General features: G+C 36.7%; 4 protein-coding genes, 1 long non-coding RNA gene and 1 other non-coding gene across 13 annotated transcripts; 2 read left to right on the top strand and 4 right to left on the bottom strand.

The window, feature by feature from the left end:
* The first annotated feature begins 26,609 nt into the window (after positions 1 to 26,609).
* SGK3 (serum/glucocorticoid regulated kinase family member 3) lies at positions 26,610 to 143,930 on the top strand. 7 transcript variants are annotated; one of them, XM_090283609.1, is made up of 19 exons: positions 26,610 to 26,708; positions 95,021 to 95,238; positions 99,049 to 99,132; positions 102,345 to 102,417; positions 106,452 to 106,527; positions 113,333 to 113,420; positions 113,872 to 114,030; positions 119,140 to 119,189; positions 119,952 to 119,990; positions 121,647 to 121,704; positions 124,711 to 124,794; positions 124,896 to 125,027; positions 128,695 to 128,807; positions 128,901 to 128,937; positions 129,528 to 129,614; positions 131,467 to 131,562; positions 133,637 to 133,792; positions 139,475 to 139,564; positions 143,062 to 143,930. In XM_090283609.1, exons 2-19 carry the CDS (start codon positions 95,161 to 95,163, stop codon positions 143,230 to 143,232), a joined length of 1,671 nt encoding a protein of 556 aa, XP_090139735.1. In that variant the 5' UTR covers positions 26,610 to 26,708; positions 95,021 to 95,160; the 3' UTR covers positions 143,233 to 143,930. The 7 variants fall into 7 exon arrangements, with proteins under 7 accessions (XP_090139735.1, XP_090139734.1, XP_090139738.1 ...); XM_090283608.1 differs by lacking the exon at positions 26,610 to 26,708 and adding an exon at positions 84,454 to 84,542; XM_090283612.1 differs by lacking the exons at positions 26,610 to 26,708; positions 143,062 to 143,930 and adding exons at positions 84,454 to 84,542; positions 140,772 to 140,847.
* Positions 143,931 to 149,761: 5,831 nt separating this feature from the next.
* MCMDC2 (minichromosome maintenance domain containing 2) lies at positions 149,762 to 184,669 on the top strand. Its single transcript, XM_090283607.1, has 14 exons — positions 149,762 to 149,855; positions 149,939 to 150,069; positions 150,139 to 150,198; positions 151,994 to 152,189; positions 152,821 to 152,943; positions 153,059 to 153,163; positions 155,878 to 156,003; positions 157,839 to 158,076; positions 162,753 to 162,958; positions 169,454 to 169,620; positions 170,392 to 170,571; positions 174,010 to 174,152; positions 178,407 to 178,516; positions 184,459 to 184,669. The coding sequence occupies exons 1-14, from the start codon at positions 149,762 to 149,764 to the stop codon at positions 184,623 to 184,625; spliced, it is 2,046 nt and encodes a 681-aa protein (XP_090139733.1). The 3' UTR covers positions 184,626 to 184,669.
* Positions 184,670 to 186,312: 1,643 nt separating this feature from the next.
* Positions 186,313 to 189,464, bottom strand: LOC150004300 (uncharacterized). 2 transcript variants are annotated; one of them, XR_016512375.1, is made up of 4 exons: positions 189,387 to 189,464; positions 186,912 to 187,017; positions 186,581 to 186,646; positions 186,313 to 186,435 (listed from the first exon to the last, which is right to left on the bottom strand). It is a non-coding gene; the product is annotated as an uncharacterized LOC150004300 (long non-coding RNA). The 2 variants fall into 2 exon arrangements; XR_016512376.1 differs by having other exon boundaries at positions 189,101 to 189,438.
* LOC150004301 (small nucleolar RNA SNORD87) lies at positions 186,733 to 186,821 on the bottom strand. Its single transcript, XR_016512548.1, has one exon. It is a non-coding gene; the product is annotated as a small nucleolar RNA SNORD87 (small nucleolar RNA).
* Positions 189,465 to 210,046: 20,582 nt separating the features above from the next.
* Positions 210,047 to 214,886, bottom strand: TCF24 (transcription factor 24). The gene is made up of 2 exons (XM_090282821.1): positions 214,477 to 214,886; positions 210,047 to 211,399 (listed from the first exon to the last, which is right to left on the bottom strand). Exons 1-2 carry the CDS (start codon positions 214,864 to 214,866, stop codon positions 211,286 to 211,288), a joined length of 504 nt encoding a protein of 167 aa, XP_090138947.1. The 5' UTR covers positions 214,867 to 214,886; the 3' UTR covers positions 210,047 to 211,285.
* An 8,436-nt stretch (positions 214,887 to 223,322) lies between these two features.
* On the bottom strand, positions 223,323 to 259,425 carry PPP1R42 (protein phosphatase 1 regulatory subunit 42). Its single transcript, XM_090284896.1, has 8 exons — positions 259,422 to 259,425; positions 258,470 to 258,570; positions 252,017 to 252,183; positions 250,963 to 251,101; positions 247,287 to 247,403; positions 231,613 to 231,730; positions 227,683 to 227,814; positions 223,323 to 223,486 (listed from the first exon to the last, which is right to left on the bottom strand). The coding sequence occupies exons 1-8, from the start codon at positions 259,423 to 259,425 to the stop codon at positions 223,323 to 223,325; spliced, it is 942 nt and encodes a 313-aa protein (XP_090141022.1).
* Between the last annotated feature and the right edge of the window lie 3,181 nt (positions 259,426 to 262,606).

The raw sequence follows: 262,606 nt of genomic DNA, 5'->3' as shown, positions 1-262,606 counted from the left end.
CGCTGGCTTTATCCTCATCACTTAGTTCTCCCTCTGGAATCTTGATCTGTTCCTCTTTTGGGCCATACTTCTCTGTCTCCTAATCTTGACAGATTCCCTTGTTTGCCTCTGTGTCTGAGGTAGAGCTGTTGCACCTGTTACATTGTAAGGGGTAGAACCTTAGCTATTTGTCAGTACAGGGTGACACGTTTCACTGCGTTGTGGTGCTGTATGTGGAGAAGGGGTCTGAGAGAGAACAATGCCACTTGCTTAGCACTTGCCTCTTTTCCAGGCACTTCACCCACTTTCGTATGAGAGTGGTGCCTCTAGCTGTTGCCCTGGTCATCGTTCCCAGAGTGGGTGGGTCTGCGGATGTTCTAGGACCCTGGGGGCTCTTTAAACAAGTGGATTCTGCTGAGAGACCAGCAGTTTCTTCCTCTGCCCCAGCCCCCACTGGTTTTTACAGTCAGAAGCAATGAGGCTTTATTTTCCCCAGCAATGGGACCATAAGTTGTGTGGTCTGATGTGGGGCTGGGAGTGCTTCCCAGGTGTCCCTCCCTACTTTTTAAAACCAGTGACTGCAGTTTCTGCTGGTCTGCCACTGCCACCACACTGCTTCCTCTCTGTCCCGGCTCTGCCCCTCTTACCCATCTAGTTGAGTATTTCTTCTTTATATCTGTGTTGGACTTCCATGCAGCTCGATTTTATGGAACTTCTGCTTGTCTCTAAAGTTTTTAGATAGTTGTATTCCTTCTTAGTTGTGGAGGGAGACACAGCGTATCTATGTAGGCCTCCATCCAATCTCATATTTTAAGTTATGGAGCCAAAGAACTTTATCATATAACAAAAGAAGAAATTGAAACACCTAATTAGTAAAATAACAACAACATGGGGTCTTTTGGGGCCTGTAAAATTAGCATATTTCTTTAGAATAATATCTATTATTGTCAAGAGTTAACTAAGTACCTTCAATATAGGGAAGATTAACTTGGTAAAACTATGTATTGGTCAATAATTTGATAATATGTATCACCAGTTTACAATATTGATATTCTTCAGTCCATTTCTTTAACCCTAAAGAACTAACCAAAAGTGTATGGAAATATTTTTGTATTTATAGTATTGAAAATAAACCAAATGTGCGACTGGTTAAATGAATCCTACACAACCATAAGACAGAATACTCTTCAGCCATTACAGTGATGATGTAAAAAGAAAATATATACCATACTAAACACCTTAATTGTATGGTCTGTCTTTAAGCCTTACAATATCTCTAGATAATAGGTTTTATTCCCATTTATAGATTAGAAAACATAGATGTTAAGTTCCAACCTCTAGTAAAGTAGTGTTGCTGGAATTCAGCCCATGTCTGCTCCTAATCCTTGCTCTTAATCACTGTCCAAATAATACAGGAAAATATTTATTTTTTACTAAGTTATTGTTTAACACAGTTTGACATTAAATAAACAAAAACCCTTCCTTCTTTATGCAATCGTGTCTTCCTTTCCAAAGTTACTGATGCTTGGTAATTCCCCCCCCAAATGAATCTACCTTTATACATTTAAAAAATTGGTTTTGGAAGTATTAAATGCCTGCTCTAAGAACTCAATACTGAAAGTTATAAATTAGCTGCACCCTTAATCATAAAATATATCTCTGTATATGATTGGATGTAGTTGTGGTCTCTGTTTTATGATCTGTCAGTTCTATCTCTTTTTGCTCTAATGTCAACTTTATAGGCCCTGGTTGGGGATAGAGACAAACCAGAAGGGCAAACTGAGTGGAAATGTGTATATCTGGATGGCTAACTTTCAACACAAGAATCCATTTTGTAGGTGTTGTGCATGGTGGTTAGAAGCGCTGGTTCTGGAGCCCGACTAGCTAGATTAAGTCCCAGCTTTTGAACTTGGGTAACTTTTTTGTCCTGTTAGTGCCTCAGTGTCTTCATAAAATTAAGGCGGTCGTTGTACCTACCTCATAAGATTGTGGTGAGGAATAAATTAGTTAATGCATGTAAAGTGCTTAAAACAGTGCTTGGGACACAGTAAGGGTTTAGTCATTATCTAAAATTGTCAAGATGATGATGGTGGGGGTGGTGATAATGGACGGGTACAGAGATGGGGAAAGAGAAGAAAAACAACTCATGAGGACTTACTGCGTGCCATATACTCATATGATCTCCCCATTTGATCTCTCTGAGTTAAATAGTTTTGTCATTCCCTTTTTATGCAGATCAGGAGCCTAAAATTCAGGGAGGTTACCTATGGAAGCAGTAGAATGAATCATTAGACCCATTTCAGAGACTAAGAACAAGGTAAATACTGAAAGCCACCTGGCCAGGAGATAGCAGAATACTGTGGAATGAAATGAAAAACAGGCCTGCAGAGCTGTACCACCTTTTAGGACCAAGTGGGCAGTGTTTTCACATTCAGGACTGGCTGTGTGCCCATCCAGTATCAGAAAACTGCTTTGGAAATCCAGCTGTTTTTGTGCTCGTATATTTTCTGTCAGTGTTTTCTGTTTTGTTTCCCCTAGTCTGTACTAAAATTATTTCTGAATTATCAGTCTTTTTGATTTGTACTTTGAAGGAGTAAAAAGGGAAAAGGAATCCATAGAGCTTTCAGGAAGAACATGTCAGTTAGACGCCAGGTGTACTGGGCTTCAAATGCGAAAAGCCCACAAGGGAGAAGAAACTCAAGGAGGAAAAGCCTTTTCCCTGGAGGCTTTTGGAGTAGTCTGTCCTCTAACCTTGGAGGGTTTTGAACAATGTTTCCTAGAGAAATGGCCTCTCATTTACTTATCTGTCCAGCATGACTCATCCACAAGATAGTCAACTAAGTGGAATTTTATGGTATTTATGTTTTTGTGACTTTATAATCATGGTGATGTGGAAAGAGTATGGACTTTGGAGTCAGACCTCAGGTAAATTCCTGGCTTTGTCACTTAGTAGTTGTGTAATTTTGTCCTAGTTAATCACTTCTCTGGGCTTCTTCATCTACAAAATAGAAATAATGAAGTCTGTGTCATAGAATTGATATGAAAACGAGATGAGGCAGCAAAAATAAAAGTGAACAGTATAAACTCTGGCATGTTTTCTCTGCCTTTCCTTTCTCTGTCAGGTTGTGGGTTTGGATGAGCATTCGGCCATGTCTTATATTTATTTTTATACTTTTCTACTGCATCCAGTACAGTGGTTTGTTTCCAGTGAGTATCCTATCAACACCTACTGAATGACAGTAGCATACATGCACAGAAACTGAATAATGGGTAAACACTTTAATGTGTTTTTTAATTAAAAAATTTTTTTCAGTTACAGTTAGCATTCATTATTACATTAGTGTCAGGTATAGACATAGTGGTTAGACACTTATATACCTTACAAAGTGATCAACCCAATAAGTCTAGTATCCATCTGACACCAAATATATAGTTATTAGAATATTATTGACTGCATTCCCTGTGCTGTACTTCACATCCCTGTGACTATTTTGTAACTGCCAATCTGTACTTCTTAATCCCTTCGCCTTTTTCATGCAGTTCCCCTCCCTTTTATGTGTATTTTAATGTTTGTAAATCTGTTTATTCTGTCACAGAAAAACTGCCAAATGTAGATAAATAAGATGTGGAGTCAGGGCTGAGGAGCTGGGCCAGTTGTTTCCTGAACCGGGCCACCAGCTGCTGGAGTGAGTGGATGCTAAGCCCTCGGCCCCTTCTGCTTACAGAGCCCCTGAGAGCAGCTTGTTTCAGTTTATTCAAAAACAGCCTGTGTGGTAGGGTAAATGCCAGACACATTCCTTCTGACCCTAGGGGTTCCTCTCATAAATGATTTGCTGTTCTTGATTTAAGTGTTTTCTTTTTATCTTTTAATTATGAAATACTTAAAATGTAAAGGAAATAATGTGATGCTCATTTTCCCATAAATTGAGATTGCTGTAATTGCTGTCTTTTAAAATTTTTTAACTTATTTTCAGACTTTCAGAAAAGTCATATATATATTAAAAAGAGTTCTCACTTACCCTTCAGTTTTCCAAGGGTTAATATTTTACCGCATTTGCTTGTCCTTGTCTCTCTATATTACATATGCAGATTATTTTTTTCTGGACCATGTAAAAGAACATTTTTCTTCCTTCCTTCCTTCCTTCCAAATAAAATATTTTAGGTAGAACTAAAAGTTCTTCGCTTCACCTATCTCCTTCTCTCCCTCCCGGCTTCTTCTGGCCTTTGTTAGACAATCTGTTGTCTTACTTCTTTTGGTCCTTTTACTACATACGGTTAAACCCATAGCTATTGAATTTTTATCATTTGATGAGACTTGCTTTATGACCTAGTACATGATCACTTTTACAAACATTCCATATGACCTGAGAAAGAATGTGCGCTCTTAATTCTTTAATAAGCAGCTATAAACCACTTACAACAGTGCTTGGCACATTGTATGCCCCATATAGTGTTAAATTTTAAAAATAATCATATGGTGTACAGTTATATATAAGTCCACTAGCTCAAATGTTAACTGTCTTGTTCAAATTTTGTATGTCTGAGCTCTCAATTTTTTGACAAGTGTGCTAAAAAACTCCCTGTGATTGCAGATGTATACATATTTGCATGTATTCTGCCAATATTTGCTCCCTGGCATGGGAGTAAGAGATCCCGGTCAGTTGTCCGGATCCCATTCCCTGCTCCCTCCCATTGGTGAAGACCACGCGTCATTGCCCAGCAGAGGGCTAAGACGGAAGTCAGGGCACTGACTGAGTGGAAAAAGCATCATAGAGATAAGAAAGTTCATGAATTCAAACACAAAGAATCAGTGGGTTGACATCTGCTTTTTGTAAAGTTTTGCTCTGCAACTTAATCATCACTTACTACACTATGATATTTCTCCTCTCAAATGCCCTCTGGTATAAGCCAGCTTTTGGGATAATAGTCACCAAATTCATTTTTTCCGGTATTTCAAAACTAAACTTCAATATTCATATGATACCTGTGGGACTGGAAGGTTGGGAAGAAATATTTCTTAATTGATTCGATAAAAATCGAATATTGTTGGGTGTATAGTGGTGAACAAAATACACCTGAAGAAGTGGGAAAAATAGGCAAGAAACAAGTAAACCCAAATAAATTGTGAAAATTGCTGTAAGAGAAAAGAATTATTTCTGTAAGGGTGAAACAATAGGTGGGGGAGTGTACTGTGAAGAGGATCGACCAGCTTAGGGAAGGTCATGGGCCGGGAGGGACCTTGGCAACTGAAAGGCTGAAGGAAGCCAGAAAGGTGGGAACAGTCAGTGGCCCAGAGGAGATTGAACAGTCTCAGGGGCTACCTCACATAGGGCTGTGTGAGCCATGTTAGACCTTCTGATTTTATTCCAGAAATTGGAGTCCATTGAAGGGTTTTAAGCAGAGAATGAGATGCCTGGAATTATGATTTTAAATATAACTTCAGCTAGTAGGTGGAGAATGACTAGGGAAGATCAAGAGTGGAAGCACGGATGCCATTCAGAGGAACTTTGGCAAATGGAGATTTGTGATGACTTCGGGATATGGTTCGCTCTTGGCAAAGAGTTTACAAAACCACAATGCACATAAAAGAGACTTAAACTAACTTCATCTGTAAAAAATTATTTGTACAGTTCATGATGATCCATAGCAAACACTTCACAGCTCTAAAGGGTCTAGAGTTACAGTATAACCATACTCCCACTCCTAAATTAAATTTGTGAATATTTTCTAAATTTTTTAAAACATTTAAACTTCTGTAAAAAGAATACAATAAACTCCCATTACTTTGGTAATTAGTTACTCAGTGATTAAGTTAGCTGACATTTATTTTATCTGTCACTTTTTTCTTTGCTGAAATATTTAAAAGCAAATCCCAAATATGTAATTTTGTCCCTTTATATTTTAAGGATCCATCTCTAAAATATGAACATCTTATATACCACAAAACCATATTCACAAAACTGACCATTTATTGCTAACATCTAATGCATATTCTATAACCAAATTTCCTTGATATCTCAAAAATCTCTCTCTATAGTTGGTTTATTCAAAACAGATCCACACAATGCTTTTAGTTGTTACATCTTTTAGATCTCTTTTAATCCAGGGAACTACTGTCTTTTTTCTCTTGTTTTCTTTTCTTTTTCCTTTTTTAAATATTCATGTCATTGACCTGTTGTAGATTCCTTTTCCTGAAAAATGTCTAAATATTTCATAACAGAACTCATTTTTTAAAGATTTTACTTAGAGAGATGGGAAGGGAGAGAACCATTGATCTGCTGCCACTCACATATGCCCTGACTAAGGACCGAACCCACAACCCAGGCATGTGCACTTACTGGGAATCGAATCAGCAGTCTTTTGCCTTGCAGAATGATGCCCAACCAACTTGAGCAACAATGGTCAGGGTAAAACTATTTTTTTAAAAAAAGGACAAAATATGGCATTTGAACCTTTAAACTTCCAGTAAGTCAGATCATCTCTCTGGAATGTTCTTTGAAGTGTCTGGCATACAATACAGTCCAGTGAACCATGAACATTCATCACTCTTGGCACGTAGATTCACTCTGTTAAATAAGAGTGCTTGTGCTTAATGTTTTAATTTTATTATCAGTCTTCTCAGGTTCTTGACCTGCTTACTCACTGTGAATTTTCTACTGTTATTAAACTAACAGAATCTGAAAATAGCACAGTTTCTCAAATGTTTTTAAGAACAATTAAGATAATGCTTCAGTTTGCTAACCTCAGCCTTCTTCACCTCAGAAATTAGAAAATTAAAAACAGTTGAACTGGAGGTAGCATCAGTTAAAGTCAAATTTGGTTCCACTTTAAGGAAACAATGCATGTTTTCTTCACCTCAATGTCTGTCTCTGAGAAGGAACAATTTCGCTTTCTTTGCTATCATTAGCTTCTGTTGCCCATGGAGCAGAGAATCTAGTCACCTACAGTAACTAGAACTAGATCACTAGTTCTTTTTGCTTTGTTGTTTCAGCATGGTATAATGCATGAATATTGTAAAATTAAAGTAAAAGTTTTAAAATATCCATCTAATATTAATCATTTTGAAACATTCATTTGATTATTCAAATGCCAGGTATAATTCTAAATCAAGCATAAACCATATTTACAAAAAAAAAAAGATATTTAATGTTATTTCACTTCTACCAAAAAAAAAAAAAAAAAGAAGCAGCATCTTTATTGAACATGTGCTCCCATGTTCTGGACTTAATCCCAGCTCTACCATTTACAAGCTAGAGAAATCATTTAACTTTTCTGAGCCATAGTTTTTTGTGTGTGTAAAATGAACATACGCTACTTAATTTATAGGGACTTAGGGATAGTGGGACTGATTTTAAAGTGTTGCTTGAGTAATTCTAGGTTACTCTATTAGTTCAGGCCCTAAAGTAGGAGGCACTTGACAGATACATATTAGTTATTTTGAGATGAAAGTGACAAGGTTGGGAGCCAGGACCCTTGAATCCTCAAGCTATTGTGGCTTCAGCTGCCCTATTTTGGCCCATATAACAAATAAGTGTGTAGCAGACCAGACCAGAAAGACACTGACCATAGATAAGGGCAATGTCTGGTATGAATTGGCCTAAAATTGGAACATTCATGAGAGATTTTGAGGAGTTACCTAATTTGACCTCCTAGTCATTCAAAGGAATTCTGCTATACACCAGGATTTAGTGGTTGACAGGTTGTGCTCCAATTGTCCCCATTACAAATTTTATATGAGTTTTTTGTACATATATCTTTGGATCATTTAGGAATACGAGGTCTTTCCAGAAAAAGTCCAACCATTGTTAATATAATGAGAATGGTTTGCACAACATCAATGTAACCTGGCAGCCAAGGAGAGTGGACTGGAATGCACATGTGTGAACGATGACGACTTCACTGTACTACTTAGTGAGGGTGGTAGACATCATGATGTGAGCCTGTGTACTGTGTGGCTGTTGCATTCAAAATGACTGAGCAAGTAGAGCAGTGAATCTGCATCAAATTTTGTGTTAAGCTTAAACATTCCTCCAAGAAACTGGGTGATTCAGAATATCACAGCTATGGGCAACCGGTGACTGGCAGCTTCTTCATGACAACGCACCTGCTTATGCATTACATTTCATGCAGAGTTTTTTGGCGAAACATCAAATCACCTGAGTGACTCAATCCCCCTACAGCCCAGAGTTGGTGCCTTGTGACTTCTGGCTTTTCCCAAAACTAAAATCCCTTTTAAAAGGGAAGAGATTTCAGACCCTCAGTGAGATTCAGAAAAATATGATGGGGCAGCTGATAGCAACTGGGAGAACTGTGTGAAGTTCCAAGGTGCCTATTTTGAAGGGAACTGAGGCATCATTGTCTTAGCTACGATGTTTCTTTTATCTTGTATTTTCTTCAATAAATGTCTCTAATATCTTTCTTTTGAGAAATCAGCTGACAATCATGTGAACTCTTTTGTAGGTAACTTTCTTTTGCTGCTTTTAAGATTCTTGTCTTTAACCTTTGGCATTTTAATTATTATGTGTTTTGGTGTGGTCCTCTTTGGGTCTAGCTTGTTTGGGATTTTCTGTGCTTCTTAGACTTGTCTATTTCCTTCGCCAAATTTGGGAAGTTTTTCTTCATTATTTTTTCAAGTAAGTTTTCAATTTCTTGCTCTTCCTCTTCTCTTTCTGGCACCCCTGTGATTTGGATGTTGGCACTTTTGGAGATTCCCAGAGTGTTATTCTCTCCTTGTATTTTTAAGTTCTTATTTTTTCATTCTGTACTGGTTAACTGCTTATTTCTTCCTTGTGTTCCAAATCATTGATTTGAACCCTGGCTGCCTTTCCTTCACTATTGGATTCATGTGGATTTTTCTTCATTTCATTTAGTATAGCCTCATTTCTTCCCTTAAACGTTTGCCGTACTCAATCATTTCTGTGAGCATCGTTATCACAGTGTTTTGAACTCCATGTCTGTTAGGTTGACTATCTCCTCCCTGCTTAGTTCTGTCTCTGGAGCCTGGATCTGCTCCCTCTTTTGGGCCATACTTCTCTATTTTCTCATCTTGACAGCCTCCTGTGTTTCCCTCTGTGTCTTAGGTAGAGCTGTTGCACATGTTACATTGTAAGGGACAGAGCCTCAGGTATTCATCAGTGCATCAGTGCTGGGCAACTGGTTTCATAGCCTTGTGGTGCTATATGTGGGGGAGGGGTTGAAGAGGGAACAATGTCACTTGCTCAGCCCGCACCCCCTTTCCAGTCACTTCACCTGCTTCCCTTATGCGACTGGTGCCCCCCTAGCTGTTGTCCAGGTAATGATTCCCAGAGTGGGTGGTTTTGCATACATTCTAGGAATATGGAGACCCTCTAAATGGACTCTCCTGAGAGGCTGGCAGTTTATTCCACCACCCCAACCCACACGGTTTTCACAGCCAGAAGCAATGAGGCTTTATTTTCCCAGCGCTGGAACCATGAGCTGTGCTGTCTGGCCTGTGATTGGGATCACTCTCCAGGTGTTGCTCCCAGCTTTTATAATGTGTGACTGCTCTTTCTGCTGGCCAGCTGCAGCCTCTGCCTTGCTACCGCTGCCCTTGCCACAGCCAGCACACCTCATCCTCTCTGCCGTGGCTCCTACCTGTCTGGATGAGTATTGCTTCTTTATATCTTTGTTTTTTGGACTTCCATGCAATTCAGTTTTCTGGTAGTTCTGGTTGTTTTTTTGTTTCGAGGTAGCTGTAGTCCTTATGGTTGTGCAAGGAGGTGAAGCGTGTCTACCTATGCCTCCCTCTTGGCCAGAAGTCCTGTTTTCCACATTACATGACTATATACCTTCTAAACAAACCTCGTATTTCAGTACTCTATATTACAACAAGTGGGATTACTGGTTCAAAGGAAACACATTTAAAATGTTAAGTTCTCCCAATATGCCATCCCCTAAACCTGTATGCTTCCACCGATATTGTATGGGCATACATTAACATGGGATGCTATCAGTCTTTTATTTTGATAGGCAGAGGCCTGCTGAGGTGAGGGCAGTGGGAGCGGCCGCTCCTGGGAAGAATATTTTACCAGTGGCATATTTTGGAATAGCTAGAACATGATGATAAATTTTATTATTTTTTTAAAAATTCTCTAAAGGCAATACACCTCCATATTACCTGTTATCCTTCTTGCTGACAACTCACATTGCCCAGATCCCCTTGACATACCACTGCTGAGAGGTAAAAGGAACCATTTTGCTTTAATTTGCATTTCTCTGATTACTAGTGAAGTTGAACATATGCTTATTTGTTTATTGGCATTTTGTATTTTGTATCTTGTAATTTATCACTGAATTATCTAATTATATCCTTGGCCTGTTTTTCTCTTTTGGTTATTTTTTCTTTTTCTTACTGTTTTAAAATAACTCTTAATATATTAGGAATATAACCATTTGTTGCACCGTGTAGTGCAGCAGTTCTCAACCTGTGGGTCGCGACCCCTTTGGGGGTCGAATGACCCTTTCACAGGGGTCGCCTAAGACCATTGGAAAAACACATATAATTATATATTGTTTTTGTGATTAATCACTATGCTTTAATTATGTTCAATTTGTCACAATGAAAATACATCCTGCATATCAGATATTTAGATTAAGATTCATAACAGTAGCAAAATTACAGTTATGAAGTAGCAACGAAAATAATTTTATGGTTGGGGGTCACCACAACATGAGGAACTGTATTAAAGGGTCACGGCATTAGGAAGGTTGAGAACCACTGGTGTAGCAAGTATTTTCTCTGTGCATTATCATTTAACTCAATGGTCTCTTTTGCTATTTAGAAGTTATGTTGGTGTTTGGCAAAGGGTACAATTGAGTTTCTATTTTATTTAAATTATTTAAAAATAGAAATATTAGGAAATGAGAATACATTTTAAAAACCCATCAAAAGGCCAAGTGGGAAAACCACTGTGCGCATCTTAGCAGGGAGCAATGCCCAGGATCAAAGCAAAGTGTGGCAACAGACTTGGGGTGCCCATCCTTGATGCCCTCTTCTTGTCTACCACTTTCTCTCTCTCACCCTATGCTATTGTTCCCTCAATTCTTAGGGAAGAAGGATGAACAAAAGGAAGGCAGGTCTCTGTACAAAAGTGTTTAATCTTTATGTAATTTTATTAATCCTTAATGGCTTCTATGTTTTTGTGTCAGGCTAAGAAAGTTCTTTCCCACTAACTCTGTAAAGATAATTTTCTATATTGTTTTATGAATAGTTTTATTGTTTTTTTACATTTATATCTATAAAGCGCTCATAATTTATGTGTAATTGAGCCAGTTATCTTAGTGCTGTTTATATTGAATAGATCTAGTCTTCCCCCACTGATTTGAAATGCCACCATGGACATGTATGAGATCCTGTAAGAATGAACCTGGGTTATTTTCTGGATTGTGTTTCACTCCTGATCTCCTTGTCTTTTCCTGATCACTATCATACTATCCTCTTTACTACATAAGGAAAACTCTGATTCCAAAAAACCTCCGCTGCCTTGCGGCATACCTCTTCAGGGGAAAGGCTAAGGGAGTAATCCCCGACAGAAAATCCGGAGCCGGAGTCCCTAAGGCGGTTTGACATTGTAGTCAACACCGGCAACTCCTGCGGCGCACCTGAAGCCAAGCTGTATTGACTCCGTCTTTCCCTTGGACCCTTCAGCTGCGAAGAGAGGGGTGGGTCTGCTGCATGGGCAACAGCAGACCCTCCATATCACCCTGCCCAGGCTCTGTAGCTTCAGCGTCATCGCAAGATGTCGATTCAACACGGGAGGAGACAGATACCGTGTCACTCCCGAGTCGGACTGCACAGCCATTCTCGGCGGTGCAGATAGACTCTTAAGAAGCTACACCATCGTCTCTCGAGACGGACGGCTGCTGACGAGACTACATAACTTTATAGTTCTTTTTAGTGTCTCTTAGGCTAAGTCTTATTTTGTTAACAGTTGTTTTTTTCTTAACTTTCTTGGATATTTTCAAACATTTACTCTTAGATAAACTAGAGAATTAACCTTTAGCTTAAAAAAATTACATTGGAATTTTTATAAAATTGCATTTAATTTACAGATCAGTATGGGAGAGAATTGGCTTTTAAAAAATATTAGTCTTCTTTGCCCTGGCTGGTGTGGTTCAGTTGGTTGGAGCCTTGTGCCATAACCAAGGGGTTACAGGTTCAGTTCTCGATCAGGGCACATACCTAGGTTACAGGTTCAATCCCCAGTCAGGGTGTGTGAAACAACTGATAGATATTTCTCTTTCACATTGATCTTCCCTTCCCTTTTCCTTTCTCTCTAAAAGTAATGAAAAAAATGCCCTCGGGTGAGGATAATGAAACAATAATAATAAATAAATAATATCCACATCTCTTCATTACAAAAATTTTTGTATGTACATAAGTAAAACTTTATAGTGTGTTTTGACAGATTTTGAACATTTCTTTTTGATTTTATTTCTAGGTATTTTATAGTTGTGGTATAAATGAGATATTTTTCCATTATATTTTTGATCTGTTTTTTGCTGATAACATAGTAAAACTTTGATTTTTGTATATTCCTCTTGCATTTATTATCCTGTATTACTGTACTTTGTTTACTTAATGTCTTTCATTTCTCTGTATTAGATTGTTCCCAAATTTTGAAAGTCATAATTAGCATTGCCATAAACTCTTTTATATTTTTTCCTTTAAATTTCTTCCCACAAAAGGGAAAAACAGATTAAAGTCTGTTATTTTGAGGAATCTCCTGACGTACTAGCCCCCTTTCTAATTCTTCCTGTAATAAGATCAGTATATCAGTAACAATGATGAAGATGAAGATGAAGTGATGAGAACTTTTGTTAAGAGATGAGTATTGTGCTCTGAGAAAACGTCTTTTCTCATTTAATCTTCACAGTGAGTCTAGAATGCTCTTAACCGTCTTGTATGTACAGATAGGAAACTGAGGGACATGGAGGGTAGCCTGTCTGCACTCACAGCTGGTGAAAGGAGAAGTCAGGTGTGTTGTGTTCCATGCACAATGCCTTCTTCTTATGTCTTCTCCTATACTCTTCTTTTTTCATTTTCAATCGAAGTTTTAAAAGGTATATGAAAACTGAAATTTATTTTATTTTGTATTTCTTAATCCATAAGTAGGCCATTTGATAACATACTTGTTATGCTGCTTTTTCATCTCCTTTCAGTACATATCCAATAGACTGGTGATAATAATTATATTTTTGTAACATCTCTCTATATATTGGATTGGAAGTTTTCAAAGATTATGTTTTTCACATACCTTTAAAAATATTCTTGGGTTTTCTGCCTATTGAGTCTTACTTTCCTCTATTTATACTAATTTATGTCTCCTATAAATACTTCCTATCTGAAAATTCTGTTACCAGTGTGTAGAATTGAATAGTAAGTAGTTGTGGTTACCTGAAACACACTTATCTCATTAACATAGTAGTAGAAGTATTAATAGTTAATAATAATAGCAGCTTTCAAATACTGAGTGCTTACCAAGTGCTAAGGACATTATATACATAAGCTCATTTAATCCTCACAATAATCCAGTAAGATATCCTTGTTTTACAAATGCAGAAATAGGCTCAGACTGATTGATCAACTTTCCCAAGGATACACAGTTAACAAAAGGAAACCCTGTTATACTCCAAAGCCCATGTTCTGAACAATACTGTCTATCCTGTCCTTCATTATGTATGAAGTTGATTTTCTCTGAAAAACAAAAAAAACTTTATTGCATTGAGGAAAAATATCCTTCCATACCAATTTCTTTATTTTCTATTTATTCTTTAGTTATTTAGAATGAATGGTTTTTTAAAAACTGAAATATAATTGACATGTAACATTAAGTCTCAGGTATACAACATAATGACTCAATGTTTGTATATATTGAGCATGATCACAACAATAAGTCTGCTTAACATCCGTCACCACACATAGTTACAAATATTTCATGCCAATTTCTTTAAGGCTTTAAATCAAAAGGATTTTTAATTTTATCTTTTAAAAAAAATTTTAATTTAGCAATTTATAAAGAACTTTGGCATCTCCCTTGTCTATTCTAGCTTCTACCTTCGGTGATGTCTCTGAGCATTGTCACTACGGCCTCCAGTGGGCACTGTTTCTCTTTTAATGTTGCGAACAAGCACTTGACTCATAATTCCCTGGAGTACAGATAAGACTGGGGAAAAGATTTAAACAAGTTTACAAAGGGCTCCAGATGAACAGAAGGTAAATAAGTACAAGGAGTAATAGACAACTATATAATGTGGTTCACCAAATGCAGTATAGGCATTTCAGCATTTGACACTATAAAAAGATTCCTCCCTACCTTGCTTCCCACTGGAAGCACAAAACACAAGCCACTTCTTTTTCTACCTGCGCTATGTCCTCAAGCAAGCAAAATTCTTAAAAAACTAGCCCCAGGATTGCTAAAGCTAGTTCCAGCTAAGGGCTTCCTTCCAAATTCTGGTTTCCAATCTCATTGCCTGCCTTTTTTTCTAGATACTAGGCACTGAGCATGTCAGCCCTCTTCTAGGAAGATAGCATTGCCTGCCTACAGAGGATCTATGAGTCTCTAATGTCCATACATGTTATGCTCAGTATGCCAAGAATGCAAGGCCCTGACCACTTGTGTCATCTATTATTGCATAACAGATTACTCCAAAACAGAGGCTTAAAACAACAAACACTTATTTGCTGATAGTTACCGAGGGTTAGGAATCTGGGTACAGCTTAGCTGAGTGCCCCGACTTACGGTCTGTGACAAGGCTATAGTCACCTCCAAGCTTGAATGGAGGAGATTCTCCTTCTGAGCTCACATGGCTATGGGCAGGCTTCAGGTCCTGTTGACTGTTGGCCAAAGACTTCCTTTCCTTGCCTAGCAAGTCTCTCATAAGAAAGTTTACAATGTGACAGCTGTCTTCCCTCAGAGTAAGCGAGAGGAGGGTGCCCAAGAAAGAAGCCACAATCTCTTTATAAGCTCATGTTGGAAGCAAAATCTCATCACTGTGCTTTATCCAATTAGTTAGAAGTGAGTAAGCCCAGCCCACAGTCAATTGGAGGCAATTACACAAAGGAGTGAAGGCAAGAACCATTACGGGCCACATTAGGGGCTTTCTACCGCATCACTCTTTACCTAAGCTGTTTTTCACGGTTGTGTTTGTAGCAAGCAATCTTGAGGGATGAAGTAGCATCTCCCTCTGGGACAGAGCAGGCTTTAAGCTTGCCATCTGCTAGAAAAGCAGTGGATTCCTCCGAGCTCATTGTTTTCCCACTGCATGTGTGGCATGTATTTGGCCCCCTTCACATCACCCCCATGGAACTTGGGGGCAAGAGGGATTGATGAGAACATTCTGATGCCCATGCTTTTTATATTACGCCGAGTAAAAAAGTTCTTTCTTCTCTGACTCTGCTGTCTCTTGTCTTCCAGCATCTATGGAGAAGTAACAGGCTAACTTGTTGGCTTGTACGTAGGGAAAAAAACAAATGGTAGACCTGAATGTTTGACTCAACAGAGACCTAGTCAGAATTATGGACAGGTCTGTGAGACTAGCATTCACATAAGAGACCCATGTACACATTATTCATTTTATTTGACAAACACTTATATGCCAGGTTTTTTTTTTTGTTGTTGTTTTTTTCACTGTGTGGTTGCCTCTCACTCACACCCCCAACTGGGGACCTGACATGCAACCTAGTAATGTACCCTGACTGGGAATCGAACCAGCGACACTTGGCTCACAGGCCGATGCTCAATCCACTGAGCCACAGCAGCCAGGGCCCTATATGCCAGGTATTATTCTAAGAGTTTAGGGATATAAACTCATTTAATCCATGAGATAAGCACTATTTAAAAACCCTATTTTACAGATAAGAAAGAAAAGACACAAAGATGTTAAGTAACTTGCTTTAAGTCATGCAGCTCATAAGTGTCAGAACCCCATGTTCAAAGGGAAACAAATATAAACAACCTGGTTACAGCATCCATTGATTCACTGCATCATGCTGTGTTAAGGACTGAGAAGGGGTGGGTTAATATGTTTAGAATTTCTTTAATTATTGGTTAGACGCGTCTCTTAAAGAAGATTCTGTGAAAAAGTTGAGTCATATTTCCTTCTTTGATGTGCTTCAGTGCCCTAGAATAAGCATCCCTTGTTCAAAATTAGGGCATCTCTTCACTCAAGAAGCTCAGTCAAAATCCAGTCCAGTCCATCCACAACTTCTTTTTTAGCATGACTATGGGCCTCTCCCTGGGTCAGTATTGATCTCTAGGGTCTCAAACTGGCAGCCCATGGGGCAGATTTACTTGATAGATGTGGCTTATTTGGCCTGCACAGTGTTTTAAAAGTCTGAATTTATTCCTAGCATTTTGAAATTATGTCATTTCACATTAAAGTGTATACTGCTAGCTTTTGTTGAAAAATTAATAGATCTGGCAGTATCAGGCCTATGATCTTACATAGCTACAATCAGCTGATAGCAGCTGTCAGCCATTCCCTTTAGAGAGGGCACGCACCTCTTGCCACTCATGAAGACTGTCAGTTGCCATTTACCATCTCGCTTTTCACCTCTTCTGACACTCAGGATCTTCAGTGCCTCCTAGGTATTTGAGGTATGTGAGTTTGTAAACTTCTTTTTCTACTTGTTGTTTTTCTATTACAGTTGTCTCACTTTTTCCCCTATTGCTCCCCCCATGCCCCCCACCCCTTCTCCCACAATCTCCACCCCATTGTCCATGTCCATGGGTTATTTATACTAGTTCCTTTACTAAACCCTCCCCCCAACCCCCCCATCCCCGTCACTGTCAGTCTGCTCTTGGTTTACATGCCTCTGGTTCAATTTTGCGCGTTTGTTTTTGTTGTTCACTAGTTTCCTGTATTAGGTGATATATGGTATTTTTCTTTCATTGCCTGGCTTATTTCACTAAGCATAATTCTCTAGTTCAATCCATGTTGTTGCAAATGGTAGGAGTTCCTTCTTTCTTTCTGCTACATACTTTTCCATTGTGTAAATGTACCACAGTTTTTTTATCCCCTCACCTACAGATGGGCACCTAGGCTGTTTCCAGCACTTAGCTATTGTAAATAGTACTACTATGAACATAGGGGTGCATAGGTTCTTTTGAATTGGTGTTTCAGGATTCTTCAGGTATAATCCTAGCAATGGAATTGCTGGATCAAAAGGCAGTTCCATTTTTAATATTTTGAGGAAATTCCATACTATTTTCCATAGTGACTGCACCAGTCTGCATTCCCACCAACAGTGCAGTAGGGTTCCCGTTTCTCCACATCCTGGTCAGCACTTCTTGTTTGTTGATTTGTTGATGATGGCCATTCTGACTGGTGTGAAGTGGTATCTCATTGTGTTTTTTATTTGCATCTCTCTGATGGCTAGTGATGTTGAGCATTCTTTCATATGCCTATGTACCCTCTGTATGTCCTCTCTAGAGAAGAGTTTGTTTGGGTCCTTTGCCCATTTTTTAACTGAGTTGTCTGTCTTCTTGCTGTTGAGTTATATTAAGTTCTTTGTATATTTTGGAGATCAATCCCTTGTCACAGGTATCATTGGCAAATATGTTTTCCCGTATCGTTGGTTCCCTTTTCATCTTGCTGATGTCTTTAACACCTGATCTTTGATGCCTTTCACCCAGCATCATCCATTGACACTGGATACTCTGTGGTGCTCTAGAAAGATCACAGGCTTCAAACCAAGTAGACTTAGCTTGTCAGTTTCCTGCTGTGTGACCTGGGTAGGGTTATTTTATCTCTTCGAACTTCTATTTTTTGTTTGTAAAATAGGAATAATGATGTAAATTATATGCTTCTGAGAGAGCTGAGAAGAGGTAGGAAACACTCAGTGAGTGTGGCCTGCCTCCACTGTTAACCTCTGTCCTTACCTCTCAGGGAGATGACAGGCCACTCCTGTTAGACTCAGGCATTGTCAACTAATAACTAATTTGTATGATACTCTCAGGTGTCTAGACACAACTAAGAAATCATAAGAAACTAAAAAGTACTTAAGTAAAATTTATTTCCTATAATTGTCAGCTGCCATCACCAAGGAACCATAATGGGATAAACTGTTAGCCAGTAGCACTCCTATTGCTTGAAGGATAATCATATGGTATGGTAAGTCAAGTTCTTGCAGTTATTTATGTAAAGAAACAAAAATATAAAAGTTTGTGAGTTAGCATGGCTTCCAAAACCAGGAGGGGAAGAGGAGAAAATTCTCCACATGCCCACCTTTGCTCATACACTGCAACCTTTGTAGAGCTCCTGAAATATCTATATATCTAATTTGTTTTCTATCTGCTACTCTAAAAATTACCCACAAACTTAGAGACTTAACACAACACATACAGATTATCTCATAGCTCCATTAAGTTAGAAGTATGACACGGTGTCCCTGAGCTAAACTCAATGTGTCAGTCGGGCTGCGCTCTTTTTTGGAAGCTCTAGAGTGAATTCATTCTCTTGCCTTGGTCTCTTTCTCCTCCTAGGGAGCCAGCAATGTTGCATCTTTCTGACCATTCTTCCATAACCACATCTTTCTCTGACTCTGTTCTATCGCCTTCCTCTTCCACGTTTAAGTTACCTTAGAAAATCCAGGATATTCTTCCTGTCAAAGTCAGCCAATAAGCAACCTCAATTCCATCTGCAATATTAATTCTTCCTTAAAAATAATTGTAAAAAATTGAGGTATAGTTGACAGAATATATTTGTTTCAAGTATACAACATAATGATTCAATATTTGCACGTGTTGTTAAATGATCACCATAACAAGTAGTTAACAGCCATCACCATGCATACTTATAAATGTTTTTTCTTCTGATGAGAAATTTTAAGATCTACTCTATAAGCAAGTTTCGAATATATAATACAGTATTATTAACTATAGTCACCATAGTGAACTCTACATTTTATAACTGGAAGTTTGTACCTTTTGACCCCCTCCAACCATTTCATGCCTCCCCACCCCTATGACAATTTCTAATCTGTTCTTTGTATCTGTGAGATCATTTTTAAAATTTTCTTTTTTAGATTCCACATATGTTATGTCTTTGACTTACATTTGACTTAGCATAACGCCCTCAAGGTTCACTCATGTTATACATGCAACCTTAATTCTTTGCTATGTAATGTAACATATTCAATGATTCCAAGGACTATGATGCGGACTTCTTTGGGGGGCCATCATTCTGCCTATTACAATGAGTATATACCTTATATATATATATAACTTCTATATATTATGTATGTATAATTTAAAGTTTACTATGTATTATGTTCTTACTGTGTGATTATCTTACTGAATATGGACAACAGCTCTGTGACGTAGGAACTATTTTTACAAATGAGAACCCTGAGGCTGGGGAGCTAGGAAATATGCTGGGGTCCAGAGCTTGTCAGCGGCAGAGTAAGATTCAAATCCAGTGCTGTTTTCCTCTAGCATGCTCTTAATCACTACACTATACTGAAATTTGTTAAAATTGTATTTTTCCTTTGATTTTCTAAGGATATCATTATTATAGTAAAATTGGATTTTTCTGTGGGAAGGGAAATCCAAGAAGAAGTATGTACTAGTTAAAATTCAAGTGAAGATAATTGTTGGGTTTTTTTTTTATTATTATCACAGACTTTTGTAACTAATTTTGACTTTTCACACCATGCCCCAAATTTCTGAACTATTAGGACCTCTTTTAAAAAGTCAAATGGATATAGATTCCTCCAAATACTATAAGCTTTAACTTTGCTTATTTGCAGAGTTTAAAAGTAAATGAGACCCCAGGAAATCATGTGATCCTGTTTCTTGCCATGAATACCTCAAATCACCATGTTTTCTTGCTATTTAGGGAAATGGTATAGGATTCTATTTCAGGCATGCAGGGAATTTTAATTTCTATGATCCTAGTTTCCAGCAATACTTTCCTCTACCTGTTTTTCATGTGCTTTTCCTCCATTGCAAATAAATAGCAATTAAAAATAATTTGTCCCAGTCATGGGTTGAAATTACAAGTAATGAGATAGAATTTGAAACAAGTGGTTGAAGCCAAATAATATGCCTGTAAAACTTTCAAATAGCATGGTAAGAAGCTTAAAGAAATATGGTACAGGGGTAAGATAGTTAAAAAAGCAATGTGCTGAGGAATACATTCAGTAGTGAAAGCAATTCACAGAGCATAAGGACAAAATTAAGGTGTTTTTCTCATTGCTCATTTTCTCATGTTCTAACATGGATATAAAATCTCCTTGAAAGCACAGTACATCTTTGTACCTGGAACCTTTCCTCCATCTTAATTCAGTGCTTTGCAGGGGAAATGTCTGTTGAATCAGAAATATTTATGTCCACATGATTGCATAAAGAGCACCTTACAGATATCTAGAAGAGAAAACAAGTAATAAATGGTTTATTTAAACTACATGAAAACTAAGTGGGTGTTCAAATGACCAGTTTTAAATTCAAATCCCAATCTGCAGCAGATCATTATCTGTGTAAAGGCCTGGGAGTGGAGGTAGGAGAAGGAGCTGAGAAGCAGGTGATTCTGGGGACTCTAGTTGTGGGAATAGTTCCTTATTATATGTTTCATAAATGATGTAAACCACTGTTTGTGGGTGGGGAGTATATCTTTAATTTTTATCTCTCTGAGCCTAGCCCAATATCTGGGACACACTTGGGTACTCAAAAAATATTTATTGAATGAAGAAGGATGAGAACAAAAGGTATTGAATTCTGAGATTATACCAAATCAAGGAATAGAGATGGTAAAAGTTTACTAACATCTTGCTTTTGAATATAAACCTCATCCTTAAAAATGTTTCAGCATGCACACCCATGTATAAATTACATATTTGTGACTGCCTATACTAATATATTGTACACAATGTAAAATAGAAACCCCAAATTCAAAATATGAAATAGCCCATTTAATGATGTTTTATTAATAGTATAAGAGCCTTTTTGCTTTCACTCAATGCTTTATTACTTGGTACTTTCTATATTTTTTAAGATTTTATTTATTTTTTAGAGAGAGAGGAAGGGAAGGAAGAAGACAGAGAGAAACATGAATGTGCAAGAGAAACATCAATTGGTAGAGAAACATTGATTGGTTGCCTATCACAAGCCCCCAGCCAGGGACCTGACCAGCAACCAAGGCAGGTACCCTGACCGGGAATCAAGCTGGTGACCTTTGGGTTCACAGGCAGGTGCTCAACCCACTGAATCACACCAGCCATACACTATGTAAAACTGCAATACACTGATGTGGGATGAAGGGGATCAAGTAAAAAGCCCAACCTTCTCAGGATAACTCACAGAGGAGTTGGATGGCTGACTGTATGATGACGAAGAACTGTAGGAGGGTGCCAGTGTCAATGTATGTTCAATAATAAAGCTTAATTTCTTTCTTTTTAGTTAAAACAAATAGACATTGGAATCTTTTCTTTCTGAAGTGTAGTAGATTGTCTTGAGCACTCCTAGGATGTGCACACCTCCACTTTGAATGATGTTTGTCTTAACAACATGATGAAATTCAAAGTCACCCAGGAAAAATAAAGGTTCTATAAAATAGGTGCAGAGGCAATAGGATAATCAAAGCAACCTCTTAAATTTAATTCAAGAAACATAAGTAGGCTAAACAAGCATTTGGAGTTGTTTTTAAACTTGAATAATGATAAATTACAATTTTAAATGTAAGAATAATTCTAAATTGCAATATAAGAGTTGCAATAGAAGAGCTGCGAGAGAATGCTCTTACTATACTGAAGACTTATCTGATCTTATATAAAGTTCCATATCTCATTGTGGACATCTCATTTAAAGAAAAATGTGGAGAATTTGGAAAGAACTATATGAAAGTCATAAAACATTTAAAAAGATGTGAGAAAAATGTAAAGAACTGAGGTTGTTTATTCTAGAAAACCTAGGGAATGTAAGGGTCTTCCGGTATGTGAAGAGTTATAATCCCTTAAAGTCTATTTAAGTCTTTGACACATTTGGTTGAGCCAGACACAGATTCCTTAGAGGTTTAGCTGAGGAAATAACAGCAACAAACCTCTTTCAGCCAGAGCTTTTGCATTTGAAATGGTTTAATCATTAATTGCGCATAATTGACCATAAATACCTGAGTCACCAAATGACTAGTATTTAAGTAAAACTATTATTCCCTACTGATAAGCAACGAAAATAATTATTATCTTCAAAGTCCACTTTGTAGGTTTGAGCTCCGAGGCCTAATACGATTCTCTGAGGAATATAGTCACTGCTGACAAATGACTTATGTAAATAAGTTATTGTCACCTGTTAGCAGACATAGTTTATGTACACAATAGACTATCCAAACAAGAGACAGAAAAGAAAGAGAGAAAAAGGCAAAAGTGGGGGCGCTTATTTTGTTCTCGATACTCATAATAACTTGATTGGATTTATTTAATAGGAAAGGATAATAGTTTTACTTCAGATAATTATCTGAATGGTCTTAGCAAAACTTAAAGTAATTTAAAGTAATTTCTACCATTTTTTTAAAATCAAAAAGCTGATGCTAGCAATCTAAGGGTTCTGATCTCCTAACACTTCCCCTTGGTTTTTCTCATGAGTCTAATATAGAAGGTGAGGAAGGTCTGTCATATGAAAAGCCTTATATTTGACCCTAGCATTGCTTTAAAATGGAATTTTCCCATTATTACAAAACACATGTGAACTTAAGGCATTTCAATTTTGATTTTGAACATGGCTAATTTGGCCCAAGAAAGATGTTGAACTTTGGGCCACGCCCACACCAAGCACACAGAATGAGCACTCTCTGAACCATTTTCTAGATCAAGGAAACAAGTTAATTTTGCTCTGTGCTAAGGCGGTATAAATTGATCTCAATTTCTGTTCCCGTGAATATCTAAGTTTTTCTAACCTTGGGTTGCTTTGTGTTTTATTAAATTGTTTTTGTTCAGAAAATTCAATAAATTGGTCACTTTAATTATCCTATTCCTATCTATTTTTACAGCAGACTTTTCTTGTTAATTATTTTCTAAACCAATTCATGGCTAGGACTGTGCCTTAAAGTATCTTCCCAATAAAAATGCTTTTCTTATTTTTGAAGTTGTGGGATGCTGCGATTGTTATATCAATGGATAAACATAACTGGAAACTATAGCAACAACTCTTCATGTCTGACCCACTTTAGTAGTAGAATGGTGGAAAATGTGCTGTAAAAGCAGTGCAAATAATATGAATCAAAAACATCTTTACTTTAGTAATCGGGTAGTTGGTAGCATTACTCTCAACTCTCTAGTCTTGGCGATTTATCTGCTATAAAACAAATATTCTAATGAACATCAACCCTCACTTCCACTACCAGCTGACTTATAAGTAGATCATTCTGGTCCTGTGTTTGCAATTTTATCAATTTTTCTCCCTTAAGGAAGTGATATTTCTTGTAATGTCCTTCAACTCTTCCAAAGGTATAATAAAGAAACTACTAATAACAGAGGACTTTATTATGATATAAAAAGTCTTGATTGTTCCATATTGGGCACCATTTTAGAGAAAAGATTTTCATTTTGAAAAGAGGATGAAAAAACCAAGCACTCATCTTATTATAATATGTTATCTTTGGAAAAAACACTGCATTATCTGGTTAGGTAGGGGTTTTTTGTTTGTTTGTTTGTTTTAATGTTTGGGTCAACAATTTACAGTATTCAGTCCAATATTTTAAAATTCTGAACATAACTTTATCTTAGTATTTTACTATTTTTTCTGTTACTTTTAGGACTTCTGCAAAAAAAAAAAAATAGAACTCTAAAACTTGATCATTCTTTATATTAGTACAAATGAAATATAAAATATTGGCATTTGTATATCTGTTTTAGAAATAATAATGACAAAGCAGTCAATTGATGTTTTGTCCCCTGTATTCTACTAAGTTCATTTGATCCTCATAGCAATTTCATGAGGTAAGCACTATTATTACCTTTGTTTTACTGAGGAGATAAAAGTACTCTTCTCCTAAGCGCTGGCTGCTGTGGCTCAGTGGATTGAGCGTCAGCCTCTGAGCCAAATGTTGCTGGTTCGATTCCCAGTCAGGGCACATGACTAGGTTGCAGGTCAGGTCCCCAGTTGGGGGTGCAAGTGAGAGGCAACCACACAGTGATGTTTCTTTTCTCTCCCTCTCTTCCTCCTTTCCCCTCTCTCTAAAAATAAAATAAAAACAAATAAATAAATATTTTTTTTAAAAAAGTACTCTTCTCATATTAGTGATAAAATGAATGAATGCTCAAAGAGGTGAAATGATTTTCCCAATGTAGAAAGTGGTAGAGCTAGAATTTAAAACTGAGCCTGTCCAATTCCAAAACTTTCATCTCTGTTATAGAAAAAACAGATGAACAAAATATTTGCCATTTCTGCATGAACAGAATCATATTTCCTAACAAAATATTGGATCCCATTGTCTAACAAAAAACTTTAAAAATTTTATTTACACAAAATGTTATGAAGGCATAATCATCAGCTAGATATTTAGCTGGACATTCAATTTTTCTTTTACAGTATAAACTTGAAATTGGAAACATAATGAAAAATAGAGATATGACCTATATCTATAGATATGATTAATCAAAGTGAACAGCCTTACAATGTGCCCTTAAAATGAATTTTAAGTGAAAAAACCCTTTAACAGTTTGTGAATATATTTATATCCTCCAGTATTCTGAGAAATCAAGCTATTAAATTGCAGCTCTCAGATTATAAAGGTAAAGCACCCAACCTTATATCAGTTAAATGTGGCTCATCCACCTTCTTTTCTTAAAATATTTGTGGGGGGTGGTAGTGGCAGTGTGTGTATGTGTTCTTCACAGCAGGAGGACACATTTATTCTGGAAATACAATAGTACCCAGATGTGTTTTTCAAAAAGAAATAAAGAGAAAAAAAATAGTTTAAATGTGGTAATAGCCAGGTATTTGTTTCTAAAGCAAGACTGATGTCATTTCTTTTGGGAGTTTATTGACACAAAACTTCCTTTTGACTGAGAAATTTTTCAGCACCATGAATATGTCTTTAATTAAGACAGACACTGTGGGCATGGACTTGGCCGGGGGATTGTTGGGGGAGGGGTGGTGCTTGGCAGAGGGGAGCAAAGGGGAAAAATGGAACTATTGTAACAATATAATCAATAAAATATACTTTAAAAAAGATGTAGCTACAATAAAATGTCAAAAACAAAACAAAACAAAAAACAGACACTGATCACTTGATTTTGTTTCAAGGGAGGAACTTCTCCAGCTTCTCTGTGCCTTATTGTGTGGATTGCTTTGCTACTGTATAGATTACAATGAAAATGTAGAAATGACCTTTGTATCTACTGTACTTTATATTTATATCTATTTCTGTATGGCACTGAACATCATTGTTTATAAAATTCTATAGGATTATATATTTTGAAGTATATAAGGATTGGATTCACATTCTTTAAAAAAAAAAAAAAAAAGACCATGAAGTGGTAACTGACATTTAAAATGAATATTCTAACCTCTACCTGTGGGGCAAAATTTTTAAATGTCATTTTAAAATATAAGGAAATGTCCCCTGAACATAAGGAAGCCACACATAAATCGCAGTTCCTCTAATTATCTTTGGAAGTTTGTTCATAGATCTGTGGCAAATTCTCTAGAATTATATAATCCGAAGTATAGATCGTGGCTTCAAAATCTGAAGCATGATATGCACACAGGAACGTCTATCTTCAAGTGGTAGCTGATAAAATTTGAATTACGGTAGTGTTGTGAGGCAGCCCTCCCCCCGCAATCCACTCTAATTCAAAATCCTAATCACTTTACTCCACATCCATTGAAGTATGTAATTCTTAGTTCTCCATTCACCTTCTGTATCTCTATCTTACCTGGAAAAAAAAAGAGAAGAGACAAATAAGTGTGTCTAAAATGCATCTTTTGTATTTAAAGAACAAGAGTTGAATAAGGAGTTGTAATATGTGCCCTCACCTAACTTGGGGATTAATGGGTATTAGAAGAAGAAAAAAAAGTCGAGTTAGTAGGTAGAAAAAGGAAATTACTTTGTGCACTGGATTGGCCAATTTGTGACCACTCAGTATAAACACAAAGGACAAAACTTTGTTGATGATGAAGGAAACTTCAAATAATGCTAAATGAAGCATAGTCGTTGCTAAATTGTTTGGATACTTATTTGAATTCTAGGAGTTCCCACTGCACACCAAGCCACAGGCCCACCAGGCCATTGGTGGGGGTCCAGCGGTTGTACTCCCCACACGCACTGGGGTCATCTTCACGGGCCCCGTCACGCAGCGGTCTCGATCAGCTGAGCAGCGGGAAACCTCCAGGAGTCTGAGTCTCTAGACGGGATCCACCAGTGTCCCCTGAACTTGGCGTACACGCGGGGCGGGGGCCCAAGGTTTCGCGGGTGTCCTTGGGGAAGAGGAGCAGAGCTGAAATCCGTGGAGGGGGGCGCGACGGGCCTGAGCAGGGGCCACCCACCCTGAGCTCCAGCCGGCACCCTCAGCTTGGAGCGGGCGCCTTCCAGGCGCGTCGCTGGCCGCCCACTCGGCTCTGCCCCGCAGCCCCGCGTGCTCTGCGGGAGGAGCCGCCGGCCGCCGTGACGCGTCAGGGAGGAAACGCTGGCGCCCGGCGGCCCTGCCGGGAAGGAGGAAGCGCGAGCGCGCTCCGCGCCTGCCGCGTTGGGAGGTGGCACCGCGGAGCCGGGTAGGTGCAGCGCAGCCGGGACCCAAGGCGGGTGAGCCGGTCGCAGGGTCCGCGCGTGCGCCCGGCCGCAAGTGGAGGCTCCCGGGTGGGAGAGACGGGGCGGGGCGAGGAGTCCCCGGGCCTCGACTGCAGCCTCTCTTCGGAGCAGACTCGCCTTTCCTGGGTGCCCTGGCAACTCCCCCCACCCTGAGCCCGGAAACCTCCGAGTTGATCCGGAGGGAAAAGTACTACTCCCCCAACTCCCTCCCGCAGCCCCCAACTCCTAGAGTTTGTGCGCTTTGTTTCCTCGGGGTGAATTCAGATTCTGCTTTTTGATTCCTACACTCCCAAGTGGTGTCAGTGGACGGACATTGCTAATTAATCCGTGCACAGCTTCAAAGTACGGAGTGGCCGGGAACCCGCAGAGTGGGGAGACCCCACTTGAAGTGGGAAGTGGGTGAGGGTCACCTGCAAGGATGGGATGGAGGAGGCCTCGGGAGTGGAGGGCGCGGGAATCTAACCTGTTGTCCACTGGCCTGTGGTCTCACACTTCAGTGCGTTGCTACCCTTTTAAGTTCTCTGATTTGAACCCTGTCTTTTCAAGTGAATTTGACTATTGATTCCAACAGTTTTCTCATTGGTATGCACCATCCAGAAGTGATTTGAGATTTTTTAATTTGGTCATTTTTCGTGCTGGTTACTTGGAAAGAGAAAAGAGAAAGAATTCGTCTCTTGAGACTTAAACTCTTTCATTATTGAATTTGCAATGATCTCTGAACCAAGAATAGAGATTCTGTCCTGCACATGAGACAGTATAGGGTACACTTGAGATGCAGGAATAAATGCAGAGAACTACAGTTTCTAAATCTTTATCAAGGTAAAAAAAAAAATGTTAGACTGTTGTGTATTTTAACTCTCTACTTTTGCCACTGGGTTGAGGACTCACCCAGCCAATCTGAAAGTGCCATATTTATTTAACAAACACTTTGGTAGCCCTTACTATGTGCTGGACTCTAAGTGTTTTACAAATATTAACTCAGTAAATTATAGCGGTTCTAGCAATGAAGTACTGCTGTGCTTACTTCAGTTCCCCAATGTCACCGCAAGAGCTAAAAACATGAGAGGAAGTTTCAGGCTTTTTTTTTTAAACTGCGGGTGCCTTCTGGCCCCTGGGCTGCCACTGCTGTAAAACAAGCCACCACCCCTCTGCTCCCTGGGCAAGGGAGTCTGGAGCTACCCCCTCTTCTGGATCACTTCCTTCCAGATTTCTGCCAGCTGGATCTAGGATCTTTTACAAGATGGGCTTTCTTATCTGCCATCGTGCCCATGTTAGCTAACTGGAGAGACCAGAACTTCCCCCTTTCTTCAACTGCCACTACATAGAGCCTAATTTTGTTTTTAAAAGGAGCTTTGTTCCTAATCTATATGACAGTTGATATGACACAGGTCATATTTAAAGGGAAATGCACTATAAAATAGAATCTTTTTAACCTTATAGGTGTTCATTTTGTGATTTACAGATATATAGAGAAAATATTTTTCCAGAATAAAGTGCCCTTCTTAAAGGAGTGCTTGGCCTGATGGTCAGATTAATGAATAAAATAGACATGGTTTTTGACATTATGGTGATTATAAGTCTAATGTTAAGCTATGCATGTCATACTAGCTTTCTGTCTTTCTTTCATATATTTACATCTCCAGGGAGATGATTAAATGAGACTCTAAGCCTTATTTAAATAGGATTATGAAGTGTCTCTTGGAAGCAGGAAAGCTCATTTTCCTCTGATATAATTTATGGCACAACAGACATTAGTGGATTTTCATGAATTCAATTCAGCCAAATGACAACTAACATTTTCATGGTTACAAAGTGCTTCCAGACATACTTATTTGCTCTTCAGAGAGACATTTGTGGTTGGTAGCCATTTTTTATTCCTGTTTTTACAGAGAGGAAACCGAGGCATAGAAATGTTGAAAAGCTTTAGCCAGGATTGCACAGCTGGTAAGAGGTGGAGCCTGAATAGAGTGCAGGTATATATATGCACAGTGGCTGGCACATGCCAGCCTGTAATAAACATTTGTGGAATGAATGACTCCAAATGACTTCATATTTCTTGCTCTTTCAAAAGATACGCATCTCAAATACCCTAATTAATTTGTGCCTAAAAGGTTTCCAGGCCTAATCCAGTGTCTCTCTGTTATTTCAAACAATATCTATCTGATGATACACATGTTTTCTGCAAAAGGGTTGAGAATGCCCTTTGGACTCATTTCTTAGGATTTATCATCTCTGGTTTTTGAAAAAGCAAATAGTTGGTTATACTTTCTTTCTCTCAAACGTTCTACTTTTTCCCTCTGATTTGGAGAGAATTTAGATTGGACACATAGTTTTAGGGTTTGTGTTGACACCTTTTTTACGTATCCCTGCTCAGTTAAGGTTATTTTTAAGGACTACAAATCACTATAGGTTTTTCACGTCAGTGAACTCAGTTAATCTACTTAGTATTACGACCAAGTTCAAGCACAATGATCCTATGTATTGTAATTTTTTTGAAGCATCTGACATTAGTACTGTGTTTTTCAAAATGTTTCAATTACTTTAGCATAAATTGTCTTAAAAAAACATAAACAAAAACCCTCAACTATTTATATCCTTTAAGTATATCTCTCTGTATTCTAAAGTATGTGACCTCCAGATGGAAAACCTTCAATTAGAGAGGAAAATATAGCCAATACCTGGCGGGAGAAATTGAGAAGTGAAAAATGGGAGATGGGACGCCCTTCCCATGAGGGGTATTATTAGGTGGTAAGAAACCCTTAATGAAGCCCTACTGAGTCATCTGCCTGTCAGTGTTCTTCTGTGTGGGGGTGGAATAAAATACTTTTGAAACCTGCCTTGTTTCAGAAACCACTTCACCTTTTTCAATCCTTATGTTTTCTAGGTCTCTCTTTTTTTAAATTCATGTAAATTACTGACTAAACTGCTGATTCATGAAACTCAAATTATGTAACATGTTACTCTTTCATTTCTATTTTTTTTTTGTATTCCTGACAGAAACAGCCTGTGCATTATTTAAGGGGCTGAATGTCTGTTTTCCTTTATCTATTCCATTCCTTACAATGTCATCTTTGTTTTCATTTCACCTTTTCCCCGCTTCTATTTAATGGAGAACAGTGCTGATTCCACATTTTGTCATTTTAACTCAGCACTAACTTTGAGTTGTCATTGTGGAGGAAGGCAACATAGAAATCAGATGTTGAAGGCTGATTCAGAACATCAATGAGTAAAATTTCATTACCTGTCTGAAGCTGAGTCAGGGAGTTTTCAAAGGGAAGTGTACCATCTCCTTGCCCCTGTCCAACTTCTCAGGGCCTTTCCTATTTCCCACAGGTCCTGAAAAGATGCCTTAGTTTACCTTCTTGTAGCCACTATTTCTTCTATTATTGAAAATTCAAATCTGTTTGCCTTGGGTGGGGGTGGCAGGTGGATGAAAGAAAGAAGATTATATTAGGGGAAATGTTGTGGGGTGAAATTGATAAGATGTAAGATGGAAGGTGAAGTAAGAGTTATTAGTGAGGTCTCACCATGGAGAATTCACGCAGAGTGCTGCTTTGCCCCTCCCAAAGGGACCAGAAATATAGGGAAGACCCATATGGGATTAAAGAAAGTCTGGGAAGGATTAGAAACATCTATTGGCGTACAATATTGGCAGGCAGAGTTCCCCTGTACCACCAAGTGCAAAGGTGTCATAGGTATCTGTTTCTTCAGGCCACAAAATGTGTTTGTTTGCAGATAATTAAAATGTGGCTTTAAACTGAAACGAAGGAGATTTAACAGGCTTTTTGTTGAGTAAAGTCCTGGATTTTGTAACTTTTTAGATAATGTCATTCTTTTCACTGTTTTGTGATTTTAAATAACCAATATTATATTACATAGCATATAGTATGAATGTAATTCAGGTTAATTGCTATCATTCAGGTTCCTGATATATTTGCTGTGCAGTCAGTAGCAAACACTTTTTTCCTATAGGTAAAATGGACTCCATATATATATATTCACATACAAGATTGGACTCAATAATGGACTAGCCAATCTATAGACTGCTGGATGAAACGTCCTCAGGTACAGAGGGGCTTCACTAGGACTTGACTAATTGCTTCCTTGAGTTAAAAAATGAGAAGAAACTTATCTCCCTGTTTTTTAAATAAAAATAGATTAAAGTTAACTTATAATGATCTGGTTTCCAACTTAGCATCCACACATGCAAATATATATATATATATGACCTTTAGATAGACTATATAATCTAATGCACATGTATATTATATATATGACCAGCTAAAGGGTACTATAGGAATCGTATCCCCAGTTTCCCAAGAAAACACTGTGTGTATGCTACCTTTCATTCCCATTTTTATTTTTGTTTTTTTCTTATATTTTCTAAATGTTTTATTTAATTACAAAGGTATATATGCTTTTAAATTCAAGCAGTTGAAAGCACATGAAGTGAAAATTCCTCTCCATTCTCATCCTACCAATGAAGATACCACTGCTAAGTTTTTATATCCTTTTAGACTTTCCCTATGCTTATCTAAACCTGTATATCTAAATATACAGTTTGGTTTTTTGTTTTGTTTTGTTTCTGAGAGAGAGAAAGAGAGAGGGAGAAAGCAGGAGGAAAGAGAGGGGGAGGGAGAAAGAGGGAGAGAGAGAAACATTGATTTGTTGTTCCACTTATTCATATGCCTTGGCATGTGGTGACAATGCTCCAACCTACTTAACTACCTGGCCAGGGCCACAGAGTTGTTTTTTAAATGGAAATCATTCTACACAATACTTTCTCTTTTTAATCATTATTTACTGTTATTCTATTACATTTGTTCCAGTTTTTCCCCCTTTGCACCCCTTCGCCCAGTACCTCTCTTCCTGCCAGCAATCCACCCCCTTAGTTATATCCATAGGTCCTGCATATATGTTCTTTGACTTCTCCATTTCCTATATTATTCTTCACATGCCCCTGTCTATTTCATTCCAACCACTTATGCTTAATCTCTGCACCATTTCCACATACTCCCCCTTCCCCCTCCCAGCTGATAATCCTCCAAATGATCTCCATATCTATGATTCTGCACCTGTTCTGGTTATTTGCTTAGTTTTGTTTTTTTTGTTTTTGGTTTTTGATTCAGTTCTTGATAGTTATGAATTTGTTGCCTTTTTAATGCTCATTGTTTTCATCATCTTCTTTTTTAAATAAGTCCCTTTAACATTTCATGTAATAATAGCTTGGTGGTGATGAACTCCTTTAGCTTTACCTTGTCTGGGAAGCACTTTATCTGCCCTCCATCCTAAATAACAGCTTTGCTGGATAGAGTAATTTAGTTTGTAGGTCCTCACTTTTCATCATTTCGCATACTTTTTGCCAGTCCCTTCTAGCCTGAAATATTTCTTATGAGAAATCAGCTGATAGTTTTATAGGAACTCCTTTGTAGGTAACTCTGCTTTTGCTGCTTTTGAGATTCTCTCTTTATCTTTAACCTTTGGCATTTTGATTATGATGTGTCTTGGTATGTTCCTCTTTGAGTCCAACTTGTTTGGGACTCTCTGTTCTTCCTGGACTTGTATGCCTATTTCCTTTGCGAAATAAGGGAAGTTTTCTTTCATTATTTTTTCAAGTAAATTTTCAATTTCCTTTTCTCCTTCTGGCATCCCTATGATTCAAATGTGGGCACGTTTGGGGATATCTCAGAGGTTCCTAAGCCTATCTTCATTTTTTTGAATTCTTGTTTCTTCTTTTTGTTATGGTTAAATGTTTACCTCTTCCTTATGTACCAGATCATTGGCTTGAATCCCAGCTTCCTTCCATTCTCTGTTGGTTTCCTATGGATTATTTATTTCACTTAGTGTAACCTTCATTTCTTCCTTTATTATTATTTTTTTTGCCATACCCAACGAGTTCTCTGAGCATCCTGATAACCAGCATTTTGAACTCTGTATCTGATAGGTTGGCGATCTCCATTTTGCTTAGTTCTTTTTCTGGGGTTTTGTTCTCTTCTTTAATTTGGACCATATTTCTTTGTCTCCTCAGTTTATCAACCTCCCTGTGTTTGTTTCTGTGTGTTAGGTAGAACTGCTTTTACTCCCTGTCTTAGTAGCACAGCTTATGTAGAAAAGGCACCTGTAAATTGTGTGAGGCAGAGCCTTAGGTAATTGTCAGGGTGGAGCAACCTGCTTCACTGCTTTGTGGCTGTGTGGCAAGGGCTCAGAGAGGGGACAATGCTGCCGCCTGGCTTCAGGTGGTTGGCCCAGCACTTGCTCAGTTTCCAGTCACTTTACCCCTTTCCCGTGTGCAACTGGTGCCCTTTCAGCTGCTGCCCTGGTGGTGAATTCCAGAGTGGGTGGGTATGTGAATGTGCTAAGACTGTGTGGTCCTTTAAGGGTGAAAATCCAGCAGTTTCTTCCACTATCCCTACCCTCACTGTTTTTTACAGTGGTGGTGGTGGGGAACTGTCTCCCCAGTGCTGGAACGCTGGGCTGTGCGGTCTGGCCTGGGGCTGGGATCTCTTGCTCTCAAGGTATCCCTCCAATCAGTTCCACCACTGATGCTGTTGCTGTTACCACCACCTTTCCGTGCCACGCTGCCCCTCTGCCATCTCCGATACGCCACTCCTCCTACTTGTCTGGATGAATGGGTCTTCTTTAAATCCTTGGTTGTTGGACTTCCATACAGCTTGATTTTCTTTTCTTTTTTTTTATTTTTTTATTTTGGTTTTTCAATTACAGTTGTCCCCTTTTCCCCTAATTTCTCTCCCCCACCCAACCCACCCCCTCTCCCGCAATCATATCCCTCCCCGTTGTCCATGCAGCTTGATTTTCTAATGGCTCTGAGTGTTATTATTTCTGAGACCTGGTTGTAATTCTTTCTATGGTTGCATGAGGAGACAAAGCATGTCTACCTACACCTCCCTCTTGACCAGAAGTCCTCATCTTAAATAATTTCTTATGAAGGCTTGCTTTTGTTGGAGAATCATGTTTATGTAGCCAGCAGATGTCACTGATTCCATGCACCTTTAAACCAGTTATTTTGCTTTGTTTCCTGGCTGTCTGCCATACCCAAAGCCTGGATAACACTTGGAAATTTATACTACTGCTCATAAAGGAGATGAGGTAAGGGTCTGTGGGTAGATGGACAGATCCAACCAAATCAGCATAAAGCATATCTCCTAACAGAGGTCAGTCAATATTTGTATTTTAAATACATCCAAAAATATATAATAAGATATTTAAGAAGAGAAGTAACAATATGCATACATAATTAATTATGATCACCAAAGGAAGAGCAGAAATATCAATAATAGACATTAACAAAGAAAAAGTGTTGAATTTAGTTAAAATCAGAACAGTTGGTCTTGACATATTTTGAAATAGTCTCCTAATAAGCATGTTTTTTAAAACTAATTGGTTAACAATGGTAGTAATAGGTGACTTTGAAGTTTCATGTGATCCTATTATATTATAGGATGTCTCAGAGTTAGTAACAGTTGGTTCAGATAATTTCATGTATACAACTCCCTAGTTGTAACATCAACAGTTTTTTCAGACTGCATATGTCTGAGCTAACATCTCCCCATTCGCTTTTTCTTCTCCCACTGTACATATGCACAAGCCATCACCTGCCCACACTTTCTCCTATATCCCTTTGTGGCCTTCCCTCCTTTTCTGAGCGTCTAGTCCCCCTTTTAACCATGTTCATTTTCCCTCTTCTTCCAGCTTTTGCTTTAAGAAAATTTATCTGTCCTTTGTCTATCCAACTCTTTCATTTTTATCTTAAGCAAAAAAGATAATAATCATGGTGGTACAGTTAAGAACAAACCTTTAATAAGAGAAAGGAAAGCTTTCCGTTTGGGAAGAAGGGTAGACATTACAAAGAACTAGTGGTTTCAACCTTCAGAGCCCTTGAGAATACCCAGTAATTCATTTCAAATTTTCCACAGAAGTTTCCACCCACCTCCTCTTTTCTAAAATAAGCTGTTTTTTTTTTTTAAAGCCCTGGCATGTACCATACAATTTAAAACTATAGTTTTTTGTTCATGTTATTGCAATAGTATTGTTTTGAGCTTTTTTTTTTTCCCTATTGGAGATGTTAGCCATATTATAGATTGACTAGAGAATATTTTGGTCTTAAAGCCAACTCCTAGTTAAGACCCACTGTTCCCTTCAGAGAGTACATCCAAAGTTCTAGATATCTGGGTTAAAAAAAAAAAAACACCTTTGTTTTGAAGTTGAAGAAGAAGAAAGCTGTCTTAAACCAAAGTTTAGCAATCTTTGAGAAGTGGTATGTCAAGATTCCAAATCTTTTCTTCCCAAATTTCCATCAGCAGAGATATGCACTGTTGGAATGCATAGATCAACCATCCATTCTTGGGAGTTAGAGAAGAAGCAAAACTGTTTCATGAGAGGTAGAGGTGGGGAATGAGGCCCAGGTAGCTGACTTCAGACCAACTTCAGCTCACGTGTAAAGGTGCTTTGGCCAGACATGAGCTCCACACCAAGACAATAGTTACTTAAACTGCACTGAGACCAAAGGCCTATTTTTTAATAAGCATGAATGAAAAAGATTTTGAAAAGACAGTTTTGTTCAGCTTCCAAACAACATGATGCTAAAATTCATGATGGTTTAAACATGACAGTTCTATATTATTTGTGTATTTGAACTGAGACCATTGTGAATAAATATTCAGAAGTTAAGACCTTGCTATCATTTAAAAAATGTTTCTTAGTTTTCTAGTTCCAAGTGTACATAGCTGTGTATTGTTGACTTTTTTAGTTCAATCTGACACAACTATCTTTCTCCTTTTTCTAATTGTTCTCCTTTTACTCTCTTTTTCTTGTGAATATTTGGTTTAATTTTTTTGCCTGTAGGGAATGATTTTTTTTTTAATTAATGAAAGATAAGACATACCAATGTTTCAGCAGACAGGAATTTTTAAGAGATTTATAAGACTCTGTCCCTCTTCCCCCATCAATTTTATAGCCCCATTAGATTTCCTTTATTTCTGATTTTTATTAACATCATTTATTTCTGTTTCTCCTTTTAAGAATGTGAACAAAAGTCCCCATCTCACTGAACTTAGAATTATTTTAGAATTATAAATTTGCTTTGGAGATGCAGAATATGTATAAATTGTTACCTCTGTGTAGAAAAACAAGGAAAAATAAAGGTATATTTTTGCTTTGTTTGTCTAAGCATAAAGAGACTCTGAAAGGACACGTGAGAAATTAAGTTTATCTCTTTGGAATTGGGTGGTGATTACCGGGTGGTTAGCGACAAGGGTGGGAAGAAGCCTTTCCACTCTGTGTCTTACATTTTCTTGGTTTTTGAACCATGCGAATATGTAACCCATTGCAAAAGTAGTTTTAAAAATCATGTCTGTGGGTTCCTTGATTTTAAAAAATAGTTCTATTTCTGTTGTCCCTTTTCTGTATTCTTTAGTAAAGTTGTTGTTTCAAATCTTTTTAAAAGAATGCATGTTTGGGGTGGGGGTTTGGGGGACTGGGTGTAAAAAGTGAAGGGATTAAGAAGTACAGATTGGTAGTTACAAAATAGTCATGGGATGTAAAGTACAGCACAGGGAATAAGTCAATAACTATGTATGGTGTTAGGTGGTACTGGAAATATTGAGGGAACACTTTGTAATGTGTATGGTAGTCTAACCACTATGCTGTACACCTGAAACTAATACAAAATGATATTCAATGTGAACTGTAGTTGAAAAAAAAAAATTTAAAGGATCTTAAAAATAAAAAGGAATGCATGTATAGTCTTGCCTCAAAGGACTAGTAGTATTTTGCAGGTATCTTGACCTGGCTCCTTAAGTGCTGTGACTAAGATTCATTTTGAATCCTTCCCTTAGGAAATTTTGATACTGCTAATGAAGCCAAGCCTTAAGTTATTGTTGGCTTATTTTAAGAACCACTTAGCTGAAATTATCTGCAGTATTCTGCCAAATGGATACGGAATTGTTTCCTAATAAAACTGTGAGACAATACCAACATAATCAGTGCAAAGTTAGTTGATTGTTCCTCATGTTATCTTGTATCTTAACACCATGGTTATAATTTACCTACTTAATATTGTATTAGTTTGGTGCTTTCAGAAAATAAAGATTGTTTTACTTTTAGTAGTTGGATAGTTCTGCTCCTTTTGGTACAGGCTAAGCCAAATAGTCTCTTCCATTGGGGTTTTTTTTTTGTGTGTGTGTGTGTGTCATTTTTGACCCAGAGGAAAGCAAAGAGAAAGAACTATTGATTGCCTCCCATGTGCTGGGTGCTTTAACAAAATAATTAACACTCATAATACCTCTGTGGGGTAAGTGGGTAGTTTTATTTTACAGATGAGCAAATTGGGGATTAGTTAGGTTTTGAAGGTAGCCATGCTTGGCCAACACAGGGGAGAGCTGATCTGAACAAGTCTACCTGGCTTTACCAGGAAGGTCCTGAGCCTTTGAGAGAGGGGTAAAGGCTGACTCCTATCCAAGCCCCTTATCAGACAAACAGGCAGAATTGATTTACAGATTACTCAGATTACCATCTGCTGATGAGGCACTAATTAAATAAGTTTGAAATCTAGCTTTTCATTTTTACTTCATTATTCTGAGATTATATTAATGTTGTAACCTAGAAACTATTGCCAGACTTCAAGAAGAAAGATCACTGAAAATGTTTTGAATACTATCTATTCCTACCTAATAGAAAAAGGCGTGGAATTCTAAATTTAATTGCTGAATATGTTCAATCTTTTTTTTGAAGCATACCTTTTTTTAAAATGTATTTTTATTTTTAAGTATATTTTATTGATTAATGTTGTTGCAGTAGTCCCTATTTTTTTTTTCCCTTTGCTCACCTCCGCCCAGTAACTACCTTCCCTCCAGCAATCCTGCCCCACTTTGTTTATGTCCATGGGTCATGCATATAAGTTCTTTGGCTTCACCCTTTCCTATATTATTCTTAACTTCCCCTGTCTATTTTGTACCAACCAATTATGCTCCTTGATCCCTGCACCATTTTCCAATGTCTTCCCCTTCTCTGCTGAAAACCTTCCAAATGATCTCGATACCTGTAATTCTGTTTCTATTCTGGTTTGCTTACTTGGATTTTGTTTTTATTTTTTAGATTTACTTGTTGATAGTTGTGAGTCTGTTGTCATTTTAATGTTCATAGTTTTGATCTTCTTTTTCTTAAATAAGTTCCTTTAACATTTTATATAATAATGGCTTGGTGATGATGAACTTCTTTAGCTTTACCTTGTCTGGGAAGCACTTTATCTGCCCTTCCATTCTAAATGATAGCTTTGCTGGATAGAGTAATCTTGGTTATAGGTCCTTGCTTTTCATCGCATTGAATACTTCTTGCCAGTCCCTTCTTTCCTGCAAAGTTTCTTTTGAGAAATCAGCTGAGAGTCTTATAGGCACCCCTTTGTAGGTAACTCTCTGGTTTTATCTTGCTGCTTTTAAGATTCTCTCTTTCTCTTGAACCTTTGGCATTTTAATTATGATGTGTCTTGGCATGGTCCTCTTTGGGTCTAGCTTGTTTGGGACTCTCTGTGCTTCCTGGACTTGTATGTCTATTTCCTTCGCCAAATTTGGAAAGTTTTCCTTCATTGTTTTTCACATAAGCTTTCAATTTCTTGCTCTTCCTCTTCTCCTTCTGGCACCCCTTTGATTCAGATTTTGGCACATTTAAAGTTATCCCAGAGATTCCTAAGCCTCTCCTCATTTTTTTTTCAATTTTTGTTTGCTCATTTTGTACTGGTTGACTGTTTCTTCCTTCCTTCCTTATGTTCTAAATCATTGATTTGAACCCCGGTCTCCTTCCCTTCCCCATTGGTTTTGTGTGGATTTTCCTTCATTTCATTTAGCATAGCCTTCACTTCCTCTCTTATGTGTTTGCAGTACTTCAGCGTATCTGTCAAGCCTGTGAGCATCTTTATCATCAATGTTTTGAACTCTACGTCTGTTAGGCTGGCTATCTCCTTATCGCTTAGTTCTCCCACTAGAACCTTGATTCTTTCCCTCTTTTGGGCCATACTTCTCTGTTTCCTTATCTTGACAGGCTCCTGTGTTTATTTGCCCCTGTGTCTTAGGTAGAGCTGTCGAACCTGTTACATTGTAAGGGGTGGAGCCTTAGGTATTCATCAGTGCGGGCGACCTGTTTCACCATGTTGTGGTGCTGTATGTGGGGGAGGGGTCTGAGAGGGAACAATGCCACTTGCTTAGTATTCACCCCCTATCCAGGCACTTCTCTCACTTCCATATGGGGGTGGTGCAGAAGCAATGAGGCTTTATTTTCCCTGGTGCTGGAACTGTGAGCTGTACGGTCTGGTCTGGTGCTGGGAACACTCCCCATGTGTTCCTTCCTACTTTTTAAAATGTGTGACTGCACTTTCTGCTGGCCTGCTGCTGCCACTGCTGTTGCCGCCACCATACTGTATCCTCTCAGCTCCAGCTCCGCCACTCATATCTGTCTGGATGAATATTTCTTCTTTATATTTTTGTTTGTTGGACTTCCATGCAGCTTGATTTCCTGGAACTTCTGGTTCTCTCTAGTTTTGAGGTAGTTGTATTTCTTCTTAGTTGTAGAGAGAGACATAGTGTGTTTGGTTAGGCCTCCATCTTGGCCAGAAGTTTAAAATTTTTTAATACAAATCTATGTTTTTATTTTTATTTTTTAAATGTTTTTTATTGCAGTTGTCCCACTTTTTCCCCCATTGCTCCCCCCTATTTTTAAAATTTTTAATTGTATTTTTTCATTACCATTTAGTTCCTTTATATTCCACCCCCCCCCACATCACCATAGTGTTGTCCATGTCCATGAGTCCTTACTCATTTTTGTTCAATCCCTCCACCCTATAACCATGCCCCCCACCCCCCCAGACAACTGGCTGTTATCTATATTCCTTCTATGAGTCTGTCTCTGTTTTGCTTGTTAGATCAGTTTGTTCATTAGATTCCACATATGAGTGAAATCATATGGTATTTATTTTTCTCTGACTGGCTTATTTCACATAGCATAATATTCTCCAGGTCCATCCATACTGTCACAAATAGTAAAATTTTCTTCTTTTTTATAGCCAAGTAGTATTCTACAGTGTAAATTCCCATACTTGTTTTATCCACTCATCTGCTGATAGACGCTTGGGCTGCTTCCATATCTTGGTGATTGTAAATAACTGCAGCGAACATAGGGGTGCTTATGTTCTTTTGAATTAGTGTTTTGCATTCTTCAGATAGATTCCCAGAAGTGGGATTGCTGGGTCAAAGGATTGCTGGATCCATTTTTAATTTTTTGAGGTATCTCCATACTGTCTTCTTCAATGGCTGCACCAGTCTGCATTCCCACCAAAAGTGCATGAGTGTTCCCCTTTCCCTGCATCCTCACCAGCACTTGTTGTTTGTTTATTTACTGTTGATAACTGTTCTGACAGGTATGAGATGATATCTCATTTAGTTTTAATTTGCATTTCTCTGATGATTGGTGATGTTCAGCATCTTTTCTTATGTCTTTTGGACATCTGTATGACCTCTTTAGAGGAGTGTCTATTCAGTTCCTTTGCCCATTTCTTAATTGTGTGTGTGTTGATTTATTTTCTTTTCTTTTATTTTTTTTTGGTGTTGAGTTTTGTAAATTTTGAATATTGACCCCTTATCAGATGTATCAGTGAATATGTTCTCCCATTCCATGTGTTATCTTTTCATTTTGTTGATGTTTTCCTTTGCTGTGCAAAAGGTTTTCAGTTTGATGTAGTCTTATTTGTTTAGTTTTTCTTTTGTTTCCCTTGCCTGGGGAGATATATCTGATAAAATATTGGTATGAGCAATGTCTGAGATTTTGATGCCCATGTTTTCTTCTAGGATTTTTATGGTTTCAGGTCTAACATATAAGTCTTTAATCCATTTTGAATTTATTCTTGTGTGTGGTATAAGGTGGTCTAGGTTCATTTCTCTGCATGTATCTGTCCAGTTTTTTCCTACCCTATTTATTTAATAAACTATCTTTAACCCATTGTATGTGCTTGCTTCCTCTCTTGAGTATTAACTGACTGTAAAGGTGTAGGTTTATAAATAAAATAGTGAAAGGGAACATCATTACCAATCACACAGGCATGAACAGAAGTTTAAAAGAATTCTATGAACAATCTGTACACGAAAAATTAGATAACCTAGACTAAATGGACAAATTTTTAGGAAGGAAAAAAAAAACTACCAAAACTAACTCAAGAAGAAATAGAAACTATATGAATAGATATATTTACTTTAATAAGTAGAGATTGAATTAGTAAAACACACACACACACACACACACACACAACTTATTTTCCACCAAGAAAAATTCAAGTTTGATTTTATTTTTAAGATCGCTTTCCTCTCTGCTCTAATCATTATTATTTTCCTCTGGTTGCTTTTGGTTTAGCTTGCTCTTCTTTTTCTAGTTTCTTAAAGTGGAAGGTTATGCTGTTGATTTGATATCTGTTTTTTAATATAGGCATTTAGAGCTACAAAATTCCCTCCAAACATTACATTCTAGAAGTTTCGATAACTTGTGTTTTCATTTTCATTTAATGAAAGTATTTCCTAATTTCTCTTATGGTTTCTTCTTTGACTCATTGGTTACTTAAGAGTGTGTTGTTTAATTTCCACACTTGTGAATTTACCAAATTTCCTTATGTTATTGCTTTCTAAATTAAACCCATTGTTGTCTGAGAGTATACTTTTTATGATTTCTGTCCTTTTAAATATAATGAGGCCTCCTTATGGCCTATTAGATGGGCTATCCTAGAGAATATTTCATGTGTATATGAAGAGAAATGGATTTTGCTTTTGTTAAAAGGGTTTTTCTATATATGTCTGTTAAGTCTAGTGGTTTATAATGTTGTTCATATCTTTGCCTTCCTTGTTGATATTCTGCCTAGTTGTTCCCCTTAATACTTTTAAAGCCTTATATGAATGTTCCATATTAGTATAAATGTGAAAATTTACTATCAAGATAAAAATTCAATGCAAACATCATGTTTTAGTAGGCTATTTAAAATTAAAATAGAAAATTATTTACTTTTATTACTTTTGAATATTAAAATTTAAATGCAACTTAAGTTCAGTGCTATTTTTATCAAGTCCATGATTTTTTGTTTCTATGTGATACGTTTTGCTGGTAAATTGCACTGAAATATTTTTTTAAAAGTATTGACATTCATCGCAAATCAATTAACATTCCTATTTGATCAACTTATTTGTTAGGAATTAGAAGTTTATTTGCTAATATGTTGTTCAGATAACAGCTCCAAAAACCATAACTTATAGCACTACATCTATATGCTAACCAGAAATGGTAAATAATTATATTTTCTTTCTTGTTTTTCATGGTAGCATTATTTGTCTGCACCTACAAGAATTCTATGAAGCATTCATTTCAAAATTTGCAGTACTATAAAGGTCATATGATATTCAGTTAGTAGAGGCATTTAAAATGTATCAGTGCATGGTAGAGAAATGCAGTTTGCCACCCAGAAGTGTGTCTCTCCGGTATGAGGATTGTTTTATTTTTAAGCAATAAAAGACTCAGGAAGAAATTTTGACCTTTTCCCAACTGCCTAAAAGAATTTAGATAGGGGCCTATTCTAGGAAATAGAACTAGCACCACCTGAGATATATATACCAAGAATTTGGGCTAGTGCTATGGGGAAAATGGGCAGGGCCTAGAGATATTTTTCCTCCTTTGTCTCTGCATTGCCCAGCGAACATTTGTTTACCAAACATTTGCTTTTCCATCTCCATGTGAATTGCATTCCTCCCCTTGAAGTCCCAAACCACTACTCCTTTCTTTGCTCAAGGTGGCATATAAGTCTCACCTACCCACCTTTACCTTGGGTCCCATGTTCTTATGGAACCCCCATATGTACATACATAATTAAATTTAGCTATTTTTCCTGTTAATGTGTCTCAAATCAATTTAATTCTTAGACCAGCCAGAAGAACCTAGAAGGATAGAAACAATTTTTTCCTCCCTAGCAGTATGAATACCAGTAAATTCTTTTTCTCAACTAAAAAAAAAAAAAAAAAAAATAGTATGACAATTTAGTGCCATGTGTTTGTGAAGACAATATAATTTGATTTTGCCTTGCAGTATGTATAGAAGTTATTCAGTATTTTAAAATTATTGTTTTGAAATTTTTTTAATTTAATCTTTATTGTATTTTTTTCCATTATGGTTTAGTCCCCTTATATACCCTCCTTCCCCCAGCAATCACCCCATTGTTGTTCATGTCCATTAGTCCTTTTTCCTTTTTGCTCAATCTCTCTACCCCCTAACCCCCTTCACTAGCTGTCATCTGCTCTCCATCTATGAGTCTGTCTCTGTTTTGCTTGTTAGTTCAGTTTGATTTGAAATTATAAAAAAGCAAATGCCTACAACTTAGTATTAAACACACACACACACACACACACACACACACACACATATTGTAGTTAGAGTTATCTCTCATTTAATGAATCCTGTTATCTAACAATGACCATTTTGGAAGACCCTTTGGCTTGGGTAGATGAAGGGTATAAGTCAGAATGTAGAGGAGAAATTCTACGTCATTTCTAGATTATCTAGATTTCTAGATTACCAAAGTGGATGGCAATTCAGAAGAAAGCATAGATTGGAGAACAAACAGCAGCTACAGAAGAATCAAAAAGAATGTGGTACTGGAAAAAGTATAGAAGTAAATGAAGGGGGAGGAGGTAGTTGCAGAAATCTTTTGGGTCTGGGCAACGAGGCCAGTACCCAGACGTGCATTCCTAGGATTTCTAAATTCGTGTCTACTCTGGGAGGAAAATTTCTGAGAGTGAGTGTATTGTTGGAACACGTCCTCTTCAGTAGTGTAGTTAGTGCAATAATTGAATTACCTTTTTCAGTTTGGATCATGTGGCAATATTCTCCATTGGCAATACTGGGTGTCCAAAGGAGTGAATGTGATTGTTTTATTAAGAGTTTTTAAATCTTATAAGCTGACTTAGGGAAAAGATGATAGATGTGAAAATGCTTGGTGTAGTAAAAAGCACAATGTAGGCACTTGATAAATTGCCTGTTTAAAAATTGGCTGATATTAACCTGTCCATAATATTCTATAACATTTAATAGTCTTAGGAAATTTAGAAGGCCTAGGTTATAGTGTTATATCTGCCACTATACTTGTTAAGTGATCCATAGCAAGTGACTTGATTTTTTTTTTTTTACCTCTGAAATGTAATGTTTCTATTAAATTCTTGTAGAAAAAAAAAAGCTTTAAATAAAGATTCTCTCAATAGAGGTGGAAGTTTTTGTTTTTCTTCTCAACTTCTACAATTTTAACTAGGGTACACTACATGAATAAGATTCTTTATTGCGTTATCTAAAGCTAACCACTGATTTATTTGAAAACAAAGAGTTTCTTTGCAGTGTCATTTAGCCTGGTATTATCATGAATCCAAGAATTATTCTACACTAATCAGAGAACAGTAATGCAGTTGTACTTAAATTTAGAGTTCCACACAGCCATTCACTAGAGATGAATTGAGGTGAACAAGTACTTCTAACTTAATTTGCAAAAGTCTAAAACATACTGATGGAATTCACTGCAGGAATTACAGTGAAAAGCAGGCTGAAAGTGCGGCTCAGAGCATACAAACTGTCAGAGAAACCATTGCTGCTTTTTGTTGTAATTGTTTTTTGGACTGGTGTGAGTTCTGGTAAAATTCAAAGATAATACAAACTTTAGGAGCATTGCTACCGTTTTGAAATGTTGGTGTATAGTGTGACTATCAGAATGAATCAGTACAGTTGGTTATCTTGGTTTTTAAAGGAACCCAATGCCTGTCTTCAAATGAATGCTGTATGGAATCATATTCATGTAGTTGTAAAGGGAGAAAATTCTCTCTTTTTTTCCTTTACACTACACGCAACCCTCTGAACATTTTTCTGTACTCTTGTCACCAATTGTGTGATAGTGTTCTCCACACCAGCCTATCCTGAGACCCCAGAATGGGTGTCCTACAACTTAATTCTGACACTGTCTACCTGGAGACTCCACAGGTTAAGGCCTCAGTTATGTATAACTACCTCTCCCCCATCTTCAGCCCCCAGTCAAAAGACCAGATTGTTACCTGCTCTGACCAATAGGCTATAAATTAGTTTCCCACCACTCCCTCCTCTGATCCACAATATTTGCTAGAGCAGCTCACTGAACTTGGGAAAATAGTTTACTTATTAGATAACCAGTTTATTATAAAAGGATATAACTCAGGAACAGCCAGTGGAAGATGCGTAAGGCGAATTATGTGGGCAGAAACAAGGGATTTTTCATGCTGTCTGTTATAGAGCACCACTCCCCCCACACCTCCAGGTGCACCAGCACAGAAGCTCCCTGAACCCCATCTTTTTGGAGGCTTTGTTATATAGGGAGGGTTGATTAAATCATTGACCATTGGTGGTTGATTCAACTTCCAGCCCCTCTCCTCTCTCTCTAGAAGAGAAAAAATTCCAACTCTCTAACCTAATCAGGTAGGTTTCCCTGGCAACCAGTACACATCCTTAAATTACCTAAGGGCTTTTGAAAAAAATTATGAATACAAATTCAGGTGTGATTGAAAGAGACTTGTTATATGAGTAACAAAAGAAACCTATTTCACTTTTATCGATTTTATCACTTAGGAAGTTCCAAGAGTTTTAGGAGTTCTGTGCTGTCAATGGACAAAGACTAAATATATATATTGCTTAATATAAATCACAATATCACAATAGTGTACCTTGTTTAAGTAGACGTTGCTAAAATTATGAGAACCAAAAGTATTTTTCCTCCTCCATTCAAAGAATACACTTTAAGTGTCTGTTTGAGGTTTCATGGAAAAACTAGGAGGCAAGCCATCCAAATGTATTGTACGTTTTTCTTTTTTAAAATTTTACACTTCTACTATTAAAGTTCACTTATTTATAATTCTGTGTACATTTCCTTAAGTTAAGTTTTAAAAGGTGGAAAACAAGTTGCAAGGTACTAACTTAGGTAATGGATGATGGTTATGAGTCATCATGGTTTATTATGTAAGTATGTACAGAGTTCCGAGGATCCCTCTTAAAATGACAGATTTCCCCAAATCTTTAATGAAAAGGATGGTGTGTATATTTAATGAAGTCTCTTCTCATGCACTTCCTAATCATTAAAATATAAAGCTTGGGTCATGTGGAAGTTCCTGGGTAAGTAAGTGTATTGGAGACTAGATGTTTGTTTGGGTAGTTTTCTGATCAGCATTTGCTCGTAAGCATTTGTAGGACCCACAAGATGTAGCCCTGTCTTGACTTTCAGACTTATTTTTATAGGTGAAAAAGCAGGGATCACTTTTTCATGTCATCTGAAGTAGTTAGGTAGAAACTTAACATTCTGAGTTTAAAAAGCAATTTTGTTTTATTTTAATGTCATTAAAGTTTATCATTCAGGTTTTAATTTTAATGTATCTTCCTTATAATTAAAACAAAATGAACCCTGGCCAGTGTGGCTCAGTTGATTGGGCATCGTCCACAAACCAGTCACTGCTTCAATTCCTGGTCAGGGCACAAGCTTGGGTTGAGGGTTGGGTCCCTGAAACCTGGTCAGGCATGTGCAGGAGGCAACCAATAGATGTTTGTCTCTTGCATCAATGTTTCACTCCCTCTTTTCCTCCCTTCCCCTGTCTCTGGAATCAATAAAGAAATTAAATAAAGACATAGCAGCAACAACTATAAGTGCTTCATACATTTAAAAAAAATGAGTCTTTGGACTATGGCATTTCGTCGTCGGCAGCCGTCCGTCTCGAGAGACGATGGTGTAGCTTCTTAAGAGTCTATCTGCACCGCCGAGAATGGTTGTGCAGTCCGACTCGGGAGTGACACGGTATCTGTCTCCTCCCGTGTTGAATCGACATCTTGCGATGACGCTGGAGTGTCCTCTCCAGTGGAGCTGAAGCTACAGAGCCTGGGCAGGGTGATATGGAGGGTCTGCTGTTGCCCATGCAGCAGACCCCCCCTCTCTTCGCAGCTGAAGGATCCAAGGGAAAGACGGAGCCAATACAGCTTGGCTTCAGGTGCGCCGCAGGAGTTGCCGGTGTTGACTACAACGTCAAACCGCCTTAGGGACTCCGGCTCCGGATTTTCTGTCGGGGTTTACTCTCTTAGCCTTTCCCCTGAAGAGGTATGCCGCAAGGCAGCGGAGGTTTTTTGGAGTCAGAGTTTTCCTTCTCTGATGTGCCCTGACTGGAAGATCGAACCAGCGACACTTAACTCGCAGGCCGACGCTCAATCCACTGAGCCAAACCAGCCAGGGTATGGCATTTAATACAACCTTTATTTATACTTTAGTGTAATCAAATGTAAAAACAGAATACTTCTTTAAAATGTATTCATTATAAAATGGTCAAAATAGAATAAATGTCATTGATAGGCATTGTTACCTATAGAAGGAGCAGGTTTTCTCTGTGACTCATTTGTTTTTAGCTCCTATGAGAGATTATACATACAGTGGTTAAGACTAAAGGTCTGAACTTCCCCCCAGACCATAGTCCAAATAATGTTCAAATAGTTTTTTTTTTCACCTATAGAATAGACATAGTAATAGGACATAACTCAGAGTACTGTTTTTAAGTTTAAAATAAATAATACTTGTGAATCACTTAACATAATGCTTGGGGTATAGTAGGTGCTGAATAAATGTCAGTAATTAATAGTATTCTTATTTATTTATTTTACTGTATTTTTTCATTACCATTTATCCCCATTATACCCTCTCCAACCCCTCTCACCCCCTACCCTCTGGAATCACCACACTGTGTCCATGTCAATGAGTTCTTTCTCTTTTTTGCTCCATCTCTCGACGCCCAATCCCCCATGCCTGAGCTAACAGTCTGCTCTCTATCTTTGAGTCTGTCTCTTATTTTGCTTGTTAGTTCAATTTGTTCATTAGAGTCCACATATGAGTGAAATCATATGGTATTTATCCTTCTATGATTGGCTTATTTCATTTAGCACAGTGTTCTCCAGTGCATCCATGCTGTCACGAAGGGCAAAATTTTTCTTCTTTTTCACAGCTGAATACTATTCTATTGTGTAAATGTCCCATAGCTGTTTTATCCACTCACCTACTGATGGACACTTGGACTGCTTCCAAATCTTGGCTACTGTAAATAATGCTGCAGTGAACATAGGGGTGCATATATTCTTTCTTTAGTGTTTCAGGTTTCTCCAGCTAAATTACCAGAAGTGGAATCACTAAGTCATAAGGCAGTTCCATTTTTAAGTTTTTTAAATTTGTTTTAAGATTTTATTTATTTTTTAGAGAGAGGGGAAGGGAAGAAGAAAGAGAGGGAGAGAAACACAAATGTGTGAGAGGAACATCAATTAGTTGCTTCTTGCATGCCCTCAATCAGGGACCTGGCCTGCAATGCAGGCATGTGCCCTGACTGGGAATCAAACCTATGACCTTTGGATTCACAGGCTGATGCTCAATCCACTGAACCACACCAGCCAGGGCCCATTTTTAATTTTTTGAGTTAACTCCATAGTGCTTTCCACAGTGGCTGCACCAGTCTTCATATCCACCAACAATACAGAAGGATTTCCCTTTCTCCACATCTTTGCCAGCACTTGTTTGTTAATTTCTTGATCATAGCCATTCTAACAGGCATGAGATGACATCTCATTTAGTTTTAATTTGCATTTCTCTGATGATTAGTGGCATTGAGCATCTTTTCATAAGTCTTTGGCCATCTGTGTGTCCACTTTGGAGAAGGGTTTATTCAGATCCTTTGCTCATTTTTTTAATGGGATTGTTTGTTTTTTTGATGTTGAGTTTTATAAGTTCTTTATAAATTTTATCAGATGTATCATTGATGAAAATGTTCTCACATTCAGTGGGTTGTCCTTTTATTTTGTTGATTGTTTCCTTTGCTGTGTGCAAAATGTTTTTATTTGATGTAGCCCCACTTGTTTATTTTTTCTTTTGTTTCCCTTGCCTGAGGAGATGTGTCAGAAAAAAATACTGCTACAAGCAATGTCTGAGATTTTGATGCATATGTTTTCTTCTAGGCCTTTTATGGCTGTGAGTCTAAAATGTAAGTCTTTAACCCATTTAGAATTTATTCTTACATGTGGCATAAAAGGTGGTCTAGTTTTATTTTTCTGTATTTATCTGTCCAATTCTCCCAACACCATTTATTGAAGAGACTGTCTTTACCCCATTGTATGCATTTGCCTCCTCTGTCAAATATTAATTGACTATAAAGATGTGGACTTATTTCTGGGCTGTCTATTCTTTTTCGTTAAACTATGTGTCTGTTTTTTATGCCAGTACCACGCTGTTTTGATTACTATGACCTTATAGTATAATTTGATATTAGGTAGTGTGATTCCTCAAACTTTGTTTTCCTTTCTCCAGGTCACTGTTGCTATTTGGGGTCTTTTTTGATTCTGTATAAATTTTCGGAACATTTGTTCTAGTTCTGTAGGAATTGCATTGAATCTATAGTTTGCTTTGATAGTATGGACATATTAATGATGTTAATTCTTCCTATCCATGAACACAGTATATGCTTCCACTTAATTATACTTTCATTTCTTTCTTCAATGTCTTACAGTTTTCTGAGTACAGGTCTTTTACATTCTTATTTAATTTATTCCTAGGTATTTTATTCTTTTTGAAGCAATTGTAAGTGGGATTTTATTTCGTAATTTCCCTTTCTGAGAGTTCATTATTAGCATATAAAGATGCAACTGATTTCAGGATATTAATTTTGTATTCTTCTATGTTGCTGAATTTATGTATCAGTTCTAGTAGTTTCTAGGTGGAATACTTAGGGTTCTCTATGTACAGTATCATGTTATCTGCAAATAATGACAGTTTTACTTCCTCCTTTCCAATTTTGTTGCCTTTTATTTTTGTTTTTATTTTTTATTTTTTGTATTTTTGTTGATCTTTCTCTTTATGTCCATCAAGATTTGCTTTACATATTTAGGTGCTTGTATGTTGGGTGCATAAATGTTTACTAGGCTTATATCCTTTTGTTGGATTGTTTCCTTTATCATTATGTAATGTCCTTATTTGTCTCTTAATATAGCTTTGATTTTAAATTCTATTTTATGGGATATAAGTATTGCTACCCCAGCTTTTTTCCCTCTCCATTTGCATGAAGTATCTTTTTCCATTCCTTTAGTCTGTGTGTATCTTTCACTCTTAGGTGGGTCTCTTGAAGACAGCATATATATGGGTCTTGTTTTCTTATCCATTTAGCTACCCTCTGTATTTTGGTTGGAGTATTTAAACTATTTACATTTGAAGTGATTATTAATAGATATGTATTTATTATCATTTTTTTTTAATTACTTTCCTCTGTTCTATTTTCTTTTTCTTCTTAAAGCAAGCCCTTTAACATTTGTTGCAATACTGGTTTGGTGGTACAAACGTTTTTAGTTTTTTCTCGTCTGGGAAGCTCTTTATTTTTTCTCCAATTTTAAATGATAGTCTTGCTGGGTAAGGTAGTCTTGGATGGAGGTCCTTGCTTTTCATCACTTTGAATATTTCATGCCAATCCCTTCTGTCCTGAAATGTTTTGGTTGAGAAATCAGATGACGGTCTTTGGGAGCTCCCTTATAGGTAACTAACTGCTTTTCTCTTGCTGCTTTTAAGATTAACTCCTTGTCTTTAAGCTTTGTCATTTTAATTATGATGTGTCTTGGTGTGGACTTGATTGGGTCCATCTGGTTTGGGACTCTCTTGCTTCCTGGATTTGTGTGTCTTTTTCCTTCACCATATTAGGAAAGTTATTGATTATTATTTCTTCAAATAGGTCCTCTATCCCTTGCTTTCTCTCTTTTCTTCTGGTATCCCTATGATGCAGGTGTTTTTACGCTTCATGTTGTTACAAAGGCATCTTAAAATATCCTCATTTTTTAAAATTATTTTTTCTTTTTGATGCACTGATTGGGTGTTTTTCTTCCACCTTGTCTTTCAAATCACTGATTTGAATCTTTCTTTCATCTGTCCTACTGTTTATTCCTTCTAGAGTAGTATTTATTTCAGATATTGCATTCTTTATTTCTGACTGGTCCTTTTTTATGGTTTCTTTGTCTTTTTTTCATGTTGATAAGCATCCTTATAATCCTCCTTCTCAAATACGTCTGATAAATCGCTTGCCTCCATTTCATTTAGTTCTTCTTCTGGAGAATTCTCTTGTTCTTTCATTTGGGGCCTGTTTTTTAGTCTTCCTATTTGGCTTCTTCTTTGTGTTTGTTTCTCTGTATTCAGTAGATCTATAAAGACTGGTGCAGCCCTATGTCACACATTGCCTGTGACTGGGCCTGGGAAACCTGGTTGAAACTATCAAAAATCCACAGCTTGTGGCTCCTTCTGCTTGGTCTGGGTGTGTTCTGAAAGGACTAGCTGCACACCAAGGCCGGCCTTTATCAGCACTGGACCTGGGGGTGTGTCAACTAAAGTCTTAAGCTCCTCGAGATCCACCTTCACCTGCAGGCTGTTAGGCTTAATTACTGAAAGAGCCTTTGGCTATACAGTACTCCTCAGCAGGGCTTAAGTTCCCAGGGTGAGAGAGAAGGAACCTCTAGGTGAGACTATTACTTCTTCCCAGGCTGATGCCTCATGGAGGCAAGTGCTCTGCCCGAGAAACATGGCATCTGCAGTATGAGGAATGACTGAGCACAGGGATCCTGGCAGCTAACCCTCTGGTTCTCACCCCTGAGCCACAAACCCCAGACTCTCCTCATGTGGCTCTCATTTGCTCTGCCCTCCCTCCACTGGAGCCCAGGGTAATGAAATTTTGTACATTGGCTCTTTAAGAATGTGTCTGCATCTCTAGCTGTCTCTCCCTGGTGGACAGAAATCCTGATGCTTTTCACAGCCAGATATTATATGGGTGCCTTTCTTGGTTCTGGTGCTCTAGGGTGGGGAGCCTGGCTTGGGGTTTAGACTCCACACTTCTCAGTGGGAACCTCCAGCCACTGAAACATCCTTCAAGAACATCAGCTGCCAGCCTTCAGAGACCAGCCAGCCCTTTAGTGCCTCTGCATTGCCTACCAGTCTTGATGTGGTGGTGTGGTTTCTTCCATAAGTCCCGGGTTATAGGACTTCTCTCCAGCTAGCGTTCAGTTGGTTATTTAGGATGATTTTTCTATAATTTAGTTGTAATTCCAGTTTGGTCCTGGGAGGAGTTTAGTGTAGCTTCCACCTAGTCCACCACCATCTTGGGTTTCCCAATAGTATTCTTAATTTTTCAAAAATCCTCACCCAAGGACATTTTCATTTGCTTTTTTTAGAGAGGAATATATATAGAGAGAGATCTATACAACAGAAGCATTGATTGGTCACTTCCATATGCACCTAAACTGGGGATCCATGCCAGTACTGGGTGTTATGCATCACAATGGGGGGTCACATGTGTATGCACCCAGACAGCAGGTATGAACCCACAACCTAGGTATGTATTCTGACTGGAAATTGAACCCACAACCTTTCAGTTACAGGATGATGCTCTAACCACTGAGCCACACTGGCCAGGGCCAAGTATTCTTAATGGATAAAATTTTATGGCCTTAAATTTGTTTCTCTTTTGTTAATTACTTCAAAGAAAGACATATGCCACAACTTTTTCTTCATTAAATTCTAAGAAGCTATAAGGGAAGAGATCTGGGGAATAGTGAAGAAAAGATTCTTTGGAGATGACTCTTGACAAAGCATTAACATGATATCCCCACACCCCCTAATGTTCTGTCCCAGTTATCTGATTTCATCCTATTACCTCTTTAAAGCTACTCTAGTTCTCTGTGGATGATTAAAGTTACTTTTCCTGGTGTACATATATCTTGTGCTGATGGTTCTCAGATACATGGTTCCTGTCCTGACCTTCATCTCTTGTCATTCAAACTGACATATCCAGTTGCCTACTTCCTGGTAACTAGTTTCCCATGGTACTATCATACAGGTAGTTCTAAGTCAGTGTGTATAAAACAAAATATATCTTCTTTACCTTTTTCTGATACCTCACCTCCACTTTTCACCAATTTTGTCTTCCTTTTATTTTCTATATTCAATTTATGGTATCACAGTCTACCCAGAAACTGGAGAGGAATCTAGACTTTGTCTCCCTATCATTTACCAAGTCCTCCTGATTTTACCTCCTAAGTATTTCTCAATTCAGCCCATTTGTTCTATGTCTGCCAGAGCCTCTTGAGGCTCTCATCTTTGGCCTTTTTCAGTGACCCCTCTTGATCTCTCTCTCCATTAATTCTACACATTGCTTTGAAAGTGATCTAAAGCAAAGATCTGACCATTGCCATTCCTACATATAACTACATTCTTCATTCTTGTAATATCAAGCTCAAGATCCTTATCATAACTTGTCAGACTCTTATCATTGACCTCTTCTTATCTGCTACTGCCTGAACCTCAAAAAAAAGTTTGTTGAGTTAATGAATACTAAACTTCATCTATGCAAACTGAGCATTTGTGGTTGATTGCTCATATTGGTCTGGTCATCTGCTCCTACCTTTAAAAATTGGTAAAAAATGGAGGAAAAAAATTTCCTCATTCTATCTTGTATACCAGAAAAGGCTAATCTTCTCAAAGCCTTACTTTAATTTCACGCCTTCCCTTCTTAACCTACAATAGCTCTTTATTAGTTACAGTCAGAACTTCTTTCCCATCTTATGTATTCAAACTAATTTGGGACAGCAGTTCCACAGAATCAGTCTGCACAGTAAGATAAGTTTGGTTAATAGGCAGGGTAGGCAGGACGTATGGATTGGTTGTTCTTACCTGGAGCAGCTTTTGACTTTTCAAATCTGGGCTGTGGCATCAGAATATAGACTTTTACATGTTGGTATATGAAACAAAAACTTTGTATTCATCAAATATTTATTGAGTACCCACTATAGGTTAGGTACTGTAGCAGTTGATGGGGCTTTGGTGATTATAAAAATCAGCATAACTTCTCCCTTCATGGAAATTCTGGCCTGTGAAGACAATTGCAACCCAGAGTAAAATCTGCTAGCATGGGTGCCCCAGGAGCCCACAGCAAGGGCACCTAATCCAGTGGTTGTATCAGGGAAGTCTTCTCAGCCTCAGTGCCATCTAGCTAGATGGCAGTGATGGGCTGTGCATTACAGGAACAGCAAATGAAAAATCCCTTTGGGAAGAAAGCCTGGTATGGTATGCTGAAGGAAGTGAGAGAAGCTATTTAAGGCTGGATCTCAGGTGTAAGGAACTATCTGTATTACTGTAGTAGATTATAAAAGAAAAGAAAGGTTATCTCTTTGTCCTATCAGGGACATGCTTGCTCTTTCCCTCAGGGTCTAAATAGTTCAAATCAACATATTCCTTTTTTTCTGGGAAGTTTTAGGAGGAAAATAAATTAGAATAAATAAAATAAGCTGCTATTGTTCCACCAACAACAGAATTCTAGTCAAGTGTTGTGTTGTTTTTAATTTACATAATTTTATGCATATAAAATTAATCATATTGAGGTGGTATAGACATCACTGCGGTTTGGTAGCAGCCACCCTCACCTTGTCTACCCTCCACTTCTTAGAGCATATTTCCTTGGATCCACTCCTTGGACTTCCATTGCTATTACACTAACATTAGACTCCTTAGCATGGTCTTGTGGTTAGTTTCTCCAACCGACCTTTTTATTTTCTATTGTTGTCTTTCATCTGGACTTACCCATTGTTCTGCCATACCTTCAGCATACCCTCTGTTTTACTGCCTTTAAGCCTTTACTTCCCTTCCCTTCACCTAGAATAGCTTTCTTCCCTTTCACTGTCTGTCATACTATAATCCTTTCTTGAAAGCTCAGTTCAAATACTTCTAGTCTCTGATTTTCTTGCTATCTTTGCTGCCACCTTTAGTTCTCTACTCCAGGTGTTTTGTTTTTGTTTTTTCCTTTTAATAAAACATGCCACAGTCTTTTGTAGTGTTTTTTAAAATGTGGGTTGCAATCCATCAGTGACTTGTGAAGTCAGTTTAGTGGGTTGTGATCCGCATTTAAAAACCTGGTATAAAGTAGGCCAGAACAGAAAACGTTAAAGTGTGTTCTACATAAAAAGAGGTAATATTTGTTTCATGGACTTTTATTGCATTTATAGATATATGAGTGTGCTAACTCATGTAAGAAATATATCTTACTGTAAGTATTGGTCAAAAGTTTGCAAAACACTGATTTGTATTGTATCTGTGCATTAGCTCCCCAATTAGAGTATATGTGAATTTAGGACAGAGACTACTCATTCAGGCTCCAAGTATTCTACCTGCTCAACTTAATATATTATCTAGGGTGTTTTGTTCATCAGAAGTGTTGATTTTCTTTGAACATTTCTCTAATTCCATCTAAACCCTGCAACAGCCTTGCCATAAATTTCCCATACAGTTCAGTCTAGAGTAGTGATTTTCAAACTTTATCTCATGGAATACATAAACTAATTACTAAAATTCTGCAGCACACTAAAAATGATATTTTTTGCCAATCTGACAAGAAAATAGGTACATTTTTGATTCATTCATACCGGATGGCTGTTGTTGCATTGGCTGTTATAATTTTTATATTTGACAATCTAAGGAAAAAGAGGTCAGTGCCCCTGACTAAATAGTCAGGTGTTGCATGATTTAAAAATTCTTGCAGCACACCAGTTGAAAATTGCTAGTATAGAGGACTGGAATATTTCTGTTCAGTTCCCCCATCTGGAAAACTTCCTCTGGGAGTCCTGTGGTCTCCAGTTCCAGTCTGGACTGCTGCTACACAATTGTCACTCTGGAATTCTTTTGTGTCTCTTGTGTTGGATCCCTTGCTACTGCTTTTAAATTTTTTAAATTTTTTTATTCTGTTGTTTTGGTAGAGTACATAGTCTAATATCTTCCTGAGAAGGAGTATATGGCAGGTAATTTTTAACCTTTTATTGTCTGAAAATGCCTGTTCTCTACCTTCATATTTGAGTGATAGTTTGGCTAGTTACAGAAATCTTGATTGAAAATGGTTTTCCTTCAGACTTTTAAAGGCATTACTCCATTGTCTTTTAGTTCCCACTGTTGCAGTTAGGAAGCCATGCCATTCTTATTTTGAACTTTTGTATGTGACCTCTTTCTTCCTCTCTGGAAACTCTTAAGATATTCTCTTTATACCTTCTATTCTGAAGTATGATCTGCCTTGTGAGGTTCCCTCTTTACCATTGTGCTATACTGTGAACCATGAGAAAGAAAAGTTCCCAGTGGCTAACAGGCTTCAAATTTTTTAAAAAGAAAAGAAAACAGCCTAGCAGCCATTTCCACACAGGGGCCTCCCATGTGAACTGCACCTCAGGGAGAAGCCTGCACTGAACTATACCTGCCTCTGCACCGAACTGTGTGTATGCACTGTTTCTGCCTTCGGAGCCAGTCCTTATAAAGAAGTACCTAGAATCCTATTTTAACCAATAGGACTGAGGCCTTTCCCATCCAATCGGAACTGTGAGCTATATCTCCTCCCACCCCCAGCAGCTTCTTCACAACGAGTCAGAGCAGCTTCATTCTAACCTATCAGGACAATGCCTTTTGGAACCAATCAAACTGCAAGGTTTTGGAGTCCTTATTTGCATCAGGAGAGGCCAGTCAGGGTCCAGGGGCAGGGATTTTCGTATATTTAAGCAATCTTCCCTCTGTCCCTCAGACACCACTCTTCCTTTCCACTAAAGACAGTGTTTCTTCCTTTCCACTAAAGACAGTGTTTCCCTGACTGAGCTGAAACACAAAAGATCTCTTGCAAGAGCAGTGTGGAGCAGACCAGTGCAGGGTAAAGCAGACCTGCATGGAGCAGAGCAGAACTGTCTAGCCAGAGAGGTGCCTGGCCCCAGGGCTCCTTCACTACTGTACTGTTTTCACAGCCATGCTCTATCACAATTGGGCTGTTTTGCACTGAATAAAGTTTCCTTCTTCTCTATATCCCAAATTGGGATTCCTGTTGGCATTGAATTGGTGTCAGTGATCATCAGTTGACAGTACTCAATGCATATTTTCAACCTGAAATTTATGTTGTTCATGTCTCAGAAAAATCCTCTGATAATTTCATCCTCACTATTTCCTCTTTCTAGATCTTTGGTAAATTTTGTGTTTTACCTTTTAGATTCAGGCCTCTTATTTTCTTACTAGTTTTTCCTGTTATCCATCTTTTCCTATTTTTGTTTTACTTTCTACAAGAATCTCTCAACTTTTTCTTCCACCCTTTCTGTTGAACTTTTTGTTTTAGCTGTTATTATTACTTTTCAAGAGCTCTTCCTTATTCTCTGATTATGCTTTTTTAGTATTTTAATTTGTTAAAATATTTTGTTCTTTACAGACTGAATAAATGGTCTGTGTATCTGGGTAACATTTATTCAAGGTGAACCAGCTTTTTTGGTGGGAATCACCACAGACTTCATGATTAGCTGTTTTCTCCAGGATCGTTCAGTTTTCTCGGATAACAAGCTTTTCATCTCTTGCCTATTGCACCCAAATCCTGAGCCTTTTTGCCGACTCTGCAGGCTAGGTCAGCTCACTCCTGCCTGGTGTACCTTCTTCAGGCCCTCTGGTTTCACCTTCTACCAGTCCGCCTACCTCCTGCTCCTCCACAGTCTTTCTGTCTTCATATAGTATGGAGTTAGTGTTGTGTTTTGTGTTTTCCTGATTGTTTTAAGGTCACTTCTCAGAGAAAGGGGTGAACCATTTATGCCAACATTTAAAAATCCTTCCCTGAGTTTTTCAATTCGCAAGTTTCTCCATAAATAACATTAAAAATGAAGGGAATATGCTAATGTTTCTCCTACATAGGGCCATTGAGACCTAATTAATAAATGTTAATGCATTATGAAGATGAAATCCTTGTGTAAGTATTAATTACATGCTGTTTTTCAGAGAGCATAGAAAGAATGCTATCTAGATTTTAAATTACCTTTTATGGCTTACCATTTCAAAAAAAATTTTTTTTATTCTCTTGTAACTTTAGATTTTGACAGGCCTGTGTTTGTTGGCCAGATCACTCATGGCAGTTCAAATACCAGAGTATGGCATCAGGAGACAATTCATAATGTGAAGCATGCTGAATGTGACTTTGTCAAAGTTTGTTAAGGTGCAAAGTTTACTTTTAAAATAGACTGTTTTATTCCATAACCTCATTTGAATTTTTCTTTGAGCATATGACCATGGTCTTCCCATTTCAGTACTTCAGTAAAATTTCTCACAGAGTAATTGCTTGCAGATAAAAGACTATCTTCAAGTAGTTTAAACAGCCATACCACTTTTTTGAGTAAATAGTACAGAGTGCCTGTTTTAGAAAGTCCAGGTCTAAACTAGAAAGAGAGCTGGAAAAGACTGACATCTGGTATGGTGCCACATATAGATTATGTGTTATTTTAAAAATCTTTGACATATGTGCCATTTAAGTATAAAACTAAAAGACCTCTTATCTTTTCGACTTTTAGCCAGTTTTCAATTTAATTTCAAAAAATCGATTTAACTTGCTAAGTCTTTATCAAAAATTAGTGCAAATGTATTTATAGCATAGCGTGGCACATAGAATACAAGAATTATTGTTGGACAGGTCAAGGCTTGAATACCAGCACTGTGGGTTGTTATGTGAATTTGAACAAGTTACTTAATATTCTATTTTCCACATCTGTACAATGGAGTTAATAAGGTTTCCTATAGAGATTACATGAGAGAATGCATGTGAAGTCCTTAACACGGGGCTTGGCTCCATAAATGTTAGCTGGTTCTGTTGAGGTATGTAAAGCATCTAGCACAGTGCTGCCTTTTCCTCCTACTTTCCTCCTACATACTTAGGATGTTCTGCTATGTCAAAACTGCCAGTATGGATTTATATAATACAGATCTTTCCTTCTAATTCTTAGGAGATTTAATTTGGAGATGGTTTTGGTAAATTCAAGAAAAATAGTATTAAACTAATACTTACTTATATTCAGAGCTTCCTAAAGAGTTGGTTCTGTCTGTGCTGAATTAACAACCTATAAAAACAACAGTGAGTTGCTGGAGAGAATGCCAAATTTTAAAAATAATGTATTTGTCAAGCTACTCAGGCTATGGGGATTACCAAGGAGAATTGATAAATATGTCAAACCTTGATAGATTCTTCCTTTTTATGTTAATGTACTGTATGTAAATATGCTGGGTTCATCCTGCCTGTGGGGTATGTTTTGTCCAGCTGTTATTGGCATCACCAGCATTGGGATCCTCCAGGACCTGACTTAGTGCCCTCTCATGGTAGGGACCCACAGGACTAGTTTAGCCCTGCCTGACTTGCATTTCCCTCTAACACCACTGATTTTGAGATCAATAAAATCTCTACTCTGACAAGTAGAAGGCGCAGCCTCATCAATTTTAATTTTGAAAACTGCCTGCATACTTTTGTCATCAATTTGTCTGGGTTACTTTAAGGAAGATGGTGGATCCATCAGTTTGAAATGCAACATGTCAGAGTTGGCCATTAGGGACTTCTGTCTTTGCTATTAAATTATTTCCAGTGAAATTTTACTAGATATTCTAGGTATATGAATGCTCATATGAAAGAATGTTCTTCATATGGATTAAGGGATGGATTTGTTTTTTATTATTCAGAAAATTATTCTTAATACACTTTCTGAATTTAACATGTAACAAAATGATTTGTTTCATCTGATAGAAAATTTTTAATTTTATTATTGGGCTTTTTTTATTTTTATTTTTTGCATTTGGAAGACCTTCTAAATCTGGTCCCTTTTTAAAAATTAATATTGTCTACTTAACTAATTATTAAATTAATACTATCTACTTAAACGTTTTTATTTAAAATTAAAAGGTTTAACATTCTAGGGATATAGTAGACTTAGATTTAAATTGTTTAAGATATTTTTGTAAACTATTCACTCTTTTTAAACATATTATTAAACACATGTAAGATAATATAGCATATGTGCATAGTAAAAAGGATAACAAAAGATCAGATACCCATGTATCTACCACCCAGTTTAAGAAACAGAATATTAACAATACATTAGATTCCCCATATGCCCTTCCCCAATTCAGTTCACTTCCCTCCATCCCCCAAGTAACCATGAAAAAACTCAGTATTTCCTTGACTTCTTATACAACTAGTTTTTGCAACATTTGTTTCTATCCCTAAACAATAAATTATTGATTTTTTTGGTTTTTGAAATTTATATAAATAGAATAACTTCTCCTAACACTTACTTTTAACATAGTGTTGCTGACATTTGTCCATGTTGATATATACAGATGTGGTTCATTCACTTTTACTTCTGTTTAATATTCCACTATCCCACAATTTGGTTATCTGTTCTTCTGTTAATGGACTTTTGGGCCATTGTTAGTTTTTTGACAAGTACAAATATTGCCCTTTAATACATGTTCCTTGTTGCACATGAATGAAATTGGAATTGGTAGATCAGTTGAGTAATTTCTGAATATTATGAAAAATGCAGTTTGCTTTTCTTTGAATTTAAGGTGGATTTGATATGGAGATAATTTATTTCAAACCATTGTTTTCATAATTTTGTATTGTTTAACAATTTTTCTAGAATAAAATAGTTTGCTTTTAAAATTACTTAGAAACAATTGATTTATTCAGAAAGTTCAGAAAGTGAGGAATTCTAGATCATTTATATATTGTATAAGTTCAGGAGTTCAACTCCAGCTAAGTTTATTTGAGATTCATGGAGACTGAAAAGCGACAGTGGAGCATAGTGGGGGGGATCCATACCAGTTTAATCTCGTTCCTGTGAGCGAGGACAGGAACAACAGGATTTGTCTTACAATTCTCATGGTGGCGAACAAGAACAGGGGAGTCACGGGTGTAAGAATGGAGTCACTCAGAAGACCATAAAGACATAGTGAGCAGGAAAATAGAAGTTTATTGGGGGACTCAGCAAGCGGGGAGGGAGCCCTGCAATGGGTGGTCAGGACTCCAGATTCCTAGGGGAGAGGGGGGTTGCTTTATAGGGGGAAGAAAAAGGGTTTTTTTGAGCTTTGTCGGCTGTTTGGCTATCTGGCAGCTGCAGGTGCGATGGGCTGATCAGAGCAGAACGTGGTTTTTTTTCAGTTTGAAGCACCCCGTTATCTCCCAGGCAGCCTCAGGAGAAGATTTTCAGCCTGAAACATCATTATCTCCCAGGAAGCTGCAGGAGGGATGGGGAGGGGGGGCGGGGGGATGGAGCAGGGGAACTGGGGATGTCAGCGCGGTCCAAGGGATCATTGGTCTTCACTCTTGTCCTGCAGCGGCCGGTAAGGACTTGGGGAGCCAATACCATCTGCCTTTAGTCTTGTCCTGCGGTGGCAGGCAAGGACTTGGGGAGCCAATATCATCACCCCTTGAACAGCAGGAACCCATATATATACATGAGGTTAACAAAGGTGACATCCGACCAGTCTGAGCTGTGTGATGGCATAACACTTATGTACTAAGAAATTATCTTTAGATAAGGATGACCTAAGCAAATGAAAATACATATGTGTGGAGGTGAGGATCCTGGCTATGGTCACCCTGACACGACAGGTATGTTTATATAGAGATACAGATATGAGATAAAGATATAGATAGTAAATTTCAAGAACCAGAATATAGTATTAATAAGAATGGATGACTTTTATAGAATACAAATAAAATGGATGACTGTACTGGTACATGCCAATTGAGCAATTGAATATCAGCCACTGCTTGGAGGTAGCTTTTGGTGTGCGTGTGTATGTAAATTTCCGAATATGGAAAGTGAAATAATTGCCTTCAGATTTCTTGATTTTGAGACAAAAAAGTAATTTTCTATTCATTTAACCTACTTTGATTTCCCAGTGTACCTTCTATTGTCTGGAAGTAAAGTGGATTGTAATGTGCTGAATTAACTTTCACTTTGATATTGGAAATTCTACACATTCAAGAAAAGATGAGTCAACATGGCTATCATAATTATCAACTTTACAATTAGTGTTTCTTGCCAATGCTTTCCTTTGTGTATATATGGAAACACTTTACATAGGAAATTTGTGTGTATTTCTGATATAAGGCCCTCTTTTCTGAAAAATCCTTGTTTTACAAGTATCTCAAATTCCCTCACTTTTTAGACTTTCTCCTTTCCTCCCTACCTCCCTACTTAAAACATTTATTTTTGCCTCTGCCTGAGCCAGGCAAGAAACAAGGTGCAACCCTGCCCTCAGAGAACTTAGAGTGTGGTGTTGAGAGTGAAATATAAATAGGCAATTCCCAGGCATTTTTCTTTGATAAGGTTTGGTTCACATTTAGTCTAAAGAAAGGGTAAGGGAAAGCCTCAACTATTAAGATTTTTAAAAAACTCTTCTTTGGTTAAAAAGAAATACTGAGTAAATTTAAATTCTGGTTTACTTTTTAATTTTTATAGATCATTTTTGTACATCTGTTTTCAGAACTTAAAAGAAAAAGAAGTCATTTATTATGAGCTTCCTAAAATACCATTCTATTTTCTTTAGGTTTCATGAAAAAGGAGACCTGCGTTTCTCATTGCTTCAAATATATATTCTTTCTAATTCCATGAGTCATAGCTTCTGGAAACTTATTATTCTGAAAACATTTAGCAGTTATTGATCACATTTTGTGATTATTTTAATGAAATCATAAGTATGGCATGTATTTAGAACTATGTAAACAACACAGGGATGATCCCTTGAATCTATGTCACCTCAAACACCATAAATGTGGATGTTTTAATACTGACTTGATTCACTGTAAGAAAAAACAGGTCCACCACATGAATGATATCTGGTTATTAAATATTATTTATTGAGAGGTCAATCTAAAAGGGACTAAAAAGTGTTCTATAGCTTTGGCCATGGGGAGAGCAGTGTGCTGTGTGCCAAAGCACGTGGGAGGTGAGAGATGGAAGCTGATGGCATTGTGTTGAAGAGTGAACCTAGATGAGGAAGAGAAGAAAGCAAGTGTGCACTCTATTTATTCAATAAAACCTGGTGAGTATGTATTGGGTGACTAACCACTTGGGACTTCAGGGTTTTCATTCCAACAGCACATTCAATGATAAAACCAAGGCAGCCCCAGGCAAACAGGAGCAGTTGGTGAATTTACAAGCTAGATTTTATGCTAGATTCTGAGGCTGTAAAAAATAGACATGCAGAGAGAGAATTATTATGTAATATGATAATTCAAGATATAAATTTAAGGTGCTGTGTGAACACAAAAGGGGATACTCCCCAGTTTGCAGAATATGGTCAGCAAGAAGTTGTGAAGAAGGTGAAATGAATCCAGAGAGTAGGAGGCACCCCAATAAAAACTTGGGGACACAACATTTCAGGCAGAGAAAGCATGTAGCATTTGATTTTTTGAGAAATACAAGTAGTTTTCTACAGAAAGAGAAGAGGGAGTTGCTAAAGGGCCTGGGGAAGGGAGCCCAGGTGCTTATACTACAGCAGTTTGAGGATGTGGGGATGCTGAGGGAGAGAAAATCTTCTGGGATGTATGTTTTTAGTGAGACTTGGGCATTGCTGAGGGAGAGAGAAGAAAGGGAGAAATTCGGGAAATCACACGTTTCTGAGAATGGTCAAATGTGATCATTTAGGTGCAAAAGCTCTAGGAATTACATAGTATTAAAAGAAATAGCTAACACTTAACACATTGCGTATGGGTGGCGAGAATTCTCATTTCTAAAAGGCATTTAAATTCCCTGGTACGCAACGTGTTAATACTTCCTTCTTTCAGGCAGTAAGTATGTTGTAAACATTATCACATTTAATTATCACAATGACTAAAAGAGATAGATATTACTATTATCTCCATTTTACAGATGAGGAAACTAAGGCACAAAGATGTTAAAGCTCACCCCAGGTTACACAGTTTCTAAAAGGCAGAAGTCAGAATTCTGTAGGTTCTATGGAGTCCTTCACTCTTTACCTCTGCATTTAATACATGTCCACGTGTGACTTCACTTAACACTCACAACCACCTGTTATGGTATTAATATCTCAAAGCAAGAGACAGGAACAAGGTAAAATCTTGTCCAAAGCCACATGAGTAGTCAAGATATGTGATTAGGCAATGTATAGGAGAGGACAACTAAAGACACCATAAGTTGTTGAGACTTTTCCCTACAGTGCATACTTCCCCAACTTCAACAGAAAAAAATGAGATCTCACCCTCTCCATACCCCAGAAGTCGTCTAGCCATTCATTTGTGTTTTGGTTGTTTTAATTCAAATTCCCCTAGAAGTCATGGATATTACTTTTTAATTCCTAACCAAGTTACAAGATTATTTATTGATAGTGGCCCTAGAATTCAAATGCCCTTATGACCCCCTGAATTCCCATTGCCCTCTGAGCTGTGAGTCTTTAGGAAGTGACAGTGACTCTTTGGCGCTTTGTTTGGTTAGCAATCTCCTATTGCAGTCTGAAAGAAAACTTCAGAAGCCTGGCTCAGAGCTTCAGCAGAATTGGCTGTTGAAGGTTAGGGTTGACCCTCCCATCAAAGGCAGACAAGGGCCCCAGTAACGTGTGGTGGAGTTGGTTTGTATATTTGGGGTATTCACAAATTGGGGGCTTTCAGTTTAAATTGTAACCAGTTTTGACTAGATAATTTCTGCATTTATAGACAGAGAATGAGAGATAATGCAAGGTTAAGGAACATTGCTTCATTTTTATACTGCTAGTTAATGATTGAGCCAGGACTAGGGTTAAATCCCTTCCCCTTTAACCTAGTGCCCCAGTGGGATTAAGAGCCAGTGGGAATTTACCACCAAGATTACTGATTTGCTTGCACATGTCTGGAGGATGGCAGCTGCCTCAGTACTCAGAATGCTTCCCAGTTTGGCTCACAGACCTGGCGCTTTCTTCAGTGAAACTCTGTGATGTTGTGATGCCACACAGCATTCCCCCACTCACTCACGGAGTGAGCCTAGTATGTCAAGCTCTAAACCACACTAAACCCTGTGGGCTGGGTAAGGAACATGACAAGCACAGTCTGTGCTTGTCATGCTTAGGGTTTGGTAGGAGAGAGAGTCAAATAACAATTACACCGAGTGTTTAATTACATTTGTGTGAGAAATGCTATGTGGGATAACTACTGGATACTATGTGAATATAACAAGGGCCCAATCTAAGTCCAGGGTCAAGGAGAGTTTCCCTGCGGAAGTATAATTCAGGCTGATTCCCAAAGGATGAGTAGGAGTTAACCCAGTGTTATGGACTGAATAGTGTCTCCCACCTCTCCATTCATATGGTGATGTTTAACCCCAGCACCCCAGAATGTGACTGTATTTGAAAGGAGGCTCTTTAAAGAGGTACTTGAGGGTAAATAAGATCAGTAGTGTGGGCCCTAACCCAGTACGACTGGTGCATCCATATAAGAACAGGAAATTTGGATACAGACAAGTACAGAGAGAGAACCATGTGAAGACACAGGGGGAAGATAACCATCTACAAGCCAAGGCGGGAGGCCTCCAGAAACCCCTGCAGACATCTTGATCTCAGCGTATTAGCCTCCAGAATTGTGAGGAAATAAAATTTTTGTTATTTAAGCCCCCCAGGCTATAAAGAGAAGAATAACAGGTTGCCTACATTTATAAAACCAAAATCGTTTTAAGTTACAGATTTCCAATGATAACAGATTCATGAAATCAAGTCAGGCATCTATTATTTTTAAAAGATAATCTAGATATGTCAAATTATGTGTTCATATATTTATTGATGGCCTAGTGTTCCCTGATGTTTCCATGCATAGACCTGCTTCTGAAGTGCATTATATGCTCATGGAGTGCTCTTGTCTGGAAGGGCCTTTCTCTGCCTTCTTGTCCCTGAAAATCCAATGCATAGTTCAAAATAACTTCTGTACGTGGTACGTTTCTGACCACTCAGGCCCCTGCCTGTCTGTCTTCTTTTACTGATTGTGTATTCCAGTGGGTCCCAGGTGTTTTTGTCTCAGAACCCCTTATACTTTTAAAAATTATTGAGGACCCCAAGGAGTTTGTATTTATGTGGGTTATCAATATTTACTACATAAGAACTTAAACTTAATAAATTTTTGAAGTATTTAAATTTAAAAAGTATACCGTTACATGTTAACATAAAACATATTTATAATAAACATAAGTATTTTTCCAAAACTAAAAATTTATGATACTAGCATTATTTTACATATTTCAGATGTCTTTAATATCTGGCTTAATAGGAGACAGCTGGATCCTTATACCTGAATGAAGTATGTAAAAATAATCAGAACTCAAAGATATGTAGTGGGAAAAAGCTGATATATATTAATAGCCTTTTGAGAAAATTGTGGAGATTCTTCTTTGATACTATTTCAAGACCTGACGAGTGGTAGTTTCTTAAAGATTAGATGCAATGGGGATTCTGAATCCATATCAATAAGTTTTTGTACATTAACATCCATTGGTTATTTTATGTTTCCTAAGGCTGCTGTAACAAATTAACACAAATAGGGTCACTTAACACAACACAAAATTTATTCTATTTACAGTTCTAGAGGCTAGAAATCTGAAATCAAGGAATCAGTAGGGCCATATCCTCTGCAAGGGCTCTAGTGGACAATCATGCCTTACCTCTTATAGCTTCTGGTGGTCATCTGCCTGCATCTTCACGCAACTTTCATTTCTTCATGTCTCTGTGTCTTCTCCTCTTCTCTCTCTAATAAGGGCACTTGTCATTGGATTCAGTATTCACCTGGATAATCCAAATGATCTCATCTGTGATCCTTTGGGGGCCACCATTCAACTCACTACAGTCATCTTACATTTTGAATGGATCTTTGATGCATGTATGGTTTTTTAACTTCAAGCATAAGTCATTTGGAAAATATTGGTTCATTGATTTATGCAGATCTTCCTCATGTTGACACGTTTCACTTAATAACATTTTTAAAAAATCACATTTGCTAATATCACCAACTGAGTGCATCATAAAAATCAGTGGAGTGAAGCAGTCGAGCAGGAGTAAATTTTCCAAAACTCTATATTTCACTTGAGAAACTGTATTGCCAACCTATACAATGAGTTGTTTTCCTTGATGTGACAGGCTTACTTTGTTCATTTTCAAGAAAACATCTGTCAATTACCCAGGTTTGGCAAATATCATTTGTCAGTCATCCTTTTGAGTAAAAATGGTGTTCTACGTAAAAGCAGCTAGTTAAGCCTTTAACTTGAGCAGTCACACAGCCTTAAACTGTAACAATCTTGAGACTGGTATACAGCAGAAGTGCTTTATGCACTCAGGGTCAAGATTTTAAAAAATTGATCATTTTTATTGCTTTATCAAGGGCATCCTTAGGTGAACTTACTTGACTTTTTTATCTTTTAACTGTAAGTCAGTGATGGTAAAGAACACAATGACTACTAGTATATCAATCCAACTGCCTTGACTCATGTCAGGCACCAGTGTTCTAGCTGCTACTGCTAGTGCCAATGTGAACACAGTGAATAGGGTGAACAACATTTTCAGTTTATTATGGAAACAGTTTGACCTCACAAACTCCCTGAAATGGTCTTAGGGCCTTCCAGGGATCTGTGGACTATACCTTCAAAACTGCATTATAGACTGATGAAATTTTTAATATATGTATAGTTATTTTTTAATTAAAGTATGATTGACAAACAACATTATATTAGTTTCAGATCTACAACATAGTGATTCAACATTTAAATACCTTATGAAGTGGTCACCATGATAAGTCAGTACACCACCTGTCGCTATATAAAGTTATCATATTATTAACTATATTCTCTATGCTGTACATAACATCTCCATGACCTACTTATTTCAATTACCTCTTAATCCTCTAGACCTTTTTCTCCCATTCCCCCCACCTTCTGGCAACCATCAGCTTGTTCTCAGTGTCGATGACACTTGTGTTTTTAATCTAGTTAATAGAATTATTTCCTACTTATTTTATTATAAAATACAGCAAATAGTACAGGAAGGGTTATAATGAAAAGCAACAGTCTCCTACCTCACCATTCCTCTGAATCAACTACTGTTTTAAGGAAAAAAAAACTATTTGTTAATGAAAACTTCAAACATAAAATCTAGTCTATATATTATTAGCCTCGATAACACATAGCCCAGTTTCAAAGTGATGGTTTAGCAGTTATCTATTTATTGCTAAATCGTATTCAGCTAATCACGTCCTTCCCCACCACCAATTTTGAAGCAAATCTGAAACATCAGGTCATTTCATCCATAAATATTTCAGTATTATCTCTAAAATATAGACTTTTTAAAAACAGTATGATAATATGATACAAAAAAAACCCCAGTGATTTCTTAATATCATTAGATATCTAGTCATGTTTATATTTCCCCAACTGCCTCATAATTTTTTCAGTTTGCTTCAACTGAGATCCAAATAATATCCATGTATTACAATTGGTAGTTAATATACCTTCTTAAGTCTTTTAATTTATGTTTTCTTCCTTTATTTTTTCCATTACAATTTATATAATGAAGAAACAAGGTCATTTGTCCTATAGAATTTCCCACTAAACTTTGCCAATTGCATCCCTGAAATATTATTTATCATGTACCTCTGACCCTTATATGTCTTATAAATTGGAAGTTAGAGCTAAAAGTGTGATGAGATTTGGTTTCATATTTTTTGGCAGGAGTACTTCATACGTGATGGTGTGTTTTCCATTAGGAGGCATAAAATATCTGGTTGGTTCTCCTTTTATAAGGTGAGCAGCCATTGATGATCATTGCCTAGATTTATTAATTCATTAGGGACTGCAAAATGGTGGTATTCTAATTCTCTTCTTTATGCATTAGCTGGAATTCTGTAAAGAAAAACTTCCTCTCTGAGACTATTTGGTTACCTTGGAGTGCAGTTTATATTGGGAATCCAGGATAAAGGCTTGATTCTTACCCTTTATTTACTATTTTTCAAAAATCTCTGAGGCTTGTTTTGTATTTTTTTACTACTCCGTAAACTCCTGGTTTAACATTCAGTGTGTTTCAGTTTATCATAGTCATTGTTTTTTATGCTCAATTTTTACATCTTTGCTTAACTCTTTGAGATAGCCTCTGAAGCCTTTGACATGACTCTAGTAGTCATTGATATCATACTAGAAAATAAAGAAATCAAGACATTGCAGGCTAATTTTATGCATTTCCTGCCCCAAATTCTCAATCAACCAATTCTGCAAGGATCCTGGTTCATTTTATTGGGACATATTTAGAGACCACTATCTAGGTGCTGATGGTGCTCATATTCACTGGGATGGTCATTGATTTTAAGTTTTTTTCTGTACCAGAGCTAGGTAACACACATATACATATTCTTGAAAGGTAAAATAAAAATATATATTCATATTTTCTTCCAACTGAAGTTCTCCGTAAATGACTTTGAATGTTTCATCATCTTTTTATGTTTCTGTTATTCTGTTATTAAAAGATAGAAGTTATTGTGATACAAATTTGGTATTAATGGAGAAAAATTACAAACAAAAAGAGCTCAAGAATGTTTTAATGAGATAAAAGGTGAATTTACAATAAAATCTTAGAATATAAATGTATATGAATGAAGCTTCTAGCGCTGAGCTCTGGGACCCAAACTAGGGGAAAAAAACCTAAAGAACTTCACCTTTGAATGACATAATGTATTGAATCATAAAAATACTGTAGAAAATAATTTCCCTCCTTAGTATACAAAAGAATGCATAAAAATGTCCTTGTAATCTGTCTCTACTAATGGAATCAGATTTAAGCAATATTTTAAAAGAAATATGGGTAATTAATCATGGATTAAAAGTTACCATATCATATAAATCATTTTAGACTAATTTAAACCCAAAGGCCTATTCCAAATTCCACTGTCAAATAAAAGTACTCAGCACATCATTAATAAGATGATTTTCTGTATGCAAAATATATAAAAGAACTGACTTTTGAGAGTTGAGAAAAGAATTCAATCAGATGTCAAAGTCAAAGGTTTTATTTCCTCTCTAAGATGAACAATTTCTAATTGTTGCTTATCAAATTTTATTTTCTCTGGCCCACTGCTGTGTGAGGCTAGAGTGTAACTATGCCATAGGTTACTAATTGTTATAAAGTTAGGTCCCTTCACTATAGCATTAATATTTATGTAAACCAACATGCACTTAAGCAAAAGATATACAAGAATTAAATAAAATATAAAAGAATTATATTGGGATTTGGGATACTGAAAATCACATTAAGTCTTTCTTTATAAAATTTTCAGGCTCCTTTATATTTCAGTAAGTGTACAGTCCCATTGCAGTATTTAAGCTTTTATTGTTTCTTTTTTTTTTAATTCTTACTTGAAGACTTGTTTATTGATCTTAGAGAGAGGGAAGGGAGGGAGAAAGAGAGGGAGAGAAACATTGATGTGAGAGAGAAACATCTATTGGTTGCCTCTGGCATGCCCCCAACCTAGGACTGGGGACAGAACCTACGACCTTGGTGTATGTCCTGACCAGGAATCAAACCCACAACCTTTCAGTTTATGGGATAATATTCCAACCAACTGAGTGACACTGGCCAGGTATATTGTGTTTCTTTATTATAGTTCCTTTGTTGTTGTTGTTTGTTTGTTTAGATCTGACAGTTTATTAATTTATTTTAAAAGTTTTATTTAATCCCAACCACTTGAAGCCATCTTGCTTTTAATCCTAATTTTATCATTTATGTTCATTGAATGCCTATTACATGCTATATAAAATTTTTATTAAATTTATTGGGGTGACAGTTAATGAAATTATATAGGTTTCAGATGCAAAATTCTATAATACACCATCTGTATATTGTATTGTGATAAACACCCAAAGTCAAGTCTCATTCCAAGTTCCCTTATTATTATATCTTTAATTATGTTGTGTTCCTACTTCAACTTTGTTTCTTAATATCATTTCTTCAGTACAGTGAAATCAGGTTTATTTCTAAAAGTTACCAGCCATCTTAAAATCCCAGGCACAAAGTCTGAAAAAACAGTGAAAGTTTTACATTAACCTGCTCAAGAATAATAGAAAATCTTTTCGTGGAAACTCATTGACCTTTCAAGGCCATTTTATTATGCAGAATTAGACTGTTTACAGAGAACTGACATAGTGTAGTAGTTAAGATGATGGACGCTGGAACCCCAAAGTACCTGGATTCTAATCTCAACCTAACCAGTTACTAGCTCAGTGACATGAATAATTTTCTTCATCTGTCATATAGGGATGATAATTGTACATAGTTCATGGGCTTATTATGAGGATCAACATGTATATATAAAGTGCTTAGAGAGTGTGGCACATAACTTGTTAGCTATCATTATTATAACACATATTGTTAGGAACATTAGCAATTAGTATTAAGGATATAAATAGTTCTAGTCACTTTATATTAGTGTTCAGAGTATTTTATAACTATTTCATCAGGAAATGATAATAGAAGTGATTTTCAAAGGGTTTTAGACATGCTAGTGTTAAATATATTCCCAGAAAAACACATTTCCAATTTGATAATAAAACCAGGATGATTCATATGCAGAAATTCATTTTTTGTGTGTGTGCAGTCTTTATTTCAATTATTCTTAAAATACCATTAGGTTATTCCTCAAGAGAAGAAGAAAGATCACCCCCTGCAGAAACTTAGGAACTATGTACAAAACTTTACAGAACAGAGGAAAGCACTTGAGCTGAGGCCTGACTGCTGACCAGAGAATGGAGTGTTGGTGAAAGAAAATTAGGCAAGAAAGGGAAGGTGCCCATTTGAATCAAACTTCAGCTGCCATCAGGGCAAGTCTTATGATAGTCATAGGCTGAGACTGTTTTTGGAAGGTTCAAGTAACAGCATGGGTTCCATGTATCTATTTGGCTATACCCCTGGCTGAGGTGCCATTAGGTCAGGGTCACTCAAATTCCTGACGCTGCAAACTCCTGCAGAGAAAAGTCCCAAATTGAGGATCAAGATCCTTTGGAAATCATTCATATCAGTAGCAAAATGGTAGATAGCCCAAAGCCAATAATCTCAAATGTTATCTGGAATTGCAGGAACTTCCTTTGACAAGCCACCCACTGGAAACTATAGCAGCACCTTCACATTCCCCAGAAATCCATTTTATCTTAATCTTTTCCCTTCAACAAATATTTAGGTGTCTGGTCTGTTGTAAAGGTTTTCTAAGGATCCTTGCAGCAGTAGGATGAATCACATATGGATCTTGCTGACAGTTATTGGTTAAAAGAGGACATAAAAATAAATAGCTCTGAGGTGCAGATAAAATGTTCATAGGAGCACACGGGAAAAGAATATTTCTCACACAAAAAATGAGAAAAAATTCTTGAAGGAACTTGTATTTGAAGAATGCTTTGAAAGACCAGCAGGACTTACGTATGTAGAGAACGGAGGCACTGAGTTGTATGCAGGTGAAGTCAGATCAGAATGTGGAGGATCTAGGATGCTAGACTGATTAGATCTTATCAGTCAGCAGTATATTAAGGTTTTTTGTTTTTTTTTTAATAAAGGTGAAATTCACACAATATAAAATTAATCATTTTAAAGTAAACTATTCAGTGGCATTTAGTACATTTGCAATGTGCAACCACTACTATCTAGTTGCAAATTTTTTCATCACTCCCAAATTAAACCCTTTATTCATTTAGAAGTTAATCCCCATTCCCTCATCTCCCCAGCCCAAGGCAACTACCAATCTGCTTTTTGTTTCTATAGATATACCTATTTTCAATATTTCATATAAGTGAATTTATTCAGGATGTGACCTCTCACTTGGCATATTTTTGAGGTTGATCCACATTGTAGCATGAGTTCATATTTCATTCCTTTTTATAGCTGAATAATATTCCCTTGAATATATATATACCATAATTTGTTTATCCATTTGTCCATTGATGGACATTTGATTGTTTCCATCTTTTTGGGCTATTGTGACTAATGCTGCTATTAACATGCAAGTATAAGTACTTATTTGGGTACCTGTTTTCAGTTCTTTTGGGTATATGTCTAGATGTGAAATTGCTGGATCATATGGTAATACTATGTTTAACTTTTGGAGGAACTGGCAAATTTTTCCACAGCAGCTTCACTATTTTCCATTCCTATCAGCAATATATGAGGGCTCCAGTTTCTCCACATCCTCACCAATACTTGGTTTCTACTTTTTGGATTATTGCCATCCTAATGCAATCATATAAAATTCGAGTAAAGACAGTCTTTCTTCTCCCTTTCTACTCTGATTCTTTTATTTCTTGTTCTTGCCTGATTTCCCAGGCTAGAAACCCTAGTATAGTGTTGACTAAAAATGATGAGATATCCTTTTCTTGTTCTAATCTTAAGGGAAGGTTTTCAGCCTTTCAACATGAAGTGTGATATTAGTTGTATGATTTTTTAGATGCCCTTGGTCAAGTGGAGGAAATTCCCTTCTATTACCAGTTTGCTGAGAATTTTTATCAGGACTGGAAGTACTATTTCTATGTCTATTGAGATAATCATATGGCTTATCTGTTTTAGTTTGTTAACACATGAATTATATTCAATAATTTTTAAAGTTAAACCAACCTTGCTTTGGAGAAACTACACTTGGTCATGATATAGTATCCTTTTTATATATTTTTGGTTTCAACTTGCTAAAATTTTGTTTAGAATTTTTGCCATCTATGCGCATGAGGCATGTTGGTTTGGATTTATTTTCTTGCAATATCTTTGTTTTTATTGTTATGGTAATGCTGGCCTCATGGAGTGAGTTGGGTGGTATTTCCTCCTCCAATTTTCTGGAAAATTTGTATTGATTTGATATAATTTTCTCCTTAAATGTTTGGTAGAATTCACCAGTGAAGCCCGGTGGTACTGAAATTTTCCCTGAGAGAAGATTTTTAAGTAAAATGTCAATTTCTTTAATAAATATAGTAATGTTAGATTTATCTGCTTCTTCTTTCTAATTTTTTCTTGAGTAAGCTTTAGTCATTTTTGTTCTTCAGGGAATTTGTACATTTTATCTAAGTTGTTGAATTTATTGGCTTGTAATTGTTCATAATGTTCCCTTATTATTTTAATATCTGTAGGATCTGAAGTAATACCACATCTTTCATTCCAAACTTTGTAGTGTATCTTTTTTGTGCTAATTAGTCTGGTGTATTAATTTTATTGATATTTTTAAATCAACTTTTGGTTTCATTGATTTTTCTCTTTTCTTTTTCATTGATTTGTACTCTGATCTTTATTATATCCTTTCTTTGGATTATTTTAGTCCAATTTGCTTTTCTTTTTCATGTTTTATAAGGTGGAAGTCAGGGTCATTGGTTTGAGATCTTTGGGTATTACCTCGCAAGTGCTTTGGTGCCCTTCACAAATTTTGATGTTTTGTGTCTTCATTTTCATTCAGTGCAAAATAGTTTCTGACTTTCCTTTTTATTTCTTCTTTGACCCATGGATTTTTAAAAATTGTATATTTTGATTCCAAATATTTGGAATTTTTTCAGACATCTTTTTGTTATTGGTTTCTAATGTAATTTCACTGTAGTTGGGGAACATACTTTGTATGACTTGAATCTTTATAAATTTACTGAAACTTGTTTCATGGCCCAGTATGTGGTCTATCTTGGCAAATGTCTGGTGTGCACTTGAAAAAAAATGTATATTCTTCTGTCTTGGAGTTATCTTTAAATGTCAGTTAGGTTAAGATGGTTAATAGTGTTGCTTAAGTATTCTATATCTGCTTTGGTCTGAATGTTTGTGTACCCACCTCCACCCCCAAATTTGTATGTTGAAATCCTAACCTCCAAAGATGATGATGGTATTAGTAGGTATGGCCTTCATGAGGGTTCAATCCTCATGAATGGAATTAGCACTCTTATAAAAGAGATTCCACAGAACTCCCTAGTCCCTGCTACCAGTTAAGGACACAGAAAGGAGATCCTAGGTATGAACCAGGAAGAGGGTCCTCACTCAACCATGCTGGCACCCTGATCTCAGACTTACAGTCTCCACAACTGTGAGGATTAAATTTCTGTTGCTTATAAGCTACCCAGTCTGTTTTCTGTTATAACAGTCAGAATTGACTAAGACAATATACTTGGTAATTTTCTCTTTATTTGTGCTATATTATGAGAGGGTTTTTGAAACATCTGCCTATGAGTGTGAATGTGCCTGTCTTCCCTTGAAGTTGTTTCAGTTTTTGCTCATGTATTTCGAAGCTCTATTATAAGGTGCATAAATGTTTTTTACATCCTTAAGATGAGTTGGTGTCTTCATAATTATGAAGCGACTTTCACTTTTCCTGTAAAAGCATTTTCTCTGAAATCTTCTTTGTATGATATTAATGTACTGCCCTAGCTTTCTTTTGACTAGTGTTATAATGGTACAATATATCTTTTTTCATCCTTTTACTTTTTTTTTTCACCCAAGAAATTTTTTCATTGCATTTAGAGAGAAAGGAAGGGAGAGAGAGAAAAACATTGATGTGAAAGAGAAGCAATGATTGGCTGCCTTCTGTTCATGGCTGGATCGGGGACTGAAGTTGCAACTCAGACATGTGCCCTGACTGGGAATCAAAACCATAACCTTTTGGCTACAGGATGATGCTCCAGCCAACTGAGCCACACTGGCCAGCCTCATCATTTTACCTATTTGTATCTTCATATTTGAAGTGTAGTTTTTTTATAGTCAACAGATAGTTGAGTCTTTTATTAGTACATTATGAAAATTTTTAATTGGGCTGTTTGGACATTTAATGTTATTATTGATATTAGTTATGCTTATGTCTGTCATCTTGCTCTTTGTTTCCAATTTGTCTTATCTGCTTTTTTGTCCTTTTCTCTCTTTTTCTGTCTTATTTTGGTTTGAGCATTATAATTCCTTTTTTTTCTTTGTTAGAAAAAAACAACTTGTTTGTTACAACTCCTTTCCCCCACTTATCATGATGGTCATATTAGGGCTTAAACATACATTTTTAATTTAGTCTGTCTTCTACCTAAAATAGTCTTCTGGCTTCTCCATTTACTTTATTATTCTTAACATCCCCCTGTTTATTTTGTACCTACCAGTTATGCTTATTGATCCCTGCACCTTTTCACCCATTCGCCCCCTCCTCCTCCCCACTGACAACCCCCAAAATAGTCTCCACAGCTATGATTCTGTTCCTGTTCTAGCTGTTTGCTTAGTTTGTTTTGTTTTTTTTAGATTCGTTTGTTGATAGTTGTGAGTCTGTTGTCATTTTAATGTTCATAGTTTAGATCTTCTTTTTCTTAAATGTGTTCCTTTAACATTTCATATAATAAGGGCTTGGTGATGATGAACTCTTTTAGCTTTACCTTGTCTAGGAAACACTTTATTTACCCTTCCATTCTAAGTGACAGCTTTATTGCATAGAGTAATCTAGGTTGTTGGTCCTTGTTTTTCATCACTTTAAATATTTCTTGCCAGTCCCTTCTTGCCTGCAAAGTTTCTTTTGAGAAATCAGCTGAGAGTCTTATAGGCACCCCTTTGTAGGTAACTCTGGTTTTATCTTGCTGCTTTTAAGATTCTCTCTTTCTCTTGAACCTTTGGCATTTTAATTATGATGTGTCTGACTGTGGTCCTCTTTGTGTCAAGCTTGTTTGGGACCCTCTGTGCTTCCTGGACTTGTATGTCTATTTTCTTCACCAAATTAGGGAAGTTTTCTTTCATTATTTTTACAAGTAAGTTTTCAATTTTTTGCTCTTCCTCTTTTCCTTCTGGCACCCCTATGATTCAGATGTTGGTATGTTTAAATTTGTCCCAGAAGTTCCTAAGCCTCTCCTCATTGTTTTTAATTCTTTTTTCCTCATTCTGTACTGGTTAACTGTTCTTTTCTTCCTTATGTTCCACATCATTGATTTGAACCATGGCTCCCATCTCTTCACCATTGGTTTTGTGTGGATTTTTCTTCATTTTATCTAGTATAGCCTTCACTTCTTCCCTTATGCACTTGCCATACTCAATCATGTTCATGCACATTGTTATCAGTGTTTTGAACCCTGCATCTGTTAGGTTGGCTATCTCCTCCTCGCTTAGTTCTCCCTCTGGAGCCTTGATCTGCTTCCTCTTTTGGACCATACTTCTCTGTCTGAACTTGACAGGCTCCTGTGTTTGCCTCTGTGTATTAGGTAGAGCTGCCATACCTATTACATTGTAAGGGGCAGAGCTTTAGGTATTCATCAGTGCTGGGTGACCAGTTTCACAGCCTTGAGGCACTGTATGTGGGGGAGGGGTCGGAGAGGGAACAATGCTACTTGCTTGGCCCTTACTCCTTTTCCAGTCACTTTATCCGCTTCCCATATGCAACTGGCACCCCTCTAGCAGTTTTCCTGGTGGTGGTTCCTAGAGTGAGTGGGTTTGCTTATGTTCTAGAAACATGGGGGCCCTCTAAATGGACTTTCCTGAGAGACCAGCAATTTCTTCCACTGTCCCAACCCCCACTGGTTTTCACAGCCAGAAGCCATGAGGCTTTATTTTCCTGGCACTGGAACTGTGAGCTCTGCAGTCTGGCCTGGGACCGGGATCGCTCCCCAGGTGTCCCTCTCTGCTTTTATAATGTGTGACTGCTTTTCTGCTGGTCAGTCATAGGCTGCACCCACTGCCTTGCCACCACCACTACCACCACCTTCATATTGTATCCTCCCCTCCTGGCTCTGCCCCTCTCACCCATCTGGATAAGTATTACTTCTTTATATCTTTGTTTGTTGAACTTCCATGCAGTTGAATTTTTGCTGGTTCTGGTTGTTTTTTGTTTTGAGGTAGATGTAGTCCTTCTCATGGTTGTGGAAGGAGGGAAAGCATTTCTACCTACACCTCCATCTTGGCCAGAAGCCCCAAAGCTCTACTCTTAATAGTCACCTCACATTTTGAGGAGAGGAAGAGGAAAGTTCTAAGAGTCTATAACGAAGGCCTTTTGGTACAACCACTCTGTAACATGAAGTGTGACTTGTTTAGTCTGCCTATTTAATACTTCTTAAATCTCCAGAATAATATAAAGGTTTGCTGTGAGTAGTGATTTATAGATTGTCTGGGCCAAACTTCAGAGCTCTGGGCCTCCCTTAAACACGCCAGTGATATTTTCAAAACACAAGAGGCCATTGACAGATTGCAAATCAGTTTTCACTCTTACTTGGTAGTCATTCTACAAACTTGGTTCTGATTGTACTTCTGTTCACCTGGGTAAAGTTGCAGTAAGAAAAATTTGCTCCTAAAGATTTTAATAGTGTATAGGATGTCCTAACATAGGCAGTTTACTGTAGTTTGAGGGCTTATTTCTGGACACTAAAAAGCTTTTAAAATTGTTTTATGAATTTTTTTGAGCCGAACTGATGACAATTGCTGGAAAGCCAAGTCTCAACAGATTGAGAAAATGCTTAAAAGAATGATGGTTTTGCACCCTATTTTATACATTATAATCAAAGGAGAAAGAGTAAGAGCGTTACATGAAAGGAAAGTGAAGAAATCTCTGAGACTGGATAAAAAGTAAAAGAAATAGACGCATACTTCTTTTACATAGATGGACATAGGATAGTTAACAGTTAACAACTCACATAATAATAATAACGATGAGGGGATTTGTGATCTCTGCTCTGGTTCGGTGGTTGTCGTGGTTATGCTTTGAGGTATCTGGAAAAAAGAAAATTACTTTGCTATTTCCAAGGTATGTTATCAGGTATGCTATCGTAGTTGCAAAAAAAAAGCCAACAGACAGGCCCAGCTGAGGTAAAGACTGACCTTTATAAGAGAAAAATACCGGCCTAGAACGTGACTGCCCACCATGAAAGCTTTTTACTTAGAAAGTATTGATTTCAGGCCATCCTATATGATTACTTTAGGTCTCTGAGTTTGTTAGTCCACATATAGGCATCCCCTGGCTGGTTTAGTACGTGGCCCCTTTTTTTTTTATCCATACCTCCTGCTTTTGGTCATAAATCAATCCAAAGGATGCACCAATCTTTTGGTTGGATAATGTGGTCCCATGGTGCTAAGGAGGCTCATTTTTAGGAAGTCCTAGTGTCGGCATTTGTCTTGCTGAACAATAGACCATTGAGGATGGGGCAAGTCAGGGCTGAATTTTTCTTAAAAGGGGAAAGCAGGTAAATATGAGGCAGTCAGATCCTATGGGCCTTCATTAAGAAGAACACTCTGGATCATTTTTAACCTATAAGCTATCATGAGCTAGGTTTGCTGTCTGTTTCCCTTCTCTGTATTTTGCATCTTTCTTATAGTTTGAGGGGACACCATATACCTTTTCCGTTTTTGTAATCTGACCATGAGATGAGTTCCCATTTACTGTGGCTCATCTACTTCCTATTGGAAGCACTCAAGTACTGTTCATTATTAATCTGACTCCCACTAATTGTACAATGAGAAGCTGTAACTTGAAGGTTTATTCGGGGCCAAGGTTGTAAGAACACAATGTTGTAAATTACAGTTACTCTCTATAATTCCAGAGGCCAGAGGACAGTAGGATTTTGATAAGTAAATTTCTTGTGCCTCGCCTGCAGTTATAAAGGGTCATGTTTGTATAGTTACTTCACCATCTATCTGAATTAATATAGTTAGTAGTCCTTGTTGGGTTAGGGGGTAAGCACATTCCCATAATTAGGTTCTAGTGTTTATACATAACTTCATTCTCAATATTCCTTTTCCATTAATTTTCTACAATTTCCCTTTTTCTTAGTTTATTTCTTTTTACTCATTCAGAAATTATCAACTTAGTAGGGCGAATTACTTCCTTTTAACTTCTCTTAAAAACATATACATCTCTTTTCCAATGCATTTGTTATAAATTTTAAAAGAGAAGCCATAAAAAAGGGTATTATAATATACCTTCAGCAATTATTAACAGTTGCTTTACATGCACAAAGTTTGAGAAAATCCCAAAGAACTAGTGTAATTATTATTATTAGTATTAGCAGACAGATAAAGACAATCAAACTAATAAAGTTCAATATCAATTTGTAGGTATACAGGTCTTGTCAGTGTCTTAGGAAAGCTGTCTATCTCTGATTTCAGTGGCTTCTTATCCTTGATAAATCCTTGGTCTCTGCTGTAGGTGGAGACAAGTGTCAGAGACAGGGGCAGATGTCCATTTGCAATTCAGCACCTGAAGAAGTCCTTCCCAACAATGTTGGAGTGAGTCTTTAATGAATGTCTTTTCAAATGGACAAAAATCTCCTGTCTGTAAGTCGTGGTCTTTGAAGTCTTTGTCTCTTGGGAGTGCACTGTGAAATGAATGTTACTAGTTTATCAGTCCCTATAGCTGCTTAATGAGCCTTGATAATAATGCAGAGTGTTTCCTTTTAATAAAGTTGATTCACATGTCCTTTCATCCAGACTCAGAGGGTTGCTGGTGACTATTTCATAAGGAGAAAAGCTATGTTTACCAAAAGATTTTAGGCTGAGGAGCTGTATAGGGAGAGCTTTTGACCAAGGGAGATTAAAAGCTTCTGAAAATTTACCTAGCTGAATGTGATGAGAATGCAGTGGAGACTCAACATGATGAGGAACATAAACAAACAAGAGCCCAGAACTAGCTTTTCTGTTTGCTTACACATGTCCATAAAGCAGCCCCAGTATCTACAAGAGCCTTAGTAATTTCCTCTTGTTATGGTCATTTTAATTCCTCCTAAACTATTAATAAGGAGAAGGGGAAACACTCTCATAGTTTTCAGAGTAGCCCTATGCTTGCTTCTGTTTCTTTTCTCTTTCAAAATCCCATTTCAGTTTCCTATAATCCTTATTAAGGTGGCCTAGCTTTCTACAATAAACAAATCCTCTACAGAAGTTTCCCAGCAAACTCTTTTTAGTAATTCTGTTACTTTTGCTCCCAGATACCAGTAGGTATATTACTTAGAATAACTCAGAATATCCAGGGTCACATATTCTAACAGTTAAATTAAATTCCTTTGTGAATGCATCAGGGTCCTGGAGAAAGTAGGGGAAAACTTTAGGTAGATTCTTTAATTCTGTTCTAGTCCAAGGAATGTATATAATTGATTGTTCCCCTCTGCCTGAGACTGGCTTTTCTCCAAAGGAAGCTGCCAGAATTTCTGTTTTTTCACCCCTAGTTTATCCTGGTTTGGTTTTCCATTCTCAGTGTCCCCTATGTCAGCAGGGAGCTGTGGTGGAGGAGGTGAGAAGAGAATGAAAGAGGAGGAAAAGAGAGTACGGACAACAAAGTAAATGGTACAGCAGAGTAGTTAGAGATGAGGAAAAAGTGTAGTGTTGGCATTGAGCAGCTTCAGAAGCCTTCCTTAGTTCAGAGACAGGCTCTAAAAGTTCTTAAGAAACTTCTTTTAAAAGAGAGAATTTATCTGTCCTCCTGCTAGAAGCTTCTAACATCCAATCAAGACATACTTCCTATTCATCAAGTTTAATTTTAGAGTTGGCATTTTCTAATTTTGCATGCCAAAAGTTAATTTAGGCTCCAAAAAACCCCCTTCATTTTGGCCATCTTAAGTTGATATTTCTAGTTAAATCTTCTTATTTCTGTAAGTACTTGCAAGTAAAGGCTTTCTATTTATTGTGTATTTGCAGGAGTAGTAATGGGAGTTTTTGGCCTTGGAGGCATGATTTCCTATGTTAATTTTAGTGATATCTGCAGAGTCTGAACAAATTTCTAGGGATATTGTATAGTGGGTTGATGTGTGCCACTTATGGGTTGAGCTCCAAGGGGCTGTCACCTCCTGAGTCATATTTAACCTTCTTACATGTATTAGTTTCTCTCCCTGGCTATCTAATACAGCCATGAGGACTCAGAGTGCTAAATAACCAAACTTTATGTGTCTGTCCCTGGGCAAGTCAACTAATTAATTACAGTTGAGTTGGAATTCCCTATGGGACTCCTGCATGTCATGGGGCTGCCCCCTGACACCTCTACAAAGATTCTTAGTCATATGTGAATACCCAAGATTTGGGCTGGAGGGAGAAAATGCTCCTTATCTTCAGAGCTGAACTAGTTCAGGCCCTCATTTATCCAGGAAAGGGTTTGTGTTCACCCTCAGAAAGCAATTCCAATGGAAAAGCCAAAGTTAAAAGCCATCCACTTATTTTTCTCCTTCTGTCCTGCTTTAGCCTGGGTTCTCTCAAAGGTTAACCTTTAGTTCTACCTCAAGGATTTAAAAAAACAGCTGGTGGGACGCAATGGGCCTCTGCTGGTACCAAGCATGCGGTCAGGTCAGCAAGGTGGTCCTTGACGGACTTCCTTGGAATCCTGCCACCCTACACCAAGTAAATGTCAATAAAAGAAATGTCCATCTCTGGTCAGGTGGCTCAACTGTTTGGAGCGTCATCCCATGCACCAAAATGTTGTAGGTTCAATCCCCATTCAGGGCACATGCCTAGGTTGTGGGTTTGATTCTCTGCTTGGGGCAAATATGGAGGCAACTTATTGATGTTTCTCTTTCTCTCTCTCATGAATAAAAAAATATCCTCAGATGAGAATTAAAAACAAAACAAAATGTCCAAACCTATGAGAATTTTTTATGATTTTATTTGAGCCAAGCTGATTACAATTGCCAGGAAACAAAATCTCAACAGATTAAGAACATGCTCCCATTAAAAACTTTGCTAGTTTAGGGGGGAGTAATGGAGAAAAAATGGGACAACTGTAATAGAAAAACAATAAAAAATGAAACAAACAAAAAAAACTCAAAAAACTTTGCTAGTTCAACTCCAAGAATGCTATGTGATTCTTGTTTATCTTATTCTTCAGCATTTATTTGAAGTTAGAAGGGAAACTCCTACAATCTTATTTTCATGAAAAGAAAAAGCAGTGTTTTAATTATAGCAAGAGAGAGAGAGAGAGTTTAAGGAAAGCTGAAATAATTATACTCATGAATATATTTGTAAGTATTTACTATGGGTTTATCACTTGTTTGGGCAATGGGGGACAAAGAATGGGTAGGTTACTTTTTATTTCTATGCATTTCCACGAATGTCAAAGATTTAGCCTTCCAAACAAGTCTTATTTAATACTAATTTATTTTCCCCTTTTTTGAATCAGTCACATATAACTGTCCTGGCTAGTGTGAAGTAACTGGTATTACTTCAGTGTCATATAATTTCAGACAAAAACAGAGAATCTTACTGTTGTAAGTAGCCTAATTGTAGATGAGTATATAATTTTTTAAAGGCTTTTTGAGATATTGAAAGTAGCTTTTTCTTTCCCATTATCTGTGGCCTGTGACATCCATTAAGTAGCTTACACTTTAGTTTTGGAGATAAATATTATAAATAACAGAGAATACAAAACAAAGTCATCCTGTTAAGTGCCCAGTTGAATGGTACAGATCCTAAGTATTATAGCATTTTATTTTATAGAGGTCCCTGAGCTGAGCTATTGTAGTCTGGACAGGTAGCTAGTACTGAGAAGAGGTATTCTGAGCTGGGAAGAAGTGTGCGTAAATCTTCAGTGGTGGGAGTGTTGGCTGTATGTTGTGGATACTATTCAGTGAGGAGAGAGTCTGTCCGACAGATATGTACACAGAGAGTAGCTGGAGATTAGGTGGGAAAGGTCGGTGACGGTCAGATCCAAGATCCTGAGTTTTTTGAATTTGTACTTTCTACAGAGATGGCAATGAAAATGAAAAGGGCTATTGAAGAGACTGTAATACAGAAGGCTAAGGACCTGGTGACTGTGAGGATTGAGAGGGAAGAAGAACCGAGGATAAGAGTGTTGAACTAGGATAAGTGTTCCTGTTATTAAAAGTAGAAAAACCAGAGAGCTTGAATGAAGTGATCCTAGAGATCCCTGATGCTTTTTCTAAAAATTCCCAGTTTCTCTGTATGGCTTCTAACTGGACAGTGCTTTCCCTATAGTGACGTTGAGTCTGGCAGGATGATATGTAGTTGGAAGGACTTTAGAAGTCATTAAATCATCTGGCCTCATCTCTTCATTCTACAGATAAGGAAAATGAGGGCTTCAAATTTTGTGACTTCCCTTAAGGTCACACAGCTAGGCTGACCTTGTGGCACTATCTTCTGAAATTCTTGTAGCAGAAGTTATTGTATATTAAGCCTGCTTGTTGGCAAAATGACCCTTGTATTTCCTCACAATTAACTTAGTTATTGACTTCATATCTCAAATAGTTTTTAACTTTCCAAATTCAAATACATTAATGGTTAAAATAATTTCTAACGAGTGGTCGAATTTTTTCGCCTTTACCCATACATGCAGTCGCAAAGCGTTTTAGAACTCTGTGGGCATTAATGCCAAACTTGACCTGCGTGGAATGGGTTTCCTGAATTCGAGTTTGACGCCTACCCTGCCCCAGGAGCATGAGCCTAGCCAGTGCCTTGAATAAGTGAACTGTTTAGTTAAGATGCGCGCCCAGTCCTACACATTAGCTGAAACCTGTAGAGAATGCCTTCTTTTTTCCTTCTCAAGCCTCTTTCTTCATCTTACCCCCAATGGCTATTTCCTCCTTTTCCTGGTTTCCTTGGCCTGTGCCCTGCCCTTTCTCCCTCGAGGGTTCACGCTCCCACAGGTCCTTTGCATTTTATTTAGGGTCTTCCTTGAGCACCTTGTCTACAGCTACTTTAGGGTTCCTGGCCCTCTAGTGTGCAGAGGGCGGGGCTGAGTGAGCATAAGCCCCGCCCCTAGATTTGGGCGGGGCCCACGGTGAGACGGCGACATCGATTGGTGGGGGGCGGGGCCTGCATCGGGGGTGGGGTTTGGGATAGGGAGCAGTGGCAGTGCTGCTGGGGGCCCGAGGAAGGCGCAGGATCCCGGTGCTGTGTGGCGCAGCTGTGGCGGCGCTTCCCGGTGGCCACGCGCCGGTTGTGGGTCCCAAAGGTAAGTGTGGGGAGAGGTCCCGGTGGCTCACAGGGTAGTTGGAGGGACTCCAAGGGCACGCGTGTTGGAGGTGTAGTTTGGCTCGACCGCCCAGGTGCTACTTGAGTGCCGAGTTATGAGCGCGGGCACAGATCGGCAGCCCCTGCCGGTGTGAATCCCCCACGGGAGGGGTACACCGTGTAGGGCCGTAGCTTTGCAGCACTTGTTCATGGCATTAGCTCCAGGATAGAAAACATTTGCGTTGGACCACACACCCTCTTCCCGAATGTGGATAGACCTCCGGGGCTGCAAGAGATTTTATATTCTTTAAAATATATTTCTAGTTCGTGATTCAGGACTGTAGGAGATACTCCATAGTGAACTTGCGGTGTGGTTTTATTTTGACTTAGTCTTACTCTGTTTGCAGGAAGAGTGAAGCTAGTAATGGGACTATTAAACAAGGACATCGGTCTACTTATTAATTGTGAAAACTCCGGCAATTTGCTTAACTTCTCTATACCTTTGTTTCTGCATATCTGAAAGGGGGACAAATAATAGTTCCACTCTTATGGGATTATGAAAATTAGTGCCTACAATAGTCAACTATAATGTTGGCTATTTCCTTTATTATGCATTCACATGGGCATTAATCTTCAAAGTTGTCACCCTTTTCCCACAGAAATTTTTCTATAAATGCTTGGGATTCGTTTGAAACAGTTTCAGAGTCTCACCCGAAAAAGTCTCAGGACTTTTGTCTTAACACTAAAGGTGTCCTCACCCACCTTGTCCCAAATCAAATCCAGTGATACAGAAATCTGAGTCTCACAAGTTGTTCTCAAAGCGGGATGAAAAAAGACAGCACTTTTAGAGTGTAGCCTCATTTTAAGCACCAAGATCTGGTAGGTTTGTTTTTAAAAAGTTTATATTCCTTTATACAGAACTTATACGTTTTGCTATTTTGGGTGGGTGCTTATTTGTAAAATTATTGAAAATGAGGTAAACAAGAGTAGCCCAATACATAAATGAACTAAATATTGTAGAAACCATAACTTGCCACATAGAATCTCAGAATTGAAGAGAATCTGAAAAATCAGACCAGCTGTGCTTTACAGATAAGGATGAGGCCCAAAGACCCAGAACCAATAAATGGCAAAGCTTAGACTAGAATTCATCTGAGCTAAGCAACAAATTATAAAACCAAAGGATGATATTACTTCTGGTTTTGATGATAATACTGTTTTTATTTTTGACAGTTTTATTGTGCTGTGATTTTTTTTCTTAGCAACATCCTGCTTAGTAGCTTAATTGCATGATTCATAATCATTTTTTAGCATCTTTGATTTAAATCACAAGTCTCAAAGTTGCTACATCAATGATTGCTTTGAGAACAAGATGATTGTCTTCTTAAACTTTGTACAAACATGTTCTAATAGTGCTTTGATTTTGTTGTTTTAAAATGCAGTCCTTTCTCTTATGTAGGGAATGTAAACAGCAAGTATAAACAAATTGACCTAGTAGGCAGTTTGTTATCACTGTGTTATTGATGAAATTTTCTTGATTGGGTAGTATAGAATCAGGAAGTGGGACACTGAATGCTAGCCCAAGGAAATAGGACTGGATCACCAAAGAGGTGTATTGCAATTGCTGACAACTTCAAAAGCATCGTGGAATGAAATTACATGGAGATCCTGGTGTGTTAGTTGCTGACTCTTCCCAGGTTCCTTGCATAGTTCACTCCCTCACCTCTAGGTGTTTGTTCAGATGTTATTACCTCAGTTAGACCCTCCTATTTAAAATCCTATGCAACCCCACTTTTCTTGTAATATATATTTATCTGTTGATTTACATGTTTATTATCTATTGTCTGCCACTTAGTAAATTCCATGACAGTAGAGGTGCTTGCCATTTTTTTCCCCCACTGTATTCCTAAGTGCCTAGAAATAGTGCTTGCCACCAAAACGTGTCAAATGCCTTGATCTGATGCAGACATTTCCAGCTAGGGCTACTAATTACTTAAGCCAATTCACTGTCATTTTGCTCTGCTTTCCTCCTCCCCCTATTTCTAATTATTTCTCCTGGTTACCCAGGAATAAAACCTGGAGACAATGTTAATCCCTCCTTCTACCTTGCCCTTTACATGAAATAGCTGCTGACTTATGTCTCCTTTTGGTATTTCGTTTTTGTTTTTTTGCAAGCCCGCATTCCTATTGATGCCAAATGCCCATTTCTTCAATCCTTCCACTTTTTCTCTGATTCTCTGCCCTACAGCCTTACCCTGAGTTCTCTTTTCAAATATTTTTTAGGTCTTCACCTACAGAATGAAATCCAGTGGCATTCAGAGTTCTCTACAATATGTTCTCAAACCCACTTTTGTCTTCCTATTTTTGTTAATGAGCAGGTCTTTTCCCCCAAGTGGGCAGGAATTCAGACAAACTGGACAAATGACTCTTCCTTGTTTGTACCAAACACTGTGCTATCCTTTCTGTTGTGTGTGCACAGCCTTCAAAACCTTTCTAACATGTCTCCACCAGTCTAAGTATCTAGACAAGTTCAGTTGGAAGTGGTTTTTGTGACTTTTCATAGCTTTCTTAGAGAATTTATCACAGTCTATTTTTGAATTGTAATTCTTTGGGCATTTGTCTTTTATTTTTGCAATATGTAAGCTCCTGGAGGACAAAAAACACATACACACACAATTCCAGGTACTTTTTTAAGGAAACATAAGAGACGCACACCCCCAGCCCCTTAACTGATTTTAAATACAAATGAATTTTAAGTTTTATTTGATAGGCCTTTGCTTCTACAATCATTTCTACAAAATGGACAATTAAGGAAGATAGGGAAATTCAGTACTAAATAAAAGAAATAAAGATATTGAGACTGGATTCACAGAAGGGAGTAGGTATAGGGAGAGCAATATACCCAGCATCCATATAGATGGACAGGCGAAAGCTTAAAAATATACGCAATAAACTCACTCAGGAAACCATTAGGACAAGACAGACTTCCAGCTTGCAGCTTGGGATTTTCATGTGGGGTATCATTCCGAAGCTTTATTTTGTTTTTGCATCCCTCGGCACAAATAATCCTGTCTCCCTGCTTTGTTTTCTGAGCTAGATAGGCCTGAATGTTCTCTTCTTTTTGGGCAGTGGAAGTAGTTTTACCTTCTTTCCCTTTATTATTTAACATAATAAACTGTTCATGCTTCTTACTTCATTTATTTTCCTGGATATATGGAGAGGACATATGCCAGAAGCTTCAATCTCTCAGAGAAAGATGACAGATTAAAAATACTTGAACTGGGCTATTGTTGAAGCTTCCCATTTTATTAAGTTTGATACCAGCATTTTGTTTAGTATACTTTGTTTCATTTTTTATTAAAAACATATCCTTTTACATATTCTAGTTGAGTGAATGTTTTTATTTTACTTGTGATTCTTCTTTCCCTGATAGATTAAAACTTGTTTTTAGAACTTGTGTAGACATTTCTGCAATTTAAGTTTATCTTTTCTTTTTCCTAGTTTCTCAAACCTCAGCTGGGGTTTTCCCATTTGAGGGCCCATGTTAGTCTAACTTACTTTTTTTGTACTTGATTTTGAGTACTTACAGGTATAGTCTAAATTTATTTAACCATTCTTGGGATGAAGCTACAGTTTCTATTGATAGGAAAAATACATATAAAGATTTTAATTTTCAGAATGTTAGAACTTAAAGATAAAATTCTACTATAGTTTAAATATGTAATTGGTTATAATTTGTCCCCTTTGGGAAATTTCTTGTACTGTGCTAACCAGTAAAATGTCACTACCTGAGAAGAATTTTGAAAGCAAATATTTGCTTTGGAGTAAAGTTTTCTTTATCACACTGTATAAACATCTGTGTTTACCCTGAGTTCTTTTTGTTTTGAAAAAGCCTTTGGTTAAGGGTGATATCAGATAGGATTATTCACACAAATAATAAAAGTTGGAGCACAAACTAATTACATATCCCTAGTACATGGTAAGCATGGTGTAGGTATCTGTTAAATATATTTATATTTTTAGTGAGGATTTCATTAAGATACTGTAGCATATTCGTATGTATAATAATGGAATTGACCTATTAAATAGGGAGAAATTGATGATTCAGAAGATTGACGAAGGAATGATGAACCAGAGGTGACTTTGAAGATCTCAGTTACATGCTTGGGCAAATTGGAATTTCCAAGTTTCTCTCTCCACCTGTTTCTTGAATAAATAAATTAAACAACTGTGTATTGGGGCCTACTATGAGTAAGTCGCAGTTTCTACGCTCTAGTCAGAGAGGTTCTCAATAAATAAGCAATGTGCAATCTGAGGTGGTTATAAATGCTGAAATAGAAACAAACAGGATGATGAGAGAAGATTATTTGTGGAAGGAGCACTTTAGTTAGGGTGGTGAGGAGGGCTTGTTAGAGGAAGTGACATTTGAACAAAAGCCTCAATGTGAAGAGCTGAAGAAAAAGCATTTGAGGCAGAGGGGACACAGGTACAAGAGATTGGAGACGGGACAGGGCTCAGTGTGTGTGAGAAGTAGGCAAGGGCTGCTCTGACAGGAATTAGTGGTTAGAGGGGCAAGAGGCCCTGGTAGGATGCAGCTGGAGAGGGAGGGAAAGGTCAGGCCCTGTGGGTGCTTGTCACCTGTTAGCAGCAATTCAGAGTTTGGATTTTGTTCTAAGAACAGTGGGAAGCCATGGAAAGAATTTAAGCAAATGAATGAAATGATCAGATTTATACTGGTTGAACAAACCACTCTCTGCTGTGGGAAGAATTGATTAGAAGAGGGTCAGAATGGAAGAAGAAATGTCAGGTTGGAGGTTCTCCCAAGAGACTCCGTAATATGATGGTGATTGTTGTCTGTGGTTTTTGTTTTTGGTGCCTCCTTAATCTGAATTCTCCCAGCCTTTTCAGTCAGAACCAGCATTCCGCTAGGCTTCCTGGGGCTTGTAAGATTTTACTACTACTTCTTCTATATGAACTCCCCCTTGGCTTTTCTCTTGCCTCATGTAATCACCCATCCTCCCATCATCCTGCCACTGGTCACAGTCCTCCAGGAATCATCCTTGGAAGTATTCTGTATTCACGCCTGCCAGGAAGATATGCTGGTGGTGTGACTACCAAAGGAAAAGCTCAGGAAGCCAGGAAAAGGGCCAGCATTGTGGTGATCAGGAACCCAGGATGGTGACCTTGGGAGGTCAAGGAAAGAGCAGAGCATTGCTGCCACACTTACCATCTGTACACTGCCGGTTCTGCAGCCAGGAGAGGGACATGTTATCAGTTGGATTAAAATTAAGCCCTTCCTTCTTATCCTGGCAGTTGAGATTCTAGGATACAAAAACAAAGGACTGGCAGCATTTACTTCTACGTTCTCATTCGGTCCCTTCCTTAAATATATGTAATAAAGTGGAGCCAGTTTCAGGGAACCAGCAGACTTTCATTGAGGCTCTTGGATATTCCTATGGAATTGTTGCGTGCAGGCTATTCATCTATACCGTATCCCAACATTGTGTATTTTGCACAAAGCATATTTAATTTTTAATTTTTATATCACTTTTCTTTATCAAGAATCGGGATAAATAAAAGGTATCCCAATTAAGAGGTGGATACATCTAGGAAAAATTAGGACTGCTTTGTGATGACAAAATGAGGGAAAAAGTCAAACTGGGGTGGGGTGGAATTAGAGGAAGGATATATTAGTAAGAAAGGAAAACAGGAAAAGTTGTAACTGATTCATCATGTGATGTGGGGGGGGTGGGATTTACTATGTATCTTCCATTGGCAGATCCTGTCAGATTTTTAATCTTTTCTGCAATGGACTTAATTGACAGATATAACAAAGATGTGCTTTGTTTCTACTGAGACATTTTGGATGTGTTTTGAGCTAGGATTCTGAGAGACGGAAATAAACAAATACAGATTATTTACTATTACAGTAGCCTTTTAATAAAATAACGAATTTGTTTGGGGTCAGAATTTCCTGTGAAGGTACTTTTAACATAATTTAAAATAAAGCCCACTCACTTGGCCTGTTTTCTCCTAAGGATTAATTCTTGTCCCAGCCTTGTCCCCAATTTCTTTTATTATTCTCTGGGTCAGTTCCCAGTTCCCAAACCTGTTCCCATACCAGTCTTCTTGACATGCCCAGGGTCTGTACATGGGCTTTCTTTTGTCTCTTCCTTGACTGGCCTTGTCAGTTCTCTCCTTTGGGACTCTTGCTCCTAAACACCCAGCACCCATTCCTGTCCCTCTGCTGAAGAAAACTCATAGCTCTTTCAAGCCTATTTCCTTCCTTTTGGAGCAGGCTTGTTTTTAACTTTTCTTTATGCATTAGTGTGAATCACTGAATACCTCTTTTTCTGCCATATGAGTTCAGAGCACATACTGATACTTATGAATTTATCTTCTTTGTAATTTGGGTAGGACCCATTATTCAGTACCAAACAGTCTTCATTATAGGTGAAGGAAATGGAGTTCAGAACCTCTCTGCTTATATTTTAGATGTAAAAGCAGAAGAATCTTTTGATCATATATATATATATGTATATATATATATATTTTTTGCTTTTTGAAAGAGAGCTGGATATGATTCAGGACAATAATTACATACAATTGACAAAAAGATGGGCACAGTGATGAATAAAAGAGTGCTTTTTAAAATAAGCTTTCTATTTTAAACTTTTTTATCAATAAAATTTTGACATAACATGAATTTGGAAAGATTTCTGTCATGGAGCCTCACCCATATCTCTAATTATTATAGCCCCCCCCCCAAGTAAAAGATTTTACATCTATGAATGCTTTTTTAAAAAAGATAAACTTCCCCTCCTTTTTAAAAGGCTGTATCCTGAGATAGCATCCTTTCTTGTGTCCTCTTTATTTCATAATGTAGCCCTTGATTGTCCTTGTGATGGAACCAACAACTCAGAGACCACTCTGTGCCAAGCTCTTGGTTAGATGTTGGCTTGTGATGTTTCAAGAGAGGAAGATGGGCCATTTCTGACATAGTGCTGCACAAACCTGTCCCCACACCCTGGTGGCAGAATTGGAACACTGCTTTTCTTATGCATGGTTTTCTTTCTGTAACCCAGTTGCTAATGGACACTTGTTGATGTAGAAGAAGGGGTTGCATGCAGCAGTACCATAAGATTTAAGGGACAGTGTGTGCAAGTCAGGATCTCGGGTCACATCATTGTGTTCACATCACAGTGCTGCCACCCAAAGCTGCGTGACCATGTGAAAGTACTCCTAGGTTTCTTCATCTTAAAACCAGGATAATGATACTTCATGAGTTGCTGTGAAGATTAAGTGATGTGTTAGATGTAAGCCCTTAGAACAATGCGAGACATTAGCACTCAGTAAATGTTAATTTCTCAACTGCAACACTATTGACATTTTGGACCAGTTAGGTTTCTGTTGTAGGAGCTGTCCTGTGCATTTAGGATGTTTAGCATCCTGTCTGGCATGTAGCAAATAGCAAGCCTCCAAGTTGTGACAACCAAAAATGTCTCAACCCCTGATTAGAACTACTATAAATATAATATTTACCAAGTATTATATTACCCTTGCCAATCACTGCCCCTCCTAAGATTTGACTGGCCTCTGAAAGTTCTGTTCCCACCTGACCCACTTCTTTTTTCATAAAAAAAATTTTTTAATTGCTTTTTAGAGAGAAGGAGGAAGAGAGAAAGAGACATCGATTTGTTGTTCCCCTTATTTATGCATTCATTGATTGATTCTTGAGCCCTGGCTGGTTTGGCTCAGTGGATTGAGCGTCGGCCTGCGAGCTAAGTGTCGCTGGTTCGATCTTCCAGTCAGGGCACATCAGAGAAGGAAAACTCTGACTCCAAAAAACCTCCGCTGCCTTGCGGCATACCTCTTCAGGGGAAAGGCTAAGAGAGTAAACCCCGACAGAAAATCCGGAGCCGGAGTCCCTAAGGCGGTTCGACGTTGTAGTCAACACCGACAACTCCTGCGGCGCACCTGAAGCCAAGCTGTATTGACTCCGTCTTTCCCTTGGACCCTTCAGCTGCGAAGAGAGGGGTGGTCTGCTGCATGGGCAACAGCAGACCCTCCATATCACCCTGCCCAGGCTCTGTAGCTTCAGCTTCACTGGAGAGGACACTCCAGCATCATCGCAAGATGTCGATTCAACACGGGAGGAGACAGATACCGTGTCACTCCCGAGTCGGACTGCACAGCCATTCTCGGCGGTGCAGATAGACTCTTAAGAAGCTACACCATCGTCTCTCGAGACGGACGGCTGCCGACGACGATTGATTCTTGTATGTGCCCTGACCCAGAGGCTGAACCCACAATCTTGGAATATTGGAACAATGATCTAGCCAACTGAGCTACCCTTTTTGTCTTCTTGAGCTTGTTTGGGTTGATAAACTAGCTGGATGTTAAAGTTAGTTCTCCCATTCTGGGTTAGTAGCTGAACTTAGTCTTCTAGGGACCTCCTCCTAGGCAAGCCAGCTGCCTCTGGGAGCCATCCTACAAAATCATCTTGTGATTATTCCCCAGCAGAGTGAAGGCAGATTCTTTTTGTGATGTTCCTTCGAAAAGCCTAACCTACCTATGAGCTCCTCTCCCACCATCGCCAAAAGCACCAACTTTTATTCCTGTGTGAACGACATAACTTTTTATTCTAGTTTTTCATAGTTGTGGGTGTTCTTATATCAGCCCTCGTTTCATTCTGTTTTATTTGGTTGCCTGGCCACAAGATGATTTTGCAGAATTTAAATTGCTTCAGTTTTATAGAACAACCATACATTAAATTTACAGTAACAGCAGGGTTGCTTTTTCATAATTTCATTTGTAACTACTTAAAAATGACTTTATGAACCTTCTTCATTGCTTCCCAGAGGACTGTGTAGACCATATATATGTTGTAGAGGCAGTGTGCTACAATGGGTAAAGGTCCAAAGGCAAACCACTTGGGTTCAAATGCTGACTCCACCACCTGGGCAGGTACTTCATCTTTTTATGCTTCAGTTTCTCCCCTGTTTCCTCTATAGGGATGTTGTGAGCAGCAACCTAAGGGTTTATGGGCAGCGTTTAGCAGGCTGAGACTACTTGAGGGTATAAGTTGCTCCTTTCAGCAGGGATGTCCAGCTTAATATGGACATCAACATTCTTAGCCTCATTGTGTTTGCCCAAGTGCCTGCATCTATGATTCGGGATCATTCTCCTTTGCAACCAGTGCCTTAGTGTTAGCATAAGAGCCACTTCAGGGTTGCATGTTTAATTGGCTCTGCGACCCTTACCATCAAACTCTGGACTTGATCCTAGGTCCTATCAGCTTAACAGCTGTAAGAGAAAAAAAAAAATCTAACAGCCATCGATTTTTCACCCATCTCCTTGGGAATTCATGACTTTCAATTTGTCGTCTTTCTGCACATTCTCAGACAGCCAGAAGCAGCCCTAGCTCAGGTCACAGTCTTTGAAATCAGCACTCTCGTCATCCACTTGGCCTTCCTACCACCTATACTCTGTCCGTGACACCATGGGAAGAAATTTGAGTGATCATGATATCGCTATGTACGCGGTGACCAGTTCCTCATCCCCTCCCTCCACAGAAAGATGATCAGGGCATTCATCAACATGCATCCCATTTTTGAGGTTCTGTTTCCTGGTGTCATTCTTGGTCATAATTACTGCATCAGTCACATGACACTCAAAAGTAATGGAAGGGACTCTAACAAAGGAATTGTTGACTGAGCTGTTGTGGGCAGGGGTGAAAACCAACAGGGCATGGGGAAGCAGCCCTTCTACTAACAGTGTTTGGAAGCCATTACTACTCCCAGGCCTTCTACCATAGCTGTGAAAGCAGGGCCATATGGTAGGAAATGTGGCCTTAGGTAGAGAAACCACTTCCTGTCAGAAAGGGAGCAGGGGGGATAAATACCTTAGCATCTCACTCTTCCTGCCCTTCCATGTCCTGCCAATGTCTTGCATTTGTTGCGCCAAACCAGGGCAGGGTGGTAGGTGGGCTGCCTCCGCGTGAGGTCCATTGGGGTCAGCCTTCTGGCACGTGGCAGGGTGTAGAGAAAGAGTGGTGCTGGATATGGAAGGGCACATAGAGGATGTCTAGCTCAGTGTGCAAACAGATCACTGGCCCAGATTTGAGAGCTGGACTTCTACACCTAACTGCACGCTTAGATGTCCCCTGGGCACCTTGTATGCAACACTTATCCTGCCCCCCAGCTCTTTCCCTATTTCTGATGTCATCCCTTCTTGCTCCTTCCAAATGGGAGCCCTGAGACTTGATGTTCTCCCGTAGTTGTGCTCCTGTGGGTCATGCACAGTAAGGCACACACATTCAAGTTCAACACAATTCAGTACCAGCAGGACCTACCACCCCCAGAGACTTATGATCAAAAGTAAATCCCTGGCAGAAGCATAAAGTTGGTCCTATGAAAAAGGAATCACAAATCATGGTATTTTAAAATTGCTAATCATTTTTTTTTTCTTTTGGTTAAGGTTGCAGGATGGAATTTGAATATTACCTCAAGAGGTTTTATGTTTTGGATTAGCCAGTTGTCTTTGCCCTCTGCTGACTGTTTCTTCGGACTCATTTTTTTGGTGTCCTTTCAAGGCCGTGCACCCAAAGGGATTATACCATGGACTACAAGGAAAGCTGCCCAAGTGTAAGCATTCCCAGCTCTGATGAACACAGAGAGAAAAAGAAGAGGTTTACTGTAAGTATGCAGCATAAAGCATAAGGGAAAAAAGTGGAATATAGAGCATATTTCCATTTCTGCTTTTGTTCTTCTTAACCTGGAACATCCTCTCCTTGTCTTCATATATCCAGATTTTACAGATCTTTCAAATACTGTCTCCTCCACAGTCTTCCCTGTGTGCTCTAATGGAATCTGATTTCTTTTGCAGTGCAGATTTTTGCACTTGGAGAAGCTTATGATACTATCTGATAGAGCCTCTCACCAGAAAATGTTCATGCATATGGATCTGTGACACACACATGTAATTTTATGTGCCCTGTTGGGAGGTTAATGGAGCCAGAAGTCACTGATCCCACATTAAGTGCCACTGTCTTTAAATTGCCATAGTATCTTTCTTGAAATTTACATAGTATCTTTCTTATACTGTTTATTAATTTTCAACCTCAATTTTAAAATATGTAATTCACTCTTTTATCTCTTTTTTTTCACCAGCAAAGCCCATTTCTAATTTTACTTTTTATCACCAGAGGATCTACTATAGGGCTTTATAAAGAATAAGCACAATGAATATTTGCTGAATTATTGTATTATTGGGGAACAGTCACTTTTCTAATTAGTGTAATGAAACATAAAATGCTGTATTTAGTTCTGTTAGTTTATACAGATATCTCCTGTCCTCCTCCCCCTGAAAAAATGTCATTTATCTTGTCTGTAACTGATTTGATCTTCCTTATAAACCTCCACCCATTGAATGGTATGAAGGAATTCTTTTAACCCAATTCTGTTTAAGCTAGACATAATCAGTTTGAGCTAAAATTTAAGCAGTTTTTTAAAGTAAAAATGCCCAGGCTGTCTCCATTCTGCTCTTTCTCTTAACACACACTCACTCCCACTTGGCATCATGGTTCATGGGAGGAGTGCAATCCTCTTTCACAGTGTTTGACCTCACGGTACCAGTAGCCTGGTGAAGGCTCTTGCATTCTTGTCATCCCTCTAGATCTTGGCCATTCCAGGTGTGGAGTGACTGGTCTGGTTAACATCCAGCTATGCTTGACCTGACCCAACCCTGGGCATTTTGCTGGCATCCACTGCTGGCTGTAGTTGATGAGCTGACTTGTTATCTATTCTTCGATCGGGTTGACCAGGATGGTGGCAACTCTCTGCTTCCCCTTGGCTCTCTGAAGCTGTAGAGCCCACCCTTTGCCTGCTGCTGAGTCAAGTGATATACCCCAGCCTCAGACCAGGGGGCCACATGGCCCCTGCCAATGGGGCTCCATGATAAGTGACTTTCAGTCAGAGTCCGTTTCACATGGGTGTTGAGGAAAGCTGAAGAGTTAAACTCTTTCACCACTCCACTCTGCCTTCTTAACTAAGTGGAGTTATGGTGGTTTTCCCCTGAAGTCCCAGGCAAGGAGCTGTAAACAGCCCTTCTATCCTCTGTTCTCCCCTTCCTTAATGTTTCCACACCCTGCACCAAAGTCCAGAGTGGAGACATTGTAATGTCTAGTGATTTGCTTTCCTTCAGTCTCTGTGTTGTAGTAATATCTCAGCAAGCATTGTGCATTTATTCCACATTTGTATAAGCAAATTTTAGGAGCATCACATTGATGGTAAACAAGATGCCAGTGTGCCTTGGATAAAATAGTGGAGTAGGTGGAAGTTTTTCTTCCTTCCCTGTTCTTATATTTACCTTTGGACCATTCTTTTCTTCAAGGGCATAACCTCCCACCAAGTTTGAAGTTCATACATAGCAACTATCAGCAGTGAGTTATCTCAGGTATCTTATTTTCTACGGCAGAGGCAGTTCTCATGCCTTATATATAGCTCTGTACTGTGAAGCTGCTAATAGAATTGCTTTGCATCCTAGGCCATCTTGACTTAAACCAAGTCTAAATTGTATTTTCATTTCTCTACTCAACAAATTGTCATTAAGTTGCTTTGTTATGCTAGACGCTATTCTAGGCACTGGGGATGCTCTCAAGGAACTTATATTCTGGTGAGCAAGACAGACAACAAGGAAATATTTTAAAAACTCAATAAGGTGATTTTGTATTATAAAAAATATATATTGCTTTCTGTGAAATCTTGTGATTTTTTTGCAAATAAAAGTATTTTTTTAAACTTACTGAGTTTTTGTTTTTGCCAATTGATGTTTTTTGTTAGAGCTTACTCAATATGCCCTTGTTAATAAATCCTGCTGCTAATTAATAATTCACAGGGCTGTATCTTAGTTCCTGTAAATATATTTGTAGCAGAGCTACTTCAGCCTGGAATCCAGGCTTGGGTTCTGCTCTTGGCTATAGTTGGGTAATGATGGGAAGCCACCCTACCACACCAGAAATTAACATAAGTCATTCAAGAAGCTTGCAGTTAGATGAACCCAAGTTTCCTATCCTTTTTAAAGCCCTTTCCAATCCTGAGTGATGTATGACATAAATCTGTAGTCTAATCTTAGAAGCATGGCTCACTTTCACGGGTACCTTGACTGAGTTCTTACCCTCTGCTTTTGCACACTTACAAATAATTCTTACATCTTACATCCAATAGCTTTCTCTGAGACAACTTGATACCATCCTAGTTGGACCAGAAGAGCCATGTCACCACCCTGTAGCTCACAAAGAGTGCTCTTTTCTGTCAGGTGTCTGATACCAGTGATTTTGCTTCACCTTACAAGTGAAACCTTAACTCCCCTCACTGTTGGCCTGTTATGTGATCATATCTTAAATGATACTATAGAATTCATACAATATAATCACATACTGTATCAGAGAGATCCTTTCCTCACAGTATTATCTAACTATGAACTTGTGAGAATAGCTGACCAATCTTCCATGGGAAAGGATAGTTTATATATGTTTGTATGCCCATCTTCCAAAATTAACCTGGTTTACTTAACTTGCTTAACAGATTATGGGTAATTGTATTGTAAACCCCAAAGCAACTCATATTTCTTTCCCCTTGTCTTAAACTGTGAAATCATCAGATTGATAACCCATGCTATTATATCAGTGAACCTTATCTCATAAATCTGGATTCTTGGTATCTTTTTCTTTAGAAATGATACAAGATTTTGGGGGTCCAAAACAGTTTTCTCTACATTGGTATGTTAAATTATAATCTGAGATTATCTGTGGAATGAATTGTGAGAGTTGATTCTGTATTATAACTGTTAATGATTTGTTACTAGTTCTGGTGCACGGGTTAGAAGATTTAGATCTTAATCTCACAAGTCTGTGTATTTGTGCAAGTCACTTAACTTTTTGGGGGGATCATTTCCTCATATGTTTAGTGGGGGGCTGTAATATTTGTTCTGCTTCATAGGATTGTTTACTATGGTTATATGCAATTATGTGTATATGAAAATATTAAACACATGTAAGTTTGAAATGTACTGTGTAAAAGATGACCTGAAAGAAGGAGAATTAATAATTGGGTGTTTACTATGTAGTAAAATGATGCTGGGTGTCACTTTGAAAAATACTTTGTAATTTCCAGGTAATGGTATTGTGGGAGAAGAATAGAGAATATCATCAATTGACTCTATAATGGCAAAATGTTAGAATTTATCTAAATAATGAGTACACAGGTGTTCACTGTATTGTTTTCTGAATATTACAGAAATATTTCATAAAATTTTAAAAATAAAATATCAACTTTCAACAAAATAAAATAAATGTTTCAGTTGGTACACTGTATCTTGGCAAATCACATATAAACATGAATGTCTAATATTAGTTTCGTGAGTATAAAAGCAAGATCATTCATATATTTAAATAGCTAATGGGTATTTTGCAATTAAATTTTATTGTTATTTTTTTGTTTCCACAGGTTTATAAAGTTCTAGTCTCAGTGGGCAGGAGTGAGTGGTTTGTCTTCAGGAGATATGCAGAATTTGATAAGCTTTACAATACTGTAAGTAATAGTTTACAAGATTTTAATTTAAAACAAAATCCCTAGAAAGCTCAAAAATAGGAGAGATTTTATTTAAGTGATTAAATAATACTCAATATACAACTATATCAGACCAGCAGAAAAGGGACATAGATTCTTGAAAAGCATTCTAACTTTGAAATTCTTACAAAAAAGGGTGGAAAAGGGACCACTGAGAAATTCCAAATAAAGTATTGAAGGTATGAAAACTAGATGTACTGCTTAAAATATATTTTAATATTATAGAATATTAGAAATAAATCCTTGATATCTACAACTCTAATCATGGTTAATCATCATATTATTTCTGGTTCAATTGCCTAGCTCTTAGTTCTACTGTGTTTTCTTCTGTTATTCAGTTTTTCTTTAATGAATATGTAACTGAAACTTACTGTATATAGTTTTAAATATCGCTTCACCAATATTTAAGATATTAAGACAGTCTTTTTTGACTGTAAGAAAAGTCACACTTTTGAAATAAAGTAATAGCCAGTAAAAATTTGTACATGAGAATATCTTCTGTAATTTTTCATTCAGTTTTAAAAAGTGGTTTATACTGGAGGCTGGGTGAGGGTTGAATTACTTGATTTGAAATTTTGGATACCATTATGTACATGATTAGCATTTTTGATGATTGTTCAACTCTTACCAAACCTATCATGATACCTGGGTTATACGCAGGTAAAAATAACATGATAGTAACCTAAAACGCATATGCACTCACACAGAGGGTTTATACGAACTTCTTAGAGAGATGAGATTGGATTTTGTTCAGTGAACTACTAGTAACTGAAAATTTGATATTCCTTTTTGTATTTTGCTTAAAAGATTATATAGGCTGGATTCACCTAAACATGTTTCTTTTTGTAGAACTGTTTATAAGAGGGAAGAAAATAAGCCAGGCAAAGAAAAAAAAAGCCATATGATATCACCTAATACAGGAAACTAAAGAACAACATAAACAAATGAACTAAATAGAACAAGGAGCAGAATAACAGTTATTAGAGGGGAGGGGAAAGGAGGGAGGCAGAGAAGGGGGATAAGTAAGGGAAGGATTTAGTCAAAGAACATATATAAATGACTCATGGACATGGACAATGGGGAGGGATATGATTGTGGGAAAAGGGGTGGGCTGGGTGGGGGAGAGAAATAGGGGGGAAAAGGGACAACTGTAATAGAAAAACAAAATAAAAATTCTATTAAAAAAAAAGAGGTAGGAGCATAGGGATGTCATCTAAAAATAGGGCAGTGTGGAGGTCTGCATGAGTGAAAGGCTTATCATCCTTGTGATGGTTTCAGTTTAAATAGTTGATGATTATATAGGTAGAGTGTTAACATTTGAGTGTCTTTAAGTGTAAAGGTAAAGTGAGAATGTTTGTTTTGGGTATTTCCCCTGCTGTGATCACATTCATTTTCTCTTTCCATCAAGCACCCCATCTTAAGCTTTTTGCAGACAAGTTTTTTCAACATGTAAGTTTTTATTATCCACCTTCCTCATTCTTCCTGTATTTCTCTCTGTCTCTCTTTTTTTCTTCTCATTTCCTCATTTTCAGTGTCTGCCTCTCTCTTTTCATATAACCCCTTCCAATTTTGTCTCCTGTGGTGAGAGGCAAAGGAAAAAAACAGGGGAATGGTATTAGTTGTCTTCTTTCAAACTACAGAAATGAGGTTAAACCTGGCTTGGACTTCCCTAAGTTTGAAAACATAAATTCTTATGCTTCTTTTAGAGTAAAAGACAAAAAGTATAATTTCCAATCTGTAAGCATTTTAATTACCAGTTCAAATGTATTTTTATGACTTTACATTTTTAAATTTTTTTCCGTAGAAAATTTTAAGCACCTACAGAGGTGGAGAGACTAGTACAAATGCAGAAAATAATATAATGTACCATCCAGCTTCATCAATGATATGGCCATTCTTGTTTCATCTCTGGCCCTCGTCAGCCCACTGTATTTTGAAAAAAGTTTTATTCATCATATCATTTCATCTGTAAATATTTTAGTATCAGCTCTAAAAAAAGATAAAGGTCCTTAAAACACATACATACTCACAAATATCATTATCACATGTAAGACTAAATTAATGATAATGTTTTAATATCAAATAGTCAGTATTTTTGTGACTGGTTGATAAGTCTATTAAGTGTCTTTTAATTACTAAATCTTCCCCTCCACCTCTCTTATCTTTCCTTTACAGCTTTGTGTTGAAAAAGCAGTGTCATTTGTCTACAGACTTTTCAATCTGGATTTTGCTGATAGCATGCCCATGGTGTAGAGTGATTAATACATTCTTCTATTCTTTCTATTTCCTGTCAGTTGGTAGTTAGATATATATAGGGGGGAGGAGTCTTACCAGAAGCCTCTAATTTTAAAAAATAAAAGGCATTAACCCCTATTTATGACTCTACTGCCCCAAATTTAAGTTCTTCAGGTCCAAGTTGTTTCTTCTCTGGGGATAAGCAAATCTGATAAATGTATTAGAATAACAATAGGGGGAAGGCTGAAATAGATGATGTTGAAAGCAAAATTCATCAGCTTTCTTAGAAAACAATTGCCAATCTATTCATAAAGAGAGAACACAAAGATCACATCTTTCCCTGAGGTAATTAATGGTGAGTAATGTATTCAAACTTATATACCAGGTTCAAGTTTAAGCACTTAACATAAATGATTTCCTTTAAGCCTAACAACAAATCTGAAGCACAGAGAAACTGAAGCACAGAGATGTTAAGTAGCGTTATCCAAGGTCACAAAGCTGATAAGTATTTTATTGGCACAAAATAGGATGATTAGACAGTTTATGATATTTTTTAAATAAAAATTGTATTTATTTATTTTAAGAGAAAGGGGAAGGGAGGGAGAAACAAAGGGAGAGAAACATAAATGTGTGGTTGCCTCTCACAAGCCCCCAACTGGGGACCTGGCCCGCAACCCAGGTATGTGCCCTGACTGGGAATTGAACCAGCAACCCTTTGGTTCCCAGGTTGGCACTCAATCCACTAAGCCACATCAGCCAGGGTAGTTTATGGTATTTTATTGGTGTAATTTAATATTATGCATTTTATCATTATATATTTAAAAGTATGTCTTATAGTAGATATTTTTTGCAAGTCAGATTGTATTTTATTTTAGTTCATGTATAACTAGAAGACTGATAAAATTAAGTTCATATAATGTTATTTTTAAAAATTCTAGTTAAAGAAGCAATTTCCTGCTATGGCCCTGAAGATTCCTGCCAAGCGAATATTTGGTGATAATTTTGATCCCGGTAAGCAATAACTTCATAGACCAGCCGTAAGTGATAGTTGAAGTTTGAAGACATAGTAAACATATATATTGTACAGTAATACAGGAGTTTATAAAGCTAATTGATCCATGCTCTCTGAAAATAATGCCTTAGGAAGATGCTTACTGTGTACAAGGCATTATTTTAAACACATTACATGTTGTAACTCATTCAGTCCTCACAACAGTCCTCTGAGTTGGGTATTATTATTATCATTTCTATTTTATAGATAAGGAAATTGAAGCACAGTTAGGGTCACATGCAGCTAGTAAATATCAAATTTGGAAGTTAAATTTAAGCAGTCTGGCTTCAGATAAACTTATTGGTCATTAAGGATTATTAGGGGGTACTTTTGTAAAGTTGAAGGATATTCTTTGTTACACCGATAAACATTTATTAAAAGTATACTCTGTGCATAGTATCCTGCAAGTCTCTGAATGGGATACCAAGAAAATGTCCTTTTGGTCCCCCTTGGGGAGTGTAATGCCACAAAAGGTCTTAGGAATCTGGAGGCTATGTGTCTGAACACTCAAGCCTGGAACTTTACTCGTGATTCTGAGAAATCAATCTAGGTCACAAGCGGCTCCTTACAGAGAGACAGGAGTCTCCTTATCTACCAAAATTCCTATCAGAAAAGTCATCTATCTGTGCAGCAGGTGAATCCTGACAAGCCAGAGTGCCCTCCTTCCACATCACCTTTCTTCCTCAACTAATTTGCTTGTCCTTATGACCCATTAAACCAAATAGCTCTCCAGTCACTTATCTTGACTGTTTTTCCCCCTTTATTTCTTTCTCAAACCTTTTCACTGCTCTGTGGAATTCTGTTCACGGGGAACAACCATCTCTTTATCCGTTAACATTTTCAAATTTCTTTCACATTCTTGCTTTAGTTAAAACTTAGTTTTGCCCCTGAGGCTGCAAGATGAACTCCTGTAACCCTCTCAGCTGAGGCTCTTAATACTTTTATACTTTATGAACCTCATGATTGGCTAGGATTCTCACTTCTCCTGTTATATGTAGAATTTTTATTTGCATTTGTAACTATGTCACTCACAGGAAACTAGAATGTTAGCAAGGCTAAGCCACTCTCCTAAGTCATGCAGTTAATATGTGAAAAATTAGACTCATCCAGTTTTGTTTATTTCTATTATCCCCTTACTTTACTGTCTTATTAATGCATGCATGACACCTTTAAAAACAAAATCCACCAACTTTTATGTGCATTTTATTTTAAAATTATTTGTTTGGAACATTACAAAACTCTTACCCTGTTTTCTGATCTGAAAGGTGCAGGTTAAGGATAAAAGATCTCTGTGGTTCCTGCAGGCTCCAGATGTCCTTTGATTATGAATATAATCAGGTTGCTCTGGCCACCAGTAACAGTTTTACAACAAAAACCCAAGGTCTCCTTCAGTCAGAGTTTGATTTTCACTCCCGGCTCCACCCCACAGCATTGGAGATTGTCTCCTCTTCAGTGGTTTTTCTAGAAGCTCTGAAATGACAAAGAAATCTTTATACATCCGTTTAATACATATTCTGAAGACTAAAGCTTTCATTTTATTATTTAAGCATTAAGTTCTTTTGGCTCTAATAGTGGAAACCTCTTTTGAATAACAACAGATATATTCACATAAATTTTTAATTGGAGAAAATTTTAAAAATATTTATCTCCAACTATAATTCTTAAAGATAATATGTCAGCCTTTTATGTTCTTGGGACATACCCTATAATGGGGCTGGTATGCATTTTAGTCTTAATCTGGAATTTTTTAGATATTTACATGCTTAATGTTGATCTACAAATTAAATTTGGAGTTGCCCTAAATTCAGACTACTGCTGCTCTTCTTTTCTCATTACTGAGTTCTTTTATTTATCTTCTCATATAGGGCTTTCAAAACTGTTCCAAGTCAGTAACAGAGTCTAGCAGAACTTAGTGCAGCATGGGTGTAGCTCACGGAAGAGAGCAAATCACTCTTTTTTCACAACCCAATCTCCCAATATCAAAGGTACCATCAGTAAATATGCACAGAACAATTTAAAACTGCTTCCATATAATTGTTAGATTTTCTTTAAATATCTCAAATATAGTCATTCATTTTAGAGGTCCTTCCTATGATACTAAGTCTAGTTTCTAAAAACTGAGTGTCTTTCAACCATAGTTTTTAATGTAAACCTCACATACTCTACTGTCCATTAACATAAAGAATACCCTTGGAAGAGTTTTACAAGATACCTTCCTGAAATTCTTCAAAAAATTGATACTTGAGCCCTGGCCGGTCTGGCTCAGTTGGTTGGGCATTGTCCCACAAAGTTAAAGGTCGCTGGTTCGATTCCCAGTCAAGGCACATGCCTAGGTTGTGGGTTTGGTCCAGCCAGGGTGTGTACAGAAGGTGACTAATCTGTATTTCTCTCTCCCATCTATGTTTCTTGCCCTCTCTTCCTCCCTTCCTCTCTCTCTAAAATTAAAAAAAAAAAAAAAAAGGAAGGCAGGAATTCAGAGTTGAACAAAAAAAATTACTGACTGCATCTGGATCTAAGAAACCAGATCTAATTTATATTTATTTTTTTATATACATACCTTATATTTAAGAAATGGAAATAAAACTACATGACTGGAAACAACACATAATTTGGGTGCAAACACTATAATTAAAGCTTTTGTTGTGTAGAAATCATTTTACCAAACCAAACCAAAACTCACTGTTAAGTTGAATCTTGTTTATAGGTTTTTATAGCGACATTTACCATTTTGAGACTCTCTCAAGTCTCCTGTTTCTTCGATTTTTTAGAGTATACAGCTGCACCTTGATTTACATTAATTACATTCTGATAAACCCATTGTAAGTTGCAAATATCATAAGTCCAAAATGCATTGAATGCACCTAATCTATCAAACATCATAGCTTAGTCTAACCCAGGCCTTAAACAAGCTGAGAACACTTCATTAACCTGCTCTTGGGCAAAATCATCTTGTTGCCACAGAAAATATTGTACTACATATTGCTAGCCGGGGGAAAGATCAAAATTCAAATTGTGGTTTCTACTGAATTCTTAATGCTTTCACTCCATTGTAAAGTTGAAAATTGTAAGGCGAACCATTGTAAGTCAGAACCATTTGTATTTCTTAAGAATTAGAGTTTAGGATGATGGCTTTTTGACTCAACAACAAAAATAGTAATAGCAAAAGATTGTGTTCTTTCTACGAGGTGTTCTACTATATACTTAATATGCAGTCATGTTTAATCCTGTAACAGCATTATGAGGTGTAAGTATTGTCATTATTCTCATTTTATAAGTAAGGATTTAAGTCTTAGAAAGATTCAAGATCAGTTGCTAATTACTAGCAGAAAAGATACTTGAATAAAGTGTTCTAATTCCAATTCCAAGAAACCTTTATGCTTAACCTTTATTGCTAAACAGCTGTTGCATGAACTTCAATTATCACCAAAACACTCTGAAGATGCTGGACAATTATTTGTAAGAGACGTGTTCCAGTGTAGTTTTCAAAGTTTTTTTTTTTTTTTTTTGCAGGAGTTTTGTTTAGCAGCAGAGTTTTGGTGATACTCAAGTAACCAATTACTCATTCTCCAGTTGCAAGGATTTCCAGTAATTCTTGTTTTTTTAATTAGCATGATTGTTTTCTGTCACCAATGTCATAGCATTAATTTTTATTTCTTACCTGGTAGTACAGGAAGAGGTGGACAAAGCAGATGCCTCTCTGGTTTTTGTAGTGAGTTGATTTAGAACCTAAAGTAGGCTCTTTTCTTTTTTTTTTTTTTTGGAGAATTTTCTTTCGGGAGATATGTTATCTGCTTTATTTTAGTTTTATAATAATTATATTTATGGATTTTAAAATAAGTAATTTCTAAGTGTTTGCTTTTTATTGTATGTCAAGAAACATGGATTAAGAAATAGCTCTTAACCAGAATTCACTCTTATCTATTCTTATATAACTGTATTGATAATTACATAGTCTGACATAAATAATCCTAATAGCATATGTCTGTCTTCACAGATTTTATCAAGCAAAGAAGAGCAGGACTGAATGAATTCATTCAGAACCTAGTTAGGCATCCAGAGCTTTACAACCAGTAAGTAATTTTCATTGTGTTCTGAAGAAGCACTGAAACCAAACCTAAGTTATTGATACAGATTTTATATGTTCTGTAGAATGTCATTGTGCTATATATAATGTGGGGGTGTGTTTGTAAAATCTTCCTCAAGCATTTTCTCCTGGTATTCTTAACTCCTTTTTTGGCCATCAACTCAAGGTCCTAATTATTTTCTTTCTTCCTTTTGTACTTGCACTGGTTTTGTAGATTAAACTTGAAAGGAATTTGCATACTACACAGTTAAAACATTTTGCTAATTGTTCATTGTTATATTTATTCATAAATTCAAACAGCATTTGCTCCGTACGTGGTGTGTGCATAGGGAACATAAAGAGGAATGCGTGTCATTCCTGTGTTTCGGAGGCATAGCCTTCCAGGCCAGTGGGAGAGACAGATACAGCAACAAGCAATTAAAGCCAGGAAACTTTATGATAGTGGTGCTAGAAGATAACAGAAAAACATGTCCAGGTCAAAGAAGACTTGCTGGGACGTAAAGGAAGGCCAGTCATTAAAGAAAAAAATGCAGGGGGAACATTCCAGGCCAAGGGAGCAGTCCGTGTAAGAATCTACAAAGAGCCTGAAACGTGCAGGACACTTAAGTATGACGAACACAGAGTAGATTTTCTGAAAAGAGATAAGCGATAAGGCCTTTGATGGAGTCGACAAGGATCAGGCACACGTGCTACCACTCTTGTTCACTCCTGCCGAGAAGGCCTACAGTCCTTCTCAACACAGCATTCCAGGCAGACACTGACCGTGAATGCGCTTGCCCAGCCCTGCGCGTGTCTCGTGCTCATGGGTTTACGCTCCTTCTGTAGATCAGATGCTGCCGGCGAAGGTGGAGAGGGTGTGTCCTATCAAAAATAGCGAGGAACATGATTTGAGATACGATTTCATTTTTGAGTCTGGTAATTGGTTCATGGGTATTCATTATATTTATTGTGATTTGTAATTTATATATATGTTACTTATATTGTTTTGTATGTATAAAGTATTCTAAAAAATAAGGAGGATAAACTAAAATAAGGTGGGCTTTTTCACAGCCCACCTATCTATGTAGATGTAAGTAAGAGTTTGTGTTACGGACAGTGATGCAAACACGATACACTTTTACAGTCTTTTCAGAATCACAGTACTGAAGGATTATATTTTTAGCAATTGTTCTAAAATCCATGATTTTTTTATACAGATCTTTGCATTACCATTTATATAGTTCTTTACAGTTTACAGTAGGTTCTACCATTCTGAGCATGTCTTCTGACCTCCTTTTTTTGACTCACTTAATGTAAATTACTAAATTAGTAAAATAATGAACTGAACCTCCTCTAACCAAGGTCTTCTGCCCAGTGCTCTGAATTTCCCCTGACATAACGGACAGGGTTGGGGGAGGTCCAGTAGCTGCAGTAGCCCTGCGATTAGCCAGTGCACTGAGGAGCAGCTGCCTTTTTATTCAGCGTCTCCAGCAGGTGACAGAGAGGCACAAAGTTGGAGAGGAACCTTGAACTCAGGGTTCCTACATCTGGTGTATCCCTCAGCGAAGAGCCTTTTACCATTTGGCTCTTTGTATAATTATTTTTTAAATACTATGCCTTTTCCCTAGGACAAATTCTATGTTATTTTCAGCTTAAATCTGTCCTAACCTTTAATTTTTGCTGTATGAATTTGAGATTACTTTGAATTGGCATATTGCTGGTTTGTTTGATACATTGAGATCTTGAATTTGTTTCTTCCTTTGAAAGAGAGCCTCGCATGGAATAAGTATGGAAAAAAATGGTGGTACTGGTGATTATTTTTCCTGGTATTTTAAATAGTGTTACTCAGAACCTCTAACACTAGATTTAGAAAGGTTTGGCTCAGTGGATTGAGCGTCGGCCTGCGAGCTAAGTGTCGCTGGTTCGATCTTCCAGTCAGGGCACATCAGAGAAGGAAAACTCTGACTCCAAAAAACCTCCGCTGCCTTGCGGCATACCTCTTCAGGGGAAAGGCTAGGGGAGTAAACCCCGACAGAAAATCCGGAGCCGGAGTCCCTAAGGCGGTTTGACGTTGTAGTCAACACCGGCAACTCCTGCGGCGCACCTGAAGCCAAGCTGTATTGGCTCCGTCTTTCCCTTGGACCCTTCAGCTGCAAAGAGAGGGGGGGGTCTGCTGCATGGGCAACAGCAGACCCTCCATATCACCCTGCCCAGGCTCTGTAGCTTCAGCTTCACTGGAGAGGACACTCCAGCGTCATCGCCAGATGTCGATTCAACACGGGAGGAGACAGATACCGTGTCACTCCCGAGTTGGACTGCACAGCCATTCTCGGCGGTGCAGATAGACTCTTAAGAAGCTACACCATCGCTCTCGAGACGGACGGCTGCCGATACGATTATAAAGATATATTTGGTGTTAAAATTCAACGGAAAGCAATTTGATTGTTAATTTTAACATTATCTTAAATAATATACAGTTCTTAAATATATGATCCAATGGAATTTTACATAATATGTACCCTGTAACTACCATCATTCCATTGAGGGTATAGGACCTTTCCAGCATCCCAAAAATAAATAGCCAAACAGTTTTTTTCACTTAATTTTAACTGACATTTTCTTTTTAATAAGAAGTGACATTTTATATTTTATGTATCTTATCTGTTGTTAATAAAACTTTGTTCATTTTCACACTCTTCATTTGAACATCAAACTATTTATAAAATAGTACAGATTTAAGGAACCAAGAAGAGAAACAAGTCAGCAAGTGCATCTTGAACACCTACTGTGTGGCTATTATTACTGTTAGGGAAATGAACTTTAAAAATTGCTTTACTTCAATAGATAAAAGCATATTTTAAAACAATTTCATTAAAATTGATTTTTAAAATCCCTAAAACACTGGAATAAGATACGTCAGTATTTCTCTGATGTCTGGGTAGAAAGGAGGTTTTCTGAGCATATTAGCAGTGCGTGATGTGTCACAAAGTAAAACTGACAGATGTGACTAACAAAAACATTTGAACCCTCAAAATCACATGTGAAATTAAAAACCAAAAATATAGAAAAAGTTTCTTTTGAAAAAGGACAATAGAAAATATACTTACTATGGAAAGAGCTCATGAATATAATACACACTTAAGACACCAAAAGAAAAGTGGACAGAGCATATTGATTTACAAAAGAGGAGCTACAAATGAATGATTAAGTACACAAAATAATGGAACATTTTCTTCCCTACTAAGAAATGCAAAAGGAAGCAAAAACACCTTATTTTAGCACATACAGAAAAGAACTCAGATCATGACTACACAGTATGATAAATTATGTGACAGTGAATACATCTGAGTTGCCACCCCTGAGGCCACACAATAGAATGTTACAAGCATCCTTGAAGCTCCTCATACACAGTTATCTCCTCCTCATCTCTATTCTTTCCCTCCTTCCCAAAGGTAATTATTCTCCTGATTTTTTAGCAACATAGATTAACATGCCCTGTTTTCTCTAACTTAATACAAATGGAATTGTATATTACATATTATCTGTCTGGCTTATTTTGAACAATGTGAGAGTCACTGTGTTGTCACATACAGCTGTAGTTTGTTCCATGTCCATGGCTGTATGTATCTCATTGTGTGAATGCTGCTGATGGACATTTAAGTTGTGTTCTTTTTCTGGCTGTAATGAACAATGTTGCCATTAACATGTTTTGAGGAACTTGTGCAAGTTTTTCTGACTATCTTAGGGTAGAAATTCTCTGTTGTAGGGTATATACAGCGTGGAGCAAATGTGGGTTTACAGTTGTTTGTATGGAAAATAATACGATAAATAAATAATAATATTATAATAAATTGTTTTGCATACTCACAACTGTAAACCACTTTTGTCCAACCCTGTATGTGTTTAACCTCAGTGAATAATGCAAAGTAGCTTTCCAAAGAGATTGTACCAATTTACACTTCCACCATCAATGTATGAGATCACATTGCTTATTTTATCAACACTTAGTATTGTTAATCTTTTCAGTTTTAGCTATTCTGATGAGTGGGTAGTGGTTTTATTGTTGCTTTAGTTTGCATTTCACTAATTACTAATGAAATTGAGTTCCTTCTTTTTTAAAATACTATTTTTCACTTACCAGATTATCAGAGATGGTAATATAAACTGTAACATTTAATGCTAACAAAGATTGGAGAGAGTCTTCAGGATGTTCATATACTGCTAGGAGGGTATAATAAATTGGTACAGCCTCTCTGGAAATTAGCTTAAAAACTGTGTAAAGCCTGAAATTGTTTATAATTCAGACCAAATAATTTTATTTTAAAAAATCTGTAGTGAAAATCATACATGCAGCTCTACTGTTCTGCTCAAAGATGGTCAATTGCAACATTAGTTAATAGTAGTGAAGTTGGGTAGTAAAATATTGGAAGCTATCTATATATTCTAAGGTGAATAAATCAGTGAATAACTTTTAATTCACTCATATTATGCAACATCATACATCTGTTAAAGTGATCAATTATAGAGAGTTTTTAACAACATGGCAAATGCTTGTGATGTAATTTGTAGGTGAAAACAATAAAGTAAAATATTTTAAATATAGCATGACCTTAACTGCAGAAAAATAAACTGCAGTAAAGTACACTAAAATGGTAATAGCACTTGCCTCTATGTGGTAAGATTGAAGATCCCCACCTTAAACATTTTTCTGAAATAAAATTCACCTTATTTTAACTCTTTTTAGCATAAACAATTCCTTGTTTTTTAGTAGTTACAATGCCATCATCACTATCTTATTCTGTCACCCCAAGTCTAATCTCAAATTAATATCATCTCCAAAAGAAGATGCACTTTCCAGTTTCCCCTCTTCTCCAACCTTTGGCAACCCCTAATCTACTTTTTATCTCTGGATTTACCTGTTGTGGACATTTTATGTAAATGGAATCAATGATATGTGACCTTTTTATTGTCCTTTGTTCATGTTGAATTTCATCCATGTTTTAAGATGTATCAGTACTTCCTTCCTTTTCATGGATGAAGAATATTCCCTTGTATGCCTATACCACATTTTGTTTGTTTATTCATTATTTGATGGACATTTAGGTTGTTTCCACTTTTTTGGCTTTTATGAATAATCCTGCTGTGAACATTTGTGTATGAATTTTTTATGTGGGCATTTGTTCTTATTTCTAGGATAAATTGCTACATCGTATGGTAACTCTATGTTTAATTTCTCAGGGAACTATCAAACTATTTTCCATGGTGGCTGTAGCATTTTACATTCCCATGAACCTCTCCGCTTTTAAAAAATTAGTTTTCATCTTTCTGAATTTCTTGTAATGAATTATGTCATTTATATTTAATTATTATGAACAGTTTGGGAAATCTTGCCTTTTGTGATGGCATGGGATAGACCTTGAAGGCGTTATGCTAAATGAAGTAAGTCAGAGAAAGACAAACACTTTATGATTTCACTTATATGTGGAATCTTTTTTAAAAAATCCAAGTTCATAGATACAGAGAACAGATAGGTGGTTGCCAGAGGCAGGTGTTGGGGGGTTAGGAAAATGGGTAAAGGTGTCAAAAAGTACAGACTTCCAGTTATAAAGTAAATAAGTTATGAGGATAGAATGTACAGCATGGTGACTATAGTTAACAATACTGTGTTGTGTACAGGGGGAGTAAAAGTAGGTTTACAGTTGTTCATGTGGAAAATAATATAATAATAAATAGTAGCACAAGAATAAACTGTTTTGTGTACTCACAATTGTAAACCTACTTTTGTCCCACCTTGTATTTTAAACTTGCTAAGAGAGTAGGTCTTAAAGGTTCTCATCACAAGAAAAAAAAATGTAGCTGTGTTGTGATGGATGTTAACTAGACTCACTGTGATCATTTCACAATACATACAAATGTCAATTATATCTCAAGAAGAAAAAAATAACAATTTGGTAGGAGGTACCTACAATATAGAGATTTCATCATTGCTGGGGATTGTCATTAGTCCACTCAAGGTTCCTCTTTTATTTCAGTTTATTTTTCTTCTCTTCATCTTTGATCTTCACTCCCAATTCTTCACTCCCACTATTGATACCCACTTTAATATGTTTGATATATGTCTTTGAATATCTATTTATTGACTGTTGCTTTGTGTCTGTGGGTATTTAACATATATACATAAATGGTACTGTGCTCTAGTTCTTTGTTTCTGCTTGCTGTAGGTGGGTACTCATTTCTGTAGTTGTAAATGGCTGTTTGCTTCTGATTCACCACCATGAAGAATGTTGCAATGAGTATCCTAATGACGTCTTTCACTGACCCTGGGCATAAATTTTTGTGTGTTTATTCCTAGAACTGGAATTTGTTTCTAGGAAAAATGCATACGCAGTTTTACCAACTATTGCTAGATTGCTTCTCAGAAAAGTTTTCACATTTTACATTCCCACCAGTAATATATGAGGGTGCCTCTTTCCCTATGTTCCTATCTACTTTTGATATTATCTATTGTTCTAATTTTTGCAATTTAATGGACATAAAGTGGTATCTCATTATTATTTTCATTTGTATTTCTTGGATTATTAGTGATGTTAGGCATCTTGATTAATTTTCTCTACCTGTTTATGCCTTTGTGTTGGATTATCTATTTCTTAAAAATTAATTTGCTTATTTCTTTTATAATACAGGATATTAATGGATTTTGTTTGGCTTTCTTACTGTAAATGCTATTATAATTATTTTTGTGTTCATTTCAAAAGGAAGAAAAGCCATAGAAATACTTTCAAAGTCATAATAAAGTTAATTTTTATTTTTAGTCCAGATGTCAGAGCATTTCTTCAAATGGACAGTCCAAAACATCAGTCAGATCCATCAGAAGATGAAGATGAAAGAAGTACTCAGAAGGTAGTAAGAGGGATTGTATTTTTTAATATATTTTTACAATTGACTTTATTTTTTTTTAATTTAATCTTTATACCCACTTCCCTTCAGCAGTTACTACAGCTGTCCATGTCCACGAGTCCTTTTTCCTTTTTTGCTCAGGAGGGATTATATTTTTAACAGATTAGATTATTGGCAACTTTTGGACATTTAGTTAAAATGAAGTCACTTTACCCACTGTAAATTTTTATTCTGTAGAATACATAAAAACAAATGTATATGTCTCTTACTGCTCACTCCTATAAAATTTATAAATGAGTACTTTTTACAGTACAAAATTAATACATATTAATTAGAGAAAGTAAGGGAAGTATTACCCATGTTATCACTAACCAAACCTAGTAGTTTTAACTATTTTAGTGATTTTCTTCTAATATTCTCTTAACATATAGGAATTTTTAAAATCTAATTATAGGGCCAAGATGGAGGCTTAGATGGACACGCTCAGTCTCCCTCTACAACCAGAAAGGAATACAACTACCTCAAAACAAAAGATAACCAGAAATTCCAGAAAATAAAACTACATGGAAGTCCAACATATGAAGTTATAAACCAGCGGTGCTCACCTGGACGGGTAGGAGGCGCGAAATCGGAACCAGAATGGAAAGGTTGGGCGGGGCTGTTTGTGGTAGCATCGGGGAGAGCGGCAGGGGGAGCAATCCCTGCTGCAGTCAAGCCCTGGCAGCTCGTGACCCCAACGCAGGGAAAGGCAGCCCCCCCATGGCATTGGACAGTGAGACCCAGAGGGCAGGAGGATGGATCCTGGTCTCCCAGTGGAGAATAACGGCAGGAATCTATCTTGGACCCCCACCCCCACACAGAGCACCACAGCGTGGCAACATAGGTCAGGATCGCCGACGGTCACCAGGTAGTGACGAGTACACGGGGCTCCGCCCCCCACAGCCTGCGCAGGAAGCAAAGCAAAGCACAAATATGTCAAAATGAAGGCGACAATGATTGAAATCCCGGTGACGCAGCTCACCAGGCAGAAGGTGAAGAACCTGACAGACGAACAAATAAGAAACCTATCAGAGGCTCAGTTCAGAGCTATTGTTATTAAGTGGCTTACAGAATTAACAAAAGATTTGGAACAGGACAGGGAAGGAAAGAAAACCACTCATACTGAAAAGAACAAAAACACATATGAGACAAGTGGTGAGGAAATAAAATCCAGAGATCAAATCAACAAACCAGAACATAGAGAAGGAACAAACAGTCAACCAGTGCAGACAGAGGAAACAAAAAGACAAGAAAGTGAGCAGAGGATCAGAAACCTCTGGGACAGCTATAAGAGATTGAACATACAGATTATAGAATTGCCAGAGGGCGAAGAAGAAGAACTAGAAATTGAAAAATTATGTGAAAAAGTAATGAACCAGAACATCCCTAACTTGGGGAAGGAATAGACTTACAGGTCCAGGAAGCACAGAGAGTTCCAGAAAAACTGGACCCAGGGAGAAACACTCCAAGACACATTATAATCAAATTGTCAAAAATTAAAGATAAAGAGAGAATCTTAAAAGCAGCAAGAGAGAAGAAAAGAATCATGTACAAAGGGGTCCCAATTAGACTATCAGCTGACTTCTCAAGGGAGACCCTGCAGGTAAGAAGGGACTGGCAAGAAATATTCAAAGTAATGAAAATCAAAAACCTACGACCACGAATAATCTGTCCAGCGAAACTGTCATTCAGAATAGAAGGGCAGAGAAAGTGCTTCCAGGACAAAATAAAACTGAAGGAGTTCATTAGATCCAAACTACTGTTATATGAGATGTTAAAGGGACTGGTTTAGAAGAAGGATCAAAACTATGAACATTAAAATGAAAACTGCATCACAAGAACCAACAACAGAAGCTAGGGAATCGAAACAAAGGCAAACTAAGTAGGCATCGAGAGTGGAAAAAGAACTATAGGTATGGGGAACATACTGGGGGGAGGTCAGCGGGGAGGGGGAAAGGGGGAAAGGGAGGGAGATGGTACAGGAATTAAGAAGCATAGTAGGAGGGAGTGGAGTAGACAGGAAGAGGTTGAGAAGAACTATATGCACAACCAATGGACATGGACTAAAAGGGGGGGGACAACTGGAGGGAGGGGGGGCCACTGGGTGGAGGGGAGCAGAGGGAAGGGAAATTGGGACAACTGTAACAGCATAATCAATAAAACATATTAAAAAATTAATTATATAGCGTATAGAGTTTTGTATTTTCTCTTCGCTTTACATCTTAGTTTTTTGGTCACTCTATGTCTTACTCATCATCACTATACTTGAATAAGATATTTAAAAAAAATAAATTGTGATAACATACATAAAAATAAGAGGGGTTGGGTTGAAGGGCATTTTTGTTTTTATAATGTCTTTAATTATGTCATGATTCTGTTTTTGTAATGTAAAAGATAATACTTACGAGTTGGAATATTACTGTCCCACAGCTAAAATCTTCCCTTAAAAATAGATGTAATCCTGGCAGGTGTGGCTCAGCTGGTTGGAGTGTCATGCCATGGGCCAAAGTGTCACAGGTTTGATTTCCAGTCAGGGAACATACCTAGGTTGCAGTTTGGTCCCTGTCAGGGTGCATGTGAGAAGCAACCAGTCGATGTTTCTCTCTCATACTGATGTTTTTCTCCCTCTCTCTTTCCCTCCCTTATTCTCTCTAAAATCAATAAGCATGTTCTTGGGTGATATATTTATATATATTCTTTTTTGAGACTGCTTAAAAGTAGTAATGTTTCTCTGATACCCTAAGGGGATTCTCAGTTAAAAGAACAGGTTTAACTTTTTTTTGTCTGTGACATGGTTGTTCCTAGGACAAAGTAAAAGAATATTTTTATTTTATACTCATGCAACTGATCAAAAGAGAAACTGTAAAGCATTTGTAGCAAGGCATAAGGAATAGCATCTATATAAAAAGCTCATATGAGAATACAAATGGATTTGAAAAGAGTGATATTTAAGACCCCAGTAAATAAAAGAAGAAGGAAAACGAAGAAATATTCCTTGTAAACAGAGAATATATGAGAAAACGTTCAACCTTGATGCCAATAGTAAAGGCAATTTTTAAATGGGAGATTTTTTCCTCTACCAAATTAACAAAAATGTAAAGTAAATAAAATACTGCAGAACTGAGACCATAAGGTACAATGGACACCCTTGGGCATCAATAGTGTCATTATAATTTTACGCAATTCTTTTGGAAAGCAATTTGGCAATATGAATCAGACATGAAAATATTCATGTCACTTGGGAGTTTATGCAAATCAACTAATCCTTCATATAGAAAAAAATGAAGTGTTCATTTTAGCATGATTTATAATGAAAAATTAGAGTCAAGTTAAACATTCATCAGTTAAATAGTATGTCTATATAGTCTACATTTAAAAATACTTTTGAGGATGATATAAGTTTTGACATAGTAGTCAATGAAATCAGGGTATAACATTGTATATGCATATTCACATAGTGTGATTACAGTCAGTTTTTAAAAGTTATATGAAGATTATGAAATTACTGTTAAATATTAAAAATTATCACTTGATAAAGTTATGGATTTTTTAAAAAAATACTATTTCTAGTACTTTTCATATTTTTCAACTGAGTATGTGTGTGTGTGTGTGTGTGTATAATTTAATGTTTTCTTTCTTTAAAAGATTTTATTTATTTATTTAGAGAGAGGGGAAAGGAGGGAGAAATAGAGGGCCACACTGTGGTTGCCTCTTGCATACCCTAACCAGGGGGCCCGCCACAACACAAGCATATGCCCCAACCAGGTATTGAGCCGGTGACCTTTTGGTTTGTAGGCCAGCATTCAATCCACTAGCCACACCATCCAGGGCATATTTTTAATTGAAAAAGATGAAACTATTCAAAAATATTTTAAAGGACAAAGTCCATGTAACTGTGATTTTCCATGTTGAGCTTGCTGATCATGTTGAGAGTATGTAGGTTTAGGTCATTTAGAGAATGTCTTACCTTGCTATAGGAGACAGCTGGTTTTGAAAGAACCCAACAGAGATATTCCTGGCTCCTGTTTTGTCACTATTGGCTTTGGATTTGAATTGTTTCTTTTCTATTGTTTTATCCATAAAATCTGAAACTTTGTTTTTATTGATTTTATTATTTTTCATTACCATTTAGTCCCCTTATACCCCTCACCCCAAAACTTGAAACTTAGACTAGCTTCTCGTACAGTTTTAAAATGCAGATAAAAAGAATCTCTTCAAAAAAGGAAAAGAGCTATACTTCCCTTATACTTGTAACTATTTATTAAGAACTTTTAAATGGATAACTAAATGAAATTAACAGCCAGAAAATATCTTAGAAGGCATATGGACCTACCCCTTATTTATAGAGAGAAAAATAGAGGTCAAGAGAAGTCAAGAAACTTACGTTCTTGATTAGTGTTCACTCTGTTAATTGATTATAGCTCACCCTCAGTTTCATAACTAGAAATAATCTTTAAAAATAGTAAGTAGAGTTAAAAGTTGTCTAATTATATACCCCTGTAGTTTTCATTATTATTTCAGAAATGTGCTCCGTTGGAAAAATTATTGCTAAGTCATAAAATCTTACTACATATTAATGTAATTCAAGGGAAAAGTTGTTCATGTTATTTTTTAATCCGTGTTTATTGAATTTATTTTCCTTATCTACATATGAAAAGTTTACTGAATGGAAATGTGATCCAGTTCTCTGCACATTAATTAAAAGAACAAGTGTGTTGAAAATATAATTTAGTTTGGATTACATTATCATATTCTATGGAACACTGTAATATTTAAATGTAAGCTCAAATTATTATGCTATACACCTAACTAAACTTATACAGTGCTGTATATCAGTTACATCTCAATAAAACTGGGGGGGGTGTATTTTATTATTATGGCACAATAGGGCAATTCTCATTTAATGAACCTTTTTTTTTTTGTCTTTTGCTAGGCTGTTATGGTCCTTATATTTCTGTGTTCTGGAGCTTGAAAATTTATTACAGAAATATTTTTCATGTAAAAGTATTGTTAGGAAATAAATTTGATTTATAACTAAAAACTGGTGCCAGTGTTGTGGTTTCATAAGAAACAGATTATTATACATCAGAACTTTTGTCCTTTATTTTTAAAAGTAGCTTGTATTCTGGAGATTGTGCATAAGTTTCAAATGAATTTAAGTGGAAATATAAATGTTTATCTCTAATAAGAAATTGCTTAGATAAAATTTGTTGGCTCTGATTAACTTAAATAGAAATTTTTAAAAGCTTATTTCATGTCTATAGCTTATATGAAAAATAATTATGTAAGGATCTAGTAAAAGTATCCATCCTTATTGGAAAATTTGAACAAAAGAAGCCATTTTTAACCAGGTTTTTTAAAGTAAAAATAATCTGTCTTAAATTGTGTTTTCAGTGCCCACCTCTTCCAAGGAGCTTTCCCCAGTTTACTTCACTCATTTGCCACTTTGAGCTTGATTTCTGCCTTACCCTTTTCCTTACATCTGCTCTTGAAATTTATCATAAAAATTATTATGGATATTTCCAAATAAATATTTATGTTTATTAAGAATTAGGACTTTATGTTTCTTTAACATGGCACTACATCAAATATCTGGTACAATTATGTGTATTTTATTTGAAAAACGTCATTGACCATTGTAGCTCCAATATCAATTTTAATGTTTTTTTTTCCACTTCCACAGCTACATTCTACCTCACAGAACATCAACCTGGGACCATCTGCAAATCCTCAGTAGGTTTGGTTTGTTTTAAATAATCCTTTCAATTTTAGAAGGATCTTTTTTATGTGAATATGCAGATGTAATTTTACCAGTTTAACTGGAAGCCTATGAAATATAACCATACTTACATTGGCTATAATACTGTCCTATGCTTGCCTAATTTACTGCTCTAGCTTTGTATTGCTTTAGTAGAGCTCTGAGATGTTTTTAATCCACAAGTTATTAATCAGGTTCTGCTGTTTTGCCTATGTCACTTCTCTGTGTGTGTGTGTGTGTGTGTGTGTGTGTGTGTGTGTAAAATCAGTAGACTGTATTTCCCAGGCGACCCTAAGTCCTGGGAGGCACTTGGGAAGTAGTCTGACAGAAGCATGCAGGCCTCATTGGCATTCTCCTGGTGCTCGGAATTATTGGTACAACCGTAGTTGTTAGCCAGCTTGTCCCAGAGTAGTCATGATGCACATTAGCTATTTATTAAAGGCTTCTGAACAGTTTTATGCAGTCTCTCCCCTAGTCCAATGTTAATTGACCCCAGGGGAAACATTTTGAGGACCACCAGGAGTGGTAAATCTAGACTTTATCTTGAGTGTCAACGGGTGTGAATGCTTACATCACTGAATACAAATGATTCCAAGGCTACTTCTTAGCTCAGTGTGAGGAGTGCCCTGACAGAGTAGTGACGTCTGCCTGAGTTAGAGGAGTGTTACTCTTCTTACTTATAATTATTTCTACAGCCTTATTGGACTAATTCTAAAGTATTCTATCTTTTATCCCAGGATACTACGCTTCCCTCACCCTTTTGGTCCACTTAAACAGTGAGTATAGACAGATAAGAGACATGGTCCAAGAAATGGGTCATGGGACACTTCAGCATTCTAGTAAGCAGGGAGGAATGGTAAAGAAGACTAAAGTAAGAGTACATAAATGGTAAGATAGGAGGAAAACGAGGAATGTAGTGTCACACAATCAGGGGAAGGAAATTTCTTGAAGAGGGAGTAATCAACTCTGTTCATATTGCCAGTAGGGCAAGTAAGATGAAAATTGAGAACCCACCACTGGCTGTAATAAGTCACTGGTGACCATTAAGGGCAGTTTCCCTGGCAGGAAAGAGTTTAAGAGAGAACTAGAGGAGAGGACAGCAGGTGTAGACAATGAGTTTAGACCACTTACTTGAGGAGTTCTGCAGCAAACGAAAACAAAGAAACGGGATGGCAACTGGAAGAGGAAGTTTGGTTTTGAGCATTTTTTTGTCATCATAGCACTGATTGGGTCAGGCAGCACAGAAACAGGACTCTGCTTTCAGTTAGGGTTTATCACCAGCAGTTAGCAGTGGGGTCTCAGTTAGTGGGTTTACCATGAGGGATTTGTGTGTTTTTTCACTATTATATTTGTTTTAAAAATTATTACAGTATCTAAGCATATCACTAAAGAACAAAATAACTAGTCCAAAGAGCACGTTCTTGGAGAAGAAAAACATCTAAGCTTAGTTAAGTATTTATCTCCCTAACCTTCGCCTGTTATTATTTAACCTAGACTTGATGTTGCTCTCATGTTTGAATTGACTATTTCTTTCAATAATGAATTGAAGGAAATTTAGAATCTAAATGGAGTCATTCCCTTCTCCTTAGTACAACTTGGGAATTCAGAATGTGTTGAAGGAAATAGCTCTCGTGGCTGCTTACGCTCTACTTTCTGCTGCCCTGTACTTTTGCCTGCATACAGCCAATGCTGATTTTATCTGACAGGATAATAGAAATAAAAGGACAATCTTAGTGTTCTCTCTGGCTTCTCTACTCTTGGCTTTCCAGCTATGAGAATAAGCAGAGAGGTCTTTATCTGTAATGTATAATAAGTGATATACATGCAAAAACACTGTGATGACTTGTTTCCAACAGGAATTTTTCTTAGTGACTTTACTAGGTGTTTCAGCTATTAACAAGGAATGTAGTGTCACACAAGCAGGTGAAGAAAGTTTCTTGAGGAGGAAGTAATTAACTTTCCAGAAAAATCACCAAACTAGAGAATCCTTGGAATGTATTACTAATTTATATAGTTATTCAGTTTCTTCATTAATAACATTATTAAGGTTTATAGTAATAAAATTGATTTAGATAGAAGGTATATTGAGCTCAAAACTATATATATATATATATATATATATATATATATATATATATGTGTGTGTGTGTGTGTGTGTGATTTTCTTCTAATGAGACTATTAAGTTTCTTTTAAGAAGAACTAAACAAGACTTAAAGTTATAAAATATCTAATCATAAAGTAGATATTGTTACTATTTATTATTACTTATTTTATATTAAACATGAATTACTACTAATGTGAAAGCTAGAGTCATCATGCTGAAGTGTTTTGTACCCAATATTTATTTATTAAAGAGTGTGCTGAGAAATGTTTAAAAGTTAACATTTGCCCAATTTCTAGGAGGATAATTCTTGTCATTCATTTCTTTCAGTGCTAAACCAACAGACTTTGATTTCTTAAAAGTTATTGGAAAAGGCAGCTTTGGCAAGGTAAGAGTATTTTTATTTTCTCATTCAGTAAATAAGTATTTGAGGAATGCATGCTTTATACATGCCAGGCCACAAAACTTGTTGGTATGCAGTATATGGAGTTAAGATCCTTTCTCTACCTTCAAAGTACTGACGGAATAATTAGGGATGTAATTAAATCCTCCCTAATTAAATTCTAATATAAACTTCATTTGTTCAAAAAGTATTTGTTGAACACCTACTATGTGCCAAGCATGGTTCTGGGCTCTATTTAGATAACACTGCACAGAACTGACATGATTACTACCTTAGTGATGCTCACAAACTAATGGAGGAAATAGTCAGTTAAAATATGTATTCAGATAAATAATTATAAGTAGTAATGGGGCTGTGAAGGAATTAAAAATCAGGTGAAGTGACAGATAACTGTTGGCAGTGTGTGTGGGTAGTCCCTGTTTAAATGGGTGACCTGTCAGTGATCACTAGTATGAAGAGGTGCTATTTAAACTGAGGCCGAAAGACAAAAGTGAGCAGCTGTGTAAATAATAGTTGGGGGAAGAAAGGGCTCTGTGAAGAACCTACATCTGCTCAAAAGTGAGTGTCAACTAAATCACTTCACTTGACAGTGTGGTCATACCAGGGAAGGAGAATCACTTAAGGCCACAAATATCATCGATGGCGTTATCAGAATCATCAAATATATTTAAGTGCTTTTTGCATTATACTTCAAACTGTAGTAAAAATAAATATGTATGTATTTAATTATAGCTTGCTGTATTCATAGCTTCCTGTATCTCTGGCTTGTTTTCTGAGTTCCCTAGATACCAGAAACTGTGACCGTGTAGTTAAACTCATGTGTGTTTTTTAATTCAGCAAATATATATTGACCACTTGCTACATGCTGGGCAATAGGAAGATAGAAATAGATCTGCTCTCAAAATGCTCATAGTTCAATAGTCCACTGAGATGTTAGAGATAATCTTCCATTAATAACAAAAGGTGTTATCTTTTGGAAACTTTATGTTTAGGTTTAGAGTTTACCAGGATTTGGTGCTTGTGTACAATGTGAGGTGTAGGGTCATAGTTTATTTTCTTCCCTGTGGATATCCAACTGATCCCACATACTTTATTACAAAGATTGCTCTTTCCCCATTGAATGCAGGGTAACCTTCATCATATATCCAATGTCTATATATGCATGGATCTACTATATATGCATAGATTTTATGTTTTATATTTGTTTGTAGATTTTATATTGTGTTCCAGTAGTCTGTCTATCCTTGCACCAATATCACATTGCCCTGACAAATGTAGCTTGATATCCAGCAGGACAAGTCTTCCCTCCTTGTTTTTCTTCATGAGGCTGTTCTTAGCTCTTTGCATATCTATTTAAATACTAGAATTAGCATGTCAATTTCCACAAGATTCTGTTGAATTTTGATTGGGACTGCATTGAATCTGTAGATCAATATGGGGGGAATTGTCACCTGTACATTACTGAGTCTTCCAATCCATAACCATGGTATATCCCTTTGTTAATTTAGTTCATCTTTAATTTTTATAGTATTCTGTATAGAATTTTTACACACCTATGTGTTTCACTTTTTTATTCTGTTGGAAACTGTTATTATTTCTTGAAGTTGAATGTACACATTACCGATGACACATTGGTTCTACTCCTAACTACATATCCAACAGAAAAGCATGCACATGTGCACTAGAAAAGGCATATGCCAGAATATTCATGGCATTGTTATTCATAAACAATCTAAGTGTCTGTCAACAAAAGAGTGGATTAATTTGTATAATGCAGCAATAAAAATACTAAAACTATAAAACATGGCACAACTTTGATGCATATTAGATAATTTATAGTGAAAGAAGTCAAGCAGGAATGACATCTATATGATTCTAATTACATAAACTTAAAAAAGTGATAAAAATGACCTGTGTTATTGCAAGTTGAGATAGTGGTTACTTTTGAGGAAAACAGGGATGAGTAGTTTCTGAAAGGGGGCCAAAGAGGGGCTTCAGGCTACCCAAAATGTTTTCTCTTTTGACCTGGATAACAGTTACATAATATGTTCATTTTTTAATAATTTACTGCACGGTAATGATTTGAGAGTTATTTTACTTCTATGTTGTGTTTAATAAAAATTTTAAATCTTGCAAAATGATTAGAAACCAACAAACTGCAGCAAAACAAAGAAAAGCAGAATACACAAAAAGAAGGAAAAGCAGACAAGTGCAAATTCACCATGTGTTTGAAGGACAGAAAAATATATATACTAAACTAAAATAAGTAATGGCAGTCTAACATTTATTCTAAACTTGTCTCCAATGAGTGGTCTTGGTTTCACTCTCTATCTGCACATTTGTTTCTTAACCATTTGTTCCCCAAATCTACCAACCTAATGGGAAAAAATGCAAAACCTTGAGTATATGTCTGTCTTCTTCCTGAGGCAAAATCCTCATAAGATTCTCAGATCCTTGAAAGTGCATGCAACCCAGCCCATTTAAAAAAATCAGCTATCTGTTGTACTTCTTCCTCTGCACTCTGCTGAATTTAAAACCTGGAAGAGAAACCTAAAAGTTAAAGCAAAAATTTACTGTGATTGCCTAGAAACCAGTTCCTTCTCTTTTTGTATGTAGCCATGAAGTTTATAGACTCGATATTTTCTAACGACACTCTTCAGGACTCATGGCTGGCACACACTCACACATACATACACAGGCACAAAGATCTCAAGCAGTATAGATTTTGGTACTTTAATAAGAATCTCCAATATCAGCACGCAGAGAAATGGTGCTTGACTATTCATATGATCCTGTTTTGTTTTATTAAAATACTTAAGGAAAGTGGATTTATAGAAATAAATTTAGTAGTTTTAAATTTTCAAACCAAAAACACACAATATTATCTAGATCTCTCAGGGACCTTCATTTTATAAAATTTATTGACAAGTGAAGTATTCCTGTAAAAGTATTGAAATTTCTAATAGTATGCACAATCTTTAATTACAACAGGTTCTTCTTGCAAAACGGAAACTGGATGGAAAATTTTATGCTGTCAAAGTGTTACAGAAAAAAATAGTTCTCAACAGAAGAGAGGTGAAATAAAAGAGCTCTGTTTTTCCTAAGTTCCTTTTCTCAATTAACAGAATTGTTTTATGGTGTATAATACAAATTGATTCTTTACCCTTTTTTTACAGCAAAAACATATTATGGCTGAACGTAATGTGCTCTTGAAAAATGTGAAACATCCATTTTTGGTTGGATTGCATTATTCTTTCCAAACAACTGAAAAGCTTTATTTTGTTTTGGATTTTGTTAATGGAGGGGAGGTGAGTTTCATAATTATTTTTCTAATATTGATACTGTTTAGAAAAAATATAATTAAGTCAAAGTTTTTCTTTCCTTATACATTTTTGGAAGGGTAGCCCATGTTCAGCATCAACAGCTATTTGTTGAGTAGCAACAATATTTAAGGTGCTGACTAATAAGCACAATGCAAGATGTGAAATGTGTAACACAAAGCTCCTCTTACATCAGCTATGGCATAGGTGGAAAGGTTCATAAAAGAACCTTCATGTAAAGCTATAGACTTCATGGGTAGTTTTATCACTGTGCTATATAGCAAGAATAATTTACTAAAACATTAGAATAAACCATGATTTGTAATTTAGATCATTATTTCATAGTTTTCTAAAATGTGCAAACTGTTAGATGAGATGATTTTCTAATAAAGGGTTCTGTTGTGAAATCAGTTTGGAAAATGTTTCATGTTATATCCCATTGGTGATTAACGATATGTTTCTTGGTGATTCACAGTGATATGTTTCTTGGTGATTCACAGTGTTTCAGTATATTAAAAGATTTCAAGCAGTTTGGCCCTAAAGAAAGCCAGGATTTCTTTAAAAAATTTTTTTTTACTACATAGTCCTCTTTTTTTTTTGTTTGTTTGAACCAAATCTGTTAATAATATTCCCCAAAACTCTGAATCCAAATGTTATTGAAATACATTTTGGGAAATGCTATTATGATAATAATTACAGTTGTAGTTAACATCTTCTATTGAATATACTTACAGGCTCTGCACTCTGACTGCTTATATGTATCATTTTATTTTCACAACAATTTTATTGTATAAACAAAGAAACTGAGCCCAGAGAAATTAGGTAACTTGTTAGTAAGTATTAGAGCCAGAAATTGAACTCTGGCAATCTGATGCCAGGACCTAGGCAACTGACCACCTCCTATTCCTCTGCTTCTCAATTCTTACACCATTCTGATTGTTTGATCTCTGACCTGTGAATGTTTCTAAAAATTATTTTGACTGACAGGTATTTTCTTATCTTTACAAAGGGGTCTTCCATCCCCTAGTCCCAAAGCAGAGAGACAGGAAAATAATTTTTCAATCTTACTATAGTACACCTAACTGTAGAGTAAAGAAACTAGAAGGAAGAAGAATTCCTATTCTGCAAATCTGAAAGGTGATCAGACATACCTAGGTCATTTGGGGGAAAGATCATAAAAATTATAATTATTCAACTCCCTGCATCATTGACAAAAATACCATATAACTACTCAGTATAGAAGCAAGATTATGAATCCCACAGGCACCCTGATTCATAGGTATAGATGACCACACATTATTCCCACCTAGAAAGTTGTCATTTTATTTTGTGTGTGTGTGAGTGCTAACATATAATGAGAAGTTATTGAGGGCCTGGTACTTTATAATTATTTTACATGCATTATTTCAATTAATCATCACAACTCTCAGATAAACACTCTTATACCCATATTATAGAAAAGGCAATTAAGGCTCAGAGAGGCTAAGTAACTTTGTCAATGTCACAATGTTCTAGTAAGTGTTAGGCCCTGGATTTAACCGAGACAGAAGTACCACTTTTTGTCTTTGAAATGTCATGCGAGGCATCTCAGGTTTCCTGCTTTGTCTGTGGTTTCTTAGTGCTGCTTTACGACTTTGCTTCTGAGTCTTTTTTACACAGTGACCTGCTCATAAACTCAGTGGCAAAGGAGGAGAGAGGTGGGCTTGTCTTCTAAAAGATACACATGGCTGAGATAAGGGATGGGGGAATGAAACAGAATGTTAGGGTGGATAGAGGAACAGTAAGAGATGGAAGGAGTGTGATTTCATTCTGTGTTTCCTGTTATTATTATTACTGTTATTTCCTCCCAATAGTCATGCTGACATTTTATCCTTGACATGTGATATTTATTGTCTACTACTGCAGATCTGTTTTGGAGCCAGATAGAGTATAAACAAATAAGTTTTATTATACTGGGCATACAAGCAATCCCTTCTGAACCTCAGCTTCCTCATTAATTTCTTACCTCAAAGTAGTCAGGTGGGTTAAATAATGCAAGCATACAAAGTCCTTAGCATATGGGTTAAATAATACAAGCATACAAAGTCCTTAGCATAGTGCCTTTGATTTAGTAGGTGGTCAGTGTTAGCTATTACTAGTGAGTGGTCTGATTTTCATAAGGGGTAGTTTTCTTTAGTATTACATTGGACAGATGTGATCATGAGATCATTAAATATAATATTACAGTAGTGTATGCTGCAGCTAATAAAAACAGTGGTAGGAATAAAAAGGAGGACATATTTCAGAAATAATGAAAAGATAAAAACAGAAGAATTTATTCCTGGGTTGGATGCAGGGGCTAAGAGTAAAGGAGCAGTGTGGATGAAGCCCAGGTCAGCCCCCATTTATCTGCTCATCGGGATCTGGTATAACTGATTTTCACCCTCACCTTTCAGGAGATGTTAAGAAAAAAGTTTTGAAGAATTCCAAAAATTAGAGAAGTTAAATGAATTGCGTACAAAAAAGGAAGAGCCTGAATCTGAACAGCTGTAAAACCTGACTTGTTCTCCTGTATTTTGTTGCCTCCCATGGCTTAGAGAGCTGGGCAGAAAGGGGCATCATTAAAGGGGAGATGCAGCAGCAGTAGTCTGTGAGAAAAGAAAAGTTGAATTTATTGGCTTATGAAATGTTTAAAAATAGAGTACCAGGTTTTTACAGTAAGCAGAGTTCTGGACTGGAGATGTCCATGTGAAAGGCATCAACATAGAGGTGATGGTTAAAGTCTTTGGAATGGATTAGGTCATCTGGACAGGGTATGCATAGGAAGAACAGTGGAGAAACCCAGTGGAGAAACCTTGTTAATCCATGTAGAATGAGGGGCCTGAAAGGAGAGGAAATGGAACTCTCCGAGGTAGAAGGAGATCTAGAGAGAGATCATTGTCTTAGAAGCCAAGGAACAAAAGTAGGTAGAGCAAACTTCACCCAGGCAGGTAACCTAATGAATGGACAGGTTGTGAGAAATAAATTCAAAATCAGGAGCGTAAGAAATGAACTAGAGAGTCCAGCTGCCACTGAGCTCTACCATTTGCTACCACATTGGAATTTAGGCTCCATGGTACAGAGCTACCCACCCCCCTTTTTTTCTTTTTTCAGAAGAAACCAAACTATAAATTTTTTACCAAAAACTTTTTATAGTTTTTGTATGTAACCAATTAATTTATATTTTTAAAATATTTGGCTCAAACAAATTGTATCTGTGGGTTATGTTTGGTCTGGCAGCCGCTAATTTCCAAACTGAATAGAGTTGGATGTTTTTCCAAAGGAAAGAACAGTCAAAATAAGTCCAGTAAGATGCTATAACTACACAGCAATGACAAGATCATTGGTCTGCATTGATGATCTTTTCCAGAGTGGTTGCCTGGAGTGGTGAGGGCACCGCCACGTTGAGGACTGTGGGGTAACTGGGAGATGAGTGAGTTAACAAGACTAAAGAAAGATGTGTGGTTGAAGAGAAACAGTGATTGCTAGGTTGGGGACACAGACAAGGGAAAGTCACAATTCTGTGCTTCGGTGCATTTTTATCTCACGTTCAAAGTAACAAAAATAATGGAATCTATTTATATCACTGTGAATTATTTTAATATATATATATATATATTTTTTTTTCATTTTATAGCTGTTTTTTCACTTACAAAGAGAACGGTCCTTTCCTGAACACAGAGCAAGGTTTTATGCTGCTGAAATTGCCAGTGCATTGGGTTACTTGCACTCCATCAAAATAGTGTATAGGTAAGTTTTAAAAATATTAGTTGTAAAAACATCGTTTTATTATTTTATTTCAGCTGGTATTAAGGTTTGCTTTTTTTTTTTTAAATTTGATAGAGATTTGAAACCAGAAAATATTCTTTTGGATTCAGTAGTAAGTATTGTCTTTTAAAAATCTAGTTCTCAATTTTCGTTGTTGTTAGGCTTAGTGGGAAAAAGTCAGCCTCAAAGATTCCGCACTGTGTGATTCCATTTTATATAACACTCTCGAAATGACAAAACTATAGAGATGGAGACCAGGTTAGTGGTTGCAAGGGCACAGGGCCTGAAGGAATAGGGGAATGTCAAGATAAAGGGGTACCACTAGGGTTTGCTCCTTTGGGATGATGGATAGTTCTGTCTCAGTTGTGGTAGTAGTAAGTTAATGAATCTGTATATCTCTATTGCATAAAACTACACATACTTACACACACAAATGCAGGCATGTATAAAACAGTGAAAACTGCATAAGGTTGGTAGTCTGGTTAACAATATCATACTGATGTCAGTTTCCCAGTTTTGATATTTTACTAGAGTTATATAAGATGCCAGCATTGGGGGAAGCTGGGTGAGGGGTAATGGAACTTGATTTACTATTTTTGCAGGTTGCCTTTGGGTCTATAATTATTTCAAAATGAAGCATTTTTTTAAATTCTCAATTTATGTTCATGCATTGTTTTATCTTACTGCCCCTGTATTTCTCAGGGACATGTTGTCTTAACAGATTTTGGGCTTTGTAAAGAAGGAATTGCTATTTCTGACACCACAACAACATTTTGTGGGACACCAGAGGTAAGAAGCATGTCTCACTTGTCATTCACATAACCATGTATAAAATGAAGAAATGAATCACAAATTGCATATACAAAATTTGGAATTAGAAAAGTGGAATAAAAATTATCATTTCAGCTTCTGCCAGTTAGAAATACCCAATAATCATCCCTTTGGACATTTAAAGTTTATTGAGAGTTGGTGATTGTGAGATACCACCAGATAACTCAACAAAAATATAAATTATACTTGTTTTTAATGTTAGAAGTTTACCATAGACTTCTTTAAACATTTGATTATATTTCTAATGCTTAAAAATAAAATCACAAATTAGTGATAAAAATCTCCTAAAATTGTGGTGATGTTTGCACAATTATGAATATATTAAAAGCCATTGAATTGTACAGTTTAAGTGGGTGAATTGCATGGTTTGTGACTATCATAACAGCTCTCTTAAAAAAATAAGTTAGAGCGAATATGGCAAAAGATTGACGTTGCCTGTATTTAGGTGGTAGCTTTATTGGTTTCTATTTTACTATTTTTCTGTATGGTTAAAATATTTTATAATAAAAATACAACAGCAGACGTGAGGGGAAACTTCCAAATCAGAATTTATTAACCCAGACATCCCATTCTCTAATCATGGTAGCTAGCAGAAATGTATCACCTTTTTATTGGAGACAATAATAATAATCCTTAAAATTTATGTTAAACCCTTTTTATTCTCTCTCTCTCTCTCTCTCTCTCTCACACACACACACACACACACACACGCACACACACATGCACACACACACTTAGTTGATTTTAAAGTAGTTATAGTGATCTTAGGTACCAGGTAGTATTTCATCATTATTGTAGAGTAATGGCAAATACTGTTGAAAATGTGTGATAAAATGGCTCCCTTAAGACTTGTAATGAAGATCTTAAACTTAATTAAAAGTACCTATAAGTAACAATATTTACTTTAAAATGTATTTTTTTATTCTTTTCTCTAATTTAACCCTAGTTCTTATGTATATTTGTAATCATTCTATTTTGGTTTATGTCTGAAGAAACATTTTTTGTGACTCTATTGATTTCATAGTTAACAAATCTTTAAGTCCTGTAGTTTTTAGAAAGGAACACAAGTTATGTATGTGTGTGTATTTATCATCTTAAGTCTAAATGCGATCAGAAATTATTAAACCCACTTAATTTATTTTGCTTTTTTTTTTTTTTTTTTTGAATCACATAACAAGGCTTAAGAAGGAATTATTTTCTTCATATGGGAAGAGAAAATATATTTTTTGGAATCCAAAATTCAAATTTACCATCTTAATGTGTGAAATGGTGATTAATTTAAGTATTTTACAAATTAAAATGTAAATAACTGTCTAATAACTTCACATTTCTAAATAATATGTCAGAGAATGACAATTGTAATTTCCTAAGAATGCAATTCATTTTTCTTGCATTGAAAAGAAAAAAATGAATTATAATTGCCACATTAGGAATTATTTCTTCAAGGGAAACAATTATCAGTTATTACTAGAGGAATTTCTAAGATAAATTAATCTTGTAAAAGACTTTTCCTCCACAAAATATAATACCTCCTCTAAGACTTCATATTATCAATTCTACATTCACTGTCCTCTTCTGTTTTTCTTAACTGCATCACAGTTTCTGGGGGAAATGTTTGAATAGGTGTATTTTGAAAAATGTCCCAATGGATTTTGAAGAACCACTAATATAAAATGAAAATACCCAACCAATTGAAACTCTAGTTATGATTTTAGTGTGATAGTAACACCTAAAATTTGTTCAATTCCTCAATTATTCCTAAATTTTGTCTTGTTTATTGGGTTGCTTCAATATTTAATTTTTTCTATAGTACCTTGCACCTGAAGTAATCAGAAAACAGCCCTATGACAATACGGTGGATTGGTGGTGCCTTGGTGCCGTTCTGTATGAAATGCTCTACGGATTGGTATGTATTTCTACTCTTTCATTATTTTCGCAAAATATTTTAATTGACTTGCATTTTCTCTTTTCTCTTTCTCTTTTAATAATCTTGTGGACACTTAGATAACACTAACAGAGCAATAGTAACCTGGTTAAAAAAAAAAACAACCCAAAACTGTATGCACAAAAAGAAAAAATTTTAAATATGATTTTTCTCTGTCATACTAATTACTACGTCAGGTATTCTCATCCCTCTTGTATTTCCTTCACTTTCATTCAGTTTATCCCAGTCATCATTCTGCCTAATTTCAAAAAGATGGAAAGAAAAAAGATTTTTGTGTTTATTAGAAGATAATGCCTTTTGGATTTTGCCTTGTATTTTGTTTTTGTAGAATTTAATTAATACACTGGTACTCCACTTCTTCCATCACTAGGAACCAACCCTATCTTCCATCCATCATATATACCATGTCTTAAGATTCTATTTTTTTTTAAAAAGTGATGTTTCCCCTGTTTTTATTAATTAAAGACATATAAGACCAGCCAGAGCTTCTGATTAACATGAGTACATTTGTTTTACTGCATTAATACTACAACCAAAAGCAAACAATTTAGGCATTTTAGTTAGCTTACGTATCCTTATAGGAATAATATATGCTTTTATTTGGACTTTCTGAAATATTTGGAATCTTTTCTAGGCTCTCTTTATGGTCCCATGAGTGACCAGCAGGCTCAGGCTGGGAACCATCTAATCATCCCCACTATCCCTTTCCTCTCCCCAACCCCCCACCCCACCTTGCTGCTCCCACTAAGCACCACCACAACTGAGACCTGAGCTGGGGCTTGTTATTTTATTCTGCTTTTGGGGTTTTTTTTTCCTCCCTGCAAACTGGAGAGCGCTCAGTGAAATTCAACACATTCAGTGCATTTAGGAGCATTTGTCTCATGTTGCTAACTTTGAATGACAGATTCTCCTGACTTCCAACACTCTCTTCTTTGCCCATGACTAAGGTCCACTTGGTAATAGATCTAGTTTTCTGGTTATGCCAATGACTTAGAACACCTGATAACCACTTTATACCTTACTTTCATTCAAGTACTGGGTATTTGCCATCCTGATATTTCGGAACCCTTTGAATTTCTTTAGACAACTTTGAAAGTATAAAATGTTATTATTGTGTATAAAATGCAGTTGATTCAAAAGGGAACATTTGAAATATATACTTTATTAATGAGACTTATATTCACTATATTAAAATCAAGCTAGACTCTAAAAAGTAAAAATTAAAGTTTTTCTTTCCGCAGAATACAACCATAATGCTATCACTGCCACAGTACTTAGGAAGGAGTACGTTATTCAGGTCTCTATCTTTACTGGAAATCCCTATTTTAATTAGTTTATTCCCAAGTCTCAAAAAATTATTTAATGTTGGATCTCTATTTCCAATAATTCTATCATTAAACCTATGATGAGGCTTGTGGTTGTCTTCTTTAAAATAGATACTGTTACAAGTTTTATATAACTGACATGCACCCACAAGCTATTATTGAACAGACTGGCCCTAAATCATTCAGTGAACATGCATAAGCTCTACAGTCTGCTAGGTTTTAGAACCCCTTCACATCAGCAGGCCACACTGCAGATGTCACACCCAGAGAGGGCTGTGCATTTCTGCAGTTATCCAGACCCAGTTTGCTCCCTAGAGATCAGTGGTTCTCAACCTTCCTAATGCCGCGACCCTTTAATACAATTCCTCATGTTGTGGTGACCCCCAACCATAAAATCATTTTCGTTGCTACATAACTGTAATTTTGCTACTGTTATGAATCGTAATGTAAATATCTGATATGCAGGGTATATTTTCATTGTTACAAATTGAACATAATTAAAGCATAGTGATTAATCACAAAAACAATATGTAATTATATATGTGTTTTCCGATGGTCTTAGGCAACCCCTGTGAAAGGGTCATTCAACCCCCAAAGGGGTTGTGACCCATAGGTTGAGAACCACTGCTGTAGATCAAGGCCAAATCCAACTATTTGAACCCAGGCATTTTGGCATAGTTCAGTTAAAACCAACTTTTTTTTTTTTTCAGCCTCCTTTTTATTGCCGAGATGTTGCTGAAATGTATGACAACATTCTTCACAAGCCCCTAAATCTGAGGCCAGGAGTGAGCCTCACAGCCTGGTCCATTCTGGAAGAACTCCTAGAAAAAGACAGGCAAAATCGGCTTGGTGCCAAAGAAGACTTTGTATGTATATCTTTCCCACTTTATTTAAGCTTATTTATAATTTGGAGATAAAACCTTATTTTATGTGGTATTTAATGGGATGAAGACAATTCTTAAGGAAGAACACCATGAAAATGCATAACTTGTTCCAACAATTTTCACCAGTGTTTATATATAGAGAACTGTACAGAGTTTAAGCAATTGTACATGCGTCCTCTCTTTTAATCTCTGTAACAATTTGATCCTCCCTCCTTATCCCTCACATTCAACATTCATACTCTATTATTGGTTTTTATTTATGAGAATATTTTCTTTTCCCCTTTCTTTTAAAAAAAAATTGTGGCATAAATTTTTGATTACCTAAACTTTAGGTCATGTTGTTTAATAAGAATTTAAGTGCTTCTTGACTGCATGAGGCAATGCATTTTGCCTTGAACATTCTGAGAATTTGTTGATACCTCCTTGAGATAGTTATGAAATCTGCAGGTGTGGTTTCTCTAAAAAAAGCAGGGTAATTAAATTGCTAGTGTAGTTACCAGTGTGTCAGTATTCATTAACTATTGAGGAACATGAACTTTTAAGTTCATTTAAATTTCTCAAAAGTTCTTGGTGGTTGTTTATCAATCTTGAACTTGAGCTGTGAATAAAAAACTTGTCTGCTACTGATTTTCGCCTCCTACACTCCCCAGTTCAGCAGGTGGCTCTGTCAGCAGTTCTCTATCCAGCTTGGATTCCACAGTCCTTTGTTTCAGTCAGTGTTGCTAATACTTCACACCTCCTTGCCCCTTGGTCCTTTTCTTGAGTCCAGAAATCATAGTCCTGGATGAATCAAATTGTCATCTCTGGGCTGCTGTACATTGCTGAAAAAGTTCCACAAGTGGGCTAAAACGGGTTTCTGGACCCAGTTCGTGTGTGTGTGTGTGTGTGTGTGTCTGCACTAACAAGCAATCTTCAGACATACCAGTAAAGTGGTAGTTTTCAATTAAGTATTTATAGTGAGGTCCCTGGCTGGTTTGGCTCAGTGGATTGAGCGTCGGCCTGCGAGCTAAGTGTCGCTGGTTCGATCTTCCAGTCAGGGCACATCAGAGAAGGAAAACTCTGACTCCAAAAAACCTCCGCTGCCTTGCGGCATACCTCTTCAGGGGAAAGGCTAAGGGAGTAAACCCCGACAGAAAATCCGGAGCCGGAGTCCCTAAGGCGGTTTGACGTTGTAGTCAACACCGGCAACTCCTGCGGCGCACCTGAAGCCAAGCTGTATCGACTCCGTCTTTCCCTTGGACCCTTCAGCTGCGAAGAGAGGGGGGTCTGCTGCATGGGCAACAGCAGACCCTCCATATCACCCTGCCCAGGCTCTGTAGCTTCAGCTTCACTGGAGAGGACACTCCAGCATCATCGCAAGATGTCGATTCAACACGGGAGGAGACAGATACCATGTCACTCCCGAGTCGGACTGCACAGCCATTCTCGGCGGTGCAGATAGACTCTTAAGAAGCTACACCATCGTCTCTCGAGACGGACGGCTGCCGACGATTTATAGTGAGACATTCATAGCCACTCAAGAGGCCTTTTTGGTCCTTTGAGGAGGAGATGTCTATGATTCTAGCAGAAATTAATATATCAACAGATTGCAGTGTTTAAAAAGAATCAAATAGGAGGAAACACTTTGTGAAGTGAGACTTGTCACACAAATTAAAATTAATACAATGGTGGGAAACTTGATAAATATACCTTAGTTAAGTGATTTTTCCTCTAAAGCATTTGCTACTGGAAATCAGCATTCACACTAAAGAGGCTCTGGGACCAATTTCAGTGTATATATATGTAGAAGCTTCCCCACACCAATAAGCAGTTCTTGGACACTAGAACTGATTGTGTTAATTTTGACACCACTCAGAGATAGAATCAGATTCCACAAGCAAACGGCTCAGTTCCACAAGACTGCCCTCCATTTCACATACCAGTCACAAGCTGAGGCTGTTACGTGTGCTTCTGACAGACTGGCTATAAATCAGAGGTTCCTACAACCCCCTCCTTGGGTTTGATTAATGTGCTAGAATGGCTCACAGAATTTAAGAAAACATATTTACTTACTAGATTACCGACTTATTACAAAGGATATAAACCAACAGCCAGGTGAAGAGATACGTAGGGCAAGGGTCCAAACAAAGGAGCTTCTGTCTCATGGAGCCTGGGGCCTGGCAAGGTGGCACAGTGCAGCGTTCTTATTTTCCAACATGGAAGCTCTCCAGTAAAGGAGACCGATGACATTTCCTTTTGGGTTTTTATGGAGGCTTCATTACATGGTCATGATTGATTAAGTTATTGGACTTTGGCAATTGATTCAACTTCAGGTCTCTTTCCTCTCCCCAAAGGTTTGGAAGGGAGGGTTGGAACTTCAAGCTTTAACTCCCTAGTCACATGATTGGTTCTCTTGGCAACTGGCCCCTCTCTTTGGGTGGGGTCCAGAAGTCACCTCATTAACTTAACAAGAGACACCACTGTTACTTTTATCTCTTAAGAAATTTCAGGATGTTTGGAAGCTCTGTGCCAGAAACTGGGTGAAGAAAAAATATATATGTATTTCATACTATAAATCACAGTATCACATAGGCGTGTTGGAAGCACTGTGAAATCATAGTCATTAATTTCTCTGTGCTTCACCATTGCCTGGTAGTGCTCCTGTCTTTCTCTCTCCAGCTTACCGCCCTACTCTCTGTATTAACTCTTTCAGATCTTCTTTCCAGATTTCCAGTTTTCGTTTTTTCTTCTTCCTTTTAGCGTATGGTTTTGCTTTTCATTTTATAAGGAAAATAGAATCAACAGAGCAGAACTAACTCAGCTTCTTGCTATCAAATTTGCAGTCCTACATGCACCTTGCTCTGGTCATTTTCTTCTTCCTATTATAGTGGACAAAGTCAGTTTCTGCCTGTACGGTATTCCAATCCCTTATAGGAATTCCAGTGCAATCTTTCCTGCACAGATAATGGCTCCCTTTTGTTCTAGTTCCTTCCAATTAAAATAATTAAACATTATCAACTCTGCTGCTTCTTAAAACAAACCAAAGCCTCTTGACCCAGCAGAGTTTGATACTGCAGGGTAACACCTTTTTCCCCTTCAGAGACAAATTTGAAGAAAGTTCCTTTATGCATTCTTCCTTTCCCAGCCTCATGTCATTTCTCAACTTACCACAAAATAGCTGTTAGAATTACTGAAGACTCGAATTCCTCAGTTTGCATTCTCAGCAGCTTTTAAACCTCTGGCACTCTTGTTCCCTAGGCTTCTGCAAGAGCACACACCTGTCTTGTGCTTTCCCCTTATATTTCTAGGCCCTCCTCTATAATCTCCAATGGGAGGTTCTCCTCTTCAACCTGACAATTAAGTGTTGCAGTTCCTCGTGGTTGTCCTAAAACCCTCTTTTCGTCTACTGTGCTGTCTTCCTGAACAATCTCAGTATTCCCTGTGGCTTTGGATCTTTGTATGCCTTTGTCTCACATATTTTTATGTTCAGACCCCTCTTTTGAACTCTGGATTCATATATCTGCCTGTTCATCATCACTCCATGGATTTCTTGAGAATACCTCAAACACAGCATGTTCAAAATTGAACTCGTGCTATCTTCATTCTGCGATCCCTAGGTCAGAAATCTGAGAGCCATTCTTTTTTGTTTGTTCATTTGTTTGTTTTTTACATTTATGTATTTTTGTAAAGAAAATACATGTAAAATTTCAAATAATTTTTCAGAATGCACATGAAAAATGTAACCTCCTATCCCAGATCCCTATCTCATTCTCCAGAAGTCATCATTATCAATATCTTTTCTATTTTTATCTTCGCAACAAATTCCCATGATAATACCCATCACTTCCTGATCAGTTTTTTTTTGTTTTTTGTTTTTAACACAAATGAGAGCACAATGTACTCTGTTCTATACCTGCTTTTATCATTTGTCCTGGAGATGTCTTTCTAGACCAGTATTCTCTTATATGAGTATAAATTTAATATACTAACTAATTCTTTCCTATCACTTCTTTTAAATATTTTTATTAAATTTATTGGGGTGACATTGGTTAATAAGATTATATACATCATTTGTATATTGTATGCTCACCACTCAAAATTTAGTCTCCTCTGTCACCATATATTTGACCCCTTTGCCCTCTCCAACCACCTTGCCCTCTGGTAAGCATACTGTTTCCTGTGTCTGTGAGGTTTTTGTTTCTTTGTTTGTTTCATTTGTTCATTCATTGCTTTCCTTTTTATATCCCACATAGTAGTGATATCATATGGTTCTTCTCCTTTTCTGCCTGACTTGTTTTGCTTACCAAGCTATGAGTCATTCTTGGCTCTTCTCTCTTCCTTACTTCCATAGTCAACAGCCAACCAGGTGCCGATGTATTTGCCTCCCTAAATCTTTCCCTTACCCAGCCACTTGTCTCTATGACCCCTGCTACTCCTCTTTTCCTAGCATTCTCATCTGTTTGGCCACAACAGTAGCTTTTTTAAAAATCTGGTTATGACTCTCTAGTTCATTACCCCTTTACAGTCAGAGTGGGCTTTAAAAAAACAAACAAAAAAATCCCCTCACATTTGTGACATTCCCCTACCTAAAGCTCTTTGATGGCTTCCTATAACACTAGAATAAAATTTTAAAATTCCTGATATAGACCCATATGATATGGCTCATTTACCTGTTTCTTGAGCTTCACCTTGTGTGGCAGTCCCCATTTTTTCCCTGAACCGCAACCATGATGGACTCTCATTTTCATGACCAAACTAATCTCTTTGCCACCTCAGGGCCTTCATATTCTGTCTGGAATGTTCTTCCCTCCTTTTTAAAATAATTTATTGGGGTGACACTGGTTAATAAGATTATATAAGTTTCAAGTGTACAGCTCCATAGTACATTATTTGTATAGTGCATTGTGTGCTCACCACCCAAAGTCTAATCTCCCTCCATATATTTGACCCTTTTATCCTCCCCACCCCATTCCCCTCTGGTAACCACCCTTCTGTTTTCTGTGTCTATGAGTTTGTTTTGTTTGTTCATTTGTATCCTACATACCACATTCTTTTGTCTAGCTAATTCTTACTCATCTTTCAGAATTCTGGCCAGATATCACTTTCTCTAAGAAGGCTTTTTAAACCCACCAAACTAGGTTGGCTCCTACTTACACACTTTCATGGTATCTTTCAGGAGGAAAAAAGCTAGGATCAGTTCTGTGTCAACTTTTGATAGCAGCAACCCGGAGTGGAATACTTTTGGAGTGGGGCTCATCATCTTGGATTTACCTCTACCCCATTGTATAAAACTCTCTTGCCTAACTTCTTCTTTATCTCCCTCATTCAGATAATAATAATAATAATTCTTTGTATCTATGTAGTACTTTCATCTTTTTATACCACTCTTATTTTTATATTTTCAATTTATCCTTAAAACAACTTGTTAAGAAGTATTTAGGGTGGAAATGTTAACTCTATTTTACTCATGAAGAAACTGTGATAGTGAAGAGGGTATAAGCCTTTCATGCCTGCTCAGGTAGTCTTTCTGCTATACCATTTTGCCACGTGAATAACATAAACATGTATCTGAAAAGAATTATTGAGGGACCAAGTGTTAATGGTTTGGCTTCATAAAATTCTTCAGTGAATACTTAATATATTCTTCAGCATTAGTTTAAAAATATATGTATTTCTTTAATCTAGCTTGAAATTCAGAATCATCCCTTTTTTGAATCACTCAGTTGGACTGACCTTGTACAAAAGAAGATTCCACCACCATTTAATCCTAATGTGGTAAGTATATATCCAAGCCCTTCCTTCTAAAACAGTGAAATGTAGAACTGTAGCTCATCACAACTTTAGCAAAGATTTCAAAACCTAACCTGAATGAAATTGGATCAATATGTAAATATTTATGAAATATGTCACTGATAAATTCAAGATGACCAGGAAGATTGTAGTTATATTAGACTAATAAAAATATCTTCCAGTACAATAATTGTGAAGTGTTTCTTTGAGTGTGAATAAGAAGAGATGAGCTCAACAGGTTTAAAAAAAGATGAAAATTAAAGTAACTATGACATATTATTTTAATACCTATAAATCAACAAATATTATAAATAACACCAAAGCAATTTTTTCTAGATTGATATAAAACCAGGTACAGGCAAACATCATTAATGGTAATATAAATTGTTACATCATTTTTGGAAAACAGTAAGACAGTATTATAAAAATGTTTATGTTAACTTGACTTGTTAAATCTACTGATAGAAACATTTCACCTAAAAGTAATTTTTATTTTAAAGCAGAAAAGCTGCACCAAAGATCTATTTACAATATTAACAATATTGAAAATCTTGGGAAATAAATATATAAAAATAGGGAAATTGTTATTAATCATTAGGTCAATAGTGTTACTCTTGGTAGCTTCATATATATAAGTATATATACTTTTTATGCATTACAATATGTAACTTATTCCTCTAATAAGCTACCAAGTTACTACTATTATTATTCTTATTATACATACTTGTTTTTTTCTGAAGATTTTACTTATTTATTTTTAGAGAGAAGGGCAGGGGGATAGAAAGGGAGGGAAAGAAATATCAACGTGTGGCTGCTTCATGATGCCCCCAGCCGGGAACCTGGCCCACAACCCAGGCACATGCCCTGACCAGAAATTGAACCAGTGACCCCCTGGTTCACAGTCTGATGCTCAATCCACTGAGCTACACCAGCCAGGGCTACATACTTGTTTTATAATTGGAAATTCGAAGATGTCACATAGCTGGAGTAAAAGGTAGCAGAGCAAGGATTCAAATCTGTGCCTGATTCCAAAGTTATTGTTCTTTCCATGCATTTGTATGGTCTATTGCCATTTCATGTTAAGTAAATTATAATAATGATAATAAATATAAAAATGAGTACACACTTGGAAAATCCTTATAATGTTCAATGAAAACTTGGTAATTATAATTTTTGTGACTTATGATTACAGCAGAAAACATAACATATGAGGACTGAAAGAGAATATAAACCAAGATCAATTTGGGGTGACAGGATCATAGGCGAATTTGCTTGTCTTTTATTTAAAGTTTTTTGGTGTTGCTGTGAAACTCTTGAAATACTTTTTTTAAGTAAATTAGAGCAGGATAAGGAAATCACTTCAGGAAAGTAGTATTTAGTTTACTCATATTTTATTAAAGGTCAGCCTTAGTGCATAGCTCATCGCTGGTATTAATAGGTGTGATATTGTACACTTGTAAACATTACAGCATCAGTAAATTGACTGATTTCATGTAGCTCATCTAAGAGTGACGATTTTCAGATGTGACTCCATTAGGGACAATTTCAGTCTTTTTCTCTTTGTACTGAGAGCCCTACTGAGTTTAGTTACTCTCAGATAAATGTGCCGTCAGGCACATTAAAGAGTTAGGGACTCCTCCTAAGCAACCCTAGAAATGGAAACAGCGTTGACTTCAGAGTCAGATACCTCCAGGTTTGGATCCCTGCTCTTCTATGACTAATTAATTAAACTTTCTAAAGCAAGACCCACAACTGAGAAGCCATAGAGAAAAAATATTGGTAAATTTTACCATATGAAATTTAGAAATGTCTTCATGAAAAAACAGCAAAGAACAAACTGGGGAAAATTTCCTTACTACATAAAGCATTTTTATATGTCAATGAGAAAAAAATACCAACAATCAATAGAAACATGGACAAAAGGCACAAAATACCCAATTATTGAAAAATAAATATAGGTGGCTTCTAAATATATGAAAAGTTGTTCAAATTCACTGACAATTGAAGAAATGCAAAACAAAACCCTAGTAGGATAAAGTAGATATTCTCATTCACTGTTCTCAATACTTGTATCCTTTTACTTAACCCTGTGAAATAGTAGTGTTGTTTACACATAGTACTGATGAGTGAACTTAGGCACAGAAAAAATTAAGCAACTTGCCCACAGTTTAGTTAAATTTGCAGAACTAGAGTTTGGGTACCTTGAAGACCAGAGCCCTCCCTCACTCTTAACATATGAAATACAGTATTATCCCTATCGGTGGTACTAGCCACAAACCATAAGGGCACTCTCAAGATATTTATAAAGACAGCGAAAAGAACATTTGTCATCCTTTTTTGAGTGTCTTCTACAAGTCAGATTCTGGGAATTTTATGTATTAATGCATCAAAACCTCACAACTTTAACAGGTAGGTGACAGTATTCTTATTTTACAGAAAAGGAGATAAGCTCATACAGATAGGGTGTTTATATAAAGAATTATAGCTAGCAAATTTTACAGCCAGAACTCAAACCTTAGTCTTATTCTGGAGTTCATGCTTTCTAGCATTATATATTAGAATTTTGAAGACATTTTATATATAGTTTCTAGCATTCATGTTAATCTCTAGGGGAATTTCTCATATAGAAAGGCAGAGCATTCTAGGTTTCCCTAGTCTCTCCTCTGCTGTTTGTAGACCTGCCAGGCTAACTATATTCTTAGCTTGTAATATCTGCTCTGAATCCCTATCTGTTCACCTCGGTTAGACATGGTGACTTGAACATTTTAAAGGTTCCCATTCTCTTAAAACAGAGCTAGCTAGAGATTTGGGGATGGGGTTTAACTGCAAATCACCTGAATTTGTAACCCAATTTTTATCTGTAAATACATTGGAAAGCGATAGGCCATTTGCTTGTATCAGATTTGTAAAAGATTAAGAACCACTGCCTTTGAGCCTAAGTAGACACCATGCTTCATTTTCCAGTTTCCTTGTCCTCTTAGGCCTTCAGAGCTAAGTGTGGTGTCATAGCTGAATGTTTAATAACCTGTGTGGCACAAGAGTCACCTTTCATTACTTACAGCCCCTTCGTTTCTTCATTAAAAGGCTTCACCTACCCAGAATTGAGAAGGCATTTAATGGAGGCTCAAATGCAAAATGCTATCCTGAAAATCTACCTGAACCCCTTTTCTAAACTTAAAGGTGATAGGTAGAAAGAAAGGAGGTAAGTTGCAGGGACTGAGATTCAAATTAACATAGGTGAGGATTCTGTTGTGCTAGCCTTCCTCACCCTTCTCTCTCTTCCTCTTGGCCAACAAGAACCTTACCTTTTAGAAAGACCTCACCTAACTAAATAAAAGCAAAAACTGTTTCAAAGCATGGTGAAATAACAAGACATCTGAACTTGCCAGGAATAAATATACAAATTCATAAAGGGTTTCTAATGATGAACTAAATTAATGAAACAAGCTAAGGTGAATAATAGTATTCTTTTGATGTTGCAGGCAGGACCAGATGATATAAGGAACTTTGATGCTGCATTTACAGAAGAAACAGTTCCATATTCTGTGTGTGTGTCTTCTGACTATTCTATAGTGAATGCCAGCGTACTGGAAGCCGATGATGCATTCGTTGGTTTCTCTTATGCACCTCCTTCGGAAGACTTATTTCTGTGAATATTTTGCCATCCAGAAACCATTACGCAGATACAAGCCTACGTACAGATGAGACTGAAACTCCTATTTGTGTGCATATATTCAAATATGTATAACTAGTGCCTCATTTTTACATGTAATGTTAACAACTCTGAAAAATGTATTTTCTGCTGTATGCAAGAGAATAGGGCATTTCTAAGAGCTAAGTTTTGAATTAAAATTTGTATGTTTATTAAGCTTATTTTTAAACAGAAATTTTAAAGGCTACTGTTCTTAGCATTAACCTATTTTCTAAAAAATCCTTTTTTGCTAATGACTGTTTATTCCCTCTAAGTTTACACTAACATCTACCCAAGATAGATTTCCAAGTCTATTTCAGTTCAGTTAACATAAGTTAATGCCTTTATAACTCTATTTTGACCTTTGTTCTCAGATCAGAACTATGCAATTGGTACATGGTTGTTTAAGAAACCGTATCTGTCTGTAATAAATCACTGCTTTCCATAATGTAAGAGCAAAGTTAACACATTGGCTGCTAATTAACATTCTGAATAACTGTTCATTCTGCAGATCAAATTATAAAATATCAAAAGGAAATCCTTTGCTTTTGAAATATGAATTTAAATTTGTGAGTTATTTTTCATCTGGAGTAAAAAGTAAAACTAAAAGTTTAAATATCCCAAAGATCTGAAGGGTAATAAAGTACTGCTGGGTTTTTTTTTTTTGTTTGTTTGTTTGTTTTTAGGTGGTGCCAAAATGAATGTCTCTGTGTCATGTATTTATATCACAAATACCTTCTATTTATGTTCTTTTTGGTCTTTTGAATGTTTAATATACTGTTAAGTAGGTCTAAATCTTGGTATTTAGTTTTGCAATTGGTTGGTAAGTGAAAAATACTAAGCTTTTTAAAGTATTTACCTAATTGGGAATTAAAAAGCAGAATAGCAAATTCTGGATCAATATAAATGTATACAGTTTCACTACAGTGTAACATAAGTTAAAAATAATTCGGACAGATGCCTAGTCAGTCTTATATATATTAGAAAATGTATGGGAAATTAACCTTGAAATCATACTAAAAGCTACTAATTTGTGTACTTGTAAAAGAGAACAGCGACAGAAAAACTAAAAATAAAGAATGCTTATCTTGGAATTCTGATTTTTAGTTTAGAGATTTTCCAAGTCATGTGGGAAACATTGTTTAGTGACCCAATTTAGATGCATCAAGAATAAGTATTCTTTCCATGTATTTTCTCTTGAGAAAGGAATCAAAAAGCATTTCACAATAATACCCTTTGGCTTAAAAATGTTCAGCAGAATGGGGCGAGGGGTGTGCTTTTCTTTGATTAATAATATTTGCCTTCAGTACACTGAATCTTCTTTAGAGGTAAGACTTTAATAGTGACACTGTAAATATTTTGTTTATTTGGCACTACTGTTATGTTCTGCTTTTACACAAAGTTCTTTGCTAATTATAAAGCAAAATAAAATCTAGTTTCTTGTATGATTTTTTTTACTCAGCCACTCCTTGTGGAAAAGAGGCGAAGAGACTAGACAAAGAACATGTATCAGTGACATGGACACCAGTGTGGGAATTGACTGTGGGAGTGGGGTGTGGGATGGGCAGAGGAGTACAAAGAGGGAGAAATTGGGACAACTGTAATAGAATAGCAGTAAAAAATGATTTAATAAAAAAAAAAGAAAACAAAAATCCTTCCAAAAATTAAAGTGCAATATTGTATATTTTTAAGAACTTTAAAATAGAATGTTGATGTTTTTATTTAAAAAAAAATACAAATCTTACATAGTATAATAAAAGTAGCAAAAAGATTAATGATCATCTAATACCTGTCATTACTTTAAATTAAAATTGGTGAGGGTTAACATAGTTGTTACAAAATGAATGTGTGTGTGTGTGTGTGTGTGTGAAGACAAGTAAATTTTTAAATATTTGGACACATGTAAAAATTACTAGATTATTCCATATTCCAAGGTGATTGCTCATTTATATGAAACCCTAAAGAGTACATAGGTGAGTTTCAGGTGGCTTGAATACCTTGAAGTGATATGCCAAGTTTTGTGTGTAAATGAAATTGATTTAGGGAAGGGAGTGCTACATAGCTTTGTTGAAATGCTCAAAAGGATTCACTGCTATAAAAAGAATGGCTTTCTTTGCTTCCACTTTGTCCTCCTTTACTCACCTAATACTAAGAGGAATTGCTCTAATGTTCCTAATACCATTTCAATTGGAGATTTTTTTTAAATCCCCACCTGAAGATATGTTTTACTGATTTTTAAAGAGAGAAAAGGAGAGCGAAACATCGATGCTAGAGAGAAACCTCAATCGGTTGCCTCCAGTACATGCCATGATCAGAGATCAAACTGCAGGCTTTTGGTGTACAGGGCATCTCCAACCAACTGAGCCACCCAGCCAGGACCAATTAGAGATTTATACCATTTATTTAGCATTTATTTTAGTAATTTTGGCAATATTGTATAGTCACCCTTCTGTAATCCTTTAAACATCGTCGGCAGCCGTCCGTCTCGAGAGACGATGGTGTAGCTTCCCAAGTCCATCTGCACCGCCGAGAATGGCTGTGCAGTCCGACTCGGGAGTGACACGGTATCTGTCTCCTCCCGTGTTGAATCGACATCTTGCGATGACGCTGGAGTGTCCTCTCCAGTGAAGCTGAAGCTACAGAGCCTGGGCAGGGTGATATGGAGGGTCTGCTGTTGCCCATGCAGCAGACCCCCCCCTCTCTTCGCAGCTAAAGGGTCCAAGGGAAAGACGGAGTCAATACAGCTTGGCTTCAGGTGCGCCGCAGGAGTTGCCGGTGTTGACTACAACGTCAAACCGCCTTAGGGACTCCGGCTCCGGATTTTCTGTCGGGGTTTACTCCCTTAGCCTTTCCCCTGAAGAGGTATGCCGCAAGGCAGCGGAGGTTTTTTGGAGTCAGAGTTTTCCTTCTCTGATAATCCTTTAAACATATTCCTTAGTAATTGAAAGGTTTCCTACACAAAAGTATTTCTCATTTTACTATTTCTTTACATTATACCCATTTTTACAGAGGTAATTAAGTCAGAAAGAAATATAGCTATTTCAGAAAAACTTTAGTTATTCAAACTGAAGATAGTGGAGAATAAAGTAATGTTACACAATGAAAAAAGCCAATAGAGAAGTATAAGTTCAGCATGATATGTATAGCAACAAGCCAATCAAAGGGTCCTATGCTAAAGAGTTATTATTACATAATGTCCCAAAAACAATGGGTCATATGAATCTTGAGGGAATAGTGTAAAACAAAGCATAACATCACTCTCTGTAACTCTACTTGCTGGAAGAACCAGACAGAGTGATTTTAAAAACCTTGCATGCAATCATGACTTGGGGGTTTTTGCTGTAAATTCTCTTTTGCAGGAATATATGTCATAGAGTGGTCATTTTGTCTAATGCATTTTCATCATTTTTACTTTATTAGGGAACACATTGCTACTTCAATATTAGTTAAATCTCTGTGAAAAAGTCTACAATGTGTTGTTAGTTTTTAAGTGTTTTTATGTTTTATTAACTCACGGAATCCAGAGGCTTATATACAGGGAAATGCCTACTCAAATGGTCAAATTTGGTCTCGTGTTGGATTTTTTTTCAGTTCTTCCAGATAGTTAACATGGCCTTGCTGTGCTGAACTTTTCTCTCATGCCATAATGATAGTAATAATGCAACAGTAACAATTTACTCTGTTAATGATACATTGATGTTAAACCACCACCTAAATTACTTCAGTGAGATTTCCCCTAGCAGTATGCTTCAATTAGATATCAAAATTTACATAACGAAAGGAAATAAACTGTTCTCGTTTACAGATGACATGAATATCTTTGCAGAAAATCCAATAGAACTTTAAAAAGTTCTGGAATTAATAAGTGATTATAGCAAGATTGCATGATCTAAGGTTAATATACAAAAATAACTTTCTTATATACCAGCAATAAAGTGGAATTTGAAATTAAAAATACCATTTACATTAGCCCCCCACCACCCCCAATAAATAGGTAGCAGTCCTAACAAAATATGTGTAAGATCTATATGAGGAAAATGCCTTCTCTCTGTAAGGATCTGCCTTTTCTCGACATTTCATATAAACAGAATCATACAAAGTTTGGCCTTTTGTGTCTGCCTTCTGCTTTGTATAGTGTTTTCAAGACTCGTCCTTACTGTAGTATGTATTAGTACCTCATCCCTTTTTATGGCCAAATACAGTAACTCCATTGGATATACCACATTTTATCCACTTTTTTGCTGTTAATTATACGATGAACGTTCATGTATAAATTTTTGTGTGAATACGTATTTTAAATTCTCTCATATCTATGTATAATGTTTGATATGTTACTTGGAATTGTTGGGTCATATAGTAACACTGTTTAGTAATTTAAGGTAGTTCAGGATGTTTTCCAAACTAATTGCAGCATTTGTATTCCCACCAGGAAAGCTTTTAGGTAGTTTTTTTTTAATCCTCATCCGAGTATATGTTTACTGATTTGAGAGAGGCGGACAGACAGACAGAAAACGGGGCATGAGAGAAACATGGATCCATTTTTTCCATTCAGGGCCAGACTGGAGATCGAAACGCAACTTTATGGTGTTGCGAAGACGCTCCAACCAACTGAGACGCCCGGCCAGGGCCTCTAGTTTTTTAAAGAGGGGCACCGTTCGCCTGTGACAACAATGATAATCAATGGTTTCTAAGTATCTTCCTTCTGTTTTGCTTCGCTTCGCTTTGCTTTGCAGGGAGGGAGCCAGAGTGATTCAAGCAGGTGAACCGCTGCTGGGTCTATTCGCCCTACTCACTGGGAGGCGCATCCCGGCAGCCCCCGCGCCGCCGCCAACGGCTGGAAAGTGCGCGCATGCTCTGTAAGGTCTCCTTGAGTCCCAGGCTTCGGACGGCGCGCGCGTGGGGAGGCTCGGTGGGTCCAAGCGCGGGTGTAACGCTGTGCTGGGCTGGGATCCGCAGTTCCGAAGGTTGGCGCTGTGGGTGGAAGAGGTCCTGGACCCAAGGGTGTGAGGCTGGATGCGCTTTCGGCCACTTTAGTTGTAAGGTGTTTTCCTGCTGACGCGGCAAGGAGTGAAGACACGACCCGCCCCTGTTCCTAGTGAACCAACACTTGAGTTCTTTCGACTGTGAGAAGACAGAATTTTATCCACGTTCGCCTGTTTATTGCTTTTCGTGGGCTTCTGCCCCTTCCTGTATCCATGCCCAGGACCTCCGCTTTACATAGGTGATACCCAGAGCTTTATCTCCAGCTTTTTTTAAAGCTACTGATTCACGTCTCCCTAGTGCTTATCTGGGTGCCCCAAGAGCCTGTCAAAGTCAGAATATCTCAAATGAACTTTACCTTAGCATTTTCCTCCTTTTCCTGAGGTTCAGTATTTTCGTGAGAGCGGTAGCAGCCACCACACCAATGTTGAAAATTCACTTACAGCCTAGTCACCAGGCTCAGTGTGAATGGAATCTTTAGAAGTCTAGAACCCACCTCGTCCGTTCCATTCCATTCCTAATGCCCTGGCTCGGACCATCCATCTTTTCGGACTGTTTCAATAGCTAGAAACTAATTGTCTAACACTTCCTCTATGCCAACCCATTTTCCACACTGACAGCAGGCACTGATTTCCAACATAAAATCTGACTATAACACCCCTGTTAAAAACGTTGATAGTTTCTCTTTCTCTGCCTATAAAGTTTCATAATCTGGTTGAGCCTGACCCAGTCATTCATTATCGATAGCCTCCCTTCATTCCGTCCCAGAAACCTTAGGTCCTAATGAAGCACAGATGTAATGTCCCGAACACAGCATGCACTTTGATTATTGTGCGAACTTATGGCCGCAGAGAAATGAACTCTGAAGTGTTCCCCCTATATAATCGCAAAAAGGACAGTCTGAATTAGTGGCCTGAACTCCAGGTAGTAGAGGTATGGATTCAGTAGTGTAGATCTGAAAACAGGAAAAGGGGAAACTTTCTCCTCTCTTATTCACCTATCCTCTGCTCAGTGAAACCTGACTCACCTACCAAATGTCACCTTTAGAAGTAGAAGTCATTGCCTCTCTATAAACCCATGTTAAATCAATATGTTCTAAAACATTAGAAAATATTATGACCCTCTACACAAGGATCACCCCAAATTTTGTGAACGATTTAATATATGTTGTTCCTTTTTGTGTTCCTTACTATAATTTTTTCTGTATCTGTCATCTCTCACTGTACTCTTTCTGAACAATAGGGATCATATTTTACTCACCTGTATCCCCAGTGCCCAGTAGCCAATAAATAGTAAATGCCCAATCAACTCACAAGTCCTTGAAAGCAGGATCCAATCTTAATCATTTTACTTCTAGCTTGTAAAGTTTTATGAGAGATCTTCAAATGTACATTTCAATTTATCTTCTTTCTAGGTGTTCTCATCTTTTCTGAGTTTCATCATCTGTAGTCTTTACCAGCTACTGTGGTTTAATCAGTTAGTAACAGAGAAGAATCATTAACTAGAAGAAAATGTCAAATTTAAACATGAAAGAGACAGCCCTTATCTATCTTGACAGAAGTGGAGGGCTCCAGAAATTTATAGATGATTGCAAGTACTACAATGGTATGTTCAGCAAAGGTCCTTTATTTTAGAAATTTTTAAATACCTACACATAACTATCCTCAATTTTATATTTATTTTTACAGATTCAAAACAAAGTTATGCTGTCTATCGATTCAATATTTTAATAAATCCCTCTGATGTCGTTGAACTAGATGCTGAACTTGGAAATCACATTTTACATCAGCCTTTAAAAGCTGCTCAAGTTTTTCAATCAGTAAGTTAAAAAAAGAAATAAACTTATGCCCCATGAAATTTTTGGTAACTTTTGTGTTTGAACTCACAGGTCTGTTTTATTGCTGTTAAGACTCTCTCATTAATTGGACAATTACAGACTGAAACTCAAGTAAGTTTTAGTTTAACAAAGAAAACTAAAGTAAAATACTTTTAAGATAACTCATAAATATTATATATACTTTTTTATTGAAATAGTACATTTTTTCAAGTTCAATAGAAAATCTTACATATGCTTCTTTGCTTCCTGTATATCACTTATAACTTTAAACATTTTGATAATAAACCATTTCAAACATATGCCAAAATAAAGGGACTAATACAACAAACCTCCGTATATCTATCACTCAGATTTAATAGTTTACAATATTTTGCCATGCTTACATTATCAATATTTTTCTGAAATATTTTAAAACAAATCCAGATATTCTGTTATTTCATCCCTACGTACTTTACTGTCAACCTCTAAAAATTGTGGACGCTTTTCTTGTATAATCACAATTCCATTATCACCCCTTACAAAAATAATAATTCTTTGGTGTCATTATAATATCAAGTCCATATTTAAATTTATCCAATTGGGTCCTCAAGAATGTCTCACAGTGAATTTGTTCAAATCAGGGTCAAAACAACGTTTACACATTATAGTTGTTTCTTATATCTCACTAAGTCTTTTAATCTAGAGCCATTTTCTTCCTCCCCGTCCCTTTTTATACCATTGATATTTTTAAAGAAACAATTGTCCTGTAAAATGTCTCATAATCTGAATTTGTGTAATTATGTTCTCCTGGTATTTAACTTATTCCTCTATACCTCATATTTCTGGGAAATAGAAGTTGGTTCTAAAGACTTGCTTAGATCAGATTCAACTCATTTTGACAACAATATATGATAGTTTCATGTATTTCATATTGCACTACATTATGAGAGCTATACTATGTTGTCCTAATTTTAGCAATGCCACTGTGGATCAGTGGGTTCAGGTGATGTTTCCAGGTCCCTCCAATATACAGTCTCCTATCAACTTTCACTTAACGGTTTTTGCAGCCATTGATGATCATTGCCTATTATCTATTATTTCATTAGGAGTTGCAAAATTGTGACTTTTTTAACTTTAACATCCTTTCAGAATTTACTAGCTCAAATATAAGAGAAGTTTCTTTCATCAACTTTTTGGTTACTCTGAAATACAATTTATACAATAAAGACAGAATAAATGTTTGATTATTTCCGTTTATAAAATTTTGGAAAGCAATTAGTTGAAATCTAGCTTCTAATAATGATGACCAATTAATGTTTTTTTTTTCTTTTAAAAAATACTAAGAGGAACTCATGAATTTATAAATATATCTGATATGTTTTAATAAATTTTTGTCATTCTTTTTGATGCTCCTATTATCCTACCTTTGATTATTGGGAGTCCCTTAAAGTTTGCTTCTGTCTCATTTGGAACCATCACATTGGCTTTTTATAGCTCCCTTGGTTTCTGGCACAAAGAGATGTAACCAGGTCCATCTGGTATATTTTCTGCCCCAGACCTGGAATGAGCCATTTCCCCTAAGGAGCCCTGTTTTTTGTTTTTTTTTTCTGAAAAATTATAGTTAGAAATCATAGCTTGAGCAGTAGAAGTGTTCCTTGCTATTGGGTTTTCATTGCTTTATGTCTTTCCAGGAAATGTGTATTTTTAAAGAAAAATTATGAGTTCATAATGATATTTTCAATTAAAATGTAAGATTATAAGAGTTTTACAACTTTAATTGTGTATTTAAATCTCTTTTTTTGCTTAAAGTTTTTGTTCCTAATAACACTAACAATCATTTACTTGATTTACCCTACAAATATATATTGTAATGCAAGTCCAATTGGATCTGCAGTTTTTATTAATACCATGTTTGTGTTCTTATTAGATTAATATAGTGCTGAAGTTAACACATTTACCTCCTCTGCCAAGTTATAGTCTTAATTTTTGTGAGTTTCCACTTGATTATACATCTCAAAGATTTTATATGATGGAAGGAATTGTGATTGCAATGACAACTGTAACCAAGTATACACAAGGTGCAAGATTTCTTTGTTCAGATGAAGCATGCCCTCTTTCAAAAGGTAAATATTAAAATGTAAAATCACAACATTAAGCAATTTGTTGTTTAATCCTAAGTCATGTTTACAATTAGTTATAAAACTGTCACAGAGTAAAAAGAATGTTAGAAAATTTGCTATCTCCCAATGTTTATAAGTAAAATGAATTTTTTCCTCTCCTCTCCCACCAGCTTAGGATACTCTTGTATTGCTGAGGTACTTGTTTTTCTCACATTGTTCCATGAAAGTTTTTTCATGCTGTTCCCACTCCATGTAACATTCTCTGTCAACCCTTTGGCTTAACTTCAGTTTAGTCTTTCTCCAGGACATCTTTCCCATTCATCCCCACCTCTCATTGGGTTGGATGCTTTTCCTCTCTTCTCTCTGAACACTCTGTAAATGAATGCTGCATACTGAAAGTATCTGTTTCCTATTGCTGCCTGTTGAAAATGTGTGTTTAAGTATCCATATCACCAGTGCCTTAGCACAGTGTTCAGCAAAAAATAGCCATGCAATAAACATTAATTGAAAATGTTCTGAACCCACACACAAAATTGAATTAATTATACTTTGAATTAGATAAATTTTAAAGGACTGAAAATGGATAGCTAAACCCAAAAGCAAATTCAGCTTACTTCTGTTTTCTTTTTTTCAGGATTTCAGTATATAAGAGTTCATGTGCCTGGTGCTACAGAATCTGCAACAGTAAGAAATGACTTTTTGTGTAATCTGTGTTCATCTTCACTTCAAGAAGACAGAAAATTTAGAGTACTTGGTGGTAAAAATGCATTTACACTTTAATTACAAATTTAAAAGTAGTGTCTGATGTTTTAATGTGGAAATTAAATTGAATATATAGTCTAACAACATTCTTTTTTTCTCCTTGCCTTAAGATAAACAGATAGTTGAAATAATTACTGCAAAGGCCCTTCATGCTTTTCAAGGATATTCTAACAACCAGCCATTTAGGTTTCAATCTTTTACAGTTTTCCTAAGAGGTAAGTTGTTTGAAGAAAAAGCAAATTGCTATAAAATATATAAAATATGTTATTGACTTACTTATGCTTTTACGTTATAAATGGTACTTATATACAGTAGTCCCCCTTTATCCATATTTCACTTTCCATGGTTTCAGTTACCCATGGTCCACCGTGGTCTGAAAACATTAAATAGAAAATTCCAGAAATAAACAATTCATAGTTTTTAAATTACATGTCATTCCGAGTAGCATAATGAAATATCCTGAGATGTGAATCATCCTCTTGTCCAGCGTCTCCATGTTGTACATACTCCCTGCCTGTTTTGTCACTTACTAGTCATCTAGGTTATCATATCGACTGTCAAGGTATTACAGTGCTTGTGTTTAAGTAGGTAACCTTTTTTTACATAATAATACCACATTAACTTCTATTATATACATTATAATTGTTCTACTTTATTACTAGTTATAGGTGTTAATCTCTTACTGTGAATAACATAAATTAAATTTTATCATATGTATGTATGTATAGACAAAACAGTATATATAGAGTTTGGTACCGTCTGCACTTTCAGGCATCCACTGGGGTTCTTGCAACATATCTTCCCACAGATAGGGGGAACTGCTGTAACTTAAGAATAATAAGTTGTCTTATTCTTGAGTATTTTAAAAAGTCATATTTAGCTATGTGTCAATTATTCATTTAGTCATACAACATTCACTTAAAAAGATATTAGGATCTGCTATGTCCCAATCACTATGCTAAGTCTCAAACTCATGATTATTTGTGGTAATGATCTCCCATTATTCTATGTGTGTGTGCTATGTAAGTATTGTAGTTATTGTTTTAGAATATAGACTTCATGAGGGCAGGAACTTGGATATTTTACTACACATAAAAATCCAATAAATATTTGTTAAATAAATGAATGAGCATTGACATATGATTAGTGGTTGAGAACTGCATGGGTGAAGACCTGTGAATAGACAGAATCTTCCATGCAGACAGAAATTATTATCAGTATCAATCACCCAGGGAAGAGCTGAAAAGCCAAAACTCCGAAAATGAGGATCTGGTTCAGCCTCTTTTCTTGGGCTAAAGGTGAAGGAGTTAAACTGTTCAGAAAAAGGGATCTTGAATGTCAACTATCTATAAGAAATTTACAAGTTAAGAAAGTAGAGACTCAAATAAGAACTCTTCACCATGGCCTGTCAAGGATGAGACAGGTATGTAAGCCTAGATGATAATGGGTAATTTTTATATGGCAGTTACTATGTGCCAGGCACTCTTACATATATTAACTCATTTAGTTACATCAACCCTATCAACAGGTTCTATTGTTATTTTCATTTTACAATGTGAAAACAGACACAGAAAAGTTTTCTTGTCAAAGGTCATACAACTGGTACATGGCACAGCTGTGATTCAAACTCGGGCATTCCAGTTTCAAGATATGTTTTTAACTACTTAATTCTATTACATACTATATATAAACCATACATTACAATATGTAAATATAAGTAGCTATCCAACTTATGTTTTAGTAGAAAACCCTTTCTTCAAATAACTCTTATGTAGAACCAAAATAAATTTTTTAAAATTAAATGAATAAAAGCAGGCCCTTTGGGATTCAGATGAGAAGAAATAACCAGACTTCCCAGACTTCTTGCCTTCTTCCTGACCTTTCCTTGACCTCAGGACATATTCATCAAACTCTAAGATTCCATGGCACAGTTGAAAAACTATTAATTTTTATTTTCCCCTTGTAATTCATTCTGTATCATATAGTTATTTTGTTGTTGTTGTTAGTTTGGTTGGTTGGTTTTAGGTTTTTATTTTCTCAATTATTGAGTCTGATTCTTCCCTTACAGGTCTACAGAGTACACCATTATGCTCTCTGGAGCTTAAAAAAAATAAAAATAAAATGCAGAGAGAAGAGAAAAGAATTAAAAATGGAGATCACTGTTTGATCTTCACAGAGAGAAGTTAATCTCCTCGTAGACCTTTTTTTCATAGCTTTACAGTTGCCCAACTTCTAACTCTATAATGGAGGGTCAAGATTTTTGGTGTATGGTCTTTTTAAATGAGATTTGAACTTGTGCAAAAGTTTTGTCCAATATGTAGGTATGAGAGAAGAACCTAGTATAGTGTAAGAGGGTAGACTTTGGAACTAGGCAGAGCTAGATGTGAATTTCAGTTTTGGTACTCACTGTTTAGCCTTGTGCAAGTCACTTACCCTCTCAGTTTCTTCATATATAAAGTGGGGGTGACAATATCTATTTTATAGTTTACAATTGGGTAATGTATATCAAACTACCTTGCCTATATTGTAGACAGTAATAATACCTTTTAAAATTATTTTCTTCCCAAATGAAATATTACTTACAAGGTCATTTTAATTAACATTTCTTTTGTTTAATGCAAAAAATGTTTTATCTTAAGTAGAATGACCTTATTTTTGTTTTGACTATGTAGAAAACTACCTAGTTGTTATGTTACATGCTTCTTGAAGTTAATTCATCATTGCCTATGAGTATCAAAATGTATGAGCAGTAAAATTGCCTCAATTTACATTAGTGCCATTCTGTATGGATATTATACTAAACAAAAATAAACACTTAACAACTAATTCAGCTACTGAATTTTTACCAGTTCTAGATCTTTGAGCCATATGATCATGTACAAGTTTCATTTATCGAACACATATTTTCTTTTGTGTTTAATGATTTTAGATGAATCAGTGAATAAAATGAATATAGGAAATGAGTATAAAATTATTGGAATTCCAACCTGTGTAAAAACTTTACAAACTTCTGTCTGTATAGAAGCAAATAACATCACTTTTTGCAATCCAAAAGGTAAGGAAAATATATAGTATATATATTAACAAATATTTAAATTTAAATCCACTTGTTTAGGAAATAAGTATTGGCTGTCTGTGCTGGACACTCTTCTGAGCACTAAGGATATAGTGATCAGGACAATTAAGGTTCCTACTCTGAAATCAGATGGTAGATCGTAAACTAATCAATAAAACAATTTCAAATAATAAATTCTATGAAGGAAATAAAGTGGGATAATGTAGAACTTTGTCCACAGGAAATCTTTTTTATAAACTTACTATTATTTTTTTTTTTAATAATTAGCAATGAGAAAAATGTTTCAGGGCACTAGGAGTTAAAGATTAGTCAAAAGGTTTTTCTACCCTAACCTTTATTTTCTAGTCTTAGCTAGATCTTAGCTTGTGAACTGAGAAAGAGAGCCCAATAACATAGCATCCTCCTCCTCATCTGAGTTCTGAACCAGTTGAGATATAAGACAAAATAGAAAGGCAGATGGGGACCAAAATATTACCTTTATTACTGACAATTTCTTATTTCTTTAACAACTCTAATATAATGAGCATTATGTAAACAAAAGTGGAGAGCAGACCTATTCTTTTAACTTGGCACACAAAATTATCTAAATGTAAGAAAGGCTAGTTAAATCTTGAATCGAGTTAGGTTTTTTTTAAAAAAAGAATTCCTAGATAACCATCTGCAATAATAGAGGCCCAAGTTGAATTTAAATGCAAGTTCATTCTAGATACCTATGCTTATCTTGAACAGAAAGCTTCTTAATAATAAAAATGTAGAAGAAAGAAAGGCACTAATGAACAATAGGCATTTTAGTGATCTTTTAAATATTTCCTGCTGTGAGGTGTTTCAAGATGTACTGATTTGGTAGCAGAACATGGCTTGTATTCTACGTAAATAGGAAACTGCTTTCTCATACTGAACTCCAGAATCAGGCAGATTTTACCACCCAGATGTGGCAAGAGCTACACTAAGGTAGGCCTTCCTTGGTCCATGGGCATGGGTGAGTAGAAGAAATCAATGCTCTATGATGGTAGCCCAGGAGGAAGGGAGAAAGGGACTGGGTTATATGTGCGTAGCTGTTCCTCCCAAACTGACCAATTTGATTAAATCACTCATTCCTTTCAGGAGTTGGACAGAGTGAGGGAGGGGAGGTCTAGAATGTTACCTTATAATACAGTACAATGCTTTCAAAGTAGTAGAGTATAAATCTTTCCTTTTAACAGCAACAGTCAAATACTTCCTGTTCTGCTTTTTAGCCCTCACTGAAGGTAATATTACCTTAAACATAGAAATAAAAAGCAAGCATTACAATACAGGAGCCCTAGGATGTGGCTGTGCTCACATAGGTCTTAAAAGGAGAAGAATGAGGGACTTGCTTGTAACCTACAGTCAGTTTCTGTGGACCCTTGACATGACTGCTTCCTTTTATCACGTTTCCTGGGATACAAATGATAGACCAGAGTGACTTCCAAGTTCTTATAAATATCATTATAAGAATTTGATCCCTGGCTGGTATGGTTCAGTGGACTGACCACCAGTCTGTGAACCAAAGGGTCACTTGTTTGATTTCCAGTCAGGGCACATGCCTGGGTACAGGGCAGGTCCCCAGCTGGGGGTGCATGAGAGGCAACCACCCATTGATGTTTCTCTCCCTCTCTTTCTCCCTCCCTTCCCCTCTTTCTAAAAATAATAAAATCTTTAAAAAAAATAAATTTGAATATGGCATCATTAAAGGAATTGTACTTTGATAATATTTTAGATAAGTAAAATTAGATATCTTTTTTGTTTGTTTGTTTTAAAACCTTTTTAATGTATGTGTTATTATTTACTTTCAGTTCCTTCAGGAATTAGCGACAATTTCAGATGTCTCCTCTCTTTGACTTCCAGCTCATGCTGGAAGTTTACAGCAATACTTACCAATATCTTTGCATCACACATTGTTCCTCCTGGGACTTACAATTTGCTCAAGCTCTGTTTGCTGATGAGCCTAGTCCAGACAAGTCATTTTAACAAGGAAGTGGAAGATTGGCTGGATATTTTAATTGTAACAAGTGATTCTCTACTTGTAGAAAGGTAAAATATGTGACATGAAATTTTTCAACTTATAAGTTGGTCATAGATTTAATTATTTAATCCTTTTCATGAGCATTATTACAAGACAAATATTTAGGACTTATCTGGGCAAAAATTTATTTAAATAAACTTCTACCAAAACTTTTAAAACATGAATTGAGAAATGGGATGTTTGCTTTCAATATTTTGAAAATCTAACCGTTTAAAGTTTAAACCTATTTCACCACTCAGAATTCATCATTCTCAGGCTTCCTTTTCCCCCATGCTCTACCCCAGCATTTTGCTTTTGTACTTTGTTTTCATTTTTAAATAATCTCCCCTCTAAGAGCCAACAAGCCATTATCTTATTTTTCTTTAAGATAACATTCAGTAATACTGACTCATTGTACTCAAATAGTGCTGTCAAAAGTGCCCAAATTACTGTTTTGGAGGCATCACCCTAACATTGGAATAAGCTCTTCTCAGCTTTTGGAGCTCCTCACTAGCAAGTACCCCTTTTAAAAAGTTACATGAATGTTCACAAAGCTAAGAATATACTTCTTATAATAATATCTTATATGCAATTATAAAGAAAAACAATTATGTAGAATGAATTTAAAATTAATAAAATTCAAATTAAAAATTCAAGTGCTTTTGCTAAAATTAAATTGCCATGTAAATATGGTGCTAACTGCTGCAGAGAGTGCACCAATTGAATTTTCCCATATGAGCATAAAGAGTATTTGTTTCCTCACAACTTCATCAACGCTGTGTGTTATCAAACTAAAATTTTTCCATCTGATTGATGGAAAATTGTATTTTATTTTAATTTACATTTCTTAAAGTGGAAATAAATTTTGGCATAATTAACAGTTTTTTAAACACTTCTCTTATTTTCATATGAAACTCCTTGACCATTGTTCACTTTTCTGTTAAGTTGTTTATTTTTTATTTATGATACCTCTTATGAATTAAGGTCTTTGTCTCTTTTCCTGTTTGTCACTAACCTTTGATTTTTCCTATGGTATTTGAGTCTGTGTGGTGTTTCGGATTTTTTTTGTTGTTGTTGTTGTTTTTTGGTATTTTTTAGGTAATATTTATATATAGTGAAATAATAAGATCTTAAATATACAATTTGATGATTCATAAATGCATACATTCCTATAGTCATCACCACAATATAGAACATTTCTATCACCTCAGAAAATTCTTTCATTCCTTGTTCCAAACAGTTCCTATCTCCACAGGTGTTTTCTGTCACCATAGATTAATTTCCTGTTCTTGAACTTTATATAAGTAGAATCATACAGTGCACACTCTTTTTCAAAAATTGATTTGAGAGAGAGAGTGAGAGTGGAGGGGAGAAAGGTTGCTTCTTCTATTTCCACTGACCATGGATGCAAGTCACACCTTGGAATATCAGGATGGCACTCTAACCAACTGAGCTACCCAGCAAAGGCATAACATGCATTCTCTTGGGTCTAGTCTCTTTCACTCAACATGTTTTTGAGATTGACCCAATTGTGTGTTTCCGTATTCTATTGTTTTTATTGATGACTGATATTCCATTATATGAATATAGCAGAATTTGTTTATATATTCTTCTGGTGGGTGAAGATTTAGGTTTTGCATGTTTTGAGTTATAAATAAACCTGCTGTACACATTCTTGCACAAGTCTTCCTATGGAAATGTGTTTTCATTATCTTGGATAAATACTAAAGAGTAGAAATGCTGTGTCATAATGTAGGTGTATAGTTAATTTTATAAGAAACTGCCATTTTTCTAAAGTGGTTGTATCATTTTACATCCCTACCAACAATGTAAGGTTCCAGTTGTTTCTATCCTCACCAACAATTGATGTTGTCAGTATTTCTCAATTTAGTTATTTTAGTATGTATGAAATGGTATCTCATTATGATTCTAATTTGCATTTCCCTGGTGACTACTGATTTGAGCTCTTTTTCATGTGCTTATTGGCTGCTCATGTATGTTCTATGGAGCTTCTGTTCAAGTCCTTTGTCACTTGTAAATGGGGTTGCTCTGAATGTGCATTCTTTGTCATATATGTGTATCATGAAATTTTTCTCCCAGTCTAAAACTTAGATATATTTGATGAACAGACTTTAGTTTTGATGAAATCCAATTTATTATTTTCTTATATGTTTAGGGTTTTATGGACTCTGCTTAAGAAATCTTTGCCAACCCCAAGGTCATAAATATATTATTTTGTGTTTTCTTCTAGAAACATTATAGTTTTCATTTTTACATTAGGTCTCTTATCTATCACAAGCTAATTTTTGTATATGGTTTGAGGCAGAACTCAAGCTTATTTTTTTTTGCTCTGCATTTGTCTAATTTTTGTATACCACTTGTTGAAGAGACTTTCTCCATTGAATTGTTTTGGTGCCACTGTTGAAAAGCAATTGAACCGGATGTAAACTAGTTGTAAAATTGAACTTGGTATAAATCATTTGAACTCTTTTCAATTTATTCCCACTTTTTTAGGTCCTTTGCATTTTCTTATAAAGCTTGGAATTCATTTGTTAATTCCACCCTTGCTGACTTCTCCTCAAAAAAGACTTTAAAGATTTTCATTGGAACTTCATTTAACTTTTAAATCAATTTTGGGGAGGATTTATCTTTTAACATGTTGAGTCTTTCAATCTGTGTGTATGGTGTACATCTCCATTTACTTAAATATCTCTTAATTTCACTTAGCAATGTTTTGTAAAGGTCATGAACATATTTTAAGTTGATTTCTAAGTATTTGATATTTTTGATGCTATTAAAAATGGTAGTGTTTGCCCTAGCCAGGTGGTTTAGTTGGTTGGAGCATCATCCCATACACCAAAAAGTTGCGGGTTTGATCCCCAGTAGGGGTGCATGTGAGAGGTGACCCATGGATGTTTCTCTCTCTCTCTCTCCCCCGCTTCCTATCCCTCGAATCAGTAAACATATCCTCAGGTGAGGATTAAAAAAAAAAAGGTAGTTTTATTATTTTCATTTTTGAAATAGTGTGCGTGAATATATAGAAATACAATTGATTTTTGTATTTTGATCTTATATTCTGTGACCGTGTGTCAGTATTTTAAAAAACTCCTTAGCTTATTCCAATGTGTAGCCAAGTTTGAGGCCCATTGCTCTATATAATTAGGTTCTCAGCCTGACTGCACATTAGAATCAGCTGGGGAAAGATATGTAAGAGTGTGGCCCATCCCCACAATTCTAGTTTCCCTGCTTTGGGGTGGTCCTTGGCATTGGAATTTTTTAAAACTCCCCAGGTGATTTTTTTTTTTTTATTTTGGTTTTTCAATTACAGTTGTCCCCTTTTCCCCTAATTTCTCTCCCCCACCCAACCCACCCCCTCTCCCGCAATCATATCCCTCCCCGTTGTCCATGTCCATGAGTCTTTTATATGGGTTCTTTGACTAATCCCTTCCCTTACTTATCCCCCTTCTCTCCCTCTCCCCTCCCCCCTATTGACTGCTATTCTGCTCTTTGTTCTATTTAGTTCCTTTGTTTGTGTTGTTCTTTAGTTTCCTGTATTAGGTGATATCATATGGTATTTTTCTTTCTTTGCCTGGCTTATTTCACTAAGCATAATTCTCTCTAGTTCCATCCATGTTGTTGCAAATGGCAGGAGTTCCTTCTTTCTTTCTGCTGCATAGTATTCCATTGTGTAAATGTACCACAGTTTTTTGATCCACTCATCTACAGATGGGCACTTAGGTTGTTTCCAGCACTTAGCTATTGTAAACAGTGCTGCAATGAACATAGGAGTGCATAAGTTCTTTTGAACTGGTGTTTCAAGATTCTTCGGGTATAATCCTAGTAGTGGAGTCGCTGGTTCAAAAGGCAGTTCCATTTTTAATCTTTTGATGTAATTCCATACTGTTCTCCATAGTGGCTGCACCAGTCTGCATTCCCCAGGTGATTTTAATGTGAGTTACGTTTGAGAACCACTGCTCTAAAGGCTTGCAAGTTTCTTTCTAAATTTCACTTCCTCATTTTATATATCTTCAAACTAACATCCAAATTCCTTGGAATGGCACATACAATAGACATTTTATAGCATCTACATATCCACATTTAAGGTATGCTGCTTCTTCCATATTTGCTCTGCATGTCTATGTTTAGTCATAGTTGATTGCACCAGCAAGCTATGATTTCTGTGGCAAGGATTTGAAAGCTAAGCCAAGATAATCATATTCTTTTCTTAGAATTTAAATTTGAGAAATAAAGAGGCCAAGGCAGTTGGCAAAGAGATTAGAAAGCAAAAGAATGTATGAAGAGTTGCCATGATACAGAACTAGGCAGCTGGAATAGTCATGATAGGCTATTGGCAAGCCTAAATGCAAAAATTCTTAATAAACAAAAGAAAATAACCCATAAAATGAGGAAGGCCCAGTTCAAATGTCATCTCTCTGTACCTTTCTCTGACTTACTTCAGGAAGAAATAATATTCTCTGATGGATGTTTTCACAACATTATTTCAGTATTTATCACATTGTATTTTAGTTTTTTGTTTATGTCTCTCTCAGCTGTGAGCTTTCCAAGAACTAAGTCTTATATATGTTTTTATCCCTAGCTCAGTAAACATTGAATCAAATTAAATTTGATTGTGTAGCTGTTACAAATTATTATTTCTGAAAACCAAATATTGAATAATAATAATGAATAATTTATCTTTCCCTAGGCTTTTGAATTTTAGTACAAGCCTTGTGCCCCGTGGTATACGTCATCCAATCTCTACTGAAATTTTTCCTACTCTATCCAGGAATAATTATGGAACTGGAGCTGTTAGCATTCAAGCTGGTAGTGCTTTGCTAGCTAAAGGTGGTATCTGCTTTATAGGAGACTTGGCTTTGCACAAAAAAGATAAACTTGAACAACTTCAATCAGGTAAATGATATGTTCTTCAAATTAATTTTCTTTAATTTAATATTTTTATTTATTGATTTTTAGAGAGAGGGAAACATGAATTTGTTGTTCCACTTACTGATGCATTCATTGGTTTCTTCTTGTATGTGCACTGACCAGAGATCAAACCCACAACCTTGGTGTATCCAGATGATGCTCTACCCAACTGAGCTACACTACCAGGGTATCAAATTAATTTTTACCTGTTTAACTTATAGTCTCACTAGTATCAAGGAGTTATTTAACAGTTAAGATTGTATTGTGCTGAGAAATTATATTAAATGACATTTCTCATTTTATCTTTACAAATAAAAAAGAGAACTTTAATGTGCAAATGCAATGTTTTAGCCTTTGCTCTCAGTTGTGCTAACACATGAGTTTGTATTGAACCAGATTTATTTCCTTTTCTTGTCTTATTGCATTAAGTAGGACTTCCAGTGTGGTACTGAAAAGCAATAGTGATAAGGGACATCCTTTCTTGTTCCTGATCTTACCAGGAAAGCTTTGAGTTTCCTCTTTCAAGTTGAAGGAGTTTCCCTCTATTCCTAATCTACTGAGAATTTTTAAGAAATAAATGGGTGTTGGATTTTATCATATACTTTTTCTGCATATATTGATGTAATAATGTGATTTTTCTTTTATAGCCTGTTGATATTATGGATTACATTAATTGATTTTCAAATGTTGAACCAGTTTTGCATACCTAGAATAAAGCCCACTTGGCTATAGTATGTAATTCTTTTTATACATTGTTGGACTCAATTTGCTAATATTTTGTTGAGGATTTTTAAATCCATGTTCTCGAGAAATATTGGTCTGTAGTTTTATCATGTTTTTGTCTACTTTTGGTATCAGGATACTGCTGTTTGGGGCATATTTATGATTAACAAAGATATGGAGATAGGGACTGGGCAAAAAGCAATCAGGGCTTTGCATTCTTGGAATAACAATAAGAATGTGTAGCAATGCTCAGAGCATATAGCATATTGCCTCTCCATACAAGAGAATGCAGAAATAGACCCACACTAATATGGTGAATTGATTTTTGACCATGGCATCAAAGCAAGTAAATGGGGAAAGGAGAGTTTTTTCAACAAATGATGGTGGACCATTTGGTTATGTATATGGAAAAAAATTAATATTGGCTCACCTGAACTATAAGTAATAATTAATTAAAGATGGATCATAAACTTAAATGTAAAAACTAATAATATAAAGCTCTAGAAGAAAGAAAACAGAGGAGAATATCTTCATGATCTTAAGGTAGGTAAATATTTCTTAGGGCCCAGAAAGCAATAAACAGAAAATAACTGATAAAGTGGGCTTCATCAACACTATAAAGTTATACACATCAAAGGTCCCATTTAAAAAGTGAGTAGACAAGCAAATAAAAAGAAAATAATTGCAATATAATATCTGACATAAGACATAAGCCTAGAACATAAAAACAATTCTTACAAGTCAATAATTTAAAAAACAAAGAACCCAGCATAAAATGGGCAAAAGACTTAAATAGTGACTCCACAAAGAAATGACTAATAAGCACATGAAAGAGTGCTCATTATCATTTGTTGGATACCAGGAAAATGAAAATAAAAACTGCAATGAGATAACAAAACTTACATACTAGGAAGGCCTGCCTGCTTCATGGACATGGAACAAGTATACTTTCACAAAGGTCTTTCTCTTCATGGAAGAGGCTGGAACTTAATTAAAACTCTATTATCACCATCTTCACATTTTTAATATTTTTTTATCTTTGAACTTCTGTTTTGTAAAGAAGTCCAGTAAGACAAAGGAGCTTGTACGTGAACAGTGGAGATATGTTCACACTAGTGTTTACCATGCCTTGTTGCCCTTATTTCACACAGCATTTGCAATCGCTATGCAGCTTCTGTAACACAGTTGGTAATCAGTTTTGTACTCTCTGGATTCCCATGTTTTGTGAGTGCACGGCAAGGCAGTGCTGATGTTTTATATCAAAACATCTTCAATTGAGTGAGGGAGCTAATAGCTCCCAAGAGGCTACCCTTTCCCTTCAAACCAGACTTGTTTTTTATATAGAAGGAAGGCAGTGGCATTCTAAGAAATACAAATGATCAAGGAATCCCATCATATCCTTTCTTACTTGGTAATTTTCTTGTATTTGCCAACTACTTACACTGAAAATGATATAGGAGGAACGGGACAGATAGAGCAAAGCTTAGTTTCTTTTCTTTTTAGTCCTTCCTTATTTATCAGTATGCTAATTTACATGCATTATTGATGCATATCAACAAACAAAATTTAAAAGTTTTGTGCAGCATTTCCATTGTTCTGGTAAGAAATATATATGTGTGTATATAGTATGTATCTTGTATCTAGTAAATACATATATTAGTGTTTCACATATAAGTTAAATTATCATATATTTGTGTTTAAGATTGGTATTGCACAATATAAAGATAAATGGCAAAACTCATGCCAATAATTAAAAATTTTAGTTTTAGGCCCTGGCCAGGTAGCTTAGTTGGTTAGAGTGTCAGCCTGATTCACCAAGGTTGCAGGTTCAGTACTAGGTCGGGGTGCATACAAGAATCAACCAATGAATGCATAAATAAGTGGAACAACAAATTGATGTCCGTCTGTCTGTCTCTCTCTCAAATCAATAAATTTTAAAAAAATTTTAGTTTTAGAATGGCAATCACCTCTATTACACTTTTTTGGTAAGAATTTTATTAAGATATAATTTGCATACAATCCACCACTTAAAATGTACAGTTTATTGGTTTTTAGAATATTTACAGAGTTGTACAGTCATCATCACTGTCCACTTTCAGAACATTTTCAGCACCCCAAAAAGAAATCCCATACTCATTAGCAGTCATCTCCCCAAACCTCCTCTTCCCAAAGTCGCTGGCAACCTAATTTGCTTTCTGTCTCTATAGATTAGCCTGTTCTGGATAATTCTTATAAATGGAATTATATGATAATGTGGTCTTTTGTGACTGGTTTCTTTCACTTAGCTCAATGTTTTTGAGGTTCATCCATGTTGTAGCATGTGTCAGCACTTCATTTCTTGTTTTTAAAATTCTGATAAAATATATATAGCATAAGATTTACCATTTTAACCATTTTTAAGTATATAATTCAGTAGCATTAAGTACATTTACAATGTTGTGCAACTATCACCAATACCCATTCCAGAACTTTCTTCATTATCCCAAACAGAAACTCTGTACCAAGTAAACAGTAACTCCCTATTCCCTACTACATCCAGCCCCTGGTAATCTCTGTTCTACTTTCTCTGTTTATGAATTTGTCTATATCTATGAATTTGCCTATTCATAGAATCTAATTCCCTTTTATGGCTGAATAATATCTATATATATAATATATACACACACATATTACACACACACACACATGCCACTTAAATTTATTCGCTTCCGGCCAAGATGGAGGCTTAGACGGACACGCTCGGTCTCCCTCTACAACTAGAAAGAAATACAACTACCTCAAAACAAAAGATAACTAGAAATTCCAGAAAATAAAACTACACAGAAGCCCAACGTATGAAGTTATAAACCAGCGACGCTCGTCGGACAGGTAAGAAGAGCAAAAGTGGGCGGTGCTGTTTGCGGTAGCACCAGGGACAGCAGCAAGGAGAGCAATCCCGGCTGCAGTTGAGCCCTGGCAGCTCGAGACCCCAATGCTGAGAAAGGCAGCCCCTGCATTGCCTCAGACGGTGAGGCCCAGAGGGCGGGAGGATGGATCCCAGTCTCCCAGCAGAGAATAACGGCAGGAATCCATCTTGGACCCCCGCCCCAATATAAAGCGCCACAGCACAGCGAAAAAGGTTGCGGATCGCCGCTGGTTGCTGGGTACTGACAACAAAGCACCACAGTGCAGTGAAAAAGGTTGCGGATTGCTGCCGGTCGCTGGTTTTGACGAGTACACAGGCTCCGCCCCCTATAGCCTGCCCCAGAAGCAAAGCAAAACGCAAATCTGTCAAAATGAGGCAGACAGCTATAGAAATCCAGGTGACACAGCTCACCAGGCAACAGATGAAGAATCTGACAGATGAACAAATAAGAAACCTACCAGAGGCTCAATTCAGAGCTATAGTTATTAGGTGGCTTACAGAATTAACAAAAGATTTGGAACAGGACAGGGAAGGAAAGAAAACCACTCATACTGAAAAGAACAAAAATACATATGAGACAAGTGATGAGGAAATAAAATCCAGAGATCAAATCAACAAACCAGAACATAGAGAAGGAACAAACAGTTAACCAGTGCGGAAAGAGGAAACAGAAAGCAAGGAAAGTGAGAAGAGGATCAGAAACCTCTGGGACAGCTATAAGAGATCGAACATACGGTTTATAGGATTCCCAGAGGGCAAAGAAGAAGAACTAGAAATTGAAAAATTAAGTGAAAATATAATAAAGCAGAACTTCCCAAACTTGAGGAAGGAAATAGACTTACAGGTCCAGGAAGCTCAGAGAGTTCCAGAAAAACTGGACCCAGGGAGAAACACTCCAAGACACATTATAATCAAATTGTCAAAAATTAAAGATAAAGAGAGAATCTTAAAAGCAGCAAGAGAGAAGAAAAGAATCATGTACAAAAGGGTCCCAATTAGACTATCAGCTGACTTCTCAAGGAGACCCTACAGGCAAGAAAGGACTGGCAGGAAATATTCAAAAGAATGAAAATCCAAAACCTACAGCCACGAATACTATATCCAGCGAAACTATCATTCAGAATAGAAGGGCAGAGAAAGTGCTTCCAGGACAAAATAAAACTGAAAGAGTTCCTTAGATCCAAACCACTATTATATGAGATGTTAAAGGGGCCGGTTTAGAGAAAGGAGGATCAAAACTATAAATATTAAAATGAAAACTGCATCACAAGAACCAATGACAAAAGCTAGGGAATTGAAACAAAGGCAAACTAAATAGGCAATGAGAGTGGGAAAAGAACTATAGGTATGGGGAACATACTGCGGGGAGGTCAGCAGGGAGGGAGATGGTACAGGAATTAAGAAGCATAGTAGGAGGGAATGGAGTAGACAGGAAGAGGCTGAGAAGAACTATATGCACACCAATGGACATGGACTAAAAGGGGGGGGCAACTGGAGGGAGGGGTGCCACCGGGTGGAGGGGAGCAGAGGAAAGGGAAATTGGGACAACTGTAACAGTATAATCAATAAAACATATTAAAAATAAAAAATAAAAATTTATTCATCTTTTGGTAGACACGTGGGCTGTTCCTGCCTTTTGGCTATTGTGAATAATGCTGCTAATGAACATTGTTATACAAGTATCTGTTTGAGTCCTTGCTTTTAACTCTTTTGGGTGTCATACCTGGAAGTGGAATTGCTGGATCATAGTGTAAATAGAAGCCACAAAACTTTTCCACAGTATTCATACCCTTTTACATTCGCAACAACGATGTATGAGTGTTCTAATTTCTCCATATGACCCCTATTACATTTTATAAGTAGTAACATTTTAAAGGAAAAAGCTTTATATATTGAATATTAGTACTTTTAGCAGCTTTTTCCTGATTTTTTTGAATAAGAGGCCCATATTTTCATGTTACACTAAGCCCTACAAATTATGTAGCTGGCTGGTTACTAGGATGCCAAAAATTAAAAAGATTGACAACTACCAAAGTTGCCAAGGATGTGGAGAAACTGGAATTCTCATATATTGTTGATAAGAATGAAAATAGTACACCACCTTACAAACTGTTCTGGTAGTTTCTATAGAGTTAAATATATATATTTACCTTATGACCCAAGAGAAAGAAAAACATGGATAAAAAAGATTGTTATAATGAGTGGAGAGAACACTAATTTGAGAAATGTTTGGGAGATAGAATCCTAGAAATAGGATTGAATTCATAGGTTGAATGGTTATAAGGGGTGAGGGACATATAGAAAGAATAGAATGTTTTCACTCTTCTTTTGTTTGGTTTTAAGTGGATGGATAGTGATTCCCCAGTTGTTAGTAATGCACACAGAACCATTTATGGAGTAATAATTTGGTTTTGAAATATTGACTTTGAGATATATTTCCCCCTAGTCATTGTAGTTTATACTCTCTCTCAATCTCTTCCTCTTTCACTCACACAAAAAATAGCCCACTTTCTATCATTGCTTTTCCACATAAAAGAACATGGTTTTATTTTAGTCTCCTACCCTTCTGTCTATTCCACCCAGACATTGACCACAATTTTTGCTACATGCTTTGGACTGCTGGTTCTCATCAAGTCACGGGACACATAAACATTCAAATATTTTCTTTCCTTGTTATTTTTATGGCATATTTTCTAATTTAGCCATACATATCTTGCAAAACAAATTTACTTCTGTCTATACTATCTAAAGTTTAGACAGTAAGATTCTACAAAATAATATTTGTTATTGATTTGTAGATATATAGACCAAAAATAAACTTAAATAACAAATGGATAATGTCTTTGACTTAGTTATGGAAAACAGAAGCATCACAGTATATATCCCTGGAAAGAAGTTTGGGGATGATATTGATCAACAAATGACTTTTCCAATTCAGTGCAGTTTTTGGTCTTTCGTTGATATGGATTCAGCCTCAAGAAAAAATATGCAGAAAACCAACACTCTAATTGGTCAGATGGTAAGGTATTTGTATACTTTATTGTTAGATTGTTATTCAGGGAATTTAGCCACAAATTTTACTCTTAGTGCTTTTGTTTTTCTTAGCATTTTTTATTACCCATTTCTATATGTAATTGGGTATTAGAACTAAATAATTACATAATTTGAAATTTTAGTTGTTGTTTAAGTCATGCCAAGCAGGTATCTATCTGCTCACTAGAAATCGTTATTTGAATTTGGGAGAGGCTTTAAAGAATAATGTATAAGGAAATACTTAAAGAGCATTCTCATGCCCTGGCTGGTGTGGCTCAGTGGTTTGAGTACTGGTCTACAAACCAAAAGATCACTGGTTTGATTCCCAGTCAGGGCACATGCCTGGGCTGTGTGCCAGGTCCCCAGCTGGGGGCATGCAAGAAGCAACCAATCAATGTATTTCTCACACATATTGATGTTTCTCTCCCTCTCTTTCTCCCTCCCTTCTCCTCTCTCTAAAAGTAAGTAAATGAAAACTTGTTTTAAAATTTTTTAAGTGTTTAAAAAAAGGACACTTAAAAAAAGAGCATTAAAAAAATTTTAGTCACCACAAAGTTCCCATGATATTCAGGAATCCCTTTAAATAATAATTAGTAATAACAAATAATAATTAGTATAGCTATGAATATATAATTTAATATAAGCAAATATTATAATATAAATATATGACTTATTTCAATAATTTATAATTATTTCCAAAGTCTTTGTGAAAGTGCCTGAGTTTAATGTTTACCTGTTACATTTTTGTTTGATGTAGGATTGCAGTTTGATTCCAGCTAATCTTGTAGAGGCATTTGGATTATTGATTAACTGTAATGAGTTATCTTCTTGCCACCCATATCTTCCTACTCTGCAACATACTTTAAAGAAAGCCATGGATCCTGAAGGACTGCTTTATTTAACTTCTAAACAGTTCACAACAGAAGATTTTGAAAAGGTAAAGGTAGAAAAAACTGATTACCAAGAATACTTGAGCTAATGTTTCTCAATTTAAATACAACTTTCTTTGAGCATGCAGTTTTCTGTATTTAGGGTTCTTTTATTCCAATTTGCTTCTAGCTTTTAAACATTTTAAGGACATTCCATATAAAATATTTAGGATTACAATTAAATAAACATCTATATAAGGATGTAGATATTAAAATGTTGAGTTATTTGTACCACTGTCCAAATCACCATAGCATAAAGAGTCTTAATGAAAGAAATCAAAATAGATTATTTCTATGAAAAATTATGATGAGAAATATAGATGTACAGTTATTTACATTTTACAGGCTAGTCAAAGGGATTTTCTTTATATGAATGCTTCAGCATTCTGAATTTAGCTAATATCATGACTCACTAAATCTTTTTATTTGTTTCTTTGTTTGTTTAGTTGTTCTATTACAGTTGTCACATTTTCCCCCATTGCTCTCACCTGTCCCACCCACCCCACCTTCTCCCACAGTCAATCCCCACCCTGTTGTTCAAGTCCATGGGTCATTTATACTAGTTCCTGACTAGCTCCTTTAAATCATTTTGTCCTGACATGAAAATATATGTGGCATATTCAGAGAATGTGAGAGTAAATGATAAAAATTTAGTAATGATTTTCATAGTTATTAAAGGTATTCAAGTATTTACAAGTGAAACCCTTTCAATATTAACTATTCAGAAATCTGTCCACAGTACAGTTGAAGTATCTGAGTAGGATAGATAAAAGGAAGGGAATATTGGGAAGTGGAACTCCATGGGTCATTAAAATTTGTTTTCACACTTGCCCTCCTTGTAGACATATTGCATGGTAAAAGGTTGAAAGGCGAGGTGGACTGAAAAATAAATTATGGACATTGTTTATTCACATAGATTAGAGCAGAAGAAGAACAGTATTAATAATACAATAAATGACTTTATATTTATTTTTGGTATATAAGAAAAAAGTATTTTGTCTCTAGAAATTAATATACTAAATATGTAGACACACTAATAACCTGGAGAAATTTTCACTCAGGTTTTCCCTGAAAAATATAAACAAAAAATTTTATGGATTTATTGATTAGTTACCTACTGAATACTTTATATGTATGAGCCTATTTATGTTTTTTATATTCTCATGGAAATATAAATTTAAAAAAATAGTTTATTATTTAGTTGAGGTAAAAATAAGATACTTGAAACAACTGAGGGGCCATTTAAGTGCTAAACAGGTGGTGCTGACTATAAATATTTTAAGATTTCTGAAAAGAGGATATCAAGTAGAATGGAAGAGCTGGGAATATTTCATAGAGGAGGTGAGACTTTAGTTGGGCCTTAAGAAAAGGTAAGATTTAGATAACAGGAAGGATAGGCATGCTAAACAAAAAATAGAATAGGAGCAAAGACATAGAAGTAGATGGAAATGAGCATACATGGAAAACTATGAGAAGACTTGCCTGACGGGAGCAAAAATTGTATTATGGAGTCATTGGGATTGGGATTTGGCAAATTTACAATATGTCTTGAAAAACTCAGACAAAAGAGTTTATAGTTGATTTGTCAGACTGGAGAGAACAATTATGGACTTTACTAGACTAGTGAAATAGTGAAAATGATTTCCCCAAAGATAAATCTGTCTATCACACAGAACAGACTGAATTGGAATATGTTGCAGCCTGGGTTCTCCAGGAGGTACACTGAAAAGGAGCTTAGTGTGCCATTGTTTATTAGGGAGTGCTCTTCTGTCAATACCTGTAGAAGTAAAACTGGAAAAGTCTGCATTCATGCTGCCTGTCACTACCAGAACCAATAAGTAGAAACAAAGATTGACTTTTTATAGGCACTTTATTCAGATAGCTGGTGATCTGAGAAGACAGCAGGTTATGTACCCTCAAAGTCTTACATCTCCATCTCAAGCTGACCTTTTTTGTAAGGAGTAGAAGGTAGGTAAGGGGTTTGGAATTCAGGGAAAAGGGTGAATCAGGTAAAAACTGCAGTCCAGTGATTTTCCTGGTACTCTTTTACCTGCTCACTGCTCTTTATCTGCATCCTAGTTGGTGGACATTTCCTCCCTGGCGCACAATGGCTCAGGTACCATCTTGATCACTTGCAGTCCTGCTGGGGCACAGGGTTGAATTGCTTGTGGGTCTTCTGGAATCAGAATAGGTCCCATCAGACATTCCAGTTCCTGGAACAATAGCTTTCTACATGCATTAATCACCAAGCCTATTGACTATATAACTAAAGCTAAAAGATTTTAACTCTTGAGTTCCCCCATCAGAAGGGAGAAGAAAGCAGGACTGGACAGAGGAAGGAGTCAAGCTGTGGTATAGGCCCAAAGATAGCCATTGTTGGCCCCACATTGAGCTCTGGAGCTAAAGAGACCCATCAGAGTTGTCCTTCTTTATATAAAGAGAGGGGCTTTATAACAACCTCCCCACTTCCACCCCAATCACTCATTTGCTATGGGCTGTCCTGAGGCAATCCCTGAAGAAGTTGACAGCATTCCCAGAAGCTAGGACAACAGTCCTTTTCTGAAGGGGGGATATAGGTGGCACATCACTGGGCTCCATAGGGTAAAACCTAGAGAGGGCTACTGATGGAATTATTATCTAGCTCTGAAGGCCTGAAGGGAACTGTGGAGTAAAGAAGAATAAGGAAGACAGGCCATGTCCAACAGAGGAAATATCCAGATCCTTTAGAAGAGTTATTTTAAAAATATAAATATAGTTAATAGCAACATTTTTATGGTTAATTTTCCTATGAGTTTTAAAAGCAGAAAACAACTAGGATTGTTGAAAAGTCTAGAAATTATGTAATTGAATGAGGACTTAAGAAACTGGAAATCACTCAGAAAGAAGAAAAAAGTACAAAACTCGGAGAAAATATGTTGAAGACTTATTCTCCACCCAGAATCTTACTGAATCTCCAAGGCCCCATTCATAGTTAACACAATGTCTCCTGCATTGCTACTGTTCAGTTGTTTTCTTGAAAGGGAAGTAAGGAAGGCAAGCTCTAGGGCCAATGAGGGAAAGTTACAAGGAAATAAACTGTCAAAGAATTAAAGCTATTCAAAGGGAAATGAGCTTCTGAGGGAAGTCTCTCTCCCAACGAAAGGTTCTGAGTGAGCTCTTATTCCACTGGAAGCAAAGACTTGAAAGTCACTTCAATAATTGCACAGAACATTTCTGCCCTAAGAGGAAGGAAGAGGTTATTTGGAGTAAACTTCAATATTCTGACAAGTATAAGACTATAATTAAAATGCTCAATTGTTTTGAGATGGCCCTAGATATTTAATCAACTTGATGTAAGTAAAATATACAAATGCTTAAAAATAAAATGACAATATACTTTTCATTTTTGCAATATAGATTGTATAATAAAGTCTGAGTTTCTTAAATTTTTCATATTTTTAATCTAGCTGCTGGCTTTTGCAAAGAATGTGAATGTAGAATTCAGCTTGGAGGCAGAAAGAATGATTCATGGCTATTATCTAGCAAGTCGCAGAATCAGGACAGATTCCATATGTGGATCAAAACTGTCAGCATCTGCATTAAAATGTTTGTAGGTATTCAATGTAAAATTTTAAATCCAGTATTGAGTCTAAAATGATGTGTTTGATCAACTTATTTGTTTCATTGGTTTTCTTTTTTTGATTGCTGATTGGTTGGTTTATAATTTATTTTGTTCCAAAATAATTTAAGGTGGCTCAATTACTTTTGTTATATACAATATTATATCGTTTGACCCTCTAATGATTTGTTTTCACTAAATTAATTTTTATTGAGCCCCTGTATAAGATGTGTCTGAGAGAAGTATACTGACTTCATATGAAAATGATTGTTTTTTTAAATGTGGCTGTTTACATTTGTTGGGAGGAAGAAATTGTCCTTTACCTTTCTTGGTTTTTCTGTCTGGTCTAATAATTAAGTTGACATAAAACAGATTATCAAGAGAAAATTAACCAAGTTTAATTACATACTATACATAGGAACCCCACATACATGAGATGTTCAAGTATGGAAAGTTAAAATGAATGTATGTGACATTTTAAGCTAAGGATGAGGTAAGGTGCCTTGGGGCTTCGGAGGGGAGGAAAGTCATTCACAAGACAATAAGGGGAGCAGATGTTCAGTAATTAGGTATTTGCCCTGTCCTATAGAGAGGTCATAAAAAGTTATCTGTCTGGTAATAACTCATTATGGGCAAGGCCCCAAACTGAATTCTTTAGACAGTGTTAACAGTTTTTGTGTATCCTTCCAGAAATTGTCCATTTAAATACTAACAAGTACAAATATGTAATTTAAATATGCCGTATAATAATACATATTTATTTGAATATATTATATATTTAAAATGAATATGTTATTTAAACATATATAGAAATATATTATAATATATAAATATAAATATACAAATATGGTTAGATATTCTCTTTTTGCCCAAATGGAATCTTGCATGGTATATAGGAGGTCTGTCCAGAAGGTATCCAGCCATGTAATGTGAAAAATTGAGATATTTATTGCACAAGATACAAGAAACATTGTACGTAGGACAGTGATGTCCCAGTCCCCTTCAAAGTAGGCACCTTGGGACCTCACACAGTTCTCCCAGTCACCATCAGTTGCACATCATATTTTCCTGAATCTCATCGGGACTCTGCAATCTCTTCCCTTTCAGAGATGATTTTAGTGCTGGCAAAGCCAGAAGTCACAGGGTGCCAAATCTGGGCTCTAGTGGGGCTGAGTCACCTGGGTGATTTTATATTTTGCAAAAAAACTCTGCACAAGATGTGATGCATGAGCAGGTGTATTGTCACAATGAAGCTGCCAATCACCAGTTGCCCATAGCTGTGGTCTTCTGAATCATCTGAACAGTTTCTGCAGAGGAATATTCAAGCTTAACACAAAATTTGATGCAGTTTCATAGCTCTACTCAGTCATTTTGAATGCTACGGCCACACAGTACACATGCTCACTCAACAGCGTCTACCGCTCCCACTGACCAGTACAGTGAAGTCCTCATTGTTCACCCATGTGCATTCCAGTCCACTCTCCTTGGCTGCCTGGTTACATTCATGTCATGCAAACCGTTCTCACCATATTAACAATGGCTGGACTTTTTCTAAACAGACCTCTTATATATTATACTTTCACACTATCAACATATAAAGAATTACCTCTTCTGTTTTAATAGCTGCATTACAATTATACTGTGTTTTAATGTGGCTGGGCCATAATTTAAACAGTGTCCGATTGATAGGACATTTCTTAATTTAATATAGATTAATGTATAATCTCAAATTATAAAGTAGCACCCAGGAGTAAAGTGATCCATTTAATAAATATCTTGTTATAACTGCAGTATAAAATAAGACAAGTGAGGGACTGGCAGGAAATGTCAAGTATGGGTCTATAAGAGATAAATATGTTTAGTTAATTTCTCCCAATGACATATTTATCTTCATAGAGATGAAAAAAATGCTAAAGACAAGGCAGAAATCAACTATGATGTTTTAAAAGGGTAAACAGAATTATGTAATACTTTCCATTTTCTGAAGTAATGTTTAAAATACTGAAATCAATACTCAAAGCTTAAAAGCTTTGAAAATCCTATATTCTCATAATGTTTTTTCTCTGTAGTAAAAAAGATATTTCTTATTTGAAGTCACATAGCCTCAGTTTTCATTTGACTATATTGATCCAAAAATAAAGCATAGTTAATTTTAGAATAACTGTACTTTTTCCCATTGTAGAAATAAATCCTAGAGGTGGAGATGGAGGTTATGAAATAGCAAAGTAAATGACCCACTAGTCAGAGAAATCATAAATCTTGAATTTTTCTCCAGCTTTGAAAGACAGGTACCTAATACACCATCCTTGCTTTTCTAAAGAAGTAGAGCTGAACAAAACTCTCTTCCTTTTTTCCTGAAAGGCTGTATACCTAATCTTTCCTGGTCAACTTTTTTTTTTTTTTTTTTTTTTAGTGCCTTTGTCTTAGTCTTTATTGTATTTTTTTCAAATTACCATTTAGTCCCCTTATACCTCCTCCCTCCGCAATTACTACACTGTTGTCCATGTCCATGAGTCCTTTTTCCTTTTTGCTTAATGCCTCTACCCCTTAACCATGCCCCCACCACCCACAAGGAGCTTGGGTAGACATCAGGAATATGATAATCAAATCTGTAAACAACTATGGAGAGATCTGCACAAGTTTGAATTATGATCTTAGTCTAACAAGAAGAAAATTAATAGTATAAATGTAATGTCCTCTATTAGATCTCAACCTCCCTAGTACAAGTATGAATGGATGGGAAAGAGTGATATAGTTTAATATGAAAACGATGAGATTTCATTCTTTGATGGTCAATATGAGTAAACAATATAATGTGGCTGTTAATAATGCTGTGATTTGGGGTTGCATTAATAGAATATCAATAGAATATAGTATCATGAGTAAGAAAATGTTACTTCTGCCTCTCTTCTCTGCTGGTCAAATCACACCTGTAATAATACTATACTGAAAAGGAATATTAGCCTAATCTGCTCACTAGCGAGAATGGTGAGGGGTGTGAACATTATGTCTTATGATGTCTTAAAAGGACTAGAAATATGTATCTTGAGAAAAGAAAACATGGGGAAACTAGAAAAGTTATGTTGAATATTTGAAGAGTTGTCATATTTAAGGAGTACTAAGCTTGTTCTGTAATCCCAGAAGACAGAACTAGGGATCAGTAGGTGGAAATTGCAGTGAAACCAACTTCAGTTTATATTTATATAATCTTTGTGGGTGAGTCCCAGGATTTTCAATTGCCTTATTCGAAATCACAAAACCCCTATGAGTTATTATCCCCACTTCATAGCTGAATTTCAGAATAATATCAGAAATTAAATCATTTATACAGTGTCACACAGCTAGCAAATTATGAAGACTTAACCCAGTTTTTCTGATTCCAAGTCCAGCAATTGTTTAAGTACATTACATCAACCTAATGAGAGCTTAAGGGAGATTTTTCAAGTACTCAAAGGTAGTTTAAAAATAAAGGAGAGGACCCTGGCTGGTGTGGCTCAGTGGACTGAATGTCAGGCCTGTAAACCAAAGGGCCGCCGGTTCGATTCCCCATTAGGGCACATGCCTGGGTTGCAGGCCTAGTACCCAGTTGGGGGCCTGCAATAGGCAACCACACATTGATGTTCCTCTCCCTTTCTCCCTCCCTACTTTCTCTCTAAAAATAAATAAATAAAATCTTTAAAAAATAAAAAAAAATTCATAAAGGAATGGATTGCCTCATGATTCCTAGCAAATCCTAGGAAACGTTAAAAAGAGACTAGACATTAATTAGCCTGGGCTGTTGCAGAGAAAATTCAGTTATCTGAAGCAAGTTTGAACTTTAGCCTCAAAGATGTCTTCCAACACTGAAATTTCAAGATTTTATGAGGACTTCAAATAGATGAAGAACTGGAAGAAAATACCAAGGATGTGTCTATAAGGGATATTTAGTTAGGTGAATTCTCCCAACTCTGTAATTATCCAAACAGAATTTGGGGAGATGGGGTATAGAAAAATAAAGATAAACCAGGGTGGAAACCAACTCTTTAGTAATAAGTCAGGATACGTACTTGCTTATTCTGGAATAGTCTGTTCAACTTGGTAAGAAAAACTGCTTTGAAAATAAACTAAATATTTTTTCAAAAGAAAGAATATGCTGATCTTTAAGATGTGGCTTATGGTCACATATGTCTTGGCTTGTTCCTGCCAAAATATATATTATCTTTATACTATTGACATATTTTGATTGGTATCAATTTCCTTTTTTAGAGTTTCCCTATCTGAAGCTCATGCTCGACTGAACTTAAGGAGTAAAGTGCTTAAAGAAGATGTACTAATTGCAGCCTTATTATTTGAAACATCTCTCACATTGAAATATGGTAATCTTTTACATTATTAATGATGACTACAAATAATTATATTAAACTTAAATATTTTTACTGTTAAATTAAAATGTCATAAAATTGTGGATTTTAAATATTATTTTAAAGAATAATACATTTCTATCAAGTTAAGGCCTGTTTTAATTTAAACATTTAGTAATTGCTTCTAGGCAGTATCATCTGATATTAAGTTCGTTATCGTGCATAACTGTTTCTATAGTTGAAGTTTAACATTAAGTAATTCTAGAAAAAAAGTGCTTAATACCACACATCACATGATTTTAAATTTATCTTCCTTTTAAAATAACGTGCAACATTTAACAGTCATGCAGTCAGTCCCCAACAGTGGAATTAGGCACACAGCCAAAGAAAATGCTTTGGATAGCTGACTATAATACTATGACTATAGCATTTAATTATTTGAAATGAATGGAGCTTATTATGGTTTTGCTAATAAAAACCTAAAAGGACAGTTAATGTAAGAGTAAATAAAATTAATGCTTTGTTGAATTAGATGAGACATTAATTTTGATGAGATAAACCTTGCCTCAAACCAAACTTCAGTTCTAATTCTGGGACTTAAAAGGATGTTTTAACACTGACTTTTCTGTGTGTATACGCTTAGTGCTAAAATTTGCTTTACAATCAATTTATATTGTAAGAACTTTTTGTAATTCTCCTTTAGAACATTAGAACTTTGTTCTTAATTATCTTCAAGGATTCCTAACCTAGGATCCATGGATACTTAGTCCTAGGAGCTTGTAAATCTCTAAATTATATGTAAATTTGTATATGTACTTGCTTTATATCTTTTTGCTTAGAGAGATAAAGCAGGACGCCTAGAAATGATAATTATTATCCTGAATTAATTTTATTTACCAGAAGAGAAAAACCTGGTTCTCAACCAATACTAGAGAAATAATATATGCATATTTTTATTTTTAATTTGCTTTATTTTTATTCTTCTCTTAAAATATATTTAAAGCATAATTGTTAAAATCTAAGACATTATTTTATGTGCCAATTTTACTAAGACATGCCATCAAAGACATCTAAGACACAATTAGGTTTTCGTAAGAAGACAAAAATGTGTGTCTTTGAATCTAAAGTCTATAATACTATATTAAGTACTCCTGTAGTAGTATATGGCTATTTTCACTTGGTAACTACTTTGTCAAGACTTTTAAAAAGCATTTAAGAAAACGTTTGCTGAGAGAAATAAAACTGTGAAGATTTTTTTCCCTTTATTTTTTGTTTTCATAGTAAATTTGTTAGACATATTTATTTTTAACAATGGTAAGAGCTCCTTAAATGTTAAACATAGCAGGAAAATCATCCATACTTGGATATTTTTCTTGGATGCAAAAACCAATAGGTTGTGCTCATGAATAGATTTAGGAATTGGGGCAGCAGGGAAAGGTAGTAATTAGGAAAACTCCCAGGTTTCTGCCTTGAGAAACTTAAGTAGATCATGGTGCCATCTACCAAGACTAAGAAGAAAAAGATTTGAGAGAAAAATCAAATTATATGTATAATTTTTGAGACATTGTACAGAGATATTAATAGACAGATAAAAGAATATGGAATTTTGAAGAAAGTTCTAACCTAGAAGTATAATTTAGGAATCCTCAGCACAGAGATGGTACTCAAAGTCATGGAATGGTTGCAATCTCCTAGAGAGCCCACAGAGAACTCCGTCGCTGCCCTTGAAGATTCCATATATTTAGATATGGGAATGAGGAGAGGGAACTAACAAAGGATATGGAGAAGTAGCAGCTGTATAATGTAGAAAGAGAATCAAGTGTGGTATTACAGAAGCCAGGAAAGGACGGAGCAGGGTGGTCAACTGTATCACATGCTGAGTGATAAATATGATTAGATTTGGCAGTCTAGAGGTCCTAGGTGGCCATGATCAGAGCTAATTCAATGGAGTGGGGATTTGGATGGGGTAGGAAATGAAAATATAAAAATAGCACACATAGCCAACTTTGAAACGTTTGACTATGAAGATGAGAAAGGAAATAGGGTATTTGTTAGAGAAGGATGTGTGGTCCAGGATATTTTTTTTTTTTAAGATAAGATAATAGATACTATGATGTCCAATAGAGAGTAAATTAATGATACTACAAAAAGAGGGGAATATCAAAGGAGGGATGTCCTCAAAAACGTGCGAAGGGATGGGATCTAGAGCACATGTGAAGGTACTGGCCTGTGATAGAAGAGTCACTTAATTTTATACTGGGGAAGACAATGGCTACAGAATCAGGTAGGTCTGTAGATTTTGTGATATACTCTACACAAGGTCATCAGCTAAAAACAAAAGGTGTGAAGAGAGAATGGAATATAATAATCATGGGGCAGGGTAGAAGAGTAGATGTGCTAGAGAAACTCAGCAGGGTTGTCAGGCAGTACAATGACCCATATGAAGTTTCTGTGATTCATTTAAAGCGAAACCCAGAAATGCCAATTACATATATGATTTTCTGCCTAGTAGCCTGGGTGCAGGCACAAAGCAAATGGTTTGGTCCATGCAGAGCTGAGGTTTTGATAGGTGACTGTGGCAGAGTATTGGGACTCAAACTGGTCCAAAGAGGGAAGTGAATTGAAGGAAGCAGATCAGAGTTCTCAGAAGATAGGAGCAGGACATTTGAACTCAGGGCTTTAAAGTAAGTTTCTGGTAGTATTAGTTTCCTGTGACCTTGAGAACGTGTGGTGGAGGTAGAAGGGAAAAGGTTAGGACACAGGGAGGTTAGGACACAGGGAGTTTAGGAGTTAAATGGGTCATTCATGTGGAAGTCACTCAATGGCAGGTGTTGGGGAAGAGAGGAAGACTGTGAGCCAAGGGCTGAGAGCTGGTTGCTGACTTATTGTGGAAGGCGAGGAGTTGATAAAGCCCAGGTGGCACTGGGCATTAAAGGAAAAAAGATTTTCACCAAGAGGAAAACTGGCAAGAATGGCCTGGAAGCGGCAAAGGGGCAGCAAGTCAGGCACTGCCTGTCTTAGGATAGTGAGGTATGTGGGGTGTTTGGGAAAGAGCATCTTCAGCTTTAGAGAGCCACAAGGAAAGAGTGTTCTCCAGGACAGCAGGTTTCATTCAGGTAAGGTAAAAGAGTAAAGGGAGCAGTCTCCAAAGTCTGAGGCTAAAAAAGTGTTTACTGGTGACAGACAGCTTTAGGAAGGTAGGCACTGTCAACTTGGCTAGCAGTTGTACCTCTGGCCAGGCACATTTAGATACTCAATGAATCAATCAATGAAACAAAATTTGAGTTTAATTCCTACAGAAATATAAGTCAAAAGTTTTGTTTTCAATTGTGATGAAATATATATTGCAAAGGGGTACCCACCAAAATGGAATCTATTTATGAAAACTGTGTATTTATTCTTACATGTTTAAACTTCAGTCAACTTCAAGTGCTCTCCATCTGATGCAATACACCTATTGAGACGTTTTCTTCAACTGTTAAAGTTTTTGAACTCATTGATTTTGAAGCCTTTCAGTGCTTCTGCTGTGTTTTGTTTCACCTCTTCCACATTGGCAAACCATTTCCCTTTGAGGACTTTTTTCATCCAGGGAAAACAAAATGTCACTTGGGGTGAGATTGGGTGAATAGGGAGGGGGGGGAACATAGGGGTCATGCTGTTTTTGGCCAAAAACTGCTTAACACTCAGCACATTGTGGGCAGGTGCACTCATAAATCACCCATCATGAAATGGGCAAATGCATTGAGTCTTCAAAAAAAATGAACTGAAGCTTAATTCAGCTTCTCACAACTCCAGCTGGTACTGATACAGATTGGTTCCTAGAACCCTCACCTAGTGGGGGAAGCCTGTACTACAAGGGGCCCGCCCTCCAGAAGATAATCCCATTTTGGAGAGGGGGGCAGTACCCCCTCATATATAAAACTTACTATCTTAACCATCTCCATAACCTTCCCACTTCCCCAAACTGAGATTTTGTTAACTGTAGAACAATTAACTCCCCATTCCCCACTTCCTCCAGCCCCATCTCTAATTTGACTTCTCTAGGTACCTCATTTAAGTGGAATTACATTGTCTGTTGTATTAAATGTGGCGAGGGTGTGGAAGTAATTCCAGCAAGGAGAATGGGTCGGATGGAGGACTGCTGCACGCTCTGGCAGGTCAGTGAAGAGCTGTGCAGAGACCTCTCCTTTTATTGAGTTTTGCAAGTATAGAAATCAATAGGGAGGGTAAAGAATGAGCTCACAGGTACATTCCAATAATGACTACAATATACAATTACTTAGGATTAAAACAATGGGAGGTTAATATATAAACTATGAAGAATGATTTCTATCAAAAGCAAAAAATAGGAATTCAATCATCTATTCTTTTAAGATTATAGGAACGGCCACACTGTTCCTTAAACCTTAACAGAAAGCACACAGGGTTAAACACCACCTGTTCTTGGCTTGGTTTGGTTTCTTTGGCAACATCAGGAAAGATGGAGTACTCTGCAAGATTCCTTTTAAGTCACAGAATGTCTTGAAACCCTTAGCCTGATCGGTCAAAGACTGTCGGCGCCAGCGAGTCCAGCTCGCCAGCTCGGGTCATAGAGCACCTGGACCGAGAGGCATGAGAACATGCCTCAGTTTAGGAACCTTGATTTCCAGCATCAATTGTCTATTTTGCTTGATTTGACTGTGTCTTTAAGGTTCATCCATGTTGTAGCATGCATTAGAATTTCCTTCCTGTTTAAGGCTCAACAATCTCTCTATGTATATATATGTGTGCATATATGCCACATTTTGTTTATCCATTTATCCATCAGTGGACATTTACATTACTTTCCACCTTTGGCTATTGTGAATAATGCTACTGTGAACATAAGTGTATAAATATCTCTTTGAGACCTTGCTTTTCAATCCTTTTTGGGTATATACCCCAAAGGAAATTGCTGTATCATGTTTTTTTTAATGAACTGCCATACTGTTTTCCTAAGTTGCACCATTTTACATTCCCAACAGTGTACAAGGGTTCCAATTGCTTACTGTTTTTGATAGTAGTCATTCTTATGGGTGTGAGGTGGTCATCTCATTGTGGCTTAATTTACATTTTTCTAATATTAGTGATGTTGAGCATCTTTTTGTGTGCTTATTGGTCATTTGTGTATCTTTTTTGGTGAAATGTTTCACGTGAAGTGTTGCTTTTTCACTCTATTGATTGTATCTTCTGAAGTATTTTTTTTTTTCATGTGGTCTAATTTACCTACTTCCTTTTGTTGCCTGTGCTTTTTGTGTTATATTCTCGAAGTCACTGCTGAATCAAATATCATGAAGCATTTCCCCGATGTTTTTTTCCTAAGGGGTTTACAGTTTTAGTTCTTACTTCAGGTCTTGGATTTTTGTATACAATGTAAGGGAAGGGACCAACTTCATTCTTTTGCACATGGATATCATTTTCCCACCATCACTTGTTGGAATGCCTGTCCTTTCCCCAACGGTCTTAGAACCCTTGTGGAAAATCATTTAACCATATATTGAAAGAATTACTTCCAGAGTCTTATTTTGTTGCATAGGTTTGTATGTCTGTCTCTATGTCAAGTTTTTAATAATTGAGAAACATACTATGTCTTTATCCCCAATCAACGTAACCTTTATCAAATAGTTTCTCTACCTTCCAATACCCCACCAACTTTTCTACCTCCTAACATCACTAGTCAGCTTCAAAACTATAAAGACTATTTCAAAATTAGGAAAATTTCTAGTTATCACACTTTAAACATGTCTTCCATTGCCCTGGTATCAGTGTATACATTTACTGAACCTTCTTATTGGGTCTCAAAAAAGTCATATTTAAGTCATAATTATCGAAACCATTAGGTCAGAACTTAATTTTAAAACTGTCACTATTTTCAAATGTGTTCTCATATTTAGTATTTTAAAGAGTATTTTTAAATTTCGTTCTCCTTCTTCACTTAGGGGCCGCTGTATTTTGTGTTGCTCCAAATGCATTATTTCCATTTGAACTATATAATGAAGAATATTTGGAACAAAGGGACATCTATCTGACTCAGTGCCAACAACAGCTCCTACAGTTTATTGCCACATATGGACCCGGGACAGCCATTTTTGCTAGTGATGAATAGGCAATCTGAGAAAAATTTTCTTAATTTCTACTACAGCAGTGGAAAAAAAGTGTGATTTTGAAGTAATGCTTCAGTTAATACTATATATGAGTACATTAGAATGGCACCTTAAAAATATAATTTCTTCAAATTAACTGCTAACAAACACTAATTCAAATCTCAAAGCCAACAACCATAACTTTAAAATGTAGAATCCTATTTAAAACAAAACCCTGGCTAGCCCAGTACACCACTGGGTGACAGATTAAAAAAATAAGTCATTTACTATTTTAACATTGCCAGGTAAGCACTGTAAAAAAAGTAACTTTCATGTACTCTCCATTTGACACAAGATGGCAACTTTAAATGAGAGTACCTACAAATTATTTTAACTGGCTCTTTAAACCTCACTGGAGGGAAGAAAACTGCCCTGAAAAAGTAGACACCATGAGAAAATGTACTTCTTGTAAAATCCCCCAAATCTTTCATTTCTCAACTTAATTTTATTCACTAAATGAATCATCACAAAATTGCCATCTTATTAACCAAGAAACTACCATGCATTCATTCTTTAGGAGCTGACCCATACGGTAGGTTCTCACCCTATAGGACTTTGACAAATCATTCGCTTGTCATTTGACAATATTCAATATCCACTGATGCCCATTTTCAGAAAGTAGTTTTAAGAAGTACAGTAAAATTCTATATTTAAGACCTTGTTTTGTGGCTTCTTATAGAACTAATAACTGGCAGGTTTTCAAATGTTACCTCTGATGCAATAATTATAGATATTGCAGGATACATTTTAGTTTGCTTTTCCATATTGAAATTATAACCTCAATTAAAAACAAATTACTATGGGACTCAACAGGGGAAAAACAAGGTTTAGTTAAATCTTTACCCACGTAGGAATTCAGTTCAGTTTTAGAACGTTTGCAAATTCTTAAGTCTTGGACAGACTGGACTATCCAGTCACTGTTTTCCTTTATATAGTAATTACTTATACTAGGATTGTGATTATTTTTTTGTTCACAAAGGCAGAAGCAAAATAACAAAATTTGTAAGTCACAGGCAAAACCTATAGTTGTCTCCCCTTATCCATGGGTTATATTCCAAGGCTTCCAAGTGGATACCCAAAAGCATAAATAGTAGCACACTTTTTCCCTATATATACACTTCATAAAGCTTAATTTATAAATTATGTACAGTAAGAGAATTAATATAATTATATTGTAATAAGTTATAAGGGTTTCTCAATAAACATGCCATAAGGCAGCTAAGTAACTAAAAGGCAGGTAATGTATAATGTGGATACACTGGATAAAAGAATGACTCACATTACTGAGAACCATGAGCAACTTAAGAATTATTTTTATATTTATTTTTGGACTGTGGGTAACTGAAACCATGGATAAAGGAGGACTGCTATTAACAAGTTCTGAAGGGAGGCCTCACACAGTTATCTAGTATCTAGTACGCAGTGATTAGGGCCTATCCAAAAATCCCCTAAGGCAAGAAAGGGTATGAGAACTAGATAAAGAGTTCCTTGAAATATCTCCCCCAGCTGCCACCACCTCAAGGAAAATCACTATCTACAACATACTAAAGTTAAAAACGAGTCTGACCAGTGATTATGAAAATGGAGCTATTTAAAGATGATGTTTTAAAGAAAAGATTTTATTACCCAGCAATTAAAAGTCTTCAAACGTATTTTCTATGTTATTTATTGTTAAGGTGATCAATGTTAAATAAAATATTTATTTTCATCACTTGCTTCAATTCATGTCTTCTTGACCAATTCTTCTTCTCTCCAAAATGCCAAATGCCATACCTGGGGGTGGGGGGTGGCGGGGCAAGGAGAGAGACCAGAAACCAACAATGAAAATCATTCTATACTCAAACACGAAAGCAATTAACAGGAAATGGCCCCAGCCTTTTTGAACGATCAATTCAACTGATAAATCATAATTACTTACCTAAGGCAATAAAGTATTTTTAAGTACCACAGCTAAGAACTTGAACGTTCATTCATCTGCAGTTACCTATAATGTTGAAAGAACATTTCACTCATTTTAGTAAAGAAAAAAAATTACATTATAGTTGAATTCACATAATCTCAACATAGATTACTGGCACCTCAGTTTTAAAATCATTTCTTCAAAGAAACCCTCAGATGGGTAAACGGCAAAAAGTAATTTAAGTCATCATTGTGCCAGTTATTAAACTTTTCTATGTCAAAAATGTATTCTTCAAGAATACTACAAATACATAAAAAAAAGCCCACAATTTAACATTAACCTTTGGTACCTTTTTACATGCAGTTGTACTCCTACGGGTTTAGTCATCTTCGGTGGTAAGGTTTTTGGAAAACATTCATTATGACAACCTTCATTCATCTTCAACTCTGTTGCATCTGGAAATTAATATTTCATTGTAAATTTTTATTTGTATGTGCACCTGTTTGCCATCTTCTATGCAGGAACGATTTTTTTCCTTATCAGAAACCATAAACATAATCATACTTGCAATCTTCCTGACTGACCTATATTTAAAAACTAACATGGAGACCATGTAGCAGAGTAATTTCTATTTGCTGTTTAACATATCTCTAATGGAACGCAAGAATGTACTTGCTGCTTAATACTACCTTTTTGGTAGTCAGAAGTGATAAACCTAAAATTTAATTCCTATTGTACAATGATTTGAGAATGGGTTAGTCCTTTCAACTAATTAGGCCCTAATAATTCCATAAATGATCTTTCCATGCTGGGAGTGGATTATTAGTATGGGCAAGAAAAAATGATGGTTGTTTTTATATTCTTTATTGTGGCAATATTGATTTTAAGACATGATGGTCCTAATGAGTACCTAGCCATTGCTTTTCTGTCTCAGAGCTTGACAAGGATGAAACATAAGCCAGGTTAAAGGTTAGATACATAAAATCAAGTGTGCAAACCTCCAACTAAAAGCATTACAATGGCAAATCTAATATAGTTTTACAGCAGAGATAAATTTTGTTGGCATCATTACTGAACACAGTCCTGTAGAATTAAGTCCCAGGTTGCCTGAAAACACACTTAAGTACTGCAAAGGGCATGGCCAGGGCCACATATCACATCCTAGAGGAGGATAAATCATTGAACCAGACAACTATTGGAAATGATTTATGAAAGCACATCAAATGTTGGCCCCTGCAAAATAAGTTATCATTGTCAAGTCTTGAAATGCTGAAATATTTCACATAATCAGTATTAGGAACACAGACTATTGGTTATGAATAATTACAACTTGGAAATTTTCAGTTCAATGATTTCATAGGAACTACTGACAACTACATGCACAGTCCCATTTGTGTAAGGCCTAAAACAAGACAAATGTTTAGGCTTACCTATCTATGTATAAAACTGCTACCCATCGCAGTCCCCCTCAAAACACCAGGAGACTAGACACAAAATACACAGGATGGAAGGCAAGGGCCATGGGAAAGGAAAGCAAATAGATACTATCATATTGATAATATTCCAGTTCTTAAATGGCTTGGTGGGCTATCACGTTTATTATGCTGCAGGATTTAAGTGTATTCTCACTCTTTTCATCATACATTTAGTTTGCAAAACTTAAAAAAAAACCCAATACTTAGCCATGAAAACAGGATTCAAGCCAATTATGTCTCAATAAGGATGACAAACACCAAATATAAACCACCTTAAGCCATCACATTTGTTTCGTTGAGTGTTCTGGATGAAGCAACCCAGGGGAGTAGAAAATAAACCACATGATAATCATTTACAGCTTGTTTTTTGAATAGGCAACATAGCCTTCCGGTCTCCCAGCTGTTGGCCAGTTCCCTCTGTATTATGTGCTGAATGAAATAAGACATCTTTCTGTAAACCTAACCTTTAAAGATATAGCAGGCATTTACTGCATAAGGGCCTTCTTCTATACGGTACATATTATTCTATAACCTCAGTGCCAATTTCTAGTCACTTAGAAAGGAAGATCCAGCCCTGGCTGGTGTGGCTCGAGAGCCAGCCTGTGAACCGCAAGGTCACCGGTTGGATTCCCAGTCAGGGCTCACGCCTGCGTTTGAGGGCCTGCGAGGCAACCGATCCTCGCTATGTTTCTCTCCCTATCCCCCTTCCTTCACCTCACAAAAGAAATAAAATCATTTTTCTTAAAAAATAAAATCATTCTTAAGTATCTAGAACAAATGACAAGTAGTTCCACTGTGTCGAGACCATATGTATCGCCCGTTTAAGGGACCCTGACACCATTTAAGCCGCTCGCAAAGCTTTACCAGGGATACAAACGAAAAGGCTCCGGGGAAGACCGGCGGCAGGGGCGGGGGAGAGAAAGCGGGCAAAGCCACCAGCCGCACCTTCCTGCCGCCTTGGATCCAAGTGGATCACATGGGCCCTTAGTCTGTGAGCTGAGAACAGTCGAAATGGGCGTCGACTAAGAGAAGGGTCAGTTAAGACTCGCAGATGGTTACTCACAAAATGCGACAGAGCAGATGCCCTGGAGGAAAGCTAGTGCCCACATCAACTGGGCGTGAGGGCAGCGGAGGCACATGGGCAAGTGACGGAAACCACAGCCATGGAAGCCTCAGGTGCAGGACCCTTCCGGAAGGCCCCGAAGCGGGCAGGCGCTTCCGCACGGAGTCAGGTTCCCAGCAGAAAGAGAGGAGGAATTGAGATCGCGGAGACTCCCACCGCGACAAGTCTGGCAACAAGTCCGCGGGCGCTGCCGCCCGGGCCACAACAACCGCATGGCCGAAGCTACCTCAGGCGACGTCCTCCGCAGCCGGACGGAAAAGAAAGTTTGCAGCAGACGCACGTACTTAGATACTGCGAACAGCCCCGCCCCTTCCGGGCTTGGCCCCGCCCCCGCTGCGCGCGGCGCGGCCTGGTCGGTGCCCCGCCTCTTGGCTTTAGGTGGGTTGTCGCACACACCTGAAGTGTATGTTCAGGAGGCTTTGGGAATTCCAGTAGAGCCTTTCAAGGCTTGTGAGGACCTCAGCTCGAGCTCGTTCACTGAGTATGTAAGTGATTAATCTACCAGTTCTGTTTCCGCGAGCAGACAATGCCCTACAACGGGGCTCCCATTTCCTAGTACTTGATGTTTGCTAGGAACTGGTGGTTTTGAGCATCCCGATTTACGAACCAGTTACCAGAAAAAACGGAAGCTTTTGTATTTTCCCTATATTATAGCAATAGCTACTCTTACTATTTTTATCGATAATGATATTAGATGGTTAAAAAACATTCATAAATCAGCCAATTGCTTTGTTCATGAACATGTAATTTGCTATTAATTATCCTGTGTTTTATAGGTATACTAGCTTTATTGCAGGCCACAGATGTTGCATTTTTTTACAAATTGAAAGCAAGACCTTCCACCAGCATAAAGATTGCAACTGGCTTTATTGCCAGTAGTCTGGAAACCAATCTGCAATATTTCTGAGGTATGCCTGTATTACTCTTGTTTCTCTCAGTTATTATATACATTGAGCCCTGACTGCAAAACACTAGGCTTAGTGCTGGAGAAGACAGACTGGTGATGATCTTGTTGCCAGAAAGAATATAAGCATATAATGAAACAATTGCATGGTGAAAGACACATCATTTCTCCTTTAAAAACCACTGCAAAAAAAATTTATCTTGAAGAAATATTGTATGAAAATCTAAACCTAGCAATACAAATTGCGATTGTACTCACTTTACGAAATTCCTCTCCATGTAAGTTTTGATGACTGCTTTACAGGGGTTTGAATTTGGGGTCCCAAGTGGGCACTGTTTCTTCTGTCAAGTAGTGTCTTGAGCCTCAGCCTGCTATCACAGGTTCTGGGTGAATATTAGTTCTATAACCTAATTTTGCAACTTGGGCAACCACCTCCACCAGGGCTTTGCCTGCAACTGGGTGGGCCATTTTACTGAAAGTTGTAGAGGAGGGTGTGAAAATTAATTCTAAACTTTTTGTCTGTTTTCTTTCACTCAGCATAATTATGGGCATTTGGATTGTTTCCAGTGTTTGGCTATTACAAATAAAGGTGCTATGAATATCCATACATAAAGTCTTTGTATGAACATGTGCTTTTAATTCTATTGGTAAATACCAAGGGATGGAATGGCAGGGTAGGTGTATGTTTAATTTTGTAAGAAACTGCCAAACTGTTTTCCAAAGTGGTTATACCATTTTACATTCCCATCAGCAGTGCTTAAGTGTTGTAATTGTTTGTAATTCTTGTCAACACTTGGTATGGTCAGTCTTTTTATTTTACACAGTCAAATAGGTGTGTGGTGGTATTTCATTGTGCTTTTAATTTGCCTTTCCCTAAAGAATAATGAGCATCCTTTTACATTCTTATTTGTTTTCTGAATATCTTCTTCAATGAAATGTCTATTTAAATCTCTTACCCACTTAAAAAATTGAGTTGTTTGTTTATATTTGAGATTTGAGGGTTCTTTATATACTTGGGATACAAGTTTTTTTATCAGCTAGCATTTGCAAATATTTTCTCCCAGTCTATATCTTGTCTTCATTCTTTTAACAGTGACATTCAAACAGATGTGTTCTTCATTTTGATGAAATTCAATTTTTTTCTTTGTGAATTTGATTTCGGGTATTATGTCTAAGAAACTTTACCTAACTCCAACTTACAGAAAGTCCCCCCCCCCACCCCGAACTGTAGCCCTACTTAATGATCCCTCAGAAGAATAAATATGTCCTTTTCAGGACCATAGATAGATCACTCAACTAGGCTCATCAAATGATCATTTCTATCCAAGATTCCCTTTAAATCCCTCACTAGCTATGTTTTGGTGAACTTTGTGATGAATTTTGCCCAAATCCATAAGCCTCTCAGCATCAAAAGACTCACCCTAAACCAGATCCTCAGAAACCTCATAAATATCCTGCCTTTGCCCTCTCCATTCTGAGATGCTATTAAGACTGTCAAGGCAGTGGTAACCCTTACTTCCCTTACCCCTCCCTTCATTGTAAGTATTTGTGATAAGCAATAAACTTGGCTTTGCTTTATCAGCAGATTATTTTGTTGGTCTTTTCAGCGAGTCAGCAGCCATAATTGAAAGAGAGAGAGAGAAATGAGAGAGAAAAATGTCTTCAAAAGCATAGGAAATAGATGGACAGATTAGAAGAGTGTACATCCACAGTATGTGTATATGTGTGTGTTTTTTAAACAACCTAAATGTCCAGAGATTGGTAAAATTAATGATAATACCTCCATACAATGGGATGGAAATCCTATTCTGGCCTGGTAAATATATTTACCCACCTCTTCCAGACTATTTCAGCTCATGTCTCCTCAAACCTCCTCTTTCCCTTTCTTAGCTGGTAACTTATTATCTCAGTCGGGATTCCTTAAGAGACAGAAATCACGCAGTAATTTAAACAGGAACATTTTAATATCAATAATTATTAATTATAACGGGATTATCTATTAAGAGATAAAATTGTAAAGAATATAATATGGAAGTAGCAGATATAGGGAACCACTGCTCCCTCCAGGCTGAGGCAGAGCTAGCAAGGGACAAATTTGGTAGTGGCCCCTCCACACTTTGTGACTCACTGAATGATAAAGTAAGCTGCTCCCTGGGTTGCTATGTGAAGCTGGCCACAATGCACTGCTGGAGCCTGTTGAGAGAAAACCCCAACCAGAAAATGAAGCTCCTTCCTCCTGCAGTCTCCCTTCAGCACCCTCTACTGACAAACTTCAACATTGTGCCCTTGGCAAAGGGAAATTGTTTATATAGTCTAGCTCCATTATCACAGGGCAGGTAATGAGAAGTAGATCTGGAGATGAAAGACAGTACATTGATAACCGGCACATTCTGGCCTCTCGATTGAGACACTGACACAATGACAGCTACCAGATGGGAACTCACCATCAAACCTGCACCTCTCTGGGCACTGACACACACTTTCTCCTTCTGTCCTCCTATTGCTGGCCAGAGGCTCCTACTAAAGGCTCTTGGCCCTGATCTTATCTCCTGCTCAAAGAGTGGTTCCTTCAGGTATCCTCTCTTTTCTGGCTCATCAATCTCTCTTAGCAATTCCAGCAGAATACAAACAGGTTCGTTTCTTTGTATTTTTAATTTGTTAAGTTTTGGCTGTCAAGTACCCATGCCCACTTCTTTTGATGAAAGCTTGTATTGATGTTACTCAAATTTACAACTCACCTCCAAACTCCACACTCATAGTTTTCCTATTTCACCATCTTCAATGCTGAAGGTGGGGGCAGGCAATGAACATAGACCTGATTTTTGACCTTTCATTTTCTTTACTCTCTCTCTTTTTCTGTCGAAGCCTTTGCTTTTCTTCTTCCTTGCTAATGGATACTTACTTTAGATCATTTCTTGAGATTGCTCTTTCTATACAAAATTCAACATTTACTCCTTTAGGCTTTGCTTTTATTAGTAAAGGGATTTTTGGAATTTAGAATTCCCTTTCCCTTAAAGTTTATTCCCTTTAACCCTTTGAGTGCCATGTGTAATTTGAAATTTGGATCAACATGAGAAAAAATTATATCAATATATAACCCGAGGTACAAAAAAAGAGAACAAAACATAAAATACTAATTATTTCATTGTTATTTACATTTATAGCCATTGAAAAAAGAGTCACTGGGAGCAATGCTGGCACTTTTGGGAAAATTTGTCAGTTTCGCTCACAGCAATGTTGGCACTCAAAGGGTTAAAGGGACTTAAGAAAGTCAACGTAGAAACTCAGTGTTGCCTGATAACCTTTATTAAAAATGTCAGTAACTTCTCATAATACTTAAAATATATTCATTTGCATATAGGGTTGACTTTTGACAAGGAAACCAAGACCATTCAATGGGGAAAGGACAATCTTTTCAACAAATAGTGTTGGGGAAACTGGATATCCACATGCAAAAGAATATAGTTGGTCTCTTACTTTACATTATATTCAAAAATTAACTCAAAATAGATCAAAGACCTAAAACTATAAAATTCTTAGAAGAAAAATAGGGAATATCTTCATCACATTGGATTTGACAAGGATTCACTGACTATGACACCAAGAGCACAGGCAATAAAATAAAAATATAAATAAATTGGACTTCGCCAGAATTAAAAACTTATGAATATCAAAAGACACTGTCAAGAGAATGAATAGTCAAATAAAAGAAGCACAAAAAAAAAAAAAAAAAGAAAGAGAATGAATAGACAGTCCATGCGAATGGGAAAAAATATTTGAAAAGCATATATCTGTTAAGGCATTAGTATCCAGAATAGACAAAAAACTACAACTCAACAGTGGAAAAATAATGCAGTTCAAAACTGGACAAAGGACACAAATAGACATTTCTCCAAAGAAGATCTACAAATGGCCATTAAGCACATGAAAAGAGTTCAATGTAACTAGCCATTAGGAAAATGTAAATCAAAACTACAATGAGATGCCACTTCGCACCCATTACAATGACTTATCAAAAAATCAACAAAATAACAGGGATATGGAGAAATGAAACCCTTGTACTTATTGCTGATAAGAATGTAAAAAGGTACAGCCACTGTAGAAGACAGTATGGTGGTTCCTCAAAAAAGTTAAGCACAGAATTACCCTATCATCCAGTGATTCCATTTCAGGGTATGCACCCCAAAGAATTGAAAGCAGAGACTTAAACAAACACTTGTACCCTAGTGTTCATACCAGCATTATTCATGGTAGGGAAAATGTAGAAACAAGTCAAATGTCTACAAATGGACAAATGGATAAACAAAATGTGGTATATATATATAAATATGATGGACTGTTATTTAGCCTTAAAAAGGGAGGAAAATTTGATATATTCTACACTGTAGATGAACCTAAGTGAGATAAGCCAGGTGAAAAAGGATAACTATTACACAATTCCACTTAGGAGGCAAATTCATAGAGGTAGAATGTAGAAGAGTGGTTGCTAGGGGCTGGGGTGAAGAGTGGATGGGAAGTTATTGTTTAATCGGTACAGAGTCTCTGGGATGATGAAAAGTTATGGAAATAGATAGTGGCGATAGTTTGTGAATGGATTGTGAATGTACATTCCATGAAGTATATTCTTAAGATGGTAAATTTTGCTATGTACACTTTGCCACAATTTAAAAAAATAAAGATAATTTTGCCCTGACCAGTGTGGCTCAGTTTGTTGGGCATTGTTCTGCAAAGCAAAAGGTTGTCGGTTTGATTCCCCATCAGGGCACATGCCAGGGCTGTGGGTTCGATCCCTGATTCTGCAAGTGAGAGGCAGCCAAGCGATGTTTTTTTTCTCGCATCAATATTTCTCTCCTTTTCTTTCTTCCTCCCTTTCCCTCTCTCTAAAAATAAGTAAAATATTTTTTTAAAAGATATTTTAAAAAGAAAAAAGATCCACACCTTCACATGACTTACCTCATCTCTTGCTTCTCCTCTCTTACTACACAGCAGTCACATTGGCCTACTCTTAGTTTTTAGAATATGCTAAACAATTTTCACATCTCAAGACCTTTGTTCTTGCCTGAAATATTCTTATCCCAGATTTTTGAATGGCTGACTTCGTTCCTTTTTTTTTTAAGTAAATTTTATTGATTATATTGTTACAGTAGTTTCAATATTTTTTCCCCTTTGCTCCCCTCCATCCAGTAACCCCCTTCCCTCCAGCAATCCCACACCCCTTAGTTCATGTCCATGGGTCATGCATATAAGTTCTTTGGCTTCACCCTTTCCTTTATTATTCTTAACTTCCCCCTGTCTATTTTGTACCAATCGATTATGCTTCTTAGTCCCTTCACCATTTCCCCATTTCTCCCCCTCCCCTCTCCCAGTTGATAACTCTCCAAATGATCCCCATACCTGTGATTCTGTTCCTATTCTGCTTTGCTTAGTTGGATTTTGTTTTTAGTTTTTAGATTCAGTTTTTGATAGTTGTGGGTTTGTTGTCATTTTAATGTTCATAGTTTTGATCTTCTTTTTCTTAAGTAAGTCCCTTTGACATTTCATATAATAATAGCTTGGTGATGATGAACTCCTTTAGTTTTACCTTGTCTGGGAAGCACTTCATCTGCCCTTCCATTCCAAATGATAGCTTTGCTGGATAGAGTAATCCTGGTTGCAGGTTGCCTTTTATCACATTGAATACTGCTTGCCAGTCCCTTCCTTTCTGCAAAGTGTCCTCTGAGAAATCAGCTGATAGTCCTATAGGCACCCCCTTGTAGGCAACTCTCTGCCTCTCTCTTGCTGCCCCCAGGACTCTCTCTTTATCTTTCACCTTTGGCATCTCAATCATGATGTGTCCTGGTGTGGTCCCCTCTGGGTCCAGCTCGCATGGGACCCTCCGTGCTTCCCGGATCTGTATGTCCAACTCCTTTGCAAAATTTGGGAAGTTTTCCTCATGTTTTTCAATCCTTGCTTCCTCATTCTGCATTGGTTGACTGTTTTTTTCTTATGTTCCAAGTCATTGATTTGAACCCTGGGTTCCTTCCCTTCACCATTGGTTTTGTGTGGATTTTCCTTTGTCTCACTTAGCATACCCTTCACTTCTTCTATTATGCATTTGCCATACTCAAGCATATCTGTCAAGCCTGTGAGCATCTTTATCACCAGTGTTTTGAATTCTGCGTCTGTTAGGATGTCTATCTCCTCATCTGTGAGGTTGCTATCTCCCCGTCGATTAGTTCTCCCACTGGAACCTTGATCTGTTTCCCCTTTTGGGCCTTACTTCTCTGTCTCCTCATTCTGACAGGCTCCTGTGTTTGTTCGCCTCTGCGTCCCAGGTAGAGCTGTCGTTCCTGTTATGTTGTAAGGGACAGAGCCTTAGGGATTCATCAGTACAGGGTGACCTGTTTCACCACGTTGTGGTGCTGTATGTGGGGGAGGGGTCTGAGAGGGAACAATGCCACCTTCCCAGCACTTGCCCCATTTCCAGGCACCTCTCCCACTTCCTCACCAGATTGGCGCCCCTCTAGTTTCTGCCCTGGCTGTTGTTCCCAGAGTGGGTGGGTCTGTGGACGTTCTAGGACCGTGGGAGCCCTTTAAACAAGTGGATTCCCCTGAGACTGGCAGTTTCTTCATCCACCCCAACCCCCACTGGTGTGCACAGTCAGAAGCAGTGAGGCTTGATTTTCCCTGGTGCTGGAACCGTGAGCTGGGAGGTCCGGTGAGGAGCTGGGAAAGCTCCCCAGGTGTCCCTCCTGACTTTTTAAAACGTGTGACTGCCTTTTCCACCGGCCTCCCACTGCCGCCACTGTTGCCACCACCACACCGCGTCCTCTCCACCCCAGCTCTGCCCCTCCTAGCTGTCAGGATGCATATTTCTTCTTTATATCTTTGTTTGCTGGACTTCCATGCAGTTTGATTTTCTGGAGCTTCTGGTTGTTTCTAGTTTTGAGGTAGTTGTATTCCTTCTTACTTGTGGAGGGAGACGCAGCATGTCTGTCTATGCCTCCATCTTGGCCAGAAGTCTTCTTTCCTTTTTTGATCTCAGTTTTTATGCCAGTTTTTCAGTGAGACCACACTTGCCCCACCTATCAAATGTGGGCCCACTACAAATCATCTCCCCTTTTGTTTTCTTCATGATCTGTAATTATCTTGTTTTTAAATGTATATACTTTTGCTATCTTCACTGGACTATGCATTTTGTAAGAGGAAAGACCTTGTCTGTTTTGTTTACCTTTTTATTCCTAGCACTTAATACAGTCCCTAGAACTTAAAAAGTATCTATTAAATGGATGAATAAATGAATTATAGATCTGTATGTGCTGATTTGGAATATTTTTCAAGATCTATTGAAATTTAAAAGCAAGTTGCAGAAGGTATTTAGTTAAATCTATTTTTTGGTAAAAGAAGAAGAACATGTATTTATATGATTGTTTATCCATACAATATTTTTTAAGCGGTTATAAAAGAAACTGTTTACAATGTATATTTCTGAGAAAAGTAAAATTTTTATTTTTTATTGCATACCATTCTCCACTGTTTGGAGTTTTACTGTGTGTATACAGTTTTATGATTAAGTTAAATTTAAAAAAGAATTATTAAGGTAGTACATTTGCTCTGAAAACTGCAAAAAAAAATACACCATTTCTAAGATTTGCCCCTTCAGCCCTGACTGGCATTATGAAAGTGTTTGGTATTCTCCAGCAATGAGCACATCCCTGGGGGTTGATGGTCTCTGGGTTGCTGGACTGAGTTAATGCTGCCAGTTGTAAACAAACTGAAATCACGTCAAGGGACAAGTTTTGTGGTTTAATCTGATATAGCAGTTCATTAAAAATAACATTAAAAAATAGCCATTCTTTGATAGTATAAACAGGATTACCTTAGAAAGTTTACTTTTTGTAGGTAGACATACATCTGGATTCAGAGTATATGGGACATTTTTTCTTATAAGCTGTCAGAATCTATACTCTGTTCTTACACATGTAAATCTCATTAGTAAATTAATACATTTGGCCCTCAGTCCTTTTACATATTTAGTGAATGACTTGGAGAACCTCCTAGTTCCCCTAGATGTTTGTAGCAGAAAATGAGGTTGAAACTGGAAGGAAGTTAGCTATAATAACCATATGCTTGTGCTTTCCCGTGCTCAAGAGTAAGCATGTCAAAATAGAGTTAATGCAAGAGAAATGTAAATGACCCTAGTCATAAATACATGACTTTTATATATAAGATCCTTTTACCTCAGGCAAGGTTATTTTTAAACATAATATTGACATTAAGATAATCATAGCATTTATACCTCTCGTCAAGGTTAAAGTTCCAAATCTGTGAAAAATACATTAAATTGTCAGAAAATGGTGCACTGATCTGAATGAAAGTTGATTCTTAAACACTTGAAGTACATGAACTTTACTGAGATAATTTTGGTGAAAATTACCTAAATTACTTATGATTTCTGCCCGGATCTAAAATAATGAGTGGCTTTAATTGTCAATATGAGACAGCAGGGTTTTCCTTTTCTGTTTAAAAATTCAACTTGTATGTTAAAAGTAAGGCTTGCAAAAAACTACTTAAGTCCTATGACAAAATCTGAATGTAATGGAATGTTATTAACATTATTCAAGCTGACCAATGGGACCTGAGGGGAAGTCTATGAGGGGACTTCAGGGAAAGTTTTCTTTTTTGATGAAAATGCACATAGGGGAAGAAATAGCTCTTCTCTCCTACATATTACCATCTGTGAAAGAATTCCTGGCATCGCTGAAGCCATTTTGTTAAATGAGGGGAGCTTGCCAGAGATGGCAAAGTAGGAAGGAGAATAAACCAAGCAACTTAAAGACATTGAATAGTCAACAAACTAACCAGCCAGGGAGCCATTCCAGCTTAGGCTTCTTGTCATGTGAAATAATACACTTTCCTACTGTTAAAAACATATATTTATGAGTGATTACAAAGAGAGTTAAGAATGTGGAAGTAATTGAAAAATTCAAACTAAGGTTAAATTATGTTATTCGTACCTTAGCAATGATTAATAAAAATCGTACCCTGAAATTAACATCCTATTAAACTTCAACACAGTGTAGGTTCTGAATGTTTCTTCCACAATGTCTTCTTGTACATATGCTTCAGAGTTTCTCTGTGTTCCAGTGGTATTCTGGTAAACAGGATCTAAAGAAAAAACAAAACCTAAACTCTGATTTGTGGCATTTGCAGATTCCTGTGGTGTAAATACCTAATTATATGGGCTGATTTCAAGCTACTATTTAACCACTAGCTCACAAAATACCTGAATACTTGAATAATTAACAATAGTCTTTCATAACACACCATCGTCCCTGTAAGCTGAATTGCTGGGTTGAAGGACTGAAAGATAAATGCATCTTCATACTTAATACAGGCCAACTACTTTCCAAGTTATGGTACCACATCCTTGTCAATACTTGCTCTTTTAAGAATTTAAACATTTTCATTTGATAAATATGAAATGATATTTACTTCTATTTTAATTTGCATTTGCCATAAGGTTGAAAAAATAACTTTACATATGTTTTCTTTTCTCTGAAAAAGTTTTTGCATGTTTAGAATCATTTGGTTTTCTCCTTTGTAAATAATAGATTTGCCCAATTTTTATTAGTGTATTTGTAATTCTAAAAATTGATTTATGGGACTTCTTTATTTTTGTTTTATTTCTTATTGTTATTCTATTATAGTTGTCCCAACTTTTCCCCTTTTGCCCTCCTCTGCCCAGCCCAGCCCCCACTCCCACAGTCAATCCCCGTGTTCTTTGATTATTCCCTTCCCCTTCTTTCCACCATTATACCCCTTCCTACTCCCCTTTGGCTACTGTCAGTCTCTTCCATGTTTCTATGTCTCTGGTTCTATTTTGCTCGTTGGGTTATTTTGTTCATTAGAGCCCTCTTATAGGTGAGATCATATGGTATTTGTCTTTTACCAACTGGCTTATTTCACTTAACATAATATTCTCCAGTTCCCTTCATGCTGTTGCAAAAAGTAGGAGTTCCTTCTTTCTTTCTACTGAGTAGTATTCCATGTGTAAATGTACCACAGTTTTTGATCCACTCATCTACTGATGAGCATTTAGGCTGTTTCCAAGTGAATTTGGCTAAGTAGTGGGATACAAAGTCAATATTCAGAAACATTTCTATACACCAACAATGAACTATCAGAAAGAGAAACTAGGAAAAAATCCCATTTACTATAGCAACAAGAAAAATAAAGTACCTAGGAATAAATTTAAGGAGGTAAAAGACCTATACTCGGAAAACTACAGAACCCTGAAGAAAGAAACTGAGGAAGATACAAATAAATGGAAGCCTATACCCTGTTCATGGATTGGAAGAATTAACATCACTAAAATGTCCATACTCCCAAAAGCACTCTATTGATTCAACAGAATCCCTATTAAAATACCAATGACAGATTTATGAGACTTCTTTTACATATTCTGAATGCTAATCTTTAGGTGATTAATAGTTACATGGATTGCACTTAACTTTTCCCAGTCTGTTTTATTTTTCATTATATGTACTGTGTTTTATGTTGTTTGGAATTCTATACTTTTCTCTCTGTTTACCAAGATCCTCAAGCCCCAACACTTCTGAATTTTTGTGGAAGATTTCTGGCTAAAACCAAATCCTTTAAGTTGTTTTTAAAGTCCCTCCTTGATTTACAAATTGGAAACTATATAGTATTTATTCCCAGGATTTTTGTGAGGATTAAATGAAATAATATACATGAAGTATCCCAGCCCCCTTACCTATGCACTTTCTTTCAAAGCAACATAGTTTTCTGACTTGCTTTTCCTTGTGCCTAGAATGCTCTTCTTGTCCCTCCTTACCTTATCAGGAAAATCTTCCTTGATCTTTTAAGACTGAGTCAGGTTCCCATGGCAAATACTCTTGTTGCTGTCCCCATAGCCATCCCCCTCCCCCTTCCCTGATAATGAAACCCTGAATTTGTCTGTGTGATGGGCCTAGTCTTAGTGCAGAGCCAAAGTATATGCCTGCTTCCCCTGCCTCCTGTGGTAAATGCTGGGACTGGTTCACTCAATAGCTACTCTAGTCTGTATTTCTGTACTTCAGAGGTGGAAGAGCTAAGTATTATATATTCCAGGACTCTCTTACAGATAGGATTCCAGATGTGAATGGGGTCCTGCCAATCAAATACATTGATGCAAAATTCTGAATTCTAAGTTGAGTTTTGTCAGGAGAAAATCAAACCAGGAGGCACCCATTTTGCTGAAATATATGCAGCAAAGACAGTGTGCTTCTGGAGTCAGCCACTGTGGGGCAGCTTCCCATATGGCAGGCAAATTCCAGACCAGGGCAGAAGTATCACCTGCCTTGGCAGCCCAGTTCTGTGGAATGACTTTGGAATTTTTTTCCTATAAATTCAGCCCTAGTTTGTTTCATCCCAATGAATCTGTAAGTCACTAATAACCTATAATAAGCCTCTTTCTTTTTAAGCTAACAGACACCTTAGCCCAACCCAGACTGACATACCTTCCTTATACCTGGGGGTGACCCTGTGACCTAGTTCTGACCAATGAGAAAAAAGTAGAAAAGTAGAAGACATGGACCCTAATAATTTTATGAAGCCATCTTACCACTTATGGATTTCTTTTATATGAGAAAATTAATTCCTAGTTTATTTAAGCCACTGTGGTCGGGTCTTTCTTATTAGCTGCTGAATGCATTCCTAACTGATACAGTAAACAAGGAACTATGTGTACAATAGCATTAAAAAATATTTGTGGACCAACTGATGATTTATGAACAAAGGCACTGAAGCATGAAATAGGAATGTGTATGTGTGTGTGTTCTACAACTTAAATGATAGAGTAGGAAGTGGAAGAGAGTAAGGGTAGTGATATAGGTAGGGGTTTCATAGGCCAGCTTAAGAGGTTAGGCCTCACCACTAGATGCTAGTGAACCCTTGAAGGAATTTGAGGTGTGTTACACCATCAGATTTGCTTTTTGTATAGGTTACTTGGGTGCAGCCAATACTGAAGGCAGGGAAAACTGATAAATCTACAAATTATGAAGTAAAAAAATGATGAATACCTGTAATAATGACTCTGATATACATTTGTGAATGAAAGTGTATCTTTAGGGAAATTTTAAAATGTGGAATTGCTAAGTCAGTGTATACGCTTAAAATATCGAGAGATATCGCCAAATTGTAGTTAAAAGAGCTTCCACTCCAACAGTGCAACAGTCCTCATTTCCCCATCCTCACCAGTAATGGGTATTTTTAATTTGTATTCTTTTTTCCCACATCCCTCCATTTAATATTATGTGAGGGGGGGATAAAAATTAGATATTTATTTTTATCAAAAATATACATACTCAAACATTATGAGCCTGGTTAAAACAAGTTAATTCCAGTATGCCAGAAAGTTAGTCATTATTGCTTACCTTCGGAGTCACATTAACCATCCCACCCTATTTTATTGAGATATAATTGACATATTACATTGTTTAAGGACTACAACATAATGATTTAGATATATGTATGTGTTGGGAAATGATTACCACAATAAGTTCAGTTAACATCTATCATCTCACATAATTATAATTTTTTTTCTTGTGATGAGAATTTTTAAGATCTGTCATGCCGAGTTTCAGTATTATTAACTATAGTCACTGTGTTATATATTACATCCCCAAGCATATTTGTCTTATAACTGAATACTTTATATCATTCTGATAGGTGAAATATCTTATTTCATTGCTGTTTAAGTTTATATGTCTTTATAATGAGTTCGAGTATTTTTTCATAAAGATATTAGCTGTTTGATTTCTTCCTATAAATTGCTTATTTATACCATATGCAAAAATTTTCTATGGAGTTACTATTCTTTTTCTTTTTAAATTGTGAGAGCTAATTTTGTATAAAGGAAATTACTACTGTGACTATTCTATATGCTGTGACCTTGTTCACTGTTTTGTTCGTTTTCACCTTGTCTATGATTTCTTCCTTTTTTAAAAAAATCCTCACCTGAGGACTTTTTTTGTGTGTGAGAGAGAGAGAGAGAGAAAAGAAGGGAGAGAGAGCGAGACATCAATTTGCTGCCTCCAGTCCCCAGATCAGGGATCATATGTGCCTAGACCAGGGAACGGACCTGCAACCCTTCGGTCATGGGATGACACTCCTGCCAACTGTGTCACGGTGGCCAGGGCTTCCTTTTGTTTTACAAACTTTTTTTTTTTTTTTGAGATTTATTTATTTATTTTTAGAGGGAGAGAGGAAGGGAGAAAGAAAGAGAGGGAGAGAAATATCTATGTGATCAAGAGATACATCAGTTGGTTGCTTCTTGCACACCGCCAGCTGGAGACCTGGCCCACAACCCAGGCATGTGCCTTGACTGGGAATTGAACCAACGACCCTTTGGTTAACATGTCAGCACTCAGTCCACTGAGCCACACCAACCAGGGCTACAGACTTATTTTTATGCAGTCAAAATTAACCATCTTCTCCTTTATGGCTTGGATTTTTTGTGTCATGCTTCACCTTTTCATCTTTAACCCTTCATCTAATAGCACTAACCAGCCAGAGAAGACATGCCTGACTTACACTGAGTAGCCTACATGCATTGTCTCAGTTGTTATTTTATATTATTTTATATTAGCTTTGTGAGCCAAGCATAGGAGGGCAAAAAGGCAAGGGGAATTTGTTGAGGGCAAACTAAGCCAAATGCGTAACACAATGAGGACTGGCAGCAAAGAAGGAGGCTTTCTAACCAGACTGAGGGGTAGCAAACTTCAGTGCCTGAAGCACCCAGGCAGCTAACAGGGCAGGCAGCCTTGCAGAGCCGTTAAGAGCCAGAGCCTCAGAGCCAGGCTGCCGGAGTCTGAAGCCTGCCTCTGCCATGACGAGGTGTGCAACCCTGGGCAAGCTTCTCATGCTCTGTGAATTTTTGTAATCCATTTTTAAAGTCCATGAATATCCTTAATATCATCACAATCACTCATTTAGGTGGGTTCGAAACTGTAAGGTCAAACAAATGAGATACTGAACAATTAAGTTGTGAGTTGTCAAGACGGATAGTCATAAGATATACAAGATAAGTATAAGTGGGTTAAAATGTCCATACCATGTGATGTATGTGAAGAAAATAAAGTTTCTTTCTTCATGTCCTGTAGCCAATCTCTTCTTGTTCTGGAATCCCTCCCTTAAAGAGAAAACATCTGTCAATGGACTGACTATTAAATATACAGTCAAGTAGAAGCTGAAACTCCATCAGGACTGTTTTCCCCCCTCAGTGGGCTTCTTACCTGCCCTTCCCCTTTCATTCCTGGTTAGCTTTAGGGAGAAGTTATGTACCTAAGGAGGTGGAAGGTGGGCCTGCAGGCTCCCATGCCTCCTGTTTTCTGGACCTAGACCTGCCAGTGTGTCTGTTACTTCCATGTGGTGTGGGCATCACTGCTGTGGCCCTGCGTCTTGCCTCCAACCTCCAGTTTTGAGGGACCCCCTATTCTGCCATTTCCTGATTCCTGGTTTCCTGGCCTGGATACTCTCAGCAGCTTCTGTTCCTGGCTGCCCATGCCAGCTGCCCTCAGGATCTGTCCTCAGCCATTACCTCTCACTCCCTGCCCATGGTGCCCCCCCCTTAACATGGGCATGGCTCTGGGGGGAATCCAGGGCTTCCCCATGGGTCTGTATTCTCACAGGCTTTGCCTAGAGGACTGTGGCAAGGCCAGCCCTTGTCTCCATTTCCTCTCTACCTGATGCTTCCGTGTTCTACCCAAGGCAGATGACAGTGATATCTGCACTGTGGCCCTTCTCCCTGCCTGCACCTTGGCCTGACTCTCCCCAGTCTCTTTTACCACTTAGAGTAAATCTGTTTATAGACCTCCAGTCTTGGCTTGCATACAGACGGAAATGTCAGAATTTAGAATTCCATTTTCTCTCTTGATAAACTTTGAACTTCAGGTCAATTATCTTGCTAGAGATTCTGAGTCAGTTTTGTAACCTCAAAGGCGTATAATGACTTCATTCTAGAAGGAATCTGCTCTTAATCAGAGGCCTTTAATTCAGTGAGTAGGGAGGGCTACAGGCGACCATATTAGTTTAATAATTAATATAGGATCCCCTCCTCTCCTTAGCAAATGACTAGGTGCCCTAAGGAAATTCACTCACACAGGTGTTCCCCAACTCATCCTCTATAAGGAACTGGGATTTAAGTCTCTCTAGAATCTATTTCTTTTTCCCACCGCTTCATACCTCCCATTCCTCGCATCCTCAAGTTTGACTAAAGGTGGATCTTAAGTAACAGCTATCACCTCCCATTCATTTTTGCAGGAAGCTCTGCTTCCTTTCAACAAGGGAAGGGAGGGCACTGTGTAATCAATGTGTGTAACCCTAGAGTGGCCATAAGCCTAGGATGGGCTTGCATAGTTGGGGTGGGGAGACAGCAGACCAGCAGATATTGTTTATGTCTTGGGTCAAGCCATTCTCACCAGCACCATCAGTCCAGACATTGTCCAGCCTCCGATCTTGGCGATCTGGCCAGAGAGTGAACAGAACCACCTGGGCCTAGTCAGTTCTGAGTCCCCATGTGGCTGCTCTCAGGCCAGGTGTGGCGAAGAATTAGCAGCTTTTTTTTCTTGTTCTGCTCTTGTCCTGAAGTCAGTTCTCCTTTTCAAGGCAGTCTGTTCTCTATGTCCCAGAACATCACACTTCTAGCCTGACTGGGCACTGGTGGAACTGGACTCTTTCTGAAAAGAGGATCTATCTGGGAATAGCTTTCCACTTCCCACCTTATTCCTTCTCTTGACTGTCATATTTCTGACATTGCACACCACTTTTTCACTGAACTATGGCCTACCTTTCAAAAGGACTCTGATATAGATAGGGTCTAACAACAGCAAGAGGCACAGATGGGCTACACACAGAGTAGAAACAATCTTGCACAGGCCTTTTTGTTTATATACAACTTAATTTTTTAAAAAATTTGACCCACACAATATACCCATCTATGTAAAATATTAAGATGTGTTATAATAGTATACATTTAAAATTTTAAATTGAGTAATTTCATAACTTATTTGATAATAAGAATGTTTAAAATCAATTCTCATTTAGACTCACATTGTTTTAAATGGCCCCCACTTTCCAATGGCCATAAAAATGGACACAAGTGATTTAAGTTCATCCCCAGGGTTCCCCATGGAGATACTTCTTGGTCCCAAGAGGGGAGGAATGCATGAGTTTCTTTAGTAACATTCATATGTACAGGAAATGACTATTGACATAATCTTTAAGCCTAATAGTTAAGATTATTTTTCAGTTTATAATTTAAAAGCTTCTGACAGCCAAATGCTGTGGTATAATTTATAATGAAAGAGTTTGAGTGATTGAGGTATATTTCACTGAGCTGGTTTCTCTTATGAGTTGAAACTAAGACTTGTGTAAACATGGGAAGGGAAGCCCTTCCCAGGTTTTTGTAGTTAGGCAAGAATACTTAATGTCCCTCATTCCCAACTGTGCTGCAGTACCATCTGGGCCATACTCAAAGTTTACAGGAAGCAAATCTATAGGATTTAAGGGGCATTAATTTTTTTTCTTCAGTAAAACAGTCACATGTAAGACCACCATCTACCAGTATGTAATAAAAATACACATTAATTTCTTTGAGATATACAATTTTATAATATTCCCCTAGTGCTCCTTTAAAAAATTTGGAATCTCAGCTTTTGGATATTTTTAAGTTATAGTAATAATAAAAACAAAACTAAAAAATTAAAAAGTGTGTACCATGAAGAAAGACAGCAGTAGTATACTACTAATTTAAGTCATTTGGGAAACTAGATATCATATCTTCTAGCAATGATTAAGAAAAAAAAGAATTTGTCACCAAATTAAGACAGAATCTATCAGTTCTGGAAGAGTCAAAGTTCATAGCTTTTCAAATAAAATACATGATTGATATAATCTGCAAATAACCTATATGTATTAGGAAAAAACATTTAGATTAAGTCATCCTTTCAAAATAAGATCTCTAATATGTAAATTTGGATCAAAGCAATCTGTTTATCAGGTTGGCCAAAAAGTCCATTAATTTTTTTCTATAAGATTGTTCTAGTAGCACTTAGTTGTCTTTAACTTCATTTGAAACAGTTTTGTTACATTGTATTGTGACAGCTGTCATATCAGTGTGCATTTAAAAACAACTTATCAAAATTGGTGAATTTTTGAGTAGCCATTTTAATATTGAAAATGGAAGAAAATAAGCAACATTTTCAGCATATTATGTTTTATTATTTCAAGAAAGGTAAAAATGCAACTGAAATGCAAAAATAAATTTTTCAGTGTATGGAGAAGGTGCTATGACTGATTGAACATGTCAAAAATGATTTGCAAAGTTTTGTTCTGGAGATTTCTCACTGGGTAATGCTCCATGGTCTGATAGACCAGTTTAAGTTGGTAGTGATCAAATTGAGACATTAAATGAGAACAATCAATTTTATACCATGCAGGAGATAGCTGACATACTCAAAATATCCAAATAAGTAGAGTTATTGGTGAAAAGAAAAATGGATCTTTTATTTTACGGAAAAAACTAAACGGACTTTTTGGCTAACCTAAAATAGTTTCTTCTCCCTGTCAGCTAAGAACAATATAATTTTATATAATGCCAACAAGCAACTTATCTTATAATGATGATAAATACAACTCATGTGTAGATTTCTAAGGGAATCATGTTGGCCACTATGAAGATGTCTTTATTGGCTTATTTGCTCAGAATGGCATTATGATATACTGAGGCTGAAAGAAAAGATTAAATAATGTGCTGGAAAATACAGAATTACTGCTGTCTACTCCAGAGAGAGACAGAGAGAGAGCGTGCACGCTACCAACCTTACTGGAGCCTGAGTACTTTCTTTTTAATTGATTATAACTGGTTAGTTGCTCTCATGGATATAAAATGAGGCCTTTTGAGAGAAAGAGAAATTATTGAATAAGTTAACCTAAAAAGCAATTACTAAAGTAATTACTGTGCATTTCAATAAGGTCAGTCAGCATTTTTCTTTTTGTAGTATCTTCTAAATTTAAATAGTCTCCATGAATAGATAAGATTAACATTAAGTATGTCTATAATCTACAGATTGAAGTCATTGGGTCCAAAAAGCCTTATAAAAATGTAGAACCACTCTTTATTACCAAGTAATGTGTGGATATCCCCAACTTTATCCCAGACATCCACCTCCACAGAACTTTTATTTTCCACTTCATTCCTTTTATTATTTTTATTTTTTTAAGGGGTATGTATATGCCCTGGCCAGGTGGCTCAGTTGGTTAGTGTCACCCGTTGCACCAAAAGGTTGCAGGTTCGATCCCTGGTCACACCACATACCTAGGTTGCAGGTTCAATTGGGTACATACAGGAGGCAACCAATCAATGTTTCTTTCTAACATTGATGTTTCTCTCTTTTCCCTGCCTCTCTCTCTAAAAAATCAATGAACACGTCCTCAGGTCAGAATATTTTTTTAAAAGGGGGTATATTATACTTTTAACATAGTTTATTGATAAATAATTGGCATACAATAAACTGCACTGTATTTTTAGAATCAGAAAAAAAAACAATATTTCTAAAGTCTGTTGGAATGTATGCCTCCAAAAAGACATTTCCTCCCCCCCCCAAAAATTATGATTATAAAGCAATTTAAATGTATGTCATATCACTAAGAGAGCAGAGTGAACTGACAGAAATTTAAATGCGGATTTCCTTTGCAGATTATGGAATAATATTCTGATCCAAATGTACCCCCTTCCCAGTCTTAATATATACTCCATTAAGGAGAGAATGGTGAAGAAGTTAATGCCAAGTAGATATCTAGTACAAAGATTTTAAAATATACCTTCAGTATTTGTTAAATAGCTACAGAGACAGATGCAAATTTAACAGCCTAATTTTCAAATTAGCAATTACAGAGACAGATGCAAATTTAACAGCCTAAGTTAATTTTCAAATTAGCACTTTATTTTATTTTAGTAATATCCCTTATCCTGACCATGCACTAATTAAAACAGCATGCCCCCTTGAACTTTTGAGTGAAAACAGGCAATTTCTTCTCTTCTGTTAACATATTTAGCAATTTACTAAAAAGTTATGAAAACCTATGACAGAAATATACTTCTTTGGCATTAAAACATTTATAACTGTACAAGAAGAAATAAGAAGTAATACTATGAAAGGCAAAGTAACCATTTAACAGGATGACTTAGAAAAGTCTGATAATTGAACAAAAATCACGATTTTTTTCCCAATTAAATGCTTTAAAGACTGTAGCCAAATAGATTTTTAGCAAGAAAGCAATTTTTCTGGAATTCCTGCTGTCAAATTTAGTGTTTACAGTTCATTTTCAGGTAACTTTAAAGAAGTTGTGATTTCATTCCTTAACACAGAAGGTTATTCTTAGCACTTTTTATGCCAATAACTTATAATAGTGAATGGCTGAATCCATTTCTCATTTTACTTTTTATCCCTTTCAGTGTTATATGAGTCAATGTATTCACAAATCTTTAAATATACAAATATTTTTGCTACATAATAATAAATACAAAGCTTTGATTACATAAATTTTCTTTTGAAGACATGCTTCCATCACATTACAAGCAGATATTCACATTAAAGTAATAAAAATCACAAACTATCAGATATGGACCAAATCATGCTCATGTTCAGCTGAATCAGCTGAATGATAGTTTCTGCCTTCAAATGGTCTTATACTTCATTTCACTGCCAAAAGCTGGAAGAAAACTGAGGTGAGGAGAAAACAAAGTGGTGGTTCAACTACAGTTTTAACTCAACCAAGCCCATTAATATGCCTTTCTATTTGCTAATGTTTAATCAAATTCAGCAACTTTAAAACAGGGTCACTGAGAAATAAATGAACTTTACAGTTGGAAAGCGGAACAAGAGACTGAGGAAAAAAACAAGGAAGGGAAATAAAAGGAAATATAAGTCATGACAAAAGAGACTTGAGATTTTTATTTAGGTGTTTCTGTTGCACCCTGTTTTGAGGTTCAGTATGTTCCCTGAATATCATCTCTACTTCATGGCTCTGACCCCCAAGAGCCTGTTGAAAAGTGAAACCGCTGGTACAGTCCTTGGGCACCTGACTTGCAGTGTGGTGGGAGAGGCGCAGAGCAGAGGGCCTTCCCTGGATGTAGGTTCAAAACAGGGCAGGTTCAGGGGGGTCTGCTCTGGCCTGATGTACCTCAGGATTGTCACTCGGTGTCTTCTGACCCCCTCGAGGTGCAGATCAGTGCCAGAATTCCCAAATCAGACAGGATTTCTCCCATTTCATAATGGCCAAGTAGGTTGACTGTGAACAACAACTGATGAGGGTAGAAGGAGCCTGGCCAAAGCTGTGACTGAGGGTCACAGGGCCTAACTCTCTTTAGGGTGGCTGCACCCACACCTGCTAGTCCGGTACCTGAAAGAGAGTGGGGGTAGATATGGGGTGACCAGGGAGGAGGGTGACGAATGCTGCTGCCCAGTGACACCCATCTGCTGTTCACACTGGGATGCAGGGATTCTGAATGCCCTCCATAATTTGGAAACATAATTAGATACAATCCTCTAGGATGGTGGGCAAGCCTGTCCTATGAGGCAAACCATTTCTAATACTCCAAACAAGCTTTCTGAGGGGAAGAAAATAACTAGTTCTAGAAGTTATTGCCTCATCATATTACCTCAGCAGTCATTTCACACTTGTTCAGCTGAAACTGAATAAATGATCTCACACTGTCCAACTGAAATGGCTTCTTAGACCAACTTTAAGCATAGACTGGTTTTTACAAAAATGAAATATTAGTGTATTACAAACACAGCTTTTATTTTTTAAAACTGGGAAGACAACCAATAGATATCAGCCTTTCAGTTTGTAATGAATACACTACAGAAAGTGTGTGTATTCTGTGGATATATATAGTTTTTTTGCTTTTGTGTGTCTTCTCTTTACCAGTTGTTTCTCCTACTCTGTATAGTAAAGACTGTCCCTCACACTAAATAGGTAAGTTGTGTGTTTTATACAAAACTATTTCATTCCACATTTTAGATTGGACAGATAAATCTGAAAATCATCTATGGATTCATATATAAACTTTCAGAAATGATGGTTGTTAAGTCTGATATAATAAATATAGAATTATTTCATACTATTTGAAAACAATAGACACCATTTTCTTTCATCACCCATCAGAGGACAGCCTAAGGCTGTGAGTCTGCTGGAATATTGCCATGATTTGCTTTTTCTCCAGAGACAGAATGCTTCAGAAACTGACCGGTAGCACCAATGTATAATCTTGATCTCATGGGCCATTTCTAAAAAAAAAAAAAAAAAAAAAATTAAACAATCCAAAAGTTAGTATTTATAACAGATATAAGATAATCTGTAATAGTAATAATAATAATTTCAAATACTTCAATGCAAATGCAGTCTTATGTAGCTAGTAACAATTGTAATTTTGAAGTATAGGGGACAATATGAAAAAAATAATTATTAATGCTAACTATAAAAAAATATATAATGACTTTGATTATAACTGTATAAAATAATATGTGTGCATGTGGGGAAGAAATCATAGAGAATGAGTGTAGTTAAGTGGAGGAAAATAGATCTTTCCACAATGTTTTAATTTCAAACTAAACCTAAAACAAAAGCCTAAAACAAGATCCTAGTCCTTAAGGTTTTTTTTTTTTTTAAGTTTATACACGGTAAGTGTTATGTGTCAACACTTGTCAAAGAACTACAGTGAGGAGCTATCTAAACATTTTATCTAGCTAAAAGAATAGCTGAGAAATTACAAATATTAGAACATCTAGATTAAATGTCTGGATACACTAGCATCACAGAGCTCTACTCTTAGTAATTACCACATTTGTATTCTCATTTGTGACTTTTTCTAAATTCATCTTTAAAATGAACAATCTCTCAAACAATATAATTTGTTGCCAAATAGGCATGATAATGGAAAAACATTACATAAGAGCTTTTGGAGAATAGATCTTTCTCTTTTGGAAGGTGGTATCATATAATAAGTTTAGTTCTAAAGTTCTTGGAATACTAGAGATTATAATACCTTTGGTTAACCAAAAAATGCAAATAATCAGAATATTTTTATTTGCATTAGATTAACCAAAGATGGATTTAATATGTAAGCATTTGGTAGTGTCTGTAAAATAATGTGTTATAGGTGGTTTCAATTTGTATGTAAAATCTTTTTCCTGTGAACCTGCACAGCACATGGTTATAGCTCTCCTATGGTACATAAAACATTCTCCCTTCTGTATTTTCGTCTTTGTCTCTATCCTATGTTCATTTAGGGGAGGGATTGACTCCTACCCTAACTTTATTCACTCTGCTAAGAGTGCTTTGAGCATAGTAGGCACTTAGTAAATGATATTAAAACAGACTAGTCACTTGTTCAACCATCGTTAATTTCATTAAGAGGTAATCTTTGACCTTGTTTCATTATCTCTAGAGTTGTCTTTTAAAATCAAAATAATCAATCCAGAGGACAAATGAGATTTAATTTTTCTTAAAAAGAGTTATAGGGCTACAAAAGCAATTGGTACATGAATCAAGTGCAAAAAAAATCTTGTTAAAGTTATTGTTACCTGAAAATTATGGCTCTAACATTATTCAAAAAAGCACTGCAAGAAACCAAGGTGAAAAACAACTCAATTTCTCATCAGAATTATCTCTCTCACAAAGGAGCATTTAACAGATGCTTTTTGTAGTAAAGTATATTTAATGTTAAAAATGTCAAGTCAGAAAAAATCTAATATTAATGATATGTGAATAGCAATCTAATGCACACTGTAATACAAACCCTTAATGAGTGAATTTTCAGCTGAGATTGTTAAACAGGGTGGGGAAAAAGCAGGTTTACAGTTGTGAGTATGCAAAACACAGAATTTATTCTTGTATTATTATTAATTATTGTATTTTCCACATGAACAACTGTAAACTTAATTTTGCTCCAACCTGTATATAACACATGAATGGGAGTGTCCATAATTAGAAATATTTTAAAATCTATATTTAATATTTAAAGTTAGATAAGGCTATAATCATGTTGATTATATTTGTGAAGTAAATTTTGTTAAACCCCACCACGGAATTTTAAGTTTAGTTAATATTAGAGGATGTACTTTTTACCACATTTCAATAATGATTATTCAGTAATTTATTTAACACTGATATACTTAAGGCTAACTCATAATTTTGTGTTTTGTGTGTGTGTGTGTGTGACTCAATGCTTCAGAATGGTGGAACCGAACATTTGAAAATTTAGGTTTAGGAAATATAGGGAAGATGGCATATTTTGAACAGAAAGTCAGATCAATGTAGAATTTCAAAACAAGTCTAAGAGAAAAGGACAATGCAGAGTCTAAATACTGACCAATATACCTATATGTAATGTAAAAAAATCATACAAAAAGCATTCCCTTGTCTAACTTTGTACATTACAGAATTTGAATCTATTAATCAGCTCACTCAACATATATACCAATTTATTATAAAAATTACATAAGCAGGTTATAGTTTTTCTAACACTTGGTGGCTGTCTAGTCCATGATTGTTAACCTTTATTAAAACGTACTGAAATTTACTACTTGGGAATGCAAACGATCTCATTCTGTTCTTACCAGTTTTACAAAATAAAAAATTCAACATTGGTTGCCTAGGACTACACATGGACAGATAATTCCATTGTTCCATATTTCAAGAATATTTAATTCCTGAAACTTTTAAAACAGCCGATAAAAACGACAATGGGAATGTAATTATGTAAATTAAAAACAGTTAAAAACACAAAGACTCACCCTGGCAGGTGTGACTAAATTGGAGTCCTCCCTAACCTGAGAGGGCGAGGGTTCAATTCCCTGTTGTCAGGGCAAGTGCCTAGGTTTCATCCCCGGTTGGGGGCCACAGGAAAGGCAACCAATCCAAGTTCCTCGTTCACAGCGATGTTTCTCTCTCTCACCCTCCCTTACCCTCTCTCTAAAACCAATAAGCAAGTCCTTGGGTGAGAATTAAAAAAACAAAACACCGCTGATACTAAAAATCACCAAGATGTGCAACCAAGCACCTCACCAGGCACCCTCAAGAAGCCTCTCCCCTGGGAAGGGCCTCCTGTAGGGTGCATCCTTTAAGGAGCATGAGACACCCCTACCCAGCCACCCCGGGTTTAAACCCACTACCTGCGAATGGTTAAGAAGTGGCCTTTTGCAGTGGAGGACCTCGCGGGCCAAGTTCCCACTGTCGATCTGTTCCTCGCCTCATCCGAGGGAGGGGTGAAAACTCGGTGGCATCTGCCCAGGAGCTGGCAGATCGCGCAAAGCAAGGTGCCCTGTTGCCCGCCCCAGTTCCGCTGTGCACCCTGCCTGCCTACCTTGACAGGGTGCAGGTAGCCGTCGCCACGCAGGGCTCCCAGCCCAGGGTCTGCCGGCGCCTCGGCGTCGTCCTGCAGGCTGCGGGTAAGGTGCGCGATGTAGGTGGTAGCCAGCAGCAGTACGTCCAGCTTGGACAGCTTGGTGTCCGGCGGAACGGACGGCAGCGTGCGCTGCAGCTCCAGGAAGGCGTGCCGCAGAGTCTGCACCCGGCTGCGCTCCCGCGCTGCGTTTGCTGCCGCGGGCCGCCCGCCAGCCGAGCGCGCACCGCCTCCAGTGCCTGTCGGCCCTGGCCCCGTCCGCCCGGGGCTGGAGTCTCGAGTGGTGGCGGCAGCGATGGTAGGCTCGGTGCTGGCGATCAGGGGGCTGCCTGCTGGGCCGCCGAGGTCCATGGCGACGTCTAGCACCGTGCGCCCTGCTAAGGACCAACAGCGCAGTTAGGTTGGGGCCCCGGGTTGGTGTTAACCTGGGGAGGCACAGCCCCCTTGCGATTACTGCGCGCCCGGTCAGCTGCCAGAAGCGCTCCGCGAGTTCTTAGAAGGGAAGCTACTTTGACTGGAACGCGTTTGACTCCGGGCGTCTAGGGAGACTCTGGGGTCTGAGAGTTCCTGGGCTCTTTAGAAAGTCGAGGAGGGGAGTGGTGCGGGCTTTACTTTTCACGGACAAATTAAGCAAAAGTGCTACTCGGCTGGGAAAGGAAGCTCTGTTTTGGAACTTGTTTGCACTTTTGGAATGTTATCCTGCCAGCCCCGTAGTAAAGATAGTGCTGATCATTTTCGCGAAGCCTGGTACCGGCGCCCGTTGCGCTTTGTATCATTTGCTACGAGGCACAGGACACAGGGGAGGACGGCGAAAGCCCAGGGTAATTTCTGAGGCAGTAGTGGAGATCCCTGGCCTTACCTCGGACTAAGGAACCCGCTACCCTCCGGCTCCGGGACTGCGCGGCGCGGCGGGGGTCAGACTGGGGCCCTCACCTTTCCCAGAGCGGCTGTGTAGAGCTTTGCTCCGCTGCGCAAGTGGGCGAGGAGCGTAGAGCCGTGTGCGCGTGGCCAGGGCCACACCAGTCACTCCATTCTCGTCCAGCCGAAGTCGACAGCCGCTTCCAGCCCCGGGTGGGCGCGCCTTTTTTGCGGGCGTCCCAGAGGCCAGGCAAGCGTGCAGGCTCAGCTCGGTGTTGGTGTCGGGTCAAGACATCAGGACCCGCGGAGGTCCGCGCCCACCTGGGGTGCTGTCCTGGGGGTCGTGTTCAGGCTGAGCCACCTCCTCGGCTGCCAGGAGCATTAATCAAACGCTCGGCGGGGAGGGGCGGGGCTGGAGGGGGCGGGACATCTTGCGGGCTCCACCCCCCGTATCACTAGAATCTCCCTTGGCGGGGCTCTCAGAGCTCCACGTTCTGCGCCAGCGGGGTGGGAGGCTGGAGGGAACTGAGCCCGAGTCTGGGCTCTAGGACTCCTGCACGGCTTTTGAGTCACCAGTGTGATGAGCCCCGGCGCCTGAAAGATAAGCACCGAGCTGAGGGGGGAACTCTGTAGTTTTGTGGAGCGTTATCTTTAACTTTCTGTGCAGCGGTGTGGAGTGTGCCGCCTCGTTAGCCTTTTATTTCACCACAAGGTAAATATTTCACGTTGGCCTAAGTACTTAAAGCACTAGTTCCTCCACCTCAGTACTCCGTGACCAGTTTGTGAGCCTCATAGAAATGAACAGTACTTCCCTCGAACGCTCCAACTGTCAGTGAAACTTAAGGAAATCTCCCAAACCTGAGTAAACGGCCACGGAGTTTTGGTCGTTCCTCCCTTGGATACGGACCCTTGGCCGGTCATCTGATGCCCCCGCGGGGCTCCGCTTGCGTCGTTATTTGGCCAGAAAATTCGTCCTGGCCCTGTCCCCTGCGGGGAACTAGCTGAGGTGTCTTGCAGTAGGGGGCCCGCGGGAAGCGTGGCGGGCCCTGTGCGGTGAGGAGGGGCTGTATCTATCCAGGTGCCAGGAGACCCGCGGCGCCCCAGCCCTCCGCGGGTCCGTGCGCCTGGGACCCCTCGCCTTCAGAGGTGAAGTCTGAGGACGCACAAGATTTTCCAGCAACTAATTAGGATATCCTTGAAACAATTCGATGTGCAGGACATTTAAAGATCTTATTTGGGATCAAGACGGAATAACAAATGTGTGATATTCATTAAACTGCCCTTGTGTATGCGACATTATTTTACACTTCACAACAGATTTTCAAACTGAAACTACTAAGTACAACATAGTAATCGTGGCATTTGAATATAGCTTCGTTCCATACTTTAGTATATTAGTGAATCAGAATAATCTTCAGGCTTTTTTTGTCAATTCCCATTCAATAACTAAGTAGATTTACACTTTAGAAGCAGACTACAACACCATTGGTTCAAAAAAGGATTACTTTTTAATGAATGAGAAAGCACATCTTTATTTTCCCAGTAAATAATATGTAATGAATAAAGCAATTGGAAAACAATGTTTCAGATTCAATAAAGAAGCAAATCAAATAAGAACTTAAAAGGTTTTTCTGTTATAATGAAGATAGATACCATAAAGATACAGACCACAAAAGATGATGTTGCCTAGTTCGGTAATGGTGAAAAAAACAAATGTTTCAGACTTCTTAAGTTTGAATTGACTCATTTTTTACAAACAAATTTTCTTTTACTGTTGGGTTGTGGAGACGCTGAGTGAGGTTCATGTACTTTTTTTTTTTTTTTTTTTTTTTTGGTCACAACCTTTCAGATTCCTTGAGAGAGATTCCTGTTAATAGAGCAAGGGGGGGCAGCATAAATTATTTCAAAAAAGGAAGTTATCCAAAATAGATAGCAACACATAGAATCCAGGATACAATAGCAGTAGTAAAGGCTAATGATTAGTCACCAAACCGTGTAAATCTTTTCAGAATTCAAAGGATGCAGAAACAAAGATGTTCTCTCAGCCCCCACTCTCACCAGCCCCCCTTCATTGGAGAGGTAGGGAAGAATAGGAAAAGCTGGGTTGGGAGAGGTGTGAAAATAAGCATGTTGGAGGGAAGGTGAGCCAGGACTAGGGTGAGGCAAATAAGGTGCCTGGGACTCCTTAAGTTTTGCACCCTTGGCACCTCACATCCTCACCCTAGCCCAACCTTATGAGGTGGAGTGGTGGAGGGGGCACAACGGAGGCTAACAATGGCTTGCCCATGGCCAGCTGTACAACCATTGCCCACCATCCCCTTGTCCTATCTGCTGGCACTCTAAGGAGGCTCTCTGAATTCTCTGATGATTCTGGATTAGTCCTAATTCCTGCAACAAACCAGTATTTGCAGTTAAAAATAGAAAGTGAAAATCTTCAAATCTTCAATATTATGTAAATTAGTAACAGATAACTTATTTAACTCTTTATATGTGCTAAGTGCAAACGCTTTGAGGATTTTACATTTAACAGTTGAGAAAATAAAGCTCAGAAGGATTAAGTAATTTGTCTAAGGTCACACAGCTAGTGAGAGGCAGAAACAAGATTTAAGCAAAGCAGATTGATCCTATTGCTTGTGCTTTTTTTTTTTTTACCATATTATTCTATTTAATATTTGTAGAGTTCTTCATAATCTGCAAAACACATTTTGAATATATTATCTCAACAAAGGGCATACTTTAACTTGACCCTTATTAACAACCCAGATACTATTTTCATAGTATATCATTCTTTGAAGTTCTTGTCTAGGCTTCCAGAAAGTACATGGCTTTAGAGTGCTATAAATCTCACAGAGGGTAGTGTAGGTCTTAAAATTGTACTTGTCTTTTTTTTTTTTCCTAAATATGTCAAGTTACTTGCCATCTTAACTCATTGTCTTTATAATGTAAAATAAACAACAGTGAAGCAAATACATTGCTTAGTTATATATATGCATGCATATTATGTCACAAAAGGTTTTATATAATTAGTGCTTTTATCACCTTTCAATTATTTCCCTCATTATTTAAGATATAATTTAAATAAATTCACTCTTTTGAGTATATAGTTCAGTAAGTTTTGATAAACATGTACAGTCATGTAACCTCTACTACAAAAAAGATTTTTAATATTTTTCCCCACCTCAAATTCCCCTGTGCTGACCATTTATAGTCAACCTTTAGTTTTCTGTCTCCATGGTTTTGCCTTTGCTAGAATGTGTTAGAGTCATACAGTATGTAGCCGTGAAGTCTGGCTTCTTGTGTGAGTATAGATAGGTCCATTTCATTTCGGAAATTACCTAGGAGTAGGACTGCTAGATGTGGTAAGTATATGCTTAACTTTTTAAGAATATGGCAAACTATTTTCCAAAGTGGCTATACTATTTTTTGCATTCCACCAGTAATGCCTGAGAGTTCTAGTTGTTCCATATTACTAGATTTTTATTTGTATCCTTTTAAATATATTTTTTAAAGAAAAAAATTGATCCAATATTTAAAAATCAGATGATTTCACAACATAGATATCTTGCTTGCCAGCTGGTCTGATTTCTCAAATTCAGCATGTCTCCTTGGCTACATTGTTTTGGGGCACAGTATCTGCAGCTGCCTTTCGTTGGACCTGTGCTCTCCAATCCACCCCAATCACATCCTCACTAGCATCCCTCCCTTAATTTACCTCCCCTATTACTGAGGGAGTTTTTGAGACCCCTGGCAGAGTAGTTGAGAGGTTGGCTTTTGGAGTCAGTACCCTGGATTCAGGTCCCAGCTCTGCCTCATGGCAAGGATGTGACTTTGGGCTCCTCTGACTGGGTCTCTCCATGGCAAATCCACTTCCCCATTTATAAAATGGGCTGATAGTATTCTCATCTTAAAGGGTTCGACTGTTTTAAAATTTCAGGGGGCAGGGAATGAAGTTTCAGCTTTCAAAATAGACATTTTAGAATGGAAAATAACTAATGTGATTCTCATAAATTAGATCTTATATAACTCTTGTTCACAGACTCAGCCATTGACAGAGTTAAGACTCAAAGTCACAAAAGCTACCTAAGATTGTTTTTTAAAACTTTGTTGCTTACCACAATTACTTTTTCTTTTTTTGAGGGGGTTTATGTCCTAATTTCAAGAGGGTTCTTTGAGAACTGCAAATCAAAATCTCAACATTATACCTCTATTACTGATATATATATATATATATATATTTCCCTATAAAGTTAATTAGACTGAGGTTGGGTTTAACGTAGCAAAATTAAAAGCATTTAGATCAGATCATCTGAATTTTGTAACTAAAAATATTTTCTAAGTTTTAAAAATTCTTCTTGAAGCACATAGGAGATCTATTGTTACAACTATCCAAACATGACCTTAACAATGGTGAAAGCAAGTTATTTTAGTTATTAATGTTCACTTGTTAAAACTAAAAAAATGAACAAATAAAACAAACAGACTCATAGATATAGAAAAACTTATAGTTGCCGGGGGTTGGGCAGTGGGGATATGGGCAAAAATGTAAAGGGGATTAAGAAGCACAAACTTATAACATAATTCACAGGATGTAAAGTACAGTATAGGGAATATCAATAATATAGTAACTTTGTACAGTGACAGATGGATAGTGAACTTTCTGTGGTGATCACTATGTTATACACCTGAAACTAAGATAATATTGTATGTTTACTGTACTTTAATTAAAAAGGGCTTTACATTCCAGAATAAAATTTAGACATAAAAAGTTCACTTTTTAACTGAAAGAAATCTAATGCTTCCATATTCTAACTAAAGATAGTAGGTATTTTATAAATAGTTAAGTAATATTCAGTGAACATTTTCTGCGGATTATGGGTCTCAGAGATTCACATTTCTCAAAGGTATCTGAAACTAAGTGCAATCTAACCCTGCTGGGCAGTTATTTTTTCATTAACAAAAGAGATGATTTGACTCTATTGATATTGCTTAGGTGTGAAAGATAGTTAAATAATTAAGTACAAGTTTTCTCTTTTTTTTATTGCATAGTGCTCTACAGTATTCTCAGTGGATCTTATTTACAATATATAAATGCGTTTAATGTCTATTTTTAAATTACTAAGGCTCAAGCAACTCCTAACATGTTTGGAAAGAGAGGAAACATCTGTGACAAACACAGAAAGAAGCAATGTATACATTTTTTGTTTAATACCATATATTATTTTAAATTGAACTGTGAAGGCATTTTGTTCAGAACCAGCCTTTAAATAAAAAATAGTTTTGAACTAATCTTTAATTAAAGTGTACATTGATAGTATCAAGTTCAGTTTGAGGGTCAAAAACCACGTCAGTGAGTCTGACTTTTTCCTCCCTGTAGGGAAAGCAGGCTTGTGTAAATATACATGAGCACAGACTGCATGCATTTATAAAGGAGGTGGAAAACATTCCCCTGTCATTGGACAGATGTTGCTTCACTGGGTTCCACAAGGACACAGGCACAGCTCCCAGTGTGTGGAATCTTAAGAAGTGCAAGGCACATACTTTTAGCTTTTTGGAAGAAGCTCTCTAAGCTCTTTTCCACCTCTGAGCAGGCTCCCCACTTTGAATATTAAATGTAGACCTGAGGCCACTCACTCATCCATCCACTGATTCTCCCCCTTATGGTAATTAAGGGAAGGAGTTCTTTTAATCAACTTTTTAGAAACTGAAAGTCTGTTCTTTGTGTTTGGGCTGGGTATTTTGTTTTTAACACTTTACGGACATTCTAGCTTTATCCTCATTATCTCTTAGCTTTACTGAATTAGTAAAATGTTAGCAATAGGCACACCCTAAAAATCTATATCAAGCTTAATTAAATTCCATCATATATTTGGTCACCTTTTATATTAAAGAGAGGTAGAACTGATATTCCCATTCAATAAGACAAATCTTTTGTGATAACAAAACAATACTTTGGCATGTCCTCAGTGAAAATGTCACCCGAGAAAACAAACATTTAAAACAAAATATTTATGTAATATTTTTTCACATTCTAAAACGGAAGACCCAGGATTGAACATAATCAAGCTCACTGACAGTAGCAGCAGCAGGACATTTCTTTATGTTTTTCTCACAGGAACTGCTCTATTCTGCTGGCTTCTTTTAGGGTAGCCTCTCTTAGCAGTACATAGTAGTTAAAAATGCATTCAGCTCTGTATCGTGTTCCTACTTAGGAAAACGAGGATGGTGTGATTTGTTTGCTGTTTTCATCAGTGCAATCTAGTGATCAGAGCTTTGCTTGGGGCTATAGAGTATGTGGTTTGTGTCACAGCTCACCACTGATCTTACTGTGTGTGGCAATGTATAGAATTTATCAACATTGTTTTCTGAGGCTGTGTCCATTTGTTTTTTTGGTTTTTTTTTTTCATCTTGATAATATACTAGCAAGACCTTTCAAAATGCTTGGCAAGAAACAAAACTCAAGAACACTGTTGTAGAATTGACACCAATTGTATAAATCTTTAAGAAACTATTGGGGTGCTGTGGACAAACAGGCTGAGGTTTTGGTGATAATCACAATGGACATAAGCAGTAAAGCAAAATTGCATGCAGCTTCCAATTTTTGTGCATGTGCGTGTGAATAGAGAGGAGGCAAGACCAAGACTGGGACTCCTTTCTCCTCTCTCCAAATAAAGCATTTTCCAGACTCATAGGACCCTCTTTCCCTTAAGCCTCCATCCCAGCAAGCCCAAGCCAGTCTTTAGGGAATGGAGGTCAGACAGTGTAGCATTGTTGTTTATCGGTCTTCTTCAGGAGGCTCCATTAAGGAATGCTAAGTTATCATCCCTAGATTGGACCCTGCAAAGAGGGTCTCATGACAAACCCACCTGACCTTCAGCAGACTGTTCTTGAAAAAGGAAATCTATTCCAAAGTATGTCCACTGCCTCTGATTACTTTCTAAATGTAATATGCTATTGCCCTTGATTATATCGTAATGACTACTATTGGAAAGATCAATAGAGCAATCATTTTTTGATTATAAATGAAAAAAATAAATGAATTATTTATAGGATGTATTAGGATCATTTTATAATGCCCATAGCATTTATCACACTATGCAGTAATTATATCACATACAATTCACTCTCCAACTAGCTTCTTGCAAGATCTTTGAGATCAGGACTACCTCATTTGAGTTTTTATATTCAGTAGCGCCAACGTATAGCAGGTGCTTATTAGTTTTATGAATAAATGAAATTATTTTCTGTTTTGCTTTCTCTTTACTTCAAAACAATATCATCTTTTAAAACCACTAAACTAATCTTCTCATCAGGAGACTTATAGCTGATTCATATATATATATGTATATATATATATATATACATATATATATATATATATATATATACACACACATACACACTCAATGCTTAAAACAGTGACTCAAACTATTTTTTGGATCATAAGCTCCTTTGAGGGTCTAATGACCTTCTAATGTCTCCTTCAGGGGCACCAGATAAGAATCTTCAGTTTGGAGAAGCAGTGACAGTAGCCCGCCTCTGTAGTGCTCCAGGCTTCCCCTCCTCTGTGCCACCAGCCCCTGCTGTAGTCATCTACTCTCACCTAGTGGACTGCCCATCATCAGCCTGGCCTCAGGCTCCCTTGGTATGATCTCTGCTCCTTCAGACATCTTTTCCTGCTGCTCCGGGACTTTTCTGAGTCACCTGCCCTACCTCAGTATCTAGTCTAGTGACTCCCAGCTCTTCTCAAACCAACTCTTCCACCTCAACTTTGTGATTGTTTGGGCACACTGACAATGAACTTTTTTGCGGGGAGAGGGTGCTTGTCCAAGAAGAATTCAGAACAGAGAACTAGGAGAAACAGAGGAAGGGACTCTCTTCCTCTGTGTTGTTGACAGTGAGGGTGTCCCATCCTCCCCCAAAAGATAAATTGCACAAATACTTGAAAGAACCTACCTGGTCTCTTCAATAATTTTAGGGTTATCATCTTGGGAGCTTTCTGGAGATGCATTTCCCTTAGCAAGATATCTCTGTGCCTCAGAGAAAAAGACTAACTTTGGCTTACCCACCTGTGGGTAATACACAGGAACTATATGATGCATTGTTTCAAAGTTACCTGCAGCATACAAAGAATTAAGAGCATTCTGCTTTGAAACTAATAATTAAATTGTAAACATAGCATTAAACTACCTAAAATTATATTTTGTGATATAGAATAAAGTTAAATATAGATTCACAGTAAAACCAATAAAAATTAATATCCAAGCTAAAATGTCATATACTTTCATACATAAAAACATACACAGGAAAGTGAAATGGGTATAACAACATTAATATAAAATTAACTGCCCTTGCATTTTATTGTTCTGAGTTTATTTTTTCAGAGTGTTTAACCTTTAGGGAGTAGATTAGTCATGTAAAGGTTTTGGAATATGTTCATGCCTTTATTTTGGCACTTAACATTCCACATCATTACGGGTCCTTGTCCCTTTTTAGCAGGGATTTCTGTATAAGTGGGGACTGCCTTAATCACTTTTAATTCTCAAGGGCTACCATAGTCTGGGGCACATCCAAGGTGTTCAATAAATGTTTAGTAAGTGAATAAATTAGCTTTTCTATTGAATCACTACAAAAACTAAAAGATGCATATATTTTAGATTTTGTTAAAGTGATTTTGTTTTCAATTTTCAGTTATATAATTATGTGGTTATAGTTAGGACAAGATTTTACTTTAAGATTCTTAAAGTTTGAGATCATAATCCTTATAATATTAGCATATATCTGTAATATAGAGCTCCAAATTTACAAGGCTATCAAACATATGTAAAAGGTTAGGAAGTACAAAAATTACTCTCTTCCAAAGAATTCCTATTCACTTACAATGTATTTGTATTGAGGTGGTTTTAAAGGTTCATCTTAGATCTTCTGAAGACTTGAAAGTGTATTATAGATTTTAAAAACATGTATCTTTTAGACTTAATTCATGCTTTCCATTTCTCTTAAGCAGTAGTAACAGAGCCTTTGCATGAAGACCATAGTGTAAACTATTGGATACATACCTAAGGATAGAGTTATTGTGTGTTATATACATATATCCAGGGATGTCACTATTTTTAAGCCTGACAGGCTCATAACTGCATCATTTGTTTGGATGGGGAAGTCTGAATGAGCAGGGGTCATGTCAAACGATTCTCTTCTAAGCCTGAATAGTATTCTATTGTATGTATATACCACACTTTCTTTATCCACTCATCTGTTAATGGACAATTAAGTTGTTTCCATTCTTGGCTGTTGTGAATAGCGCTTCATTGAACACAGGAGTGCTAATATCTCTTCAAGATATTCAGTTCTTCTGGATAAATTCCCGAAGTAGGATTGCTGGATTATATGGTAGTTCTATTTAAAAAATTTAAGGCACTGGCATACTGTTTTTCATAGTAACTGCACCACTCTATATTCCCACCAATCATGTCCAAGGATTTCCAATTTTTTCACATCCTTGCCAACATTTGTCTTTTGTTTTTTTGATAATAGCCATCCTAACAGGTGTGAGGTGATAGTAATTGTGGGTTTGGTTTCCATTTCCCTGTTGATTACTAACATTGAGCATATTTTTATATACACGTTGACTATTTGTAGGTCTTCTTTGGAGTTATGTCTGTTCAAGTTACTAGCTTTTTTTTGCTATTGAGTTGTAGCAGTTTCTTTTTAATTTTGGAATTTAACTCCATGTCAGATATATGGTTTGCAAATACTTTCTCCCCTTCTATACTTTGCCTTTTCACTCTGTTATTTCCTTTGCTGTACAAAAGCTTTTTAGTTTGTTACACTTGTTTATTTTTGTTTTTGTTGTCTGTGCTTTTGGTGTCATATCAATGAAGTCATTGCCAAGACTAATGTCATGAAACTTTCCCCCTATGTTTTCTTGTAGGAGTTTTATAGCTTCAGGTCTTTTTTTTTTTTTTTTTTTTAAGATTTTATTTATTTATTTTCAGTGAAAGGGGAGGGAGGGAGTGAGAAAGAGACGGAGAGAAACATTGATCAGTTGCCTCTCCCATGCCCCCAACCAGTGGCAACCCAGGCATGTGCCCTGACTGGAATCGAACCAGCGACCCTTGGATTTGCAGGCCAGCACCCCGTCCACTGAGTCACACCAGCCACAGCCTCACTATTTATAATTTCAGGTCTTATGTTTAAGTCTTCAATCTATTTTGAGTTAATTTTTTTGTATGGTGCAAAATAAAGTCCAATTTCATTCTTTTGCGTGTGGTTATCCAGTATTTGCAACAAAATTTGTTAAAGAGACTATTCTTTACTCATTGTGCATTCTTGACACCCTTGTTGAAGATTAATTGACCATATTTGTTTGGATTTACTTTTGAGCTCTCTATTCTGTTCTATATGTCTATATGTATGTTATTCCAGTACCATATGTTTTGATTTTTATAGCTTTGTAACACGTTTTGAAACCAGGAAGTGTGATGCCTCCAGCTTTGTTCTTTTTCAAGGTTGACTTGGCTATTTTATGGTCTTTTGTGGTTCCATATGAATTTTGAAGTTGTTTTTTCTATTTCTGTGAAAAATGCCATTGGGGTTTTGATAGGAATTGCATTGAATTTGTAAACCACTTCGGGTGTTATGGACATTTTAACAATATTAAATCTTCCTATCCATGAACACAGGATGTTTTTCCATTTGTTTTGTCTTAATTTCTTTCATCAGTGTTTTGTAGTTTTCAGTATACCATTCTTTCACGTCATTAGTTAAGTTCATTCCTAGGTATTTTATTCTTTTTGGTGCTATTGTAAGTGGAATTGTTTTCTTAATTTCCTTTTCAGATAGTTGTTAGTGTATCTATATTGCTTTATAGATTGCTTTTTTTTAATTAGGTGGGGTTCACATGAGATTATAAGGAGGTTAAAAGGATTTTATTGAGAAAATTCAATGACAGTATAATTTTTAAAAATTATAAACTTTAAGGCACATTATATTATTTTGTTGAATTTCATTGGAGAAGTTAAAAATTAATCTGTGTCTGAATTAGGAAGAATTTGTAAAATCTATTAAGATGAAGGGAATTACATTATTTTTAGAATAGGCTCAATTTGGGGGTGAGGGCTGGTGTTGAATTCTATTAAGTACTTCAATACTTATAAGGTACTTTGGCATCTTTGATGTAATCCTGAAAATATGTCAAATACTGGACTCCTTATCCTGGCACTAGTTCTACCCTTCACAGCCAGCCGGGGATAAACAGAGAAGGAGAAATGACTCCTGTCTATTTTATAGGTTTCAGATCCTGCAAAATTTTTGTTACCAATACAGTATCTTCAGTGATGTCAGCTCAGAAAGTCCCATTTTTTGCAATGATTTCCCTTGGTTCATATTCAGTGGGCATGATATGGCAAAATCATCAGAGTGCCATGCCTTTCCACCTTTGTTTCTCTTCACCTCAACTCCCTTGTCTTAGACTTATATGCTATTCTAGGATATGCTCCTAGGGTATGCTATTTATGCATAAAGCCTCATTAGACTGTTCAAGTTTTCTTTTCTCTAATCTCCTGACCTAACCCCTTTCTATGCCCCCATCCCCTGTCAGCTGTGGAACAAGAAGACTGTCATTAGCATTCAAACATTATCATGGAATGGAGACAGGGTTCATTCCAATGGTGCTGACTACAGAATCTGTGAAGAGTGAATTCTAGGATGCTTCCCAACATGACAGAGATAATTGTTACCCATTACACTTCACTACATTTAGGTTGGCGCATTCTTTGTAAAACAACCTTAGGCCTGTTATAATATACAAGTGTTGGGGTGTGTACATAAGAAAGGGGACAAAACATAGAGTAAAGGCCACAGCTGTGGTTGTGGTACATTTAAGTTTCTATCCTGATGAAAAATGTAATTTTTGCACTGTTGCTAAACAAATATACTATTGGCTTAGGTTTCATACTTCACATAGCTTATTATTATTTACCATTTACATAACTAATACCATGCACTTCTGCCAGATATAAAAGTACACATTTTCCCGTTTCCCCCCACTCCTATGGCTGTTTACCTGGCTTACACAGTCATACTTAGTAGGAACCAAACACAGATTTAGCTGATACAGGCTTCCATTGTCAGATATAAACATTGCAAGTTAAATTTCACAGTAATTGTAAATAAGTTTAAAAATAAAAAGCCTTAACCAAAATCTAAGCAAAACTTCCTTATTTCTTGGCATTTCATTGGTGCTGTTGGTGTTGAGTAGAATATTCTGTTTGCTAGTAGAAGTGGTCAACTAATGAATGACAGCCTACTTACATATGTATGAATTACTTGCATCCTCTTTTTTACTATGCTTTTTCTTGCTGATTTTCTTGGCATCTTTGTATGCTTTCCAATTTATTAGAAACTGTCTTTGCATGTTTTTAATTTCTTTTCCATCAAGAAATTCTAGATAAAAATATACATGTTAAAAGACAATATATTAATGTCAATATATAGGCAAAATAAATATACTTCTGTTTAGAACACACAAACTTGTTACACTATATGCTGAAATAAATTTCTTTTTAAAATACCTGATTTATACAACTTCTGTATTTTTGTTTAAATTTTATTTATTTTAAATTATTTTTTCTGATTTCAAAAAGAGTATGTGCTTATTATTATTATATTATCCTCATCTGCAGACATGCTCATTGATTTTAGAAGTGAAGAAGGGAGGGAGAGAGAGATGGAGAGAAACTTGGATACAAAAGAGAAACACTGACCACTTGTCTCTCGTTGGCACCCCAACCAAGGACCCAACCTGCAACATAGGCATATGCCCTGACTGGGAATCAAACCTGTGACCTTTTGTTTATGACATGATGCTCCAACCAACTGAGCCACACCAGCCAGAGCTAAATATGTTCTTATTATGAACAACTGAAACAAGATTGAAAAAAACATAAAAAGGCTCTGTAATTACTATCCATACCTGTCCTTCCCACCATGACAAAGATAATCATTGTAAACAAAATTTGATGTATGGGCACTTTTTTAGGGTCATATGCAAATTATATTGTTATTTTAAAAAACAAAATATACATAACAGAAACTAATGTAATATATTTAAATACTAATATGGTTATTCTTAGGAAAAATCAAAATATTTTATCTGAAAGTAAACAAGAAGTTTTATATATGTAATATAGTATTTTTTAAAGCACATGCATTAATAATGCTTATTGTATCCTAGGACATAGGCTATAATAAGAACAACCCACATAGCTGACCTCTTGGTTCTATGAAGTGAGATTTCAGCTATCTTTACATTTTGTTCCTTTAAAAAAAGTTTTGAAAATTGAACTCCTTGAATTACACAAATAATTTTTGTATGTTGTAAGATATTTGAAGATTACAAAAATAGAAAAGGGAAAAAAAAAAACATTGCCTGTATTACACAACCAAAAATAATCACTAAAAATCACTGATAGCACTTCAGTACATTTCTTAGCAATTTTTTATTTTCTATGTATGTATGTGTATTATATAATGTTGTAATTCTCTATATAGCATTACAGGCTACTTTTTAATGTTGTATTGTGAGCATTTTACTCTGTCTCTCTTTAAACACAATGTTTTTTTGTTTGTTTTTATTTGATTTTAGAGAGAGGGGAAGTGAGAGAGAAAGAGAGTGAGAGAAACATCGATGTAGGAGAGAAACACCAATTGGCTGCTTTTCACATGTGCCCTAACCGGGGACCGAACATGCAACCCAGGCATGTGCCCTGACCAAGAATCGAACTGGTGACCTTTTGGTTTGCGGTTCGACGTCTAACCAACTGAACCACACCAGAAAGGGCTAAACACAATTTTAAATAATTCTTATAGTATTCTATTGTATATGGATATATTGTAAAATTATAGGATATTTGATCTTTTCAATCACATGAATATAGGTGGCCTTCATTAATGCAAAGATTATCTTTTGTAGCAAAATGTGTTTATGTAGCAGTTTTTTAAATTAAATATATATTTTCTCTCATCATCCATGTAATGTCTTCTGCTATATTCCAGAATGTAAAAAAGATGTAGTAACATTTTGGGGGGATCCTATTCTTACAGGGGAAAATGGCAATATCCTGATAAAATATTAATTGTACTACTGAAAGTATTAACATTGCCACTTAAATATGATCCATAATAATATTATATCCAAAACCAAGTGATGAAACTGGAAATATAAACTAGAACCAAACTCTGGAAGTATAATTGTTTCCATATCTTGTCTCATGTACTTATTTGAACTGAATAATAGCACTTTCCAAATTATAATGTAAGAAATTGGCTAAATGTTTATCATCATACATCTCAGTATTTATAACTTTACATTAAAGGTCATTCTTTTATGCTCAGTTTTCCCAATTACTTGTATTTGTTGATATCTTTCCATATCTGTTTTTATTAATAATTGTATAATTTATTAGTATATTTTTGGATGTGATATGTGTAAATCAATACATATTTTTAAAACACTTATTATAAAGATAAGGAATGAAAAATCCAAGTCTTTTAGAATAATCCCATTTACTTATGTTAATATTTCAGACAGAGCTGAGGAATGATTAGGAGACTATGCCTGAGTAAATTTGTTTACATCTCAGTTTTAGCAAATTACCTTATTTGAAGTAATTATGTATAGAGGTGGTTCAGGAGTGGAAGCCTGGTAATGGGCACAAGATCAGGGACCTGTGAGTTCTGTTTTAGTAAGTTGCTTCCACACATACTAAATAAACCAAGTGTGTGGATTGTCATTCTATTGGTAAGGACTGGGTTACTTACAAAACAGAAAATGGCTCCCTATAGTTCTTTAGACATATCAAACCAGGCCCTCAATTAATTTTGTGTGTGGTTATTTTTTTTTTTTTTTGGTTTTTTGCATTTAGGAAAACAAATGAAATTAAAATAAGACAAGCTAAAGTCAAAGAGAATTTGTTAAATATATGTATAGAAAAAAGACTATAAGGACATATATTAAAGTGTTAGCAGATTTATTGCAGGATTGTGAATGATATTTATTCTCTTTTCTATATTTTCTGCATTTTCTAGGGGAAATATGCATTAATTTTATAATCATAAAATATGTTATAGGAGAGTTATTTTTTAAAAACTTTGTACAAATGCTCTTTATTTGGAAATCAGTACACTTATCTCCATATGTTTTACAGCATTGCCTATGGTACTGTATTATGAGAAATGTTTCCAGACATGGTTCATGAACATGGGAAGATCCTTAATTATCAAACATTAATTGCATTTACTTTACTCTGCTTCCTGAGGAAAGTGGACTTATACAACTGTGTGTGGTAGGCAGAGGGGGGAGGAGATTGACAGTTAGGGAGTGGTGCATAGCAGAATCATCTGTAGAGCTTTAAAAAGTATGCATAACTGTACCCTGTTTCCTACCCTTGGCTGATGGGTGGGCAGGGTATGACCCTCCCATACAAATGTGAAGAAGTCTTGGATTTTTCTGACATGCCTTCTGTCAACCCCCTTCCTCCTTCAAGAGAATCACTGCACTAGCATTATGGTTAATCAAGGTTTTCTACAACTATGAGCTTTGAAATAGTTTTGCTATACATTAGTTTTTATAACCATGCCACAGAAATTCTGTTATAGAAAACCAGCTCATGAATCTCTTTTGTGGGAGGGCAGTGTTTTGTCTCTCTTATGCTGTATGACATCCCTCTACTGGTCCATTATCCCCATATAGTGCATATTCAGGAATGTTACTATTTGTAAGGGTCTCATAAAGAACTCCCCACCCAGCTCCACTTTCAAATGAAATGAACTCCTGTATGGCAAGTGTTAGCATTGAAGACCTTGATCAACATTACCTACAGAATCAAGAGATAAAGAGTCTCAGGATCTTCAGAGGATTTGTGTCGGTGGAAATTTGGCAAAAGGTGAGCAAGTTCTATACATTTATGACTAACCTTATTTTTTTCGTAACAGCCACATTTTCTTTTTTAAAGAGAGAGTATCTGGTGCCTTGATTAATTATTTGTGGACAGCGGATATTTTTATGCTTTATTTCTCAATTTTAACTTTTACTCTTATTTAAAAAATATCAAATTTAAAGTTCACCATTTTGTATATCCAGATACCATATTATATTTCTGAAGGCTTCCTGATAAATTAACTAAAGAGTGAAACAGATCTCTTTCTCTAAGAAAATTATGTTAATATAATACAAATATGTACCCAGTGATTTGGAGACCAGTATCAATCTGTCTCTGTATTTTGGTTTGAGACAAACAGGATTTCCAGTTAGATCCATTTTCCACAGCTTTGTCAACTTGTTCAGTAAAAATTCCAAATCCTATAATTATAGATGAAAAAGACACAAATATATCATAATTGTTAGTATTTCTTTCATTCAGTTAACTGTTTATAAAGGTAATTACTGCTTTTTGTGGTGTTCTGGCTCAGTGCCATATACTTAGAAGGTATACCATAAATCGTTTTTGGATAAAATGGTCTATATAATTGTAGAGGGGGCTAAAGAGGAGGCAAAAAATGAGGTATTGAGCTGGGGGCCATGGAACTATTCTTTGTCATAGTCCCTTAAATGGACCCAACCTGCAGTTCAGAAAAAACTTTTGTCCCTCTGGCCACCCATCCTGCCAAAGATGCCCTATTCTTAGTGGGGCTTATGGAAGTTTCCAGATTAAGACAATTAAGAAGTAGTTAGTAAGCAGTACATTGGCATTGGAAGGGGGAATATATATATATATATATATATATATATATATATATATATATATATATGCTTTTTATTTTCTAAACAATGTATATTCATTTTAAAAATCTGTAAAAATATCAAAGGGAAAATAGGAGACAAATATCACTTGTATGGTTATCACCCAAAGATCACTTTCAATGTGTTGTCATATATCCTTTTAGTCTACTTTTCTGAGCATAGGGATTTATTTTTTAATTGTCAAGTGGGTAAAGTTTTGTTTTACATATATCATAAACATTTGTGTGTTTTTATAGCTTACAAGGAAATCAGCTAATTGATTTTCAAGGAATAAGTTATTCCATGGTCTATAGTCCAAATGAATGTGAGAAAAACAGATTAATGTCATTTAAGAACCAGCTCACTCAGTTTCCCCTCTTTGCCTCCTCTTTCTATCTATTTGGGTTTCTTTTTCCATTGTCACTATCCTTTTCTTCAGTGCCTTGCTTTTTGTCATTTCTTTCCTTGCTTTCTCCCCTTCCTCATTTTTAAATATGTATATTTTATTTTATCTGTTTAATGGAAGTGAAATATAGTTTTAATTTTTAAAATTAGGAAATACAAATTATAGATTAATTTATACATGTTATTAATTGCAAAGCTGAAAGTAATTGACAATACATTGCGTGGTACTTTTACTTCCTATATCGTTTCCTCACCTTCAAAGCTTGAAACCTCTCAGCCTAGTAGATCTATTTAACCTATTTGTACCTTCCGTCTTGTTTTTTAATTTGATACATGTTTATTGTTGCTTAGATACTTTGTTTTTCATTTTTGGAAAAACTTACAATACTTCATTTATTCTTTGGATTTTAGAAAACTTTTGTTCTATGAAGCTTTGACATCTGTTCCCTTCCACATATTAAAAATTTCCATGCCCTGGCCAGTGTGGCTTAGTTGGTTGGAGCATTGTCCCATAAACTGAAGGACATAGGTTTGATTTCCAGTCAGGCCACCTGCCTAAGTTGTGGGTTCGTCCCCTGGGTGCATATGGAAGGCAACCAATCGATCAATGTTTCTCTCTGCATCAATGTTTCCCTCCCTCTCTCTCTCCCTCCCTTCCCCTCTCTCTAAAATCAATAAGCATGTCCTCAGGATTAAAAAAAAAAAAAACTCCACAAAACTCATATCATGAAGATAACAAATTTAGGACATGCAGATATATGCCTGCATATATGTGAAGAAATGCTATCTTTGGGGAATAATTACAAGCACAGCTGGATGTCTGGGACCCACTGCAGAGTACCTAGTAGGTCTCTTTAATCTTTCTGAGACTGATGTGTTTCTGCATAAAGTGGTAAAAGTATTTCCAGTTCTGCCTACTTCATTATTCAACAAAAAATGTATTGAATCATGCACTGAATTCTGTGCTAGACTCTAAGGTATCCAAATAAATAATTTATGTTAAAAATAGGAATTGTTAAAAAAAAATGCAGGCAGTCCCAAACTTCTGTTTGACCTTAGGCAAACCTATGTCCTCATTTATAAAGTGAGGATAATTAGAATACTAATGCCATGGCATCTAAGTGCCTGGACCAAAACGGGTAATAGTAATGTGTCAATTCTTTGCCTTTTTGCCTATGTTTCCACCCCCAGCTAATTTTTTTCTCTTTATTTGGTCAAGAGAGCAAAAATTGTTTAACAAAGAATAAATGTCTGACCCACTGACATGTGGTTGACTTATAAGGAAGTTATAAATTATAACTTCAAAAGTTACAACTTTATCCTCTGGTCCTGAGCCATGGATTATGCTCTGTCCTCAGCATTTATTTAACAGAGTTTGATACAGCCATAATTATCTTACTTTATGAGAGAGCTTTTCTCTATTTGTCTTAGTCTATAAAAATCTCTAAGGAAGGAATTGTGCATTGCATTTTTTTAAAGTGTTGAATACGATGCTCCTTCATCCAAAAGTTAAGTAATAGTAACTAACAATTAGAGAACTTTACATTTCTGTAGATAAAAGAGTCTTGTACAGTTTTGTTAATTGTTCCTCACTTGATAAATGACCCTCGACATACTCCCTCCAGTGCATGTTTATTTAAGACCAAACTAATCCTGTGCTGAAATATGATTACCCTTTGGATACGCTCTGGTTGTTCATTGCCTTCCTGTCTTTAATAAAATGCTTTCACTTTCCTGCCCTTCAATATGTTACTAAAGGGAGCAGACACTTTTCTGGACAGTCTCTGTTTGATAAATGATCATGTCATGCTATCACTTAGAGGAGCGCTGCAACATCCTGGGGAGCCAATTCTGTTTCCCAAGCAGGACTGGCGCTAAGCTCCTGTAGGGGTACCTGCAGCACTGGCACATGCTCCCCCTACAATTAATGATGGCCACTGATGAACCTGTATTTGACCAGTGCGCTCCAATCTTTATCGGAAACGTCTGGCCCAACTGTCCTAACTAAATCTAAAGACAGCCATTTGTCATCCCTCTGACTGCCTGTCATCATCTGCCTGGGAAAATCTATAATTTTTGGCTTGTTTCTGACTAAACTGAGGAGTGAATAAATTTATCTTCGGGTTCCTCTGCTTGTCAGGATCAATATTGAGCTGAGGTTGAATAAATTAGAAACTGGAAAAACATGACAGGCCATAGTGGTTTGTTCATCTGTGTCTTATAAATCAAATATTTAGTTTATATAAGAGGCAAACATGTCAAATTTGTTATTTCCACCATTCATTCTGAAGATGCTTTACCTCATGATAAATGATCATCAGAAAACCAATGAAGTAAATCACCAATATATCTGACTATGAGATGAACTTTTCGGATAATTTATTTATTTAGCAAACTTTAAAGGCATAAAAACTGTAGGTATAGATTAAAAAATTGTTTTTGTTCTGTCACGTTTTTATACATTTTTGCAACCATATTTATTTGACTTAATAGTGTCAACAAGCTATATAATGTTGGCCCTACTGAAGTTCATGGCTCATCCAACTACTTGGAGATAGGCAAACTTTTATTGTAAATAGTCATCAAAGTATTTAATATTTTAATAATTGATGTATACCCTCCCTTTTAAAGGAACTACAGAAACAAATGCAAAAACATTTTAACCAAAAGTAAATGTCACTTAAATCACTTAAATGAGAGTACTGTGAGTTAAAGAAAGGGGTTTCTGAACTATGGAGTACTTGTTTGGCCTAACCTCTCTATCTCCTCTTCCTCAGGGCTTGACTTTGCCACCACTTTTATTGGGGAAAACTGGCTCATTCGTCCACAGCATTTTCTCATTTATCTGCCTTTGGTCTAACACTTCTTTCCTCTTTCCCATTTTTCTCAGCCAAGAAAGAGTCCCCCTCTTTTCCCAGATTAATTGGTTCTCTCCAGCCCTTGCTCTCTTCCACAGCCTCCTCCTCTTAGGATCTTCTTTCTCTTGCATTTCCACTTCCAATCTCTCCCTTTCCTCTGGTGTTTATCCTGTCTCTTACCTACCATCACTACACTTCTGGAAGGGTAGTCTGCACCAGTGCTCCCAAAACTTTATGTGCTAAGAATCACCTAGGGATCTCATTTAAATGCAGGTTCTAATTGTTTACATCTGGGGCAGAAGCTGAGCTTCTGCATTTCTGAGGCTGATGCTCTGGTTGTAGGACCACATTTGGAGTTGTAAGGGTCTAGGCCACTGCCTCTGCTTCCTCAGTCACTTGGTATTGCCGCATCCTGGGGCTTCTTAACAGGCATTTCTAACCTTATTACTTATCACCTTATCATCTTGCCAATCTCAGACTTTCTCAGTCCCAGTTCTTTGGAGCACTTACCCTATTGACCGCTCCCCTTTATGGCTTTGTGATTTCACATTCTTCAGGTTCCCTGGATCTTGCATGAATCTCTGACCCCACAAATAACAAACCACTGACCATAGCAATCCCTAACATATAAACAGGCTGTTTTCCAAAAGTTGCTTTTGAGAACAGAATACATCTCATAAAGAACAGTCCTATACCTGACGGACTGCTACCTGAATAGGGCATAAAACAACCTACTTAATAGAGGAAAATGCCCGAAGTCTGTGGGGTGTGATGTTATAAAACTTCCCCATAATGCATGATCATGTTTCCCAAGCACTAGTGCTCCATCTGGGAAGTAGGAACAGGAGCAGGTGTCCCTGCAGCAGACCATCAGGGATCAATTTACTTTCTTCCTTTTCTGTAATCTACATTCATTCTTTTCAGTGTTTTTTGTTCTTTTTTCTCTCACAGCAGAACATATATAAAATCATGGCTAGAAAAGTGTTTTTCTCTGATAACCCACAATATTATTCTTTTTTTTTGTTATCAGCATAGAAATCTATTTGAATTCAAAATAATGTGGTTCTCTTTCAACCTACTATATTCTTCACTCATATGCAGACACTTTCCAAAAAGAAAGGGACGTCCACGTTGATGACAATAGTAAAATATCCATTACACCAAGGAAGGAATGGTTATCTATACTTGAGAAGAAGCAGATTTTGTGGAATGCCTCAGTGAGCATTTATTTCATCACACTTCTCCTATATCTAGGCAGTGTCATATATGATGGCAGTTTCAGTGACCACTTTACCAGTTTTCTGAAGAATCCCACATTCTACTGTCCACTGAGCTTTGACCTTATATATCCAATTATCTACCTGATATTATGGAATATTTTAAAGGCACCTCAAATTTAACCAAAACTCATGATCTTCTCCCTCTTCCCCCAGCCTGACTCTTGAGTTTCCTATTTTCCACTGGGCAAGGCAAAACCTGATTCTTGACTTCTCCCTCTTTCCTTATATCACCACCAAGTCCCATCCACTTTACTTCCTGAACAGCTCTCCAGTCTGTTCATTCACTTTATTTTCATCCCAACTCTATTCACGTTTTCACCATCTCTCACTTCCTAACTAGTTCACCTCTTCCCATCTATTCTCTACACTGTATCCATGCTGATCTTTTCAAACTGCTTATTTATGATTACCTCATCCCTGGCTTAAACACCTTTAGAGTAGGGCTCTTAGGGTAAAGACAAACCTCTCTATCATGACCTATGCAACTTCTATCCACCAATTTTTTTGCACTACGGTTCATCTTTACTCTCTCTGCTTCCTGTTCCTCATTTTTACTATGCTCTCACTTGTCTCAGGGCCTTTGCACATGCTATCCTGTTTACCTGATAAACACTTTTCTTCTCTAAGAGAACAGCTCAACAATCCTTTCCTAAGGGAAGCTGTCACTGAGCCTCCTAACTAAGGCAAATCCCTCTATGATAGCCTCTCGGAGCCACATACTTCTACTTTGTACTACTTTTGACAGGCGCAGTCTTACATTTGTTTTTGCAGTTATATGTTTAATGTTTCTCTTCCCCTCAATGCTGAGAGCTCTTCAAGGCCAGGGAATGTATTTATTTTTGCTCACTATTGTCTCCCCAGTTGCCTAGCAAGTGTTGCCAGATGGTAGGTGTTTTGAATGGATAGGTAAGAAGAAACGAATGAATACATAAATGAATAGACCTGAGGTTAGAAGGAGAACAGGAATGATAAAGGAACTGTTTTTGAAAAATTTGCTTAGAGGGACTACATACACGGAGAGAAAAAGACAGAATTTATCTTCTCTTCTTTCATTTCCTTCTCTATTCCTTCACTATCCTCACTTCTCCGTCCACTGCCCCAAGTCCCTGCCTAGAATCAGCTTTGGACTAAGGAGTAGGAGAGATAAGGGTAGGGTTAGAGGATCTTGGGGGAAGTTGTTCTTGGCAGATGTGGAAGTGAGAGGAAAGGGAATGCAATCCAACACAGCAGGAAGGACAGAAGCCACTTGGCCACCCAACTTTTTCCAGGTCCTTATACTGTGCCTCTGTCTCTAAAGTAGCCACCTCCTTGCAGCTCTAGGCTGGGGCATGGACATTGTTTGGGAAGGTCTTTGTTTCCCAGTGACCCATTTCTCTCTTTCCTTTTCCTTTTCTTATCCCATCCACAGAGCTGCAGGATTTCAGTTGCCACAGCAGTACTTTTTCTTGTTATTGGTGTCCCTTTTAATTTTTCTTAAATATCTTCCCCACTACTCAAACCAGAATCTTGATTGGAAGATTCAAAGTTATTTAACCATTATTTTTTCATTATTATCTTATTTCATGTATTTTCTGTAGGTGCATTTGAGGAACCTATGGTTGTTCATATCAAAGCAGCTGCTCCAATGCTAAAAACCTTGGATAATTATAGTGGTTTTGTGAGGATTCTCTAATGATGTCCACTTCTTTTCCCCCATGGCACAAAGCTGTCTGTTGCTGAAGTCTCTTAGGATGGATGTCAGTGACCTTATTATGGATGGCATGTTGAGCTTTCTCTCCATGGCTCGGGGTTTGATGTCAGCAGCTTCTGGGCAACTTCAATCAATGGGCATAAATAATGGAAAAATTAAAGCCCCAAAATGGAGATCTGACCCCAGGAATACATACAGAGAAACAAGTTAATATTTTGATGCTAATCTAAAGCATGTCCTTTGAGTAAGCCTTCAGAGGATAATGTAAAATGGACCACAAAATCACATTTCAAGTGAACCCCAGGCAAGTCTACATTCAGACTTCTAAGAAGCTGTGTCTAGGCATGTTTAATTGTTGTGTCTTCTTGCCGGAAGTAAAAGAACTTGAGATTTCATCCTCACTCCCTGGATATCTTCTCAAATGGGAGGGAAAAGCAACTTTTGGCATATGTAAACCTCTGGAACTTGCTGGATGGTTTGCATTCCTTCCCCAGAGAGTTGAATATTTTTCACTGTTCCTATATTCATTCATTCTATAAATTTGCAGTAGGTGCTTCCTATGTACCAGGCACAGGGCTGAGCTCTAGGAAAGCCTGAAGTCAACAAAAATTCCTTGCTCTTAAAGGCTCTCAGACTAACGGGGGATATGGCGATATACGATAACAGAATTATATCAACCAGTTATTCCTTACTAACCAATTATTCTTTTTTAAATTAGCTTCTTAAAAAGCAAAGCAACAATGCAGTTAAAAAAATCAAATAAGACCATAGGGTTTATAATAAAGCTTAAAGAGTAGGGCTTATAACAAAACCACTTTCAACTTTTTCAGCTATTTCCATACACATTTACCTCCACAATGCTAAATAACAATTGCTATCTATTGATTTTTAAATCTTAGATATTTATCTACTGAATTCCTTCTATGGTAGATGATGGTTTAATTCTCATAAGTACTACTATAAACCCTATACTTCCCCCATTTTGTCAACAGTCTTACTAAAATTGTTAATCAGATTAATATTCACTATTCTTAAGCTCACTTAAATATTACTCAATGCTAAACCACATAATATACTTTGACTGCTTCGTATTTTCTCTAGAGTTAAAAATTGGTTAGTTATTATTTGCTTAGTTTTCTATGTATTTATCACCAACTCAGTCTACTGCAACCTGGGCTGGTAGATGCTGACCCAGGAAAATTCTTCACTTCAAATTCCCTTCAAATTCATTCTTGAAATGTTCTTAGTCTTTTTCCTATTTCCTAGATGCCATGTTTTTCCTTTTCCTGGTTTTCTCTCCTGTTTAGGAGGAGCACATTTTCTAAGAGCTGCCTGAGGAAGTGCATGTAGGGTATAAATTTTATTGAGAGCTTACATGTTTAAAAATTTTAAAACTGACTAAGTGTGAAACCCTGGCTGGTGTGGCTCAGTGGATTGAGCATTGGCCTGTGAATCAAGTGTCACTGGTTCAATTCCCAGTCAGGGCACATGACTAGGTTGCACATCAGGTCCCTGGTTGGGGATGTGGCTGAGAGGCAACCACACAGTGATGTTTCTCTCCCTCTCTTTCTCCTCCCCTCTTCTCTAAAAATAAATAAATAAATAAACAAACAAATAAACAAATTATTTTTTAAAAATTGACTAAGTGTATAATTCTATTTCAAGAATATTTCTACTTTGAAAATTTGAAGACATTATTCCACTGTTTTCCAGATTGAAAAATCTGATAATCCTGATTCCATTTTGATTCCTGACTTTTGTATCCTCTTTTTCTTGGTAGAAGCCTTTAGGAGCTCTTTATTCCTAGTGTCCTAAAACTTTTAAGGGTGGACCTGGGTGAGGGTCAGTTTTCATCTATTGAGCTGGCATTTGGGAAAGAGTTTGAATCAGGAAACTCGGTTTCTTTGGCTCTGAAAATTCTTCTAATATTATCTTCAAAGTAACCGTGAGTTATAATTTATATACAAAAAAATATATCCATTTAAATGACTAAACCATATACATCCATATTACAACCACAATAATCAAGACAGAACATTTTCATCATTCCAAAAGATTCATTCATGGCCCTTTCCAGTCAGCCTCCCATCTAGCAATCATAGATCTGCTGTTACTATATAAATTTCTTTTTATTTTTTAAGAGTTTCATATAAATGGAGTCATATAGTATATACTTCTGTTTGTCTGGCTTATTTTGCTAGTATAATGTTTTGCTAAATTTGTTCATGATATTGTGTGCATCAGTAATTCATTGCTTCTTATTGCTGAGTGATATTCCATTGTATAGAATACAGTTTGTTTATCCATTTCCTATTTGAGGGAAATTTGGTTGTTTCCAAAATTACAAATAAAGTTACTATAAAGATTTGCATACACTATATGTGATTGCTGAATCATATGGTAACTGCATATTTAACTTTATAAAGAGGTTGTGCTGTTTAAAATTTCTTCAGCAATAAATGTGAGTTCCAGTTATTGACTGCTATTATGTGAGCATTGATTTTTGCATATTGACCCTATATCCTATGGCATTACTAAATTTACTCTTAAGTTTAATAGCTTTTTGTAGACTTCTTATGATTTTGTATATACTCAATCATGTAGTTTTCAGATAAAGACAGTTTTACTTCTTCCCAAACTGAGTGTTGTTTATTTCATTTTCTTGCCTTATTGCACTTGTTAAGGCTTCTACTATAGAGTACACATTCTTGATTTATTCCAAGTCTTATGGGGGAAAGTACTCAGTCTTTCATCATTAAATATGATGTTATCTGTAGATTTTGTATGAATGATGATTATCAGGTTAAGTTCCTTTCTAGTTATAGTTTACTGAAAGGTTTTTAAAATTAATAATAGGTGTTGAGTTTTTAAAAGTGCATTTTGTTCACCTATTGATGACATAATTTTTCTCCTTTATTAGTATTTTTTGATGAGTTACATTGGTTTTTGAATATCAAACCGAGTCATTCATTCCTAGGATAAATCTTTCTTGGTCATTGTGATTATCTTTTATATATTGTTGGATTTTATTTGCTAATATTTTGGTAGGGACTTGTGGGTCTATGTTCATGAGGGATATTGTTTTTTAAAACATTACATTTATTGATTCTACAGAGAGAGGGTAAGGGAGAGAGAGAGTGAAAAACATTGATTTATTGTTCCACTTATTTATGCATTCATTGGTTGCTTCTTTTATGTGCCCTGACCAGGGATCGAACCCGCAATGTTGGCATGTGGAGACAACACACTAACCAACTGAATTACTCAGTGGGGGCTAGGGATATTGTTTTATTTTACTCATTTCTTGTATATTGTTGGGGATGGGATAAGGCTAACCTGGTAACATGAGTTGAGAACTAGTCCCTGTTTATCTGTTTTCTGAAGGAGTTTGTGTAGAATTGTTATAATTTCTTCCTTAAGTGGGTGATAGAATGCATCCATGAAGCCATCTGGGCTTGGAGATCTTTTGTGGAAAGGCTTTTATAAATATGATTTATTTAATAGCTACAGAGCTATTTAGAATTTCTATTTCTTATGTCAGTTTTGGTAATTTGTGTCTTTCAAGGAATGTTTTATCTAAGCTGTCAAGTTTATTGACATAATGTTCTTTACAACATTCCTTTATTATTCTTTTAATTGTAGTACAGTATTCTCTCACTTATCATGGGTATTACGTTCTAGGCTCCCTCACGATGTGAAAATCTGCGAAGTAGGAACCTTCTTTGACTAATGTGAGGGTTTATTTCTCAATTCCCAGTCTCATTCCATTGATCTTTATGTCTTTATTTGTGATAGTACCAGTGTCTTGGTTGCTGTAGATTTGTAGTAAGTTTTGAAATAGGAAAGTGTGTCTTTGTTTTTTTTTCAAGAATGTTTTGACTACCCCGGGTACCTCGAGGTCATTTATTCAAAAATGTTTTCTGCCCTTGTCTTAGTCAGTTTGGGCTACCATAAGAGAATGCCATAGACTGGGTGGCTTAAAAGACAAACATTTATTTCTTACAGTTCTGGAGACTGGGAAGTCCAAGATCAAAGTGCTGGTAGATATTGTGGTGTGGTGGGAGCACTCTCCCTGGTTTACAGATACCTATCTTCTCATTGTATCCCTCACATGGCTGACAGAGAGACAGAGCTCTAGTCTTGTTCTCTTCTGATAAGGATCCTGGTAACCTAATTATCTCCCCAGTGTTCCTCCTCCAAATATCACATTGGGGATTAGGCTTCAACCTATAAATTTTGGAGGGACACAAACATTCAGTTCCTATCATTGTCCCTACTACTCCTAGGACTTCATTTACATACATGTTTTAATGCTTGTAAGATTCCACAAGCTGTTGAGGCTCTGCTCATTTTTTATTTATTTATTTTTTCTGCACCTCAGTTTCAATAATTTGAATGCTATGTCTTTGAGTTCTCTGATCTTTTCTTTTGCAACATCTAATCTTTTAATCCCATCACACTAATTTTAATTTTAGATATACTTTTCAGCTCCAGAATTTACCTTTTCTATATCTTCCACTTATCTTTTGTTTGTGTTCACGCTTTCTTTAAATTCTAGAGCATATTTAGAATAGCTTTTTAAAAGCCTGTCTTCTAATTCCATCCTCTATGTCATTTCTGGATGTTTTTTCTTGACTGACTTTTCTTCAGTTATGATTTACATTTTCATGGCCCTTGTTTGCTATTTCCCTCCCTGGACTGTAGTCTGGAAAGTGCGTTCAGGCAGAAAGCTGGGATAATTAGAGAGCTCACCTTGTTTGTTTTCTTTCTCCTAGGGATCACTGTCTTGCACAATGTCTGAAAAAGTTGTTTCACATATTTTGTCTAATTTACTGTTTTTTGAGGGGGATGATGTTTCTTGTCTTTGTTAATATATCATGGCCCATTATGTTATGTTTAATTTTATTTCCCTATTTCCTGATTCTTGTATTCTTAGTAGTTATATATTGGATATCCTGAATTAATTCTCTGTTTTTTTTACTTGCTTGTTTTACATTCTTTCTCTTTTTGTTCTTTCTGGGAGACTTACCCAGTTTTATCATTGAAGCTTTATGTTGAATATTTAACTTAATTCTATTTTAAATTTCTAAGTCCTCTCATTCACTTAATGTTCCCTTTTTAAAAAAAAGATTTCTGTTTAAAAATTCTGTGTAGAATTCTTTTTATTTCTCTTAAGAAATTAATTATAGTGGAATTTGTTCAAGTTTTTGTTTTCTCTGTTTCCATATTATCTGTTTCTTCAGAGTTCTTTTTGTTTCTTTCTTTCTTTGATTTTAGAAGCTTTCAGATGTCTATTGATCCTGAGATAACTGTTTTTCATAAATGTAAATGAGAGCTCTGTGTGAAGGACAGTCTTACTTACTGGTTGGTCTCACTATAGAGCAATTGGGTATGCTACTGGTATTTTCCCTGTGGAACCCCTAAATGTCTGAACTGTGAGATGTTTTCTCTTGGGCTGGTCAGTTTACCTAGAGAGGATTTCTTTAATCTCTTACCCAAGGCTTTTAAGCCACACAGGAAGAGTTTTGGGAGTAAAGCCTGGTTTGTTTGTATAAGAAGGAGGAAAACATACGGCCTCGAACATGTTCGTATTGTCTTTCATTAAATCTGCATTTTCAGCATTGCCCTCTGCTGTGATTTTTGAACCACTCGTTCAACTTCTTCACAAATTAAACCGGTCCCCTGTAACTTTGTTTTTAAGGTACTATATCCACATAGTCTTTTAATTTTCCCTTCTCTTTGTTTTTATTTTATATACTGAAATTTCAGGTATGGGGAAATATTTCATGAATATGGTTTTTCAAACCATAACAAGAAAATAAGTTTCTTATATCTTTATGTGGCTTTAGGTAAAAGAAAAACAATGCAAACCCTTGCCAAGCCACTCTATTCTGAAACATGCATAATACATGATACTTGACTAGACATAGTCTGATTGTTGTTCAATCCAATGTCATGTCTACCACTCAACAGCATTCAGTGCAAGTGGCCTTTCCCGTTTGCTTGAAGTTCCTTTTTTTTCCTGTCTTCTCTTACATCATTCACTCCTGGTGCCTTCTCATCTAAATGATCTCTAAATATTGGAGTATTTCTGTACTTGATCTTGGCCTCATTTATTATCTCTACTTTCTTTTACCCAGTTGCATGGTTCTAAATATCATATAAGTGCTATTGACTCCCAAACTTTCCAGTCTTACCTCTTTGAATTCCAAATGCCTACGTGACATATCCATTTCACTGTCCAATCAATATTTCAATACAAGGAATTATTTTATTCCTTCCCTGTATCTCCCAACTTGTAAAGGCTACCACTCTCTCCCAAGATCCTCACACAAAAAGCTAGGAGTCATCCCTGGTTCTTCTCTTTTCATTATTTTTACACATCCTACTCCTGAGCAAGTTCTGTGGGTTCAACCTAAAAACTTACCTGCAATCCATTCACTCCTTTTCATCTCCAAGCAACCATCTTCTCATCCTACTCCTAAAAGGACCTTTATGATATGGCTCCCATACCTTCCTTTCTAATATCATGTTGTACTGTTGGCTTTATTTATTCAGTAATTACCTACTGAGCACCTACAACATTTCAGAAACTGAGCTAGGCACTGGGGTTGCTATTACAGTAAACTGGCCTCTTTTTTTGTTCCTTAGACACTTTAAGCTTTCTTTAGACTCATCTTTTGTTCCCTGTGCCTGGCATGTTCTTTCTGTAGCTTTTTGCACAGATTTCTTCTTTTTCATCCTTTAGATCTCAGCATAAATATCATTTGCTCAGAAGCCTTTCTGATAACTGGATTGTTCCATTATATCATCCTACTTAATTCCTTCAGAGCACCTTTCACAGTCTTCACTGCTTATCTTTTCCTGACTGTTCCCCTCCCCTGTCTCACTGTAATGTAAGCTCCTTGAGGACAGAGATTTTGTCTTATTTATCATGTCTCTCCAGTGCCTAGAACATGTTTCTCCAAGTGCCTAGAACAGTGCCTGGCACACATAATATAACAAATATTTTTGGATCGATTAATTTAATGAGGTGGTTCAGGAAAAGCTACATAGGGAAGCTCAGATAGAGTTAACTCTTAATAATAAAGATTTGGTTACTTAGACATTGATCGTTAGACTGAATAATTAGCAGTAATGAAGACATTTATTTTGGTTACAAATTTATACTGGTTATGAATTATTAACATGGCCTAAGAATAACCATTGTAGGCAGAATAGCTTGGTCCTCAGAAAAACTTCCTTTGGGATTGTTTGGAGGCTAGTATTTTAATCCTGACATCAAACTCTGCTTTTCTGTTCAGAGTTAAAAGTATAGTAGAATAAGACGTTAAAAGTAATGACAATAACTGAAATGAACCTTGGTAATTATGATAATTAACAACTAGCTAGATTTTTCAAGATATATTCATATATTTACCACTTATTACTGAACATTTACTTGCCAAGCATTGTGCTTAGAACCTGGGCTTACAAAACATTTAGGGAAAATACTTATCCTATACTTAAGATTGATGCTGATTTGGGAGAGTGGAATTCTCCACCATTCTCTCTTCCCAGGCAAGGTGAGCTTCTGTGGTTGGCCATTCTGTTCCCATTTCCAAAGGGGTGAATGTGGAACACTGAGCACAGCTTAGGTCTTCTCTACTTAATCAAAGACTTAAACTCCAGGCTCTGTCATCTGGAGTAGGATCACATATATAATATATCTGCTATAAGACTACCCATCTATCACAAAATTATATTATTGATAAAAATACTGTAAAATCATAGGAAAACTAAATAATTCTGGTGACTACAAAATGCCCAATTTAAAAAATTTAGAAGAGCTCTCTATAATTTAAAATATTTTTCGTTGCAGACTTTATCCCACAAACTCCTTGCATCATTCACATTGTAAGTTGAAACAACTGAGTCATCCTTTTCTTATTGGTTTAAATACCTACTGTGATTATTCAATGGCATGTTGGATATTTTGAGGAATTCCTTTATAGTAGAAGGCATTAATACTTATTTTCATAGTAATCCACTCCTTATAGTAGTTATGGGATGTGCCAGGTAATAGGTTTGAATTTTAGGGTCAGCAGAAAGCTGTTGGGAAGTAATTTTGAAAACAAGAGTACAGTTTATGGAGGAAATATAAGCCCATTCTTTCATCTATGGTTCTGTATGAAGGCATTATACCACAGCCCACCTCATTACCAAGCCAGAAACTGTGAAGTCATGGCAATGGCTCAGTTCACAGATGGCTCAGTTCTAGGCAGTCTTTCTTATTCCAGGCTGAGTTATTGCTACCACAGGACTTATGAAAACAGAATCACATTATAGTCTCATTACTTGTTGCCTATGGGTTTTTTGAGTCTGGGATTGTATCCTTCTTTCCTCTGTTCTACACAGAGTAGTACAGTGCCTGACAAATCTGTAGATGACCAATACATAATTGATGAATGAATAATTGAATGAATATGGCATGACATGATATAACATGACATGAATATAGCTAGTGCAGATTGAAATAAGTTCAACATCCAGGTGCCTCCCCAAGAAGAAGTAGCCAGGAGAGAGTTCAGGTCTAGTTAAAGTTACTAGAAATTCATTCATTTGGAGATCAGAGGTAAGGGGCAAGAAATCTAGGCTTTAGAGGAAAACATTAGATGGAAAATAAAAATCATGACTTATTCTCAGAGAAACATCTTTTTTTTCTGTTGGTGAAGGATGGAGGCATTGGGTATAGAAGACAAACTAGGTAAGGGGGCAGAATTGTGCAAATGAATACATTAAGAGGTAGAGATTCATTAGCTAGTTTTAGAATAAATCCAGAAGTTTAAAAAGTAATATATTTTATAGTTATTTCAATCACAATTTCATGTCAATATTTAAAAATTAGTTTTTCTTTACAGTACCTTCACATGCAGAAGTTGGTTGTCAACTGCTGTGAGCTGCTTAAGATTCTCCAGTATTTCTAAGTCTCCTATGTCATCAATATTATTATTGCTGATGTTCAATATAGAGAGGGGTTTCTGTAAGAAAATAATTAGATTAGCATTAGTAAATAGCCTATTTATTCCTATATATAGGAACCAGAAATCCTAATCTGGAAAATTTAAGATTTATTAGATCAGGCTGTTTTGCTTTTTGGACAAGAAAATAAAAACCCATGGAGATCTGTTTCTATGTCATTTTTTTTTTCAGATGGAATGTTTAGAATTATAGTAATTGTGATATAATTTACTATTTGTCATAAGTCTGATCAAAATATAAGAAAAATTTATAGAAAAAAGAAGCTAAGGATCACAAGCAAAGGAAGAAAGAAAATGACCCAATTAACAAATGATAACAATGTAGAAAATATACTTCATTTTAAGCAAATTATAATTTTGTGTTAAAGGTCACTAAAATTTGTTCTTACATAAGAAGAAATTGTTTTTGTCTTTGTTTTTCTAAATAGAAAACAGTGACCAAGAATTAAAGAATATCTGAGGAAAGACTTCTGGCCAAGATGGAGGCATAGACAGACACACTGTGTCTCCCTCTACAACTAAGAAAGAATACAAATACTTCAAAACTAGAAACAACCAGAAGTTCCAGCAAATCAACCTGCGTGGAAGTCCAGCAAACAAATATATAATAAAGAAGAAATACTCATCCAGACAGGTAGGAGGGGCGGAGCCAGGCAGAGAGGACATGGTGTAGTGATGGCAACAGCGGCAGCAGTGGAAGGCTGGCAGAAAGCGTAATCACACATTTTAAAGTCAAGAGGGACACCTTGGGAGTGTTCTCAGCTCCTCACCAGATCTCACAGCTCACTGTACCAGCACCGGGGAAAATCAAGCCTGACTGCCTCTGACTGTGCAGACCACTGGGGGCTGGGGTGGAGGAAGAAACTGCCCGTCTCTCAGCAGAGTCAGCTTGTTTGAAGGGCCCCCACTGTTCTAGAACATCCGCAGACCCACCCACTCTGGGAACCACAGCCAGAGCAGCGGCTAGAGGGGTGCCAGTCCGGTGTGGAAATGGGAGAGGTGCCTGGAAAAGGGGCGAGTGCTGAGCAGGTGGTATTGTTCCCTCTCAGACCCCTCCCCTACATACAGCACCACAACGTGTTGAAACAGGTCGCCCTGTACTGACGAATCCCTAAGGCTCTGTCCCTTACAACATAACAGGAGTGACAGCTCTACCTGGGACACAGAGGCTAACAAACACAGGAGCCTGTCAGAATGAGGAGACAGAGAAGTATGGCCCAAAAGGGGGAATGGATAAAGGTTCCAGTGGGAGAACTAAGCGATGAGAAGATAGCCAACCTAACAGATGAGGAGATAAACAACCTAACAGACGCAGAATTCAAAACACTGGTGCTAAAGATGTTCACAGGCTTGACAGATATGCTTGAGTATGGCAAACGCATAGGAGAAGAAGTGAAGGCTATGCTAAGTGAAACGAAGGAAAATCCACACAAAACCAATGGTGAAGGGAAGGAAACCGGGGTTCAAATCAATGATTTGGAACATAAAGAAGAAAAAAACAGTCAACCAGTACAGAATGAGGAAGCAAGAATTGAAAAAACTGAGGAAAACTTCCCAAATTTTATGAAGCAGATGGACATACAGGTCCAGGAAACACAGAGTGTCCTGGGCAAGCTGGACCCAGAGGGGACCACAACAGGATGCATCATGATTGAGATGCCAAAGGTGAAAGATAAAGACAGAGTCCTGGGAGCAGCAAGGGAGAGGCAGAGAGTTGCCTAAAGGGGGTGCCTATAGGACTATTAGCGGATTTCTCAAAGGACACTCTGCAGGCAGGAAAGGACTGGCAAGCAGTATTCAATGTGATGAAAGGCAGCCTGCAACCAGAACTACTCTATCCAGCAAGGCTATCATTTGGAACGGAAGGGCAGATGAAGTGCTTTCCAGACAAGGTAAAGCTAAAGGAGTTCATCATCACCAAGCCATTACTATATGAAATGTCGAAGGCACTTACTTAAGAAAAAGAAGATCAAAACTATGAACATTAAAATGACAACAAACTCACAACTATCAAAAACTGAATCTAAAAAATAAAAACAAAATCCAACTAAGCAAACCAGAATAGGAACAGAATCATAGGTATGAGGATCATTTGGAGAGTTATCAGCTGGGAGAAGGGAGGGGGAGAAATGGGATATGGTGCAGGGATTAAGAAGCATAATCGATTGGTACAAAATAGACAGGGGGAAGTTAAGAATAATATAGGAAAGGGTGAAGCCAAAGAACTTATATGCACGCCCCATGGACATGAACTAAGGGGGGTGGGATTGCTGGAGGGAAGAGTGGTACTGGGCGGAGGGGAGCAAAGCGGAAAAAAAATGGAACTATTGTAACAACATAATCAACAAAATATACTTAAAAATAAATAAAGAATATCTGTTGTGTATTTTTATCTGTATAGTTTTCTCTTGACAATCCATATGTTCCGAAGCACTTAGAATAATAATTAGCAAATTAACAAGAATTTCAACATCAGCGCTTAATGAGGACATAAATGTACAATAGAGCAGCATTAAATCAAAGCCATCTTAAAATCTAAGGCCCAGGGATCTCTACCGAGATGGAGTCTGCCCACCCACACACAGCTACATAGAGATGATACTTCCTGACACTTCTTAAGACTTGACACGCAGCTTTAAAAATTATGCCTTATATTTAGAATTTCAGAACCTGCTTGAAACTATGCAAAAATTGTGTAAGCAAAAATATTTTCAGTGGTGTTTTGTGGTAAAACTAGCCGTCCCTACAGTGGGGTCAATCTATTTGGATCAGTTGACGTTGAGCTGAGACACAGTTGATTCTGTGAAGAGGATAGAAGGGGTAGGATATAAACTAAGTCACTTCTTTCTTTTCCAATTTAAAGCACTCTCTTTTAATTGTTATATGTTTGGTTCAGAAACCTTATTCTGTCCTTCATTTCTGGGTCTTCTAAAATAAAGCCAACAACATCTGTAAATACAATAATCGTGCTCTTATTTCTGACCCTAGCCCAGAATGAAGGTAGCGTATCTTTAACAGATCCTGCTTTGAGGATTAACAAAAGCCTCCATAGCGCCCTCTGTCTTCTCAGTTCGCTGTGACACCTCTGTGTGATGTCAGCTGACAGACTTATCTGCTTCTGATGAGTCACAGCTATATATGAAGCACAACCTACAATCAAATCAGAATCCAGCGAAAAAAATGACTTGTAATCATTCTCTAGGTTGTTTAAAATTGGCCTAATGTGCACTCCTGTTTCCATAGGCTTTTTGTGTCATGATAATCACCAAGGTCAAAATTATGAGTGAATTAACATCTGTTAGAACTTCATACTTTACATAACCTTTTAACATCCTTCTTTTGATCCTTCCAGTAGCCCTAGAAGCAGATGTTATCTCCACTTTGCCGAGTCTCTGAGGAATTATGTGGGAAAAATTAGTTTTAGCCCTCAAATAAACTCTCAGTTGGCTTATAATTATTCAGACTATGTACAATGTCCAAATAATCCTTCCCCGCTTCCTGTTCCATTATAACAGTTAATCTCTACATGCTTTGTTAGAATACTCAAATATGGTCTTACTGCCAGGGAATGAAGAGTTCTTGGATCAAACAGAAGCTTTTCTCCAAGGGGTAGCCTCTGACTCTCAACATGAAGCTCTCTTAGTCCTTCTAATCCTTCTAAACCTTCTATGACTGCAATGTAATTGCCTCCCAGATACCTACAAAATATTAGACATAATTTTAAATAGACAATCTGTAAACATCATGGTCTAGAAACATAAAAACATAATAAAATAATTGAACTGTGTAAAAATTATACGTAATGCTCTCTTTACATTGAATCAAAAGATTTATCTATGTGATTCTTACGTATAATTTAGTCTAGGAAGTAAGTTTACCTTTTTTTAAGTGAGAGAATTGAAATAGTCCTTATTAAACTATCTGTCTATGCGTCTCATATGTAGGGTGCAGAAGAATCGACTAAATTGTAGGTTCAAACATGAAGATTTCTGGGGCTAATCCCCAGGGATTCTGATTTGGCTGCTATTTTAGGAACCCAGTATTTCCCACTCTACTCCTATCTCCCCATTCTAAGATCCCTGGCCTACTTTTTGAGAAGCACTGACAGTTCTTTCAGTCTGGGGAAACTGGATCCACCAGTCTTCATTGTTTAATTAAAATCATTAAAGGCACAGTAAATACCTTTTAACAATCAAATCTGTATCAACATTATCAATTCTATGACCCTGCCCTTTTGAGCTGTGTGATTCTGAAAGACACAGAACTCATTTGAGTTCCATGGAAACTTTTTTCACCATTTCTGCCTCCATAAAGCTGTTTTAGGTATTCCTATAAGCCCTTAGGACAACTCAGCTTCCTGCAAAAGAAAAGTATACTAAGAATAGACGGAGTCCATAAAAAAAAATAAAAAATAAAAAATAAAAAAGTATACTAAGCTTAACAAAACACAGATTGTCTGGTATTACATTGTAAACAATTTATTTTGTACTGATAATACTAAAAGAGAATAAAAATTGTGACCTGTTCCACAAAACTGTAGGTAATGGAAATACCTGCATGCAAAAAATATTACTGTAATGATGACAACTACATTATTTAAATAAAGCACTTACAGTTTTTCCAGTTTCTTTAATGACTTGAGGTTCTCTATACACGAAATACAATTGTTTTGCAGGTACAGGTGAGTAAGGTTTGTGGCAAAATTCAAGTTAGCTATTTGACTAATACGATTATCATACAAATATAAAACACTAAGATTTTTACAAACAGAGATGTCTTCCTAAAAGGAAAACAAAAACAGGTTATACTTAATTTCTTCTGAAGTTTTGTTTTTAAGAAAGCTTATCACTTAATCATTCTACAATTTTCATTAATGTCAATATAAGAGAACAGTATTTCTTTATTCTTAGCACAGTCAAAACAGAACTAGAATAATTACAAAATTAGTATTAGGTTTTAGCATTCTGTAACTATATCAATAAAATTGTATTTGTTAAGAAAGAATTTTCCAGTGCAAGCAGTGTTTCTTGGAAGCAATTAGGTTGATTTGGAAGTTGAAGCATTTAACAAATTATTGTTTTGACATTACAAATCAGATCTTCTTAGTTTTTCTGTAAGATTGTAAGTAAACTATTGTGATTTATAATACTGAAAACTAGAAGTCATCTAGATATTTAAGAACAAAGGGTTAATTAAAGAAACTATGATAATGGTATTAAAGAGAATACCATATAACCATTAAATATCATTTAGTTTCTTTAGTAATATCTTATAGATGTCATAATAAAATGAGAACAGTACGTTCAATGACCCACTATTGTAAAATTATATGCATATATGCCTAGAAAAATCACTGGAAGAACATTACCTAAATGTTAATAGTGGTTTTCACTGCATGATAGAATTACAAGTCAATTTCTTTCTTTTTATATGCATTTTATACAGATGAACACCAATTATTTTGAGAAAAGAAAAATAAATTAAAACTATTTTAAAAGGCTTTCATTTCTTATGTGCTGGTAGAGTCGGCCTAAACTAAAGAGGCAAGAGATAGAGTGAAATTTTGCTCAAAAACATCTCAGCCTTCACTAAATAAGACTTTTTAAAATACTAACACATCTTGGGAACTTTAAGTTTACAAATTACTCTTATCTCAGTGTAAATTCCTTTACACCAGTTTGCTTTCCTCCGAACAAAAGTCATCTACACTGAAGGAGTATTGATTGTGAGGGGGCCAAAGAAATTTACAGGGAAGCTCTGGAGAAAGCAGCCTGTGTGATGAGATGAAGAGTTTGGGGCAACAAAAGAGAAACATGAGGTTCAGGCAATTGGATCCGTAGGAGAAGGACCACCAGAAAACTGGAAAGAGATTATTGTGACTGGAAGCTGGATAGGGTTTCTGAGAAAAAAAAACTTTGTCTTAATAGACAATTTTGCCTGGGACTTTGATGTTTTTTTATTCATCCATACAATAAATATTTATTAAGCACATAATAAGAGTCAGGCACAGCACTGGATGAGGAATTTAGTGATGTGAACAAAATAGACATGATCCCTCCCCTCATGTAGCTTATACATTTCCAAAAAGTTTCCTCTCATCTATAGTCTTCAACATTTTATTATAGACATTGGATACCAATACAAGTGGCCTACAATGGCCTTTTGCTGCTCTTAAAGTTTTCCAAATTAAAGCCAAGAATTGGCTTAACTCAGAGAAAATATAGTTTCAGAGTATATCCAAGTAAACAATCTTGTCTGATATAACTGAGAGTATAATCTACACTTACATAAACATTACATTATGTACAAAAAAATATTTCCCTGTTAAAGTTTTGAAATATGTTACTCACATAGTTAATTCTTAATGTTTTGATATGTTAGAAATTCATATTCCAAGGTTCTAGAATTATACATGAATAATTATCTTTGAAATTATTTTCCAATATATATTTTCAAATCTGTTGGGTTGGCCGAGAAGTTCATTTGTTTTTTTCTGTAAGATGGCTCTAGTAGCACTTAGTTGTCTTTAACTTAATTCAAAACAATTTTGTTAGATTGTACTATGACAGCTGTCATATCAGCATTCATTTAAAAAAACTTATCAAAATTGGGGAATTTTTGTATAGTCATTTTAATAGTGAAGATGGAAGAAAATATTCAACATTTTCTGGATAATATGCTTTATTATTTCAAGAAAGGTAAAAATGCAATTGAAACGCAAAAAATGACTTTTGCAGTGCATGGAGAATTTTATAATAGTATATATTTACAGAAACAATTCTAGTAAGTTTAATGTCACAAGCAGGAACTTAAATGATAACACAATATAAAGCTAATGAAAATACAGTTAATCAATATAATCAAAATATAGTTAATAAGAAGGTATGCCCTGGCACTAATTTCTAAACTTTACATTGTTAATGATATAAAAAAAAAATAATTTAAGAGCTCTTACAATTGCATCTATATTTCTGTCTGAAAAATTTATATGTGTTATTTTCTTCAGATATTGTAAAGTGGTTTCTTCTTTTCTGGATTTAAGGTTGCTGTTTTTGGCAATTAGATCCAAGGTCAGTCGAACCATGACTTCTCTGTAAATCAAACTCTCAGCAATAGCTCTGTCTGTTCTGATGCCATCCCAAGAAGCAGGTTTAGGTATTGGTTTATGCCCAGTTTTCTAAAAATTAAAGAAAAAATGAATAGTACGTATATAGCAATTTAGGATAAGTCATTTTGACTTTTTAGTTTCCTTATATAAAACTATTTGATTAGCTAGTTCATGGGCATTTTAGGAGCATTTGGGTATTTTTCTAAGTTTATAGACCTGACTCTTTTTATTAAAAATTTTAAAATACAAAATTAATTAAAACACAAGGATCATTTACTTTTAAGTCTTTTCCTCTCTCTACTGAATTTTTATTGTGGGCATCTGTTAAAATATTATTTTTCTCTCTTGGAACAGAAAAGGATCTCAAGGAATATTATCTAGCCCTGGCCGGGTAGCTAGGTTGGTTAGAGTGTCATCCCAATATGCCAAGGTTGTAGGTTTGAACCCTGGTCGGGGCACATACAATAATCAACCAATGGAGTCATAAATAAGTGGAACAACAAATTGATGTTTCTGTCTCTCTAAAATAAAAAAAATTAAAAAGGAATATTATATTATCTAATGTTCTCATGTGAAGAAACTAAGGCCCAATCTAGTGGGATGTAAGAATGAGATCATGTCTCATGGCTTTTTCCCATAGTATCTGTGGTGATCATAGTTACTAAATCCCCAAATCATAAAGGTGGTGTGAAAACCTTGAATATATACATATAACAATGGTGTAAAATACCTGAAAATGGGGCTGGCCTTCAAGTTTTATGTTACTACAACTACAGAAGTAACATAATACAGTATTTCTCAATCAAGACTGCCTAGTTTCAAATTTTTGCTCCACTGCTCACTAGTTAGGTAATCTTGGGCATGTTATCTCAGTTTCTTATAAAATTAGGACAGTACCCAAGGGAGAGTGTGAAGATTACATGAGCTAATCATGTATAGCATGTTCTACCCAGTGCCCGGTATATAGATCAATAAATGTGTGTGATCTTCATTATTTTCTACTGTTTTGTTCACAGATGAGGTGAACACTGTTCACTTCACCATTTTGTCTAAAATATATTAGGGCTGTTAAATAAGAGGATCATGCTATTAATCAAATATTACTGTATGTAAGATATGCATATGTGGTCCATAATTTGAAATAACCCATTTTTTTCAATCATCTATGAAGTATAGCTATTTAAGTGATACCTACCCCAGTTGTGCTTTATATTCTCTTGTCAAAAATGTAAGCAAAAATACACTTTAAAATTGAGCATTATTATTCCAATGTGTCTGGGATTTCACCAACCAAACACCTCAATTTGTGTGGTATTCTGGGCATGAAAGATTATTGTTTACAGATCAAATTTCAAACACAACACTAATATTCTGAACAAAGTTTCTAATTAAGCAAAGATAACTTTTAAAAATCTTGCTTGAAATACTTCATAAAATATATCATCATAAAAGTATAAAGAAAAACACCATGGACCCATGGGTCAATTTAAAATATAAAACATTAGGCCCTGGCTGGTGTGGCTCAGTGGATTGAGCACTGGCCTGCAAACTGACTGGTCCCCAGTTCAATTCCTGGGGGCGTAGTGGGGCGTGCAGGAGGCAACCAATCAATGTATCTCTTGCATATAGATGTTTCTCTCCCTCTCTCTTTCTCCCTTCCCCTCTCTCTAAAAATAAATAAATAAAATCTTTCAAATATAAAACATTACAAATACATTTGAAACCCTTCTATACCTTTCTCCCTCTCCATGCTTTTAAATTTGGAGTTTATCATAAATTTAGATATCCTTCTTCATGTCTTTATACTTTTACTACTTATGTATGAATACCCAAACAACATATAGTATTGTTTTTCATATGTGATTAGTTTTCTTCTTTGCTTAAAATTTTGTTTGTTATGCTCATCAGAGTTGATGTGTGTAGCTCTAGAGTATTTGCACTGCTGTATAATATTCCATTGTAAGAAATTTATTCTGATAATAGGTCTTTGGGTGTTTTGATCTTTTTGCTTTTACAATGCTGCTCTTACAGTTCTTGTATATCTATATGTCATCTTAGCACATTTGCAAGAGTTTTTGTAGGGTTTTAAGCTAGTGATGGCCACTTCAGGGTTGCACATATTAAAAATATGGTTTCTTTGGCTACTGTTTAAAAATTTCAGAACTTTTTCTGAAAATTTCAAATATCTTTTTTATACAGATAACAGGGATGAAATGCAAGTCTTAAAGTGGTTATACATGCCAGGGTTTCTCCCTTACAGCTGAGGCAGGAGACTGCTGTACAACTGGCTATGCAGGAGCTACCCTGAACTATGAAATGTGTGATACCCTATGGGGGTAAATTTGACCAATGGGGGACCAGAGCCACAAATGATTTATTCCCACCTCCACCCAGCTCCCTCCCCCGAAAACATGTTGTAGTCTAATGGGTTACATACTCTTATATTTGTTCTCTCTCCATCTCCCTCACCCCACCGCCACCGCCCCTCCCCACTGCTTCTCTGAGATAACAATCCCCAAAACGTGGTATTACAGAATTTTTGCTTCAGGTTCTGCTTTCTAACATTTTGGATCATCTGAATCCTCATGAATTACTATGCTGTAACTGGATTTTGTCTGTAGGTCCACTGCACTAATTGGTGTTTGTATAGAAATATATTTAATTCTCTCAGATTATTAGAAAAGGAAAAAGTCAAATTACTTATTTATTAAACTAAGGGAAGGCCAATGGACCTCCTCAGCAAACTATAGGAAAACCTTCCAGGGGCTTGAATGTGGAAAAGAAGAAAATTGTATCAACCCACAACATACAGTAATAGAGACTCTTAAATCGAAAGAACCTGCATTGTAGCAGTCAGATCCACAAAAAAGAATTCAGTTTCACCAAGACACCGCCATTTATCTTGTGAATATAATACGTTAAACTTCATATAATAATTTAAACTTCATTGGTATTGTAGTTTGTTTTAGAGAAATTATAAGCACCAGGAGTTTAAACTGAACCTAGTTTGGATTTGGATACATTTCAGAACATTATAATAAAATAATTATGTCAACACTTGTGGGGTGTTCCTGGTTTTCTTTTCAAAGAGGTTCATTATTTTCTAAAGTTTGAGAAACTGCTTTTTCATATTTTTTCCCTACTAGATATGTTATCTTGGGGCTCCATTTGCTAGGATATCTCTCTCTACAGATCGCGAGTGGGGGACAGCTTGGAGCTGCTTTACAAGAGCTCGGGAATAAACATTGGGGGACCTCTTGGCTCTCATCACCTTGGGGCTCCTACTAGTTAGATGCAGTGGACATTTCAAACTCAATTTGTGTATTTCCCTTAGCTAGGCTCAAGCTCAGTGGCTCCAGATGCTCTGCATTGCTGAGGCTCTCAGACTTTCTCCTTTTCTTTTCTCTTCCCTTCCTTCATTCCTCTCTCTCTCTCTCTTTCTTTTTTAATTTATTGATTTTAGAAAGAGAGAGGAGGAGTGGTGGGGGCAGGGAGGGAGTGAGGAAGGGAGAGAGAGAGAAAAGAAATTTGAATTTGTTGTTCTTATTTATGTATTCATTGGTTGATTTTTGCATGTGCCCTGACCGGAGGTCCAGTCGCAACCTTGGCCTATGAGGGTCCAAGGGGCTCTAGCCAACTGAGCTATGGGTCAGGGCTGACTTTCCGCTTTTCAGGCTGGATCTATCTGCACCCACAGATCCCACTCCCTCAGCTCCGCGGCCACCCGTCCACCCATGTCTCCCTCCTCTAGAGCTGTTTCCTAATCTTGCCTGATTATAGCCATTTGTTTAAAATACAGACTTCCAGACTGTTTCAAAAATTCTAGATGCCTAGAGATAAGGCTCAGGGATCTGCATTTTAACAAGTGCCCCAGGAAAGTCTTACTGGCAGGCAAGTTTGAGAAACCTCCTGTAGGGTTTCCTTGGTCCCCCCCGCTTCTTCCCTGTTTGCACCTCACCGGTCGCGGGATGAGCCGGGTTAGAAACTCAGGTTTGGTAAGTTTCGTTTGTGCCAAGTTCCTCAGCCGCCCACCTGCAGTTGCCAGGCGACCAAATGCTCCTGAACCGTTTGCAAGGCAGGGAGAGATCTCGCGAGGTCTCTGGAAGGCCCGCCCCTGTGGCCGGTGGAGGGGGGGGGTGGGGGCTGTTCTCTATGACGTTGAGGCTGCAGGGTGGCGCCTCGGACCGGTGTGAGTGAGGGTAGTTAGCTTGACGAGGCCGTAAGGCAGCGGGTCACAGTGGCGTTTTTAGTGGTCCCAAACTGCCTGCCGGAACCATTTTTGTCGAGCTATCATTTCCCCCTGCTGGATTTTCCTTGCCATCGGTTTGAACGTTTCAATGCCATCAAACTGACCACCTTTTCCCAACAACAGACTAGGAAACAAATAGCATCAATCCAAATTCAGCGCATACTGCACCCTTTCCTCAGATAAAATCCAAATTTCTTAGGTTGACATTCCAGTCCATTCATCAGGACCAGCCTCATTGCTTGCCTCTTGCCCTCTATACTCCGGTATTCCAATCTGGCGCTTGGCCCAATACGCCCTGTCCTAACTATCCTCATCCTCCTCTCTCCACTCAAGGCAGCAGTAGGACACACTTTCCTTTCTCCTTTATTCTTGTTTTCCCTTTTAAGATTGAAGGACTGGCCGAGTAGTTTGGTTGGTTAGAGCGTTGTCCCCATACGCCAAGGTTTCGGTTGGATCCCAGGTCAGGGCAAGAATCAACCAATGAATCAATTTAAAAATTAAAAAAGATTGAAGGTCTCATTTGGAATGAGCACATCCTTTCTGAAGCCATACTAGGTACTGGGTCTTGATAAGTAATGCTGCCTTCTGCCCCCAGATAACTAGGGTATGTTAAATTCTTTAGCACAGCACTTTACCACACTGCTGTGTGTTTGATACTTACCCATATCCTTAATAAAATGGTAAATTCTTTAAGGGCAAGGATTATGTCTTTTACCTTGATATTCCCAGGACCTGGCAAAGTGCTCTTTGTAGATTAGCAGTCACTCCATAAGGGTTTGTTAAAATAATAATTTACAAATGAAGGAGAAGAAACACAGTAGAACAAGCAACTAACATTTACAGTGGAGACTGGGACTCATTAGGGATATGGTAAAGTGAGCAATCAGGATGTAAGGGACAGTGAAAGCTGGAAAAGAGCTATGATCTTAGGGAGCGAGGGCACTCTGGAAAAGTTGTCGTTGCTGTTCCTTGAGAAAAGAAGGGTGAGAGCAGAAGATTGTTAAAGTTATAAGGCATCTTAGAGCCCATTGGACAGCCTAACTTGCCATTTTGCAGATAAGGAAACTCCCAGGCTTAGAGATAGTAAAGAAATATGCTGAAGGTCACATCTGGGGTGGTAGAGAGGGAATTTATCCTTGGGCTCCTGATTTCAAGCTCAAGTCCTTATTCCTTATAACTCACCGACTCTTAAAGTAAGAGTAGCCTAGAAAGAGGGACAAGGGGATGGGGATGTATGGACCCTAACCCCATTCAGGACATTGTTGCTAAAAATCCAGTTGTAGACAGTTTTGGCCTGGATTAGTGTGAAGGTAAAGAAAGTGGCAAGGAATTTAGGGGGCATCCTGAAGCATGATTTAAGAGATAGATCGTATAGGATAAAGGGAAGGAGAAGTTGAGGATAATTCCCAGGTGTTAATAGAGGAGAGGTGGCAAATATCAATAACTTGAGGGGAACTGGATGAATTTGGTTTACACATGTAATTGTGAGGCGAGATAGGTTTAATAGTTTCAAGAATAGAACTAATCATTGAACCCAGGAAGCCACAAATAGTAGTGAGGGAGAAAGTAGGAAAAAGAACAATGTAGCAATTTGTTACTATGCCAACTACTTTAAGTGGAAGAGAGGAGTAAAGCTGGTTAAGATGTCAAATGAAGATTTATCAGAAGTGAGATTTATTCTGAGAATGAAGAATAACTTGGTGATTCAGAAACTAATAATTTAGATTCAGACACTGGGAAAAGAGTTAAAGGAGAAAGTTACCTAACAGGATAAAAAGCTATAGAAATATATGAAGAAGTAAAAGAAAGATCAAAATAATGTGGCTAAACCACTATGGCACAAACCATATGGCCTTTTTACATGGTTATAGGTCATTCAGCTTTAGCAATGTATGCGGGGCTGTCTTGTTGCTGCGTTTAGCACTCACTTAACCTGCTTCTAACATTACTTTGCTAGAAACATGTTTAACAATGCCTTACTGAAAATCAGTTGCTCCATTAAGCTTTGTTTTATAACAATTTCATATATCATTATAAAAAGGAGTATGATCTCATTTATGGTAAAATTATACACACATTTAAATGTAAAATACATCTATGTCTAATAGTATAGACTTAGATGTGGATCTATATAAATCTATACCCATGCCTATAGCTATATATTTCAATACCAAAATATTTAATAGTGGCTATTTCTTGGTGGTGGGGTTATAACTGCTTATTTCTCTTATTTTAGTAATCAGGGTTTTACAAAATGATAAAGTTACATTCTGAAAATCCAGTTTTGGATTCTGCTCTTTGTGGCATTGAAAAATCTATTTGTGACTGCTGGTTTTTAAAATAGTTTAAAATGGCCCTGACCAGTGTGGCTCAGCTGGTTGGGCAATGTCTCACAAAGCAGAAGGTCATGGGTTCGATTCCCGGTTAGGGTGCATGCCGAGGTTGTAGGTTGGAGAACTTGCGAGAAGCAGCCAATCGATGTTTCTCTTTCACATGGATGTTTCTCTCCCTCTCTCTCTCCCTCCATTCCCCTCTTTCTATAATCAATAAGGATGTCCTCAAGTGAGAATAAAATAAAATAAAGTAGTTTAAAATGGTTGAATTACTCAATATTTTTTAATGCAGCAAGTTAAGAGAAAGTATTTTCTCATTAAGATGTGAAATATAGCCCTGGATGAGTTGCTCAGTTGGTTGGAGTGCCGTCCCCATATGCCAAGGTTGAAGGTTCAATCCCCAATCAGGGCACATACAAGGAGCAACCAATTTATGCATGAATAAGTGGAACAATAAATAGATGTTTCTTTCTCACTCTGTGTGACCTTCTCTCTCTAAAATTAATCAATGAATAAGATATTTTTAAATGTGGAATATAATTCCTGTCTAGTGGCAAGCAGTGTTAAATAATCATCTGTGTATTTTCCAATGTGGCAGAAATTTGGCAGACTACAAGAAATACTTGTTTTCAGTGCCACATTTGTAAGTGCAGTGTAAAGTATTCTAAGAGTTATACTTTGACAGATGTTGGGAAATTTGTATTTGTAAAAAAAAAAAAAAGTCTTGAGAATCATTTTAAAAGGCAGTCTTGGAAGAATCCTGTTAAAAAGCACATTTAAAAAAGTCTCCACTAGATTTTCCAGGTAACTTTAGACAGAAACACTCTATTTATTTCAAAAATCGTTCTATATGTCTTTTTATTTTATTTTATTTTAGTTCTTAGTTCTTCACGTTCTAGAGTACTAAGCAAGCACTTCAATGGTTAGTTACTTTCATTGAGAAACCAACAATTTAAGGGCCCTAGATATGTATAAAATTACATAACTGTATATAGAGAAATTAACTTTTATGGGAGTTAACTCCAATTTTTGTGTTGACCTTATAGATTGATAAAATATTAGTGAGTATGGTAGGCAGACTTATAAAATTATCTGAATGATCTCAGCTCCTGGTATTCATGATCTTGTGTAATCACTTCCCCCTGAGTTTGGGCTGGACCTAGTGACTTGTCCGAAGCAATAGAATAAGAAAAGGTTGACAAGCTACCATTTCTGTAATTAGGTTACAAAAGACTGTGAGTTATGTCTGGCTAGCAGACTCTATTGCATTTTTAGCTTGCACTTGTTGATAGAGCAAGCTGTCATTTAGGAGAACCCCACATGGCAAGGAACTGATGATGATCTTTAGCCAACACGTAGTGAGGAACTGAGAGCCTCAGTCCCACAATAAACTAAACGCCAAAAACTACTGTTTAAGCTTGGAAGTTGATCTATCCCCAGTTGAACTTTCAGATGAAACCTCTTCCCTGACCAACACCTTGATTGCATCTGTATGAAAGACCCTAAAGTGGGG

This window comes from Furipterus horrens, unplaced genomic scaffold (assembly GCF_987537825.1).
Source record: "Furipterus horrens unplaced genomic scaffold, mFurHor1.1.pri manual_scaffold_7, whole genome shotgun sequence".
Classification (NCBI taxonomy): Eukaryota; Metazoa; Chordata; class Mammalia; order Chiroptera; family Furipteridae; genus Furipterus; species Furipterus horrens.
Note: the sequence above shows the minus strand (reverse complement) of the source record. Positions and strands in the feature narration are given on the sequence as shown.

What these genes read in the sequence shown, in the direction of transcription:
- SGK3 (XM_090283609.1), top strand. Translation starts at nt 95,161, where the DNA reads ATGGACTACAAGGAAAGCTGCCCAAGTGTAAGCATTCCCAGCTCTGAT. An exon ending in TAGTTCTCAACAGAAGAGAG is followed by an intron (nt 124,795 to 124,895) that starts GTGAAATAAAAG and finishes CTTTTTTTACAG; the next exon opens with CAAAAACATATTATGGCTGA. An exon ending in CATTTTGTGGGACACCAGAG is followed by an intron (nt 129,615 to 131,466) that starts GTAAGAAGCATG and finishes TTTTTTCTATAG; the next exon opens with TACCTTGCACCTGAAGTAAT.
- PPP1R42 (XM_090284896.1), bottom strand. An exon ending in TTAAAGAAACTGGAAAAACT is followed by an intron (nt 251,102 to 252,016) that starts GTAAGTGCTTTA and finishes AATATTTTGTAG; the next exon opens with GTATCTGGGAGGCAATTACA. An exon ending in GAACTCTTCATTCCCTGGCA is followed by an intron (nt 247,404 to 250,962) that starts GTAAGACCATAT and finishes ATTTTCTTACAG; the next exon opens with AAACCCCTCTCTATATTGAA.
- TCF24 (XM_090282821.1), bottom strand. Translation starts at nt 214,866, where the DNA reads ATGGACCTCGGCGGCCCAGCAGGCAGCCCCCTGATCGCCAGCACCGAG. An exon ending in GCTACCTGCACCCTGTCAAG is followed by an intron (nt 211,400 to 214,476) that starts GTAGGCAGGCAG and finishes TTTTTTTTTTAG; the next exon opens with AAATGGCCCATGAGATCAAG.
- MCMDC2 (XM_090283607.1), top strand. Translation starts at nt 149,762, where the DNA reads ATGTCAAATTTAAACATGAAAGAGACAGCCCTTATCTATCTTGACAGA. An exon ending in ACACTCTAATTGGTCAGATG is followed by an intron (nt 169,621 to 170,391) that starts GTAAGGTATTTG and finishes TGTTTGATGTAG; the next exon opens with GATTGCAGTTTGATTCCAGC. An exon ending in ATCTCTCACATTGAAATATG is followed by an intron (nt 178,517 to 184,458) that starts GTAATCTTTTAC and finishes TTCTTCACTTAG; the next exon opens with GGGCCGCTGTATTTTGTGTT.